Below are 288,358 nucleotides of genomic sequence, written 5' to 3' on the forward strand. Positions count from 1 at the left end.
AAAAAAAGATGGCTAAGAGGTGACCTGATCAACATGTATAAAATACATATGCTTTGCAGATATTATTTTAGTCCCAAGGGCAGGCACAGGACAAAGGGGCATGACCTGCATATGGAGGAAAAAATGTTTTGTCATTTATTTAGAAGGGGTTCTTTACAGTAACAGTGGTTAAAATTTGGAATATTTAACCACAGTAAAGAAGTAGTTATGGCAGATTATATATCTGCATTTAAAGAGACACTGAAGCGAAAAAAAATTATGATATTATTATGATTTGTATGTGTAGTACAGCTAAGAAATAAAACATTAAAATCAGATACATCAGTCTAATTGTTTCCAGTACAGGAAGAGTTGAGAAACTCCAGTTGTTATCTCTATGCAAACAAGCCATTAAGCTCTCCGACTAAGTTAGTCTTGGAGAGGGCTGTTATCTGACTTTTATTATCTCAACTGTAAGTGAACTGTTTACTTTTCCTCTGCTAGAGGAGAGGTCATTGCTTCACAAACTGCTCTGAAAGACTCATTTTGAATGCTAAATGTTGTGTAATCTGCACATATTATAGAATGATGCAATGTTAGAAAAAACACTATATACCTGAAAATAAAAGTATGAGAATATTTTCTTTGCTGCTAATCTTCTAGTAATTATTCATAGTACACAACCAATTCATTATATCATATATTTTTTTTCGCTTCAGTGTCTCTTTAAAGGAGGCTTGGATACTTTCCTTGCATTGAAGGACATCTACAGCTATAATTCCCAGCCAAGTTGTTCCAGGGATTTTATTTGACTGCCACCTGAAGTTGGGAATGTTTTTTTCCCCTCTAAAGGTTATTTGGCCCAAGCCTTGTAAGGAGTTTTTGCCTTTCCCTGGATCAATTGGATTAAGCGAGGGTACAGGACAGAAAAGTACCTAATTTTTTTTTAATTTTTTCTCCTGGTTGAACCTGATTGACTAATATCTTTTTTTCAACAAAACTATGTTTGTCATTGGCAAAATTTTATTGACCAATGATATTACAGCAGACCTAGCCAAGAAAACGTTGGATGTAGACAGGGCCAACCTTTTAGTCATGTATAACTATTATGCCAGTATGGCTGTCATAAGATTCCACTGAATCACTTCGCCCGCAGGATACCATACATAGCTCACCTTACTTTGTAGTAGATGCCAAACTATTATGTTGCTCCAAGACTTTTTCTGATAAACCTCAAAATGTGATCGAGGATATTTTTGGAGAAGCATCTTATAAACTCAATGTAAAGGTTCTAGTTGTGTTTATATTGAAACAAGGGATCTCATGTGGGCCTTAAAAACAGCTCTGACATACCAAGGCACTGACCTCTGAAGGTATCCTGTAATATCTAACACTACGATCTTAGCAGCAGATGCTCTCCTAGAAGTTCTGACCTGGAGCCACCATGGATTGAATTAGGGTGCCATACATCACTTGATATTGCAGCCTGATCGACCTTCCGATTCAAAAATTTTATTGAGTTGGAAGAGAATTGGTGCTGCAACATGCAATAGATTTCATGTTGAAATCTATTGCAAATCGCTGACCATTTTGTAAATTTTGGTAATAAATTTTATCGGAGAGGGATCTATCTAATGGTCGATCTGCTACTGGATCGAACAGTGTATGGGTACCTTAACCTCCCTGGCGGTAAGCCCGACACAGTGTTGGGCTAGCCGCTGCAGGGGATCGCATGACCCCGGGAGGATTTTTTAAAATAAAATTTTGTTTTATATTCTTCAGCTAACACTTGGCTAGCTAACTATGCCCACCAAGTGCCTCCAGTCCCCACCGATCGCCCCCGATCACTGCCGTAATACATACCCCCCCAGGGATCCCGCGATGGCGCAGCCTCCCAATCAGCTCCAGGCTTCGCTATGGGGAGGATCGGGACTGCACATGACGTCGATGACGTCATGTCCAATCGTCGCCTTGGCAACGAGTAAAGCTAATTGGGAAGCTGCGGCTCTCGCGGGATCGCGGACGGGTAAATATAGCCGACGGCGATCGGGGGGGGTCAGAGAGGTTCCGGGGGATTTGCCGCACATAGTTAGCTAGCCTAGTGCTAGCTAGCTAATACAAAACATTTTTTATTTAAAAAAATCCCTCCCGCGGACGCAGCCACTGCATCTGCGTATCGCCAGGGAGGTTAATGCCTGGTGCACACCATACAATTCCTGTCAGATTGACATGACAAAACATTAATTTCTGACAGGTCCGATCAGGTTTCCAATCAATTTTCTGATCAATATTGTACAGAAGTGATAAGAAAATCGATTGGAAAATTGATTGGACCTGTCAAATTATCGTCTCAACCTGTCAAGCTGACAGAAAACTGCATGGTGTGTACCATGCATCCTACAGATGATCTATTGTGTTGAGATCTAGGAGATTTGGAAGACACAGAAAATGTGATTCATCCGATCAGGGCACCATTGTACATTACTCCATGGTCCATTTCTGATTCTTATGCTCCCACTGTCAGTGCCGTCAGCTATGGATAGGGGTCAGCATTGGCACTCTCACTATTCTGTGGCTACCCAGCCCTACTGTTCTATCATGACTAGGAATGAAGGGAGCCTGAACAGAAGGCAAAAATGGCATAATTAACCTACCTGGGGCTTCCTCCAGCCCCTCCATAGTCCATGAGGTCCCTTGGCATCCTCTGAGATCCCTCTGTATATGCCAGCAATTTGCAAGAGACAAGCTAGCTTTTACTTGCTATGAGTATCAATGAGCATTAAAGAGAATCTGTATTGTTAAAATCGCACAAAAGTAAACATACCAGTGCGTTAGGGGGCATCTCCTATTCCCCTCTGTCACAATTTTGCCGCTCCTCGCCGCATTAAAAGTGGTTAAAAACAGTTTTAAAAAGTTTGTTTATAAACAAACAAAATGGCCACCAAAACAGGAAGTAGATTGATGTACAGTATGTCCACACATAGAAAATACATCCATACACAAGCAGGCTGTATACAGCCTTCCTTTTGAATCTCAAGAGATCATTTGTGTGTTTCTTTCCCCCTGCAGCTATCTTCCACTGAAGTGTCAGGCTGTTTCTTCCTGCAGAGTGCAGACAGCTCTGCCTGTATGTAATTCCTCTGTATGTGAAAGCCCAGCCAGCTCAGAGGAGGATTTATCCAGCTTGTAAAAGATAAGAGAGAAGAGAGAAGCTGCTCTAATCTAAATAATACACAGGCAGTGTGCAGAGAGGGGCCTGGATGGGGGAGTTCATAGCAGAACCACAACACTGAAGAACTTGGCAGCCTTCCAGACACAGGCCTGACAAGTCTGACAAGAGAGAGATAAGTTGATTTATTACAGAGATGGCGATAGTAGAACGTGCTGCAGTAAGCCAGAACACATTAGAATAGCTTTTGGAACTTGTAGGATGATAAAAAACAGGATGCAATTTTTGTTACGGAGTCTCTTTAAGCCCACATAACCATTCTGCTAATTCACCAGTTGTCCTCCCTTGGGCTACTTTTGGTAGGCACAAACCACTGCAAATCAACTACTGAATACAGTACAAGATCTACTGTTGTGGAGATGCTCTTGCACAGCTGTCTAACCATCACAATTTGGCCCCAGTCTAATCTAAGGCACTCACATTTTTTCACTGGCCCATTTTCCTGATTCCATTGAATCACCTTCAGTAAGGGCCCTTTTCCACCAGCGCGTTTGCGCTGGCTGAATCGCAAAAACGCAAACCGCTAGCGATTTTACAATCGCTACGGTTTGCTTTTTAACATAGGAATCGCGGTAGGTAATTTCCACTACCGCGATTCGTTTTTTACTTGATCGCGATCGCGCCGCGGAGCGACTTTTGCCGCGATTTTGCTATGCAGTGCATAGCATAGCAAAATCGCGGCCGCGAACGTCGGGGAATCGGCGGTAATTGCGATTCAGCAATCGCTAGCGTTCAGCGTGAACGCTAGCGATTGCTAGTGGAAAAGGGCCCTAACTGTTTACTCACGGCCTATTATATCCCACAATTGGCAATTGCCTTTGTAATGAGGTAATGTTATTCAAATCAATTGTCTTCAGCTTTAATGTGTGTGTTTTGTGTACATGCTACAGTCTCCTCCCACTGTCAACTTAGCCTTAGGCCCCATTAACCACTTCAGCCTACAGCGTGGAAAATCTCATGCATCAGAGCAACGTTCACCTCCCATTCATCCGCCAATAACTTTATCGCTACTAATCACAATTAATTGATCTATATCTTGTTTTTTCCGCCACTAATTAGGCTTTCTTTAGGTAGTACATTTTGCTAAGAATTATTTTTTTCTAAATCCGTTTTAACAGGAAGATTAAGAAAGAAATGGAAAAAAATCATTTATTTCTCAGTTTTTGGCCATTGTAATTTAAAATTAATACATGCTACCGTAATTAAAACCTATGTATTTTATTTGCGTATTTGTCCCGCTTATTACGCCTTTTAAATTATGTCCCTATCACAATTTATGGCGCCGATATTTTATTTAGAAATAAAGGTGCATTTTTTCAATTTGCGTTCATCACTATTTACAAGCTTATAATTTAAAAAAAAATTAATTCGTTTTTTTTTTTCTTTATTGTAATTTGTTTTCTTTATTTTTTAATTAAGTGTATGTGGGTGATTTTCATTTGGGAGGTTAACAGCTATTTTTAGGTGTAATATAATGTAATTCTTTATTTAAAAAAATGTACCGTATGTGGGTGCAGTTTACTATTTGGCCACAAAATGGCCACAGTCAAAAAAGTTCATGGAGCGTACGATCACGCTGCCAGGAACTATTAGGAGGCTGCAATTTTTTTTTCCGGGCAGAAATACTGCGCTCTCTGCTTAGAAAGCGTCTGTATTTCTCCGGGGGGCTTAGATTGGTGAATGGGAATTATATTCCCTTTCAATGATCGGGGGGCTAGCGGCAGCCAGCGGGAGCGCGCCCGATCGCGAGCACAGCGCTGCAGGAGCAGCACAGTCTATCTGGACGGATATATCCGTCCAGATAGGGCCAAAGTGGTTAACAGTGGTTCGTTGTGGTGCAGTGTAAGAGCCTTTTTGCACCATCTACTGCAGTGGTCAGGAATCTTTTTGGCTGAGAGAGCCATAAACGCTACATATTTTAAAATGTGATTCTGTGAGAGCCATACAATATGTTTCAAACTGGCACAGTGTGCATGCACAGCAGATGGCTCATATCCCTGTTGCCATGGTTATGTGTATAAAGTTGATCTGCCGGGCAGCGGAAGTGTCAGACACGTTTTCAGCTTCTATAGGGTTTCAGCAACATCAGCAATTTCCTCCGACAGCCAGACAGGAGAAATACAGACTAACAGCTTGTACAATTAGCTAGCTGACTTGGGGGTTGATTCACTTTGTAGGACGGGATCCTCTCACTTTGGCCCAATTGGCTGCCTGTCAAGTGACAGACAGCCTATTGGGCCAATGAAAGTGCTAGGATCTCATCCTACAAAGTCACTGGACCTGACAGGGTCCAGAGTGGGGAAATTGGAGCAGCTGTTAGTTTTGGGGGGAGCGTGAGTAAGTTAATAGTGCATGCTACAGCAGTAGCATGCCTACTTTGAAAATTTTACTTGCGTTGCCACACTAACCGCGCTGCTTGTGCAGTGTGGCTTAGTGAATCAACCCCTACTGATTTGTCTGTGAGCTAGATGCAGCCATCAAAAGAGCCACATCTGGCTCCCGAGCCATAGGTTCCCTAGCCCTGATCTACTGTATGGGGTGTTCACTGTGTGACGGTAGAGTTGTTGTTAAACAGGTTGCAGGGTGGTATACATATGCAGTGCATTACCGCTAAACATGCGCGTTAACAGGTACCGTAAAACATACATTTCATTGACTATACTTCACTGTACAGCATTATTATTATTATTATTATTATTATTTTTTATTTATATAGTGCCAACATCTTCCGTAGCGCTGTACATAATACAAACAAATAATGGGGAACAAATATACATAAGAAATACAAGACGCTGTACCGTCATGACATTGAATAGAGTAAATACAGATACATAGTTGATATGTGGTTGGTACATGTACATATGTTAAAATAACAGCAGTATGAGAAACACTAGGAGGAGGACCCTGCCCTTGCGGGCTTACAATCTAGAGGGTAGTGGGGAGGAAACAAAAGGGAAGGAAACACAAGGATTAGTTGGTGAGCCAGTGTGCCTTCAGTGCTGCCTATAGCAAATTATAGGCTTGTCTGAACAGGTGTGTTTTCAGAGTACGTTTGAAGGTTTCCAGACTTGAGGCATTGTGCCTGTGCCATGTGGTACAACTTTTTTGTTGCACTGGGATACACTGATATACAGGGAACTGACTGTGAATGTTGTTTAAAAGGAATTTTATTGATATAGTGTATAAAAATACCCTGTAAGGGCTGGAACCCACAAGAGCGTTTTTGTGAGCATTTCTGGAGCGATTCAAAACGCTCAGTTAATGTTAAAAATGGATGGGGTAACTTCCCCTGGAGCGTTTGCGATTCCTCAAATCGCAAACGCAGGACATGCAGCATTTTGGGAGCGTTAGCGCTTCAATGTAAAGTATATAAACGCTGGCTTAATCGCTCATTAAAACCTGCATGGAGCGATTTTGCTAGCGTTTTAATCTTACCACACACTGTAACAAAATTAAAATTAATTGAAAGGACCAATCAGACTTTAAAATGCTAATCGCTAATCGCTACACAATCGCTGGCAAATTGATACACTTTGTAAAATCACTTCCAAAAACGCTCATGAAACTGCTGACAAACTGTTCATACAAAATGCTAGCTCTTGCAATATCGTTTTGCAGTGGGTTCCAGGCCTAAGAGAACGCGTTAGAAAAGTTATTTGAAGAAGGGCTTGATTGTAGGTTGCACATACAAGCGCTACACCAAATTTACAGTGGATGCCTATTCAAGTCCAATAAGTTGAAGCAGCCTCTTCTTATATACAATACTCAATCCCAGAAGGTGGTGCTTAACACAAATTTTACTGTATGGCACTACTCAAGTTAAAATGCCCAAAATGAACACTCCTCCTTATTCCTTGCAGATCGGATTCCAACTTCCATATGAGTATTACAGATTCCTTTCTTTCAATGTCAGCATAGAGTTTTTTTGGATACGAGCTCTCCCCCATTTGGTTGGGCCCCGGCTGGCACTTGTAGTCCCTCCACTGCGATCGGAATGGCGTGCACCTTCACTTCCCACACCGCTCCGGACGCTGCTCGGGTAACCACGTGTATCGACTCTCCTACTTCCGTATCTTAACCCCGCCTTACATGTTTCGTCATGGTTGACTCATCAGAAGCTGGGGGATACAGTAAAGTATAGAGCTATATAAGTTCCCGGTAACCCTCCCCTTCCCTGGGCGGACCAGTGTTTTGTGACGTGACAAGCACTTGTTTCGTCATTTGCGTGCTACTATTCTACGGCGCGGACGAGCATCCCTCTGTTCCCTTGCGCAGGCGCTGAACGCCACCCACCGCGACCAATCAGCGCGGGGGGAGCGTTCTGGCGCCGTGCATGCACACAAGCATTGCATTCCAAGCATACTGCGTGTCATGCTGAAGTTACGGGCGTCCACAGGAGCCACTATGCACCAGCCACACATCTTAGCCTGCGTGTCACCTGCGCTCCACCGCTACGGCTCCAGCAGCCCATCTACGCTGCGCAGGTCCAGCAGACGATATTGCATCGAAGGAAAAAGGGGGAATTTGAATTAATTATATTCCCCTTTTTTACCATGTTCTCCTATTTCCGCCGCACATCAAGCTCTATGCGAAGGTGGAAGTGCACTTAAGAAAAAAATTATTAACTAATAAAAATTGCATGTACTAATAAATTTTGCGCACTGTAAAATACCACTGCTAATTTTTTTTTTATATATAGCCTATTCTATGCATATATATGATTTATATAAAATTGGGGCCCAATGCATCGTGGAAGACTCCGCTAACATAATACTGTATCACATACTCAGGAATTAATTGCAATTTACATAAAAATGCTCAGTTATAAGGTGGGATGTTTATGAGAGACTATCTAAAATCTATTTCTACCCATTACAATACTAAATTGTTAACATATAGTTATTAAGGTTTTAAGGGAGCAAGTTCACTGTTGAAATTTTAAGGGAGCAGGTCCAGGACGTAGGAATAGACCCTGCAGCCCCTGCAGTTGCAGGGGGGCCCCTAGCAAGTCAGGGGCCCGGAGGAGGAAAGGCTGTCACCACCGGCGTACCTACCGGGGATGCGACTCTCTCAGCCGCAGGGGGGCCCGGCCTCCCGGGGCTGCTCTGGGGCCCGCTCACTGTGCGTGGGGGGAGCGCTGCTCTGGACCCCCCAGCAAGGTGCTCAACTGGCCGCAGCGTCTAATAGACGCTGCGCCAGTTCATTCCCCGCAGCCCCGCTCCACCAGCAGCCTGCATAGTCTCCGGCAGGCAGAGCAGGGCTACGGCAAGATGGCCGCCGAAGAAGCCCTACACTGGAGACTATTTGTGTCTCTAGTACAGGGCTTCGGCAGCCATCTTGCCGTAGCCCTGCACTCTGCCTGTCAGCGCGGGAGATGTGCTGCAGGAGGACTCGGGGAGCTGCGAGCCAGATGCCGGGAGAGGAGAAGACTTCTGTCAGGTAAGTGAATTGTTTTTTTTTCATGTGTCTGCTGCCTACATTGTGATTTTCTGGTCACTGCTGCCCACATTGTGATTTTCAGGTGTCTGCTGCCCACATTGTGATTTTCAGGTGTCTGCTGCCCACATTGCGATTTTCAGGTCACTGCTGCCCACATTGTGATTTTCAGGTGTCTGCTGCCCACATTATGATTTTCTGGTCACTGCTGCCCACATTGTGATTTTCAGGTGTCTGCTGCCCACATTGCGATTTTCTGGTGCCTGCTGCCCACATTACGATTTTCTGGTCACTGCTGCCCACATTGCGATTTTCTGGTTACTGCTGCCCACATTGCGATTTTCTGGTGTCTGCTGCCCACATTGCGATTTTCTGGTGTCTGCTGCCCACATTGCGATTTTCTGGTGTCTGCTGCCCACATTGCGATTTTCTGGTGTCTGCTGCCCACATTACGATTTTCTGGTCACTGCTGCCCACATTGCGATTTTCTGGTCACTGCTGCCCACATTGCGATTTTCTGGTGTCTGCTGCCCACATTACGATTTTCAGGTGTCTGCTGCCCACATTAGGATTTTCTGGTGTCTGCTGCCCACATTAGGATTTTCTGGTGTCTGCTGCCCACATTGCAATTTTCTGGTGTCTGCTGCCCACATTGCGATTTTCTGGTGTCTGCTGCCCACATTACGATTTTCAGGTGTCTGCTGCCCACATTGTGATTTTCAGGTGTCTGCTGCCCACATTACGATTTTCTGGTCACTGCTGCCCACATTAGGATTTTCTGGTCACTGCTGCCCACATTGCGATTTTCAGGTGTCTGCTGCCCTCATTACGATTTTCAGGTGTCTGCTGCCCACATTACGATTTTCAGGTGTCTGCTGCCTACATTACGATTTTCAGGTGTCTGCTGCCCACATTGCGATTTTCAGGTGTCTGCTGCCCACATTGCGATTTTCTGGTGTCTGCTGCCCACATTACGATTTTCTGGTGTATGCTGCCCACATTAGGATTTTCTGGTGACTGCTGCCCACATTGCGATTTTCTGGTGACTGCTGCCCACATTGCGATTTTTCTGGTGACTGCTGCCCACATAAGGATTTTCTGGTGTCTGCTGCCCACATTACGACATTCTGGTGACTGACTGCTGCCCACATTAGGATTTTCTGGTGACTGCTGCCCACATTACGATATTCTGGTGACTGCTGCCCACATTAGGATTTTCTGGTGACTGATGCCCACATTGCAATTTTCTGGTGACTGCTGCCCACATGGCGATTTTCTGGTGACTGCTGCCCACATTGCGATTTTCTGGTGAACTCTGCCCACATTACGATTTTCTGGCCCACATTACGATTTTCTGGTGAACACTGCCCACGTTACGATTGTCTGGTGAATGCTGTCCACGTTACGATTTTCTGGTGAACGCTGCCCACATTACGATTTTCTGGCCCATAATTACGATTTTCTGGTGAACACTGCCCAAGTTACGATTGTCTGGTGAATGCTGTCCATGTTACAATTTTCTGGTGAACTCTGCCCACATTACGATTTTCTGTCCCACATTACGATATTCTGGTGAACGCTGCCCACATTACGATTGTCTGGTGAATGCTGCCCACGTTACAATTTTCTGGTGACTGCTGCTCACGTTACTATTTTCTGGTGACTGGTGCCCACATTACGATTTTCTGGTGAACTCTGCCCACATTATGATTTTCTAAAGGCCCACATTACGATTTTCTGGTGAACTCTGCCCACATTACGATTTTCTGGCCCACATTACGATTGTCTGGTAAAATGCTGCCCACTTTACAATTAATTTACAGTGAAACGCTGCCCCATTACGATTATTTGGCACCTATGGGGGGGGGGCCCCATCCAAATATTCGCAGGGGGGCCCAGTGATTTCTAGTTACGCCCTGTCTGTTCCCCCAGGAAGCACACAATATCCACATCAATATTCAATCCACCTGGTGTTAAAGTACCAAGGTTGAATAATCACTTAGTTTCCTTCTGGCATATGGCTCGCAGTCTGTTACATCCCCTCCAGTTAGGGGTGAGCTTGAATATACCGCAGAAAGATAATAGGCCAACATCACATGAGTGGGCCTCCCAAAATGTGCCAATAGGCTATGATTGGGAAAACCTTTTCTCACATTACGTGTGTTCCCCCATCCGCTCCTTTAGGGTGCGTGTGGTGCGACCCACGTATTGCCACCCGCAGGGGCACCAAGCCAGGTATACTACATAGCGGTCATTACATGTTATAAATTGTTTAATCCTAAATGACTTCCCGTTGGCAAAAGATACAAAATTGTCTTCTTGGGACTAAATTCCCTGCACGCCTTACAGGCTCTGCATGGGACAAAGCCTGGCCTTTGCCATTAAGGATGGTGACAGCTACTGGTTGGAATGTATCCATTCCTATCCGTAGGTTTGAAGTAATTAATAGTATGCAAAGTATGGTTCTTAGCTATAAGCTCCAAATCCAAAAACTGAATCCTTTCTTTACTTGTAGTAGCCATCAGTGATATGCCCTTATTATTATTATTATTATTTAGTGATTTCATTTTGGATTTGAGAGCAAAGTCCAAAAGCTTAATCAGATAATTAATTTGTTCATCTCTTAGATTACCATCCTTTCTCATATAGTATTCCACTGCCTCCTTTCCCCTTTCATGTCCTATATTTGTATAAAGCGAGGCCACATCGGCCGTAACCAGTATTTCTCTCATCATCCTCCAGGACAGCCACCTGAGATTACCATTGAGCCCCTCCCCTGTGGAAACAATGCACATGTAATTAATCAGTCCCCTGACCCACCTCCTATATAGCCAGCCTCTTCCTCTACCTCCTTAGTTCTTTCATTGTTTCCACTCACCCGTGTACAGTGCACTGTTTTTTTTGTTTTGTTTTTTTTTTGTTTGTTTTTTTAATGCTATAGGGGAGTGTGTGATGGCACCTATAGTTAGGAGGATTTCTCTCCCCATAGGAGGGCAGTTCAGGCTTGTGCCGGCCGAACGGGCAGGGGGTGGTAAGCAGGGTATGGCGTACACTGCCTGCCGGCGTGGAGGGCTGGGGAGAAGCCTGAAACGTCCTCTCTTATGGCCGCCGCCAGATATCATCGGCGTTTTTCCGGAGGCCTGGAGAGCACGTGTGTGCCTGACGTCATATGGGCGGACGCGATCAGTCGCGTAAGCTCCGCCCACCGCGGGCGTCATTGGCCAGTAGCCGGATGATCTTCTTAAACTTCTGGAGGCGGGGCTACAGGCTGATGAGCAACATCCGCGTTGCTGAGCACACGTGGAACGCCGACACGCTGCGGGGAGGACATGGAGCAAACAGATACCTCCACCGCAGACAACAGCAGCGTACCAGCCGCAGAGACACAGACCCAGCCGGCACAGGTACAGCTGAGAGTGACTCTGCACCCTATACTACTCTGTACATTGCATGGGGTTGCAGAGTGTACTAACAGCCTTATTTCTTTTCTGTTTGTTTTCAGAAACATGTTAAAAAGACTAATAAGTGCTCAAAGTGTGGGGAGGTGTTGCCACCGGGTTGCACACGGTCATCATGTGACAAGTGCAGGCATAGGGGGGAGGCTATCCCAGACACTAATATGGTGATGATTGACTTAAAGGGGAACTGAAGAGAGAGGTATATGGAGGCTGTCCTGTTTATTTCCTTTTAATCAATACCAGTTGCCTGGCAGCCCTGCTGGTCTATTTCTCTGCAGTAGTATCTGATTAAAACCAGAAACAAGCATGCAGCTAGTCTTGTCAGATCAGACTTATAAGTCTGAACCACTAAAACACCTGATCTGCTGCATGCTTGTTCAGGGGCTATGGCTAATAGTATTAGAGGCAGAGGATCAGCAGGGCTGCCAGGCAACTGGTATTGTCTAAAAGGAAATAAACATGACAGCCTCCATATACCTCTCTCTTCAGTTCCCCTTTAATGAAGTCTATGAAGAAGGAACTGACTACCACCTTTGCAGCCTTCAGAGCAGCATTTCCCACCCAGCCTCCAGCACAAGGACAGCCCCAGCCCACACCCCTGACTACATTGACGGCAGACAGTGGCACGCAGGCAGTTGCTGTGAACACCCAGCCTCCACCGGTGGAACAGCCGCAGGGTCAGACAGGGGATACAGGTTTCAGGCAGCAGGATCTGACTCAACCCAGGCGGATGTTGCCATCTGTTCCAGTAGAACCTGACTCTCCAGATGATTCATGGGAAGATATTTCAGGGGAATCTCTGGAGGAAGGGGAGGCTAGGGATTCGGACGATACAGCGAGAGCTACGGCTAGAATGCCTAGATACCTATTCAGTATAGAAGATACATCAGAGCTCCTTAAGGCGGTGTATGAATCTGAGCATATTCAGGAGACCACCCTGACTACGTCAGTCCAAGACGATATATACAGGGGACTAGAGGAGACTGATAGCAGGACTTTTCCTGTACACAAGTCAATTAAAGGGGTCATATCTTCTCAGTGGAAGCAGCCTGAGAAGAGTTTATTCATCCCTAGATCATTTAAAAGGAGGTTCCTCTTTAAGCAAGAGGATCAGGAGTTATGGTCAAAGTGCCCAAAGTTGGACGCATAATTAGCCCAATATTCTAAGTCGACAGATTTATCATTTGAGGATGCAGGCAGCCTAAAGGATCCTATGGATCGGAAGGCAGAAGTCCTCCTTAAAAGAGCATGGCAGGCAGCATCCTTCGGATTTAAACTAGCAATTGCAGCCATCTGTCTTACTCGCAACCTGGAGAAGTGGATGAGGGGATTAAAAGCGTACCTCCACCTTCCAATCCATCCGCAATTTCAGAGGTTTTTGAGGTTTGCGGTAGTCATGGGGGACGCGGTATGCCATTACCAATACCGTGCCCTGCCATTCGGAATATCCTCAGCCCAGAGGATATTCACGAAGGTCGTTGCGGAAGCGGTCGCGCATTTGCATCTCCAGAATGTAAGGGTTCTTCCGTATCTGGACAATTTTTTGATTTTGTCAAATACCGAGCAATCCTTAAAGGAAAGCCTACAGCTCTGCGTCCAGACCTTAGAGAGTCTGGGCTGGTTAGTCAGCAGAGAGAAGTCTTGTTTTCAGCCATCCCAAACGGCTCTATTTTTGGGGCTAATCTGGGACTCTGGGCAGGAGCGGATTCTGCTTCCTCGACCGAAGGTCAGCAGACTGATGGGGGCAGTGGCCGAGTATACATCAGCCCCGTCAGTGTCACTGCGGCAGACAATGTCCCTACTAGGCCTAATGACCTCGGTAATCCCGGCTGTGGAGTGGGCTCAAGCACACACTCGGGAATTACAGGCTTGGTTTCTTATGGTCTGGGACAGAAGGAAGTCCTCCTTAGATCGACGAGTGAACCCCCCACAGCAGGTGCTGCTCTCCCTCCAGTGGTGGATGAATGTAGACCACCTGTCCAGGGGACGTCCCTGGATGCAAAGGAATCCAGTGAAACTATACACGGATGCCAGCGCATGGGGTTGGGGCGCCCACTGTCTGGATCAGCAGGTACAGGGTCAATGGTCCCCTCAACTCAGCCAGAGATCATCGAACTTCAGGGAACTAATGGCGGTCAGGTTGGCTCTACAGTCTTTGCTGCCGCACATAAGCAACAGGGAGGTACTGTTGTTCTCCGACAATATGGTCACAGTCTCCTATATCAGGAAACAGGGAGGCACCAGGGTGCAGGCTCTCAGAGAACTAGCAATGCAGATCCTTACATGGGCAGAGGAAAATCTACAGTCACTAGCAGCAACCCATATTCTAGGGAGTCAGAACCGCTGGGCGGATGCCCTCAGCAGATCGGTCTTAATAGAAGCAGAATGGCAGCTGAACCAGGAGGTCTTCGAACTCATCATAGCAGAGTGGGACAGACCAAGCATAGATCTTTTTGCCACACCTCAAAATGCAAAGACAAGGGATTTCTTTTCCCTACACCCTTCATCTTCAACAGACCGGTTAGATGCCCTGACACTGGAATGGCCGAGAGGCCTTCTATACGCCTTTCCCCCATTCAATTTGATACCGAGGGTCCTCAGCAAACTGAGGCAGTCCCGGTCAGAGGTAATATTCATAGCACCCTGGTGGCCAAAGAGGGCCTGGTTTCCGTTTCTGCAGACCTTGAAAATACAAGGGCCCTGGCACTTAGGGGACCGAAGGGACCTACTAATGCAGAATGGACAGATGCACCCGGACCCGGCGTTCCTGAAGCTCACAGCCTGGATCCTGAAAGGCAAGCTTTAAAGGGGCTAGGGTTTTCAGGTAGAGTAATTAATTAATACTCTACTAAAATGCAGGAAGGAGAATACTAGGAAGATTTATTCCAAAGTATGGAAAGTTTTTTTTTTTTTTTTTTTTTTTTTTTTTTGTTCTTAGAAGGAGAAAAATAACATTAGTTCAAATGAAACAAGATTTATTTTGGAATTTCTACAAGACGGGGTGGACATGGGGTTGGCAGTTAGCACCCTCAGAGTCCAGGTATTGGCCTTATCAGTGTTTTTGGACAGGCAGCTATCCAAGAAGTTCTTTATATGCAATTCAGCGAAGTCGGTGGCCAGATCACAGCCTGTGCCTGTGAAGATGGCACCCCCATGGGACCTTGCATTGGTCCTAGATTTCCTAATGTCTGATACGTTCCAACCAGCACAGACCATCCCTATTAGGTTGTTAACATTAAAGGTGGCTTTCTTGATGGCGATTACAACGGCAAGGAGGGTAGGGGATATACAGTCACTATCAATAAAGGACCCCTATATGGTAATTCACCCTGACAGAATAGTTTTCCGACCAGACCCGACATATTTGCCAAAGGTAGCCACACAATTCCATAGACTGCAGGAAGTTATTTTACCATCCTTTTCTACAGACCCCAAGAATGATAAGGAAAGAAGGCTAGCAAACCTAGACGTAAGACAGGCAATTATCACATATTTGCAAAGGACACAGGAATGGAGAAGGTCCAGCCATCTATTTGTATTATTTTCTGGCACCCGGAGGGGTTTACAGGCATCTAGAAGTTCCATAGCCAGGTGGATTCGACAGCTGATACAGCTAGCCTATAACAGCTCACAGACTGACACACCTCCAAGCATTAGAGCACACTCCACGCGGTCACTGGCAGCATCCTGGGCGGAAAGATCCGGGGCAACTCTGGACCAGATATGTAAGGTGGCTACATGGTCGGGACACTCTACATTCGTGAGACACTACCGTGTGGAGTTGTTGTCCAGCCAGGATCAGGCGTTTGGTCGTAAAGTACTCCAAGCAGTCATCCCACCCTAAGGTAAAATTTCTCGCTGGTCTCAGGTGGCTGTCCTGGAGGATGATGAGAGAAAGGCCGTCCTACTTACCGGTAGTAGTGTTTCGGCGAATCCTCCAGGACAGCTGCCTTAGTACCCAACCCTAAAAAATAGATACTGTATAATAAATAGAATAGTATAACTAAAGAGGGTGAGCCAGATTCTCTTGTAATGAACTAGGGAGGTAGAGGAGGAGGCTGGCTATATAGGAGGTGGGTCAGGGGACTGATTAATTACATGTGCATTGTTTCCACAGGGGAGGGGCTCAATGGTAATCTCACGTGGCTGTCCTGGAGGATTCGCCGAAACACTACTACCGGTAAGTAGGACGGCCTATCTCCTTCCTCTATCTGTATACGCTCTATACCTCGCAGTAAGTGTGTTGTCTTTCAAAACATTAGGTAGGCCCATCACCAGCGGTGGTAAAAAAAAAAGGTGAATATAATGAATTCAAATTCCACCTTTTTCCTTCAATGCAATATCGTCTGCTGGACCTGCGCAGCCGTAGATGGGCTGCTGGAGCCGTAGCGGTGGAGCGCAGATGAAAGGAAAGGCTAAGATGTGCGGCTGGTGCATAGTGGCGCCTGTGGGCGCCCGTAGCTTCAGCATGACACGCAATATGCTTGGAACGCAATGCTTGTGCGCATATGCGGCGGCAGAACACTCCCCCTGCGCAGTGGGTGGCGTTCAGTGCCTGCACAAAGGAACAGAGGGACGCTCGTCCGCGCCGTAGAATAGTAGCACGCAAATGACGCAACGAGTGCTTGTCACGTCACAAAACACTGGTCTGCCCAGGGAAGGGGAGGGTTACCGGGAACTTATATAGCTCTATACTTTACTGTATCCCCCAGCTTCTGATGAGTCAATCATGACGAAACATGTATGGCGGGGTTAAGTTACGGAAGTATGAGAGTAGATAAACGTGGTTACCGGAGCAGCGTCCGGAGCTGTGTGGGAAGTGGAGGTGCACGCCATTCCGATCGCAGTGGAGGGACTACAAGTGCCAGCCGGGGCCCAACCAAATGGGGGAGAGCCCGTATCCAAAAAACTCTATGCTGGCATTGAAAGAAAGGAATCTGTAATACTCATATGGAAGTTGGAATCCGATTTGCAAGGAATAAGGAGGGGTGTCTAGTACCTAGTGGTGACTTTCATCAGTTCGGTGTGGTGGGGAACGGCCCGAAGTGTCCCAAGGCGCTGATAGACCTATGCTACGTACACACATGCGACAACGATCGTTCGTTGAGAACGACGAACGAACTTATAATTGATGAAAGAACGACCTAAGTAAAGTTAGCTTTAAAAGGTGTGTAACGATCTGATCGTTAGAACGAACGTTACATCACGTAAAGCAACTATTGCGCCTGCGCATAAAAATGAGAAGTTTCACGGAGAAATTGTGAAATGCGCATGTCAAGCATAGTACGAACGACCGTTTCCAATGATGTACTACTTTTGCAAACGATCGTCGTTGGTTAAAATCCGCCGAGACAGAACTTTCTTTTGTAGCGATTTGGCTCGTTCGTCGTTTGCCTTAATAGTCGGTGGTTCGTTTTTTGTAACGATCGTCGTTGGTAAAGATCGGGGAACGATCGTTACAAACGACTATAGTCGCATGTGTGTACGCACCTCTAAGTGGAGGTCTTAATATTTGGTGAGTGTCTGTTCACCAGGTGCTGGTGGAGGTGATAGGAAGATTAGAAGTTGTGACCAACGTGATTCCTTGGCAGATGTGGACTTTTGGACATTTTAATTTGAGTAGTGCCATACAGTAAGGGCTGGAACCCACAAGGGCGTTTTTTTGAGCATTTAGGGAGCGCTTGAAAGCACTAGCGTTTTTCAAAAACACTGAGCTAATGTGATCGTATGTGTTAAATTCCACAGGAGCGTTTGCGATTCCCTAAATCGCAAACGCAGGACATGCAGCATTTTCTGAGCATTTGCGCTTCAATGTAAAGTATAGAAGCGCTGTGCAAGCGCTGTGAAATCGCTATGCATAGCGTTTTGTTAGCGCTTTTACAGCGCGGAAAGTACCCAGAAGGCTTACTTATTCCCACAATTCTCTAATCCAAGTGTAGTATTTCCTGTTGACGTCTTGCTGGCTCAACGGAAGTGTCACAGAGCTTCAGGCTGTGTGTAGAGAGCATTACATGCCACAATGCCTAAGAAGAAGTGGTTTTCCACGGAGGATGTTATATCTAAAGTGCAGCCACATGATGTTTTGTTTAACAAGACCAACAAAGACCACAAACTGAACCAGCTAGCCAACCAGATATGGTGCAACATTACCAAAGAACTGTTTGAGGAGGCTGGTTTTACTTGGAATATCCTTTCACCCAAGCTTCAGGATACTAAAAGTGAGCACCTTTTGTGTTAGTTGATAGAGCAAACTTTGTATATATAGAGACATACATACATACATACATGCATGCATGCATGCATGCATGCATGCATACATACATACATACGATTGATGATGTTCCATTGTCTCAAACCCTGGAGGATGTATATATCTATATATGTATATACCGTACAGCGCATGTTTTATAGCATGTTTTATAGCATGTAACATCATCAATCGATACTTCTTGTGACATACATGTTCCCATGGCTGCACCTGTCCCTAATAATCAAAAAGGGTGTGTAACTTATGAAAAGAAATTAATTAAAGGGATACCGAGCAGTGCAGAAACTATGGAAAGATGCATATCATTTTAAAGCTCTCTTTCTCCTCTTTCCAATGATATATAAACCGCCGCCCTACGCCTTTTAGTTTTCAATATTTTCGCGACTGAAATTGCCGCAGCCGCGATTTCGATCGCGATAATAGAGAAAAAAGGCGTAGGGCCGCGGTTTGTGTCGCCAGAAAGAGAGCTTAAAATGATATCCATCTTTCCATAGTTACATTGTATTACGCAGGGCGACCTTTTCCTAAAGTCAGCAGCTCCATTCAGCAGAAAAAGTCGCCCGTGTAATACAATGTAACTATGGAAAGATGGATATCATTTTAAAGCTCTCTTTCTCCTCTTTCTGGCGACACATAAACCACGGCCCTACGCCTTTTAGTTTTCTCTATTTTCGCGATTGAAATCGTGGCCATGGCAATTTCAATCGCGAAAATATCAAACTAAAAGGCGTAGGCGGCGGTTTATATATCATTGGAAAGGGAGAAAGAGAGCTTTAAAATGATATGCATATTTCCATAGTTTCTGCACTGCTCGGTGTCCCTTTAATAACAAACAAAATAACATTAAGCAACCTGCTATGTCCTCATAATTTATTTCCCTATTCTACAATACTATTATGTATGCAGACAGCTCTCTGGAGAATTTAAATATAGTGTGAGTTGTTCACGAAGGGTGGTAGCAGATATTGTGCCTCTTCTGGTGGATGCTGTTAGTGGTTCAAGTGGAGCTGGTGGAACATCTTCATCCCAATTGATGCCCTCTTTGTCCCTGACAAAGTTATGTAGGACACATGCAGCCTTGACAATTGTTACAGCATTTGCAGTGTCCATCATCATGCTTGTGTGGAAGATACGCCACTTATTAGCCATTATGCCAAAGGCACACTCCACCACTTTTCTTGTCTTACTCAGGCGAACATTATAAACAGTCCTTTGAGGGTTCAAAATGTGTTGTGGGAAAGGCCTCATCATGTGGTTAGACCGGGCAAAAGCCTCATCCCCAATGAAGACCAGTGGCCTATCTGGTCCATTTGTGTGTGGCCAGGGCCGAGGAGGAGGGAGATCGATGTTATCTTCTCGTAATTTAACTCCAAACCGGCTGTGTTGAAAGATGCCTGAGTCACTGCTGCTTCCTTGTGCACCCACATCCACATAGCTGAATCTGTAGTTAGCATCAGCTATTGCTAGAAGCACAATGGAAAACTATTTTTTGTAGTTGTAAAACTTACTGCCACTATTTGGAGGCATCACAATTCGGATGTGTTTGCCATCCACAGCACCAACACAATTAGGAAAATTAGTTTTCTGCCAAAAATCCTGACTAATCTTTTCCCAATCACCCATATCCGGGAACTTCAGGAATTCAGGTTGTAAAATCTCCCAAATTAAGCTGCATGTGTCCAAAACAATTCTTCGAAAAGTTGTCCTTCCAAGACGATACTGATAATGCAATGACACATATGTATGCCCAGTAGCAAGAAACCTGTGTAAAGAAAACACATATTAATAGTGTGTGTGTTTCTTTTCCCCTAGTACAACAAGTGAAAACAAGATGGAAGTCCATTAAGGACAACTTTAGAAGGGAGCTCCTAGAAGAAAAGAGAGCAGAAGTTTTTCTGGTGCATCAAATCGAACAAAATACAGCTACACTAATGAACTTGCATTCTTAAGACCCACTATGGATTTGGAGGAGTAAGTAAACTATCGTTTGTGTACAACAGTTGTCACCTACATTCACTTTCTGTATGTCCCAACACACACATATCAGAACACATGTAATGTTGACACTTCCAAAACTTATCAAACTTTGTCCTTCCATAGGACTCAAGATAACATTCCTGCAAAACCTGTGGTCCGAATAGAGGAAGATGATGCAGAAGAAGGACTTGATAATAGTACTTTATCTTTATTAAGCACCTCTGACACACCCAGTGATGAAACGTCGAATACTAGTAGTGTTCATGTATTGTCTCCTGTGCAGCCTACTACCTCCACAACCAAAACTACAACTACTAAAGTAACAGGAAGAGGAAGGCACCAAGGTGCAGTTGGTAGATCACAAAGTTCGTTTGAAAGTGGTGTTTTAAATTTGATGCAGAAAGCTGTAGGTGTCTTACATCATGCTAGCTGTGATCACTACAATTTTGCTGTAAGTCTGGTTCCATATATGAAAAAAGTACCAGAGAATAGAATTTTAGATCTAAGACAGGCTATCATTGATCTTGTTAAAAAAGCCATTAAAAATACACCATCTACTTCTGTGGAACAATCACAAAGCTCATCCTCATCTTCCACACCATCACCATCACCTCCAGTGTCAAATCCTCCATATCATAGACAACAACCTTATGGCAATTTACATTACTAGCACAGCTATTATCAGCATGACAATGAGTATGGGTACCCTAATTATCCATATAGACCACCAAGCAACATGGGCTATGTACACCCTTACCAAGGCCAAATTAGTAATATTGACCAAACACAAGATCAAGTGTTATATACAGATATTGGACAGACAAGGCCTCACCAACCAAGTGAGAATGCTGCCCCCAAACAAACCTCTTTTATGGAAATGATGAGACGAGAGGAAGATTAGTTATCTGTTACGATTGCTAACCAATCGCAATGTAGTTCAACTGTTGTTTTGTTGCATTTGACGGGCGCAAATACTACACCCATAGCTTACATCATTTTAATATTGAAGCATGAAAATAACTACTCTAAAAGTTTACTATAACAATCCTTACACAATATCAAACATATGTCCACTACAAATTTGTTGGACAAAACATTTGTCGTGTATGTTCCATTACATACTTATGCTTTCTCGAAATTAACCTGTATTGATATAGAAAGTAATATATATCCAGCCATTCTATTAGTACTCGTCACTGTAGTAAGTGGTTGCCATCTGTACTGTATAGGATAGAAGCACACAAATCCCCCCCCACCAGCAAGTATGGTAATGGTGCAATAATCACCTTTATGACATTGCCAAAATTCTAAACATAATTATATAGGCCTTCACAGGCGATTCAAATCAACATAATCCGCTTCTTCAGCCACAAAATGTAGTTATGAGAAAGGGCTGACAGGCCTATATAAGTATGTATTGATTCTTGGGGATGTAATAAAGATGTGCATTGCACCATTGCTATGCTGGCTCATGGCCTGATTTATGTGCTTCTATCCTATACACTACATCTGTGATATCTGGAGCCACACTCTTACACATCTGCTCTCCCCCCTGGGTCTGGCTACCAGTGCATCTAGTGGCAACCAAACAACTTCTCCTCCTTTATGCCATCTGTACTGTACTCTAGTATTTGGCTGCAGTAGTGTCTCATCTACAAATATAGATGTGGGGTTGTGCACAAATTGTTATAGTAACCATGGTAAGTAATCGAATACTCATTTTGTTGTTAATACATTACTTAGCAATGTTTAGTTAAACATTATAGGCTGTATATGTATGTGCACACAATATTTACCTCAAAGTAAGCTGTAAGCGTTTAGTAGGTGAAATAGATTTGCGCATCTGTGTGTCCTGGTGCAGCAAACTATCTTTCATTTTGGCCAGAAGGAAGTCAAAGCTAAAATAAAAACAAATTAATAATAAATTATGTTCAAGAAACGAGTGAATATTTGTTTCCACAAACAACCCTCTATATTAATATTGTTGATTTGTTACAGAGATATGTGAAAAAAGTCACTTGCTTTGTATCGTACATTTCATATTTTCACTAACAACAATCTCTGGTTTGTACTACCACGACAGCAAACATACTTGTTCAAATTTTTGAAAAAAGGCCACAAAAATACTATTTGTTAAAAAAAAATTTGTTGAGTTGATGTTGCTAAGGGTACTCATGTGTGTGGGATTGGTAAGCTTTACATTTCCATAATAAAAGCATTCATAACATCTTGGTGTGCTTCACTTGGTGTGTGTATGTTCACCAAAATTTGGAGATATATTGATGACATGTATTGAGTGACATTTGTAAAATAATTCTGAGGTTCAAAACATTATGTAGTACTTTTTTACATACGACAGTGTAATACTATTGTCCAAAATTATCATGGATGATGGCCATCACTATAACATATCTACAAGTAACAAGTTAACACATGCCAAACAATAAATGAATGGTACATTATGGTAACATAAGCAGCCTTCTTACCTAGAAATGGACATCCTGGTATATCCAAAAAACTTCTCACCATCTGCACGCAGGTCATTGTAGAGAGTCCTAAACTGGCCCTTTCTCTCCCTTTCCTGAAGCATGGGGTGCACCCAGTACCTATGTGCCCTTCTCCTGCATCTGGCCACCAAAGCAGCTCCAGTCATCAGGATGGTCAAAGCACATGCCTCCATGATGAACCACACCAAAACACAAACAAGCAATATCTCTCTCTGTCTTTGTCTCTCTGTCTCAAATAATCCATCTACAAAACCCACACAGCATGTTGTGACAATCTGCTTTTATTCACCACATGATGCCATTATCACAATCAGGTGTGTATAGCTATTGACATCAACACTGATCAGCTGATAGTGCCTTAATTGTTGGCTCAACTGTCAAAATTTGAATCAACCAATCAAAAGTGAAAAACGCTTTCAAAAAATCGCTAATCACTAACGCTTACAAAACGCTACACATTTATAAAAAACGATCACAAAAACGCCGGGAAACGCTTCATTAATCGCTTGAAAAATGTGCATAAAAACGCTAGCGTTTGCGATTAGCGCTTGCGCTTTACAGTGGGTTCCAGGCCTATAAGTTGATTGTAAGTTGCACTGATTATTTTTCACATTTTTTTTTCAGCTGTTGAAGGTTGACATCCTAGTATCCTGAATAGTGGTGTTGCAATGATTGTGCAAATTTTAAACAAATTATTGAAATAATCCTTAAGCAGTGATGTATAGTGTCGCACAAGCAGTTTGCACGACATGCACATAATGCATTCATCCATCATCTCTCTATCCATCCATCCATTGATCAAGCCATCCATGCCACTCTTAAAATAAGCATTGAAATCCTATAGCTTGTTGCTCTTTGAGGTGCTTCATTCCTTGTCTTGTGTTGTCATTTTAGCTTAGAGGTCACTGTGGTACCACCTACCATGCAATCTGTAGAAAAATAAAAGCAAGCCAACGGACAGTTTTTAGTTAGTGGCATTTCCTGTGACATTTTGCCATTTCACTTGCTATGTATGCTTGTTGAGTGTTGAGGTATTCTCATTCTCAAAATTCTTTTTAGCACTGCTTTCCAGATCTCTGTAATGCATTTGCATGTCCAGATGTTACTGATGAGGTATTTAGACATTTTATACAATTACTATTCTTGGTTACACCCAAAGTCCTGGCTACAGAGGGCAAGGCGCAGGACAAACCCCTGGAGCTAAAAGGAGACACTTGAGTTTTTTATTTCTTTTCTCTCACTAAGAAAGTATCATTATAAAGTATATTAGTTTGTGTATTTTAAGGTAGCAAGCAACACACAGTAACAATACATAACAATAATTCTCCCATTATCTAATATAATTCAAATGTCATGGCTACATAAGCATTCCGTTTTCCTTAAAGTTATGCAGAGAATAAAAAAGACATATTGATTCACAAAGCTTTTCTCTTCAATTAGCTCATCATACTTAAAGTGAACCTTAAGTGAGAAAAAAAAAAATGAGTTTTACTCACCTGGGGCTTACCTCAGCCCCCTGCAGCTGATCGGTGCCCACGACGAGTCGCTCTGATGCTCCGGGTCCCGCTGGCGGCCACTTCCGGTTTCGCCGTCAGGACCCGTCAGGCTGGGGAACGCGGCTGATACTACGCGTTCCCAGCCAAAATAGCACCCCTATGCGGCCATATGTCCGCATAGGCACTCGTATGCGGACATATGGCCGCATAGGGGTGCTATTTTGGCTGGGAACGCGTAGTATCAGCCGCGTTCCCCAGCCTGACGGGTCCTGACGGCGAAACCGGAAGTGGCCGCCAGCGGGACCCGGAGCATCAGAGCGACTTGTCGTGGGCACCGATCAGCTGCAGGGGGCTGAGGTAAGCCCCAGGTGAGTAAAACTCAATTTTTTTTTCTCACTTAAGGTTCACTTTAATAACTCACCATGTATCTCTCCTTAAAGAGAACCCGAGGCGAGGTTCTTACATCGCAATCCCCATACAGAGGCTGGGTCTGCCTATAGAGCCCAGCCTCTGTTGCTATTTAGCTTCCCCCAAAGCCTCCCCCTGCGCGCTGCGAGACCCCATAAAACACAGCCGCGCTATGCTCCTAGTGGACCAATAGGTGGGAAACTGAAAGTTGCTTTTTCAGCGGTTCCCTTTCTGTTTAGCATACTGGTGAGATACAGCAGAAAGCAGATAGTGGTAATAGCCTCTGTCATCTGACCATTGTCATTCCTCAACAGGAAGGATTCTCATTGGTTATGAATAGACCAGTCCAGTCCAGACCTCATTGGCCCAGTGGAGTTCCTCGGTGGGTTATTAATTAAATCCTTTGCTGGGGCCCCAATTTCAGCATAGTGGCAAATGGGAGCAATGTTGCCTGGGGGTCTCTTAGATAAAAAAGATGGTCTCCATTAAAGGACCGCTATCATGAAAAATTGTAAAATTGTAATTACATTTGTATGCATACCCATAAAATGTACATTTATTCCAGAATAAAATCCATAAAAAATGTATTTTTTCTTATGTTGCTGTCAATTACAGTTGGTTGTAAATATTTGACAGGTTTTGGAGTAGCCCATCTCCTTATAAGGGATTCTCAGAGTTTCCTTTATTTTCCGATGCACTTACTGAAAAGCAGTTTCTCAGTCCCAGTGCCAAAATAGTGTGCAAATAAGCAAGAATGGCTCCCTGGCTTCTTTATAGAAAAAGAGGAGTGCTTGATCATGTGTGACTTCTTTTATTAATTCTAAAATCCAATAAAATCACACTTACAGGCTCCACCGGATCAAAGGCATATGATGAGTGATAGCTGGTCTCCACCTCCGCCTCACTGCGAGAATGCTCTAGCCAGTAGCGTGGATGTAACCTCCGGAGCAGGGACGGATCTAGGGGGGGGGGGGGGGGCAGGCGGGTATCTTGCCCCAGACGCAGTTGGTTGAATTCTTAAAAAGGCGGCAAAATTTGGATGGGGAATGGCAGTTTAGGCGCCAAAACCTGATCTTTAGGCGCCAAAACCTGACCGTGCCCCAGGCGCAACTTGGTCTAGATCCGTCCCTGCTCCGGAGCAGGCTGTCTGAAAGTACCATGGGCATGGATCAGTAATTCTCAGGTCTAAAAATGTTTTTTTCCCACATTCATGTGAGAGTGTTCTGGATCACATGTCTTTTTGGAAAGATCTATTAGTTACTAAAAATATCTATCTCCATTTAATATCAAAGATAAAAACAAAATGCAAATGCAAGTCCAACATGCCAAATTTGCACACCAATAGTGCATGCAAACAAACATGCAAGACTTGCATGCAAACCCTATGTGCACATGCATTATGTACAATTTCTAAATGCTAATCAAGCATGAAATTTGCCCATGCAAACTGCAACTCACAGATAAGTCACAAATAAAACAAAATACAAATGCCGAGCCTGCAAAATCTGCCTACTGATCGCGCATGCAAACAAAGCTCCAATGCAAACCCTCCAGACACATTTATTATATGAATTTCAAATTACCAATCTAGCATGCAATTTGCACATGCAAAACTATCATCTATCCATTACTCAAACATTTTTATATATATATATATATATATATATATATATATATATATATATATATATATATATATATATATATATATATATATATATATATATATATAATGAAAATAAAAAATAGGACACCTATTCAATTCAAAATATACATGCAAAATTCACATATAAAAACATGTAAACCATGCCTGGCAAGCACACATGCAAGTAAGGGCTGGTTCACATTACAAGAACTTTTTCTAAGCGCTTGAGATTTGAAAAGCTCTTGCTAATGCAATGCAATGTGTGTGTTCTCACTTGAGCGATGTGATTTTCTAAAAATCCCCCATAGCATTGCATTAGCAAGAGGTTTTCAAATCACTAGCGCTTAAAAAGCAATTGTAGTGTGAATAAGCCCTTTACACATATAAATTGCAAGTTATAGAGTACACATGCATAATGCAATAATGCACTCTGCAGCCCTGCCAACCAGTTAGAAATCAGTAACAATTAGGAGAAAGAGAATATCAGAGCACCAGCCTTTTAAAATCCAAGTGTCACCTTTATTTCCTTCTCACGCCAACCGACATGTATTGTAGTAAAAAAAGACCTAACAGACGTTTCACAGGGGAACCCTGCTTCGTCAGAGGCAAACAGACACACATATATACAAAGTAAATGTCTCCCAGAGTACAGAATGAACTATAAATTACTTTCCTATCTTGCTTTCACTTATAGTAGATAGTAAAAATTGGACAGATATGACAGGTTTTAGAGAAATCCATCTCCTCTTGGTGGACTCTCAGCAGTGGCGTAGCAATAGGGGATACAGAGGTAGTGACTGCACCAAGGCCTGGACCAGTGGGGCCCGCTAGGGGCCATTCTTCAACCGTTTGATTAGCTCTTTGTTGGTGCTTTGCTAATTGTAACCCTTAATAGACTGTTCTCCCCCCCCCCCCCCCCCCACTTACACCCCTCTGACACTGCAGCTGTCATTGTTTTGGTGCCCAATGTAAAACTCGCACTGGGGCCCAGAGCTCCTAAGCTACGCTACAGATTCTCAGTATTTATTTTTACAAATGCACTCCCTGAAAATCATCCGTACAAAAGTGCCAAATGGTCGTACTACTTGATTGCACACTATCTTGGCAGTTGGACTGAGAAACTTCCATTTTAGTAAGTACATTAAAATTAAAGAAAACCGTGAGACTCCCCCATGAGAGGAGGGACTAGTCCAAAACCTGTCAGATCTCACAGATATTTAATACCTACTATAAGCAACAGCATCATAGGAAGAAAGTAATTAATGTTGCATTTTACTTGGAGACAAATGGACATGAAGTATTGTATGTGCATTCACTTGTTTTTTTTAAACTTTATAATTTTTCATGATAATTGTCATTCTAGAAAGGACCTTTGGTCAGGATGGGTGACCAGACTAGGATAATCATTGGGCCTGATTCAAGTCACATGATGCCTTAAATGATGTGAATAATGAGATGTGGAGGAGGGGCTTGTGATCTTAAAGGATCCTAAAGTGAACCAAGCACCATTTTTAGCACCCAGGGCATCTCAATAGCACAGTAAAAATACATGTCAATAATGTGGCTCATTATTTAAAAAAAGAAAGAAACTTCAATTTTACCTCTTCTTTTTACATTTTAAAGTTTTGCAAAGTCTTCTTACCCTACTTCCGAGGCTTGCCCAACCACAGAAATTGTGACTGATGTAATTATTTCATCGTACACATTAGCCGAGAGCAAACACAAGCTTTCATCGGGGGGTGGGGGGGAGGGTTGAAGACACATATGCTATATTCGCATCTTCCCCTGGATAGTGGACAGCTAGAGGGGGAGGGGGGAGCATGGCAGCTCCTATAGCTGTTAGAATCCAAGAAAGAAAAAGTGGTGCTTTTTTCTCTTTAGGCTCCTCAGAAACATCATAGACAGAATTGCATTCACTATCTTTTAATGGGCATGGCTATTTTTGTGGGGAGTTGTGATGTGGGATGTTCCTTATCTCATTTTTAAAAATAATACCGTCATCAGTTTTTACTGCAAAAAATTCAAACATCTTGACCTCTTACATGTTTAGCATTGCTTGCTAGCGAGGCCACTTAGTGTACTGTTATAAATAGTATGATTAGAACAAGAACAAATTATAGGAATGCAAACAAGCCTCTTCAGGCAAAGAGTGTCGGTACAGCCTGCAATATACATATACATATATTTGAAGCAATAAACAGCTATTAAGAAATCTTTTTGTGAAAAAGTGGGTTTAAAAAAAGTTTTAATGTGCAGTTATGCTTTAACAAGCTTCCAGTGCGTTTGCAACATCAGTTTATCGTTAAGCCACATCATGGATACCATACGTTGGTTTTACTATAAATGAAACTCCCAATCATTAAATGTTCTTCTCACACTATGGTAAAGCAGATGTTTTAATAAATTCATTCTTTTAATGCTTTTCCCTGAATCAGATGAACTTATAAAACTTTAACAAGACAAGTAGTGACCATGTTTATTACATGCTTCCTCACCATGGTTACACTTTGCCCAAATGCAAACATAATGTTAAAAATAAAATGGTATATAAAATTACAGATTTATCACATTTACTGTAAAATATTACTCAAGTTTTAAGGTGTTTAATGGAATAATTTGTTGATAACAACTTTATTTTTAATTTAAATATGAATAATGGCCAAATGTAAAAAGAAACCTTGGGATCTAATATGCTTGTTAAAAAATTAAATGCGTTTTTATATCCATGTATAATATGTAATGAATAGTGAAATTCTTCTCACATGCAAATCATACTTTATAGGGAGGGAGTTAGTTATGATATATAACACCCCATTGGCTGTTGGTCAGTAAATAAGCACAAGTATTACTTTGCACACTCACTATTTGTAGCCACAATTAGTCTAGCGGACCATCCTGGCACCCGCTATTTCCTTTTCTAGCCACAGTTAACATGGGCGCCTATCTTTCGGGAATTGGTTTAGTGACGCCTCTCTGCCCCCAGCCACTGTCCCCTAATGTTTTATGCCCCCTGGTGCCTGTACAGTTATAATTTACCTGTCCATCGTCCGTGCTGAGTGTCCTCACTGTACTTCTGTATTTGCCTCCCACGTGGTTGACACGTGAAAGCACTTGGGCACCGGATGTTATATCGTACGCCGGTAGTCATGTGGGGTCCAAATGTGGAAATTGGGCATGGACACTCAGCACAGACGGCAGACATGCAGGGCCGAAGCTACCATAGGAAAAAATGGGCAATTGCCCTAGGGCCCCAGAGCCTGTAGGGGCCCCCAAGGTGTCCCTCCCCCATCTTAACTGTTGCTCTCCAGGGACTCTGCAGAGTCTGTTAAGTTGGGAGGTGATTGTGGGAGGGTCAGCAGCCAGCTCAGGGGCCCAGGAGGGAAAATTGGCTGCAACAAAGGGCCTCTGATGCTTTTTGGGTGGGGGTGTCTGTTGGGGGGCCCCCAGGCTAATTTTGCCCTAGGGCCCAATTGTTACTTGAACCGGCCCTGCAGACATGTAAAGTATAGCTGCACAGGCACTGGGGGGAACATAACATTTTAGGATGGACAGCATCTGGGGGTGTCCGTCATGTTCATTATTCGCGATTATTGCACGCTGTTAACACCACACGCTATTTCCCTTTCTGTCGGCCTGAGATTTTCCAACATGTCTCAATCAACCAATGTTGGCCCAAAATTGGTTGAATTGTGGATCGGCCATGCTCTTGGCTCTAAATATTGAGATTTGGAACTTGAATCAAAAAGTCTAAAGACCACACAAAAAGCAGAAAGTAAGAAAATCTTTTCAGTACTCATCATCTGCATATGCGTTTAACTTACTAAGTACATCCTTATACAAGTTGACCTACATTTCAGTCTTTCCTACATTGGCACTACATGAATCAGCAAACCACTGTACTTCTCGCATAAGTCATATTGGCAATCTTCCTCATATTTCCAACTTTAGCATAATTTCCATTGTAGCATGTAATGTGGGCTAATGACAAATGAAATCTGTTCTCCCAGAGGAATAATATGATCCCTCAGCCTGAATGGACATAGTATACAGGGCATCAAAGTGTTTTCTGTTGTCTTATAATGAAATTATGTTGACCAGGGAACTGTATATCATGTTTCCCAAATATCTAGTGAAAATCAGGAGCAGATGAGCATGTAACAGGCATTTACTAAATGACCATTCAATGATATTATTAAAAGCAATGTTAATTCCACCGGTTATCATGGTGCATTGATGGAGTTTGTTTTTTATATAATTTACAAGTTGGAAAATCGTAAAAAATAAATTTTAATTTAAAGATAACTGGGGCACAACAGCCGTGAAGTGGTTAAGTGTGTGTTTTTCATTTGTGCCTTAATGCAATCCAGGCATCCCTCTCCTGCCTATACAGTAACACTATCCTGGTCTTTCCCTGCTCCTCAGTCTAAGTTCTTCTTGCTTCCTCATAGATTAGGGATACATAGAGAAGAATGCTGAGTTAAGTACTCCATCCTCTCTCTCTCTCTTCTTATATCACTGCTGGACAAACATCCCCTCAGGCTCCTGTAGTGACACCCATAAACTTCAAAGGGGAGGAGATGGGGAGTGGCGGAGTTCTCAGACACATATGTACAAAAAGCACATGGTTGAAGTATAAGTTTGCAGTCAGAAGAACATCTTCCTCCTCAGCTTGTCCGTTTTGTCTACTTTTTGAGTCAATGGAAACATTCTGTTTCTAGGAGAATAGTTGACAGTCCTGTCTGCATGCATCAAGCCTAAAAACTTTGAAGCAGCATCAGCAGCTGGAGTGTGACAGAGTAGGAGGGAGTTAAATCAAGGGCTCAGCAAAGTCTGCCGGGGAGTTCCTGCTATCTCGCTCTCTTTTTCTGTGAAGTTGGGACTGAGGATACAGAGGGCAGAGCCTTGCACAAGGGCATCACCTACCTGGGCTACAGCTAAGCAGCCTGCATAATGGACATATAGCAGCTTACAAGAGTACCAGGCTGTAGACCACTCAGTGACAACATCTCAAATCTGCCTGCATCATCTTCTATTGAGCCAACATGAAAGGTAAATACTTAGCATTAGAAATCATTGCATATGTGACTGTAAATGTATATTTCTATACAGATGTACTACATATATGTGTATGTGACTTAAAAGAACTTTAACAGGACTCTTAAATCGCTTGTTGTCTTTGCTGCTGACAGTTCTGTTGATTCTTGTTTATCCCCTCTTCTCCCCAGCGTGGAAGCAGACAGAGATGGTTAGGAGTCTCCCTTGCCCCTGGCACTGAATTATTTTGTTATTTTCTCTGAGAACAGCCTTGCACTGGCCTTTCGTGATGTGCTGTGTTTTCCTGCACACATCTGGAAATGGTTATGTGCCAGTGGAGGCAGGACTGGCTTGTGAAATAAGTTTGGCATCCATCTATCCGGGATCCACTGACTGGAAAATATTTGCTTTTTTTTTTCTAACATACTTGAGATCTGAGAATAAGTGGAGGTTACATGTTTAAGACATGCTGGTTCAATTAAACCAAACTGATCTAGTCCAGAATACCTTTATTTGTATAAACGATAGGACTTACGTGGACATTAGGAGAGATCGTGAAGGTTTACAGAGTAGGCAAAGATAAATAGGCAAGGACAATGTTTTTATGAAAATAGTGTACAGCTTTAATTGAAGCTTATGGATTTCTGAGAACATAACATTTATGTATGAGTCTTAACAGCTGCAAAATATGTTCCAAAATGTGCATAATAAAGAAAAGGCACACGAAAAGGACATTAACATCTTAATACAGAGGAATTGTATATTAACCATCTGTATGCAAGATGACAATGTAATGTGGATTTTACTCTGCAAATACGTACTTGCTAACAGTGAATCAACAGGTCTCAGTGGTTTATGGAATTTATTTCAGGCGTATTTTGCTGTAATTAGATGTTTCATAGATAGATGTATTTGTGTATTAATACCTGCAACTACAGCCTGTATTATGAAGGTAACTTGAGTGTCATTCAGTATTGCACTTTGACATAACTTCCCCCTTCCCCCCATTGTGCTGCTGCTGCATGTGTGGCCCAGACATTTATCATTAGTGATTTGGGATTGTATGATTCCATACCATGGCAGCTCGTCTCATAGAAAACTGTTTCTGTCTACATTTCAGACTCATTTATAAAAACTGGAGTAGATGGAAATTAGAGGTAATGTCCCCAACAATCAGTCAACTGTCAGTCTTCCTCCTGTGACCGACAATGGAATCTGACTGATTTCTGTGCACAACATTTCCACTCTTGTTACAGGTTTGAGGTTAGAATTTCAATACTGGAAACTGGCCTTTCAGCTGGGATGGCCAACGATGTGGAATTCAGAAGCCTGTCTGTCCAATCAAGGAGCAAGGAGGAAGTTTTAAAAGCCAGCTCCAGCTGTAGATGTACTTTTAATAGTTAGTTGCCAGATGTCTTTTTTGGGGGGGAGGGGGTGGTGTTATGGCTATCTGCCTCCTGTGGTTTATCCATCCTTGTCTAAAGCCTTTTACACACCTTGCGATTATTATGACGACCGTCAATTTTTTTAAGCGATGAGCGATCTTTTCCGGGATTTCACAATGTGGGTACAGGCACGCTATTAGGCAAACAGCGCATTGCGATGTGCGGCGATAACGATCATCACATTGGATCAGATCTTTAAGATCCCTGATGACCACCGCGCAAAGTGCCGCAATCGTTTCAACTCTCGTTCGCACCCATTGTGTGCCGTCATGTGAAATTACGGGTACCCGCTAGCAGGGAGATTGATTGGGGAACGCTTGTTGTCAGGTGACGCTGCTGTTATCCATCTTCCTGCGTGGTTAGGTAAGTATTTAGTAGGCCAGCTTTAGGCTATGTTCATACTGGGGCTTTACGTCGGACAATAATTGCATTATATAGTATGTTTCACAAGAAAATGGGATGTGTGCTCTAAGCACTCAACACCTGACTTATATAGTGGCTGCCTCAAGTCAATTGACTATTTAAAATGGCAAAGCATTTGCTTGTAGCATTCGCCTACCAGAATATGCAGGATCTAAAACTATCTCCCTGCTATTCCTGCAGGAGTTGGCCCACGCAATATACATTGCATCTCAACAGGGGTGTCACGTGCATGCCTCCTTGTACCCCCAAGAAATGAAGGGCAGTGCAGACACCCCCACAAAGCATCCACTGCCTGGGAACACCACAACTGCCCCTCAGGGAGGGAGGAAGCAAAAGAACATGGCCGGTACGCCCACCCCCAGCCGCGGCTGACGTCCATGCTGACACCCCCCCCCCCCCCTTGCGAATTTTACTTACCTGTTAGTGCAAATTGTATGTCCAGCAATTTGGGTGGGTTGAAGGGGGGGGGGGAGCGCAGACAAGGGCCCCAGTTGCTGCCACTGCTGGGAAAACCCATCAGCCCCCCACAACACCCCCAAGAAGGAAGAGACATAAATTGCATGCTGCACAAGAAAAAACATTATATTGTAATGGTATGTTCGCATCAGCGTGTTAGTAAAAGGAGCTTGGGGCCCCAGTGCAAGCTTTACACGGCGCCCCAAGCACTCTATTTATATGAAGCCCCAAAACCTTCCAAGGACAGCTCCAGTGTCAGAGAGGTGTATTTAAAGTAAGGAAACCATTTGTTAGGGATTACCACTATGCAATGCAGATAAAGAGGTGTTCATCATCAACAGAGCACCAATGCAAAGCTAATAAGATGGATTTAGGAGGAGGGCCCCTAGTGTACCCCACTGGTCCAGGGGACACGATGCTGTTGCAACCTCTGCATCCCCTATTGCTCTGCTACCAGGGCTTAGCCGAAGACTTGATGCATACAACATTTAATTATGTCAGTTGTTGGCTGGTTTCTTGTCAGTTATTTAGAATGGAAAGTCCTCCATTGCATTTCAGTGGTGCTGTTCCCACTAGAGTGTCAGTTTTTGGAAATGCACTACAAGCATTTCAGTTTTAATCAGTTATGTATAGTGTGCATATACAGTCGTATTAATAGTATTGTTTTCCATCCCAAAAGCGATTGCAGTACCCAATAATGATTCAGAAAAATTGTGTTTTGCCAAACAAGTGCATCAATGCATCTGGCGCAGTGCTGCTATGGGGTTGTGTTTGGAGTCATATTCTAATAACATTTGCTAAGAATCCAGAACTAGCGATCAATTGTTTACAGCAAGCCCAAATACTGATTGACATCTGCCCACATGCAATTAGCTTTTAAGTTTTCTCCTAGGTGATGTTTTTAAGGTAGCCATACACTGGTCGATTTGCCATCAGATTCGACCAACAGATAGATCCCTCTCTGATCGAATCTGATCAGAGAGGGATCGTATGGCTGCCTTTACTGCAAACAGATTGTGAATCGATTTCAGCCTGAAACAGTTCACAATCTGCTGAGCTGCCGCTGTCGCCCCCCGGGCCCCCCGCATACACTACCTGAAGCTTGGTCCCGGGCATCTTCTCCACATCAGCTTCCGCATCCCGGCTTCCGGCATAACTTTCTGTCACTCCAGTGACAGCGGAAGTTCAAATAGAGCACCCTCTATTTGTACTTCCGCTGTCACTGCAGTGGCACAGGAAGTTATGCTGGATGCCGGGATGCGGAAGCTGATGCGGAGAAGATGCCAGCCGGGAGCCGGGAGGTGATGCGGAGAAGATGCTGGGAGCCAGCTTCAGGTAATGTATACCTGCGTCGGTCGTACGCTGCTAGCGATGCGCTTCTTACCCGCGGCGATCGACGGTAATTTTCCGCTTGGCGCGATCGTCAGGACCGATCTATTTTGGGCCGAAATAGATAAAAAATTAGCGTGTTGCGTGAACGATTTGACAGCAGATTCGATCCCAGTGATCGAATCTGCTGCCGATCGGCGGGAAATCGGGCCAGTGTATGGCCAGCTTAACACTTTGTCAATACAATGCCCTTTAAACCACCAGCAAGCAAGAAAATACTCAAAATAATTATGACAGCACTTTTTCACTTACTTTTTGGTACTTTTTTAATTGCAAAAAATCAGAAAAGTTTTTTTTAAATAGAAGATGAAAAATAATCTCCTAGGAGAAAACTTAGGAGAAATAGTTAATTGCATATGGGCCATTGTGTCATCTGAATCGGGAGGAATACGGAGGTTGTTACTTATTTCCTTTTAAACAGTGCACATTACCTGGCTGTCCTGCTGATCACCTGCATCTAATACTTTTGGCCATAGACCCTAAGCAAGCATGCTGATCAGGTGCTCTGACTGCAGTCTGACTGTATTAGCCACATGCTTGCACAACGGCTTCCTCCCAAATCCCCAAAACATACTGATAAGTCCATTGGCTTACCCCTGAATTGGCCCTTGACTATGACGGACATATGAATATGGTAGGGGATTAAATTGTGAGCCCCTCTGTTGGTCAGTTAGTGACAAGACTACATACTCTGTACAGAGTTGTGGAAGATATCACTGTATAAATACTAAATAATAATAATAATGCTTATTTCAGGTGTATGATTCATACACCAGGACTGGCAGGCAACTGGTATTGTTTAAAATAAAACAAATATGGCAGCCACCATATCTCTCTCAGTTCAGGTTTTTTAACTGTGCAAACATTTCATTATAATTTGTTTTTACAGGTCTACTAGATAAAATAGTAATTTTGTTCAAAACCAGCCAAAAGTTATCAGCCCCCAAACATTTGTTAGACTGGTAACAATTTTTTTTTGCAAGCAGGAGCGCAATTACTTCCCTGTGTATATTTGTTAATGCAAGTTGAATTGGAAGGCATGTTACTGTAATGAAATGAGCATGTGGAACATTAGACAAGACACAGAAATTGCAAATTGCATTTTTCTCCTGGCGGACTCAAAGTGCCAGAGCTGCAACCACCAGGGCGCGCTCATTAGGCAGCAATGTTAGGGTGTCTTGCCCAAGGTCTCCTTACTAAATAGGTGCTGGCTTTTGAACTGGAAGAGCTGAGATTCTACCCTGGTCTCCTGTGTCAGAGGCAGAGCCCTTATCTAGTAGACTATCCAGCCACAGTAAAGAAGAACTCCAGATTAGCAGGCTAGAAAATATATAGTGCACTTAAGTCATAGTCGCCAGGGGTGCAACCAGAAGTTATGGGGTCCAATAGCAACATTTTGATGCCCACTCCACCTAGCCAACTTATGTCCACTCACTACTGCTGCAACCTGTTACTCCTTGCCCAGGCCACACTCACACTATTACATCCCTCTAACCCACCCCTTGTGCCCTACATACTTTATGTGCACCTCTGCTCATCCCCAGCTCTACTTACACCTTCCATAATGTACTGTGCAGCTTGCATGGCAGAGAGCTAGAGAAGCGTAAGACAATGATGCATCTCTGCACCTCTTCTGTCTCTCAGCCTGGTGTGTATTGTTAAGTCAGTGATTGGTTTGGCAGCATTCACTGGGAAGCTTTAAAGAATGAATGGAGAGGGGGGGAACAGATGGAAGGGGCAAGAAGACTAGGGATGAACAGGCACAGTTTTGTGAGAAGTGAAACTGTATCTGCTTGTGTTAGAGGAGGGGGCTGTTGCAGAAAGGGTTAATTTACCTTTATGGCCGACTCTTGCTGCGGCGCTCCATGCTGCGCTCTATCCTCCTGGTACTTCCTTCTTCACTACCGGAGGAGACAAATGACATCTATATTGCCAGGGGCGTAACTAGAAATCACCAGGCCCCCCTGAAAAAAAAAATCCCCGGGCCCCCCGGAGCCTGCTCAGGGCCGTTTTGGGGATCAGGAGGAGTCACCGCATGAGTAGAGAGCATGGCCACACATTGTCGGGGAGGGGGGACAGTCCCCCCCCCCCCCTCACCTTGGGCTCTCCCCTCAGCGTGCTCTCCTCCTGCAATTATCTGTGGCGGCGGGCAGGAACACATACCTCCATCCACCGCGGAGGTCCAATCGCTAAGTGCCTCACGCTACTTCCTGTTTTTCCTGCCCGCCGCTGCTGCCACTGATAATTGCAGGAGGGGAGCATGCTGAGGGAAGATCCTGAGGTGAGGGAGGGGGAGACTGTCCCCCCCCCCCTCCCCGCCGATGTGCAGCCATGCTCTCTCCTCATGCTGCGACCCCCTCCTGCCCCCTAAAACGGCCCTAAGCAGCCCCCGGGGTGTAAGGGGCTGCGGCCCCTATTGTTATGCCCCTGTATATTGCGCTTTTCTCCAGGCAGACTCAAAGTGCTTGATCTGCAGCCACTAGGGCGCGCTCAGTAGCAGTGTTAGGGAGTATACCCAAGGACTCCTTACTGAATAGGTGCAGGCTTACTGAACAGGAAGAGCTGAGATTCAAACCAATGTCACCTGTGTCAGAGGCAGAGCCCTTAACCATGACATTATCCAGCCAGGAGGATAGAGAGCAGAATGAAGAGCCCTGACAAGAGGAGCTCATACAGGCAAATTACCCTTTCTGCCATGCCCCCCTCCTCCAACATGAGTGGGTACGGTTTCACTCCTCGGGAAAACGTGCTCCCCTATCCCTAAGGAAAAGAGGTGATGACAAAAGCATAAGAAGGAAGAGAAGGTGCCGATGCAGTTTCAGTGAGTCTGGCTGATACCCTCCAAAGTGGCTCTGGGCTGCATAGAAATCACTGTGGCAGATTTTGCTTGGAAGTTGCTGCACTACTTCGTGTTTGAAACAAGGTTTGTTTAAAATGTCACAGATCACCGCTGCCTTTCTAGCAGGTCCAGGGGAGGGTGGTGATGCGACATCAGCTATTGCTCAATTTTACAAAAATAGAAGTGGGTGGACTGAGATTTCACCTGAAACAAAGCACAGCCATGCAAAAACTTCAGTCTCCCGAGCACTGCTGATAAATAGTTCCAGCACGGCATTATTCATTCAGTTTTGCAAAACCACAATTATCCTGGGAGTAATATTGTTGTTTTTATAGCAATTCAATTTTTTTTATTCTTATTCCCTTTAAAATGCATATAAAATAAAATAATTATTAGCAAAAAGTACCAATCAAGGAAAGCCTAATGTGTGGTGAAACAAACCCCCAATATATAGATCATATCAGTGGGTAAGTAAAGATAAAGTTTATTGGTGAATGAATGTGAGGAGCCTGATATGTGAAAATTGCTGTGGTTTTTAAGGGGAAATAACCAGTGATAGGGAAGTGGTTAAAGGTTAAAAAATATAATTTTTACCTGGATGGCCACTTCTATTTGGGCACAATTATATCGGGTAGCTACTCTTTCTCCGGAACTTAAGTAAGGTGGCAGCAAAATCTTCATGTTAGCATCTCTATTTAATAAGGAAAGGTCATTTTTGTTGCCATTTTAGACAGCAGTGTAACGCTTGTATATGTGATATTAATCATGGCCACACAAGTTGTTTTTTGGCATAGAAGTCAGGCAAATAGCCCAGTGCTGGAGTAAATTCCATGAACTGGAAGAAAGGAAGGTGGAGGCGTTGGCAAAAGCAGTCTGCCAGTTTCCAAATTTGCTTACACTGAAGAATTATCCATAAGCCAGGGCAGTTCATATTGAACATTACACATGCATAGTTCAACCGAGCGTATTATAATGGTGTCTGTGCCAGACTGTCCAGCTGAGCATAACATAGACTACCATATTAGCATTGATTAGATACAGAACAACCCTAAACATCATAATTATTATCCTCCAACTCTGCTGAATGAATATTGGTAATGAAAAGTTTGGATAACATACAGTGGATTGTACTGTGGCCCACAGAAGTTGTGTAATCCTAGAGGACTCAAAGGCCATGTCATATTTCCCAAGTGGGCATTGGGCCTTCTGTGTCATCGCAGAGGCTATGTGTGTGTGACAAAGTAAGAACTAAGCGCGGTGATGTAACCAGCTTAGAAACAGGACAGGCAGGACATGGTGTGGAAACACAGGTGGGTCAGGGCTGAAAGCAGACCGGGTCATGACAGTAACTTCACCTTGTCTGCTGACAGGTAAACAGAATTGTAATAAGTGACAAAATAATAGAGACCAGTAACACAGTATGTGGGTGACCTCTTTTCTTGGGCACCAAGCACTGAGTTTCTTAAATAGCCTAGAGCTTATTTGCCACTGATGGGAAGTCTAGAGTGCCCTTCCAATATCAGCCAAAAGATGACATGCATAATAGCCTAAAGGTCCTAGCTCTCTGGAAAAAAAAAACCAAGTGAAATCATGCTACATGGTCAAGAGTGAGGAACAAACTGAGATCCAGTGAGGGGGAGCTAAAGTAAAATAAACTGAGGCTGTAAGTATAAAATGGGGAGGGTGGAAGGTTTTTTTTTTTTAAAAATCGACTAGAATGACTAAACAAATTTAAAAACCCTTTATAAACAAAACAGCTTTTAAATAGGTATTTCAGCTATGCCTATAGCTAAGTGTGTGAAGTTAGGATTTCAGAAGGGAACACCTTTTAAAGAGACACTGGAGTGAAAAAAAATATATGATATAATGAATTGGTTGTGTACTATGAATAATTAGATTGCTAGAAGATTAGCAGCAAAGAAAATATTCTCATATTTTTATTTTCAGGTATACAGTGTTTTTTCTAACATTGCATCATTCTCTAATATGTGCAGATTACACAACACTCAGCATTCAAAATGATTCATTCAGAGCAGTCTGTGAACTAATGACCTCTCCTCCTGCCAGAGAAAAAGTGAATAGTTAACTAACAGTTGAGATAATAAAAGTCAGAAAACAGCCCTCTCCACGACTTTGAAAGTTGTAGAAATAATGGCTTTTTTGTATAGAGATAACTGGAGTTTCTTAACTCTTCCTGTACTGGAAACAATTAGACTGATGTATCTGATCTTAATGTTTTATTTCTTAGCTGTACTACACATACAAATCATAATATCATAGTTTTTTTTTCGCTTCATTGTCTCTTTAAGCAACAAGTATTATTGCTGCTATTATATTAGATTTATATAGTACCAGTATCATCAGTGGCTATGATCTTACAACTTGTATCTATCCTACTACCCTGTTCCGAAACCTTGAGATAATCGATTAAGCGACAAGTCTAACATCATACAAACAGTAACTTTGCTGGTGAATTTCAGAAACGTTTTGCTCCTGAGACCCGTAGCTGCCAACAATGAGATCTGCCTGAGGCCACACCTGCCCCCTCCTAATATTAGAGGTTGCTGATTGGTGTATCTGAGATGGGCAACTCATTCAACATAACAGATGGCTTGATTTGTCCACCATGAGACTTCTATAGTCAAGCAGAAGTGACCTCACCCAAATAACACTTTCAGTGCCTACAAACCCAATGCTTGTCGCTAGAAATTCTAAAATGTATCGTTCAAAGTATTGACCTTTTTGTTGTACTTCTTATTTCACAGAGAGGGGTTAGGGAGAGATGTCTTATGTGTACAATAAACATACTTAACCTTTATGTCAATATAAAAAAATAACATAACTTGATGACAAGCCTTCTGCAGTATCTATTTTCATAAGAGAAAGACATAACAGACAAACTGCAGATTTATCAACCCTGGCCCAATTCGGATAGTGTTACTCTGCTATATGGTTATGGCTCACATCTCTCTGGAACTTGAGTACTTCCTTTCCATTTGCCAGCAGGCCTCTCAGTAGAGCCATAACCAGTAGATCTTTCCAAACCTCAACACAAGTGAAACACAGGTGACTAAACACGTTTCATGTTTAGTTAACTTGAAAATCAGACTTGAGTCACCTTTGGCAGGGTCTGCATGTAACGCTTTACCTCCTTTATAGAGGTATTTCTGAGGTGAAAAGTTGAGAAATATGTTTCTGCTTTCTTTTGTAATTTAACAAAAATATTCTTTTCGGTAAAATATCAAATGTAACTTCTGGATGACCAATGAGTTCAGCTACTTGATATTTATTTTCTTACATGGCAGAAATGGAGTTCAACTCCTCAGGTTAGTGTTATGTAGAAGACATTCTGTACATTTTGTTTTAGTAAAACAGTTATTTTCATTCCACAGTTGGACTTTTTTCCTGTTCAGTACTGTACCCATAATTCTCTGTGACGAAGGCAGAGTAGCCCTTACTGTTGCTACAGCTGTTCTCTGGGGAAGAGTAAAGTAAAAGGCAGACAGAGCTTCTTAACCTGAAAGGCACATTAAAAATGTCTGTTCAAATGTTTTCTTTTCATATTTATTTTGTTGTTTACATTTTAAAATGCAAGTGGAACTCCACCCAAAACTTTGTTTAGGTTTGGATAGTGTGGAGAATGGCTAAAACCCCACTAAGGATTTTAATCACTTCATCCTCATTGAGTTGAAAATGCTCCTTTATACCAAATTAGAACCAACACATGAAAAATTTAGATGTCAACAGATCCTGTTATTTATAAGTCAGTTTGCAACAGATCTATTGGATCCATTACGGTTAGTGGAACGCAAAGTCCCGACCTGCACAGTTTTTCCAGGAAAGTTTTCCTATAAAAGCCTATGGTGAAAACACATCTGCCTCTGGACTCCAATGGACTGCAATGGACCACAGGAGTTGATACCGAGCCTTATTCCCAGTCCCTGTGGCGGGAGAAGGAATACAATGGCCTCAATTCACAGAGCTTTATCAAACACTTTATCAAACGTTTGATAATTTACCTCATGGGTAAAATCTAATTTTGAATTTACAAAGGCGTTATAGATATATTGAACGTTTTATCAATTAAGCATTCGATAAATATATAACACCTAATTGAATTAAAAATTAGATTTTACCCATGAGGTAAATTATCAAACATTTGATAAAGTGTTTGATAAAGCTTAGTGAATTGAGGCCAATATGTTACCAGAAGAGGATATGGAGATAAATCTCTAATGGGCATAACTTGGACAGAATGGCCTCAATTCACTAAGCTTTATCAAACACTTTATCAAATGTTTGATCATTTACCTCATGGGTAAAATCGAATTTTTAATTCACTAAGGTGTTATAGATGTATTGAACATTTTATCGATAAAACATTTGATAAATCTATAACACCTTAGTGAATACAAAATTAGATTTTACTCATGAGGTAAATGATCAAACGTTCGATAAAGTGTTTGATAAAGCTTAGTGAATTGAGGCCGAAATGAGGGGAATACTCCCTGGAAAAATGTGGTATTGCAGTCAAAGAAGAGTAAGAAAATTGGGTCTGATTCACAAAGGTTTTCTGTTGAATTATCTCACCTTACTTTTTAAATCACACTTCATCTCTCCTTATCTCCTTAAATAACTTAACTCATAACTTATCTCTCCTTAATTGACTTAAGTCGTGGTTTATGTATCCTTATTTAACTTAACGTATGATTTATATTTTCTTATCATCTGTTTATCACATGAATTAGCTCTCCCTATTTGTTTGCCTCATGCATAAGCTTTCCTTACAGTTAACTACTTTATGACCGCGTCACGCCGAGTGGCGTGAACGCACCGGCAGCCCCAGGAGCGCCTAACGCCAATTGGCGTATAGTCCTGGTTGCGTGTTTTACTGGTAATCGCGTGTGCCGATGTACACGCATCCTCGCTTGAATGACGGAGCTCAGCTCCGTCCTCAGTCTCCCAGAGGCGATCGCCGCCAGGAGACTGTTAGATGGTGAAACTGCTGTCTATTTACATTGTACAGTGCTGCGATCTACAGCAGCGCTGTACTGAGGACTGCCGTGTCACTCGGCTTGTCAGGAACCGGCCCGCGGCACGCCTGCCTATACGGTTCCCGACTGCGGGTTTGACCAGATCAAGCGGGGAGCAGCCTTATTCAAGCTACAAACAAGGCTGGGACCCCTCAAACACTTCCCACTGCCACCACTAGCCATTGCTAGACACGTCCACTCAGCTGTCGAGTGCTCAACATGCAATCTGCGTTTTCGTATATTTGGGTCAGCTTTGCGCTTTAGGCTGAATACGAGAACGCCACGCACACCCACACCGTTGCAATCTTATACTGTAGTGAAGCAAAACCACTAACAGTCGTTTCGAACGATACTGGTAGACTTCCCACTCGGCTGTCGAGCGCAGAAGTGCCCCATACACACAATGCAATTACAATCTCATACGGTAGTGTCACTCAATCATACAATCAGGCATGAACTTATACACGGTTACACTTCAGTCTCTTCTAGGCTATGAGTGTTAGTTTAGTACAGCAGAAGTCAATCTTATTAAATAACAATTTAATATTCCAGAAAAAAATGGAACAATGCAGAAAATAATATATACAAAAGATGTACAAAAAACAAAGTAAAAAAAAGTTACAAAGTAAAAGTTACAAGATACACACACGGCTATTTGCTTACCAAAATAACAGGGCTCAAGATAGAAGAATCTTGGACTTGGGTTCTGTGGACGGACACCGTTCTGGTTGGACCAGGAGCCAACTTAGCTTGGACCGGGAGTCCGGCTTCAGCTACCGTCAGGAGTGGACTGATTTTAGGTATCTGCCTCCTGCCTTTTATGCTGGAATATTTGCCTTGAGGCTGCAAGCCTGTTTGGACAGGGGGAACTAGTTTTAATTACATCCTCAGACATAATTTGATTCCCAGAGATCTACTTCCACATGTAAAAAGTGTATTAAAGCACACACACAACAAAAGACTTTCTTACTCCCGGTACAGGTGACAACACATGGGTGACATTATTTCCTAGCATATCAAAGGGAAGGATTTGACTGGCTATTGACTAAGTAGCCATCTCCTTGCCAGGGGCTAGCAAATCCATTTCGCATTCCCTGCTCCTAAGAGTCCCCTAATTAGCAGCAGACAATTATAGAGTTAATTCACATGTATATTCAGACTCCAGGAAGCTAGCTGCCACCTTCAAAGCTAGACTGGCTGACATACATAATATATAGCAGATAGAAAAATGGAAACCTACTCCTGTATTATCCCAACATCATAAGCACCCCAGTATATCACCACACAGCTGTCCCCTGGGGAGGCTCAGAGAGCGACCAGCTCTCATAGGCTGATGTCTATGAGAGCCGATAGCTGTGATTGGCTGGTCGGGGGGGGATTGGGTATAGGAAAAAAAATCACCATTTTTATTATTTAAAAATACACAAATAAATGAATAATAAAAAAACAACCACTGCCTGCAGCAGCGATTACAGCTTACCAACGGAAAGCTCTGTTGGTGGGCAGAAAAGGGTGTATGTGATTAATTTGAGTGCACGGTTGTGTGGCTCTGCAGCAAACCATTAAAGTTGCAGAGCCCTGGTTTGTAACAAATAGCCTGATCACTGGGGGGTGTAAAGCCTGTGGTCTTTAAGTGGTTGAGGTGAAAAAATAAGCAAGCTTTGTGAATCAATCCCCCCCCCCCCCCCCCCATACATTGAAAAAGAGACTGGAAGGGAAAGAAAGACAGCCCCAAACTCCACCAATTCTATTTTTTTCTGCAATCTTTCACCTAATGTCTTTATCAAGCAGATCAATAATTCTTGTGATTAGTCTGATATCTCTTACTCTGTGTCTAGCGCTAGTTATTCAGCCAATTCGGGGATGGGGACTTCTTGGATGAATCAATGTCCTTCTTACAAAAGACAAACATATTTGAGAAGATATCTTTCGTAGTTACATAGTTATTTGTGTTGAAAAAAGAAACCTTTCCATCAAGTTTAACTTGGAGTCTCACTGCCATGATCCAGAGGAAGGAAGAGCCTTAAGCGTAATATATGCTTGCTGACTAGATCAAAGTATTACTATTCTATACCTTGTAATAAGAGATGGTGATGCCCTTCAAAATAAGGAAAGAATCCAAACAATTTTTGAATGAAAATATAGTATTTGCCACAACCACTTCCTGTAGTAAAATATTGCACATCTCAGCCAAGCTTACTGTGAAGAATGCCTTTCTAAGCAAGTGATAAAATCTACTCTTCTCCATACCCAGTTTGTGTCCTTTTGTCTGTTGTACTGATCTAGGAGGAGACAATCTCATTTTCCAACTTTCTATACTGCCAAACCAAAAAAAATCCCAGTTTGTAACTTTTTTGTGAGATTTTCCATCCTTTTAATTAATTGAGTAGCCTTTTTGTGTACCCTTTTTTAAATTCTATAACTTTGTTGTAATGTGGTGCCACAAACTGTATTCCATATTCCAGATGTGGCCTGATGAGTTATACTGTATATACAAGGGCAATATTATAGTAGTGTCTATTTCCTGTCTATTTGTTAAATATGGTTGCATAACATATTACTAGACAGCTGTAATGCTGGGGGGGGGGGTCATACTTTCTGACCACCCAGCGCAACAAGGCTAATAGCTGGATAATGGAAGAGGTTACACAGGCTGCCCAGAGCAACTGCAGCTCTGGGCTTCCGATATCTCTACAAATAGAACACAATGGCAGCGCAGTGCGATGATGCGCTGCCTTAGTTCGCACTGTGCTGCCTTAGCGATAGCAAGCATTCAGACAGGTACAAGACAGGACTATAGATCGGAGCGTAACTAGTAGCAACCACAGTCACCTCCACAGAAACAGAGCAAGCAGGGTAACAGTCACCAGCAAGCATCCACCCAGGCAAGACTACAGGATAGAACGTAACTAATAGCAACTGCAGCCTATAGTTACGTTCCCAGAAACTAGAGTAGAAGGAATACTACCAGTCACAAACGTGGTGATGGCAGAATCCAAGCTATCTGGATAATGGACTTCACTGACCCACCGCGGATGCAGCGAACGTCCATCAAGCTTGGAACTAGGCAATACACAATAATAAGAAAAATAACAAACGGCTCAACTAACGGATTAATATATATTAGCAAGTCTGCATATATATTTATCAAGAACTAGCTAAAGCACAAGTAATAAGGTCGCATAGAACTACAGTAACAGAACTATACAGAGTAACAAGGTGCCCAGCAGATCAGCGTACTGACCACTATGACGGGTGGGGTATGAAATGGGAGGCAGACTTTTATGCTGGCATCAGCCAATGGATGCAGGTATGCAAATCTCCACACAGCTGAATGGTAATCACTCAACCCCGAGCTGGCTTGATTACCATTTGCTAGCTGGCTGTGAATGCAAAGGACTCCCATAAGAAATACATGCAGTATTATGTAACAACATGCTTGCAGGAAATCCAGGGCTATCTGGCCGCAGCTCAGCTGCAACAAGCAATTGGTGGAATGATGACAGCATCCTGAGCTGCCCAGAACTGCAGAGCGATTGCAAATGACAATGAGACCCATTGCAAATGCACAACCGAATGCAAGCAGATAAGCCAGAACTGTCCGTTTGCAGCACCACTGCAACTGACAGAATATGCTACATTCCCAAGTTCTTCTCCAAGTCAGTTGTCTGCATCTTTATCTAATTTATTTTATGTGGCACTAACTGCTGGCATGCTCCGGATGGATAACCTTATGCTTATTTATGTTAAAGGAGAACTGTAGTGAAAGGTATATGGAGGCTACCATATTGATTTCCTTTTAAGCAATACCAGTTACCTGACTATCCTGCAGATCCTCTGCCTCCAATACTTTTAGCCCTAGACCCTGAACAAGCATACAGCAGATCTGGTGTTTGACATTTTTGTAAGATCTGACAAGATTAGCTGCATGCTTGTTTCTGGTGTGATTCACACTACTGCAGCCAAATAGATCAGCAGGGCTGCCAGGCAACTGGTATAGCTTAAAAGGAAATCAATATGGCAGCCTCCAAGTACCTATCAATACAGTTCACCTTTAAATAATGTCTGCATATGCATGCACATATAGTTATCCTGTCAATCAACTTCTATACTATGTCACTATTCTCCTGGGTGTTGATAATTCTACATAATTTAGTATCCTCTACAGAAATGACAACCTTTTTTTCTATTTCATCTACTGACCCAAATGCTGATGCTTGAGAGAACCTGCTGCTAATGGTTGACCACTATGAGTTTGCCTTCTGTCTTTTTGCCAGTTCTCTATCCATGTACACATTATCTACCAGTCTGTGCATCCTCAGCTTCTGCACCAGGCTGTTGGGCTGTTTAGGGAATAGTGTCAAAACATTTTACAAAGTCCCAAGTATAATTTTTATTGCTTTTCCGATATCTAGATTTGCATTTACCACTTCACAAGCTGAACATGTTGCTTAGACATAATAAGCATTCATTCAGTAAACCTATGTTAATTATCTAAAAACTTAAACTTTCCTTAGGAACTCTATATAAAATAATATAGCGCAGAAAAATCTAATTTTTCTGCGCTATATTATTTTATATAGAGTTCCTAAGGAAATTTTAAGTTTACACAAAACTGATGTTATGCTTACAAGTCTACAATTTCCCAGTTCTCATCCCCCCCCCCCCCAAGTAATAGCAAAAGATCCGCTGTACAACAGTCATATGGAACTAATCCACTTGAAAGAGAGTCATCAATATTAGATAAAAAGGCCTATCAATAACTTGAGTTCAAGTCCTTTCATACCCAAGAATGGATGCCAGCTGGGCCAGGTGCCCTATCGATCTTGATTTTACTGTATATATGAAAGTTTAGTTTGATATACTAAGTCCCCCATCTCCTCTTTTAGAAGTCCTTTATTCATAGCTTTCTGTGACTTGACTTAACCACTTGATGACCCAGCCTTTACCCCCCCTTAACCTCCCTGGCGGTAAGCTCGGGCTATGCTGCGCAGGAGGATTTCTCCGGATCTATTGGGGCGATTCGCCCCATTCAAAGTGCTGTGCACTCAGCCAGCACTTTGCTATCCGCGCGCACAGCTCGATCGCCGCCGCTCTGCGGCGATTGCCCGCACGCAGCGGCGAAAGAGGGCCCCCCCGCCAGTGCCCTGCGCTGCCCGGATCAATGAGTTCCTGGCAGCGCTATGGGCGGGATCGGGTGTGCCTGACGTCAGGACGTCGGCTGACGTCCATGACGTCATTCCAATCGTCGCCATGGCGACAGGAGAAGCCAAACAGGGGAACGCGTTATATACGTGCTCCCCTGTTTGCTATTAGTGCCGGCGACGATTGCACTAGAGGGACACATGCGCCCTCTAGTGGTGTTTCATGTAGCTACCACTCTGGTAGCTTTACATGAAACAAAAAAAAACAAAACAAAAACAAAAAAAAAGGATTTTTGCCCATTTGGGAAAAAAAATTAACCGCCAGGGAAGTTAAGGACCAGCGCTGATTTTGCTGATCTGTGCTGGGTGGGCTCTACAGCCCCCAGCACAGATCAAACACCAGGCAGAGCGACCAGATCGCCCCCTTTTTTCCCCACTAGGGGGATGATGTGCTGGGGGGGGGGTCTGATCGCTCCTGCCTGCGTGTAGCTGGCGGGGGGGGGCACCTCTCCCTCTCCTCCCTCCCTTCCCCGGAGATCGGAGGCTGCACAGGAACGGATCTGTCCTGTGCAGCCTCTAACAGGCTCCTGCCTGTCATGTGACAGCGATCCCCGGACGCTGATTGGCCGGGGATCGCTGATCTAGTACAACGCTGCTACTGTTAGCAGCGTTGTATAAATGTACATGGATTATTTCCGCTTTTGTGTACATTTAGCCTGCGAGCCGCGATCAGCGGCCCGCAGGCTATTCACGGAGCCCCCCGCCGTGAATTCACAGGAAGCAGCCACTCGCGCGAGCGGCTGCTTCCTGATTAATTAGCCTGCAGCCGGCGACGCAGATCTGTCGCTGGTCCTGCAGCTGCCACTTTGCCGACGCGCGTTATGAGTGTGCGGTCGGCAAGTGGTTAATATCATTTGCAGTGTGTTTCTCAGCTTCTGGTCTGATTTACAGGTATTACATATTTTATATTGCTTTAAAGAATATTTAATACCCTCATGCTTTAGGTTGGTAAATGCATAATTTTTAGATCTGTCACAGTTACTAGCAGCTATCAGCTTCGAATTGTTTCATAGTTTGGTTGAGAAAAAAAACGATGGTGCAACATTGTCCTGCACCATCACATATCTCAGTTGATCCAGAGGAAGGCAATAAACACTTGCAATGCCGGGCCATTTAGCATAAAGGACTTCCGATGCAAACTTAAAAATCTATTTTGTACTCACCTGGGGCTTCTTCCAGCCCCTCACAGGCATCTCAGTCCCTCACTGCAGCCCCGGTCCTCCTCGGTGTCACTGTTGGCCGGCTGTAAGGATCGCGGCCTACTGGTGGGGTCGGCTCATCTGCACCTACGCGTGAACTTGTGCTTGCCCATCCACTTCATCAGGCACATACTGCAGGAGAGCCGACTCTACCGGCGGGTCGCCATCATTGAGGGGGGCCAGCGGGGACACCGAGCAGGCCCAAGGCTGCGGCTGGAAGGTGAGTACAAAATAGATTTTTAAATTCACATCAGAGTTCTTTAAAAAAAAAAGTAAAAAAAATCATTCCTGACTCCAGAAATCCCTGAATCAACTCCACCAGGAATTACCTAGTAAGTATAGCCATGGATGCCCGTCAATGCAAGGAAATCATCCTAACCCCCTTTAAATGCAGATAGAATTTGCTATAACTACTTCCTGTGGTAAGATATTCAACATTTAAATCACTCTCTTACTGCAAAGAACTCATTTCTAAATGAATGGCAAATCCTTTTCCTTCATCAGATCATGTCCCCTAGTCTTTTTACACAAGCATAGGGACAAAAAGCTCAGCTGCCAAGCTTTTTGTAACGATTGGTGTCAGAAACACAGATTTTTCTGATTATTGGTGATCTGCAGTATCACCAATAATACAGATGCTATACCTGATTATGTGGTGATCTGCAGAATCACCAATAATACGAGTATAGCTAGACACAAGACACGTAAAGTGGTATTGTGTTTGGTGCAACAGTAATAAGAGAAGTTATCTCCCGAGGATCGGGAGATGCAGACAATATTGCAGCCAAGGATCCCCTGAGGGGCAGGGGATTCAGACTGCACTGCAGCCAGTGGACGCCTGAGAAGCAGGGACCACTGACGGTGTTAGAGAGTATGATCACCTGAAGGGCAGGTGATCAAGACTAAACAATAGCCTAGGAGCAGGGAATACAGACCATACTGCCACCAAGAATTCCCTGAGGAGCAGGGGATTCAGATAGTACTGCAGCCAGTGGACACCTGAGGAGCAGGGACCACTGACTGTGCTGCAAGTGAGGTCACGGGTGGAATGAGTGATTATGACTGTACTACAGCCAAGGATTCCCTGAGGCGTAGGGAATCAGACTGTACTGCAGCCAGTGGACCCCTTAGGAGCAGGGACCGCTGACTGTGTTGCAAGATGATCTCCTGAGGAGCAGGTGATCAACAGACACAATTTGCAGCTAACAGACACCTGAGGAACAAGTGTCACAGACAGTACAGCAAGGCTGATCACCTAAGGGTTAGGTGACAGCCTTTAAGATTTCCCTCACTAGTGGTAAGACCCACTAGTGAGGATAGAAAAGTCAGACAAGCAAGGTCAGCAACGAACGGACAGATACAGTACAGAGGCGAAAGACTGATTCGGTATCTAGGTACAGGCAGAGTCGGCAACAGTAATCAGATAGGCAGAAGTACCGAATCAGTAAGCAAGAGAGTAGTCAGGAGAGCAAGAGATCGTAACAGATAAACAGTAGTAATATAGCAATATCCTAGTCTAGGTGTGAAGTCCTTGGTTTCAACACCTGGGAACTAGACTAAAGAATGGTACACAAGTCTTACAATATAATAGTATTTAAAGCTATCAACGGAATCTGATTAAGTGTGAATTCCCAGCTCCGGCTGGTTCTAACACACTGTAAGACCTGACTAGGTTCTGAGCGCTCACACGTAAGCATTTGCAACAGCAGGCAACTTGCAACTGACAGGCAAGTCCTATAAATACCCAGAGCGCTCCACAGCGCCGCCCCAGTCACTCAGCCAATCCGGAGCATAGCTGGAGTCAGCTGATCGGCTTGATCAGCTGACTCCCCTTTTACTTGCATAAAGGTCCTGTCGCCGGGCGCGCGCGCACGTAGCTCTTAATCTGTGTGCACTAGAAGGACTAGCAGCATGTAGCTGCGCGGCAGAAGCCGCCGGCTGGAACGCGGAGATGGCCGCCATGCCGCTTGCCCATGCGGCGGCATCTCCGCTATTCTTTAAACTTTTGATTTGCCCCCGATGCATTTATACACCAATATCCTTCAATACATTTTAATGGAGCTGCCAGCATTCCTTTAAGGACCTTGTGAGATTTGACATGGGTGACTTGATTGCTAGCAACTAATCACAGCATCTAGCAATTGTGGGTAGCCTTCAACACATTTAAATGGAGTTATTAGCAAAAGCATCTACAGTATATTCTGGCGTAAGACTACTTTTTAACCCAGGAAAATGTTCTCAAAAGTTGGGGGTCGTCTTATACGCTGGGTGTCATATTATAGGGCGGATGCTGAAACTTCTTAGCCGGACTGGAGAATCTGTTGTTGCCGCATACCGTGGGGGGAGCTCAAAAACGTCCCCGGCCACATCTCCACCGTATGCGGTGACCGTATGAAAGCAGCAAGGGCAGTGCTGTACAAGTATTAAAATCCACTCACCAGGATTCCTTGAAAGAAGTGACTTAACGAGGTCCTGATGACGAGGTGAGGGGGCACCTCACTGGAAAGGCTTTGTATAAAACAACCAGCCAATCGCCGGTAAGGTACATCGCTTGTCTTGGATGGTTGTTGTATACTGGGTACCACATACAGTACAGCACCCATTTCTGTACCTGTTTATACAGTATAGCACCAGTACATACAGTACTCCCCAACCATTCACGACATTTGTCCAAGGTCTAGTTGGCAACAAGCCTATTTATTTCATAGTTTTTGGAGATGATTAATATATTGTCTGCAGCACACAGTAAAAAGTGTAGGTTAATGATTCATGTTGCCACTGCAGCATCACTGTTTCCTCCAGTAGCCTCCTCATGTCATGTTGTTTGTTGAGGCTTCCATCCCAAGCTCAGGTAACTGATCCTCTCTTAGGAGTGAACAGTCATGAACCCCATTTAGGTGGGTATTTTGTACTCCTTCAGGTGGTAGTTTAGGACTGTACAGAAAGAGAAAATGGGCCCAATGTAATTTACCTTTTCTCCTGAGTTTTCTCCTAGGAGATAATTTTCATCACTTGTATAAAATAACTTTTCAGCACTCTGCAATTGAAAAAAATACAAAAAAGTCGGTTTTACACGTATTTCTTGGTTGATGGTGGCTTAAAGAGAACCCGAGGCAGTTCCTTGGGGGGAGGGCAGATGGGACACAAAGGCATGTTCTCTGCCTCATGACATGCCTCTGTGTCCCCACACCGCCACTCTTCCCCCTCCACCGCCACGCTATAACCCCCTGAGGTTAGCAACAATATTTGCCTCTATCTCAGAGGGTAAATTGAGAAGCTGGATTCCCTGTTCAAAACGCCCACTAGGAGTGTCCCTGCTGGGTTACTAGAGCTGCCATTGGGCAGCTCTCTCTCTGGTCACGCCCCCTGCAGCTCCCCCTGCCTCCCTGCACGCTGGGAGAGCGAATCAATCTCTCCTTTCAGCATCGTGACCCTGAGGTCACGAAAGTGAAAGTGGGCCATTGCAGCCCACAGGAGCTGCGGAGAGTAGCCTTTTGGCGGCTACCTGATCCCCTCAGCCCCCTGGATCAGGTAGCATTTTTTTTCTTTTTTTTTATGAGCCCACCTCAGGCTCTCTTCCCTTTCCACTCAGAGTTCTTTCCTAAAGGAAGCCGTCTCTGTTTTTTTTTTTTTTTTAAGGAAATGCGCTCTCCCTCTTACTCTCTCTACCATTTCAACATGGAACATGTTGAAATGTAAATGTCACTTCCTGCCGGCGGGGATCGCAGACTTCCGGTTTGGGGCTGGAGGGCACTGACTGTGTGGGCATGTAGATTTTCATGCCCACTAAGGTCAGAGGCAAGATCAGGGTTTTCGGGGGGTCCTGGTGTGCCGCAAACAGAGCCTGAACAAATGTCCCGCATAGCGGGACATACGAGCACACTAGGAAAGTCATAATGTCCCGCTATGCGGGACATACGAGCGCAAAGGGTTAAAAGGCATTTTTTTTAATAAGGTGTGAACTATCCCCTAGGAGAAAACTTAGGAGAAAAAGTGAATTGGATTGGGCCCACTGTTTCTACAGGCTGAGCAAGGATCTCTAAAGCAATTACGTTGAAAAGACGGAACAGCAGAAGTATTGTGTAATTGCTTTGTGATTACAATCCACATAAACAGAGTTGAAGCCAATAACTGAGAATAGTCTTCCTGGTAACATCATAACAATGCCTTTATTGCTTCCTACTGATGCAACTGAATTACTAGTGCAAAACACCTCACAATAATAAAATAATACAGACCCTAGACCCGATTAAGAGAAAGAGCAAGAGAACCTATGTCATCCTGAAACCGTGGCCTGGATGTATGAAGACATGTCTACTATTATAAGTCATACTGGAACATAGTGAGGGTTGCTGGGGGGTTACTGAACAAGCATGTGTGCTATTGCAGATGCATCACTTTGCAAAGGAAACTTTAATCCTATATAATAAATCCCCTGTACCCGCATCCTCCTGGTGGACATTGGACAGCAGTGGGAAATGTATGCCCGCCCATGAGTTGCATCTATGCACGTGTGCTGGTCCTGGCCGTGCATTGCGCGCGGGGGCTGTGGCCTGGCACTTGTTTTTTAACAGGCGGGCCTTTTTACTAGTTAGCAGAAAGAGTTTTGACCAGAGCTGCACACAGAAATCGTCACCTTCGTCAGCACCCAATTGAAATCCACAATGGTCATTAGTGCATGCGGGGCATTCTCAGGCTCCCCTCACCTATCTCCGCTTCAGCAGCTGCCATCATGCATAGACAGTGTCACTATAAACTAAATCCAACTTTGTCCTCAAAGAGAAATTAAAATGCTCATCGCGTAACCTATGGGAAATCTGCATCAGAAAAATCACGTTTAGTGGAAACAGGCCCATAGGCATTCATTGGAGTCAGTTTTTCTGCACCCAGAATCTGCGTGTAGTGGAAACGGGCCCTAGAGATTTTATCCACAGTCTCTGCCCCGCTCCGTCTCCCAGGCTGACCGATCCTTCAGGGTTTCCCTGGCTTTCCACGTGTTTCCTCTCCTCTTGCTTGCTTCTTGTATCACCAAGCTGTCTGCATCTGCAGTCCTTACTTTTTACTAGTTAATTTATAAAGAACTGAAGTGTATTTTTCAGATCTTACATAGTTGGCATTGGCAACAATGTTGGCTAATGTTCTATCGTTGGTTACTTTGTATCATGCGATGTCTACAGTTTATGGCCTTGATAAAGGGAGGTATATAAATTGTGTGGGCTGTTGGGGTTGGCAAACATTGATTACATTGGAGGGGGGGGCTGCACCCTAACTATATGTCTATATGTGGTCCTGTATCATGACTGTGCCTGCCGCAGCTACTGCATATTGCCATGCCTGCAGTGATATTACGCAGCCCTAGCCACCGCAATACATGTCAGGAGATATAGTTCATTAATGTGATTACATCTCCACGCAACAGGGTGGGGGTAGGCCCCTTTAAGCAATCCAAGGCCAAAGCAAATGGCTGATTGGCTGGTGGTTTCCTGCGTCTTTATAGGCACATTAGATATGGGATGCCTATATGGTACTATAGCTGAGCAGTGCATACTGTTCAGTGGAGAGGGAAGGAGGTATAAAAGGGCAGCGCACAAGTAGGTGGCCTCTAGTGGATAAAGTAAGTGCTAAAACAATGCTCTGAATCATCTGTCCTCTGCGTACCAGACCGCTAAACAATGTCCTGGGCTACCTGTACATATTTTATCCTTTTGTGAGGGAACTATTGTTATATGCTGATTAATTCAGGTTCTGTGTTGTCTACCTGTACATATATTGGAGCCATGGTTGAGACATCACAGAATGATAGTCTCTGACAATTTTTCTTTCTAGCATGTATATAAGCATTAAATAGAATTGTTTAGACAAGAACTGACGCTCAATATCCATTCTTGTGCCTCCAAAAAAGAGAGTAAAGCAAGAAGAGTGTGAGTCGGGAAAGATGATACAGGTCACTCGTAGTACAATCTGAGGATTGGAATTTCAGTTTGTAATAGGCTGTTGTATTTCAGCCTGGCCACATGGAACTCAACCCTCCACTTTCTGTGATCGGAGATCCCCTTTAATGTGAACCAGCATCACATTGCATAGTAATGCATGTGGCAATGTGTTACTCAGGCAATATTATACTACTCACTCTGTGGTGCGGACAGATCCTAAATTGTCATTTTGGGTGTAATTTGTTGCTGTTCTGCCACACTCATCAAAGATTAGCTGGCTAATTTGTACCCATGTGCCTTTGCCCCTTGCCACTTTAGCTGCCAGCATCATGCATGTGAATGCTGACAAGTCCAGCCCGCTGAGTGCTTCCAGATTTGACTAGGCTATATACACATATTAAGATGTTTCTAAATAAAGGTTTTAATGTTAGCTGCACTGCAAAGACAGCAAAGCACTTTCAGCAGGTCTGCGTTCAGCATTAGCCTTCCTCTGGCTCGCTGACATCATATAAAACAACACACCCACTTGTCTAACATCCCAGATCTTACTCCACCCAGTGTCATAATACAGAAAGCAGTGTTCTATTGCTATGCTGAATAATATCCAACTTGGAACCTTTTACAAATCATTCTCCCATTAACATAGTCATGAGGCACATGTGTTTTCTCTTCACTCGTGTCCCCCAAGGGATAAATGTAACAAAATAGTGACATCACTTGACTTTATTTTTTGCAACACACACACACACAATCATATTTTCCATATGTTGTTACTTAAAGGGAACCTGAAACGAGTAAAATTATTTAAAATAAACACATGACGTAGCTGCAAATGAATATTACATACTAACCTCACTGTCAGTTCCCCTCAGAAGCTCACCATTTTCTTCTTACGGTGATCCCTTCCAGTTCTGACAATATTTTGTCAGAAATGAAATATAACAGTTACTGTCAGTTATATATCAGTAGCTGTCAGTTACAACTGAATGTGCAAGGTAATGTCCATGTTTCCCTATGACACAAGTTGGCAATGTTACAGTTTAACAGTGTGCTGACCAGGAAGCTGTTATGGGGTAATGGCCATTTTTAAAATGCAGGACAGAGATTTCCATTGATCACAGTGGACAAATGGGATGCAGGAGAGGATAGATTGAGGAGTAGACTACACAGGAGGTAAGTATGATCTGTGTATGGTTATTTTGACTTTTATTTTCAGTTCAGGTTCTCTTTAAGGGTTTTGACTAAGAGATATGACATATGAGCATGCTCAGAGCCTATAGCCTACTGGCTGCCAAACAAATGCTACATTTGCCCATTGGCTGGTTTTTATTACTTTTTTATTACTTTTCTCAGCCTGAAATAAATGGATGTTACATGTAAAGCATTTGGTGTGTTGCTCAGCACACTAAAATAATGACATTTAAAGGACCTGATTTACTAAAATAAATTAAAGGGTTAGTGAAAACAAACGCTGGCATGGTTTCACTCTTTACCATGAGGGTACCACGGTGCTGGGGACCAGTTCCCAATGGAACAATATGTGTGTGTGTGTGTGTGTATATATATATATATATATATATATATATATATATATATATATATATATATATATATATATATATATTCAATTTTTTACATTTTTTTTTGCTTGCCATGGGCCCCAGTGCAAATTTTATATTTCCTCTTAAAAAATAAATATTTTTTAAAACATATTTTTCATTAACCTATTAGCCCTACCCAAACAACAAAGAAAAATTTACTTAATTTCATGTTGGTACACCTTATCAATAGGGATTGGCAGTAAAAGAAAAACCAGGCTGGTTTTCAGAGCAAATATACAAATCTGGCACAATTGAGACACCTACACTGATAAGCCGAAATATTAAATCCACTTGCCTATTATTGCGTAGGTTCCCCTTGTACCACTAAAGGATGTCTGACCCACCAAGACGTATACGCCTCAACACCTGCCCTGAACGTGTACTGTGGTACTTGTCATCAAGACATTAGCAGCGGATCCTTTAACAATAGATTTGTAAGTTGTCACCTTGCGTCTCCATGAACTCCATGGACTTGTTTTTCCATTAAATGGGTATTGTAACAGGTCTTCGGCTACACAGCCCCATAAACAGCAAGCTCACCTTTACCTTTTACATTTTAAAATGTATCATGGCTGTTGACATCTTGCTGAAACCAGAATAATTAATGTAAAGGTGAGTATTCTGAATCATTTACTGCATTCAACTATAAGTTATTACAATGAGTTTTTAATTAACGTTGGGCATCCAGACAATATTTCTGAGCATCTGCAACTTTTCCTTGGACTACATTTGGTATGTATTAACCAGTGTATATTGTGAGCAACTACAAGACCTGCTTTAAAGAGGAACTCCAGTGAAAATAATGTAATAAAAAAAGTGCTTCATTTTTACAATAATTATATATAAATAATTTAATCAGTGTTTGCCCATTGTAAAATCTTTTCTCTCCCTGATTTACATTCTGACATTTATCACATGGTGACATTTTTACTGCTGGCAGGTGATGTCAGTGTAAGAAGATGCTGCTTGCTTTTTTGGCAGTTTGAAACAACTGTAACTGTAAACAGCTGTTATTTCTCACAATGCAATGAGGTTCACAGCCTGGAAACTGTCAGGACCATGGTCCTGACATCACACTGTGGGAGGGGTTTCACCACAATATTAGCCATACAGGCCACCCTGATGATCCGTTTCAGAAAATGAATACATTTCTCATGGGAAAGGGGGTATCAGCTACTGATTGGGATGAAGTTCAATTCTTGGTTACGGTTTCTCTTTAACCTCCTCAGCTGTAAGCCTGATCGCCGCTGCTCCGCGCCGATTCGCTGATACCCGCCACGTTAGAGGGCCTCCCCCCAGACCCCTTGCGCAGCCTGGCCAATCACCGCCAGGCTGCACTATGGGGTGGATTGGGACTCCCTCCGACGCCATGACGTCATTCCGATCATCGCCATGGCGACGGGGGAAGCCAAACAGGAAATCCCGTTCTGAATGGGATTTCCTGTTTGCTCTGATCGCCGGAGGCGATCAGAAGGGGTGGGGGATGTCGCTGCACAGTGGCTATCATGTAGCTAGCGCTAGGCTTTAAAAACAAAACAAAACATTTTTTGTGTTTCAAAGTTTTTATTGAAATTTTTACATTTTTTTAATAAAGGGAAAGAGAGACAATGGTACATCATGTAAAAAAAAAACAATTTTTTTTAAAGTGCTGCGCTGCCCCCTGCGGTTTTAACCTCCCTGGCGGTAAGCCCGAACTGAGTTCAGGCTATGCTGCTGCGGAGGATTTCTCAGGTCCTGGTGGGCTGATTTGCATAATTTTTTTTTATTACAGGCAGCTAGCACTTTGCTAGCTGCGTGTACATTATGATCGCCGCTGCTCCGCCGCTACTCGACGCGCCCCCCCCCCCCCCAGACCCCTTGCACAGCCTTGCCTAACAGCGGCAGGCAGCGCTTAGGGGTGGACGGGACTCCCCCATTCGCCACCCGACGGGGAAGCCGAACAGGAAATCCCATTCTGAACGCTCTGATTGCTGGAGGCGATCGGAAGGGGAGGGGGGATGCCGCTGCACAGCGGCTATCATGTAGCTAGTGCTAGGCTAGCTACATGATTTAAAAATAAAAAATTAATGTGTTTTGCTGCCCCCGGGCGGTTTTAATAGACCGCCAGGGAGGTTAAACTAGTCCTATGTCCATCATATTTAGGCATTTGTAAAAGCCACTCACATATTTACACTTGCAACACATCACGTTCGAAAATGTTTTCTTTCCATTACTTTTTGTTTTCAAACTTACAAATGAATCTTTTACATTTTTTTCTAGAAGAGGAGCCTGGCTGCGTTCAGCTGGAGAGTCCACATGTGGCAACGGGGCCAGCTGACCGCAATAATTAGGATCCAGATGCTTCCCTCTCGTTAGGGCGTACTTATAGTTATCCTGTAAGTTGACCAGGCTATTTTTTATAATTTAGGCCACTGCAGCTTTAAGGCCTCGCTGCAGGGCCGTACAACTCAGCACATAAGTGATTCCCCCCCCTTTTCTGCCCACCAACAGAGCTCTCTGTTGGTGGGCTCTGATCCATGCTGGGATGTTTTTATTTTTATACAAATATTTATTTCCTTTTTTTTTTTAAATAAATGTTGCTGTATTTTTTTCATTTTTATTACACTCCCTTCCTCCCCCTGCCAGCCAATCAGCACGATCAACTGTCATAGGCATCAGCCTATGAGAGCCGATCGCTCTCCTGCCTCCCAGGGGGACAGCCGTGTCACACGACTGTCCCCGGTACATCGCTGCCGTAGATCGCAGCGCTGTACAGAGTAAATACACAGCAGTTTTGCCGTCTAATGGTGGCCATACATGGTACAATTTTTTTCATCCAATCTTACCATTGTAGTATAAGGGTAAATTAAGTGAATATACTGAAAGGATATTTTAGCCAGTTCCCTTATATTACATAGAAATGGTAAGATTGGATGGAAAAATTGTACCATGTATTGCCACCATAACAGTGATGACGGGGCGGAGCATCAGCGCGTGCAATCTCCTGCAAAACCCCGCCCCAGGACTTGACGCCAATTGTCATTAGGCGGTCCTAGGGCTGCTGCCGTGTTCAATCCCATCATTGTGATGTGGTCGTTAGGTAGTTAAATACTATTTTCCTCTGAGGCATAGCAACTGTGAGGGAGAAGGAATTCAATCACCCCAACCCCAAATTACTGCTATAGCGGCGCATAGTTTCGGCGCTCGGCACTGAGCACCGAAACTACCTGCTTTGCTTCTAAGTATTTGTTTTTTTAACACATTTTGGCCTTGGTTTCTTTTTAAAATAACTTTTTAGCATTCCCCAATTGAAAAAGTACCACAAAGTAGGTGCAAAAGTACTGTCAAAATTATTAGGAGTACTTTTTTGCTTGGTGGTGGATTAAAGGGTATTTTATTGATAGTGTGAAAATATCACTATGGAGAAAACTTAGGAGAAAAAGTGAATTGAAGGGCCCTGAAGTGGAAGAGATTCACAGGCTGCCATTATTATCCCTATTTTTAAAAACATTCTGATTTCTGGTGGCCACCATCTGTTTCTTTTTCAACACTAAATAAAAATGTACATGCATTTAAAACATAAGTAAAACACGTGCCTTTTATTTGATTGGATCAAATGAACCAAATTCTCTAGAAACTTGAATGTTTACATTGCCTAGCTAACCTTATATACCTGTATTTGCTAGTATGCAAAAAACAAAAGCTGTACTCAAATTACCGTATTTGTGGTTTTCTTGAACCTCTTTTTGCGTGAACTTTTTGTGCACTGTAATGCACCATGCTTGATTTAACCACCACTTAACGACCGCCTAACGCCGATAGGCGTCGGCAGGTCGAAGTGGTGTTACCATGGAAACGTTCCATGTCCGTTCACGGAGGGTGTTTCCGTGAACAGTCTGTGAGCTGCCGATCGCGGCTCGCAGGCTAAATGTAAACACGCGGGGAAGAAATCCCCTGTGTTTATATCATACGGCGCTGTTGCGCAGCAGCGCCGTGAAGGAGATCGGCAATCCCCGGCTTCTGATTGGCCGCCGGATATCCGTCCTGCACAGCCCATAGCCTGTGGGAGAGGAAGGTAAGGGCAGAGAGGGCGGAAATCTCTGCGTAGGTGGGCTTTGAGGAGACCCCCCCCCGCTAAGCAGAAATAGCCAGCGGCGATCAGACCCCTCACCCCCCAGCAGGACATCCGGCTAGTGGGGGAAAAAGGGGGGGAAGTCTGGTCGCCCTGGCTCAATCCTGATCGGTGCTGCGGGCTGGAGAGCCCACGCTGCACCGATCATAGGAAAATCCCCTGGTCCTTAAGTGGTTAAATGGGTGCACTGAACAAAATGGAGAACCAGCCAGTGGTGATGTTAGGATAGAGCAGAATGGTGTGCACCACTCTACAGCACTTGAAGCAACCAGTATTTTTACAATGAGCTCATCAGTGGCAGCCTCAGTGTTTTTCTGCTGACAGCTTCACTTTGTCTGCCAGAGTCACTAATTCTTGTAGAAAACATGTTACAGCTGAACTCCCAGGGAAAAAATAATAATTTTAGAAAGTTAAGAAGGGTGTTAAAAATCTTTTGGGCCCAACTTACTACCGCTGGGACTTTGATAGACTGCCATAACTTTAATATGAGTTCTGATGGCTCCAGAGGCAGAACATGGAGTTGTAACTAAAATGTGGGCATTTTCTTGGCTATTGTGCTCTAACTCATCCATGATCTACAAAAGGGTTCCAGTTGGAAAGAAGGTTGATAGCATAGGGAAGGAAAGCATTGAGGTAGCACTGTGCAAGGTAACCTGAACCAGGTTTACGCATTTTTCACCCTGTTTGCCTGAGTGACTTGGAGGATCACTACACTCTGGAATCTACCACTTAAAGAGCACCTCCCATGTAATTTAGAGTGCAAATCAATGCTATTAATCTTCCCCAAATTGTACCCTAGTATAGGTCAAGCAAATGAATGGGGACATAAATCTACAACCCAAAGGCTCTTCATTGACCATAAGAGCTCTGTGGCCGCCACCACTGTGTTACTACAGCCTGCCCCCAATTGGCAGCCACCTATCAGTCCATGGCTGCCGAGTTGGGGGCACACCACAGCAACACAGTGGGGGTGCGACACAACATAGTTGGACTGTGGTGGGATTTTTTCAACAGGGAATGAGTTGTAGCAATTCTGGTCATTACCCGGTCATTTGCCAAACCTTTGTAAGGGTACTTTGGGGAATATTTATTGCATTGATTTTGACACTGAAGATACCCTTTAAAGGGAACCTGAAGACAGTAAAATTATTTAAAATAAACTCATGACGTAGCTGCAAATGAAAATTACATACTAACCTCACCGTCAGTTCCTCTCAGAAGTTCACCATTTTCTTCTTACAGTGATCCCTTCCAGTTCTGACAATATTTTGTCAGAACTGAAATATACCAGTTGCTGTCAGTTATATAGCAGCAGCTGTCAGTTACAATTGACCGTGCAAGGTAATGTTCATGTTTCCCTATGGCTCAAATGGGTGTTATTACAGTTTAATAGTTTGCTGACCAGGAAGCTGTTATGGGGTAATGGCCATTTTCAAAATGGAGGAAGGAGAATGCCATTGCTCACAGTAGACAAATGGGATGCAGAAGAGGAGAAAGAGATTGAGGAGTAGACTATACAGTAGGTAAGTATGACCTGTGTATGGTTATTTTGACTTTTTATTTTCAGTTCAGGTTTATTTATTCATTTATTGTATTTCTAAAGCGCCAACATATTACGCAGAGCTGGACATTAGTTCAGGTTACAAACAATATTTAGGGGTGACATACAGCAATAGGACAATACAGGAATACAAGAAAAAACAGATCACGCAGCACAGTATGAGTACAAGGTAATGCTTAGTCAGTCACTGGATGGGAACATGTAGATTAGGCAAGTTGAGTTCACTCAAATGCATAGCATGGGTGCACCGTAATGGAGGTGCATGATCAGGTAGGACACACAAGGAGGAGGACCCTGCCCGAAGGCTTACAATCTAGAGGGAGTGGTAGGGACATGAAAGGTAGGGGACAATAGTTCATCTGCGGGTTTAGAGCACCTGTGAGGGTTGGTAGGCCAGAGTGAAAAGGTGAATTTTGAGGGCCTTCTTGAAGATTTTGAAGGAGGGGGCTGCCCTAATGGGTGGAGTTAGGAAGTTCCATAGTGTTGGAGCAGCTCTTGAGAAGTCCTGGAGGTGTGCAGGGGACTGGGTTCTCTTTAAGTGTTACCATATTGGCTTGCCATGTTTATACAACGTGTTATTCTTTCCAAAAACAGCTTAGACATGCTAAACCAAAATATACTGCTGTTACAATGACTTAGGAGATGCTAAATGTGTTCTTTTACCCCTCACTCCTTCCTATTCATTCCAGGCCTCGTTTTTTTTTTTTGTGAGCCTACAATACTATTGGGAGCCTTATTTTTACATAGTTGGAAGTAGGCTGAGGTTGTTGGAAGCCATATACATATGTATACTTAAATATTGGCAATGACAATGTCATTAACAGCTTAAACCTCAGTTAACCCCTGTCAATATGTAATTAGAGCTGTGAAATGTTATACTTGTACTGGTTATAGCTGGTTCGGGGAGGCCAGTATGTCATGACAAAGTGCTCATTGCTCCTACCTCAATCCTCCATACAGCCATGTTATGCTTGCAACAAACTGTTAACCTATAATGGCATATTTATATTCAGGGTTTAGAACTATTAATATGAGAAGTCATTGAAATATATTTGGCATTAGGTATTATATATATTGCATACATGATTTGGGGCCAGTACATTTTCTCATTTATTTTAATGCTTTATTATTCATCCTTTTACAGAATCCATGGCAGACTTTGTCCTTGTGAATGTTTAAACGCATAGACCTTACCATTCTCATGATAGCCTTTCCTCTTCCTAAGCTATTTAAGAAAAACTTTTGGAGAACTGTTATATTAATTAAGAGTAAACACTATGGGAAACGTATTTTGTAGCCAGGGCCGGGCCGAGGCATAGGCTGGAGAGGCTCCAGCCTCAGGGCGCAGTGTAGGATGGGGCGCAGAATTCATTCAGCTGTCATTCCTAATTGTGTTTGAAGCAAAAAGAAATAAGAAAAGGGGATACATGGCAGTGACTGCAAGCCATATAACTAGATATTAAGGTGTTGGGGAGGTTGTGGGCCCTGTGGCGCCTCTTAGTCTAATAGAAATCAGTGTGTGATGGCTGGGGTGGCAGGGATGGAGGGGCGCACTTTGGTGTCTCAGCCTTGGGTGCCGGAGGACCTTGTCCCGGCTCTGTTTGTAGCCATATGACTTTTTCCTTTTTATGTATAAGAGTAGTAATAGTTTTAACCTCTGTCAAGTTGCTATTGGTGTCTGTGCCCTTTTTAGAGACATTTTTCTGACATCCTGTTCCCAGGGATATGGCAGAGACTTTTCCCATGGCAAATAGGACAACTGTGAAAATATTAGTTTCTAGATGTCTACTATCAAGTTAAAAAAAAAAAATATATATTTTTTTTTTCAGGAGCGAGTGGTCCCTAACACTGCACTTCTTGAAACTTTAATTTAAATTATTCTTAAAACTGACCAGGATACATTTCAAGCCAACCAATTCTAATTATCTGTTTGATTAACTCTTGCCTACCTAATAGCATTCATAGAAACCAGACTGGGTTCATACCACGCAGGCGGAAAGAGTAGGTGTGCAATTCACATAACCTATTTGGTGCATCAGAAGAATATTCCTGGTCAATGTGTTTGACACGTTGTCTTTGGATTACCCCAACTTTGACTTGAGCAGTTATGGCATGGGAGACCATGTCAGGCCATGTCTAAACCTAGTGCCACAGTTAACAAGTTGGGCCTGACACCTATCCATTTCATATTTATAGAGAAATGCATCAGGGCTGTCCTCAGCCCTTGATTTTGCATGGCTGTCAAACGCTTGTATATGGTCCTCTGTTCCAAAAGCAACATCAAGGGACTGAAGGTAGGCTCAGTCACCAAAAGTCGAACTCTTGTATATGGCCCCCTGTTCAAAAAGCAACATCAAGGGACGGCAGGTAGGCTTTGTCACCAAAAAGTTCTCCTATTTACAGCCGACTTACTTTTGCCTATAACTGACCCAGGCGTCTCTTCTTATGGGAAGATTTTTCTGGCATATCTTCACTAACAGTGAACCCAGATAAATTCAAAGCTTTCAACATTTCATTAGGAGAAGCGGTCGAAAGAGAGTTCACTTCAGGTTTTGACTTCCTCTTATCTTGGCATCTCTTATCTCTATGTGTCCCTTCTTGTTGGCTAACTACCATCCACTTCTCCTTCAATCCCTTTCAAACCTAGCTGTATCCTGGTCCCTTATCGCTATATCCAAGTCAGGACATAGAAAAATTATAACTCCTATTTCCACACATTTCTTTTTTTTAACAATAAACTTTTATTGAACAAAAGTCAACAATATTTACAAAAGGGGATCATAACACACAATAGAACATTGTAGGATAAATGCAGGAGATCTCCACATATTTCTTAAATATTTTTTTAAGAATTGATTTCTGTCTTTTATATGAAGAAACAAGTGGGTGAGGATTCAGAAGAGGTCATTATACCTACATGAATTTGATGGTAGCCTGGTCATTCATAAAAATTACTATTACAGAGCAGCATTAGTTACTCAGTTAGTTCAACTCTTTAATAGTTAGGACAGCCTGCCATGGAAATCTTTAGAGATGCCATTCAGTTTAAGTTTTATTATCGTAAGGTGGAAGAACAGTAACAGTAAAACTCAGGCAACAGCAAAACTCAGATGGATGTTCTTATCTTGCCTTAAAGGAATACTGTAGGGGGGTCGGGGGAAAATGAGTTAAACTTACCCAGGGCTTCTAATGGTCCCCCGCAGACATCCTGTGCCTGCGCAGCCACTCACCGATGCTCCGGCCCCGCCTCCGGTTCACTCCTGAAATTTTAGATTTTAAAGTCTGAAAACTACTGCGCCTGCATTGCCGTGTCCTCGCTCCCGCTGATGTCACCAGGAGTGTATTGCTCAGTCCCAGTATGGTCTGTTCCTTCACAGTATGCTCCTGGTGACATCAGCGGGAGCGAGGACACGGCAAAGCAGGCGCAGTGGTTTTCAGACTTTAAAATCTGAAATTCCAAAAGTGAACCGGAGGCGGGGCTGGAGCATCGGTGAGGGGCTGCACGAGCACAGGATGTCTGCGGGGGACCATTAGAAGCCCCGGGTAAGTTCAACTCATTTTCCCCCGACCCCCCTACAGTATTCCTTTAGAAAAGTTTCTGGATTCTGGGTAGACTTCAGCGCTAAGTATCGTGGTGATATGATGACTGTGAATTTTCATGAAGCTGTTTTAAACAAAAAAAAAAATTTGAAATCTGTAACCCACCTAGAAGATGTTAAGTAAGTTTCTGACACCTCAACCACTGCTGATGCGGAATAGCATAGCTGTGTGTGTGGGAGTGAAATGCTATCTCTGGCTAAACCTGCGCCAAGCCAAAACTAAAGCAGAATTTTGAAGTTGAATTTGGAAGAATACTAGGAGTTGGTGGAAGGAGTTTTACATATTGTTGGCACGAGATAAGTGTCGACTAAGCCAAATTAGTTGGACACCAGTAATTTGGAGTGCTGAATCTGAAAGACTAATAATTAAAGCATTTAATGTCAGTGGGATATATGATATTATTTTATGTGTTTATATAGTGCTGACACTTTTTCCACATCTCATTTCCGTGAGCATAGATGCATTCACACATATCCTTACCCCCAAAGGAGCTCAAACGCTAATGTATCCACCAGAATCTCCCAATGCTAACTGAAAACTAATTTAGCTTCGAAGCAAAGTAAACCCACACACAAGAAAAAAGAACACCTAACACATATAGATTGTGTCATATAGATCTTCAAGCCTGAATCCAGAACTCTAGCACTGCAAAGAAGGTGTGGTAAGCACTTGGCAACCAAGATTACAATTTATTATTATAATTAATTTTCTCTCATTTCTATAGTATTAACGCATTTTCACACTTCTGCTTTATGATAAGCATTAGGTCATATTTAGATGAGAATATGAAACAACATCCTTCAATAATGACTACAATTGAAGAGAAATCGAGAGCCCAATATGGTGTAGTATGTCAAGACAGATTGAATAATTGAGACAGTGAGATGGTAATACTCACAAACATGGGTTACCGCTCAGGTAACCACTCAATAGGCAGGTGAGGAGATTAGACCTGTCCTCACTCAGGATTAAGAAGTCGCTCTCTGTAGATAGGAGAAAAAGGGTAGATCACCCCTCCACCTGGGGTGGACTTGAATATACTGGTAGGTGAACAGAGGCGCCAGTAGAATAAAAGTACATAACATTTTTCTAAAAATTGCTGGGAGGAAGTGGTGGACTTGCCTCCGTTAAAGCAGACACCAAGGACTGTGATTAAATAAATAAATACACATTTATTGAAGATACCCCAAAGATGCAACGCGTTTCGCGGGCACAGCCCACTTCTTCAGGCAATAAACAGGGGATAAACAACAGCAATTCTGTTATAGCAAGCAGAGCACCTCTGCTTGCTATAACAGAATTGCTGTTGTTTATCCCCTGTTTATTGCCTGAAGAAGTGGGCTGTGCCCGCGAAACGCGTTGCATCCTTGGGTATCTTCAATAAATGTGTATTTATTTATTTAATCACAGTCCTTGGTGTCTGCTTTAACGGAGGCAAGTCCACCACTTCCTCCCAGCAATTTTTAAAAAAAATGTTATGTACTTTTATTCTACTGGTGCCTCTGTTCAATAATGACCAGTATTTATGCTTAAAAACTATATATACATCTGATTATCGTCCTAAAAAGCACAGTTGCTGATTAGAAACAATTTCGGCCAGCACAACAATTGAGCCTAATTTAATAATGATTGCTGATGCTAGAGAACACAGGAGAAAACAAGAACCAGATTAAGGGTGCATACACACATCCAATGTGGATTGGCTAATAATTGACCAATTTTACCTCTTCGATTCAGATTCTGAATACTATGATCAGATTTTGTAGGTAAGCTCTCATACTACATGGAGGTGGTAAAATAGTCCAGTGATTGGTCAATGGAAATTGAATGTGTGTATCAGGTTTTAGTCTATTTTTTATCTCTCTAATACACTTGTTTTCATAAATCTATCGCTTTAGGCTGGGGACACACTTGACTGTTTTCATGCGGGTTTTCTGTAAAGGAAAACTGATAACTCATGTTAAAGCGGAATATAACCCTGCATTTCAACATTGCTCTAAAACATTATTTACAGCATATTATATGCAACCAGCATTTTTTTTACTAGACCAGCATTGGAAGGGTTACACACAGAGGTTTAAAGTTTCGTGGAGAGATATGCAGACGCATCCGAAGTTCAGATAGATACATTTAACTAAATAGAATGTAACAAGTGAGAAATGTTACACACTCTTTGGCTGTCCTCCAGCTCCTGCACAGTCAGAGAGAGTGAGTCACATTCCACACTTAGATACATTTAAGTAAACAAAATGTATCTATGTGAGCTTCCGATGTGTCTGCATTTCTCTCCAGGAACTTTAAAGCTCTGTGTGTAACCCTTCCAATGCTGGTCTAGTAAAAAAAAAAATGCTGGTTGCATATAATCTACTGTAAATAATGTTTTAGAGCAAAGTTGAAATGCAGGGTTATATTCCGCTTTAACCATCGGGCTGGTTCACACTTAATGCATTTTTCGCACGCACAAAAAAAAAAAACTTACATCTTGCAAGATAATTCTGCACATTTTGTCAGTTTTCTCTGTCAATTACATTCGCTACTGTGAAAAAACGCGCACGTTTTTCTGAATCCAAACACAATTGGTGTGCAGAAAAAGTGTGCAGAAAACTGAAAGACAAGTGTGTCCCCTGCCTTACTGTTTTTTGGCTAAGTAATTATTATAATTAGGATTGCTTGTGTAACAGCATCAGTCTGATTAGGTGATCACTTCCTGCTTTCGCACAAGTGGGAAATAGAGGCAATGCATGGTAATGACGAGCAGGACGAAGCCTTAAAAATCTATCGCCTGATCAATCTGATCACATGCTGTGTCGCAAGGGAAGCTCTGAATCTCATCCGCCTGAAAATTCTCGACATCTAATAGGTATCAGCTAACATCAGTCTCCACTTTGTCGTCCTCACATCATTGCCGCATCTGCATCCACCAACACTTCTCCACAGCTGGAGCGTCTTCTGAGATCTCCCAGGCAGCCACCACCAGCACTGACCTGCTGGTACCGGAAATTCTATAAGTCACTGCTTGTAATGTGGAGGAAACATGGAGATGAATAACGAAAGAAGATACAACAGAGGGATCTGGGGAGAGGATCATTTTTCAGTCATTTCCATTTACTACCAACATATGACTATGCCTATTACATCAATCACTCGTGCTTTTCAACAACAATTTTAAGCCCAATTCACTATATTAAAATTCCTTTACATATTTATATGATGCCCCCTCCATTGGCTAACTAGAGTTTCGGACTTAAATAGAAGAGTAAAACTAGATCTCCATCTGTTTTTTTTTTCTTCACTTGGCAGTAAGTGGGGAAGATATAGCTCTTCTTTTAGGCTTTCATTGCTGAAGACTAGATGTCATTGGCTCCTGGCCCCATGATTGCTGTAAGACAATTACAGCAATCACACTACAAAATAGGGAAAGGATTGCGCCTGCACAGTCCGCTCCAGCCCACGTGGCGGTGATTGACAGCGCCGATCGCGCAGGCGCAGTACAGAGCGACCTCCAGGTCGCTCTGACGTCATCGCCGGGGACCGGGCCAGAGCTCCGCCGAACGGCTGCGGGTAGAGCTGCGGCGAGGGAGGTCCTGGGAACTTGGGGCTGGAGGAAGCCCCCGGTAAGTACCACTCATTTTACTATATTTGCCCTGATGACTCCTTTAACCCTCTGGGCGATACAATTATATCGCCCAGGAGGTGGCGCAGCACTATTTTTTTAAAAAATTTTATTTTTTAAATCATGTAGCGAGCCCAGGGCTTGCTACATGATAGCCCCCACCCACGTCATGGACGTCGTGACGTCAGAGGGAGTTCCGATCCACCCCTCAGCACTGCCTGGCACTGATTGGCCAGGCTGCGCAAGGGGTCGGGGAGGGGGGGGCTGAGCGGCACAGCGGGTAGCGGAGGATCGGCGGCGAGCGGCGGCGATCGGAAGTTACACACAGCTAGCAAAGTGCTAGCTGCGTGTAACAAAAAAAAAAAATATGCAAATCGGTCCACCAGGGCCTGAGAAATCCTCCTGCGTGATATACCCCAAGCTCAGCTCGGGATTATCGCTCAGGAGGTTAAAGGGGCCAGAGCCACCTGGACCGAAAATGGTTAATAATGTTTTAGCTTTTTAGCCATTGCCATACTTGTCTGTTATTCATTGTATGTATCAGAATTGCATATATACATTTGTATTTCAGAGTGATATATGAAGGTAGGCTGATTCATTTGACAATTTCATAAAAGTGCTTTCAGAGTGCACAATGATGTCTGCTATCTTACCACTTATGGAAAAACAATTGCTTAGTGTGAGTGCAGATGACATGGTGTAACTCGTTTATTTATCCTTTTCCTACAGACGACTTTGCAGAAGAAGAGGAGGTGCAATCCTTTGGGTACAAGAGATTTGGTATGTCAAGAATTTTAATACTGAGCAGAGCAAGCTGTTTTGTAGATCTTCAGATACCTCAACTAACCCCAAATACTTGATGTTTTATAAACCACTATTGTTACAGTATTAACAAATAAAGGGGATTCTCAGAACAGATCAATCTGACCAAAATTATTGCTATTGCCAATGATTTCTAACCATCACCCAATTTTTTGGGGCAAATAGTCTCCTCTCATCTTAAAGGGTACCTTAATTGACAACAGCAAAAAAGTCATTTAACTTATCAGGCGCTTCTACCGTTCCTCTGCAATCCTCTGGTCCCCCACCGCAGCTGAGTTTCGTTAGTACATATGTGCTGCCCTGGCCGCACGTGTCCTCGCTCACGTCACCATAACCGACCTGCGCATGCACAGTACCAGTCTTCTCTGTTCGGTCAGTGAAAACAAAACTCAGCCGCAGCGGGGGACTGGAGGATTGGTTTGTCCCGGCAAAGTTTTATCCTGATTCAAAACTTCTTGCAATATATAATACATGTGTGTAAAGGAGCTTTAGTACTTGTCATACCTTAATGTTCCCTTCATTTTGTTCTGTACATTCACTGGCCTCTTGCTTAGAATTCACTGTCTCAGCTGACTGTGGTCTCAGCTTAAAGATTGTAGGTTTTGCAGACATAGGGGAGGAGTCACAACACCTATGTCATTAATTATCTCTCCTTACTTTGCTCTCTTTATTTTTGATACTTTTTGGGATTATTTAGTGCTTAAGATGCTTTCAAAGATAATGAGTAAAACAGATAAAGAGAAAGAATCCATTAGATTAGACAGATGATGAGAGATTATTTTGAGATAAAGACAAATAAGGAGAAATAATTCATTAAATACGACATGGGGTAAATTCACAGAAGCTTGCTAAACTTAACATGTGCAAACAGTGCACATTAATAACACCTTACTTGATAAAAAAAAAAGAGTTTAACTTACGTGGGGCTTCTACCAACCCCCTGCAGACATCCTGTGTGAATCAACCTTAAAGTGAGCTGTAAACAATTGCCTCTCTGTGTTGCTTCATGGTACAATACTGCCTTCATGTGCCCCAATGTGTTCCCTGTAGCAGAGGGGTAGGATGGTTCAACTCCTGTTTGAAGTCAGTTCAGCATCTTACAGATGGACCAATAGCAGTCTTTTCCAGGTTTGATCTCTCTGCATATTGGCTATGCCTTGTTTCAGACTGCTTCTTTCTCCACATTGAGAATTGAGTTGCTTCAGCAGAAAGTTCCAGAGGTTGTACACAATCTGCCACTTTTGTATGATTTTAAATATTTTCTCCATAGAATTGCCATGAAGAGAATGTTGACTATCTGTTATCCATTTAGTCTTCTTTATTGCATGTCAAATGTTGGAGCTGCTCCAGCTAGTACGTACGGTTTGTCAGTGTTGGTTGATTTCAGGAATCCGTTTAGGCATCTACAAGACTTTTTGAGAGCACGATCAATCTTCTGGGCATCTGCTAAACTCTCTCTGGACAGGTGTTCTCACTATAACGTATGAAAGAGCCAGAGCCAGTGCTGTTGCAGATATTGCGGCTTAGTTAGTGTCCCAGTGGCTGTTCGTCAACTTGTTCAGTATGTTTTTTGTGCACTAACTTTGGCTCTCAGATATGTAATAGTGTAGACCAGTGATCTGCAAACTTGGCTCTCCAGCTGTTAAGGAACTACAAATCCCACAATGCATTTTGCCTTTGTGAATCATGACTGTGGCTGTCAGACTCCTGCAATGCGTTGTGGGACTTGCAGTTCCTTAACAGCTGGAGAGCCAAGTTTGCAGATCACTGGTGTACAGGAAGTAAATGGCATTACTTATTCATTGCCATCTGCACTGTAGCACTGTTCATTTGTGTGCATTTTTATCCACTGGGGACTTCCTTAACCACTTTACCCCCACGCGTACGCATTTCTCCGCCCCTTTTTTCCCTCCTAAAAAACCAGCAACGGAGAAATCCGTACCTTCCGCGCTACCGCCGCTGTCCGCGCTCCCGCCGCTCGTGCGCGTGCACCCGCCGCTCGTGCACGCCGCCGCCCGCCCGCTCGCCCGGAGATCAATGAACGGGAAAATCCATTCCCGTTCGTTGATCTAAGCCCCCGCAATGATCTGCTGCTTCTTTCAGAAACTGCGAGATCATTGTGATTTGGCCAGCCTCCTACTGCTTTCTGTAAGCGTCCTTCCGGACGCTTACAGGTCGCATGTAAACAAACACTCTGTGGCCATCTTGTGGCCAAATAGTAAACTACACCCTAAAAGCATTTTACATATACAAACATTACATTTACACAATAGATTAACTCATTACCTCCCACACTCCCCAATTTTTATTTTTTTTTTTGTAATAAAAAAAAAAAATACAATTAAAAAAAAAACATAAATAGTTACCTTAGGGACTGAACTTTTTAAATATTTATGTCAAGAGGGTATAACACTGTTACTTTATAAACTGCGGGCTTGTAATTAGGGATGGACGCAAAACTGAAAAAAATGCACCTTTATTTCCAAATAAAATATTGTCGCCAAACATTGTGATAGGGACATAATTTAAATGGTTTTATAACCGGGACAAATGGGTTAATACATTTCATGGGTTTTAATTACAGTAGCATGCTTTATTTAAAAACTATAATGGCCGAAAACTGAAAAATAATAATTTTTTTCCCACATTTTTTCCTATTTCCCCATTAAAACACATTTAGAATAAAATAATTCTTGGCATAATGTCCCACCTAAAGAAAGCCTAATTGGTGGCGAAAAAAACAAGATATAGTTCATTTCATTGGGATAAGTAATAATAAAGTTATAGACGAATGAATGGAAGGCGCGCTGAAAGGTGAAAATTGCTCTGGTGGTCAGGGGGTAAAACCCCTCAGTGGTGAAGTGGTTAAAGGCCCTTTCCCACTAGCTGAGGCGTACACAAACACGATTTTATGCACACGTTATGACGCACAGCATGACGATGGGAAATTGCCCTAGTTCTAATTCACCCAACGGGAAATTGATTGCGTCATAAGATTAAATGTTCCCGGAGCCGTTACAACATAACGTTCTGGAACACTTTAACGTGAACGGTAACGTAAAAATGTCAATAGACTTACATGTTAACTTGCTTGTCACATCCTCTGTGCGTCCATCAGAACTGACTGCATAGCATAGTGGGAAAGTGGTTAGCTAGATTTAACTGGTTGATATGGAAAAAACTATATTTTTGCAATGAAGCTCCAAGTCTCATGAAACCTGAAACATGAGACTATCCATTATGCAAGGCATTAGAGCTTGATCCCACTACATGTAATCTGATCTGCTTTTTATCAATTGGGATTTACCAGTGACAACAGGTTTCTTATAGAAAACCCTTGTTGCTGTTCCCATGATCTTTAGTGCACTTATGCTTGTGTCCCATTCAGTATAATTTAATGAAGGTCTATAAGTACAAGCGCAAAGAGAAGATGCTTGCCTTTTTCCTGTCCTCTTTGTGATTTACATTGGCAACCCCAACAAGGCCTTAAATATTCTGCTAATGCCTTCTTCAGTCTTGTGTATGTGAACATTTATGGTACTTGTCAGACCTAGAGAAAGAAAACTAACATCTGTGTTTCAAGACATACCTTCATGTACTATCCAGCACTGGAAGTCATATCACACGGTGACAGAAGGTCACGACAAGGGGCCACTCCCAGCAATTGCTAAGCTATTTCCCCCATTATTGGTAGACCACTACATTTCCACTTAAGTACATACATATATCTTCAGATCACGTGGTAACTGTAAATTTTGGTTGAGGTTTTTACTATCACCTCGCAGAACATTGCTTCTATTGATGATAAGTCTCACAGCCTAGTAGACTTACATTCAGGCATCTGGGATTTCCAGGGCCATGGCTATTTATGGAACTAGAAAGGAAACTGTGATTCTGCATTTCAGTATGGGAAAATCAAAGTTGGGTACATTGTTTTCATTGTCTTTATAACAACTATTATAATTGTTTTTATTATAACTATATAAGTAGGAAAGCTAACAGAGAGTGAGGTGTTTGTAAAGTGTTTTCATTAGGTAATACAGACATTGATACAATGATGGAGGACAGCACTTCACCCTGCAGGGGCGAATATATAGAACAACCTTAATTGCAACCTATTTGCTCTTAGCATCAATAGAAGTAAACGTGATTTCATGCAGGCTGATTGTGGACCAAACAATATGAACATATTACATGGTGAATATCAATAATTTCTTAATCTCTCTTCTATTTTTTAAATTCTCATTTTGCAATGTATTGATTTATTTTTTTCACCTTTTCTCTAAAGTTCCTCTTTAAATAAGTCACAAGACTGGGATACAACATTAGGCCTGGAACCCACTACAAAAATCGCAATCGCTAGCGATTTGAATAAGCATTTTGTAAGCGATTTCATGAGCGTTTTTGGGAGCGATTTTAAAAAGTGTAAGGTTTTTGCCAGCGATTGTGTAGCGATTAGCGTTTTTTTTATTCTGATTGGTCCTTTCAATTAATTGTAATTTTTTTACAGTGTGCAGTAACTTCAAAACGCTAACAAAATCGCTCTGTGTAGGTTTTGATGAGTGATTAGGCCAGCGTTTATATACTTCACATTGCAGAAACGCTAACCGCTAACGCTAAACATGCTGCAAGTCCTGCGTTTTGCGATTTGGTAATCGCAGTCGCTCCAGTGGAATTTGGTTCATCCATTAGCATTAGCTGAGTGTTTAAGGAAATTGCTAGCAGTTTGAATCACTCCCTAAACGCTCAGAAAATTGTTCTAGTGGGTTCCAGCCCTTACTGTGGTTATTTTGATCCATTCACCATTTCTGTTACTGAAAAAACTGTAACTTGTTTACTTAAGGTGGCCACACACCATACAATTTTTTAAATATCTGTTAAATTTAAGAATTGCAATCAATTTTTTCTGACTGATTGTAACATTTCAAAAATCTGACCAATGTACCACACACCTATGTTCAATTTTTCCCCAATTATGATAAAAATGATTGGAAACTCAGCGAAAATTGCTAGGGTGTGTATATTAATAAATTGACAATCCAACACACACCATACAATCTTTAGAAAGATTGCCATATCTGGCATTCCGGATCGATAAAAATCAAAGAAAACGGGAAATCCGATTGGATTTATCAGTCGAATGAAAAAAACTTTTGATTTTTCGGGAGATCAGATCGTTTTTATCGAATTGCCGTAAAATCTGATCATTTTATTGTATCGTGTGTGGCCACCTTAAGTCATACCTAAAACAATCTTTATTTAGTATAAATCCCTGGCAGATATGTGTGTTGCTTCTCTTCTACACTTATTTATGGGCATTGTCTAATTCAATTAATTCTTTGTTGAGCAGTGAAATTTTATTTTTTTTTTCCCAGAAGTAAGTCCGACTCCTAATACACAAAGTGCTGATTCCACAAACCGTGTTGCGAAAGTATATTTAATCTGGCTTTCACTTCAGAATTACTGGCAGCTGGAAACATTTGCTGGTCATTTTTTTTTTTTTTTTTTTTTTTTTAGGATAATTTATTCTGACAAAATATTCTCTGCAAAGTTCAGCAATTTGTAGCTCACTGTATACAAAACATTCTAATGAATAGGATGCTGCATAAAAATTCAAGTCATTCATAAACAAACAGCACAGATGTCCCCGGGATGCTCTTTGTGTCTTTCTGGGGTCTTTAAATAGAATTACGACACAATCAGGGCTTGTTATGTTTGGCCGCTTTCCCAAAACTTGAGGTGGGACAGTTCATGTGTTTTCTTCTGCCTTGATTTTGTGGTTGAAGAAAACCTGAGAGCTTCAGGATTTTTCTCTCTTATTCAATACAATATTCCACATGCATGGCTGCAAAAACAAACTCTGTCTTTCTGGAAACTTTCATTAGGTTAACTCCATTATACCGTTTAAAAACCATAGCAAAATCTGTTATTCTGCACTGCTTGTAATTCAACAGCTTAAAGAGGAACTGTAACAAACGATTGAACTTCATCCCCATCAGAAGCTGATACCCCTTTCCCATGAGAAATCTTTACTTTTTCTGGAATAGATCATCAGGAGGGTCTGTATGGCTGATATTGTGGTGAAACACTTCCCATAGTGTGTTGTCAGGACCATGGTGCTGACTGTTTCCTGTCTGTGAACCTGCTTGCATTGTGGGAAATAACAGCTGTTTCTAACTGCCAGCAACCAGTATATCCCTCTGTGCATATGTATATGTATAAAAGAGAAACAGCCTTTTAGCCTATCACAATGTTAGTGGGTGTGGTTATAGATAACGGCAGTTGGTGCTGTCTGTTTTTTTCATGTCTGCCGGTAGTAAAGATGATTACGTGCAGGCTCGTTGTGGATTAAACAATATGAACATATTACATGGCGAATATCAATCATTTCTTGATCTCTCTTCTATTTTTTAACTTCTCACTTTGCAATGTATTGATTCGTTTTTTTGCCCTTTTCGTTAAAGTTCCTGTTTAAAGCCTCAACCAAATAAAGACTACTCAGCATACTGGAAATCATAGTAATAATATTATTTAGAGTACAAGCTTTTAAGTACCCTTTTTCACTATCATTTTCATTGAAAGGGTAGCTGAACGTGTGATATGGGGGTTGATTCGTGAAAAGCCAGTAAAATTTACATGCACACATAGCACACATCAGTTTTCCTCTTGTTTACTTAATGCAAAGTGCATTGCGCACATAGCACAACTTGCGCTATGTATACAGTTTGTGTATTCCCACTATAATACGTGTTATGCCAATAGCATAATGGGCGTTATTCACGCAACATGTACATTGTGTACATAACACAAGTAGGAATCCAGGGCTGTAACTGACAGTTCCTCAGCATTCGGACTTGAGTTGGACTTTAACTGTCACTGATAACTAATTACAGATCATAAAATTCTTGCATGTCAGACACCCAAAATTGGGGTGTCAAAAAGTCAGTCTATCCGCGGCGATATATACGGTATATATTTAGCTTTCTAACTCAGATAAAACTATAAGGTTCCAGGAAAGTCCTATTGAGACGTAGGACTGTAGTAATTGTTTTTCTCATTAATTTATTTTAAGTTCAGGTTTGCTTTAGGCTATATTTTGTGTAATGTCTAACACTGACATGGTAGAATAACATATTGGTTACACTTTTCTCAAATTTGGCCAAGATTGTCTCAGAGGAGTTTGATATGGAAATAAAAATTTCCGGTTTGGCCCCCAGCATTTTGTCAACATCAATATTTGTTGCCAAAATAAAAATCTAAAATGATTCTCCTGTTAATTGGGAATCTAAAGCTTAGTACACACATGCGATAATTGTCGCCCGTCTGGCAACAATTTGGGGACAGATGCTGTGCAAAAACATTGTGATTGTTCCTGCTCGGGCCTTGAGAGTCAACAGACGGATCCTTAATGACTCCCGAAACCCAAGCAGGATAGATTGGTGGCCACTGTACACACAGAACGATTGTCGGCTGAAAACGGTTATTATCAACTGTTTTGGATAAAGATGATGGCATATGTGTACGTAGCTTAACCACTTCCCAACCACAGGTTTTTTTCTACTTTTTCTACTTTTCTACTTTTTACAGCTTTTTTTCTACTTAAAAATCAGAGCAATTTTCACATCACGCTCCTCCCATTCATTTGCCAATTACTTTGTTACTTATCTCACCAAAATGTATTTCTATATATTTTTGCTCAGAATTATTTTATTTTATATGCATTTCAAAAAGAAAAATGAGAAAACAATTAAAAAATCATTATTTCTCAGTTTTTAACCATTATAGTTTTAAAATAAAATGTGCTACAATAGATAAAATTTGCACATTTTTGCCCATTTGTCCCAGTTATTACAACATTTACAATGTGTCCCTAGTACAATGTATGGCAATAATATTTTATCTGGAAATAAAGGTGTATTTTTTCAGTTTAGTTATTTGTAATACTGTATCAATAATTATGAGCATTTATTTGCAAAAATAACAGTAATATACTCTCATGATTTACATATTAAAAAGTCCATAAGGTAACTATGTTTTTTTAATGGTGTCATTTTTTTATTTTATTTTTTACAAGTTTTTTATTTTGGGAACTTTAAGGTAGCGGTGTAAGTGGTTAAAAATAATAAAAATGTATGTATTTCTATATATAAAATTGTATTTGGGTGCATTTTTTCTTTTTGGCCACAAGATGGCACCACTCTTAATTCCCGTGTGCTGTAAACATCACATGGGAAGTAGTAAGTGTAAAGGCCCATACACACGTCGGATTTCCGCGAACGACGGGTCGTTTGAACGTCCCGTCGTTCCGTCATTCGCCCGCTAAATCGGGCGTGTGTACAGGCTGTCGTTCGCTTGATAAGGGTGAGTTTACAAACTCGCCCTTATCAAGCGAACGACAGCCTGTACACACGCCCGATTTAGCGGGCGAACGACGGGACGTTCAAACGACCCGTCGTTCGCGGAAATCCGACGTGTGTATGGGCCTTAACTGTTTTTACTTTCACTTTGTTAATGAATGCTGGCGTCTCACTGACATCGGCTTTCATTCATCACAGACACTGTGATTGGAATGGTGAACAAGCTGTTACTATTCACTGTTCACAGAAAGGTGGGATTGCGACAGAAGTGAATGGCGAGTCGATCGAGAACATTGAGGTAAACAAACAGATACGCATATCTACGCCCCTGGTCCTGAAGTGAAGTCCACAGGGGCGTAGATATGCGTAGCAGTGGTCTAGAACCGGTTAAGATAACAAGCGCAATTGCATTTTTCCTAAAATGAGTTCATTAGATCCAGATTCACCTGTCGAGAAACTGAACCAGCTTGTAAGTGTCAGTAGGCTGCAACAGACAGGCCCTTATGATGTCCAAATGTATATCAGTTGAGCTTTTAGGAATATGTTCAGTACACAGGATGAGAGTCCTCTTTGAATATTTTTAACGTTAGCCAATAAATGGTATGAGCCTAATTCCAAGCTTGTTGCCTGACAACTGTATATAACACAAAATAACACCTATTCCTATCTAGCCCTCAGTACAATAGGAACACATTATGTTTCCAAATGAGTCCCTTACAACAAAAGCTACTTTACATACAGTTCAATTACTGATGAATTCTCTATAGTAATCTGTAGTGATTAATATGTAGTGATAGCAACCTACATAAACCTTAACTGCAACCATGAATCCAAAGTATGATGTCTGTAACTAGTAGTAAGGACAATAAGTGGATAGTAGAAATAAGCAAAGGATGGGGAGGAGGGAGTGATAAGCAATTGCAGATGACCAGTGTCCAATCTCCAGACCTGCTTTGCGAAAGAAGTGTAAGGGCTCTTTTCCACTATGAAACGCAGTCACAATGGCGCTGTGATGCAATCATGTTTCAAGCAAATTTCTATTAATGCGATTGCAATTGAGCTACTGTACTCAGTTTTAGGAGCTCAACTGCATCAAAAACGTGACAGGACAACGACGACGGTTGTGACGGTTGGGACAAAATCGCAATGCAATCAGATCACACTAATGGAAATGGCCTCAGCTGTTTCCATTAGTTTTACTATAGCCTGTATTTTGCAATCCGTTAGTGATTGGAATCAGATCACAAAGCACAAGGTAGTAGAAAAGGGCCCTCTCCTGCTCATTTATCCTAGCTACTCTCACAAAGTGCTGCTCATATGACTAATACATGCAGTTGGTGGCAGCAATTGCCAATACTCCACGCAGCCTGTGCCCATTACATAAACAAAGCCATGATAGTCTTTGTGAGTAAAAACCAATACAGTATTCCATTCCCAGGGAGAGAGTTGCAGTTCACCTTACAAATCTCAGCATTATTGCTCCAGACAAACACTGGACAACCAGCCAATTGGTGGAAAGCTCTGTCCGTGTTAATATAATACAGCAACATGGACATGGGAGGGTCCCAAGATACACTGATAACAGCGTAGTAAGGAATGTTCCTTAACATAATGAGGAATAGCTGTTATTCAGTAGTTAGTCTTTGGAACCCAATTTGATGTGGGAGACAGGAAGGAGGTAGGCCACAGCTGGAATTAAAGACTCACATGGGAGCTGTAACACATTTCACTGCAGTAGAGAGTGACTTCATTAAAGGAACATTTGAGCTGTTAAAACAAAAGGTCAACAAGATGATCTTGCATCGGGAGGGAACGGGACATGACCACTCCCCAAGCAGGTGCACGTTTGTGGATGGACAATTCATACACCTGAGAACACGTGCCTGCATGCATTCTTGTCCACTCATGAATTATGCAGTGTGCATGGAAACAGAATTGCTGACGTGGTGGCCTAATCATGCCACAAAAAATGATTGTGGTGTCCCAGTTGTGTTGAAAGCCCCCCAAAAATAGTCCATTCCACTGAAATCAATACATCAGTTATAGAAGATTATATATTTTACAAGACAAGAAGAATATGAAAACTGTACATTTGCTAAATTTAAAAGTCAATGAATGCAGAATCAATTCGATATGCTGTAGGCCTAAAAAATAAAAAAATCCCTATTATGCAAGAAAGCATAAATGTCTTGCAGTTAATATGTCAGAAATACAACGAGCCATTATTCTGTTTAACCATAATTGAATTTCCCTGTCTAGAAAAGTGCACATGACAACTTAAACACATTATTATTATTATTATTATTATTAATAATAATAATAATAATAATAATAATAATTATAATAATACTTATTAATAATAATTATAATAATAATGATTACAAAGGCCATTCAGTCTAACTGGGCACAAAAATCATGTGTCAGTAAAAAGCCAAAGTCGATCTGCATGGAAATCAATAGCTCATAGTATCCAGCTACTTTGCCAACACTGAGGGCTTGTTCACACCTAGGGCGTTTTTGCTATTTTTTAAGTGCCAGCGATTTGCAAAATCGCACTGAAAACACTTGTGCAATGATTCCCTATGAGAGAGTTCACATATGAGCGGTTTGTTTCCGATCCGCTCAGCAAAGCACTGCCTGTACCAGTTTTAGGGCGATTTTGCTACAATGGAAGGTATAGGAAAAGTGCAAAACTCTTACAAAATCGCTTTGTGCGGCGATTGCGTTCGCGCTTTGATGAAAAAATGCATTGTATTTATTCATTTTCGGGTCAAACAGTTCACTTCCTGTCTAGCGTCGGGAAGTAAAAAGACAAATCGCCCTGCAAAAGTGCTTTGAAAAGCGCTGTATACGAAATTGAAGTGCGCAGGTATTCGCCGGGAGGAGAGAAAAAGGTGCAAAAAAACCCCAAAAATCAGAGGCGTCAGCGATTTCGATTTTAGATGTGAACAAAGCCTTATACAGGGATGTTCACATTTTGTAGCTTTTTATTAAGTAGAAGAGGGTCTTTAGAGGGGAAAAAAAGCCTCTGAATGGCTGCTTATTGCTAGCGCACTATAGCGGCAGCTAACGATGATGTGTGCAGCGTTCAGGGAGGGTTTTAGGTAAAATGGTGCCCTGGGCAAAACATAATTGTGGATCACATTACATTTTCATTCTGTACTGTCAGTAAACTGGTCTCTACAGTTCCTTAATTGTGGGGCCCCTAAAAAGGTTGGGGCCTTGGGCAATTGCCCAGTTGGACCATATGGAAGTGCCGGCCCTGACAGCATTTATTCTTGGGGATAAGATGTGGGAACCTTTTTTCAAACACAAAGGGGGTAAGGGGTGCCCAGGAGTGTAAGAAACGGAGTTAAAACCAAAATAGTACAATAAAACAATAATGAATTTTTAATAAGCACAGGCAACACATTTTGTGGGTCTCTGCCCACTTCCTCAGGCCAAATAAAGTTAGGAGGGTTTGAAAAGCCAGGTACAGATAGCTGCAGAGGATATATCATAGGATCATTAATAAAAGGTAACTTAAAAATTAGGGTTTGATTTTAAAAGCTCTTTAAAGCGGACCCAAACCAAACATTTTTTTAATTCAAAATATTTAGTTGCACCACTCTGACACATACAAAGATAAATAAACACCCCTTCAAGCCTATGAGCATTTCAGTGCCTGCTTTTAACCCTTCTCTTTTCATAACTAGGGTTATACAGGTGGTAGCCATTGGCAATTCCTCCTTTGCTGGACACCACCTACTCCACCAGTCTGCCGGATTCTGTCCCGGCAATTTGAAAAGAAGGGAGGGGTTTCTCCAATAAATGTAAAATATTTTATATTTGTTGTCATGCAGCTGAAAAAAGGCTGCTATTTATTATTATAATTTAGAAAATAGATTTTATTTCTGAAATCTTGTATTTTTAATTTGGATCCACTTTAACTGTAGGCAGTGCCCATACTTATATATAAATCCTGGCTGTGGTTAACCATTGCGTATTCTTTTTATCTACCCCTAAAAGTGTAACCAACTTTAAGCACAGAAGGATAACACAATAAAGATGGGCTTTTGAGGAGGATGGAATGGAAATATGCCAATTTCATAAGGCTCCATCTCCTGATCAGCTAATACTACATTAACTGATACAAATGTATTTACAGGTAGTCCCCAATTTACGAACGCCCAACTTACGATCGACCCGCCGATAGGAATGACATGGATTCTGTGTTTCCATGGGAACAAGTCCCAAAATTGGACTTGTAGTTTTTGAGAAAATCGATTTTAAAAAATTCAAAGAAAAAATGGCTTTTAAACATGTATAAGCAGGTACAGAGGGCAGAGGTGACACATAGGGGGACACTAGAGGCACAGGGGGGAACAGAGGAGGTACAGGGGACAGAGATACCACAATGTTCTGACTTAAGAACACATTCAGGTTAAGAATGAACCTACAGTCCCTATCTCATTCGTTAACCAGGGACTACCTGTATACTATTTTGACACATTAGTAAATAGCTATTGTTAAATAACTATGATTCACAGCAGTGAATACAAATAAATCTAGTATGTGAATCATTTGTTATATAAAAATTATCAAGTACCAATCAAATCTACATAAAAGTATTTGATATTTTATTTTAGAAATGCATAAACCATTTGCTAAATAATATTTTTAAATGATTACCTATTTTATTTAGGGAGCAAAGCTATCCAACAACCCCATTACACATGTGAAGTGCAGTCTTAGTAACTTATACAAATATCTTACCAAATTTAACTGATTAGTACATTGAGCTGCTCAAAAACAACTAGGCTTGATTGAAATCAACGATTTTGAAACGAAACCCACCAAGTTTGTAAAAGAATAATATCCTGTGATCAAAAAAAATTACAGAAGAACATTTTGGACAATATGTTTGGCATAATGTCTGGCATAAAGCAAACACTACATTCCACAGTCAGAGCACTATGCCAGCATTCAAACATAGTGGTGGTAGTGGGATGTTTTAGGGATGTTTTGCTGCCTAAGAAACTCAAAAATGTAATGATTGAAGGAACCATAAATTCTGAACAATACCATAAAGGTGAACATGAAGCATAACTGAGTTATCCAGCAAAAATGACACAAAACACAGAAGGACGTCTACATATGAATGGCTGAGGAGAAAGAAAAATTTAAAGTTTTGGAATGGGTCAGTGAAAGTTCTTAGTCGAACCCAAGAGAGATTCTGTCTCGGGGTCGCAAATTAATGAACAAGTTAAGCACTTACCATATATTCCATGCAGTTTGTTTTATATGGTTTTACCACCCTGTAAAATTTCTGCTGCTATGTCTGTTTTGGGAAACCGTTAGAATACTTATCAGATTTACTATGCTGTGAAATTCTACTTCACTGCTTGGTCACTGGGATTTGGTACTTTATAAAGAGATTCAATGAGATTTGCTATGAGGTTCACTGGAATTTGGAACTCTATAGATCTAATCTGGTGTTTGGATATGTGCTGGCATAACATTGCAGGGTTTTTTTTCAGCACATTCTGCTCCACAGCTTGTCGTGTGCTGACAAATACAGCTAATGTAAGCCGCTTTCAACGTTTACTTTTTATGTTGAATACATTTAGAAGATTTGCTTTTGCTCAACAAATGCATGAAAATTGTCCACTGCAGGAATCTCTGAGGCAGCAATTTTAAAATGTTATGTGTTGAACCACTAACGCGTAAAAATGTATGTGTTAATGTTCCTGCACCAGCGGAAATGTGTAAAATTGAACACAATGCGGCACGTCGACCCCAAGGTCGGCAAAAACTAAACACGCTGACGGAGGGGGACCAGAGCAGCAGTGACTACGAGGGCACAGGATGGCTGCATCGGGCTGGTAGAAGCCCCAGGTAAGTGAAACTCGTTTTTTTTTTTTTGCCTGATAACTCCTTTAAACATCCTCTCTGATTTCATCCAGGAACTAATCATGCAGAAAAAGGACAGGCTTAAACACCTGATACTACCAATACAAGACAGTAGTATATTGCAACACAACAGATAGGTCCCAGCTTCTTTTTAGTCAATCCTGTGCTGGCAGAAATAAGGTTTATGTGGTTTTGGCCCTGTCGTTGCCTTTGGTCATATAGTGATGTAGGTCCATAACCCCTCATAGTGCTGTAAATTGTAAGTGATACAAACATGGATGAATAACACAGAAAATTTACCCGCATAATTCCCTAGTACAAATGCCCACACTAGTGTCACAGGACAGTTCTACACTACACATTATTGTAGTGATACAGCAATAATGGTTTACAAGAGTTGTGCCATATAGTCTAGAGAGAAGCCTGTCTTCTCATTTCTCCAAGTCTATAACATTTACCAGTACAGCCACATTTTTACATGACTGGTACAACGAATATGCTTAGACTTTGGGGACACATTAGAAGTCTGCATATACTGTATATTCTCACTGATTGTATTTAAAGCTAAAATGTTCCCCTGGGAGGGTTTTTCCTGTAATTTATGCAACAGGCTGTAATTGTGCAAGTCGGCTGAACATCTTTAGAGCAGATCATGGTTACCAGGATTCAGCTGAAAACACTGCATTATCACTTTCCTCTTCGTCTGTTCTCATTTAACTTTGGTTATGATGATATAAGGAACATGTGTGCCCTGCATTCCTGCTGGAGTGTTTGCTTCTTTAATAAGATTATAGTTGCGATGTTTATCCAGAACAGAGTTATTTGTTTGATATTGTCTGTAATGGCTGAAGCAGATGTGCCCGTCAGCTAGGTGGGATATTGGTATTGCTATTCTTGTTCTTCCATGACCACCCATCACAAAACCTGCTGCACATATGGGAACCATTACGTGGCTTCCTGTGATGGCAGCCAGGATGGTACTGAGTGCAGATAAGAATGTCACCCTATAGGAATGCTTGGTATGTCAGCAGGACAGAGCAAAGGCCAAATGTTTCAAGTAACAAGTTTCATATATGTACTAGATACTTTTCTGTAAAGTCGGATACAATGAAAAAAAAAATATGTACAACCACTATTATTACAATATGTTGTATTTGTAGCACTGGTGATTTCTGAAAAACTTTTCACATAAAAGCCTGGCAGTTTGGTCCAGAAAGCAGTGATGCATCAGTCGTTGCCATGGTGATATGTATATTTGGCAGAGGGGGCGGGAGAGCATGGTGATGAGGCCGTGCAGAGAGGCAGAGCACGTCTCCTGTCCAACAAGGATTTGTATTGCCTGCTGCTAACGGGGAGTTCACTTCCTTGCGGTTTACTCCGTTCTTCATGTGACTCTGATATTTCTTCCTTCCGATCATGTGAACCGCAAGTAAGTAAACTCCCCATGGCTCTGTCCGCTTCTTCGGGTGCTGAAGTGTGTTATGCGGGAGAATTTTGGTTTCCAAATTGAGACCCCTTTCACGCTAGCAATGAAAACCTGCATGGCATTACCTTTTCTTACCGCACGGTCCCATGAGTGCAATGAAAGTCTAAGGAACCTTGCACAGTTAATGCAGTGCGCTAGACTCACAGTTGCCACATGGATTTGTGCCACAGATTATGCAGCAAAGCAATGGGCGACACAGCAAGCGTGCACAGTGGGAGCACAATGCATAGCGGCACGCATGCATGGACCAACGGGAATCCCGGTGAAGTATTTCCTGCCCAGCATAGAGTATGTCACTGGCCGGGTGAGGTGCTATGCATGTGACCCTGTCGCTGCAAAGGTGGCGCAGGTTCATATGAAGACCACAAACATGCACATAAAGTGTAATACCAGCCTAAAGCTCCTGATTTTGAACACCAACATTATTGCTGAAGAGCTAATGCAACGGTAGGGGCTCTGGTGTAGTTGCAACCTCTGCATCTCCCATTGCTACACTACTGACACATTATGTGGCTATTTACCCCCTCCCCCCCATCCACCAATCTCTTCTCCCTGCTAACCTTTTGAAATTCATTTACTGTGGTAGCAGCCGTGCATTCCCAATCATGCACAAACCCGCAGCAAGATTTTTATTTTATGATAAGTTGAGCACAGGCTGAATTCCTGAAATGAATACTGATGCTGCAATATGTGTTTGCGATTGTTAATTCCCTGACTTTTCCGTAACTCCGGTTGTCCATTTCTCCTTGAATAAATCCTCTCCATAAAATCATATTCCTCTTGGGGTACTGTCGGTAAATGATCTCTTGCATAAGCTTTTGTAGATTCACAAAGGCAAAATAAAAGCTGTTATACTGCTTCTCGTGTCCAAATTTAGATCCTTAATGAAAACCATAAGATGAAAAGAAGCATCAACAACTAGTTGTGCAAGAATTGAATTCCGTATTATTATTTGGATGGAAATAAATTCGGATAGCTAATGCCAAACAGCATATTTGCAGTGCCTAGCTAATGCAGCGTCTGTTTCTCTTTGATGAACATGTGTATCTACAAAGCATTATTTCGTGGTGTGACAAACGAAGTTAGGAAGTGGTTGCAAAACAATGAAAAAGAATTCTATCTAGAACTTGGTATTAAAGAGCCGCTGCACTGACAATGGATTTTTATGCTTTTTAGTATTGACTTAAGAGTTAGATCCTCCCTCTGTTGCCGAGGACATGTCCCCAACCCTCCCAACAGCTGTGAAAGACCACTGACATGACTTTTACTACTCCATGTATTCCTTGGAGACCCTAAGGGCAGAAGCATGCTATATTTTATCTAGCTTAAAAATGAAGACAGAAACCCGAGAGATATAATTTAGTATTTGAGTCAATTATGTTGATTGTTCTAAAAAAAAACAACAGATTTATACTCACAAACATGGGTTACCACTCGGGCAACCATTATCAAGGCAGGTGGGGAGAATTGGAACCTGACCCCACTCAGGTTTAAGAAGTTGCTCTCTGTAGATAGGAGAAAAATGGGGACACACCCTTCCACCATGGGTGGACTAGACTAAATACAAGAATTTGAACAGAGGCGTCAACAAGGATAAAAACATTTAAAAAACGTTTAAAAGGGGGAAGTTATGGTGGCCTTACCTCCTGTCAGAAATCACGGAAGAGCCGCCGCCAGGTGTCAGCGGCAGGCGGCTCTTTCCGCGCACGATATGGGCGAGCATGGGGAGGCAGCCGCCTCTACTCAGTCTGAGGCGGCTGCCCCCGTGCAGGGCATTGCGAAGCGCAGGATAACCGCCGCGTCTGACGTGGCGGTTGGCGCGCATGTCCCCGCTGCGGAGACACCGCAGAGCGGGGCTGCTGTGGCTGGGACTCGTAGTCCCTTCAGGCTTCGTAGGACGCGCGTGCGCGCGGAAAGGCAGGCCCCATATAGCACCCAGAAGTGAGTCAGCTGACCAGGCTGGTCAGCTGACTCTGGCTCCACTCCCCATTGGTCCAGCACTTAGGGAGGTGCTGGGAAGACATTTGTGTATATATACTGCTAGCTGGTCATTTCTCTGGTGCGATCACATATGTGGAAGCACCCAGATCCGTAGTCAGATCCGCATGTGTGCCGGGACCAGCTGGAGCTGTAATCCTACACTTAGATTCTGTTGATAGCTAAAGTACTAGTTTGATTGTGATTATCTCCGGCTCGTCCTTAGACTCTGTTTCTGCCTCCTGATCTTGTACCTCGATATTTCTGATACCCTGTTGCCGAACCCTACTTGTACCTTTGACTCTGCCTCTGCCTACTGTATCTGTACTTTATCTGTCCTTGTGTTACGACCTAGCTTGCCCGACCTCGAGAACCGACCTTATTGTTAGAGGCGGTTCCCCGTCCTGTTAGTGACACTTCCTCCAGAGTGTCACTTTCAGACAAACCTTCCTACTTTTTGCAGCCTGATTCCTCCCGCCTTGGAGAGCTCAGGTCTTCGGAAGCAAGGTGTAGTACTCCTTACTACACTGAGGCCTAGTCCTCTAAGTGTTACTGTTACACCAAACACTACACTCTACTCAGGTGAACAGAGGTTAGTTGGTATATCGGATTATCGGTGATACTGCACATCACTTATAATCTGGTATACATCTGTATTCCCAGTGATACTGCAGATCACCGGTAATCAGATCCTCTCTGTGCTTCACCAATCGTTACACCTCCCTTGCAGAATAAAATACTGAAAACTTTACTTTAATTCAAAATAACATTTATTAAATGCTCCAGAATGCAACACATTTCAAAGGGGCTTGGCTGCTATACAGACTCTACCTGTCTTCTCCATTATTTGCCTGATGAAGCGGGATCCCCCCCGGGCCCCTGACCTTGTTGCTCTCAGTCTGTAGTTCCATGCACTACCCGACTTCATCCTCGCAGGGGCGCATTTCCTCTGTGACGTGGTGCATGTTATTACATAATAACATGACGCGGGTCACAGAGAAGATGCAGCCAGCAGTGGATGTAGACGGAAGCGCACGGAGCCAGCATCTGAATAAGGAATGCACCTGCCAGCACAGAAGATATGCTACTCTGTCAAAGACTCTGCAGAGGCCCCGAGGAGCAACAGTTAAGTTGGGGGGGGAAGACACCTTGGAGGCCCCTACAGGCTCTGGGGCCCTGGGACAATTGCCTACTTTGCCTCTTTGGAAGAGCCGGCCCTGGTTTTATATGCCTTCTAGACCTAGTGGATTCTCTATAGTAATTTGCAGAGAACAGATAGTTAGAGGCTGTCCAAGCTTTGTCAGACGTTTGCAGAATACACCTCACTTGGGTCCAATACATAAATAAAGATGGAACAAACTTTGCAATGCACCAGCCAGAGAAATGATCTTAAAATTAATGTGTGTTTATTATAAACACTGTAAATGGTGTCCACATATGTCATGTACCTACAAGTATTTTGCATTACCTTGTGCCTCAACGCCCTGCACCTTGGACCACTGTGATGAGTCCAGGTGCAACTACAGACATGGTTAGCTTGTTCTTTCTGCAAATAGATCTGTCCCTTCCTACCTCTTAGGCCTGCACCTTGGAGAAACTGCCTATCACAATGATGGTCAAATAATAAGAGCAGGGAGTAAGGACGTTTCAAGGCTACCTGTGGGGTACTGATTAACGGTCTCTGTAAAGTACAACTGTTTTTAGTCCTAATAGAGTCCACTGAGCTTTGAGACTCCCAGGCTCCCAATGCTGGTATCTAACAATGCATTGCACCTCTAGGTGCATGCATAACATTAATGGCAATATTCTGGATCATATATAATGAACAGTGGCTCACTTTTCAGAGGCTCAGACTAGGTTTGAGTCTGTAGGTCTCCAGATTTCCAAGGATGGAAGGCTCTTCTTCCCTGTATGCAGTGGCTTTTACATCAAATATCCTGGTTTCAGCATAAGAAACATAGGCTTAGCCTAGGCTGTTTATTATCTGGATCTCCCAGAACAAATTTTTAGAAATGAAATTAGGAAGAGGAGAGATTTTACAATGGGCAAACACTGACAAAATAATTTTATAAATGAATACTGTAAAAAAATAAATAAAAAATCAGTACATTGAAGTCAACTAATGGCATCCTGGAAACAGTTATCATTGGTATACACTGTATCAAAGATTACAAAGTACTGTATCAGTTTAAATTAATTCTGACATTTAAATCTGGAATGTCTGTAATATTTATTTTCTGTGATTGTACCGGCATTACAGAATGTTCTGAGCAGTGAGCTGTATATTTGGAAAGAATTATAAGAACCTTAGCTGTTACACTTAAAGGCAATACTTACTGTAATTATAACATATACAAATGTGGGTGCTGGAATCTCCATGATTTCAGTGAGCAGAAAGTTAACTAGTTCAGCTACCACATACTACATCAACACTGACGTGAGCCTGAACTACAGAAAATAAAAATGAGGTGGCCATTGCAAGTCACAGCTGCCTATGACACATATCTATGCTGTATTTGTAGCCTCCTGGTTGTGTGTGGCATACCCTGCCCTCCTAGCATGATACCTAGCCAACTATAAGTGTTTTTGTGCAGTCATGAGGAAGAGGTAGAGGGCACGGGACAGTTAAAAATGGCGCACAGCGCCAGATGAATAAGAAGGGCGCCCCATAGACTTGCATTATATAACGCTATTTAGCGTTATAAGTGTTAAAAAATGGCGCAGGCAGTGTGCCTTACACTTATAACGCTAAATAGCGTTATAAAGCTTCAAAATTTCTGAGGACAGAGGGGTCGGGGGGAAGAGAGAGGCAGCGGACACTGGAGGGCATAGGCAGCGGACGAAGATGTGTGCAATATGCATACATTACCTTGTCCCGGGCCGCCGATCGCTCCTTCCCTCCGCTCCTTCACTTCCTCCATTCGTTTACTGTAGTCCTGCAGCCGGCCAATCACCATGCGGTTTCATTCTCCGCATGGTGATTGGCCGGCTGCAGGACTACAGCAAACAAACTAGGAAGTGAAGGAGCGGAGGGAAGGAGCGATCGGCGGCCCGGGACAAGGTAATGTATGCATATTGCACACATCTTCGTCCGCTGCCTATGCCCTTCAGTGTCCGCTGCCTATGCCCTTCAGTGTCCGCTGCCTCTCTCCCCCAACCCCCGCTGCCTATACTAGCGACCCGCAGCCCCCTGGCGTACCGTGCTGAAATAAATGTAGCATAAAACGCTATTTACCGTTTTAATGTATTTTCGGTAAATAGCGTTTTATGATACATTTATCGGCAGAACGGTGCGCCATTTTTCTCCCTGCGCCATTTTTAGATGGACCCAGAGGGCAGGTGCATATGCGATCCAAAATGTGGGGCCATGCAAGACATTATAACAGGTGTGACCTAACAGGTAAGTGACCATCACAGCCACAGCTCTATGGTGGTTTACAACAACCTTTTCATTTTGTTCCTTTTAGTTTGGGTTCACTTTAAAGGATACCTTTGTTCTAAAAATATCTGCAAATTGACGACGTGTGCATGTATGAAGTTGTGCATAGGCTTACCACACCTTCCGTGGCCCGGCCTCTTCTTCCTTTTTCCCATAATCCTCCCCATTCTATGGGTCCTGGTCAGCGCGGTTGGCGCCCTCTGATCTGGACACACTACGCTGCGCATGCGCAGTATGTCCACTTTGCCATATCGACTTGTTCATTTGGCACTTTTATTGGCCTGATAAATAAAAATCTTTTGTCATATACAAGGATTTCGTTATTGAGGTAAGCCACCTCATATTATTTCCTCGATTTTAAGCTGTTTTTAGATGCTTTTATTTCAACCAGGGCGCCTCTTTACCTTCAATTGAGGGATGGAAGGTCTCACTTACTACGAAAGGTTAGATAAACTGAACTTATTTGGTCTAGAGATAAAAACGTCTTAGAGATCTGATTTTAATGTATAAATACATCACAGGGAAATATAAAAGCTTGGAAGATGAGCTTTTTGTCCCTAGGCGTGTGAAAAGGACTAGCAAACATGATCTGACCGTGGAGTAAAAAAGTTTTTGTCATCTACTCAGGGAAGGGTTCTTTAGTTTACAGTAATAATGATTAAAATTTGAAATGTAATACCATAGGAAGTCGTTATGGAAAATTCTATATCTACATTTATAGAGGACTTGGATGCTTTATTCATTGAAGGATTTCCTTCAATGAATAAAGCATCCAATTCCTCTATAAATGTAGATATAGAATTTTCCATAACGACTTCCTATGGTATTACATTTCAAATTTTAATCATTATTACTGTAAACTAAAGAACCCTTTCCTGAGTAGATGACAAAAACTTTTTTTCCTTGTAAGGGATCTTGTAAGGGTTTTTTGCCTTCACCTGTATCAACTGGGGTATGCAAGGGTGCAGGCTAGTGCTGTACCATATTTACTGTTTGAACTTAATGGGTGTAGTCTTTTTTTCAACCCAACTAACTATGTAAAAATGCATCTGGACACATTTTGAAGCGGTCACAACTTCTATAGATTGGGAAAGTGTCACACACCTTAGTGGCTAGCTGTGATTTCAAGCTGTATCCACTGCTTGGCACAACTGAAGCCCTATGAACCTCCTTTAGAACAGAAGGTAATTATAGTTCATCACTTCTAGCAAGCATCTAAAAAAAAACCACCAAGGACACAGGGGAAAGCCATACAAATTATTCCTTTCTGACTTTGCAGGCTGAGTCTGCATCTAAAACCACTGGTTTATTAAAACATCTATAGCTTTGATTTGTACAGACTTTCCATGTCTGAGAGGATAAAGATTAGACAAGCAATCTGCTGACTTCCTGTTTGGCCTTTTAAGTCTCCTACATGTATTAGATATTCCTCTGGCTAGACCTACACATATTAGATATTCCTCTGGCTAGACAATCATCATGGCTGAGAATCTACGAGTAGAATGTATACAGCTAATCTGCCATATTACGGCCTTTGTCTTCTCTCCTTCCCCTTTTCTGAACAGCATATGATCGTAAAGGGTGTCAGTAACGGCGTGTGTATACATAGCTTTACAATGTAAGGAAGATGACTAGGTCTCCACCTGGATTTATGCAAGATATGCTTTCTTTTATTCAAGTACCATAGCAAAAAGTGCACAACGTTTTGGCCAAAGAACCTTTCACAAGTGCCCGTTTTGCTATGGTACTCGAATGAATGAAAGCATACATTGCATCAATCCAGATGGAGACCCAGTCATCTTCCTTACATTGCAGTACACTAGCACACTGGTGGATCCAGTTTTAGAATGGTTGACTCCCTGATTATTGGATTAAAGAGTGGATTAAAGCAGTGTGAGCAGTGAGACTGCCTACTTTACATCCTCATTGAGAACTTACTTTTCTTTTATTGAAACAAAAATCCAAGACCTGAATATAACTTGCAGTTTTGTCCATAACTAATATGGTGCCCCCCCCCCCCCCCCCCCCAAAAAGCAAAACCTGTGTAACAAAACAAGCAGAAAATAAATACAAAAAAAAATTCAGATCAAAGGGAGTATGACAAGAGAATACTGATGTTGACATCTACTAACTTTCTGACATTGCCTGACATGTTTGCTTTGTTTGCCTAACATTTTTGTTAATCATCAGGCCAGCCTTGGGTGAAGCAGCAAGGAGTGATTTGGTGGTGGTGGTGGTGGTGAGGACACATTTGAATCTATGCAGTTGTGTGTATCGGGATTGGATCACTCAGCAAAGCCCAACTGCACTTTCTTCCCCTACTGTCAGGACACTGATCAGAATGAGCTACTGGGGCTAACAGGCAGCATCCGTGGATGTTATGATCCACCTTGAGACATGTGGAGCCATAAGAAGGGCTGGTGAATGTGTAACCATATCATTCTGTGTTGGTGATGGGGGCAACTCTCGCAGACATGTAGGTAAGCTATATTCAAGGTCTGAGTTAAAGGGAGGGTGTTGGGGAGCACCTCTTAATATCTGCCTGAATAAGTTATTGGGGGCTCACAAGTCCTAAACAAGTGATCAAGGTCTGACATGTAGGGGATGGGGCACTCTGTGTCATGTCTGTGTTCGGTCCTTCAGGATGTTGTCCTGGCCTTGATACTGTTACTTCTCCTCTAATGTTTCCCAGAAATGACTTAAGATGAAATGGGGCCCTAGGCAAGATAGCAGGTTTTGCCCATCGCTGATGGTCACCTGACCTTTTTAGTAAGATTTGGTGGGGCTTTCATCCACCAGGCCCATATCATCTTTCCAGGCCCTAGGCAACTGACTAGAATTGTCTTGTGGATGATCTGGCTCTGAGGGTTCCTGAATCACCCACTCAGATAGGGTATGCATCACAGGGCAGCACGGTGGCGTAGTGGTTAGCTCTCTCGCCTTGCAGCGCTGGGTCCCTGGTTCGAATCCCAGCCAGGGCACTATCTGCAAAGAGTTTGTATGTTCTCTCCGTGTCTGCGTGGGTTTCCTCCGGGCACTCCGGTTTCCTCCCACATTCCAAAAACATACGGATAAGTTAATTGGCTCCCCCTAAAAAATTGGCTCTAGACTACAGTACTTACACTACATAATATAGACATATGGCAATGGTAGGGATTAGATTGTGAGCTCCTTTGAGGGACAGTTAGTGACAAGATATATATATACACTGTACAGCGCTGTGTAATATGTCGGCACTATATAAATACTAAATAATAATAATAATGTATTTTGACTCTGTTTACTTTAGGTGCAACTCAGACAACATGGAAGAAAAATATATATATAACTGATGGACAACTGTCAGTCTCCATATTTCTTTCACTACACTAAAGCATACAGGCCCTTCAATTCAATTTAATTATCTTTTCTCTTCTTCACATGAGATATGGTTATACCTTATCAATAAAACAACTTGTTTTCAGCCTTCAGAAAGCAAAACAGTACAGTACTTGAAATAAGTAATTCCAAATGAACTAAACTCTGATATTTCCTTTCCTATTTACTTGTTAACACTTCTTCGCTTGCAAGGTGCTGAAAAGGGTTTAAAAAAAATATCTCCTGGGAGAAAAGTCAAGAAAAAAAGGTAACTGAATCAGGACCATACAGTGAGGATGGGAAGGAAAATGCATGGTTTCAGTACTGCAAGTGAATTAAGGACAAGGCTGGATTTATTCATTTTGTGCCCCTAGGCTAAGTATGTTGTGGCATCCCTTTTATCTGCGGCAGTGCCCTCCTATGTGCCGTCCCCTCTTCCAGGTGTATCATCCCTGTACTGTAGTCCCTCTTTTTCATGCTCCCTAGGACATCAGTTTCCTTTTTTTTCATGCATTGCTCCTCATTTTCAGCCTCCCCTTTCACATGTAGCAACCCCTCTTTCGTGTCTAGGTTCCCCCTTGAGCTACAGCCGCCCAAGACTCAGGCCTTTGTGACCTTTCCAGCTTTAATTGAGGAAGGCGGGTTAACCAAAAAAATATGCTGCTGTGGAGGCATCAGTAAAAATCATTCACTTCCAAACTGCTGCTGTGTAAAAACTAGAAAGCTGCAAACAATAATCTGCATTTTTGTCATATAATACCATCTGGGTGCCATGCAGGGCCTTTGCAATTACGTCACTCGTGTAATAGCATCAATTCCCCAGCTCATTTTAATGATAACAGTGAAAGCAGTTCACTAATACCTATTTACACCTGGTTTCCCACATGTACAAGATCATTACCATGTGTGACTGTTCTATTCAAAGTACGGATAGCTATATTTATGGCAATCCAATGTTAATTTATTGCATAAGACCTGAAACTGGCCTGACCTGTGCAGGTTTAATGAAGTGTAAAGTCATTTAACACGTGCCATGTAGTATGCTAGAACCTCAAGTATTTCTTGTCAGCCTGGTATGTGTCCATGCACTCTGGTGAACTTGCAGCTGCCTCGGCTAAACTGCATACAGGACCTTCCTCTGATCTGCTCACTTGAATAGCTTTACCAGTACTTTGATGGAGTGCGTTACTGCAGCTATAAATGCTGAGATAAACTGTTCATTCATATAAGTGCTTTGGTATTCATTTTCTGTAAGCTCCTCTCTTTGTATTACCTTACTTTTGGGGCACACAAAGGTGAGGAAGAGCCCCTTGTCCTAAACAATGGGATAAGGGAGCTTTGCAAGAAGGGAGTTCCTTGCAATGTACCTACCGCCCAGTCCAATGTTAAAAGCCATGTGCGTTGGTAGTGGTCAGGGAGAAAATCCACACATGCTTGGGCAGATCAGGTAGTAGTAGTTGCACAACTGCTATGATTTGAACTATTTGAGTAGTTGATCATCTATTGTGTAGATGATCGGGCACCAGGGTTAGTATTGGCAACTAAGAGGGAGAAGTTAGTGTTAGGGACTAGGAAGGTGTGTTAGTGTACACTAGTACAGTGGCCTCTGAGGAGCTCTTTAAGCAAAACTGCTGTCAGGCTTTTTTACCCCCACCGCTATACCCCCGTGTCTGTACCCAGCTTTGAATAATGGTGCTTGTTTGTGGACGATTTGGTGCCTCCTCCAATTCTTCATTATACATAGTGTTAGGCATCATGTGGAGGGGGGGTTAGTGTTGCACACTAGGAGGGGAGGGTACCTTTGAGAATGGGTGTCAGAGAAGTGTATAGTAAAATATTGATAATTTAAATTACTAATTTTTTTTTTTACCAACGGCACCAGCCAGCACTTAAGACTCATGGGCTCTACCTTCCAAGCCAATGCCAACTTGATAGATAAAGGGTTAATCTAGATTTTTTTTAATTTTTATTTTATTTCACTTAAAAATGTATTTTTGAGGGGGTTTTTCAAATACCATTAGATTTTTTTGTGCCAGTAAAAACAGGTGATGAAAAATCTGAGCTGACAGGCAGAAAAATCTAATTTCATGAAATATTATAACATAAGCTTACAACCCAAACCAGATAGTAAGTAATAAAGAATATTTTTCGCATATAAAATAATGTGACTATAGTGCACACGTTTTGGCATTAGAACAAAATAAAGCCGGTTGTCATGACTAATTTGTACTGGAATGATCTGCCTTCTATAACGTCTTGTTACTTTTCACTATAAGTATGAAGTATAGCTTGTGAGTGATGAGAAGTTGACGTGTGAGTGTGCTGAGGGTCAAATAGATGTTTCCCTCTGGACTAATGTGGTGTGAGGTTACTATACTGACCAAAATCACCAGAGAGTCTTCCCACATTCCCCTAAACTGAACATGTGAGGCAAATGTCAACATTACGTGCAATTCACTCATATTGGTCTGTGGGGATTAATTACCACACATAGAGGGATGGTTCACTAAACACAGACATTTTCACTCCTGCTTGTGTGCATTTCAGATGCCCAGTCCAAACAAATGTCACTTTTTAAAAAAATTCTTCTGAATTTGGAATTGGAAGTAAAAAGAGGCAAGAGTCCATGAAATTGTCCCCTCTTGCTTTTCGCTTTTTTAATCTTTATTCATATAGTTTATTTAACAAGATGAAATATTATTCAATCCCTATACAATGAGAATTTGTATAGTTTGCTCACTAAATTCAGGGGTGGTGTTACTGATATACATACTGTATGTAGTGTTCTATTTATAGTAGATAGAAACCCCCATAAACAGCACCAGACTAATGAAATGAGAAAATACCAAACTTTATTTTATTCCAAAAAGCCATCAAAGATAATAAAAACAATTATTTAAAAAAGGTCATATACAAATGACCAACCGGGTCTCTCAATCCCATTCAATAATGAATAATGACATATATTTAGAGATAACAACAACTGGTAACTGGTAAAATAATCAAAAAGAGTTTGGAAAAAAACCTCATATGTGTATATTAATATTAGTAGGACCACACAGGATTAAGTGATGAATAATACTGAGTGTAAAGGTAAGCAATGTGCTGATTTAAGGTGTGTATGTGCAGTGGGAGCTCAAGTCCATAAAGTGCATGGTCAGGACGGCCAATGATAAGGCAAAAGATAGGGGAGGATGAGGGGTAGTCTGGTGCTGTTTATGGGGGTTTCTTTCTCTGTTTTATATCAATAATTCTCCTGGTTCCCCCTAGCACATTCTAATTTAATAATTTTTGTTATTTAATATTACTGTTTGTTATCTTGCATGGTGCTGGTCCCAACCCCCTTTTGAGTAATTCTATTTATAGTACACTGGCGGGACTGTATGAGATACAAAGAAAAAAATCCTACACCAAAAAATAGACCAGAATGTGATGGTATGTAGACTTTGTAGATTGATCCAGCATTGCATTTACTTCCAGCATGTCATAGGAGTGACATAGTGATTTATGTAGAGTATATAGACCCAATCGAAGGTCATTTTTTAGTTGATGCTTCATTGGAGAATTTCAATATAAAGTTGTCCAATCCCAATGGGTAAATATTAGTGGTTTGGGGTGTTAGAGCTTGGTGAGGTTTGTGAAAAGATATCAGGAATTATGAAGGTTAAATTAGGGTTAGGTTATAATACTGGCTTAGGTCAAGGTTATCAATAAATTAGCTGATAGTGGGAGGAATAGTTTTGAGCACGCGTTCTCAGCCAATGTTCCCTGGAACCCCAAGGTTATTACTATTATTATTATTTAGTATTTATATAGCGCTGACATCTTTCGCAGCGCTAAACAGAGTATATTGTCTTGTCACTAACTGTCCCTCAAGGGGCTCACACTCTAATCTATACCACAGTCATATGTCTATGTATGTATCGTGTAGTGCATGTATCATAGTCTATGGCCAATTTTTTGGGGCAGCCAATTAACCTATCTGTATGTTTTTTGTGATGTGGGAGGAAACCGGAGTACCCGGAGGGAACCCATGCAGACACAGGGAGAACATACAAACTCCTTGCAGACCTGGCGACCAGGGACCCAAGGAGAGAGTGCTAACCACTACGCCACCGTGCTGCCCTGGCATTTTCCCCCTCCGGTGACAGCGGCCTCAGCTGGTAGGGTTAGAAACTTTCAAAACTACCTCTCTGGCTCCTCTGTGTCCTCCTCACTCAATTTCTGCACATCCTGAATTCTAGCTTCCCTACTTGTTTATCACTAGCACAATAATCATGTGACTTTTTTGATACATTACCACCATGCTGTGGAACAGAAACGTGGGATGCCAGAACTGAGAATGTGTGTACAGCAGATAATGAGGAAATAGCGAAATCAAACAAATCCTAACACCAGGCAACTACAAAAGAGAAACAAAGAACGGAGGCTGTTACAATAATAAAAAGTCTTTAGCCTCACCCACTTTTAAAGCTCACATCTAATATAAAATGCCTCCACTAATGCAGGAGATACAATACAAAGATTAATTGAAGGGTTCCTCCATGGTACAGAGGTGGAGAAAGGCTTGTTTAAAGGGTTTAGGTTAGGGATAGAATTAAGTGAATGGTGACAGTGGGTGGGATCTCCCTGCCTTCAGCTGCTTCTGGAAAAGAAGCCTTTTAGATGTGATTATTACCAACATAGCACCAATGAACAGCTTCTACAACAGTTGAAGGAAAACCCCTGGTGGGATCCTCCTTAGATCCAAGGGGTCCTGATGTGGTCCCAACCTCTGCATCACCTATTACTACACCCCTGGCTCCAAGGCAAGAGTGCCAGACACTTATTAATGATTGAAAATATAAACCATCTCTCTGGCAGTACACTGGTGTGAAATGGCTTAAAGGGAACCTAAAGTCTTATTAACAAAAAGGCAGTTTTACTTACCTGAAGCTTCTGCCAGCCCCATGCAGCCACCCTGTGCCCGAGAGGACACTTGCAGCCGAGGCCACTCAAACGCAGTGGCCATCGACTGGCTCGGTCAGCAAAATCAAAACTGAGCTGCGGTGGGGGAACAGGGGGCCGGTAGAAGCCCCAGGTAAGTAAAACTGGCTTTTTCAAAATAAAACTTTAGGTTCCCTTTAAGACATTTGAATAGCCTTATTTTATTTAAACATCCTACACACCCGTAAGCAGATCGTCTACTCCTATATACGGTATCTAAAAAAACAATAATTGGATAAGCTAGCACATCATTTAAACCTTTTTAGCAGATATACCCACCAGCCTGTTTTGTCTATGAACGTCTCACTGTTTTCTTTTTTTGGTATCCATGACCAGCCTTTTACTTTCAGACATTTCATTTTGCATCCCTCTCTTGCCCACATCTGAGAGCTGCAAGCAGTGCACACAGGCAGAGAAATGTTTAAAGACATCTGCATTTTGAAACTCAGCAGTATCCCACGAGTGTATTAAATCTGCAGTGTGCTGATCTGTTTCCTGGCTTTGTTATGTTTTCTCTTCTGTAACCCAATATCCCTCATGAGCACCAGTGGATGGGAGTTATCTTGACTACAGCTGTGTCAGCAGGCCAATGGCTCTTGGCTTCTACTTCCCGTTCTTGCCTGCACACAGTAAGACTTAGAGCACCCCACTGGGGTTTTTTGTTAATTTGCCAGGTTTGATCTTTCTCAAGTTGGCGTCGGCATCATTCGACACTTGCACACATTCCATTTTCAAAAACACTTAATTTGCTTAGTAGAAATCCTGTGTAAGGCAATTAGATTGGAGGGGAATCAGGAGAAGCCACAAACGTGGCAACCTGGAAAACCTCTAATGCTAGAAGAAGATCACATTACTGTAATCAGGGCCAGAATGAGCAACCAGATAGGTCTCAAGGCAACACATGCTTCCCGCCCTCATATTATCCCTGTTACTCCCTCTACCCATCTCACAAGAGCAACCCACACACACGTTATTTATAGTGGAACCATTTTAACTTACCAAATATTAGTTTAGGACAATCATTTCAAAATGTCTGTAATAATAGATCCAGAGTTTGGTTATTTTAAATATGAATAATATGATTAAAGTGGACCTACCAGCATGGAAGCAACTTTAACATATGCTATTAGATGGCAACAGCTAGTGCCAATGGTTTTTTCTTCTCTTTTTGTTATCTTTTGTGCTATAAAATCTAGAATTGACTTTTTTTCTGGTATAGTAAGAACATATTTATGGTAATAACTCCAACATGACAGCTGAATGTGTTGCAAGTGATGGGAGCAGGGAGACCTTCAATTCCCCCCCATTCATCCCAATTTGTTAAAAACAAATAAAAAAGAAAAAGGGGGAGGTGGCTGTCATGATCGGTGTCAGCACGCAGAGAGAATCTGATTATTGGCGATCTGCAGTATCACCAAGAATGCAGATGTGTACCCGATTATTGATGATCTGCAGTATCACCGATAATCCGATATATTGCTAACCTCTGGACACCAGCAGAAGAACACAAAGACAGTAATATCTCAGAAAGTGTGGAAATGTCCACCACACGGCAATTCCTCAGAGGTGTGGTTACCTCTGAATGGGAACCCCGTGATTGAGATCCTTTAACCAGGCTGAGTGAGGAATCTCGACCCCCAGCAGTAATTGTCTGCTTGGGGCAGGCGTCTCGGAGAGGCAAGCCTCAGAGATAACCCTCCAGTGGGAGACGTTCCACTGAAGGGAGAAAGGTCAGACAGGCAAGGGTTCGGCAACAGAGATGACGGCGGCAGTACAGGAGCGGAAGACAGAAGAGTAATCGGTAAACAGGCAGAGGTCGGCAACAAGGATCAGATAGGCAAAGGCACAAGACCAGCAAGAGATAGAGTAGTCAGGGATAGCCAGAGTCAAAACACAGATCAATATACAATAATATTCGTAAGCTACGGTGTGAAATCCTTAGTATTAACACCAGGGCGCTGCACTAAGGTCTGAGCGCTAACACAGAGGTGTATTCACGACAGCAGACAACTTGCTAATGAGTAGCAAGTCCTATTTGTAGCAAGTGAGCTGCCCTGCACCGCCCTGGAGCCCCCGCCAATCCCCAGTGTAGATGGAGTCAGCTGACTAGCCTGGTCAGCTGACTCCCCGTCTTGAGGCATAAAGATCCTGCCTCCTTGCGCGCGCGTTATGCGCCGGGTAAGTGCCGGCGAAAGAGACCCCACAGGAGGCAATTGCGCGGCGGAGTCCGCCGAGCATACGGACTCCGCCGACCGCACAGCCCCGCTCGGTGGCACGCCGGCGGTGTGAGTCTGAGAAGCTGAGCCCGCTGCCTCATGCCTGCTGGCAGCGGGTCCACTATCCCTCACAGTGGCGCTCTGAAACCCTTCGGCACTTTATTTGGCTTGAGGAAGTGGGCAGAGACCCACAAAACGCATTGCCTGTTCTTATTAAGAATTCATTATATATATATATATATATATATATATATATATATATATATATACTGTATATTGTTATTAAGTTGAGCTACCTGCACCTTTTTCTCATGTATTTGTTTTTAACTCAGATTTATACACTCTTGGCCACCTCTTACCCCTTTGTGCTTGTTTCCCTCCTTGTGAGGGCTAAGTCGTTACCGGATGGCTAATGCCACATGTCAGGACACTGTTTTTTAAGAGTGCGACCATCACCATGCTGTCTGGGCACCCGTGTGAAGTTCGGTTTGTGCATCTCCACCTGCGTCTAGTAGTTGGTTGCTCCCTATGCAGCCTCCCTTTGTGAGTATTACTCTCGCCTAATTTTATTTTTTATATGCTTTCTGAGAATCTGCACCATTTGAGCTCCTGTTGTCCTTGTGTTTTCTTCCTAGGGTGCATTGCTCACCCTTCCACACAGACCTAATGGGAGGTGCTGATTAGTATGACAAATGAGTCCTAAATAGCATAACAATAATATGGCAGGTGATATTTATCTGTGAATATAGCTTTGATTGTTTTTTTTTTTGGTCTGTATTAATTGTTTCAGCCTTTATATATTGTGAAGACCCAGGTTGTACATAAACCGTATAATGTGTTCTGAATTGGCTACATACTCCTTATAACCGTTCAGGGTTCTGTGAATTTAAAAAGGTGTGTATCCTTTATGGACTTACTTTGAGAATCAACATCATTTCAGTATATACAATGCTGCCCATAATTATTCATACCCCTGGCAAATTTTGACTTGAATAAAAGTTACTTTTATTCAACCAGCAAGTCATTTTTGGAGGGGAAATTACATAGGTGTCTCCCAAAAGATAATAAACCCTCTTGTACATCGTCTTATTAACTTTTGGGAGACACCGATGTCGTTTCCAGTCAAAAAATTACTTCCTGGGTAATAAAGGTAACTTTAAGTCAAAATTTGCCAAGGGTATGAATAATTATGGGCAGCACTGTAACCCATCAATATGCAAAACTAATTAGTGTAGGATATGTATATAAAGGATTAATGTAGGATATATTGTTCCTATTCACAAATGTTGCCTTGCCTGGGGCACAATATGGCCAGAAAATGGCTGTGTAAAATGGATCTGTGGACATATTGTTACAAATGTCTGTATTATTCTGCAGCTAGGGCACGAACACTGGCAGGTATATGTTTATGTAAATATAAACTGATTTGCATGACATAATATTTATATTTCTCTACGCTCCACCCTTGATCTTTTGGGTATCCGTGCACCCATGGCCCTTCCTATGAACTGGTGCAGGAAGTGGGGTGACAATCCAAATCCACCCTCATACATGACTGAGGAGTGTAAGCAGGGTAAAAGCTACATAGGCGTGATAGTAATGCTGGTCAAATGCAGTTTTTTTTACTGTCAAATAGGAGTTACTTGGCATATTTTAAACATGTAGGTGTAAATTACATTTAACACAATTAAAATATAATATGAATCTATTTGTTTACTAGTAAATATTTGGCCAGATATATACTGACTAGTGGCTCCTCTTCCATGTGCAGAATCCCCCCTCTTCCTAGTCCATGTGGAGAATCCCCCCTCCCAGTCCATGTGCAGCCTTGATGTGTATCATGCATCTACAGCGCCCTCTGCCTTTCATGTACCACTCTCCAGGACAGGAGCTCTCTTTATTCATGTGCTGCTCCCTATTTACATCCTCCCTTCTTCATTTGCAGCCGCCTCTTCTATATGCAGCAACCCATCTTTCATTAGGGCAAACTGCACAACTGCCCAGGGCCCAAGAGCCTTTATGGGTCCCCAAGTCTCCCCACCTTTTATTTACATCACTACTAGAGTGAGGGTGGCACACACAGGGTGACACCATTACAGGGGTTAATGCAGAGTAAGCACCGCAAAGTTTAAAATCACACCCTGCTCCTTCTTCTTCCTTACTCAGTGTGTCTTCCGGCCTCTGCCCCGTGAACTCACCAGCATATGCATTAATGCAAATGCCTGCAGGGAACAGACAAGAGGTGCCAGCAGGGACAGTGCTGAGGAAGTAAAGAGGAGGGTGGCAAAGGTCACCTAATATCACTATCGGGTTTGGGGTAGAGAGGGAAAAAAGCCACCACTTTTTGGGGAGGGGGCACACAGGCCACCTAACTCTGCTATTTTGAGTATGGGTGGGAGCGCAAAGGCCACCTAATACCACTGTCTGGGGAGGTTGGGGACAAAGGCCATTTAATACTATTATCTGGTGTATGGGAGGGGGCACAAAGGCCACCTAACACAGTCAGTAAGTATTATGTAGGTGGCTCCACATTCATTTTTTGCCCATGCCTAAATTTCACCTAAAACCTCCCTGTGTCCAGCCATACCCTTGGGCAGCAGCTGCACAAGGTCTAGTCTGTATGGCATTTCCAGAAACCAGCCATACCCAAAGTTAAATAAAATTGCTTGAAAACAATTCCAGGTCTCTTCAGGCCAGCATAGCTAATATTGCATTATGACTGTATTATTGTTCACAGATCAGTTTAGGGTTAATTTAGCATATTTATGTTATTACAGTATGTATATTTATTTCTAAAATAAACCAAGTTGTAATTTAGATTCATTAGACTTTTATGCATTCAGGTCTTGGCTCTCCTGTTTCATTCTTGGTTGCTAGTCTGTGTTTTGATTGTGTTGGCAAACGGGCTCGTCTCAGTAGATTGCACAAATAATTAAAATTCAGGATGTTTTTATGAAAGGTCAAATAGAAGGCCATATTCAGCAAACGTAATGCGGCATTTAGCACAGGCAAAGGGTTAACCTCCAGAAATGTTTTTGTAAGTTATAAATGACATAGCTTACCTCTTTCAGCTCCAAAAACACTGTTTGCCAAAAGGGTTCCGAGAAGTGAAAGCTAGATGTAACCTAAAGTAGCCTCTGAAGGATGAAGCATATGCACGACTCATACAGAATAACATGGTGAAGGCGTTAGAACGCCAAAAACATGGTTTTGCTGCATATTTTCCTCCACAGTTATTCTCAGCTGGGAGCAAAGTGATGTTTACACCAACATACAGATTGAATCATAACGTGTTTGCTTCATTGTACATATTACATATACATTGTGTTGCATAAAGTCCATTACCACCTGTCCTTGCCAAGAGAGTGTATAAACCACAAGTGGGTGTACAAAGTAGCCATATAATTTTTTACAGCAAGCATTGCTTTGTGCAAACTAAAGTAGAACTCTGGGTTGATCTCAGCAGCTCGGCAACACTACCTAAGGGCCTGTTCGGCTGGGTGGTCTTCCAGTGGTTCTGTGGTGCGGTTTATTAGTGGTTAACAACTGCACAACCACTGATCCACTGCCAAGCCATGCATTCCAGTGGTAGCATTAAAACGCACTTGGATTAGCAGTTGCATATGCACAGGTGCTTCTCAACCATGATGGTTTATTGCGGTTTTGTTGTGCTGCATGATGTCTCTATTTTACGTTTTGGCTGCCAATTGCAATCAACATTCATTGGAATGCTGAGAGATTGCTGTACAAAAAGCTGCCAATGCAGGTGTACCACTGTCAATGGGCATTTGTGCAAATCATCTACCTCCGCCCAATCCTTACAGCAGACATCCTTACAGCAGACGTTTGTCAATGAACAAGAGATATTGATTGAGAATCCTTCAGTCTATTCATCAAAATGTATGGGCAGAACCAGGGAGGTGACTTCTTTTTATTACAATCAGTGGGGGTTTAGGCTCCAGCTGCTGGAGGTCCCTTGATCTAAGATCCATACATGTGTTTTAACCACTTGCCGACCGCCCACAGCCGATGGGCGGCGGCAAAGTGGACGCCGAAAGGACCGCAATACGTCCAAGGGCATTGCGTCCTTTCGGCATGCCGGGGCAGCGATCGCGTCATTGATGACGCGCGCTTCCCCCGGCAACTGGCTCTGCCCACCCGCGACGACAACACACCGGCCGTTCGGAAGCCCCGGCGGGTTGTTAACCCCACGATCGGCGCATACAAAGTGTATAATACACTTTGTAATGTATACAAAGTGTATTATACAGGCTGCCTCCTGCCCTGGTGGTCCCGAGGGACCACCAGGGCAGGCTGCAGCCACCCTAGTCTGCACCCAAACACACTGATCTGCCTCCCCCTGCCCCCTGATCGCCCACAGCACCCCTCAGACCCCCCCTGCCCACCCCCCAGACCACTGTTTGCACCCAATCACCCCCCTAATCACCCATCAATCACTCCCTGTCACTATCTGTCAACGCTATTTTTTTTAATACCCTAAACTGGCCCCTGGGGACTCCTGATCACCCCCCCACCCCTCAGATTCTCCCCAGACCCCCCCCCCCTGTGTACTGTATGCATCTATCCCCCCTGATCACCTGTCAATCACCTGTCAATCACCCCCTGTCACTGCCACCGATTAATCAGCCCCTAACCTGATCACCCACCCACACCATCAGATCGCCCGCAAACCCGCCGTCAGATCACCTCCCAAGTGCATTGTTTACATCTGTTCTCTCCTCTAAACACCCACTAATCATCCATCAATCACGCATCAATCATCCCCTATCACCACCTGTCACTGTTACCCATCAGATTAGATCCTAATCTGCCACTTGCGGGCACCCAATCACCCGCCCACACGCTCAGATTGCCCTCAGATCCCCCCTTATCAATTTGCCAGTGCATTATTTACATCTGTTCTTCCCTGTAATAACCCACTGATCACCTGTCAATCACCTGTCAATCACCTATCACCCATCAATCACCCCCTGTCACTGCAACCCATCAATCAGCCCCTAACCTGCCTCTTGCGGGCAATCTGATCACCCACCCACACCATCAGATCGCCCGCAAACCCGCTGTCAGATCACCTCCCAAGTGCATTGTTTACATCTGTTCTCTCCTCTAAACACCCATTAATTACCCATCAATCACCCATCAATCACCCCCTGTCACCACCTGTCACTGCTACCCATCAGATCAGACCCCTATCTGCCCCTAGGGCACCCAATCACCCGCCCACACCCTCAGAATGCCTCAGACCCCAGCCCTGATCACCTTGCCAGTGCATTGCTTGCATCTATTCCCCCCCCTAATCACACCTTGAGACACCCATCAATCACCTTCTGTCACCACCTGTCACCCCCTAGAACACCTACTCATCAGATCAGGCCCTAATTTGCCCCGTGTGGGCTCATGATCACTCGGCCAAACCCTCAGATCCCCCTCAGACCCCCTTCCGATCACCTCCCCAGTGCATTAATTGCATCTATTTTCCCCTCTAATCACCCCCTGAGACACCCATCAATCACCTCCTGTCACCCCCCTAGCACTCCTATCCATCAGATCAGGCCCAATACAACCTGTCATCTAAGATGCCACCCTGCTTATGACCGGTTCCACAAAATTCACCCCCTCATAGACCACCTGTCATCAAAATTTGCAGATGCTTATACCCCTGAACAGTCATTTTGAGGCATTTGGTTTCCAGACTACTCCTCACGGTTTTGAGCCCCTAAAATGCCAGGGCAGTATAGGAACCCCACAAGTGACCCCATTTTAGAAAGAAGACGCCCCAAGGTATTCCGTTGGTATGGTGAGTTTATAGAAGTTTTCATTTTTTTGTCACAAGTTAGTGGAAAATGACACTTTGTGAAAAAAAAATCAATTTCCGCCAACTTGTGACAAAAAATAAAATCTTCTATAAACTCACCATACTACTAATGGAATACCTTGGGGTGTCTTCTTTCTAAAATGGGGTCACTTGTGGGGTTCCTATACTGCCCTGGCATTTTAGGGGCCCTAAACCGTGAGGAGTAGTCTAGAAATCAAATTCCGCAAAATGACCTGTGAAATCCTAAAGGTACTCATAGGATGTTGGGCTCCTTAGCACAATTAGGGTGCAAAAAAGTGCCACACATGTGGTATCGCCATACTCAGGAGAAGTAGTATAATGTGTTTTGTGGTGTATTTTTACACATACCCATGCTGGGTGAGAGAAATAGCTCTGTAAATAGATAATTCTGTGTAAAAAAAAAAAATCAAAAAATTGTCATACCACCCAAGTTTTTGAGATGAGAAAGAGGGACACCTAAGCCATGCCCCTACCACACCCCTGATCACGCCTGCCACACCGCTAGTCATGCATACCATAAAGATTTCATAAGAAAAATACGTTGTTTTATAATTCAAACCACACTTGTCCTTTCTATCCTGGTTCATTTTCCTTCATATAAACATTTTTAAAATTAGTTATTATAATTTTTAAAATTAGTAATATATCAATTTAAAGGACAGGAATAAAGTTTAGAGTCAATCAAACACGTTTTAGTAAAGAAATATATATATTTACATAGAAAGAGGGACAATGTCCTGAAAGAGGGACAAATGAGGAGGAAAGAGGGACTGTCCCTCCAAAAGAGGGACAGTTGGGAGCTATGTTTTTGTATAAGATAGAGAAGTTCACAAACCAGTGCTAAGAGAGGTATTTTACTCAACATATTTTACTCAGCAGGAAAAAAATCAGAAAACTTAATGTGAACTTTAATTCGGTTAAATGTATGCACATATTTTAAATGTAGTCTGTAGATTCTTGAATGCTATAATGAAGTTTGTCTGCATATGCCTTCTTCAGCCTGAGTGACTGTTGGCTACTCTGATATTTTGATCTGCTGGAAACTTTTAACTTTTTACGTGCCTACTTGTGTTAGATAGCATGTGTCACAGGAGCCCTAGTGGTCAGACCGCAAATTGCCTTCCAATCGGTTTCAGCACACAGACCATGCAAGCTTTGGTGGCGATCTTTGCACAGAAACAGACAGAAATTTAGGCAGCAGTCCGACCAGAAGGGAGCCTGTGAGATACGGTAATTACAACTTTACACACTATTTCAGGGTATAACTGCCACCACCTCTGTTTTCTGAGACAGAAGAACTCACTAACAGGTTATTTCTCGACCTGCAAATAAAAACGGTTAACACACTCTATTCTGTCCGGCTAATAACAACAATAGTAGCGTCTCTTCAGAAGTCTGAGTTCAGTTCCTGTGTATGCTGAATAATAGGGTAGCGGAACAGTGAATGACTTTGGTAAAGTCTTTATTCACGGCAATATAAATAATTAATATATACAGAAAATTATTAAAATCAACAATTATTGAGACATGATATAACACAGTATGAAAATAAAGGGGAGAAACGGATACTTAGAGTTCATGGAGAGGTGTCCTTTTGTGGGAAAAATCATAAAGTCCTTGGTAAAGTCCTTTGTTTCAGCTTAATTTAAAATCCAAGCAAAATGGAAAATGTCCTATGTTTCAGTTCAGACAAGATGGCCGCCAACCACATGGTCCCCTGGCTGGCAGTGTGCTCTCGTGAAGGTGGAATTTGGAGGACTTTAATAAGCAGAAATCCTAATTCACATGCTTCATCATTTTAACTCCTGGAGACAGTTTGTCTGGTGAGCAGGAGGAAGCCCCATTTGCTAGTCAATTCACATTGAGGTGTGAGCTGTGGGCTCATCCTGTCTTCCCCAAAGGCAGGACACTGGCCTTGTGGTTCTTAATTAGCATCTAAGTAAGATCAGCTTGGTCAAACTGAGTTTTACACCTTTGGCTAAATTAGCAAGTCACAGGGCCAGTTCCATGAAAAGACTCTAACTATCTCCTATGAAGACAGCAGAGACCCCCCAGGCTGGACTGCCTGGTATCCACAGACATGAGATTCTGATTTGGCAGCGCAACGACAATCGAGGCAGGACCCCGATTGCGGTTGCGTTTTCGTTTCTCACGGCTGTTCCGTGACAGCATTTACTAATATATTTTAGGTGTTCTTGGCCTATATATAAGCATTGCACTGCAGCAGCAGTAGAACAGCTTGAGACTGGTCAAGTGTGTATTTGTATATTTCCTTGCTGTTTGTGTGGCAATTAAATGGTGTTGCTGCCCTTTTACAGCTGTGGGCCCGGACACTGGGGAATGGGTGAGGGGCTCTGCTTTCATTAAGAGAGCGAAAGGAAAGGCATTTATTTTATTCTACACAGGACTGACAGTAATGGACTGGACCATTACGCAAGTCGTTGCCGATTGCGCATGACTTTCCGTAATGTTCGTCACAGGCCCCAACACCATTTTAGGGGTTTTTAGTGTTGCGCAATGTGTGTGCTGTGAATGTATACTGTGATCTTTGTTGAAATAGTTATTTCTTTATTTTATTTTTATTTTCAGTTGCAGTAACTGCAATTCAGTGCAGTTACGCCATATTATTACAACGCTAAGTAACCTACACACGGTATAGTGTAATGCTCCTATTCCGCGCGCCTTGCGTTATTTTTTTTTTATGGACGTAACGTAACTTTTCTGCGCTAAGACTAACTCACCGCACCATCCTCCCCCTCCAGTACCCCCTGCAGACCCCGTTCTGCCCAGTCAAAGTCTTCGACTGAGGCAGAACGTCGATAATGAATGGAGAGGAAGTTACCGTTCTTCCTCCCCACTGTGCATCTATAACTCCACCCCTCTACCTGCTGCTTTACTTCCGTAAACATATCCGACCTCAATAATCACAAGCGCACACAGCGCGTAGCTCCCCTGCGCGCTGTGTGTAATTAAACATACGGGACTAAAGCGGCAGGTGGAGGGGGCAGAGTTATGGACGCACAGCGGGAAGGAAGAACGGTCACTTCATCCCCGCTCATAATTGTTGCCAAACAGGGCCACAGGGGGCGTTGGTGGGGGGATGATGGTGTTGCGTGCTGTGACTTAGTCACAGCAGCAGTAATAAAACTATTTTAGAACTATTTATAACAATGTCAGAGGTACTTTAACTTCCCAACAAGCACAGTCTGGAGACGAGCTGCGGCTGGTAAACTGGCACAGTGTCCGTCTTGATGCCACAAGGCCAGTTCACCTGCAAGGGGGGCATTAAATTTGAGTAAATTTGAAATCGGCGCTGGTAGACTTGGGCGCAGGATACAGCCGGTATATGGCTGATCCTGCATCTGCACAAGTCCGGGCCGTTTTAATTACTATTCCCCCTCCAGGCCGACATGGATAGTGGGGGAATGAAATAATTCGGCTTCCAGCGATTGCTGGAGGCCGAATTATTGTGTTTTTTAAGCAACCTCGGCTCCGTCTTCTGACGGAGCCGACGTTACTCACTGAGCGCTGCAATAGGAGTGATTCCTATTGTAGTCTATGGAGGCGCCAGCTGCGCCCAAATCTAGCAGCGCTGAAAAGCACTGCTCCGTTAAATCTGGCCCTGCATCAGCGGGCCAGATGAAATACTCATATGAGCTGAAGTCTACCCACCCCTGGCCTAGAGCAATGGAATTCCACCTAGCAACAGGGAGACATCTCATTAGTCCACCACTCATGAACCAATGTGAAGCCTCACTGGTGCTATGGAGGATTCCCATTGGTCTTTTTGCACTGCAACAATAGCCCTGGTTTTGCTGGGACTACAATCCCAGTGCATCCCGGAGCCCAGCAGCGTTCAGCAGTGCAGAGGACCCGTGTACCTGCATAGAAGACATAGAAGGGGAACACAGCCTAGCGGGAACATACACTGTCCATTCCCATAGGCTTGCGCAGGTTCCGAGAGCATCCACAGCATATGAGGGCTCTGGAAAAATCATACAGGTCAGGAACGTTTGTTCCGCTACTGCTCCATTCCATTACAATTTGCAAGTGTAACTGGATCCTATGATTAACATAAGAACCGTTTACAAATATGCTTCTGTACCGCTGGATCAGAGCGTTTTTGTGACAAGTGTGAACGGGGAGTAACTCTTTCCAACTCCATGTAAAAAATAAAAAAAAAGAAATGTTTAGCTGAAGTTCCATTCAATTCTCAAGGCAGAGTTGGAAAATTTACAGGAAGAGTAAAAGCCTCCAAATGAGAGAGCACAGACTGGAATCTGGCCCTCGGTTAAACTTGTAGAGGTAGGAACTTTATCAGATCAGCTAATTTATTTTAAATAGCTAATAATAAAAATAAATGCCACTTGCTTCAGACTTCAGAGAGTCCTCCGTGATTTCCCACAGCTTGCCCTGACAGAATGTTAAGCTGATTTTGCCACCAGGTCCTCTTTGTTTAGAACATGTTCTTGTCAGTGTTGACATTAGTGAAAGCATTTCAGCTATGCCGAGTCCTCTAATATTCATCAGTATGTTTTCCCTGTCAAGAAATGTGATGTGCTCCACATTAAGATTATTTCCAGATCTGAAAATGAATAATACATGCCGGACCGCTGAAAAAACTCGGTTAAAACGCTATACATTCGATGGAACTCAATAGGACTGTTTTTCAGTGTTTTTCTGAGATGGTGGAAAAGGGTATCCGTTAGCGCTAAATTCAAGAAAAGACCGGGTGCCGGCGCCGGCGGCAGCTCCAAGAACTTTTATATTTAAAGTTTTAAACTACCATGATAGAGATGCTATACTTAAAGCCGCCAGACAGAAAGGAGAGATCAAATATGGGAATGCCAGAATCTCGTTTTACCCTGATTTCTCAACCGAGGTTCAAAATCGACGCGCGCACTTTTTTGCCCCCAAGAAACTTCTGCAAGACCTCAACATCTCCTACTCCATGGTTTACCCTGCAAAGCTCCGTGTCATTGATGGAGACTGCACTCACTTCTTCACTGACCCCTGAGAAGTCTTCAAGTGGATCGAAGCTGACCCCCACAAACGGGCTCCTCCAATACCAGGTGATGCACCGTAATTCTGCACCTTTGTCCATAACTTACGCCTACACAATGGTTCCAGCACCTGCTCGTTAAGTTCTGTTACTAGTTTAGACTGGCTCCTGCTTGTGCCAATTCATCTTCATTGCTGCAATACGACCTTATTTCTTTAGCTCCACGGAACACTATCACTTCACCAACCATCTCCTTACTACTTGACAATAATTCCTATAGTTCCTGCTGTGTAATCAGACCGTCTTCTAACAAGCCAGCATGACTCTGTTTACTCTCTCATGCTGTACGGAATCAGGTACTTTTGCCTCACTATATAGGCATGCTAGATGTACGAATTTGCTGTTAACCTTGAATGGCTCCCACTGATACCACTTTGCCTTCACCACTGCAGTAAGGATCTGGACCCTGCTGTGAAGTATGATTAACTTTCAGCAAGCCAACATGACTCTGTACCAGTCTAAGCCTCATTCTGCATGGAGCCAGGCATTTCTATTTCACTACGTAGTTACTTTAGATATGTAGTACTTTTCCTATAGAGTAGGTGCTGAATACCTAAATGGTCAGGGAGAAATCTCTTGTTATTTGCACTAACAGTTAACCAGCTTTTGGGAACAATGTTTGCTGCATAAACTGATTTCTATATGCTGTTATATACATCAAATGATGCCAGGGATGTGTCAATACTTTTCAGTACATTCAGCTCAGCACGGTTGCTCCAAGTCACTCCACTCCAACAATCCATCGGATGCAAGGGTTTCCTTACCTTGTGCTTCTGTTGTGTTGTTACCCCAGCCACCTAGTGAGATGCAGTTTAACTGCACCTAATGGTAGGCTTTCTGTTCAAAGTTATGGGTACAAGGCCCTGCTGATGTTTACAGTAGGGCAGGGTGGGAAAGCGTACGGGTATGTTTTATTATTCACTGCTGGTGTCGTGTTATTGATTATATATGTCTTCAAGTACTATTTCAGAAATTATTGGAAATTCGGTTACTTATACTTCCATAAATCAGTGTATCTACTATTCCAGATGCAATGGCTTCTAAATTAACACTGATCACATGGAACGTGCGGGGTATAAATGACGAGATCAAACAGCAAACGGTATTAACGTATCTCTATAAGCAAAAGCCAGACATAGTTGCGCTTCAAGAGACACATGTTACAGGTAGCAAAATTCTTAGTCTCAGACGTGGATGGATGGGATGGACATATCGTTCCACCTTCTCACAATGTCTCTTGGGGTGTCAGTGTTAATAAATAGAAAGCTACAGTTCCATCTGGAAAATGTTAAGATTGATCCCTATGGTAGATTTGTATTCATTAATTGCAAGATAGCTGATAATCCTCTTCTGATTTTGGCACTCTATATCCCCTCTCCATACACTGCCACTTTAATTAAGGAAGGCCTTGCCTTCATGTTGATGTAGCCCACGATTCCAGCTGTATGGATGGGGGATTTTAATGCTGCTTAAAACCCGAAATTTGACCGGCTTCCACCTCCGATAGATAAAGAAACTTAATTTTCTTTGCTCCTTGGTGAAATTAACATGTTAGACATATGGAGGCATGTGCACTCGAACACTCCAGGTTTTACCTGTACATCAGCTACCTACAACACTCTGTCTAGACTTGATCATGTTCTCGCCTTGCCTAATATTCTCCCTAATGTGATGAATGTTAAAGTCTTGCCACGGCTGGTATCGGATCATTCACCTGTACAGGTAATCCTAAATTGGGGCCTTTCTCCTCCACCTAGACTATGGAAATTCAACCCATTCTGGCTTGAGCTTATAGACTCAGACGATAAAATATCTAGAGATATAGCCCAATTCTTACATATACATAGGGATGAGGAAAACCAGGGGCTGGTGTTGGATACCTTAAAAGCCTACCTGCGGGGAACCCTGATGCGAGCTGTGGCAACTTATAAGAGAACTAACTCTCAAGACGAGAACAACCTTCAAGCACAAGTTCTGACATCGGAACAAAACTGCTTGCAGAACCCATCGCCAGTCCTCTATGAAGAATGGCAAAAGCTAATGCGTAAACTAGCCAAATATAGTGAAGAAAGGGCAAAGTCATCTATCTTTTTCAAAAAACAAGCATTTTACGAGCAAGGAGAGCGTACTGGTACGTTGCTAGCGAATATCTCAAAGAGCTATCCCCACCTGTGATATCCTCCATCTTGAATGCTGTGGGAGTGGAAGAGAGAGGAAGTTTTTAGAGACTACTACTCAGATCTCTATAAATCTAAATCCCCTGCCAGTCAAGCTGACTCTGAGATATATTTATCTGAATATCCCTCCCTAGACTGAGCAAAGACAACAACTTGATGAAACCTTTACAGTTGCGGAACTTGAAATGGCCATAGCTAGTTTCCCAAACAAAAAAGCACCTGGGCTGGACGGCATCCTTGTCGAGATCTATAAAAAATTCTCAGAAGATTTAGCTCCTCGAAATGGTTGATGGTTGAAGGTTGTGCTCCTCGAAATGTATGATGAATCGTACGAAAAGGGAATACTACCATACTATGCGCGAAGCCCTTATAGTGGTAATACCCAAACCAGGAAAAAATCCTCTATTATGTGAGTTTTATAGACCCATATCCCTCCTTTCAGTAGATGCTAAAATTCTAGCGAAAGCGCTAGCCATTAGCTTGAATGGAGTTATATTGACTCTGATTCACCCAGATCAGACTGGGTTTATGCATGGTAAGAACACAGCCATAAACATTCGCAGATTGATGGCAAACTTACAGTGTACTCACTTAAATACAAGTCAACGTGCCGTGGCCTCATTAGACATGGCCAAGGCCTTTGACACTGTGGAGTGGCCTTACCTACAAGCTACACTTTCTAGATTTGGTTTTGGGGACAAATTTATGAGATGGGTCAGTATACTTTATACGGACCCCCATGCGTGTATATGTACTAATTCCTGGGTATCTGAGTCTTTTGGTTTAGAACGTGGAACCCGACAGGGATGCCCACTTTCCCCCTTCTATACGCCCTTGCAACTGAACCTTTGGCCTGCTGTATCCGAGCACACACCGGCATAGTAGGCCTGCTTATCGAACATACTTAAGAAACGTTGTCCATGTATGCAGACGATACGATTTTATACATGGCGGACCCGGGCCCCTCTCTTTCACTTGCACTAGAGGTTATTCAGGAATCTGGATACTATTCTGGCCTTCAACTGAATAAAGATAAGTCAGTGGTTCTATTAATAGACTCCCCATCTGACCCTGATTCTCTACCAGTCTCTCCTTTACAGATAGTGAACTCTTTCAAATATCTAGGGGTAACTATACAGCTAGATCCTAAGAAATATTTAACAAACGAGGTCTATCCGTTGCTGCAACTTGTTAGAGACAAAAGTAGAATCCGGAACAAATTGCCACTGTCACTGTCTGGTCAAAAGGGTACTCTTACTCAAAATCCTCTATATTGTCCATCACTCTCCCATCTATATTACGCAACACTTTTTTAAGAAGCTACGCTCCCTAATACTTAGTTTGATCTGGTGCAATGGTAGAGCCAAACTTAAATACTTAATTATGTAAAATCCAAATGGGGAAGGAGGTATGGCCCTCCCTTCATTTCAGAAATACTACATTGCTGCCCAGCTACACCAGATAGCTGTGTGGTTTACCTCTGATGTTTCGTATAATACAGAACTGTATGGTTATGACATTGACCCCCAGCACAACTCTCTAGCATTAAACTTAATGAGGGGCAACCTAGTAACTCAAGCACCTGGCAATACTCTGCTTGAGCAAGCATCCAGGATATGGCGATGTGTTCTCAAGTACTACTACGACAATGAATATGAATTTTTCACCCCAATTTGGGAAAACCCTAAACTCTCAGAATCCTCCAAGATCCCGGATACACATGTATGGGTCTCCAAAGGTATAATCTTCCTTGGCCAGATTCTACAAAATGGAAAACTGCTCCCATCCCCAGCCCTAGTGGCTAAATTTGCACTGCCCCCACATTATGCATTTAGGTATGCTCAACTTCACCATGCTTATACTGCCCAGTTTGGGTCTGCCCACATCTCCATTTTCACTTCAGAGATTATGAATCTGATCAAGAACTGACAAACCAGACATGTGATTGGTACTCTCTATTCAGCTCTCATACACCCCAAAGCTGATACTTACAACGCCCCTTCAAGAGATAAATGGGTTGCATGTGGTTTAACTCTAGAAGATGATGATTGGGAAGATGTTCTATCAGCAGTAAGATTCGTCTCTTCCTATATAAGGGAAAAGCTTACCAAACTATACATTATTCACCAGATGGACCTTACCCCCGGTAAGTTGGCTAAGTTTGACACAAACCGCTCTGATGAATGCCCCAAATGTCTAACACCCAATCCAACTTTCTTTCATTTGATCTGGGAGTGTCTGCCCGTTGCTACATATTGGTCCCAGGTAATAAAGTTTTAAAATGGGATGCCCAGTCACACTTGACCCTGCACTATGTCTTCTTGGCCTCATCACTGATGAGGATATTTAAAAAAAAAGATAAATTATTTGTGTCAAACCCTCTTTCACGCTAGACAAGAAATTTCTCTTAAATGGCTCTCAGCAGACCCCACGCTATTTGCAGACTGGGTGAGGCGTGTGGATAATATGATCTCATATAAGAAGCTGGTTTATATACATAGGAAGGCTCCCAACAAATTTCACCTAATATGGGACAGGTGGATAGACAGACATACATCCTCCGTATAGTTTGTAATAATACATACATGTAAAGTTATATATGTGAATATATGTGCTGCATACCCTGTAGGAACTTGCTTTGTAACATGTCAGCTATACCCCCCCCCCCCTTTTTATTGTGAGATACCCCATTGCACTGAACATCTACATTGGACTAAGTGACCTTACAGTACTTTATCTTGTCTAAATGTTCTGAACTTTGTACTTGAATTCTGCCTCACACCGGCAGTGTTGTATCAGTACCTTGACATTTAAATAAACTTTTTTGGGGGTTAAAAAAAAAATTCAAGAAATGACACACCCTTATACTAGCCATGCAGACTATAAACTATTCTCAAGCAAAACCCACTTTACAGATGTCTCCAGTCTGCAAGTCCACTTCTGGGCACAGAGCTGTGACAGACTGGTTACCAAGGATTATCTGTTCCAAAGATTACTAATGAATCATGTTAGGAAGTCTGGGACGAGTAGAGTAAAGGTGGCCATACATGGTACAATTTTTCAATTAGATAATTTAGTTTGATTATTCCATTAGATCGAATATAAAGATTTTTCCAGCATGTCCGATCATTTTTCCCGAAAAAACGGGATAATCGTTCGAATTTCTTGATCGAAAAAAAAAATATTTTCAACTTTCATTCAATTCGATCATTTAGATCGAATAAACGGGAAAATCTAACGTTTTTATTGTACCGTGTATGGCCACCATAAGATGGACAATTGGACTGAAGATGTAGGTTAAAGAGGAGCTATTAGGTATAAGGTCTCAGAGAAAATAAACACATATATCAGTAGCTAAAGATTGACTGTACTTACATTACATATGCATTTCACTGTCCACATTTGTACTTCACATAATTTTTATATAGTATTTGCAGAGAATGATGCTCCTGACAGCTCATGGCAGGTTCCATGTTTGTCTGTCTCCTATGAAGCCAAATGTGTCGTCATGTCCTGCCTACTTCCTGATGATTCCACTCTCACAAACACTGGTAATGAATAACACTACTGTGCAGTGAATATTAATTAGCCATGTGGCTAGGAACAATAGCGGACTCCTGCAGTGTACTCTGCCCGAGATTTATTAGTGCTGTGAGCTAGACTGTTACATGCTGTTGAAACTTGAGCCTCACTAGCAGCCAGGGGAGGGCCCCAGAATGAAGCCTAATCCAAAGACTTTTGAAAGCATATCTGTTATTCGGCTTGCGTCCTCCTTAGGAGCCTGGGAATACGGAGCCTTGCTGGCAGCAAACATCTAAAGTAAGAGAGATTTTTAACTGCAGTATTGCCTTTTTGGCTTCCTTCTAAACTGTTTAAAGAGACACTGAAGCGAAAAAAAAATGATGATATTATGATTTGTATGTGTAGTACAGCTAAGAAAAAAAACATTAAGATCAGATACATCAGTCTAATTGCTTCCAGTACAGGAAGAGTTGAGAAACTCCAGTTGTTATCTCTATGCAAAAAAGCTATTAAGCTCTCCGACTAACTTGGTCGTGGAGAGGGCTGTTATCTGACTTTTATTATCTCAACTGTAATTGAACTGTTTACTTTTCCTCTGCTAGAGGAGAGTTCATTACTTCATAGACTGCTCTGAAAGACTCATTTTGAATGCTGAATATTGTGTAATCTGCACATATTATAGGATAATGCAATGTTAGAAAAAACACTATATACCTGAAAATAAAAGTATGAGAATATTTTCTTTGCTGCTAATCTTCTAGTAATTATTCATAGTACACAACCAATTCATTATATCATATATTTTTTTTCGCTTCAGTGTCTCTTTAACACAGGAGAATAGAGGTTTAAATTAGCTTTTGCAGCCCGACAGTTACTCTTTAAAGGACAACTGAACTGAGAGGGATATTGAGGCTGCCATACTAATGTCCTTTTAACCTCCCTGGCGGTATGATTATCTCCAGATTTTGTCTAAAAGCGGTGCAATTTTTTCACAAACTATTAAGGTGCGTACACACACACTACTATAGAGAACGACGGATCCGTCAGACCCTCCCGCTGGGCGGTCGTTCTCCTGACAGTAGTGCGTGTGTACAGTCTGTCTGCAGACTGATAAGGCTGTTTCTGAACAATCCGCTCAGACTGTACACACACACTACTGTCGGGAGAACGCCCGCCCAGTGGGAGGGTCTGACGGACCCGTCGTTCTCTATAGTAGTCGCACCTTTAGACCCTAAAAATCATACTGATAGATATGTTGCAGCCCTACACATTGCACACCTCCCATGGATTCAGCTTGGGGTTATCGCTCTAAGCTGCGGCTTTCTGTCCCGAGCCTGACTTGGGGTTACCGCCAAGGAGGTTAAACAATACTAGTTGCCCGGCTGTATTTCTGATGCTCTGTCGCTAATACTTTTAGACATAGTCTCTGAACAAGCATGCAGATCAAAAGTTTCTGACTGAAATCTGACTGTATTATTCACATGCTTGTTTCAGGTATTTAATTCAGTAGGGTATTGTACCGTGTTAGCCATCAGTAAAAGCAAGAAGTTTTAAATCAGGATGATACCATTTATTGGCTAACTACAAATGAATAAGAATAAACAAGCTTTCGGCCTTGCAGCCTTCGTCAGGTTTATATCCTGTTAGTTTGCAAGCTGGTGGTACAGACAGCTTATATACATGCAACATCAAAAGGAAAAACAGATATTTTTTTCAAGCATAAATACATCATTAAGATGCCTTAATACAAACAGACCATCTATTAATAGCAGAAACAAAATTTATAAATTGTTTCAAAGCTGTGCAGAAGGGTCTGAATAAGGACAACAACTTTCTATATTGGTATGAGATTGATGATATATGAACTGTCTCAGCCACCCTAGCTGAACTTGTGAACTAAGAATTTACGATACCTCTGGGTCAATCCTAATACCAGGTCTGTGAGCAATAAAGTAAACAAGGATCCTTATCTTACCCCATTTAGATGGTCTGTTTGTATTAAGGCATCTTAATGATGTATTTATGCTTGAAAAAAATATCTGTTTTTCCTTTTGATGTTGCATGTATATAAGCTGTCTGTACCACCAGCTTGCAAACTAACAGGATATAAACCTGACGAAGGCTGCAAGGCCGAAAGCTTGTTTATTCTTATTCATTTGTAGTTAGCCAATAAATGGTATCATCCTGATTTAAAACTTCTTGTATTTAATTCAGGCACTGCTGTAGCCAACATGCTCAACAGGACAGCCAAGCAACTGGTATTGCTTAAAAAGAAGGAAATATGGCTGCCTTCATATTCCTTTCAGTTCAGGTGTCCTTTAAAGGGAATCTGAAGTGAAAATAAACGTATGATATAATGATTTGTATGTGTAGTACAGTTAAGAAGCATTAGTGACACAGATATAAGTTTCATATTGTTTCCAGTACAGGAAGAGTTAAGAAACTTCATTTTATCTATGCAAAAGAGCTACTCTGAGCTCTCCCACCAAGCTTGGTTGGCAACAGTCCTGTTTTCTGAAGCACTTATCTCAACCTGTCTCTCATTGTTTTTTGTTTGTTTATGCCTTTACTGCAGGAAAGTTCAAAGGTTCATTAGCTCTGCTCTGTTTCATAGTTTAAAATGCAGAGTGTAGTTTGTAAACTGCAAATATTAAAGAATGATGCAATGTTATAAAAAAAAAGCTATATAACTGAAGATAGCAATATGAGACTCTTTTCTTTGCTACTAATGTTCTAGAGTTATCTGTACTACACATACAGTTCATTATATAATAAGGTTTTTTTTCTGATTCAGTGTCACTTTAAAATGTACCAGAGATGAAAAAATAAAAAAAAGGTTTATACATACCTGGGGCTTCCTCCAGCCCCATGCGCCTGGATCGCTCCCACGCCGCCATCCTCTGCTGCCTGCAGCTCCGGTATCGGGTCCCGTAACTTCTTCCGGCTGCCGGAGAAATACGTAAAGAGCACACCTCCTCTTGTGCAGACTGGCCACGACTGGAGGAAGTTATGGGACCCAGTACCGGAGCTGCAGGCAGTGTAGGACCGCGGCGTGGGAGCAATCCGTGCGGATGGGGCTGGAGAAAGCCCCAGGTATGTATAAACCTTTATTTTTTCATCTTTGGTTTCCATTAAGGTGTAAGTTAAGATTAGTTCAGGATGTTTTATTAGGGTTAGAGGAAGTTATCAAGTTCAGAATAAACATCATAATTAAACATGCTTTCAAAAGTCTTTGGATTAGGCTTCATCAAAAAGTGAAGTTAAGGTTCGGCATTTAGGTGAAGTTTAGCATGAAGTACAAGAAGTGAGGAGGGTGGTTGTAGGAGACATACAGGAGCACTGAGGTGGGGATTGGAACCATAAGAGGTCACATTAGGCAAAACAGTTGAGTTGTGTCTAGCATGTGTAGATGGCCTAACAGCCACACAGACATTCTGACACTGACAGGTACCTACTTTTCTAACAGATCTGACTGGTTTTGGACTAGTCCATCTCTTCATGGGATTCTCAGTGTTACATTCATTCTTTACAAAGGCACTTCTCAAAAGGATCTATACAAGAACGTGACTTTTGATACATATTTATACTATTATTGCCAAGCCACAAATAAATGTACTTATAAGCACGTTGAGACAATGCATATACACATTTGGTTTGCAATTGCCTCCTCCCTTGATGGGTAAATTGTGTACACTGACGGTGCTGTACTCCTTGAATTAATTGGTGTGCATATTGTAATAGTGAACAATAATCCCATATAGCTGCTGCAGTGACATATTGTAATAGTGAGTTGCAGAACAATAAGCCTATATAGCTGCTGTAGTGGCATATTGTAATAGTGAGCCTCAGAACAATTACCCTATATAGCTGCTGTAGTGGCACATTGTAATAGTGGGTGGCAGAACCATTATCCCATAAAGCTGTTGTACTGGCACATTGTAATAGTGAGTGACAGAACAATAACCCTATATAGTTGATGTAGTGGCATATTGTAATAGTGAGCCTCAGAACAATTACCCTATATAGCTGCTGTAGTGGCATATTGTAATAGTGAGTGACAGAACCATTATCCCATAAAGCTGTTGTACTGGCACATTGTAATAGTGAGTGACAGAATAATAATCCCATATAGCTGCTGTAGTGACATACTGTAATAGAAAGTGACATAACAATAACCCTATATAGCTGCTATAGTGGCATATTGTAATAGTGAGTGGCAGAACAATAACCCTATGTAGCTGCTGCTGTGGCATATTGCAATAGTGAGTGGCAGAACAATAACCCCATATAGCTGCTGTAGTGGCATATTGTAATAGTGGCAGAACAATAACCCTATATAGCTGCTGTAGTGGCAGGGGCGTAGCAATAGGGGTTGCAGAGGTAGCCACCGCATTGGGGGCCCTTGGGCTAGAGGGGCCCTCCCTCCACTACAGTATTAGCTCTCTATTGGTCCTGTGCTCATAATAATCACTCCAATAGATAGTTTGAATAAAATATAAAAAAGTATGCGCTCAGGATAAATAATTACACTCAGTGGTTAGCGTTATAAAAAGTAGTGTGATTACAATACTATAAATAAATTGAAATTATACGCGCTCTCTCTCTCAAAGACATAGGAGTAAACCGTCTCACACCCAAGTTGCCAGTAATGATAAACTCTCCGTGAATGATCATACTCCACTCAAGATTGGACGACCAGGGGTCTCCTCAAGCGACTTATGTATCTTGGGCAACTGATAAATGACTGGAACCCTGGGGGCCGAGGGCACCAAAAAATCGCACTCCCGTTTCCCCAGAAAGCCAGCCATCATGCCCTCATCCAGCAACAAAGACAGCTCCCTTTTGTATTGCACCGTGGGGTTACTTGGGAGTTTATCATATGTATTTTCGTCTAATACCAACCTATCAAGTTCATTGAAATATTGATCATTGGTGAGTACCACAGTCCCTGCCCCTTTGTCCGCGGATCTCACAACCAAGTTCTTTTCCTCCAACAAATTATCAATAGATTCCTGGTAATTCTCAAACCGTTGAGGTCTGATCTTTCTCAAATCAGCCGGAACACGATCCTTAAAAATTTCTACTGTGTTTCGGTTAGATGTATCTTGCGGATTAAATACAGAGGCATTCCTAAACTTAGTTAGGAACCCCACATTATTTGCCCTACTATTTGGGCCCTCTTTCTGCAAAAAATATTTTTTAATATTAAGTTTCCTCGAATATTTATGTACATCTATAAAAGCATTAAATTTATTCAGATTTTGTTTAGGGGCAAACTTTAATCCATGATCCAACATCTTCAATACTTCTACTCAATTCCACTCCACTCAAATTGAAGATACCATCACCCACCACTGCTTTCTTTTTTTGTTCCCTCCTCCCACTTCTGCAACCCCTTCGGCTATCTTTTCCTTGGGCTTGGATACTGTCCCCCTGTGTACTCTCCTCCCCTCCACTCCTCCCTCCAGAATTTCGGTCGTGGAGCTAAAAAATGGGCCTGTTCATAATCTGCCTCAGCTAGTGGTTGGAAACGATTAAAAGTCTGTAAAGAAGGTTGATGTTGATAAACCTCATTTCTTCTTGTATTATTCCATTGGGGAGGTCCCCTTTGCCCACCATTACGACCCTGATTCCCATTTCCAAAATGAGGATTCACATTTCTCCTTTGATCACCTGATCCCCCCTGTCTTGGTGAATTATCCCCTCTATTGTTTTGGTTAGGCGGATGTGGGACCTGAGCGTTTCCCCTCTCTATCTGTTGGTTTTCTGAACCTCCTTGTTCCATACTTACCTGATTAGGAACCTCTTTATCTCTTTTTTCCTTCAGTCGTTTCTCTACTATAGGTTGCCATTTATATGCGATCTTTCGTTTATGGGCGTCCAAATCTCTTGCAAACTTTTTTTGTTTATCCAAAATAAGATTCTTTTCTGTTACCGCTAATTGCTCCTGTATTTTCTTGCTCCTCATCTTATATTGCTCTACTTCACTATGTGGTTCTAACTTAATTTTAAATTGTTCTATTTCCTGCCCTAATCTATCCAACCTTCCAGTTTTTCTCTTAATTAATAATTTCATAAAACCCAACCCACTCTTAGTAAAATATTCCTCCCACTCTTTGTTATTTTCTTCAGAATCCTCCCCATCATTGGGTGGAACATCCCATCTAATACGTTTAGGCACTATTCCTTCCTTATGATATTTTTTCAAAGTTGCTATATCCCACCAGGTTTGTTGGTCTCTACCAAGGTCAGTTAGTAAGGATCTAAAATCACTTTCCATATCACCTGCTATTGGTGCTGTCTCTTTAAAAATCTCATCCAAGTCAATAGCCTTCCGTCTGTTAAGATCAAAGAAATGCATAGCTGCACACTCACACACAATAAAATTCTAATAAAATATAAAAAAGTATGCACTCAGGATAAATAATTACACTCAGTGGTTCGCGTTATAAAAAGTAGTGTGGTTACAATACTATAAATAAATTGAAATTATACGCGCTCTCTGTCTCAAAGACATAGGAGTAAACAGTCTCACACCAAGTTGCCAATAAAGCCCTCAGACTGGTTCCTCAGAGTCCACCGTAATCCAGAATATCTGGCTCCTTAGTCCAGGACAATCACCTTAACATGTAAAAAACGGAAAACACATAGCATAATACTGTTTATATCTGAACAATCCTACTCCTGAGGGTTTTCACCGTGCACCTTTAAGGATCACCTTCCAACCACCTGTGCCGGGACAGCCCCCTATGTGCCCGCACTCACCCAAAAAATCCTCCAAGATCTCTGGAGGCAGGATTTATCACAGGTGGGGGTATACAATAAATGATCTCTCTATTTCAATCACTGGCCAAGTTTCTGATGGAAAAACATGAGGAAATTCAAGCGCATATAGCAAACAGCACTGGTCCCCGGGTGACCACTCTGCAGATGCCGCCTCAGATTTCCGTCTGCCTGATCAGAGCTATACTCCTCGCGTCTCCAGTGTCCACTTCCGGTCACATATACTACTGCGCCGCCATATGCATTTCGTCACCTGGTGACTCATCAGGGGCTGGTAGTACTACGTGAACCGGCTCATGTTATAGGAAGCAAAGAACCTCCCACCTTTCTCCCATTAGGATAATAAAAGGTTTTACTCAAATGTTATACAAATTTTACACGGAATCCTCCGCACACTCTCCGTGGAGCGGTACCCGCCGTGGGCTGCACCACCAGGATGTTGAAAGAACGCATAGGTGAACACATTAATAATATTAGAAAAGGTTTTGAGCTGCATAGTTTGTCCTTGCATTTTAAAAATAAGCATAATTAGGACCCTAGTAATATGTTTTTTTGTGGGGTAGAAAAATTGAGACCATCATGGAGAGGTTGCAATAAGCTAAGGGAGGTATCCAAAAAAGAAACTAAATGGATCTATGATCTAGAATCAGCTACTCCTAATGGTCTGAATATAGATCTTATTCTGTATTCATTTTTTACAAGGTTGTACATATGTTTTAGGAATTTCTGCCATCCTTAAGATATAGAGAGAACGTTAGGTTTTGAAATTGGCTCTGTATCTAGCAGAGGTCGCTTACGATATTGCAGAGTGTGTGGGTGGGTAAAGATGGGGTTGGGGTGGTGTTATTAGATAGGAGTGAATTTGTATAGAGGAGGAGTGTTTTGTGAGGGTACTGCTCCACGGAGAGTGTGCGGAGGATTCCGTGTAAAATTTGTATAACATTTGAGTAAAACCTTTTATTATCCTAATGGGAGAAAGGTGGGAGGTTCTTTGCTTCCTATAACATGAGCCGGTTCACGTAGTACTACCAGCCCCTGATGAGTCACCAGGTGACGAAATGCATATGGCGGCGCAGTAGTATATGTGACCGGAAGTGGACGCTGGAGACGCGAGGAGTATAGCTCTGATCAGGCAGACGGGAATCTGAGGCGGCATCTGCAGAGTGGTCACTCGGGGACCAGTGCTGTTTGCTATATGCGCTTGAATTTCCTCATGTTTTTCCATCGGAAACTTGGACAGTGATTGAAATAGAGAGATCATTTATTGTATACCCCCACCTGTGATAAATCCTGCCTCCAGAGATCTTGGAGGATTTTTTGGGTGAGTGCGGGCACATAGGGGGGTGTCCCGGCACAGGTGGTTGGAAGGTGATCCTTAAAGGTGCACGGTGAAAACCCTCAGGAGTAGGATTGTTCAGATATAAACAGTATTATGCTATGTGTTTTCCATTTTTTACATGTTAAGGTGATTGTCCTGGACTAAGGAGCCAGATATTCTGGATTACGGTGGACTCTGAGGAACCAGTCTGAGGACTTTATTGGCAACTTGGTGTGAGACTGTTTACTCCTATGTCTTTGAGACAAGAGAGCGCGTATAATTTCATTTTAGATACTTTGAATAGTGGTTATTATTAACAAACTGTTCCCCATCTCCTGCTTGCACCTCAGACACTGTAGTTGCCATTGGCAGGTTCTGGTGCGCTGTATCAATTGCTATGTAAAGAGTGCTTGGGGGGCCCCATTGTAAAACTTGCATCGGGGCCCACAATTCCTTAGCTACGCCACTGTGTAGTGGCATATTATAATAGTGAGTGGCAGAACAATAACCCTGTATAGCTGCTGTAGTGGCATATTGTAATAGTGAGTGGCAGAACAATAATCCCATATAGCTGCTGTAGTGGCATACTGTAATAATGAGTTGCAGAACAATAACCTCAAATAGCTTATGCAGTGGCATATTGTAATAGTGAGTGGCAGAACAATAACCCCAAATAGCTTATGCAGTGGCATATTGTAATAGTGAGTGGCGGAACAATAACCCCAAATAGCTTATGCAGTGGCATATTGTAATAGTGAGTGGCAGAACAATAACCCCAAATAGCTTATGCAGTGGCATATTGTAATAGTGAGTGGCGGAACAATAACCCCATATAGCTGCTGCAGTGGCATATTGTAATAGTGAGTGGCAGAACAATAACCCTATATAGCTGCTGTAGTGGCATATTGTAATAATGATTGGCAGAACAATAACCCCATATAGCTGCTGCAGTGGCATATTATAATAATGAGTGGCAGAACAATAACCCCATATAGCTGCTGCAGTGGCATATTATAATAATGAGTGGCAGAACAATAACCCCATATAGCTGCTGCAGTGGCATATTATAATAATGAGTGGCAGAACAATAACCCCATATAGCTGCTGCAGTGGCATATTATAATAATGAGTGGCAGAACAATAACCCCATATAGCTGCTGTAGTGGCATATTATAATAATGAGTGGCAGAACAATAACCCCATATAGCTGCTGCAGTGGCATATTGATAATGATTGGCAGAACAATAACCCCATATAGCTGCTGCAGTGGCATATTATAATAATGATTGGCAGAACAATAACCGCATATAGCTGCTGCAGTGGCATATTGATAATGAGTGGCAGAACAATAACCCCATATAGCTGCTGCAGTGGCATATTATAATAATGAGTGGCAGAACAATAACCCCACATAGCTGCTGTAGTAGCATATTGTAATAATGAGTGGCAGAACAATAACCCCAAATAGCTTATGTAGTGGCATATTATAATAGTGAGTGGCAGAACAATAACCCCATATAGCTGCTGCAGTGGCATATTATAATAATGAGTGGCAGAACAATAACCCCACATAGCTGCTGTAGTAGCATATTGTAATAATGAGTGGCAGAACAATAACCCCAAATAGCTTATGTAGTGGCATATTATAATAATGAGTGGCAGAACAATAACCCCATATAGCTGCTGTAGTGGCATATTGTATGAGTAGCAGAACAATAATCCCACATAGCTGCTGTAGTAGCATATTGTAATAGTAAGTGGCAGTGGCAGAAATGTACAGTGCTTGCATCAGACCATATGATGTAAAATGAAGGTATATGAATTTTATCTCTTACAGAAGCTACTTCTATTTCATTTCCTTTAGTTACCTAAAATAACATGTGTGGCTGACATGCATTGGGTTATTTTAGGTCAAATCGCAAAGATGTTATCGTTTTCTCAGGCTTGGGGGGAAGCAGACTTTAATGAGTAACTTGAAATATTTGTGTCTGTGAGATGAACTGATATCTGTATGGACTTTGGAAACATAATCTCAGTTTTTGCTTTCAGAGAGAACAGTCTTTATTAGTATTTCTTTTGCATGGCAAAAGCATAAAATAGCACTAACTGCCACAGGCAAAAAGTATGACGGTTTTTCTTTCAGTGGTGTCCTCTAGACTATGTACACTTATATAGTCCAACACTGGCCAAGCACAGGCTGGTTTTAAAACGATCTTTTAGTGACAATGATATGGAAGCTGCTGGTCATGCTGGACTAGCTGGCTGGCCTGGCTGGAGGTGATGCTGGCCTGGCTGCTAGTGATGCTGGGCTGGCTACCCTGGCTGCTGGTGATGCTACCTTGGCTGCTGGTAATGCTTGGCTAGCTGGCTTGGCTGCTGGAGATGCTGGGCTGGCTTCCCTGGTTGAAGGTGATGCTTGGCTGGCTGGCCTGGCTGGAGGTGATGCTGGCCTGGCTGCTGGTGATGCTTGGCTACTGGTGACGCTGGGCTGGCTGGCCTGGTTGAAGGTGATGTTTGGCTGGCTGGAGGTGATGCTTGCCTGGCTGCTGGCAGGGGTGTAGCAATAGGGGTTGCAGCGGTAGCGACCGCATCAGGGCCCTTGGGCCAGAGGGGCCCCAAAGGGCCCTCCCTCAACTACAGTATTCGCTCTCTATTGATCCGGTGCTCATAATAATAACTTCTATAGATGCTTTGAATACTGGTAATCATTAACAAACTGTTCCCCATCCCCTTCTTGCACCTCTGACACTGTAGTTGCCATTGGCAGGTTTTGGTGCGCCGTATTCATTGTTATGTATAGAGTGCTTGGGGGCCCCATTGTAAACCTTGCATCGGGGCCCACAGCTCCTTAGCTACGCCACTGGCTGCTGGTGATTCTGGGCAGGCTGGCGTGGTTTGAGGTGATGCTGGGCTGGCTGGAGGTGATGCTGGTCTGGCTGCTAGTGATGCTGGGCTGGCTGGCCTGGCTGCTGGTACATGTTTCACTCGCCAACAGGCTCCACTGATGTGTCCCTTCACGCTCTGTTCTCTGCTCACCCGATCTCCACCATCTTGTGTAATCACGTGCGTCCAGAAGAACCATAAAGTAGTGCAGCAAGCTGGTGCTGAGCATGGAGAGAAACATTAAAATACTGACTGGGCATAGGAGGAGCAAAGGCAGAGCATAGAGATAGGTGCTGGCGCCATAGCAACAAAGGACACTGGTGCTGCTACTGATTCAGGGTACTATGGGGGACATTTATCAAGAATATCAGAGACAAAATATTGGTAGTTTTTTTTTAGAAATCCATGCAGAACTGTCTCAGACATCTTAAAGAGAAATTCCGACCAAGAATTGAACTTTATCCCAATCAGTAGCTGATACCCCCTTTTACATGACAAATCTATTGCATTTCACAAACAGACCATCAGGGGGCGCTGTATGACTGATTTTGTGATGAAACCCCTCCCACAAGAAACTCTGGTACCGCGGTACTCTGGGCAAACTGCCACAATGTAACAATGTTCACAGACAGGAAATGGCTGTTTACAGCTGTCTGTAACAGCCAAAACAGCTAGGAGAAGCTACATAACCTGCCCACAGTAAAAATGTCACCATGTAATAAATGTCAGAATGTAATTCTGGGAGAGGAAAGATTTTACAACGGGCAAACACTGACTAAATCATTTATACATAATTATTGTAAAAATGAAGCACTTTTTTATTACATTATTTTCACTGGAGTTCCTCTTTAAAGTGAACCTCCAGACTAAAAATCTACTCAGCAGCACTGAAAAGGCTTGGTGTTTCTTTAACAGTTTCAAAGCATCAGAACTTTGTTTTTCTTACCCAAGCCTCATTTTTAGCTGCACAGAAGAAAACTGCCAGGGAATTTTTCCATTGATGCTGTGCAAAGCATGATGGGGTTTCTGAGGTTGTTGCTCTCATTCTGCTGTTTTGGTGCACATTCTTTTTTTTTTATTTTGAATTTGAGATTTGAAGCCTAGAGCGTGCAACTGGGAGGGATGATCAGGACACAGGACAGTTGGAACTGTGTTTCATGGTCCTTGTCAACTCCTTTCAACCAAAAAGATGGCTGCCCCCATGACAAAGATGGATGCGCCGATGAAATAACAAACATTTGCCTGTTCATTTAAAACGGGGTGGGTAAGAGGTTATATTACCCACCTATTTTAATTAACATAACTGATGTAACTTAATGACAGTATGGTTGTTTAGGCTGTAGTTCCCCTTTAAGAAATCACTAGATAGTGCAGATTCCTTCTAAAACTGTTGTAAAATAGGAGGAGTTTCTCACACAGTGCAGTGTGTGAGGGAAATTGCTGTTGCTGAGGTAACCAATACATCTGCTGTATTGATAACAGCAGGCTCTGACTAAGGAATTCTGCAGGGGGAAGGAGCCCTTCTCAAATCATGTCTAGCCTGCACTGCTGCACCATCTCTAGAACTGCTATTAAGCATTTCTTAATCTGTGGCAGTTTAGGGATGGATTTGTACTTTTCTTAACTGTAGTGCAGTTCTAGAAATTCACGCTAAATTGCCACTATTATGTAAGATTTAAGAAGTTTTTTTATTATCATGCAGAACAGTCCCCCTGCTGGTTAGAACTGTTTAAGAAGAAAAAACTGTCAGTAATGCTTTGATAAATCTGGCCCTATGTGCCCTGAAATTTGGGGCCCAGAGGGAGGAGCTTTGGGAAAATGTCCTGAATCTTCTGCCATAACGACGCACCTGGTGGCGTAGTGGATAGCACTCTTGCAGCGCCTGGTTTAAATCCCAGCCAGGGCATCCTCTTCATGGAGTATGTATAATTTAACTGGCTACTCTCTAAATTTGCTGCAGACTACAATGGACTCTCAACAATAGCTTCCGTGACCCTGCAAACGTGTGTGTATGGAGGGTGTAAAATCTCTTTAAACACTTCAGGTTCCGGGGTTTTTACCCCTTGAGGTTCCTGGCAAATTTGGCATATTCGCAGTGTCAATTTTGATACATACAGTAATGCCATCACAGTGATACATACATTGTTTGTTTGTTTTTTTCAGGACAGTCTAGGTGTCAAATATCTGATCGATATCTGCTTAAAATGATTACCAACTCAGTAAAGGACCAGCCTTTAAAGCGTCATAACCAAAGTTAGACAGAAGTGGGTGCGTGCTCACTATAAACAGAATATTTATAGGTTAACAGTTTTACCTCTGAAAGAAAAACGCAACACTCAGCTGTTGGATTTTATAAAATTATCTTGTTAAGAAAAATAGATAAAGCATTTATATACAGGAATATACATCTCTCCAGTTGTTGTCAATCATCCAAGAAATACATTTTCATCCAAAAATACATTTTCAAAGTTCATTTAGTTAAAAGAGTCCATTTCAATATAGCAAATATTCTGCTGTAGCTTTTATCCTTCATCGATTGTGTTGTCTCGAGATTGAACAGTGTATGTTACACACAATATAGCTTTATCCTTAAAAGATGATTTATGAAGTTCTATTCTTATATAAAGAACTTAAAGTAGATATATCTTAATCCATCAAAGCTTGATAATTGTTTCTAAGCTTGCAATTGCGTTTGAATAGTAAAACTTATAGCATAGAAAAAAAGTTATCTAAAACTCAAAAAACTGCTGAAGTTTAAAAAGACAAGTCTTAACTTTTATATAGACTAATTGTCAAAGAATTCACCAAGAATAATTGCATATTACCTCTCTTGGGTTTCAGAATCACGTCTGTGAGAAGGATAAACGTCGGCCTAGGATGCTTCAATCAGCTAGGGCATCAGGCAATGAATAAATATACAGCCTGAAAACACTCTTTTTATAGAGAATTTCTCCCAAGAAATGATATAAGGGACTTTCCAAACTATGACTTAATTGTTTATAACATCTCTATAAATACAGGTATGATTTCATTTTTATTTTTAGATCGAGTTCTATAGAGGCCCCTTGTGGTTATAAGTGTTAGTAGCAGGCACAAGAGATGCCCCCTATGGTTATAAGTGTTAGTAGCAGGCACAAGAGATGCCCCCTATGGTTATAAGTGGTAGTAGCAGGCACAAGAGATGCCCCCTGTGGTTATAATTGATAATGGCCGACACAAGGCTTATGGCCTGTTTAATACAATCTGAAATAAAGTGTATATTATGGATCAGCTTATTAAATATGCGTGAACACTATGTGATTAACATTTTGCGTATAAAATAGGCTTAGCTTAAGCAGTGTATATCTTGACCTTAGACAGTTGATCTTACTAACACAACAATATTGCATAACATGTGAACATCTCTTCAATACTATCTCATTTTTAACCTTGTAGAAATAAACAGCTCACTTTCAATAATAACATTGAAAAGTACACAATCTAATTCTGATTTTGCCCGTACTCACGGATCTTGAAATATCTTGAAATTCACTCAATTTATCTGCAAACCATTTAACTTTTGTATACGATTTGGGCAAGGGGGATGATCAGTTCTCTGCATTAATATGAGATTCTGACATAGGCTTTCTTACGGTAATATTTTTTCAAGTAGGATTTAATTTCACTGGAAATTTATCTAGAAAAATAAGACGTAAACGCAAAATTTACACTTTTTTTTTCATGTTTTCCATTTTTAGAGGTGTCATTTCCTTTCAAGATAACATCATAGGTTTGGCTGCGGGGGGGGGGGGGGGGGGGGTTACAGGAACAGGAAGTAGGGAACACATCTTATCATGGGTACAGACAGCAGTAACAAACTAGCAAAGCACTATGATCTAACCCGTATTGACTATCCATCAATAAAAAAAAATTCAATTAAAGTTAAAGCCTGAGTGTAAAAGAGCAAAACGTAACAAATGCTGATCCATCTAAAAAGGCTGAGATTTGTGCACAGATCAAGGGCACCACAGATTTTACAGGACACAGTGCCGCATGCAAAGTACTATCTGCAATACAAAGCAGTAAAATGAAGCCACATGCTATTACTCTGTTATTCCTCCAGCACTCTTTCAAACATCACTGCCTTTTTCATGTAGTTTTCTGCAGTGAAAACATTGTCTTTTAACAAGCCAAGGCCACAATGTATGAAACACTCCCTTCCAAAACCTAAGATTGATCAATTATATGAGCGATCTTACAGGAAGGAGGCCTGCTTATGGAACATAACTAGCACTAATCAGAACCGCATGTCATAAAGATGATAATGAAAGGATATGAGGTTATTCACACAAGGATCTTTGTGTGGTTAGAACCTGGAGGATGTGACATATCACGGAAGTGCTTTAGAAAGCAGTCAAATAACAGAGTATGGTATTCTCATTCAGATCTTCTATCTGCATATTCTCTGGAAGGGGCCAAGAGAGAAGAATGGAATGTACTTTGTGCAAGTGAATGAAAACAGAGCTGACCAGTCTTTCATGGTGAAAAAAATGCATGATTGTCTGGGGACATTTAGGTAAACAGCAAGCAAGTGAGCTTGCAAAGTACATCGGGTTTAGATGATATATGCCATTTTATGGAATGAAGCTGTAAGATGCTTACCTCTTTCTTCTTGCTGGGATACAACTCCCCCACAAACACTCATACACTGTATGCATTACAGATGTACTATATTGCTACATTGACCAGTGACTATATCAACTACTTAAAGGGAAAGTGCACTCGTCTATTTATATTCTATTCATACATACCTTTCTCACAGTGACCCATATGCAATTCACTTTTTCTCCCGAGTTTTCTCCTAGGTGATATTTTCATACTTTGTCAAAAAATGTCCTTTAAAGCGGTATTGTCACCATAAAAATAAAATTTCAACAGCAACTGGTCTGAGTGTATTAAGTGATAAAGATGCTAATCCTGCATTCAAAAGCTTGCAAAACTGTTTCTGCTGTTATGGTTTGTAGTTATCACATACTTAAGGAGCACTGGCCCTAGTGCCAAACAGTGCCAAAGAGTTGAATGCTGGGAGTTCTTTTTATCTATAATATATTCCTCCTCTTCCATTTATTTTCCTATCTAGCTGCTTATCAGAAACACCCTCTGATTACTTGTGTTTACAAGCAAGGCTGAGGTGACTCAGTGATTGTAAATAAAAAAAGACAGTGCAGTTGTTAGTATACACCTCAGTGAGAGTGTCTGAGGACTCTGGGAGGAGGGCAGCTAATGAATACACAATGAGCAAGAGAAGGGAGGGGGGGAAACAAGAGTCAGGAAGGATATGATGTCAGCATTAACTTGGCAAGATGGCCACTGCCTAGAATAGGATTTTCTGCTTTTCCTTTATAAAATTCAAAGGAATCAGTACGTGGATAGCACAATACATCTGTTATGTAAGTAGAAGTAGTATTTATCTACTTATATATGTGTTTTTTACTTCTAGGTTATCATGGGTGTTTCTTGTTCTTTAAACCACCAGCAAGCAAGAAAATACTCAAAATAATTTTGATAGTACTTTTCATCAACTTTTAGGTACTTTTTCAGTTGTGAAATGCTTAAAAGTTATTTTAAAGAGAATACAAACGCTACCTCCTAGGAGAAAACCCAGGAGATGAAGTTAATTGCATATGGGCCAGTGTTTACTAGAATTTTCCTCTTTGAATTGGTGGTTTTGTGCATTCGCTTTTCCCTTTAGCGCACTAAGCATGAGCATCATCTCTAATATGAGGTGTGAGGTGATTACACCGTTGCCATCCTTGCATTGGGCACCAGGTTATACCCCCCCCCCCCCCCACACACACACACACACACACACACACACACACACACACACACACATATTTCAGTAGAAGAAACTAAGCAAATGACACCAGGGTAGTCATTAACCACTTTGTACTTTGATACAGTATATCTACGTCAGCTGTGGCACTCTCCAAGCCACAGCCACGTAGATATACTGACCTGCTTGCAGCCCTGTTTTCCAGGAACAGGTGCGCTTCAGACAGGGCCGGCCCGCTCATGAGGCGTGGTGAAACATTTGCCTCCGGTGGCAAATCTGGGGGGGGGGCGGCACCCGCCTGTCCATAGACGCTGCCGCTGGGGGCTGCCCGCCGAGCTGGAGAGGTATCGGGCAGAAAGGGGGTATTGGGCCTAGCGGCAGGGAGGGGGGTCGGAACCCCCCCCTCCCTCGCCTGGGTCCCCCGATCTGCACTCCTCCTCCAGCGTTACGTACGAGTCTGCATATGATGAAGAGGCAACGGGCGGGGGAATCACTCACCTCTTCCGCGTTCCATCGCGTGCTCCACTGATGTCACTTTCGGCAACGCCGCCCACTGTATTGTAAGTGGACGGCCTTGCAGGAAGTGACGTCAGTGGAGCGCACGATGGAACGCAGAAGAGGTGAGTGATTCCCCCGCCCGTTGCCTCTTCAAATCTTCATCATATGCAGGCTCGTACGTAACGCTGGAGGAGGAGCGCAGATCGGGGGACCCAGGCGAGGGAGAGGGGGTCGGACCCCCCCTCCCCGCCGCTAGGCCCAATACCCCCTTTCTGCCCGCTACCCCTCCAGCTCCAGCGATTTTTTTTTCTAATTTTGCCTCAGGCTGCAAAAAGTCTAGGGCCGGCCCTGGCTTCAGAGCGCATCTCCCGGCACTAACAACTGCAATACTAATTGGTGAAAGGGAAAATATTCCCTTGTAGCCAATTAGTAACCCCTCCGTGGATGAACGATCACCGCTGTAGCAAATAGCGGTGATCCTTCATCTCTCCCCTTGGTGGCCAGATCTGTTAAAAAAAAGGATCAGAAAGCAGCCCGACTCACCTTTTCCTGTTCCGGTGATCAGCCTTCAGCCCGAGCCTCCGATCCTTACACTGCACGCAGCCCTGTGATGCTGAATAGCCGAGTCCCAGCTTGATGACGTCATCCAGCAGGGACCCGGTAACCGGCATCACAGGGCTGCGTGCAGAGCGGGGATCGGAGGCTCGGGCTGCAGGCTGATCGCTGAAACAGGAAAAGGTGAGTCAGGCTGCTTTCTGATCCTTTTTTTTTAACAGATCTGGCCACCGAGGGGGCTGCCTGGGTGGGGGGTGGCACATCTGGCTGGCCCTTATGGGGGTGCGTGGACCCCTGGTGGGGGGTAAAATGTGCAGCTGGGGGGGGTAAAGTAAGAGGGGATACATTTTAATTTTAAGTGGTATAATTTTATACTGGGGCAGATCTGGCTATAATGGTGGGGGGGGTCCTAATCCTGGGTGCACCCGCTAATCCTGGGGGCGCATCTGGCTATAATGGGGGACCACTATTCCTGGGGACACATTTAGTTATAATGAGGGGCAGTAATCCTGGGGATACATCTGTCTATCTATACTGGGAGGTGCCAAACACAGAGCACACATCTGGCTATACTGGGGGTGACTGATATTGGGGACACATCTGGCTATAGGGGGGGGGGGGGTCTGATACTCGGGACACATTTTGCTATCTATACTGGGGGACATAATACTGGTCACATGTTTATATCTACTGTGGCACTTTTTATTTTTAAACTGGAATTGATAAAAACTGAGCAAAAATGCATTTTTTCATTTTTCCCCTCTCTTTCCCATTAAAATGCATAGAAAACTTTTTTGGTCTAGGGACAAAATACCCGCCAATGAAAGTCTAGTTTGTCCTGAAAAAAACTATACCTAGAGTCCTAGATCATTTAGGTGTCATGAGTAGGGATAAAGTTATGGCTGATTAAAAATGGACATTGCTAAAACGTCAAAATTGCTCTGGTCAATAAGGGGAAAACAAGGTGTGGATGCGAAGTGGTTAATATACAGCCAAAACACCAAAATCACCTGCCAAATGTTGCATAGATACCCTTTATGTAGCCATACATCAGGCTACTTGGCAGCCGATAGATTATACGATTCGATTATTATAATCTAATCGGATGAAAATCAGTGTCGCCAAGTGCATGCCCAACCGACAATGCGACCAGTTTCAGGACCAATTGTAGATCGCACGTGCTGCAAGATGTTGGGCCGACTTGCTCAATCAGGTGTGTGGTGGGAATGGCGTGCAATTCGGGATGATCAGCAATCGCATCAAAACCCCCGGTGCTGTCCCCCCAATGTTAAATGTCCCCCCAGTGCAAGGTATACATTACCTGTCCGCAGCCTCTGCTTGTCCCTCCGCTAGCTCCGGGTGCACTCCATTCTCCATACACACGCACCACGTAGTTTCCTAGAAAGGGCACGTGTGTGACGTCAGATGACATACACACAGCCACATTACTAGGCAACCACGGGGCGAGCGTGTTTGAAGAACAGAGTGCGTCCAGAACTAGCGGAGGGACAAGAGGTAATGTATACCTTGCACTGGGCACCGGGAGGGGGGGGGGGGGTGTTGGACATTTAACATTAGGGGGGCAGCGTTGGAGCGGTGAGGCATTCTGATGCAGCGTCACAAGGACAATTCCGGATCAATTTCAGCATGAAATTGATCAGGAATCAGCCTGTGGTGTTTGGGAAGCTAACAGATCTCTCTCTTATCAGATTCAATTAGAGAGAGGTTTGTCTCTTGGTCCAATCTTGACCATACATCGTTTTGGTACATTTTGAACTACCAAAACAGCTCTGACCTATTGAGGGATGGACTCCATAAGACCTCTTAGGAGGCCATGCCCCCTTTTGATTTGCCAGCAGATTGACTTTCAGATAGATACCTCTCTGATCAATGAGAGATCTATTGCTTGCCCACACAATGAAGTTAGATTTCCAATAGATTTCAGCATCAATCTGTTGGAATTCGCCCTAGCGCCGCCGTCACTTGCCCGCAACACTCCCCCATGTTATATGCCTCCCTGGGCCCGTGGTGAGTGTTGCATACTCACCAGTCATGCAGGCGTGATTCTTGGCCTCTTCCTGTATCCAGCATCTTTATGAATTTTCACAGCGAGCACCTATACCATGTGACACCAGCGCAAGTGCATGTGGTGATGTCATGTGGTACAGGAGCGGTGGGAATCCAAAAAGATGCTGGGCACAGGAGGAGGCCAGGAGTCGCACCGGCATTACAGGTGAACATGCAACACTCAGCAAGGGCCCGGTGGGTAAACACACACTTGGGGGAAGAATGGCCAGGGGTCATCGAGAAATCAAACGGCGTTCCCACCGCACACCTGATTAATAAGCCCTTGTGACCAAGATTTTCCAGCAAGTCCGATTGATCCCATTGACCATTATCAACCGGAAACTGATCAAAACGACCGATTGGGTGGCCATGTTGCAGCATTGATATTTGCCAGGTTCGATCATTATGAGTGAATTGGCCAGATATCGATGCCGAAAATCGAGTAATGTATGGACACCCTTAATGTGTTCAGTGGTATCTGACACCAAAACATTAGCAATAGACCAGTTTTTTAAAACCTTCCCTCATGACCCACCAACAGTTCATGTTTTGTGGAAACACACACATAGTGGATGCACTAATTACCCCCTCTGTGCATATGTGAGGTTCCCTGCTACATACACTGTCAGTGGGTTGTGAGGACAGGTTTGGAAAACACTGCCGCAAACCCTTTGAGCCATGTAAGTAGCAAGATGTGACTTCCATGGTTTGGACTCGGTTTTGCAGCTCATCTCACAGATGCTCATTTACATTAAAGTGAACCTTAAGTCAAATGGAAAAAATGAGATTTACTCACCTGGGGCTTCCCTCAGCCCCCAGCAGCCGATCGGTGCCCTCGCAGCTCCGCTCCGATGTCCCAGGACCCGCCGGCGAGCACTTCCGGTTTGGCCGTCACCGGCCGACAGGCATGGGAACGCGAGTGATTGTTCGCGTTCCCAGCCTGTATATCGCCCCCTATGCTGCTATTGCGACCTCCTAGCCACAATAGCAGCATAGGGGGCGATATACAGGCTGGGAACGCGAACAATCACTCGCGTTCCCATGCCTGTCGGCCGGTGACGGCCAAACCGGAAGTGCTCGCCGGCGGGTCCTGGGACATCGGAGCGGAGCTGCGAGGGCACCGATCGGCTGCTGGGGGCTGAGGGAAGCCCCAGGTGAGTAAATCTCATTTTTTCCATTTGACTTAAGGATCACTTTAAAGAGACACTGAAGCGGAAAAAAATGATGATATTATGATTTGTATGTGTAGTACAGCTAAGAAAAAAAACATTAAGATCAGATACATCAGTCTAATTGTTTCCAGTACAGGAAGAGTTGAGAAACTCCAGTTGTTATCTCTATGCAAAAAAGCTATTAAGCTCTCCGACTAACTTAGTCGTGGAGAGGGCTGTTATCTGACTTTTATTATCTCAACTCTAATTGAACTGTTTACTTTTCCTCTGCTAGAGGAGAGTTCATTACTTCACAGACTACTCTGAAAGACTCATTTTGAATGCTGACTGTTGTGTAATCTGCACATATTATAGAATAATGCAATGTAAGAAAAAACACTATATACCTGAAAATAAAAATATGAGAATATTTTCTTTGCTGCTAATCTTCTAGTAATTATTCATAGTACACAACCAATTCATTATATCATATATTTTTTTTTTTCGCTTCAGTGTCTCTTTAAAGGACCACTATGACAAAATATTGTAAAATTTTAAAAACACATATATAAGAAGATAATTTCTCCCAGGATAAAATGCACTATAAATCACTTTTCTCCTATGTTGCTTACACTAAGCAGTACAAATCTGACAGGTTTTGGACTAGTCTATCTCCACATGGTGGAATCTCAGTATTTATTTTTGTTCTTTACAAAAGCATCTATAGAAAGATGCTGGTTGACCTTTCTGCTTGCTTGCACACTATTTTGGCAGTTGGACTGAGCAAATGCCATTAAGAAAGTGCTTTTGAAAATAAAGAATGCCTTGAGAATCCCCTATGAGGAAATGGACAAGTCCAAAACCTGTCAGATCTTTACAATCTACTGTTAATGACAGCAACATGTGGAAAAATAAATGTATAGAGCATCACACACACTTAAAAATGTTTGTAATAGTGGTCCTTTAACCGTTTCCCAATCGCCTAACGCAGGATTGTGGCAGGACAGCAGCTCTCTCATTCCTCCACCACAGAGGGGCTCACAGTCCAGGGTACTATCTGCACAGAGTTTGGATGTTCTCCCGTGCCTGTGTGGGTTTCACCCAGACACCCCGATTTCCTCCCACATCCCAAAGACAGATAAATGTATTGGCTTCTCCCCCAAATGGCCCTAGACTACAATACATACACTACACGATACATACATAGACACATGACTATGGAAGGGATTAGATTGTAGCACCTCTGAGGGACAGGTAAGTGACAAGACAATATACTCTGTACAGCGCTGTGGAAGATGTCGGTGCTAAATAAATGCTAAATAATAATAATAACCTCATTGTTTTGTATAGTATGATTGTAGTGAAGGGTTGACAGAGAGAGTAATTTTACATTTTTGTTGTTGTGTAATTTTGAGTATGGTAGTTGAGTAGACATGGTAAGTTGATCGGATCAACATCTGACTTTTCGGTCAACCAAAGTATTATGTCTGTGCCTGTGTTTGCGGGCTTGTGGTATAGAGACAGCTCTGGCATGTGTATATTGGCTCGCACATACATACAAAGCCCTGCGGAGCCATTATATTGAAAACTATGAGAGCACACATACCTCATGTATCAGAGTGAAGGTAGGAAATGACATTTGTAGGTCCTGCAGAGTGATTTAAGGCCACAGATCATATAACACATATAGTATAGTTTGATTATACAAAGGCTTATCAGATTTGGCCACACATTTTGTGTAAATTGGGACTATATCTTGAAATAAAACACTTAAGAGATTATTGGCCCTTTAAATATAAACCAGCTGTGCGGTGAGCTTATTGCCCTTTTCTATATACCGGTTTCTGTTATCATTTATCTGGTTTTATTTCAAGCTGCTTTTAATACTTAAAATGCTCACACAGCTGCAAAGTTGCAGTAACTCACAGTAAGCACCCCAGCCTTTGTCTCTGTCAATGTAAATGATGATAGTAGGGCTCTCATAGAGAACATACCAGCGGATAAAGTACATCTGGTGAAGAAGATTCCCATAATCCTCCTGTAATTCTCTGGACTTGCACAAAAACAGATTCTTCAGACATTCAAGAATTCCGCTAATAAAACATCATCCAAACTGGACAAAGTTCAAGAACATTAGTGAGCATGCAATTGCTTTGCTTGTAATTGGCATGCTAAATATAATAAATGTAGTAGATGAGGCTTATTACCATTGCCATCATCATTAGGGATCTCCTACACTACACACAATAAAAAAAAATCCTGGATGCTGCATTTTTTTTCTGCGTTTTTCTTCCTGTGTTGCTAGAATCCGGTGAAAAATGCAAATCGTAACTGAGATTTACAGTGTAAAAGAACCCTTATTGTTATTATGATTTTGCTGCTTTGTGCTAGCTATGTGTTTACAACTTTAAAGTGAATGAAAAAATGAACTTGTCCAATGGATCCCCTGTATGATTTTTTTTCTTTCTTAAAAGATATATGCCAATAGTCTTTTGCTGTTCATTTCCATTTGAGCAATGTTTGTGTGAAATTGACGCACTGCTACCGCAGCCTAATGGAAATCTATGAGGAAGTTCATACTTCCCACGTTGCAGTGTGCTGCGGTGGACATGCCCAATTTAATGCTAGCGCATACATACGTTACTGTGGGGTTCCTACGGCGAACTGCGTCGTCCCGGAAGTAATGTTAGTCTATGTCGACGCAGGGTTCTTTAACAATGTTGGCATTGTGATGTCGCAGCACGCATGCGCAAAAGAGTATTTTTACAATACGCTTCCGTGCACTTTAACATACCTGAAACAGGAAGTGACCGCAAGTGCGCATCACTTCTGGCTTTTTCCCCAATGCCAGATAGGGAATACCGTGTACTAACGCGGTGTTCCCTGAAGGCCTGTATTTGGCGGTGCGGCAGGTGTGACGTTCCGCATCACTAAAACCAATTTGCAGTGTGAAACCAGCCTCAATATATACACTTCATTTCATTTCTGTAAAGTAACTTGACCTGAAGCAAAGCTACGTAAGATAAGCACAGAGGTATATTCATGCTGCATCCACATACCTCTGTGGATTGTCTGTTTCTCTACTCATTACCCCCGGTCCCTGTACTTTATTGTTCAGTCGCTATTCAGTTGTGTCTGACTCTTCCTCCTTTTGCCCTTGATCTTTCCCAGTATCAGGGTCTTCTCTAATGAGTCTTGCCTTCTCATTTTGTGTCCAAAGTATTTTTAGATTCATCTTCAGCATTGCTCCTTTCAATGAACAGTCAGGGTTAATGTACTGTATTCAAGGTTTGACTGATTGGATCTTTCAAAAGTCTTCTCCAGCACCACAATTCAAAGGGGTCGAGTCTTCAGTGCTCAGCCTTCCTTATGGTCCAACTCATACATTATTAATGGAAAAACTATTGCCTTTGTAGACAAGGTGATATCTTTGCTTTTTTTACACTGTCCAAGTTTGTCATTGCTTTCCTTCCAAGAAGTAAACGTCTTTTCATTTTATGGCTGCATTCTCCATGGCTGGTCCACATAAGGACGCCTTGAAGAAAACAACGTTTGTCAAATTTTCAGACAGGAAGGAAGAGGTAGGCTGCCAAGATGTTCCCTCCCATTCCCTCTTCTCACCCCTCCCGGGGGGGATAAATGGGGCAGGGAACGGGGGGATTAGGAGGGTGCAAGCCTGCCTTTTTCTGTCAGAAAATTTGACTTTAGCTTACATTTTTCAGGATCTGATTGCCGAGTGAATGGGGGAGAGAGGAGGGGCCTAGACTTCAGGGTTGGAGGGGCCTGGACTTTTTCCTCCTTTCTCCACCAGGGCCCTTTTCCCATGAGCCCCAGAGGTAGGCAGAGGCCAGAGGACACATAGTAGCTGCAGTGGGAGCACTGGAGAGACCTAATGGCAGCCCCAGCTGTCACTGTCACTGCACTGATCTTTGGGCCTGAATGTACGGACACAGCCAGGGGGCATGGGGGATCGGGGGAGGTTGAAGAGAAAGGAAGACGTCTAGGCCCCTCCACCCTGATGGGCACCAGGGGAGATCTGTGTGTAGGAAGGGGTGGCCCTGTAAAAGTTTTGCACGGGGGCCCTGGGACACATAGTTACGCCCCTGACACTGCTGAATTGTTCACATCTCTATAAGGGAACATGTTATACTAATGCATTTTCTACAGTGTGAAAATGTGTACATTACATCACAATTGCTGATGCTATAAAATACATGAATGTTTTAACGTGCAGGGTGCGTTGCAATGCAACACTGCACATAGCCTAGACTTAGCCTAATAAATATGATTTATATAGGAAAAAATCATAAGAACAGAAGGAAAGACATTGGAGTAACAAAGAGGGATAGGGGATTTGGTTCTACAATAAGGATGGTCCCTCAAAAAGGGGGAGACATGAGACCTTTGGTGAAACATATATAGTATATATACTATCACTTTAGATTGTAAGCTTCTGCCAGGGCCCTCCCACCTAGTTTTCCAGCTTGATCATGCATCCTTACTGTTGAAACACTACTCTCATGGACTAGAACAGATTTGATTTATTTTACCAGACACTGATTTATTATGACTCACCGAAGACATTTAGCCTTACTGCGTGATCATGCTTCTCATTTATTGTTCTTTGCTCCTTGTAAGTCTTACCTTGTACGTCAACCCCATATTTATCTATTGTGCAGCACTGCGTAATATGTTGGCGCTTTATAAATACAATAAATTATAATAATATACTACTAGTACATATGCAAGCTAGAGTAGCGGTCAGCCCCCTGTTGTAGGTAAATAATGGTTTGCACAGTTTATTTTAACAGCATTGTCTGGCTGAGGCTTCATGTAGGGGTGTTGGCATCATATTAATAATGGTTACTGACCATATACCTGAAGCAGAAATAAGTTAAGTCAAACATAAAAATGTGTTGAATGTTTCAGCATAAAATAAAGTGCACAAATACACTACAGTTTGTGTTTCTTTCCCAGTTCCCAGAGTTTTGTGAGATGCAGACGTACATTTGAGGTTTGTTTTTGTTTTTTTTACTATGGCTAACACTACATGGCACTCGTGCATGCTTCATGTTTACAAAGCTGTTTTTTAAGAGCCTCTTTTTAAACTACCTGTTGAAATAAAATGAGATTATTTGCTTTTACTGAAGAAACAAAAATGTTATGACAATAAGTTAAGTCACCAGTGGTGTCTTCTGAATCTCTATAATTTGGCCTGTAAAGCGGACTTGTTGAGGAAACCAGCTGTCTGCTGTAGCCCAGAGCAGAGTGACATCATCTGCTGGTCAGCCAATAAAAACAGTCCAGGATAAAGGGGCAGGATCCTCAGCTCAGAAGCAGAGGTATTAGTAATTTCGATACATAACATGGTTGACATATAACTCATTCTTATATCTCAGAACATGTTAAATTGGGAGTGAAGCACACATGGTATAAAGAGCGCCATTATAAGCCACAATATAAATTGCGGCTATGGCGGCGGATAATGTGTAATTTGGGCTACTGAGGCACCAGAGCTCAGCGGCAAGTACAGCTATGACACTGGCCAGGGTTCATCTATTGCATAGTTGAACTCTAGGTTCTGGTGGTGATACCTGTCAGTGTGGTGCCTTGGGAATATGGGTTCGGCTGTGGCAGTGCGCTTGCGCTTATGTGTGCTCAGCTATAGTATAGCCGGTGGGTAGTTTGGGTGCAGGGATTTGGTTAAAATAGTCGCAGAGAGTTAGTTATTAGCAGTGGGTACTCGGCTATAGGTAAGGTGGGGGGGGGAGGGGGGTTAGTGTAGGCGTACGTAGGCGGGAGGACAGGATAAGATAAGGCGATATTGGTAATATTACCAATATTCTACTATTGACAATATCTCACAACAATTTAACCTTGTGACGCTTTTAAATGTACGTGCACCAGTATGTTATATACAAGTATATACTATGTAGAGCTGACCTGTGTTAACATGTGTGTGTGTGTGTGTGTGTGTGTGTGTGTGTGTGTGTGTGTGTGTGTGTGTGTGTGTGTGTGTGTGTGTGTGTGTGTGTGTGTGTGATATGAATGTGCGAATGGTTCATTCTACTCTGTAAAGCGCTATGGTGTTAGTTATTACATACATTTAAAATAATGACATTTTAAAGAGTTTAAAAATCATGCGTTGGAGAGCTGACCACACAATTATATTTGAACTAAAATGCAATCACCATGGTGGCAATTAAGGAACTGTGTGGAACCTAGACAGACAGCTAAGCTTAAAAGGTAACTGCAATAATACTGTGCCACTTTAACACACCTGTGCAATAAAGTCTGCTTTTATTTTAGAAAGCATTGGGATATGATTGATCGGTGTAAGCTAGTACTTACGGTATTTTTTTTTGCTGATTTTAAATATAGCCTCCTTGGGCCTGCTTACTGTGTGCTTATGAACGTTCTAATGAAAGTTTATTGAGACTCTAGGACACTTGACATTACCGCTTGATAGAATGGCATTTCCATTGTGCCTGTACAGAGTGCAGTAATAATAATGAGGAGGAGAAGAAGTACATCTTTAGGGCATAGAAAACAAAAGCTGAGACAGGCTTGTCTTTTAGTGTCGCTGACATGTTATTATCATGCTCTGCACAGCTAACATCTGTAAATAATCATCTAGGAGACATTCCATAGAATAACACAGAGCAACCTCAAAGAGTATTCATAGTCTGTTACATTTAAGCAAGATCTGAAACCCACTGGGAAGCCAATATCAACACAATGCTTCCTGAGCGTAAAAGCCAGGAATTTTATAGCAGCGTGCGTAATAATGGCTCTCACATTTCCTTCTAGTTCTTCTTCTGCTAAAAACCAGGTTTGCTAATGATCATAGGTTGCATTTGGATCAGCATTCTGTTATTACAGTCTGACACTATGAAGTCCATTCTCTATCTAGCTTTGGATACGTTTCTATTGTGCAGGTGCAAGTGCCTAGCCAGAGAGTGCAACCAGGAAGCAGTATGGTACACTGGACTGTAATGAGTCACATCAACTGTTTAAGCCACACCTCATTCATAAGCCACACCCACTATTATCTTATTAGGAAGCTCTGTATGTACATGCACTGGCCTCTTGCATTTCAGTATATCTAGTAGTTATGGACTGGTACTAATCTTGACATGTAAAATAAAATGGGTTAACAGCTTACCTGGAAATTCCATACAAAATTACTTAAAATTGGGACAAAAATGCAATTCCTGACAATTTGCCACTAGTCCAATTCAATTTGATTAAAATTGATTGCAAGCCAGAAGCAGCAACTGACAGTGGCCAGCTATGACAAAACTGGCTGCTTTAAATTTCAAGAAGGATAGTTGTGACTAGAAGTAATTTTTCTTAACTACTTTACAGATGTAAGCTATGCTTTAGGGGGCGTGTACATTTCCTTCTTCGGGTGATTATACAAATTAATGACAACTTTAAACCCAAGAATCAAACCACATAATGGTGCCAGGAACATGGGTCAGTCATGTGACCTTCTTTGCCTCTACAGTCAGGAGACACACTTGGGGGCCTGTCCACACCGTTGACATTCCAGTCATGATTTCACACACTTCATAGAACACTTGCTCTCACAAAAAAAAATAAAAAATTCTTGTATAATAACCATTGCTGCAGAATAGTTATTACTTCCTTACACTGATCATCATAGTAAAAATAAAAGCAAGGCGCTTCGAATCAGGATGAGCTCCTCCTGCAGATTTGTTCTGCCAACTTGCTATTGTATGTATGTAGAGTGGGATTCTGTAACCTTAGCCCTTGAGGTATGAGTTTCTCCTACTTGCATGAACTCAAGAAAAAAATGTCACTGTCCAGCTGTGTAAGCTTCTTTAGGCTGGGTTTCCACTAGCCGCCGCACTTCCTACAAGATGTGTGGCGGCACCTCCTCTTCTGTGAGTATGGAGCCGAATCCCAAGATATGGGATTCGCTGCCACACGCACCAAAAAATGATAGCAATATTGGCCGAATCGCTATATTAAGCAATTTGGCCAGCGAGTTTCAACAAACAACCACCAACCCAATCCCAACCCCCCCCCCCCCCCCCCACGTGATTTGCCTGTTGGGAAACTCTGCGGATTTGGCCCGATTTCACTAGTGGAAACAGGCCCTTATGACTTTTTTTCAGTTGCAGGAATGTGCAGTACATTGTGGTATCTTTCAGCATAGTAGTAGCAGTAGAGTATTGTACCGTGTTCAGTAACAGCAAGAACTTTTGAATCAGGATGAATTGCTTGCTCATCCTTGCTTTTACTGATGACTACCACGGTTCAACACTCTACTGCTAATAAAAAGAAGGACAGAGAAACGTTTTTATTTATAAAATACTTTCTGTTTAGGAAGGATTCACACACAGGTAAGTTTGCATTTGATTTACTGCACAGCAATATGTACCCAATGTAATTTATGGGTCACATTGGTTCATATTACATGCAAAACTGCATACGCTTACACTGGACATGTACGAGTTCTGAATTACGCATGCCCAGTAAACATGAGCAGGTGCATTTTTTTGCTGTGCATGCATGATTTCACAACGGGGCAGAGCATCGCACCACAAACGCACAGGCCAGGTATAAAACCCATGGGCAAACCTAGCATTTTCAAGGGGGGGATCCTTGAAAGGTCTCTCTAAGCCATACACAATATAATAATATGGGATAGGACATTCGAGTATGACTATGGTAGGTATTAGATATTAAATTGTAAGCTCCTCTGAGCACAGTCAGTGACATGACTATAGCTCTGTAAAGTGCTGCAGAAGTTGTCAGTGCTATATAAATACATAATAATAATATGGTAAGACTGTGGTACAATTGGAGTGTGAGCTCCTCTGAGGACCATCCGTGACATGACTATGTACTCTGTAATGTGCTGCAGAAAATGTCAGTGCCATATAAATACATAATAATAATAATATGGTAGGACATTAGACTATGACCGTGGTAGGGATTCGATTGCGAGCTCCTCTGAGGACAGCCAGTGACATGATTGTGTACTCTGTAATGTGCTGCAGAAGATATCAGCGCTATATAAATAGTGTACATAATAATAATATGGTAGGACATTAGACTATGACTATGATAGGATTAGATTGTGAGCTCCTCTGAGGACAGTCAGTGACATGACTATGTGCTCTGTAAAGCACTGCAGATGATGGCAGTGCTATATACTGTAAATACATACTAGTCTTTAGAATGAGACAGTGGTGAATTTTGGATTTTGGGGGGGGGGGGGGGGGGGAGAGATGAGTGAGTGTCACTATGTCTGTGGGGAAGAAAAGAGTGGAGGAAAGAGAGAGCGTAGAGGGGAAGAATGAGAGACAGGAATGGGGGCGACAGAGAGACACACACGGGACAGACTGAGGGGGATTCTGAGCAGTGAGCACCAGTAATCACCCACTAAACATGCCTATGAAACCAGCCTAAAGAAATAAAATATACCATAATAAATATATTATAATACAATTGGCGCCCCTGGGTGCAAAATATCCCGACCAGACCTATGTAAGAAAATCCTGTAACCACAAATGGACCTGCTGGGAAATTTTGCAGAGAGGGGGCAGAAATGCTCTAAGAGTCTGGCACTGTCCAGCCTTACTGAAAAAAGAGAGCTAGAAGGGCAGTTCATGTCCACAATGAGAATCAAGAGCTCTGCATCATTTGAAAGGAACTGTAGGAACTCTGATAAAGGTCATAAGAAACTTCTTCATTCACAGGAACACAAGCAGCTGCTCCCGGAGGGCAGGTGACATCTTTGCAGTTGCTACGTCCTGATTGCTTTCACAGTGCACAATGAAAACTCTGGCGCTGCTGAGCAAAAAAAGTTTGTTTTGTTCTTGGCGCTGTAAAAATGATAATGCGTCCACAATGTAAACCATAAACAGTTATTAGATGTGAGACATATCTGGAGTGCCCTCTGTAGGCTGAACTCTTTGTGCACTCCAATCATATACCTGTAGTTCTGCGTCTCAGTTGTCTAGTAGTATGTACATTCTGTCACATTATTTGTATTATTTATACTTCTATTTTGCAGTTAATACAAGAAACATGAAACATTACTTAGCAGTACAGCTAGTTTTCTTTTGCTGTAAACCCTGTGGGTGCCAGGAAGTGTTCCTGTCACTCCACTCCTCCCTGCTTTTCACTCACAAAACCATCTGTGCCGCCCTGTGAAGCAACTAAAAGGAATGACATTTAAACAACCTAAATGCTTCCTTATGAGGCTGAAGAAATGGTAGCGTTTACAGAAGATTTAAAGGAGTTGCGTAGCTGCCATTGATGAAGGGTACCTAGCCAAACTGACAATAGTGATGTCTGCCCACGGTTTAGATAACTGCTTGGGTTTCAGGTGACTTGACTGAAGACAGAAAGTGCACTTGAAGAAGCTAAAAATAATCCAGTCCATTTAAAGTTTGAAGTTAGTAGCAGAAGAGGGAGCCAGATGTGCAATGTGGCTGCTTTCTTATGTGAAAAAATAACACCTCCACCTCTGACAATGTTATTTAAAGCATGACTAAATTCAAACAAAAAACAGCCTAGCTTTTTGCAGTAACTGTAATTGCAGTTTCTTTTTTTTCCACACACACAAAACGTTTTGGATAGTATTGATGTTGTGCATTCCCATCTGTGAGAATATCTGTCACTTCCTGTCTAAACAGGAAGCAGGAAATTTACCCAGAAATCACAGAGGCAGCCACAAATAAAATAATGGACAAGAAGAATTAGAATCTACGATTCGATTTTAGTGCTGTTTCTCTTTTCCTGACCCCCGAGACTACTAGTTTTTAAATAAAAATTACATAGCTCCCTGGAAGTTGGTAGCCTTGCAACACTTGGCAAAGTGCAGTGTTGATGCTGTACAGATGTGTCACTAACCTTCAGGCTAGCAATGCGTCTGTTGCTATGGAGAGGGGAAGAGAGACAATGAGTAGTGAGCGAGGTTGCAGTTTATTGTGGGCAGGGGAGAAGAAAAAACAATGCATTCTGGTGATACTTGGGCGTGGAGGATCCTTAAAGAGACTCTGTAACAATTTTTTCAGCCTTAGTTCTTCTATCCTATAAGTTCCTATGCCTGTTCTAATCTGCTCTGGCTTACTGCAGTCTTTCCTAACTGCACTGTCTCTGTAATAAATCAATGTATCTTTCCTCTGTCCTGTTTGTCGGGCTAAAGCTTGATTGTGTGGAATGTGCAGGGCTGCTTGTGATTGGTAGAAGCGATACACACCCTCTGCAGGCCCCCTGCATACTCACACACTATGCTTAGCTGAACCTATTAGAAGCTGGTTAGTTTGTTTGTAAACACTGCCTAAAACTGTTAATTACAAGCCAGGATTGCAGCAGAGAGTGGCAGAAACAGCACAGAGGGGCACAGGAGAAAATAATGAATAGAATGGTATGCTTTTTATTGTAAGAATATTAGAGTACAGATTCTCTTTAAAGATCATTAGCAGACATTGGGCGGCCGTTGTAGACAAGCTGTTTTCTTACAACATTCTCAGCCGAGGTGGTCTTTATTGTCAGCCATGGCAGAGTTCAAACCAGCGCATGTATGTAGTTTTACTTACTGCCTGCCTCCTCCCCAGTGCAGAGTAGCGAGGGCAGTCTGCTGCAGTTTTTAGCTATCTTCCTTTCCTGTTCAGTAAGCCAGCACCTATTCAGTAAGGAGTCCTTGGGCAAGACTCCCTAACACTGCTACTGTCTACTGAGCGCACCCTCGTGGCTGCAGCTCAGGTGCTTTGAGTCCGCCCGGAGAAAAGCGCAATATAAATGTTATTTGTCTTGTGTGATAGTGCACTGTAATCTGACCAGATAGTGCATGGGTCTTCTCCTGTAGTCCTGCATACTATGTGGTATTTCCAGTGCTGGCATCATCAGAGGTGATTGCTGGAAGCCATAGGGAGGAAAAAGAAGCCTGTTTTCACAGGATGTTAAAAAATTTACAGAGGTCTGGCAACCCTGCAGGTCAGTACAGTACCGTACATCATTTCTACAGTCTATTTGTCCCATGTACATAACTCAGAATGTACTAAAACCCGATCACCAGAATGTTATTAAAACCCAATCACCAGAATGACAGGTAGGCAATTGGCTTTTTAAAAAGGGAATAAAAATGGAAGCCTGTAAAATCTTCTCACATCAGCGTTCATTTAGCACAGATGGTCTGCTGAGCACATTCTGCAATATGTGGAAGTGTGAATCCCCGCACAGACATATGTTATGTTCACTCCAATGCTGACCCCTTTTTGTATGAGGTTGTGTAAAGGGTTAACTAATAAAGCAGGAATGAAGTTGAAAAGGTCCCTACGTTCGCCGTGAGTGCTGCATTATCAAGTCTCTGGGCTGGTTTCTTTCCTTTTTAGCTAGGAAAGGGTGGAAGTGTCAGAGCTTTGTCCCCAAGTGAATTGCGTGTTATTCACAGTTTTTGTATAGGTACAAGATGAATAATTAGCGCAAGCAGCCAAGTTTACTCCTGAAATTAAATTCTTGGCATGTTTCTAAAACATTTAGTATGCTGAAGGTCAGCGCAGTCCTGTAAATTGCAGAGGATGGATTCTGCCACAGGATCTAAACATGTGCTTTTAGTTGGCTTAATGAGTCAGAGGCCGTGATGAAAATCATGATGGAAAGCAGATGTTATAATTAAGTTTTGTGTAAAAATCGAAGAGAGGGTATTTTCTTTCTCAAGTAAAGTTTGATGGAAAATTGTTGCTTTATTTCACTTTAACTCTTGAAGCTAAATTCAGCTCTATAGACAATGCACAGTTACACTTCTCTTACTCTTTTTTTTTTTTTTTTTTACTGTCTTAGTCAAATCTCACCAATCCCTGATTTACATTCTTAACATTTTCAGAGGTACTGGCATCTTTACTACTGGCAAGGTGAATAACTATGGAATGTCTTTCACCCACCACACCCCATCTTTGGAACATCACATGATCTCTCTCACTCAAGTGCTCTTGGGAGAAGACTGAGTGACATCGTAGCCTAGGCTAAACATCACTGGGAGATGAAGGTTATATACCAATATATAACAATAGAAACACTAGATATAAGAAGCATTCATGATGCTGTAACCAGGATAATTACGTTAAAAATTAGTATCCTTCCTGAAAATACGTTCTGCTATATGCCATTGCAGCATCCCTTTAAGCTCCAGTGTTACCTACTGTATTTTTTGATAGTGTACCTTTCACAAAACTTTTGATCTATTTATTTGTTCCCTAAAATAAAAACATAGGCTAAAATCATGTCACACGTTCCCTATTTTAAACAGTCAGAAAACACTGATAAGCCAAGTAAAAAAACAAAAAACCAGTAGATTAACCACCTCGAGGCCAGCACCCTCTACCCCCTTAAGGACCAGAGGGTGCTGGTCCAGTAAACCGCCGCTTCCCGACGAATCGCCGCTAAAATCAGCCGCTCCCGCCGGTCACGTCGCTCTGTCCCCGCCGCAGGCTGCTATGACAGCAGAGCGCTGTGCGCCGGTCAGGAGCTGCTTTCATTGGCTCCTGACCCTGTCACTCAATGTAAGCCAATGAAAACGGCTTACATGAATGACAGGGCTAGGAGCCAATGAAAACGGCTCCTGCCCGGCTCACAGTGCTCTGCCGTCATAGAGGCGGCAGGGCAGCACATTGCGACGGAGACAGAGCGGCGACAGCGGCGGGGACAGGCGGTGAATGGAACGTAGCGTTTACGTCCGGTCAGAACCGCAGCGCCCCCTGCCCGCTGTAGATTTATACTGCGGCGGTCCGCAGGTAGTTAACTTGCCATTAGCTTGTTTGCCGTTTATAAACAAGAGATTGAGGTTTAGCTGACTCTTTTTAACTTATCTCCTGTAATGCATCACCAGGCATAGTCTATTACTGTGTATGGAGATGGAATAATATCAGAGAAAAGCCCTCTGGAGGGCACAAGTAGTAATGTTTCTAGAATTTTTAAGTGGACCTGAACTCTTGCACCAGACAGAAGGAAAACCTAGAGAAATGCACCCTGTATGTATTTAGAGAGTTTAATCTGTTTAATTCCCCCTCATTTTTGTCTAATCTAATGCTCATCTGAAAGCACAGGATGTGAACAATATGTCTGCTTCCATGAATCAGGAAGTAGAAACAGTGCAGAAATGTTAGGATTTATATCAGCTGTATCAAAGGAATGTTTCAGTTTAAAGGTTATCATGCTGTTTATCTTTTAGAGAAGAGAGGAGGTTTTGAGTTTAGGACCGCTTTAAATGCAACCAGTTTCAGTTTTTAGAAATGCAGTGGAAGGTTATTTGCAAATATTCTAACGGAAAATGTTACAGAAATATTAATCTGAACAATATGTTAGGTATTCGGTGATGTTTCAGCTTAGAGTGATGATATATACCCAGCAGTGTTAAATTATGTTAAAGAGTAACTTTACTGAAACATTTTAGAATGGGAAAAAATAAACCAATACAATGCAAAGTGAGACGTTAAAAAAGTGGTAAAAGATCAAGAAAGGATTGAATCTGGCCATGTAATTCGTTCATGTTGTTTGATCCAACTGTCATGAACTATAAACACACACCCTAACAATGTGATAGGGTAAAATGTTATACACCGGTATATATTATTTCCCACAACGCAATGAGGTCCACAGATCGCGAAAATCGCAGCCACCCGCAATACAAACTACGGGTACATTACTTTCAGCCGTTTTTAGTATTGCGGGTTCCCCTCCTTAAAGTGAACCTAAAGCCATAAAAAAAATGAGATGAACTCACCTGGGGCTTCCCTCAGTCCCCTGCAGCCGATCGGTGCCCTCGCAGCTCCAGTCCGATGCCTCTGGACCCGCCGGCGACGACTTCTGGTTTCGCCGTCACCGGCCGACAGGCATGGGAACGCGAGTGATTGTTCGCGTTCCCAGCCTGTATATCGCCCCCTATGCTGCTATGCTGCTAAGGAGCCGCAATAGCAGCATAGGGGGCGATATACAGGCTGGGAACGCGAACAATCACTCGCGTTCCCATGCCTGTCAGCCGGTGACGGCGAAACCGGAAGTCGTCGCCGGCGGGTCCAGAGGCATCGGAGCAGAGCTGCAAGGGCACCGATCGGCTGCAGGGGGCTGAGGGAAGCCCCAGGTGAGTTCATCTCATTTTTTTTTTTTTGACTTAAGGTTATCTTTAAAGCGGATCCGAGATGAAAAACTAACTATAACAAGTAACTTGTCTATATATCTTATGTACAGTTTAGATGGTTTAAACAGAAAATCTGTCTGCATACTGCTTTAGTAGAATATGATTATTTCCTCCTCTCCTCACTCAGACTGAAAAAAACCTAATCCTCCCCCCCCCCCTCCTCCTCCCTACTCCCCTCTGCCTCTGAAATCTCTGGCTAGTAACACCTGCTCCTCCCCCTGCCCAGACTGAGCTCACATGAGCCCTTGCTACTGCCAAGGCTCTCTGAAAATTGTGGGTGGGGCTTATTTAGTTTATAGGGAATTAGAGTATTAAAACAAAAACAAAAGTATTTGGCTTGAGAAATGCCCTATAAACAATAGGAAAGGAACACAATTATGCAATGAGTAAAAGTTCATCTCGGATCCACTTTAAAGGATACCCCAACTGAAATGTGACATAATGAGATAGACATGTGTATGTACAGTGCCTAGCACACAGATAACTATGCTGTGTTCCTTTTTTTCTTTCCCTGCCTGAAAGAGTTAAATATGAGGTATGAAAGTGGCTGACTCAGTCCTGACTCAGACAGGAAGTGACTACAGTGTGACCCTCACTGATAAGAAATTCCCCTTTTTTACCTCTTTCTTGCTCTCAGAAGCCATTTTCTGCTAGGAAAGTGTTTTATAGTTGGAATTTCTTATCAGTGAGGGTCACACTGTAGTCACTTCCTGTCTGAGTCAGGACTGAGTCAGCCACTTACATACCTGATATTTAACTCTTTCAGGCAGAAAAATAAAAAAAAGGAACACAGCATAGTTATCTGTGTGCTAGGCACTGTACAAACACATGTCTATCTCATTATGTCACATTTCAGTTGGGGTATCCTTTAAAGATAATTACATGGGCTCCTTTGGTGGCTCCTGAAAATTAATGTTTTTGTGTTTTTTCATTTTTTTTTAATTATGGCTGGGACAGTTAAGGTTAGCCATGGGGGAGGGAGGGTTAAGGTTAGCCATGTAGGGGTAGGGTTACGGTTAGACATGGAAGGTGGTTAAGTTTAGACATCAGTAGTGGGAGGGCTCAGTATGAGAATAGGCTTAGATTTAGCTGTAGTAAAAAAAAAAAAAATCAGTATTTAACACCAATATTTTACTATTTTTTTTCTATTCTTTTTTTGTTTTTTTTGTTTTCCTCCATCACAAAATTGAGCGTTATTCTACTATTGACTTTTCAGGGCACCCAAATTTCCAGGTGCCCTTTTTTGATGTACGCTCAGTGAGAACCTGACTTAGTTTACAGGCCTTTCATATTATACCTGACTAAGGCATAGGCACTGCAAGGGGAAGGAGGGGGTCATAACATATAACAACTTATAAGTGAGAATCTGGATGAGTTCAGTTCACAAACCTTCTGTATTTTACTCGAGCGAAGCCTAGGCACTGCAACAGGAGGTAATAACATATGATGTTTTATCAGTGAGAATCTGGCTGAGTTCACAACACTTTTGTATTTTACCCGAGTGAAGCCTAGGCACTGCAACAGGAAGTGATAGCATATGATGACTTATCAGTGAGAACCTGACTTTAAAGCCCTTCTGTGTTTAGCCAAAAAGTTGTGACATCAAATTCACCAAACTGTAACACAAAATGTTACAAAACAGCAATAACGTGATGAATGATTCCAACCTTATTGAAACTGTTTCATTTAATGTTGGGTATAGTTCAACTTTCACTTGTTTCCTGGAGATAAGAACACCTCTTCTGTAAGTTAACTTAGCAAAAAGCAGTTGGAGTTCATGGCATGCTCCATTTCTTTCCTCAAGTCTGATCTGATTAGGACAGGCGGAACCTTTAATGTCTCATTGGCTGTGGACCAGCTTACATGCGCACATTTGTTATTAGGGGTTCCCAGTTCCTGGGCCCCATATGCAAGTCTTTGTTTTTATCTTGTTTTTTACGGTCTATACCGATTGTTTTTACAATAAATGGTTTACACTTAGTTGCCATTTTTTGTTGTGTTTTCATATTGGCCTTCCTGGATACCATACCATATATCGGAGTGAGGGAAGTTTGGATCTATATCTGCTTGAGGTTCATTAGGATTATCACTGAATGCGAGACATACAACCTTATAATGTGGGTTGTTGGCAGCTGGTAACCATGTGAGGTTGGAATATCACCATGGTGAACTTTTATTGACTTTATTCCGCTTTGATCTGCACTGACTTCTTAATACTAAGTCTGATTAGATGCTCAGAATCTTCAAATATTTGTGGGTCTTTTGGGTTTCTTGCATATCAGTCTCTTGTGGTGTCAGAGATTCTCCCAAGTGCTTATCTTGGGCAATTTGAAGTAAAGAGCAACACTAAGATACCAGTCTTTGAAGTTCCATAGTCTAATATTTGCATACAACAGACTGAAAGGTGAAAAATACACAAGTGGCTGTAATGCATAGACTACAGTCATTAAATCGTCACCCCCTGACCCTACATCCTAGTTTAATTTGAAACTGAACATCGCTATGGAGGGTGCAGCATGCTTCCATTTATTGACAGCCATTGCTTACTGCCAAGATTTAATCCGTGTAATTGATTAGCCATTTATGCAATTAGTAGATATGATTAGCACAAGATGGGAGGAAAAACATCAACCACTGGCAAAGAGAAAGGGAAAGATAAGCCAACATTCTAGGAAATGTATACAAAATCTGTCTATGTTAATATTTAGTCTATTTTAGCCCCATTTGCAAACCTCCTAGGGAAACAGGACTATTTTTGAAACCATATCCATAATGGTTACAATATAATCTTTCCTCATCTGACCTTATCTGCAGGCATGCTATTTTTCACATTAACCTCCTGAGCGGTATGGACGAGCTCAGCTCAGCTCGTCCATCACCGCCGGAGGCTGCCGCTCAGGCCCTGCTGGGCCGATTTGCTTCAAATAAAGTGCAGCACACGCAGCCGGCACTTTGCCAGCCGCGTGTGCTGCCTGATCGCCGCCGCTCTGCGGCGATCCGCCGCGAGCAGCGGCGAAAGAGGGTCCCCCCAGCCGCCTGAGCCCAGCGTAGCCGGAACGAAAAGTTCCGGCCAGCGCTAAGGGCTGGATCGGAGGCGGCTGACGTCAGGACGTCGGCTGACGTCCATGACGTCACTCCGCTCGTCGCTATGGCGACGATCTAAGCAAAACAAGGAAGGCCGCTCATTGCGGCCTTCCTTGTTTATTCTGGGCGCCGGAGGCGATCGGAAGAACGCCTCCGGAGCGCCCTCTAGTGGGCTTTCATGCAGCCAACTTTCAGTTGGCTGCATGAAATAGTTTTTTTTTAATTAAAAAAAAACCCTCCCGCAGCCTCCCTGGCGATCTCAATAGAACGCCGGGGAGGTTAAGGAGCCATGCATTGGCCATGGCTGACACTGTCAGAGTATGATGGAAGCTGGCTGCACGCTCACATTTTTAATGACTGCCTAATCCCACATGACAAAATCAGTTACCATTTGACCTGACTGCTTGCAGCACTCACTCCAGTCAAATTTCATTTAATGTGATTGCTGTTTTTACTATTGAGTATAAGGCAACTTACAGTGATAAATCGGTCAGCTTAGTCATTTAGGGCCTGATGCACTAAAGTCAGGTAAAGTTGCCTTGCACTCGCTTCGCATGGCAGTTTTACCATTACTAGCGCAGGGGGAACACTGGCTGTTAGCACCACGCGTGTTACCGGGTTAACGTGTTAGGGGTAATGCACCAAGCACCAATGGGTTATCGTCTAGCGCTCCCCCTGCTATACTGGACTAAAGTGCATAAGGACCTTATTCACTCATTATTTTTATTTTATTTTTTTAAACAAGGCAACAGTGCACTGTTTGGAGAATGTCAAACCCACAATTTCCATTTAACAATCCTGGCCTAATTTAACAACCCCAGTTACTACTTCGTTTCAGGTGCTCACTCACTACTACTGGGCCAACAACTATTTAAGACCTTTTTCACCAAACTGAACCCTGATATGAGCAGAAATGGAGAAACCCCCAATGAAATCTGCACAATCTTCCTGTACACCTCCCTATTTGCATATGCTGTAGATCATTCTATTGTAAACAAGAAATTTAAGGCATTATCTCCTTCCATGAGTATATTGAATATTGTGCATAAAAATAACAATTTAGTAAGTGCAAAAGAAACATGTAGAAAGTGGGAGGTCAAGAAAATTCTCAGAAGGGGAACAGATGTGGCGGATATTAGAAAATAACTGTATGCTGGGCCAGCTGGCAAACACAACAGATTATCCATTATTTCTGCATACAATTAAAGTGCTACTACCACTGAACAGACAGTGCCTAATATACCTGTCACAACAGTAATAATACTGTGACATGTAAAGAGACTGGCACCACAAGTAGTGGGATTTGTTTAAGCATTTATTTCCAAAATACATAAAAATTCCCTGCAAAAAGATATGTTTGTTTTTTTAGCATTTTGCAGCCGCAATGGGGCCCATTTCCACTGCAAGCATGCAAATTCGCATGCTATTTTCTGAATGCAAATTAGCATGCGCATGTGAATTTTCATGTGTTTGCATCCATTTTTTGCATGCAAATTTGTATATGTAATCCATGATTTTTTTTTTGGGGGGGGGGGGGGGTTCTTTCATTTTTCATCTTTATTGACATACACAAAAATGCAATACATATGACATAGCACAAGTATGCTAAATACAGCATATATGGCACAAGAATGCCATACGGCATCCGAAAAACTGCTGTCCTGATTTTTTTCTGCGTGCAATTTCTGGATACAGTGGAAACAGGCACATTGAAATACATTACTATGTGAATTCACGTGAGGCTAATCCACACAAATTCGCTATCCATGAGATCCTATCCTGGTGCAGTACAACTCGAGAGATTGGGTTGCCGGGTGTTCAGACTGAATCTCCAGGAACCAAAAAGACAAAAGCACAAAAGAATATCAGATAGTGTAATGTATAAGTACACCAGAGGATGGTATAAAAGTGGACTCACAATGGTTGGTTGCAGGCCTGCTACCACCATCAAGGCCTGCGGGGAGAACCCACCCCCACTCGGGAACTCCAGAATCATGGACAAACTTTCGGGTTCTGTACATGGAAGTTTTATGGGTACATAAAACTACATTCAACCTTCCAACAGAGGTGTAACAGTTAGAATCTGGAAGATGGAAGCGCCCAATCAATATAAAAAGTGTAAAAACATTAAAGTGGTAATAGTTGACTTGCCTCTCTGACAAGAAGTCAATGGCATCATGGGCTAAAAAGGGCTTGTTTGCACAATTGGGAAGAACATTGCATTTTGCAGATTGAGCTATTTTTCAGATCATTCAATATACAAACTATAGACAGCTAGGGCAAATAGGTATCGGGGCTAAACTCAGACATATGCTACCCCTGATGCAGATGGATGCAGTGATCTACAGTCAGCACACCTACATTGTGCTTGTTATTAGAACAGAACAGAACATTTTTTTTTATATCGCGCTTTTCTCCTGGCGGACTCAAAGCGCCAGAGCTGCAGCCACTAGGACGCGCTCTATAGGCAGTAGCAGTGTTGGGGAGACTTGCCCAAGGTCTCTTACTGAATAGGTGCAGGCTTACTGAACAGGCAGAGCAGACATTGTCAAAACTTCAAAACTTGCACGAACAATAAGGAGATTTTAGCTTGACGGGGAGGATCAGATGGAAGATCAACGTGGGGTGGATGTATGGTCAGCAGAGCAGGATCATCCGCAATGCAGCCTAGGCAGGTGCCAAGGGCCTAATGTGTGTCGGGGTGCCCAACTGCCACTTTCTCTGACCTCTGTCCGATCTCACATTACCAAAAGGACCACAAGGGGAAACCAAAGGTACTACCTTGCCTAGGCCCCCATTTCATCTTAATCCATCTCTGATGGTCAGTATGGTGTTGATATGAGAATTAGTTAATGGGATTAGTGCTGAATTCCTGGACATTTATATAACCTACACTGGCTGTTCACCTCCCAACCCCTACAGCAGCTTTTCTCAACCTTTTTACCCTGGAGGAACCCTGCAAATAAAATGTCACGCAAGATGCCAAGGACCCCTGCAGAGTACTCAAGAAGGAACCCCGGTTGAGAAAGCCTGCCCTACATTGTAGTGTTATAGTGCAAATTAAAATGACAAACAAAAAAAGCAAAGTCCAGCATACTGACAGTATGTCAGACAGTGGAACTCACGGAGATCAATAATTCTGCATAATCATCAAGGGACATGGCCTGTGTTAGCATGGGATAAAGGTTAGAGGCAGTCTATCTATCTATCTATCTATCTATCTATCTATCTATCTATCTATCTATCTATCTATCTATCTATTTATCTATCTATCAGAAATACCTTTTGTGTGAACGCGCCACAAGCTGAGAAGAGAATTACTGAGAGATTATTTGGAAACACAGAGTTCTATAATACCTTAATTTATATTGAAGTTGAGGAATTGTTGCTGCCTGGAGGCCATGCACAGGAAAATCCATAATGTAATTACACAGTTTGTCTCCTAATTCTCACAGTGTCAGCCAGCATTATCACATGACAAGTGTGCAGCAGGCCACTAGACATCAGCACTAATCAGGCTGGATAGCTCCTGGCACTAACCTGCGCTATCAGGGCCTACTAACAACCACAATGACTCTTGCTGTAATGGCTTCAAGCACAGCGGAATTACTCACATTTCTCTTCCTGAACCAGCTCTTCATTTGTAACAGAGCAGACAATGGCTGATTCATCATTCATTTCGCTGTATTTTCTGTGTACTGCTACTTTATGGAGCAGCAACTAATCTTTTTAATTAGTTTTTAGCTTGTTGCGGTGATGCTCTGCCAATCCGCACTGCCTACGTGTGGAAGTGTCCTATCTGCAAATCAAGCTTGCTGAATACATCTGGAAAGTCACAGTCATGAGAGATACCATAATGAACTATACATTAGGATAAGAAACGTAGTGATTCATCCATGTTGCCTTACCTGACCCCCGTCTACTGTGTACATTTTGTAGAAACGCAAATGTAAGCAATTCTTCGTGATCACACTACAAAAGCATGCTGAAAGGAGGCTTATTTGTTTTAGGTCACCCCTTGCTAATAAGATATGCATCACAAGTGCTGTGTCATCTGCACACATGCCTGCTCATCATCAAAGCTTTGTTCAGACATGTGCATGTGATCACTGAGCTCTGAGCAATAGCACAACAGGTCCTTGTTTGTTCCATGCATCCATCCATCCATAATTACCGGGAAAAATAATGTACATTGTAAATGCTCAAGAATGATAACCCCCCCCCCATCCCCTGTTTACGAAAAGTAAACAAGAGCGACACCCATCTGACAGTATCACAGAGGGTGCCTCGAGGTATGCAGCTCTGCTGTGCTTTTATTGTATGAAACTGACAACCAAAGCAACATAGCTTCACCCGTTAAATATTTTATTGCAAAAATGTTTTTAGCAGAAGGCACACTTATTAGCATATAGAAATAGCAGAATATAGAAAGAGCGGCACATTAGAAATAGAGGAAAACACATGCAGAAGTCTATGGGCTGCATACTATTTGCATTTGTGTGCGATTCCCAGTGTGAGTTTATACGCATTTTAAAATCCCACAGCAAGATCCTTCTTCCCACACACTGTATACAAATCGCATGTGATTCACATGCCATTCGCATATAATGCTATCTTATGGGAAATCAAAAAATGATTTGCATTCATTTTGAAAAAAATGTATTTAACAATGTAATTTTTTCACACGTTGAATGTAAATATCTATTAAAAAAAACCCCGCAAAGTGGAAATGCACGAAAAATGCACATAAAACTAAAATTAAATGATGCAGGAAAAAACACAGAAATGCACATGGCAGAAAACTCATATTTTACTGTACTGATAAGTGTGCTGTCAGTCTCAATAGTGCATAGAGTCCCTCTAAAGAGAGAGATTCTACAAGTAAATTGGGGTGCCACATGGTTGGGTGGGGGGGGGTAAGATTGTTGGCTGTGCAGAATAACTGTTGCAGTAGTAGCCATTAGGCACAGATGAGTTGCTATCTCTCGCTGAGGATTAGGGGGAGTCATGGGTTGCTGCCTGTCACTGGGGGTGTGTCATGGGTGCCTGGTCTGTTACTGTGACATTTTGTTAGAACATGCTGCCCAGTTGTTATTTGAGGAGTATGTATATGCAGACTTATTTATATGCCACTGTATGACTGACCTATTGCCACACCTTTTACTGGTCACGCCTCACTTCAAGTTGGACACCACCACTTCAAGCTGTGGCCTTGTCAACAACTGGGGCACAGTTTTCAGTACTTCAGTACCCCATTGACTTGGTGTTAAGATTTAAAACACACCTAACACAACTAAAAAAAAACCCACCAAGCTTCAGACATACCTGGGCCTTCTTCCAGCCCCCCCATAATCTACCAGTAAGTGGTCCCTCACAGGCTTAACTTATCAAGGCTAGAAAAAACTCCACCAGTGTATGTCTAAATCTCACTTTTGTTTTAAGTTCAGATGTGCTTTAAGGCTTTCGTAATCTGTCAAAGTTCTTATAAACTGAACAGAGGCAGGATTGAGCAACATTATTCAGAAATTTTCCAGCTGTCCTGTCTGGCTGCAGCACTGCATATTAAGTAACTTTTGTCAGACTCTCCATCAGAATGGATGTAGAATTGTAAATAAAGTAGCCAGCATCTAGCAAACTTCATCCACTAGCAGCCAGATTAAGGAGCTGGGATATCCATGAGCAGTGCTTGCTCTGTCATCTAATAAACAGACTCTGTTTTTAAAGTAGTATGTTAGAGAAATTTACTTTACAGAACACTTGAATTGAGAGGGATATAGTCTGAGCCTCAGTAACATAAACAGGATGTACATGTATGTCCTGTCAATCACCGGCGGGTGCATGTGCTACCACCACTCATTCATGTCAGGAGTTACACATCTGGGATTGGTGAAAGGGAACATGTGTTCCCCAAGCCAATCGAAGTGCCGGGGATGAATGAACATGACTTCAATCAGGAACCATATTCATTCATAGAACTGAGGGTAAAAAGTAATGTTAAATAAATGATCGAACTCTTCGTTTTTAGCGCCATTTTGCCAGGAAGTTGGAACCAGTGTGCATGGTTTTCCACCTACTAGTTAACACCAACCCACAAGGGTTTTGACACTAGAGCACAGGTATCAAACACAAGGCCCTCGGGATGAATGCAGCCCTCTTTGCCATTTTATGTGGCCCTCAGGAACTTCATATGTGCATCATTTTAAGCAGAAAAAGCACACTGCCTCCCCATCCAGAGTAGCACATCGGTGATAGTGAATTGAGGCCATTGTTTCAACCAGAAACACTAAGATCATTCTGGAGATAAGGCAAGAGAAAACTTACCACCAGACAGTGAGGGAGTTATCTTATCTCTTCATTCGTTAAGTTACCTCCTCTGTAGTTAACTTACCTCCTCTGTAGTTATTTTCACACGCAGTTAATAAACAGCCTGTCTTTAACTGTGGAGTTATTTTAAGAATTGAAGAGTTAACTTAAAGACAGAAGAGTTAACTTTAGGTTTGCCTGAGGTAAAATGTTTTCTGAATACGACATGCCTCATCACCATGGTGATACCTCTAGAAACGTTATTAAAGACAGGAGATAAGCTTAGCGAATTGAGGCCATTGTCAGTTTGACAGTTTGAGCAACAACTTATTTATAGGACCCCTCAGCAGAATTACCATGAGGCCACCACTGGAGATCCAAACCCCCTTGTGTGGCTGGTAACGCCCCCCCCCCCCCCCCACACACACACACACACAACTTTTTGAAAAAGACTATGGGGAAATGAAGGCTAGCATCTAGGATTTTGATTTTGGCCTCTTACGTGATTGAGATTGACGCCCCTGCATTAGAGGGTACTGTGTATTGTAAGGGTGGTAAGAAACTCCTTGCCCTTTACAAAGTCACCCTCCAGGCTCAAGTAAATATTATTATTATTATTAAATATTATTATTATTGAGTAAAAGTAAATTGTTTTTAAAAGTATTTTATGAAAGTTACAATCTGCATCCATTTTCAATATACTTTCCTTCTGTTCTTTACCTCTCCTATGTCCTTGCTTGCAGAACATTGCTCTTCCATCCATGCTTATAAATAGGGATGGTCAATGAAATGCCAATCAGTTTAATGTAAATGTAATGCTAACTTATGTTGCTTGGCAGTGAACCATATAAATGAAGCAGCTGACATCAGCCATAGTGACTTAGTAACATTTATAGCGGGACATTATTTGAGTATAAATATAATAATTGTTTTATTTTGCAGGAATACAGGAGGGAACCCAGTGTACAAAGTGTAAAAGTAACTGGGCACTGAAATTTTCAATCATCTTGCTGTATGTCCTGTGTGCCTTACTCACCATCACAGTGTCCATACTAGGATACAAAGGTATGAGCTCTCATCTCACATACTTCTACAGTAATCCTCTATAATAATCCCCATGTCCATGCGTCCTCCTTTGTCCCTGTGTCCATGCTTTTGGCTTATCATGCATGTGCGCCACGCAGGCAGATGTTGGGAAAGCAGGATGGGGCCAGAGGGGCGGGCGTGTGCAGGCATGGTGGTGTGGGCATTTGCATGCAGATACACGTCGCGATGTGCGCCGGTATGTGTTGCGGCTATGCGCGCTGAACTGCGGTGGTGTTGACAGGAGCGGGAGGGGAGGGTGGTTGTGAGGGGAGAGGCCTAGCGCCCGTTACTGTTTACGGGCCTTAAGTCTAGTTGCTGTATAACCATGGTGATATGGAGGAATTGTGTTATCTGCATGTGTCATGTTATCTAGAACTTAAGAAGCCTAAAAGTTACATAAGGATTCTATATTAACTTTTATGTAAAGTATATTGAAATGTATAAAGTACACTGATCACAAAGGGGACACAGGAACAGAAATTTGCTGTTCCTGTGCCTGCCCTCCCCCCATGCGGTCAGTGTAATGATCGGCTATCCCCATGTCACCTACCTGTGTTCCCCTATGTAGTTAGTGTGATGATTGGCTGCTGTGTCCATTTACATGGCAGTGTAATGAATTGTTGTTCCTGTGTCCCCCTATGTGATCAGTGTATTTACAGTGTACCTGAGCATTGGGATAGAAAAAAATGAAACACACCTGGGGCTTCCTCCAGTTGGGGACAGTTGGAGCATGTGCAGTCCGGCTGCACGCTTCCCCTATTGCGCTCCCGCCACCAGGAGCGAAAGAAGAATAACGTGCGTAAAGTATTACTGCATAATGAGTAGAGCAGAATGCAAAACATTACATGCAATACATTACGCTCTCTGTTCATCATACCCAAAACTTTATACACACTATTCTGCTTAACACAGTTTAGTGACTCTGCTCCCTTGTCAGAGTGTCATAAGTATGATACTGACTAGGCATGACAATAAGATGCAACTCATTCTAGTTCTGAGTGGATCCAGGACTATGCAAATTTTATAATGCAAATATAGGCAGCTTGAAAATGGTTCAATCAAAATCCCAGCAAGGTGGAATGTGATTGGTCCATTTTCAAGCTGCATATATTTATATACAAAATTTTCATAATCCTGCATCGACCATCCCTAATACTGATGTTAGTAACTAGATCTGTGAAGGTTTTTATTTAAAAAAACAACTTTTTGTGCAAACAGTTTTTTATTTTACAAAAAAAGTATGAAAATGCTGCAAAAAATAAAAATATTACCAATATAAATAAATATATGTCTGTCACATATCTGCTTAGGGCTGGTGCACACCAAAACCCGCTAGCAGATCCGCAAAATGCTAGCAGATTTTGAAACGCTTTTTCTTCTTTTTCTGTAGCGTTTCAGCTAGCGTTTTGCGGTTTTGTCTAGCGGTTTTGGTGTAGTAGATTTCCTGTATTGTTACAGTAAAGCTGTTACTGAACAGCTACTGTAACAAAAAACGCCTGGCAAACCGCTCTGAAGTGCCGTTTTTCAGAGCGGTTTGCGTTTTTCCTATACTTAACATTGAGGCAGAAACGCATCCGCAATCCAAAAAATGCCTCACCCAGGCATTTTTCGTTTCTGCAAAACGCCTCCCGCTCTGGTGTGCACCACCCCATTGAGATACATTGACCAAGCAGATCCGCAGCCGCAAGCGGATCTGAAAACGCCCAAAAAGCCGCTCGGTGTGCACCAGACCTGAAAGAGGAAATCCAGCCTAAACAAACATACTGTCATTAAGTTACATTAGTTATGTTAATTAAAATAGATACGGTATGTAATATAATCTCTTATCCACACTGTTTTAAAAGAACAGGCAAATGTTTGATTTCATGATGGCAGCCATCTTTTTGGTTGAAAGGAGGTGACAGGGAGCTTGAGACACAGTTCCAACTGTCCTGTGTCCTGAGCACCTCTCTCCCAGTTGCTAGGCAACGTGAATAACAACATAGGAAATCCCATCATGCTCTGCACAGTATCAGTGAAAAAAAGCCCGGGCTTTTTTTCTTTGATGGGTGGAACTTAGCTAAAAATGCAGCTGAAAATTATGCTTTGGCAAGAAAAACAAAGTTCTGATGCTGTGAAACTGTAAAAGAAACACCAAGCCTTTTCAGTTCTGCTGAGTAGATTTTTAGTCCGGAGGTTCACTTTAATGTAAATTTAGGGCTAAGGTTGGGGCCTGTTCACATAGCAAGCAGCGCTGAGCAATATCCACCGAGGTAGCAGATTTTAGCTCCGCTGTGCCGATCATTTTGGCACCAGTGCTGCGTGGCTACTTTGAGCACCCGGAGTTTCGGCTGGGCGCCACACAAACTAGCTAAAAGAAAAGGTAATACAGCCGCCGGCAATAGCCGGTGCCTGAATTACGTGTCCTCCCTGAGTTGCTACAACTCAGATAAGGAATAGTAATTACCACCCGACAGGAGTTTGTGCAGGCACAGGGTGAGCAGTCTTTCGGTGAGCTGTGTGGCTCTATTCTATTTCAGGGCATGAGACTGCTAATTGCCACTGCTTGGAAAATATTCAGAGACATTTTTCACATGGTATTGCACCACACCCTCTGCAGTGCGAATAGCCCAGCATCGGACGAGGATCCCTTGGCAGCAGTGATAATGAACTATACAGTAGCAGAGCAGAATTCAAATTGCTCTTCTTTACAACCAGGGCAACACTATTTTATTTGGAATACTGATTGTCAGCTTTGCTGCGCCAGTAATTGAGACAGAGCAGGATCCTTTCCTATTCATTTTCAACACATGCACAAAACTGGCAGCAAGTCTTGTTTTTTGTTTGACATGCTATGGAATAACTGTATTTTATATGTACATAAACACAAAACATTTAGGGCCTGTTTCCACTAAACACGATTTTTCTGATGCAGATTTTCCCATAGGCATTCATTGGAGTTTTTCTGCACCCATTCTGCATCTAATCTGCATGTAGTGGAAACAGGCCCTAAGGCCTCTTTCACAGTAGGACGTTGCGGTTTGATGCGACTTTAAAGTCGCACCGCAAATTACAACGCAATGTCCCAAAAAAGTCGCAACGCAACTTAATGCCCCGTTATCGTCGCATACAGTAGACCTTACAGGCAATGAAAAGTATGCTTTCAAGTCATTACTGAGCATGTGCAAACAGTCCAACGCAGCTAATAACGTGTATAACGCACAGCATGCAGCACTTTCTAAAAACGCTACACCTTACACACAAGACTTAGTACTGCTGTGCGACTTTTTGGGGGCATTGCGTTGTAATTTGCGGTGCAACTTTAACCTCCTTGCCGGTTATCCCGAGCTCAGCTCGGGGTAACCTGCGCAGGAGGATTGCTCAGGCCCCGCTGGGCCGATTTTCAAAAAAAAATTTTCTTGCACGCAGCTAGCACTTTGCTAGCTGCGTGCCTTTCTCGATCGCCGCCGCAGATTCGCCGCTACCCGCCGCGCCGCCCCCCCCCCTCCAGACCCCTTGCACAGCCTGGCAATCAGTGCCAGGCAGCGCTGAGGGGTGGATCGGGATTCCCTCTGACGTCCCGATGTCCATGACGTCGGTGACGTCATCCTGCCCCGTCGCCATGGCGACTGGGGAAGCCCAGCAGGAAATCCCGTTCTGTACGGGATTTCCTGCTCACTCCGGCGATCGGAGTGGGTGGGGGGATGCCGCTGCTCAGCGGCGATCATGTAGCGAGTCCTGGGCTCGCTACATGATTTAAAAAAAATCATTTAAAAAAAATAAAAAAATGTAAAAGTGCTCTGCTGCCCCCTTGCCGCGGGAATTGGACCGGCAAGGGGGTTAACAAGCAGGGTATGTGTGTGTTAGGAGGGTTAGGCTACCCTCCTGCTCCTCACAGATGATAAATTGACTTGAAATCAGAGCTGACAGCATAAGTCACCTGTGTCAGACTCAGCTCTACGGAGCCATGGACCATAGAGAAGATGTTGCACTAGAATCCCTATGGCTGTATGACAGCTGAATATTACAGACCACCAAAACCGGCTTTCTAAGTCCAGACACTGTGTAAAAGCAGTGTAAGGCCTCTTTTCCATGGACAGTTGAACTGTGTTCTCAGCAAGCAGTTACCAGGTAGCAGTGAGCAGTTACCAGGCAGCAGTGAGCAGTTGTGAAAGTTTGAGAGGCATTTCACTACCTATCAACTGTCCGTGGAAAAGAGGCCAAAGGCCCCATTCACACTTAGAAACGCAAAACGCCGGCGATTTTTTTCGGCGTTTTGCAGGAGTGATTTTTCCGCGATTTCACGTGGAAAAATCACTGAACACTGCGGCGATTTTGCCGCAATCGCGCTTAGCGCTTCTATAGCACAGAAACGCGATTGCCGAGAAATCGCCTGAAAATGGTGCAGGCAACGCGCTTGCGTTTCACGTTTTTGGGCGATTTGCGGCGATTAGCGCAAATCGCCCAAGTAAGAACGGGCCCATAGGGTTTCATTACACTAGCACTTTTAAAAAGCGCTAGCGCTTGAGCGTTTTGCCGAAATCGCGGCAAAATGCTCTAGTGTGAATGGGCCTTAAGAAATGTTTTGTTAATTGCAATATGCATATGAGCATACCAGTTTAGAGTGAACAAAACTGTGCAGTGCTGTAGAACCAATTTATATGGAAAGGGCCATATGCAATTCACTTTTTCTCCTGAGTTTTCTCCTAGGAGATAATTTTTAATCTTCAATTTTAAAATAACGTTTAAGCAACTTGCAATGGAAAATGTACCAAAAAGTAGGTGAAAATGTACTGTCAAAATTATTTTGAGTATTTGTTTGCTTGCTGGCAGTTGAGAAAGTTGTGAAAGCTGTCCCCCCACAAACAATGTATACAAGGGGGTGACCAACTAGACTGGCTCATAATCTAATGCTGGGAATACACCATGGCCCATATGCAATTCACGTTTTCTCCTGAGTTTTCTCCTAGGAGATAATCTTTCAGCTCCTATTTACATTAACTTTTTAGCACTTTTCAATGGAAAAAGTACCACGAAGTAAGTCAAAAAGTACTGTCCAAATTATTTTGAGTATTTATTTGCTGGCTGGTGTTGTAAAGGGCATTTTATTTACAAGTTGTGAAACTATCACCTAGGAGAAAACTCAGGTGATAAAGTGAATTGCATATGGGACCATAAGTTTTTTCAGCAGATAGATGGTTTGATAGATAATTTCTGACAAGTCCCATCTTATTTTCAATAGTTTTTCTGATCTATTTCTCATAGAAGTGAATGGAAATTTATGAGAAAATCGATCGAAAATAAGTCGGACAGTAAGTCGACTGAAAAATCTCATTGTGTATTCCTATCATAAAGTGGCTCATAGTGAATGCAAAAATCCCAATATCTGCATCGTGTTGATTCAGAGCTGAAAAAGAAAAGACCAGGGTGGAGATAAATAAGATAATGGACTGTGACTAAAGGTGGCCATACACATATAGATTTGCAGCAGAATCGACCATCAGATAAATTGCTGTCAGATGCTTGTCAAGTCGAATCTGACAGGAATCTATCTGATGTGTGCCACACACTAAAAATAGATTTCCAATAGATTTCAGAATGAAATCTATTCGAAATCTATTGAAGATCGATCTAAATGCATTATTGCACCATTAGATCCAATACAACTCTATGGACCATCGATCTGCTGCCAGCAGCAGATCGACCTAGATTTTCCATCCTGTCAGAGAGATCAAATCAATCGAAATTGATCTAAATTGATCGCAAATCGATCGATTTGCTTGATTTGAAAGAATCGATTTCTGATCGATTCTATAGAATTAATCGATTGATCAATGGCTGAAATCGACCAGTGTATGGGCCCCTAAAGAGATGCTTCACCAAAGTGCATGTACTACATTGTTAAAGGATTACCTCTACTCAACACACATATAGAAGCGATCATTACCACTGCAGCAGTGACTACAGGAGAGAACCATAATGCTAGGTACACACCATACAATTTTCTGTGATGCTGGGAATACACGGCTCGATTTTGAGCCATTAAGATGGCTCGATAGATAATTTCTGACATGTCCGATCTCCTGCCCGATCGTTTTGCCGCTCGATTTCTCATTGAAGTGAATTTAAAAAAAGAGAAAAGCGAGCGGACGATAAGAGAATCGAGCGGCCAAAACGATCGGGCGCAGAATCGAGCGTCAGACCCATGTATTCCCAGCATTAGATTTTCTGTTAGATTTACCTGCCAGATAGATAATTTCCAACATGTTGGATATTATCTCTCTAACCATCTATCTGCCTAGCAATTAGGCATTGTTCTACTCAGCAGGAGATAACCAGAAGACAATGCACCAGAGATAATGACCAGTCTCTACAGAAAATAATCTAACAGAAAAATCTAACAGAAAATGATATGGTGTGTACTAGGCATAAGAGCCGCTCAGGTCCAGGGGCCCTGGTGCAGTCGCAAGCTCTGCATCCCCTAGCCTATTGCTATACCACTGTTCTGAATTTCAGACAAGATACTGTAGATGAGGTTTATACAGGAAGGCTCTCTGAAACATTACAAGCGCTAATGCTGGGAATACACGGCTCGATTTTGAGCCATTAAGATGGCTCGATAGATAATTTCCGACATGTCTGATCTCACGCCCGATTGTTTTGTCTCTCGACTCCGGATTGAAGTGAATGGAGAAAGATAAGAAAAATTAGCAGAAAATAAGAAAATTGACTGCGGAATCGAGCGGCGAAACGATTGAGCAGGAGAATCGAGTGGCAAAATCGAGCCGTGTATGCCCAGCATAACATTGCATACTTTTTTTTTCACCAGGAAAGTAACATGTATACTTTACATTATCTACAGGAGAACTGTCTGCCAAAAGATGTATTCTTTTGTCTGGAGATGGGCTCTGCTCACATAACTTCCCAACAATTTAAAGTTGTAATTTCTCATTAACAAAACATTGATAATAAAATGTTAATAGTTTACATGTTTACATTCTATAGTTGCCATTAGATCCAAGCCTTTTGTAATACCGACACCCTTCTTTGATTGTAGCAAAGATCTGACTCGCCAGGTAACTTGTGCTTTGCTCCTCTCAGTTGTAGAAAGAATGGACGGTGTTTCAGGTGACATGGAAAGTTCTCACAGGGGATATAATAACAAAATCGTTGAAGTGGAGCAGAATTTGAAGAAGTTAGGTAATGTGTCACATTCATTTACATGTGTTGGTTTATTGGCATTCAGTAATCCAGTGTTTGGTGTGATAACTTCCAGCTTCACAATGTGCGATGATGTATTTGATCTTGTGAAATATGATGAAAGTAGAAGAAAAGATGGTGGATAATAGTCATTTTTTAAACAGAAAACTGCAGAAACTTTTCAAGCCGGTTTTACATCTATTTTTTGTGTTGAGATGGGGATGTGATGCTACTGCTGCATCCCACCGCAATGCAAAAAGTGACAAACATATGACCCTGCAGCAGAGTGCGCCAACAGGGTCATATGCGTAGTGCCGCCCCTCGCCGCATGACATACTCCCTGCCGGGCAGGAAGTACGTCACTGGGATTCCCGCTATGTTGCACCTCGCTCCGGGTGTTGCCGACAGACTTCCATGACCCCTTGCACAGATAAGTCCGGCGCGCTGCAAGGGACAGCAATAATTGTGAATGTCTCCATATACACTCTCTTATTGCTTTTGCGGCCCCTTGCAACAAAATAGGGTAACACAAAGCAGGTTTACCCCGCTAGTGCAAAAGAGGCCTCAAAGTGATCCCAAGCTGACATAAGAAATAAGTTTCTTACCTAGGTAGAGGGTTTCCTGGATAGTCCAGAGGCTTCCCATATCTACCTTGACCCCACCTCGGATATGTTCCGGTGTTTGTGCTTGTACGTGGAACCCGGCCACCAGAACATATCCAAGTACAGCAAGGCCTACACAGTAAGCTGAAGGTACCCTCTCACAAGCGGCCTCGTGCTGCTGCCCTTGCGCGGCCGTACTCATACAGGTGCAGTATGGCCGTGCTTGTGCAGGAAGAGGAGCGTTGCCGCAAACTAAAAGAGGGTCACGGCCAGTGGGGGTTGAGGAGGACACCGGAAACCTTTGGATCATCCAGAGGCCTCCCTCTTCTTAGGTATCTATTAATGTGTCAATACAAATGTAGTATGTCTTAAAGTACCAGTATTGCCTTTTACTTTCTTTCCCTCTCCATTTAGATCGGTCATGAGTCCAGCTCTGTGTTTGCAGTTTAGCTTTCTTCCAGACATGATGAGACTGGCGGCCTTTGTGTGTGTAGGTCATTACTGCTATCTATGCAGTATTATTTAGTAAGAACGTTCGCAGACAAGTGACTGGCAAAAAAATCTGAAGTTTTTACAACCAAATTGGAGATGACTTTACGCAGCGTCTCTGATGTTGTTTCCAAGGCTGAGTTTCCAATTTCCTGGAAGAGCGCCTTCTAGAATGGAATATTTTATGATTTATAATATAAATTATTATTTCATATTTACTGTATATAGTTCCAGCAACTTCTGCAGTGCTTTTACATAGTGTACATAGTCTTGTCCCTAGCTGTCCCTTAGTGGCGCTCACAATCTAATTCCTAACATAGTCATCAATGTTGTAGTCTAAGGCCATTTTTTGGGGAAAGGAGCCAATTAACCTTTCTGTATTTGGGGGGGGGGTCGTGGGAGAAAACCAGAGTACGAGGAGGAAGTCCATGACATGGGAAGAACATACAAACTCCATGCAGATAGTGTCCTAGCCTAGACTTGAACTGGGGACTCAGTGCTGCAAGGCAAGAGTGCTATCCACTACACCACCATGTTGCCCATGATATATTTTGTATTGTTGCATAATTTCGAATGTGTAGTAATAATGCATTTCAATACAGCAAAACTAATTCAGATATGGACAGGTGCGTGAAGGGCATGGCTTGAACTAATGGATGGGATTTAAGTTGTCCCTATTGTGATTGTGAAATAAATTTTACCAGACCTTGCTTCAATTCACAAAAATTCAGTTTTTTTAAACCATCATAGCTAATGGATAAACTGAATTTTTTGTGTATTGAAGCACAGGTCTGTTATAATTTATTTCACATTAGGTACATGAACTGCACCTGACCTGTACTCCATCATGCTATATAGGGTACCACTTTTTCCTGAAGTAATCCTCGATTTCCAGGACTGCTCTATTTTTAATTGTAGCTGTCCGACTGGTTCGTGTTTATAGCGTAAGTCCGATGAGGCTGGTTAAAATGACATACAGTTAAAATGGCCATAGCAGCAGATAGAAAATAGACATGTAGTTTGAACTGGTTAGCTGTGAGTGTAAAATATTTTTTTATTATGTATATTACTGTATTATATGTATTTTTCAGATGACCAAGCAGGAGAAAAATCCCTCAACACCAACTCAGAGCTCTCAAGTGTGAGGACAGACATCTTAGTCCTTCGTCAGCAGCTCCGTGAGATCACAGAAAAAAGCACCAGGAACAAAGAAGCACTAGAGAAGTTACAAGAAGCCGACGCCCTCCTAGATGCCAAACAAAACCAAATGAAAAGTGCGTTAGACACTAACTCTATCATGATTAATGGCATCAATCAAACATTACAGGTCTACAACAGTTATGTCTCCAGCCTGCAGCAAGATACCACAAGCCTTCAGAGCAACCTTCAGAGCCAAATGCAGTCAAGCAGCATGCTCACGTCAAGTGTTAACAACCTGAATCTAACGCAGACTCAGCAGAGGACAGTCATAAGCACATTACAGAGGTCTGTGGACGATACAAGCCAAGCTATTCAACGGATCAAGAATGACTTCCAAAGCTTACAGCAGGGCGTCCTTCAGAGTCGAAAAGATACAGAATGGCTGAAGGAGAGGGTGCAGAACCTACAAGGCATCGCAGCTAATAACTCGGCTCTTGTAAAGGCCACCAACGAGACAGTAGAAGATATGAGCAATCAGCTAAACACTCTTAGTGGTCAAATTGACAATGTCACAGTGATTGCCCAAACAAATGAGCAAAATCTAAAGGATCTCCAGGATTACCATAAAGAATACGAGAACAGGACAAATGCCAAATTCAACTATTTGGAAGACCGTTTCCAGAAATTTGAAGAAGATATTGTAGGTATAATTGGTAACATTAGCCACACGGCTCACCATCTAAGGACGCTTACTAGTAATCTTAATGAGGTGAGGACCACTTGCACGGAGACGCTGAGCAAGCATACAGATGAAATAATTCAGCTGAATAATTCTCTCATCAATATTCAGCTGGACTCCACGTTTCTAAAGACTCAGCAGGATGGTATGAGACTGAGGTTAGATAATGAAGTTACCAATTTGTCTATAATTATGGAAGAAATGAAGGTGGTGGATTCCAAGCATGGACAACTGATAAAGAATTTCACAATATTGCAAGGTGAGAGCTTGTCATTATGTTACGAATTTTCGGTATTCTGTCTGATGGGTCATTTTTCTTTATGCCCCATGCAGTTGCCAACCTGCATTGTGCTTATTTTTCAAATATGACATATTTTCATGAATCCGTAGTTTTATTTCATACATTTAAATGCATTAGTTGAGTGTAGTGATGGTAGCAAACTTTGCAAAAATGTAAACTATGAAATTAACCAGGAATGCGAAAATAGCTACGACTGTCCTTGTTTGTTAATGCGCACCTGAAGTGAAACATTAAACATGCATTACCAGGATAATGCACATGTTGTCCTAGAGTCCTAGGTTTCATTCCTGGCCTGGACACTATCTTTCTGGAGGCTTTATGTTCTCCACACGGTTGATTAAGATTCCTCTGGGCACTCTGGTTTCCTCCAACATTTCAAAAGCATACTGATAAGTTGATTCCCTGCGGTTTCTTCTTTTTGTTTTCCCAAACCCTCTGATAAGTTGATTGTTCTCTCCCAAGCTGGCCTACTCTGGCAGGGATATTTGAGTAGGACTACAGCTATAATGTAGTATGACTATAGCTATGTACACACACAACTAAAGTTGGCTGAGGGGGCCAGTAATGACCGCCTCACAGATAGTCAAGCTTGTGTACAGGATACCCCAACTGTCACCTTGCAAGCGATCCACTAGGCAGATCGACTTGGCCGAGCAACTGCTGATTGTACTGTGCACACCGCATGACCTCACTGACGCGCCACTCTGTCATCCTTCCGCCTTCCCACACAGCAGCAGAGTGTGTCATCAGCTGTACAGCTGACTTCCCATCTGAGCAGCCTGGCCAAGTGATATCGCCAAAAGTGATCAGGTCCTAATCCCTGACAAAGGTCACAGGTGTGTACGCACGCACACTATGATAGGGATTCAATTGTGAGCTCCTCTGAGGGCAGTCAGTGACATGACTATATGCTCAGTAAAGTGCTGCAGAAGAGCGCTATATAAATGCAGTAAGCGCTATATAAATATTTATTAATAACAGTATTTAAAATGCAAACCCTATGATCCATGAAAAATACCTTAAAAATAAGTCTCTAAATATTTTCATTTTAATCTCTGGCCAATGGTCACATGATTACCTCCCAGCTCTCCTCAAAGCACCATACTGCCAGACTTCCTTCTGAGCTTCCCGCAGTCCAAGCCACACCTCTCTCCCATACGGCTCCGTGCATCAGAGGATATGTGGCAGTTCAAGCCATGCCAACTCCCCATTGCCTAAATGGGGACACTCCATTAAAATTAAATACAAGGATTCTGCTTTTTTTTTTTTCTCTTAAAGACGGAAGCTACCATCATCTTCTTTTCTCTTCACTTTTTTCAGAGCAACACTAGCAAACTTTAGGTCACCTTCCCAGAACTTTGATATGAGAGCATACAGAATAGCTAGAAGAAAAAGTACAAGATCAAATCCCAAGTTTAGCTTCTTGCTGCACGTTTCTCAAATTAAATAGAACGGGACACTAAAAGGAATAGCACTTTCCAGAAGAAGGCCATTGGCCCTGATTACTACGAGGCAAAATTTGCTTTGTTTTACAGTTTCTCTTTTGATGAAAAATAGTTGCATGCATTTTAGAAGGAAGGTGTTATTGTTTTTGGTCAATTTAATTTTATTGTTTAATGCGTAAGGGCTAGTTTACAGTGCTCAGTTGCGCTGTAGGATAATTCTGCATGTGAAATCACTGCCCATGCAATTCTATGGGCCTGTTCACAGTAACAGATTGCGTTATTTTAACTCTATTGCAAAATCATATACTGATTGCTGTCTCATGCACATATGAATTTTATTACTGCCTTAGCTGCCTAATGCTGAATCGCAACACATTAAAATAACACAGACATTTAAAATCACTACCTGGCCAGGAGCGCTTGCAATTCATATAAGGGACCTGACCCATGTATACATGCAGCGTTATCGCCCAGCCTTAGCCTATGCAGAAAACGCTCTGCACCACATGGGTCAATAAGGTCCACAGCCCACCACCGCTACACCCTGCACACTGTGCGCCGCTGTTTCAAACTGCACACTCTCTGCACGGAATATGGATCTTCATAATGATGGCTCAATACGGAAGTCCGCTTGGAGAGATCAAAACTTTTTAGATTGCATATAAAGATCTGCCTCACATGGCACACTGGGGTTGGCTATTCGTCTGACTTAACTTGACAAGTAACGTCACAGTGTGACTTGCGGTACTTGCACGTTCAGGAGGCGGACTCCAGTCCGCTTGAAATCCAGACCTTCAGTGCACTGAGTCGCTTGATCGCGTAATTCCGCTCTCATCAAAAGCAGCTCACCGGTATGGTCTCGTAGCTCTTGTTTGATACAACTGGGGATCCCGGCAGTGTGGAGTATCGCTCAGCGTGCCGGCGTTTGCACGTGGGAGGCCAGCGCGAGCACTCCTGCGGTAGCCACGCCTACTGACGCGTTTCGCCCCGCCCACGGGGCTTTTTCAAGGTAGCGAATAGCGATAGGTCTGGACATCTCTCCTCCTAAGCTCATTCACTCAAAACTCCGCCTCCAGCTTGTATTCTCCATGGCAACAAGTGCCTCCATTAATTTACATTTCCTGGTAACGGTGGAGGTGGCTAATAGCCGCGGGAGATGTACTGGATTCATACTCATTCATTTTACTCCATTTCCTTTTTAGATTGTTTCACTGACAATAATATAGGATAATAGGATTTTGGTCACTAGTTATATATTGATATTTTGGTATTTCCACACTAAGGAAGCAGATTATCGCTTGTTACAAGAAGTACACCAGGTTTAGATCAGTGTTCAAGCCTCTGGGTATTAATGTCCCCAGACGGTAGATCCAGTTATTTTAACTCACTGCATGCAAGCTTTGTATTAAAGTCTGTGTCCAGTCTCCATTGCAGATCACACACATTTTAAAATGTGCAGTATGTAACTGACCAACTGACCACTGTGAACCTAGCCAAAAAGGATTTTTTTTAATATATTTTGCATTGTTCATACATTTAATAGAGGATGTACTCATGATACTCTGCAGTGCCTTTAAATCTGAAGGCACTCTCTGTATAAACTAATAAACAGGGGGATAGAGGAAGGGGGCAGCCGGGCAGGGCAGTCATGTGGAGGAGCCATTGCGCATCTCAGCTCAGCCCAAGTTAAGAAGAGTAGGAGGCAAATCACTTTTTGTTATGCTAGCATGGTATTCTAATGTATGAGAATCTACTCAGCAAAACTGAAAAGGTGTGGTGTTTCTTTAACAGTTTCACAGCATCAGAACTTTGTTTTTCTTACCAAAGCATCATTTTTAGCTGCATTTTTAGCTAAGCTCCACCTATCAAAGAAAACTGCCTGGGCTTTTTTTCCGCTGATGCTGTGCAAAGCATGATGGGATTCCCTATGTTGTTGTTCACGTTGCCTAGCAACTTGGAGGGGTGATCAGCACACAGGACAGTTGGAACTGTGTCTCATGCTCCCTGTCACCTCCTTTCAACCAAAAAGATGGCTGCCCTAATGAAATCAAACATTTGCTTGTTCTTTTAAAACAGGGTGGGTAAGAGATTATATTACCTATCTATAATAATTAACATAACTAATGTAACTTAATGACAGTATGTTTGTTTATGCTGAAGTTCCTCTTTAAGGCTACTTTCACAGTTAGTGCGTAGCCATGCATTGGGGTACTCTCCCCTGCCGCAGCTCATTGCGAGGGTAATGTAAGTCTATGGAGACCTACACACTATTGCGTTGCTGTGTGCGGAAGTAGTAGAATTGCTGCAAACCCGCCACAAACTCTGCAGTGCATTGCCGCATGATCTGTGCCTACTGTACGAATTATGGAGCATTGCAAGTCCATGGCGACGTGGTAAGTGTGAACGAGCAATTGTGGTCACAGCGCGCATGCGCAGAATGACGGTATTCCAGTAACTTATTTCCTGTCCTGCAGGGAGTACGTCACTGAGCAGGGGGTTGGGCACTATGTACATCACCCTGTCAGCGCACTCTGCCACAAGGTAATATGCATGGGGCAATTCAATCTAGCCTACATCAAGGTTTCATTGAAGAATAAAAACCTTTCAACTCAGATACCTAATGATATTAGTTATGTTCAACTCTGCCAATAGTCCAGCCATTAGTAACACAAGAAAGACACCCCAAATTAGATAATTATCCATGAGTACATTTCATGAATCTTGCCCAAAACATTATTGACTTGCTGCTGATCCATTTAAGGACCACAGGCTCTCCCCCAGTGACCAGGCTATTTTTTTTTTACAATTCAGTGCTCTGCAGCTTTAAAAGGTCGCTGCAGAGCATTACAACTTAGCAGACAAATAATTTCCCCCTTTTCTGCCCACCAACAGAGATTTCTGTTGGTGGGCTGTGATCGCTGCTGCAGGCTGTTTTTTTTTTTTTTTAATTAATTTATTTCTCCATTTTTCTCCATCCATATTTTTCTTAAATTTTTGCCTCCCCCCTCCCTCCCTCGACAGCCAATCACAGAGATTAGCTCTCACAGGCATCAGTCTTGAGTTGATCTCTCTGTGACCCTCTCTCAGGGACAGCCGAGTGTCAATATAGTGTCTGCTATAGATTGCAGCGCTGTACAATGTAAATAGACGCCGGTTTCACCATCTAACAGTCTGATAGCGGATAGCTGGGGGACTGTTGACGGAGCTCTGCGCATCCCCTGCAATCTCCGCCTGCAGGACTTGACGCCAGTCGGAGTTACGCGGTCCTGGAGGAGCCACCTTGCAGCCGCCAATTGGGGTTATGTGGTCGTAAGGTGGTTAAAGGATACCAGATGCGAATCAACCTAGAGAAACAGGGGTAGCAGGCATACAGTATAATGTCACCTGTCTTGATGCCTACCGCTACCCGCGTTCTCCTCTCTGTCCCGCATTCTACCTAAATGCCCTCCTCTTCCGAGTCGGAGGAGTCGGGCACTACTGCGTATGCACTGGCCAGCTTGTCCTACAGCACACCCCTGTGGCCCAGGGGAGCACTGCACATGCGTATGACATCACTATGTCATGCACATGATGCCATATGCACGCACAGTGCACTCCTGGCCACAGGCGTGTGCTGTAGTACGCGCGAAGCCTGACCTGTGCAGTAGTGTCCAACTCCGACAACCCGGAAGAGGCGAAGGGGGCAGAGGTGACAGGATATGCTCCACCGTTTCTCTAGGTTGATTCACATCTGGTATGTTTCAACCCTCCTGGCGGTTTATTTTTTCTGCCAAATAGGCAGAAATCCATCCTTTTTTTTTTTTTCATGTAAAGCTACCAGAGTGGTAGCTACATGAAACACCACTAGAGGGCGCATGTGTCCCTCTAGTGCGATCGTCGCCGGCATCAATAGCAAACAGGGGAACGCGTATGTAACGCGTTCCCCTGTTTGGCTTCTCCTGTTGCCATGGCGACGATCGGAATGACGTCATGGACTTCAGCCGACGTCCTGACATCAGACGCCTCCGATCCAGCCCATAGCGCTGCCTGGAACTCATTGGTCCGGGCAGAGCAGGGCTCTGGCGGGGGGGGGGCCTCTTCCGCCGCTGCGTGCGGGCGATCACCGCAGAGCGGCGGAGATCAAGCTGTGCGCGCGGCTAGCAAAGTGCTAGCTGCGCGTACAGAACTTTAAATGGGGTGAATCGCCCCACCAGGGGCTGAGATATCCTCCTGCGCGGCATAGCCCGAGCTCAGCTCGGGCTTACCGCCAGGAGGGTTAACTGATGTTTTCCTAAATGACAAAGTGAACCTGAACTCAGAACTTCATCTCAGTTCTAAAAGATAAGCAACAGCATGATAACCTTTAAAGAAAAACATTTCTTTGTTACAGCTAATACAAAACCTGCAATAAATCTGCAGTTTTTCTACTTCCTGTTTTCATGGAAGCAGACATATTGTTAACATCCTTTCTTTACCAATTACCACCCTGCCATGGCAGGAGCTGACACAGCTGAAAAGATGAAATTACAACTTGTGATCACAGATGAGGGAAAATAAGGGCCCATTCACACTTGCGTTTGCAAAACGCCGGCGATTTTTGCCGGTGTTTTGGGGGAGTGATTTTTCTGCAATTTCACAAGGAAAAATCGCTAAACACTGCAGCGATTTGTCCACAATCGCGTTTAGCGCTTCTATAGCACTGAAACGCGATCGCCGGGAAATCGCCTGAAAATGGTGCAGGTGACGCGTTTGCGTTTTGTGTTTTTGGGCGATTTGAGGCGATTAGCGCAAATCTCCCAAGTAAGAACGAGCCCATAGACTTTTATTACGCTAGCGTTTGAGCGTTTTGCCGAAATCGCCGGCAAAATGCTCAAGTGTGAATGGGCCCTTAGACAGGCTTAACTCTCTAAGTACATACAGGGTGCATTTGTCTCTTTTCTTTCTGCGCCGAACACAGTGTATTGAAATCGTCTACCTCTATCACTGCAAATAATGGCTAGTCCAGAGTAAATGGAAGAGAGATTAGTAAACTGCATAAAGTATTAGTATTATTTTTAGTATTAGTAAAGTTTTGTTACTAATACTAAATATTTTTATAAACCGCAATGGTAAACTATGTGTCAAGTTTAGACATCTACATACGATATTGTATATTCTTAAGGGCAAAATACTGTATATGCTGCTTTAAACCAAACCTGAACTGAAAATAGACTTTTGAGATAATTAATCTTATGTGTATCTCTAATTGTAAATAGAAAATAAGTAACATAGAACAGAGGCTCAGATTTTTGCATTCTAAACAGCAACCATGACAGTCTGATTTAAATCTGTTTCACTATGCTTCAAAAAAATCTGAAATAATGACCCTTTGAACTTTTCACTAAAACCTCATCAGCATTGTTTCCTCAGCCTCATATATGTTTTGCCTGTAATAACCAGGACAAACAGCCAAACAAAACAGTAGCATTGTTTATTTTAAAACTATAGGGGATGCAATATTAGAAGTAGTGTATTTTTTTTTTCATTTTCTTTCCTTTTACAATGCATAGAAAATAAATTACTGAAAACAAGCAAAAAGCCCTATTTGTAGAGAACACAAGAAAACAAGATATATATCATTTAGGTGTGATAAGCAATGATACAGTTACGGCCAGATGAATGGGAGTAGCGCTAAAAGGTGACAATGGCATTGGTAGGAAGGGTAAAATAGCATATGGGGTGAAGTGGTTAAATTGCATAGATAACAATTCTAGTTTTTAAAGCTACGTACACACGTCTGACTTTAAAGCCCAATCTACATGATACGATTCTTTGTGCGATTCAATTACGATCCGATTAAATCCGACATGTCCGATCGGGATTCGATTCAATTCGATTTGCCATTGCATCACAATGGCAAATCGAATCAAATCCCGATCGGACATGTCAGATTTAATCGGATCGTAAATAGAAGCGTAATCGAATCGCACAAAGAATCGTATCGTGTAGATGGGGCTTTACAAACTACCGGTCGTCAGACCCACCCACGGGGCAGTCGTTCTGACGATAGTTTGCCGGTGTGTACAGCCTGTCGTCAGGCTCTCAAGGCTGGTTTTGATTGATTCGCTCGGGCGGGTCTGATGACTGTTAGTTTTTAAAAGTCAGACGTGTGTATGAACCTTAACATTTACTGCACAAAAAAAAAGAAAAAAAAAAAAAGGAAAGGGACTTCAGACAATTTCTTAGTAAGACTATACAGTATGTACCTATGTTTATCTCATCATGTCATAGGTCAGTTCAGGTATAGAGTTGGGCCGAACCTCCGATTTTAGGTTCGCGAACTTCCGCGGAAGGTTCGGTTCGCGTTAAAGTTCGCGAACCGCAATAGACTTCAATGAGGATGCGAACTTTGAAAAAAAAAATAATTATGCTGGCCACAAAAGTGATGGAAAAGATGTTTCAAGGGGTCTAACACCTGGAGGGGGGCATGGCGGAGTGGGATACATGCCAAAAGTCCCCGGGAAAAATCTGGATTTGACGCAAAGCAGCGTTTTAAGGGCAGAAATCACATTGAATGCTAAATGACAGGCCTAAAGTGCTTTAAAACATCTTGCATGTGTATACATCAATCAGGTAGTGTAATTAAGGTACTGCTTCACACTGACACACCAAACTCACCGTGTAACGCACCGCAAACAGCTGTTTGTGTAGTGACGGCCGTGCTGGACTGGTGCGCACCATGGCGAGAGTGCAGGTTTTGGTGGCTTTACAGCCCATATGGTCGCCTGGCTGATGTAGCTGAATGACAGAACAGTGACTGTCCAGCTGATCAAATTTGGTCTGACCACAATGAAGCAACGACCTTATTATCTTTTGTGTGCCCCCCGAGACACTCATCTAGGCGCCGGTCATTGCTTCATTGTGATACGCAAGCCCCTTCACCACGGCAAGGTAATGATCACGAAGGGGAATGGGCGCATGTACATGCCTTTTCTTTTGTTGTTGCAGCTGCCCGCAGTGCAGCCAGAAAAATTAGGCAGTCATGCAGTGGCGGGTTCACTGAACTGGTATACAGTGGCGGGTTCACTGAACAGAACAGGTATGCAGTGGTGGGTTCACTGAACAGGTATGCAGTGGTGGGTTCACAGAACAGGTATGCAGTGGCGGGTTCACTGAACAGTACAGGTATACAGTGGCGGGTTCACTGAACACAACAGGTATGCAGTGGCGGGTCCACTGAACAGAACAGGTATGCAGTGGCGGGTTCACTGAACAGAACAGGTATGCAGTGGCGGGTTCACTAAACAGTACAGGTATACAGTGGCGGGTTCACTGAACACAACAGGTATGCAGTGGCGGGTTCACTGAACAGGTATACAGTGGCGGGTTCACTGAACAGAACAGGTATGCAGTGGTGGGTTCACTGAACAGGTATGCAGTGGTGGGTTCACAGAACAGGTATGCAGTGGCGGGTTCACTGAACAGTACAGGTATACAGTGGCGGGTTCACTGAACACAACAGGTATACAGTGGCGGGTCCACTGAACAGAACAGGTATGCAGTGGCGGGTTCACTGAACAGAACAGGTATGCAGTGGCGGGTTCACTAAACAGTACAGGTATACAGTGGCGGGTTCACTGAACACAACAGGTATGCAGTGGCGGGTTCACTGAACAGTACAGGTATACAGTGGCGGGTTCACTGAACACAACAGGTATGCAGTGGCGGGTCCACTGAACAGAACAGGTATGCAGTGGCGGGTTCACTGAACAGAACAGGTATGCAGTGGCGGGTTCACTAAACAGTACAGGTATACAGTGGCGGGTTCACTGAACACAACAGGTATGCAGTGGCGGGTTCACTGAACAGGTATACAGTGGCGGGTTCACTGAACAGAACAGGTATGCAGTGGTGGGTTCACTGAACAGGTATGCAGTGGTGGGTTCACAGAACAGGTATGCAGTGGCGGGTTCACTGAACAGTACAGGTATACAGTGGCGGGTTCACTGAACACAACAGGTATACAGTGGCGGGTCCACTGAACAGAACAGGTATGCAGTGGCGGGTTCACTGAACAGAACAGGTATGCAGTGGCGGGTTCACTAAACAGTACAGGTATACAGTGGCGGGTTCACTGAACACAACAGGTATGCAGTGGCGGGTTCACTGAACAGGTATACAGTGGCGGGTTCACTGAACAGAACAGGTATGCAGTGGTGGGTTCACTGAACAGGTATGCAGTGGTGGGTTCACAGAACAGGTATGCAGTGGCGGGTTCACTGAACACAACAGGTATGCAGTGGTGGGTTCACTGAACAGGTATGCAGTGGTGGGTTCACAGAACAGGTATGCAGTGGTGGGTTCACAGCACAGGTATGCAGTGGTGGGTTCACAGCACAGGTATGCAGTGGTGGGTTCACTGAACAGGTATACAGTGGCGGGTCCACTGAACAGAACAGGTATGCAGTGGCGGGTTCACTGAACAGAACAGGTATACAGTGGCAGGTTCACAGAACAGGTATGCAGTGGCAGGTTCACTGAACACAACAGGTATGCAGTGGCGGGGTCACTAAACAGGTATACAGTGGCGGGTCCACTGAACAGAACAGGTATGCAGTGGTGGGTTCACAGAACAGGTATGCAGTGGCAGGTGCAGTGGTGGGTTCACAGCACAGGTATGCAGTGGTGGGTTCACTGAACAGGTATGCAGTGGTGGGTTCACAGCACAGGTATGCAGTGGTGGGTTCACAGAACAGGTATGCAGTGGTGGGTTCACAGCACAGGTATGCAGTGGTGGGTTCACAGCACAGGTATGCAGTGGTGGGTTCACAGAACAGGTATGCAGCCAGACAGGAACAAGTTAAGCCTAACTAATCTTTCCCTGAGAGACAGTCTGCAGCAGCTCGCCCTACTCTCACTAACGCAGGCAGCACACGAGTGACCGTAATGGCCGCCGCTGCCTGCCTTATATAAGGGGGGTGGGGCTCCAGGGGCTAGTGTAGCCTAATTGGCTACACTGGGCCTGCTGACTGTGATGTAGAGGGTCAAAGTTGACCCTCCATGTGCATTATGGGGCGAACCGAACTTCCGCAAAGGTTCGCCTGCGGGACGCGAACGCGAACCACTGAAGTTCGCATGGAACCGTTCGCAGGCGAACCGTTCGGCTCAACTCTATTCAAGTATCCTTTAATTATGTTAAGAAATATTAACAGACCCCATTTTCTCATCTAGCCTCCTCTTCCATATTCATGCTTCTTGTACAGTGCCTCTCCATCTTCATGTACAGTGGCTCCCCTTTTCAATATGCAGTCACAATATGCAGCAACCCTCAACAATATGAAACACCCTCATATGCTATCCATGTACAACATCCCCGTTCAATGCGCAATCAGCCCCGCTAGGCCTATGTAGCCTTTGCAGGAATCTGTCCCTTGTTATTCCAGCATCTGAGACAGAGATAATACATTCATTTAGAGAAACTGAAGTAACAGAAAGTCTATTTATAATAAGTATACTTATGGATTTGTAAATGTGTAAATGTCATTTTGTGTCTTTATCAGGACCACCAGGTCCAAGAGGACCTAAAGGGGAAAGAGGAATACAAGGACCTGTAGGACCTTCTGGACCAAAAGGACCGACTGGAGACAAAGGCGACCCAGGACCACCAGGACTTGCTGGTGAAAAAGGACCAGTTGGACCAATGGGCCCTCCTGGAGAAAAAGGTTCAAAAGGATCAAGAGGTTCACAAGGAAACAAAGGACAAAGAGGGTCACCAGGTAGACCTGGCGAGCCAGGAACTAAAGGAGATCCAGGTGTACCAGGACCACCTGGAACAAGTGGACCACCTGGGCCACCTGGGGCTCCTGGTCCTCAAGGAAGTAAAGGTGTCATTGGCGAGCCTGGCATTCCTGGTGTTAGAGGAGTGCCTGGTCCACCGGGTATACCTGGACCGCCAGGGCCAATAGGGCCAAGGGGACCACCTGGCCCACCTGGGGATGCTGCAAGAGCCCTCTTATTGCCTAATGCTCCCACACCCGAATTCATGATGAGTCCTTTAGTGACTGGTAAGTAAACGCAACATATATTCCGCAATAGTTATGAGGTGATCAGCCATTCGTTTTATAAATTTCTATCCATAATTGATATACTGTAAGAAGGTTAGAGGCATTTAAAGTAAATCCTACTCCATAAAACAAGTTCAAATAAGACAGCAAATGATCACACATAATTCCAGATTTACTACAGTCCAGGTCCTGTTCAAAGATCAATAGCTATATAGTTTTACAGCCACTTCATATTTACAAAAATAAGTCAGGATAGATTAAAGCATTCAGACTAACAACTGGTAAGAAGCAGCTGTTTTTTTCTTAAATATATCTGTTTGAACTCACCGACTGAGGGGACTGAAAAGCAGAGCAGGCTAAAATGCTGTGAATTCTCTCTGTTCTGTGCATTGTTCTGACATCACAAGGATGATGACAGCTCTGGTAAAGGCACAAAAGCAGACAGCAAAAAAAAATCTATTTTAAAGGGAACCTTAACTCTAAAAAAAAATAAAAAAAAAAATTAAAAAAAAATTTCACTTACCTCGGACATCTACCAGCCCCCTGCAGCCATCATGTGCCCGCGCAGTCACTCACGGCTCCTCCGGTCCCGCGGCGCCAGCTAGTTTCATTTTTGTCGACTCAAAGTCAGCGGGCTGCCACGCATACCTTTGCACGCATTCCCACTGGTGCAGGAAGCTATTGCGGACATTAAAACATAGATTTTTACGTAAGTGTTTTGTACGTGTTAATGTCCGCGATAACTTCCTGCACCAGCGGGAATGCGTGCAAAGGTACGCATGGCGGGCCGCCAACTCTGAGTCGGCAAAAATTAAACTAGCTGGTGGCGAGGGACTGGAGGAGCCGCAAGAGACTGCGAGGGCACAGGATGGCTGCAGGGGGCTGGTAGATGCCCCAGGTAAGTGTTAAGGTTCCCTTTAAACTGTGCAAACAGATGTGATAAGCATGTGTGCTACCACAAGATGCAGAAAATGTTAGGTTTATTTCAAATATTGTGCAAATGTAACTGAGATGGCTACAACAGTGTTCTCCCCAGGCTCTTTAAGCCGGGTGCTGCACCCGGCTAGTATAAGTGGGCACCCGGCTGTCATCGGCCCACCTCCTCCTCTGCATTAAGCAGACTTGTGCAGAGAAGCACCTGCCCTGCATTCTCTCATCTCGCCCCACCCAGCTACTTTTTCATACCACCTGGCTGGAAAAAAATTTCTGGGAAGAACACTGTACAAAGTTCTGACAGTAACATGTCTCCGTGTACAGTACTAGGGTATGTGTATTCACAAGCTGCCCCCTCAGTTTCCTTGTTCTTTCCATATATTGGAGTAATTTATGCTGGTAAGCAATTTGAACTTGTTCAAAGTTTCTCGACTTTACATATTTTGAGGTAAAACACAAACAGTATTACAGTATGTGGCATAATATGGCATTGTAGTTATGAATGCAGGTACATTATCAAATCAACTTAGAAAATAGGTAAAGGCCTCTTTTTCAAATCTTAAGGTGGCCATACACTGGCCCGATTCGCCGCCGTTTCGACAGCAGATTCGATCACTGGGATCGAATCTGCTGCCAATCGTTCGCGCTACACGCCGTATTTCGATCCTTTTCGTCCGATCCTGTCGATTGCTCCGTGCGGAAAATTAGCGTTGATCGCCCGCGGGTAGGGAGCGCGTCGCTAGCGGCGTTCGAGTACCCGACGACCGACGCAATAGCGCCGCATACATTACCTGCTCCGCCAGCACGACTACCTCCGGTCACCGCTGCTCCGTGTCCGTGCTGGTCTCCGGCATGCTTCAGTTCCTCCTGTCCGGCAGGAAGTTTAAACAGTAGAGGGCGCTCTACTGTTTAAACTTCCTGCCGGGCAGGAAGAAGTAAAGCATGCCGGGGCCGAAGACCAGAGCGGAGACGGAGCAGCGGTGACTGGGGGACTGGAGTCGCGCGGTGGAGCAGGTAATGTATGCGGGCGGGAGCGGCGGCAGCACCACCACCACAACAGATTGTGAACGGTTTCAGGCTGAAATCGGTTCACAATCTGTTTGCAGTAAAGGTAGCCATACGATCCCTCTCTGATCAGATTCGATCAGATAGGGATCTGTCAGTTGGTCGAATCTGATGGCAAATCGACCAGTGTATGGCTACCTTAAGGCCTTTCGATTAATGCACTGCAGTATAACCTAAGTAACTTCAGTCATGCCATTCTTTTTGCCAACCCAGTTAACATACTACTGATCCCCCTTCTGCATTGTAGATAGCAGGTCAATTACCAAATCAACTACAAACAATAGGTAAAGGCCTCCTTTAGGTTCTTAGGCCTTTGATTAATGACCTGCAGTATAATCTCCAATCAGTCATACAACCCAGTAAACTACATCCTCCCCTTCCCCACCTCTTTCCCCTCTCCATCAAACCTACAGTACATCCAAATACCTTCCTATCTTGCCCTTAAAATACCATACGGTCTCCGCCAATGATGCCATAAACTGTGCTATTTGGACTCATGTTTATCCAAATTTAGAGTTTTTATTTGCAAAATATAACTTAAAAGTTCGATAACCAGAGGGATGGATGGTGGTTTGTCATCCAACCAATGCTTCAATATTGCTTTCTTTGCGGTTAACAAAACTAGATAGTCAAACTTAGTCATACTAGGGAACTCATTACCATCTAGAAATAAAAAGTTCCTTTTTTCTAGATTTTCTGAACGTCAGAGCACAACCACAGCATGTGATTAAGGTCTGGGGATGAGTCCAGACATGTAACAGCTTAGATGGGCCACGTTTATAGGGGCCATTTATAGGGATATAACTCCTATAACGGATTTTGAATTGCATCTGCCTGCAATCCTCACTGGGGATACTTTTCCTGTCCACCATCCAACCTTCTCTGACCGACACTTCAAACTCTTCCACTGTTATACCCACTAGAGTAACCCAATTCTGCAGAAGGTGAACCCTACTCATAAGTGAAATTGGATGGCAAGCCCAGTCTTTTAATTATTTTAAAACATTAGCTATTTTGGGAGATATATTTATACCATATAGTTGTCCTGTTTGCTTGGGTATTTGAATCCCCAAATACATATTAGATGAATGTGCCTCCTTGATTCTGTATGGCGGCTGGATAGTGTAATGGTGAAGGGCTCTGCCTCTGATGTAGGAGTCCTGGGTTCAAATCCTGGCTCTTCCTACTCCGTAAGCCAGCACCTATTTAGTAAGGAGTTCATTGGGCAAGTCTCCCTAACACTGCTACTGCCTACTGAGTGCGCTCTTGTGGCTGCCTCGCAAGCGCTTTGAGTCGGACAGGAGAAAGGCGCTATACAAAAAAAGGAATTATTATTATTAATTATTATATATGCTCAGCCATGGAAACAAGTGGCATCTGGAGGTGAAGAGAAGCATGATCTCACTCTTGTGATAATGAATTGCTAGACCAGAAAGGTCTACAAATTTGTTGTTATGTTCTATATCCTTGCCCATATCTTTTTTTTACGGTTGACCATATACAGCAAGATGTCATCTGCGAAAAGTGCAGCATTCATGACCTTTGATCCCAGTGTAATACCTTAAAAAACCTTGTGATGGTAGAAAGAATGCGACAACGCCCTGATAGCTAAATTGAATAATAAAGGTGATAAATGAAATCTATGCTGTGTCTCCCTCTCCAAACAAAAGGAGGGACTCGTTGCCCTTAGTATAGACAATCATGCTTTTGAGGAAGCTCAATATAAATAAAGAATCATCCCTCAAACCCCATAACCCCATGACCTTTAACAGTCAAGACCACTCAAAGCAGACCTTTCAAGCCAAGAAAGCCTCCAACCCTGTTCCATCTGTTTCAAAATGGAAATGCTCAAGAGCAATCAAGGTTCTTCTGATGTTAGTCGCTGCACTTCTCCCATTACCAAAGCTCACCTGTGGGCTATGGATTAATGGTGGAATTTGAGAAAGCCTGTCAGCAAAAATCTTAGAGAGGAACTTAAAGGAAACCTGAAGTGAGTAAAAGTATTTAAATAAGCACATGACGTAGCTGCAAATGAATATTACATACTTACCTCACCATCAGTTCCTCTCAGAAGCTCACCATTTTCTTCTTACAGTGATCCCTTCCAGTTCTGAGAATATTTTGTCAGAACCTGAAATATACCAATTGCTGTCAGCTCTATATCAGCAGCTGTCAGTTACAACTGAATGTGCAAGGTAATGGCCATGTTTCCCTATGGCTCACGTGGGCGATATTACAGTTTAACAGTGTGCTGACCAGGAAGCTGTTATGGGTTAATAGCCATTTTCAAAATGGAGGACGGAGAATTACATTGATCACAGTGGACAAATGGGACACATGAGAGGAGAAAAAGATTGAGTAGACTACAAAGGAGGTAAGTATGACCGGTATATGATTATTTTGATTTTTGATATTCAGTTCAGCTTCTCTTTAAGATTTAATTATACAAGGATATGGGCCTCTAAGAGACAGAATCCATAACATCTTTACCTGCCTTGGGAGGTAATAACTGCCTCATTGGCCGTGAGTGGGCTTGTTTTTTTTTTGAGATAATAGAGTTAGGGACGTCAACTGGTCTTTAATTTTTGTCTTAAAGAGAATCTGTACTCTAAAATTCTTAAAATAAAAAGCATACCATTCTATTCATTATGTTCTCCTGGGCCCCTCTGTGCTGTTTCTGCCACTCCCTGCTGCAATCCTGGCTTGTAATTGCCATTTTTAGGCAGTGTTTACAAACAAAAGACATGGCTTCTAACTAGAGTGTGATAGGCTTGAGAATAGCTCAGTCTCTGACTCATACAGAGCTTGGAGAGGGTGTGTATAGCTTCTGCCAATGACAAGCAGTGCAGCACATTCCACACATTCCAGCCTCAGCCAACAGAGTCGACAGAAGAGAGAGGATTAGATCATATAACAGAGATAACACAGCCACTTTGCAACTAGAAAAGGCTGCAGTATAACACAGACCACATTAGAAAAGGTATAGGAACTTATAGGAGAGAAGCAATCAGGCTGAAAATGTTGTTACAGAGTCTCTTTAAGTCCTGGTGCTTTTCCCAGAGGAGAGAGTTTGATGAGCCTTTCTACTTCTCCAACACTAACCTCTGCATTCAATGCATCCTTCTCCTCCTCTGTTAAGTTGGGGAGGACCGCATTGCTCAGAAAATTATCTTGTGCCTCCGTTTATAGTGCATTGTACCAGAAATGTACATCTTATATGTATGTATACACTTGTATATTAAATTTTACAATTTTCCATGATAGTTGTCCTTTAACCCAGATTCAAAGCCAGGCTTTGTCCACTTCCTGATGTCATTTACCACCTGCCTTCCCTTCACTACAACTTGTGTTATTGACATTATAATGGGGTCAGTGAGGGGTGAAGGTTGGCACTACATCTGGGATGAGTTCAAGGCGACCATCCTGACAGAGAGATTTGCCCAGAGCTTGCTTGTGGGGATTATAAAGAGATGGACAGGATGGCTTGTGTGTACACACCACACATTAAAGGGACACTTAAGCCAGGAAAAAAAGAGTTTTACTCACCTGGGGCTTCTACCAGCCCCCTGCAGCAGTCTCCAACACTAACCTCTGCATATTTTTTATTTTATTTTTTTAACTAAATCCCCTCCCTCTCCCCAGCCGGCCAATCACAGCGATCGGCTGTCATAGGCTTCTGCCTATGAGAGCCGATCGCTCTCTTGTCCCCCAGGGGGACAACCGTGTCACACGGTTGTCCCCAGTACAGCGCTGCTGCTGATCGCAGCGCTGTACAAGTAAACACACGGCGATTTCGCCGTGTAACAGTCTTCCGAGCGGCGATGGCCGCTCGGAGACTGAAGGCGGAGCTCAGCTCTGCCCACCAAGCAGGAGATACGCGCGCAGCCTGCTAAAGAGAGCCCCAGGACTTTACGCCAATCGCCGTTAGGCGGTCCTGGGGCTGCCGCCGCGGCCACGCCCCTTGGCGTGACGCGGTCGGCAAAAAGTTCAATGCAATTCGTATTCTTTATAGATTGTAATGTTTGAAAAATCAAACCAATCTACTATACATTTTTGATTTCTTTTCTAAAAATCGATCAGAACTTTCTGCCATAGCCAATAGCTTAAAAGGTTAAAATTCAGTAAATTCAATAAACTTTTCTAAAAAAAAATGTACATGAAGTTTTTCCAAACAAAAAACTGGAAAAATCTAACATTTTGGTTGAATTGTGTATGGCCACCTTAAAAACTTTCCTTTCTGACAATTATGATAAGCAGGGGAAGCGTAATTCCCAAATTTTGCTACAACATACATGTGATTCCTACCTCATCTTCTTCCTTCTCCCCCATTCACTAAATTGCCCAAACTATACATACGACATACCAACTCACAATTGCTAACATAACTGAATCCTGAACCTTAAGTACCTCAATGCCTTCTGTTCTTTCCTGATTTTAATCTATTGTTTTACTAAGTTTATTTAAAAACTGTGATACACTAAAGTACAATATTTCAAGACACTGTATGAAAAACATAAAGTAAAGTTTGCAAACATTCAATAATGTTAAAGGGAATCTAAAGTGAAAATAAACGTATGAGATATTAATGATTTGTACAGTATGCGTAGTACAGCTAAGAAATATAACATTAGTAACACATATATGAGTCTCATATTGTTTCCAGTACAGGAAGAGTTAAGAAACTTCAGTTATCTATGCAAAAGAGCTTCTCTGAGTTCTCCGACTAATTTAGTCAGAGAACAATGCTATTTTCTGAAGCACTTATCTCTACCTGTCTCTCACTCTTTCTTGTTTGTTTAAAGAGTACCCGAGCCGAAGCTTGGGTACATAGAATGAGATACTTACCTAAAGAGAAGGAAGCCTCAAGATCCTATTGAGGCTTCCCCCCCTGCTGTGTTGTCCCCGTTGCTGAGCGCGGCCCCCCACAAGATTAGCAACAATGAATTGTTGCTAATCCTAACAGGTCCGCACAGCTCTTCCTGCTCCAGCGTGTCCGCGCAATAGCCGACCCAGCCTACCCGCTCATACTCAGTAAGACTCGGCTGCGGGCTCCGTGCTACTGCACATGCTACTACTGCGTGGCCCCGCTTCTGGAAGAAGACCATCGTGTCCACACTCTGCAACTGGGGCTTTATAGCGGCGAGGGAAGCCTCCATAGGATCCTAAGGCTTCCCTCTTTTAAGGTATCTATCTGGTTTTGACCCCAAGCTTCAGCTCGGGATCACGTCAAGGTTTTTCTACCAGTAGGTTCAAAGGATCATTCGCTCTGCTCTGTTTCATCATTTCAAATACTGAGTATAATTTGTAAACTGCAAATATTAGAGAATGATAGAAAAACAGCTATATGACTGAAAATAAAAATGAGACTCTTTTCTTTTACATTAATGTTCTATTAATTATCCATACTACAGTACACATACAATTCATTATATCATACGTTTTTTTCATTAGCTTCAGTGTCACTTTAAGGACTACACATAACTACAATTGTGTAATACGCATTAGCTTTATCAATGAAAGAAATATGTATATTGATACTACATTTATTTACACTTAAAGTGAACTTGAGGTGAAAATAAACTGATAAGATAAAAAAATTGTATTTATCCTTCTACTTCTAAAAATGACTTTTTAGATTTACCATTTTTATTTTGTTTAAAAATGTAAAAAGTACATTTAGTGTTTTATTGACTCTGCAATGACACAGTCTTTCCTTGCCCCAGAGCTAGAATAAATGAACTATTGACCTTTTTTTATCTATTCCCTGCACTCAGAAGCTGTTCTCTGTCAGAAGAGTTTTATGGCTGTAATTCTTTATCAGTGAGGGTTATACTATAGACTCACTAGGTCCTGATTCGGTCCCGACTGGAAAGATACTGTCACATGCATACTCTTTTAGGGAAAAAAATATTTGCATGCTTAGCACTATAAATGTACATGCATCCCATTGTGTCACATGTCACCTCAAATACAATTTAAATCATTGTAGTGCATATAGAAAACTATTAGACATTAAATAAATATTTTTACCCCAAAAATTAAATGTGTCATTTTGATTTTGATTTTAGGTTGTCCATTTGAATGGAGGAACTTTACTGACAAGTGTTATTATTTCTCAAGCGGGAAGGATATATTTGACGATGCAAAGCTTTTCTGTGAAGAGAAAGGATCTATGCTAGTTGTGATAGATACTAAAGATGAACAGGTAAGTACTAAGAAGCTAAAAATCTTTACAACAGGTAGACCCCAAAGAAAGACTCAGAAACAAACCCCATGACAATGTACTGAGCATAATCAAGTTGACTGATTCTCTTTTAACCACTTAGGCTTACACCACCCTAGAGACCAGGCTTTTTTTCACAAATTAGGCCACTGCAGCTTTAAGGGCTTGCTGCAGTACCGTACAACTGAGCACACAAGTGCCCACCCCCCTTTTCTGCTCACCAACAGAGATTTCTGTTGGCGGGCTCTGATTGCTGCCTGCAAGTTTGTTTATTTTTTTTATTTATACATATTTATTTTTAAATACATTTTCCTATTTTTTCCCAGCACTCTCCCTCCCCTGCCAGCCAATGACAGCGATCGGCTGTCATAGGCTTCAGCTCCTGTGGGTCCCACACAGCTGTCCCCAGTACAGAGCTGCCATAGATCGCACGTAAATAGACGTGGTTTCACCGTCTAACAGTCTCCCATCGGCGGCTGCCACTGGGAGGATGATGACAGAGCGGAGCTCCGTCATTCAAGCAGGGATGTGCGCGGATCGCCGCACACGATCCCCTGCAATCTACGCCCCAGGACTTCACACCAATTGGCGTTGAGCGGTCCTGGGGCTGCCACGGCGTTTACGCCGATAGGCATGGTGCGGTTGGCAAGAAGATAAGCTGCCCCGTACTTTGTCTCGGATTTCTGCATCTTTAAATACATTTGTGCATGGCTTGATGCTAAAATACAGCTGCTGAGACATTTGCAACACCAATGCTCTGTAACCCCACCAAATGCATTTCTAAATTTAAGATGTCTAGTGCAGTGAACTGTCCAAATTGCAGACGGGCAATTTCCTCTTATTTTCATATTACATAACCAGCTTACAGTCATAAACTAGAAGAAATAGGTCATCTTTTTACATAATGAAATGGGGTGCTAAGAAGTTGTCAGTACCTGGGCATGTATGTCTAGGCCAGGCATGGGCAAACTTGGCCCTCCAGCTGTTAAGGAACTACAAGTCCCACAATGCATTGCAGGAGTCTGACAGCCACAATCATGACTCATAAAGGCAAATGCGTTATGGGACTTGTAGTTCCTTAACAGCTGGAGGGCCAAGTTTGACCATGCCTGGTCTAGGCAGATCAAACCATTACAATATTTCTTGAGGGGTGGAGGGCATGGGCAAAAATTAATATTTGACAACTTTTATTGACCTGGAAATGTATAGCTCCAGAATGGTTGGCTACAGATTTCCCAATACCTCTTGGTTTGCCTTGGAAAGACTCTTCTTTATAGTCATAATGGAAGTCCACATAAGTGTTAGAAAATAAGGGATAAGTGAATAAAAAATCAAAATATGATTCCGAGTTAATATAGTTGGTGCTTTTCACAAAATGATCTCAGAGAGCTTTCATCACATTTTATATATAATCCTGTAACTATCATAGGATTAGCTATGAACTTGTTATGTTACCAGAATTACAACAATATTTATAACATAAAAGAGCCTGATCCTTTACACGGTTTAATCAAGTCTCACACTACAATTTCAACTTCAACTCCGAACAGCACCATCGCAAAGCAGAACACTTGAATCCTGGGTAATCAGTGTCTCTCCTTAGTTTCTCTCAAAACGAAAAGTATAAAGTCCTTGATACAGATAATGCACCACTAGATGATAAAGCAGTGCGCGTCGAAGAAGAGTCCTTTGTTAAATGGCAGATCTTGCGGAGGGTGTGTATGCGACCTGCGACGTCACAATAGGAGGAACATGAGAGACGCTGAGAGCAGCCAGGGGAGACAAGCAGGATGCTGTGAGCGGGAAGGCTGGCTGCACACACAGAGACACGCTGCTTATGGGATGTGAAGTGTTTTTATACAAGAAATGTTGGTGTTACTTTAGAGGCAGTTGATAGGAAGGAGAGGCTATGGAAACTCTCTATTTTATTGGAGTAATCTTTTAGACAAATTATATTGCATCTGTGCAATGAATGAAATAGAAGAAGTTCTGAAGCAGATGTTATCCACAGAGAAGATACACAGAGGTGAACTACAACCCCCAGCAGATGCTTATGACTACTTATCATTTGGTGATGCATTAACTGTTTCAAGAAATTATAGCTTTACACTTCATATATCTTTGATAGAACCAGGAAAATAAGAGGGCTTGAAAATTGCACACCCAACCCACGGCTCCCCCATCCGCGCTCCCCCTCCAGCAGTTTTAGGTAAATTTAAGTCACTCAGCAGCGAGCAGGGAAGCAATTACCTACTTCCTTACTTGCGTTCCACCGCTCGCAGCGTGACTTCCTGCAATACCGCCCACTGTACTTCAGTGGACGGCGTTGCAGGAAGTGACACGGTAATTGCTTCCCCGCTCGCTGTCTTAAATGTTAAATGTATAGCTGGAGGGGGAGCGTGGGTCTGACCCCCCTCCCCACCGCTGTCCCATCTGCTTCCCCTTCCTGGCTGCTACCCTCTCCAGGTCGGCACCGTCCCCACCCACGGCCAGGCGGGCGCTGTCCTCCCACTTCCGCTGCCTGAGGAACCCGCCTCATGGGCGGCCCGGGGCTGGTTAGGACCATAAATATTGGGACATCAACACAATTCTAACATTTTTGGCTCTATACACAACCACAATGGATTTGATATGAAACAAAAACAATGTGCTTTAACTGCAAACTATCAGCTTTAATTTGAGGGCATTTACATCCAAATTAAATTCCTACACCATTCACCTGATTTGGATGTAAATACCAAAGAGAGGAAAGACTGGGTCTCTGTCTATTCATCGGATTAAAGTGGATCCGAGATAAACTTTTACTCATTGCATAATTGTGCTCCTTTCATATAGTTTATAGGGCATTCCTCAAGCCAAATACTTTTTTGTTTTGTTTTAAAACTCTAATTCCCTATAAACTAAACAAGCTTCGCCCACAGCTTTTCACAGTGCTTTGGCACTGTAGCAAGGGCTTATGGGAGCTCAGTCTGGGCAGGAGGAGGAGGAGGAGGTTGCTAGCCATTGATTTCAGAGGCAGAGGGGAGGAGGAGAGGGGACTGAATTTACACACAGGCAAGCTGATAGCATCTCCAGCCCTCAGCCTGTGACAATGTGACAAACAGGACATGGCTGCCCTCATTGTATCACAGGAATAAATAACCATAGACTTTTGAAGCTGCTTGCAGCTAGATATGCTGTTTAAACTATCTAAACTTTATATAGATATATAGACAAGTTACTTGTTATAGTTAGTTTTTCATCTCGGATCCGCTTTAAGTCTGTGCCCACCCCCGCCTGGAGGGCGTGTTTGTTTGCTGCTTGATTGTATATTCAATTGCACTGATGTGACAAGGTAACACTTAAGAAAGGCCTCTGGTCGAAACATTGTGTTTTTTTTGTGGTTATAGTACCACTTTTTTGCATAAATCCAGGTAGAGACCCAGTCATTCTTCGATATGGTCTTTGCTCTTAGAACTCTTGGAGGATCTGGGTGTGGACTGGTTGACTCCCTAGTGGACTGACCTTGCAGTTTGTGCAGCAAGACCACACTGTTTGTTTGTCTTGGATGAAAATACCCTCAAATTAAAGCTGACAGTCTGCTGTTGTAAGCACATTGTGTTCATTTCATTTCAAATCCATTGTGGTTGTGTATAGAGCCAAAAATGTTAGAATTGTGTTGATGTCCCAATATTTATGGACCTGACTGTATATGGGAACAGGAAGAGTGTCACAGTTCATTGTTCTCGTTGCACCAAATAGGTACAAAACCTGTAAAACACAATGAAGTGCCCTCAACATCATCAGGAAATAGCAAATTACATATTGCATATATGTCAGTACTCCTTTTAAGGTTGTGATTGAATAGTCTAACTCACACAACTGTGATTATGTTCGTTATTGCAGGTAGACTAAGCACAATGTAAATGTTTCCATCCTGTTGATACATTCCTTCCAATAAAACGTTTTGCTTGATTTAAAAGTAAAAAAAAAAAATGTAAAGACTGCTAATGGGCTGTTTCCTGTTTTATAGCAATTCATCAAGAAGCAAACAAATGGTAGAGGAAATTTCTGGATTGGACTAACTGACAAGGAAGAAGAGAATGTATGGAAATGGATGGATGGATCTATGCCAAGTTTCACGTATGTATTATAAACTCACAGGCCAATAATTTATGCTACAATGCTAGTATAAAACTAAGCTGGCTACTATTTTATAAAATAGCAGCAAAGACAGGGTTTTCTTTCTGCACAGTGTAGCTGCAGTCATTGTGCAGAATAGAGCTAAGCTAAAGGGATCTCATCTATGCTTAGGATTATCATACCAATTACTATAGTTTGAAAAAACATACAGCAGTGCAAGAAAAGGCAACAGGACTGCATGTAGGGTTGCCACCCAGCCGGTATCTGGCCGGCCCCACCAGTAAAATCAATAAAAAGCCGGCACTGGAATAAATGTTTCACCGACACGTTTATCTGCCGGAAAAATTAGCCCCAGGCTCCCAGCTGAGTAACCTGGAGACAGATCTCCCTCCTCTCTTCTTGGATTGGCTGACCATACACTGCCAGCCAATCACCAGTGAGGATTCTCGGGAAGGAGGAGGAGCCGAGCAGACCGAGACAGTCTGTGAGCTAGCCTTCCCTGAGCTACGTCTGCGACTTTGCGTGCCTCCTGTGAATTGTCCTCCAGGCATGTCTGCAGGGAGCTGCTCTGCTCAGCTCAGTCACAGGCTCAGTGTGTGTGAAGGGAGAGAAACAGTCAGAAGTACGGAGACACGTGTCTTCAGCAGTCAGAGCCAGCACATGATTACTGTGCTTCTGTGTGAGCTGGCCTGGAATGTGCAGGAGAGGACAGGTGGTCTGCTATCATTCCTGTGTGGTCGTGTGTGCAGTACGATGAGCCAGCCCAGCCCCCTAGGCAGCAGCAGTCAGCAGTGATAAAGAGTGGAGAGAGGTCCCCCAGACAACTTCTCACAGCTGAAGTGCTGTGTTACAGCAAGGAATCAGGTACCAGAGTGACATAGTTTCACACACACAGTGTGTGTGTGTGTGTGTGTGTCTCTCTCTCTTCACCCCCCCCCCCCCCTATCTCTCTCTCTCTCTCTCTTCACCCCTCTCTCTCTTCAACCCCCTCTCTCTCTATCTACCAGCCCCTATCCTCCCTTCCAGACTCTTAAGGTGGCTATACTTGGCGGCCAATTGACCATCCGATTCGATTATTAGAATCGAATTGCATGAAAATCGGTGCTTGCCTGACCAACAAAGCGGCCAATTTGGGGGCTAAAATTGGTCTTATCGTTGATCGCGCATGCAGCAAGATGTCAAGCCGAAATTTGTTGGTCAGGTGTGCGGCGGTATGGGGGCCGATTTCAGAATGAACGACGAAACCCTGCCACTGTCTGCGTAATGCAGTGTGTGCATTTATACATTACCTGACCTGTAGCAGCCTTCCGCGGTTGTCTCTCCATCTCTCCGGGTTCTAACAGCCACATCCACGCTGGCGGTGCATAGGCGGAGGCTGCTACAGGAGAGGTGATGTATAAATGCACACACGGGGTAAGGGGGGGTGTCACATTTATACATTGGGGGACAGGGACGGATCTAGACCAAGTTGCCCCAAGTTGCGCCTGGGGCAAGGTCAGGTTTCGGCGCCTAAACTGCCATTCCCCATCCAAATTTTGCCGCCTTTTTAGGAATTCAACAAACTGCGCCTGGGGCAAGAGACCCGCTAGATCCGTCCCTGTTGGGGGACAGCGGCGGGGCGGACGTTGCGGCTCAGCCGATTCCCTGAAGATTTCATGCAGAGATTGGACGGGAATCGGCCTGCAGTATATGGGCAGCTTCAAAAAAGATGCAAAGCTCTCTCTAATCAGATTCGATAAATGTGTCTCTTTATCAAATCTGCCCATAATCTGCTGATGTATAGCTACCTTTAAAGTGCCCATTAATGATACAATTCTGCAGCTGAACCTTTCTGTGGTAATCAGGTAGAAATGATCAGTCATACCCATTAATGGCCAAATTCCTGCTAGCCAATTCGATGAGATCGATATGAAAAATAGGTTGATTCTGATAATCTGATCGACTTGGTTACAAGTTATTCGGTCATTAATGGGGCAGGACCATTGCATCTGATCGATTACCGCAGTGATTGGAAATGATCTATCGGTCGTGGAATTGTATCATTAATGGTCACCTTTAAAGTGTACCTGTAGGAAAAAAGTGCCCCAAGGGAGAACTTACCTTGGGAGGGAAAAGCCTCTGGATGTTAAAGAGGCTTCCCCCATCCTCCGCCGTAGAGGGGATCCAGCGCTGTGACCCCCCAAGATCTCCTTGTTGGCATGTGCACTAGTTGCTTCCCGCTCAGTTTCTGGCAGAAATAGCAGAGCCTGATTGGGTCCAATCTACTTTGTAGGCGCCACGTGCCTGTGCAGTAGAGCAGACCTGATCGAGCCCGGCTATTTTTGCCAGAGTCAAAGTGGAAAGCTGCAACTGCGCGCAGCGACAGCGGGGTCCCAACACTGTATCAGGCTGGCTGTGGAGGATGGAGGAAGCCTCATTTCGGATTCAGCGGCTTCCCCTTCCCGAGGGAAGTACCAACCAGGGGCAATTTTTAACCTTACCGGTGTTCTTTAAACTATTTAACATTTGTATTTTTTTTTGTAATTTTTCTTGTGCTATTTTTGAAAAAGAGCCGTAACAAATCCCTCCCACTTTTAGGCCACACCCTCCAGGCCACACCCCAAAGCCGGTATTTTCTCATTCAAAAGGTGGCAACCCTAACTGCATGCAGCCTGAAAAACACGTCAGGCAGGTGAGGCAAGAGATCCATTACCAACCAGCACAGTGCTTGAGAGGCTCACACAGTTATACTGAAGCTGTAGGGACCTGGGTCTGCGTCCCTCAAAAATGACATTATCTTTACACAGGGCCGGGACAAAGTTCTCTAGCAATAGATGCAGCGATTCCAAAGTGACACCCCATACAAATTGTGCCTGCCCCTATAGGTAACACATTTTCCCCAATTAGGAAAACCCTTGGCCAGTTCCTCTAGCCAGATGTGCCCCTGATATTAGGTAGATATGCCCCACTATTAAGTAGGTCCCCCAGTATAGATAGCCAGATGTGCCCTCCAGTGTTCTGTAGCCTCCGCCCCAGTATAGATAGCCAGATGTGCCCTCCAGTGTTCTGTAGCCTCCGCCCCAGTGTAGATAGCCAGATGTGCCCCTCAGGATTAAATAGCCACCCCCCCCCAGTATAAATAGCCAGGTGTGCCCCCCAGGATTAAGTAGTACTCCTCCTCCCTTATAGGTAGCCAGATGTGCTACCCAGCATTAGGTTTCCCCCAGTTTACATAGCCAGATGTGCACCCAGGATTAGGTAGTGGGGTGGGTGGCAGCCCTACTACATTTTTTTTTTTTTTTTTGCATTCACTAAAATTGCTTTGATTATCTTGTAGAAACTGGAAGCCGGGACAACCTGACAACTGGACTCCTGAATCAGGACCTGGGGAAGACTGTGCAGGGTTAATATATTCAGGATTATGGAATGATTTCCATTGTGAAGATTTTAATAACTTTATCTGTGAGAAACCTAAGGACAAAGGTTAGACATAACTTAAAATATTTCATAAATTCTCTGCTTCTATCATATCTATGTTTATGCTTAGCAGTTAGGAGCCATGACACTAGCTCGCTGCAGAAATTTTTTCTGCCAGCTGAGGTGTCCACATGACATTTGGAATGATGAGTCCGGTCACATAAATAGGACATTCATCTAAGTATGCTTTATTTATTTTAATGGGCATGTTCATCTAGATAAAAACTGCTTTCCAAGATCACAGTGAGATATGATAAAATAACTGGAAAGCCACGGCTTAAAGTCCACTAAAGACTTATGATTTAGTTGAGTTAAAGTGTCATGAGACCATGAAAATAAAAAGATTTATACTTACCTGGGGCTTCCTCCAGCCCCTGTAAAGTTCCCGACTAAGCCAGTCAGGGATTACTGTGTCCTGACTGCCCGCACCCCCCAATCGTGCTCCGTGGCATTCTGCACTTGAGCACTTTGTGAAGGAATGTAACTGCACTATTGTGGCCTCCCAACAACAACAGTGCAATGGGGGAGTGCCCGTGGCCGGTATATAACATTGTGCAGTGGCCCACAACCTGGCTGGACTGCGGACACCACAGTGGCAGAATGGAGGGGATGGGACTCACACGGAGGGAGCTAATGGACTACAGGGGGCTGGATGAAGTATAAATCCATGTTCTATCTTTGTCTCAGGTTTACTTTATAACTAAATTGTTTTGTGCCAAGGAAGAGTATTTGCAACAATTCAAGGCCCCTAACTCTTACCTAACTCACCTATCTACCCTAACCCCAATTACATCTCCTAACCTTTTCCTGACCTTAATATTTCATATCCGCAGTGCCAAATACTATCAGAAACCTCTGACAAATAGTCTTGAACTGGCCAAGGCACTCAACTAAAACCTTGCCATTCTCATGCTCCACCCCTTTCTAAGCCCACTATCCCATCCCTTACCTACCCTAACCTATAGAATTATCCACACCAATCAGCATAAAAACTGCTGGATATTGGTCACAAAATGAAGATTAGTAAAGTCCAGCTTGCCAATTTTGTCAGACTTTACTGCATGTAATGGCTTCACATAAGTGTCCTTACCTACAGGTTTGTACGGCTAGAATGTAAAGGACACTACCGAGAACATGTCTCCCACTCTGCACTGTTAGGGATGGGCTGGGTATTGGAGAAAACAGATGATCATGCAGATAAGCTCTTGACTTTTGGGTGGCACAGCTGAAAAAATACTTGTGGGAGAACTTACTCTTTAAAACATTTTCTTTGGAACAAGAAAGAAAAAGTCAACCATTTCTGTGTCATTTTACTCCTAGGTCAGCCTACAGAGGACTCATAGACATGTTGTTGTGAGCAAACAAGGAGTAGCAGAACTACTTTATCGAATGGTCCTTTCAGAGGAGAGAAACCACAAAGCTGGATTTTGCTACACCCACTAAATCACAAAAGCAAGCACTGAAAGTGGGCCTGCCTGAACCAGTAAGGTTTTACGATTTGTCAAGAACTCTGCTGCAGACTGGACTCGGACTGTTAAACTAGAGTTAGTGAAATGTCTATTACAATATAGGTATCAACAGGGAAGTACTGGTACACAAGGTCAACAATACCTATGCAATATCAGCTTGAAGAACAAGTTTTGGATATAGATTAAGCAATGTAACTCGATCTGCGTTATCTAAATAAAATCCAAACTGATTAAAAGAGGAAAAAATAAACAGGTTTATAATGCGTTTTTAACGCAATGGAATATATTTTTTAAAGAAAAAGCTTTCAAAAACATTTGTATTTTTGTACAAGATATTTGCATTTTATTATTTTTGTATGTATTATAGTTCTGATGCCAAAGAACATAGCAACAGTACATATTCATTAGTAGTAGAAACAGCTAATCATGTAAAGAGAATTTTATCACACCCATGTTGCCAGATTAATACTCCTGTGTTTTATGTCTAGAAATTGTTTTACTCTGGTATGCAGACTTGGTCACCTCCTCTGTGGTCACGTAAAGGGGCCAAAAGCAGAACACAAGCAATTTTTTTTTTACTGACGTATTTTCAATAGAAATATAATCCCATTTGTTGCAGGTCCATATTGTGCAGTGCCTTATCCAATTCCTCTTGGGAAGCGAACTGTGCCAAAACCTTCCTTTATTATAGGCTCTGGACTCATAAATGTCAGTAAAGCCCCTTCCATGGAGTTTTTTTTCTATTGAAATATCACATGTGATGCTATAATTTTGCAGTCTGTTTTATACAGTGTCAGTAAACCATACTGAAAATCTGAATGCTGGACTTTTTTTTATTGTTACATGAAGATGCTGATAATGTGTTTTGCACTTGTGTTTTATTATTTCATGAGGACTTTATGTACATTCAGAACATTTAATAGTGAAACTCCAAAAAGTAAATGAAACTGAACCTAAGGAATACTGAGTAGCTGGAGCAAACAAACAGCTAATCTCAATGTATATTTTAAAGCGTGATTGTCAGCCATAAAATCAAATGTCATTTACTCACTGCTCTGCGTTTATTATGCAGTCTACAACCTGACCCTGCATTGCAATCATTCCAATATAATCATAAATGTTTCTGCTGTAATGAATCTTGTCTCAGTCAGCCTGGCTCCATTCTGGTACATTTCAAGGGATAGAGAGGCTTGTTATATTCCATTCCACATTCCTGCTTCTCACTGATTGACGGCGGGCAGTTCATTGTGACACAAGGCTGAGAAGGGAAATACACCTGACCCCTCTGCAAAAACTGCTGAAATATGATCTATGTGTAACGATCGGTGTCAGCACACAGAGAGAATCTGATTATTGGTGATCTGCAGTATCACCAAGAATACAGATTTATACCTGATTATTGATGATCTGCAGAATCACCAATAATACAAGTATAACTAACCTCTGGACACCTGATAAATGTAAGTGTTTGGTGCAACAGTATGTGAGGCTGGACCACCTGAGGAGCAGATGACTCCAGACCGTATAATGAGTATCTCCTGATAGGCTTGGAGTACACCGAGAGTCAATGATTCCCTGAACTGTTGGGAATCAGACTCTACTGCAGTCAAAGGACTCCTGTGAGATTGAGTCCCTGACTGGATTGCAGAGAGGTCCCTCTGAGAGACAGGGAGTCCCTGCAGCTACTGGACACCCCACTGGGGGGTGTCACAGGTAGAAGGGTCGGTCAGGCCGGGTCGGCAACACACTAGCAGATAAAGTACAGAGACAGAAGGCTGATTCGGTAACCAGGGACAGGCAGGGTTGGCAACAGGTAATCAGATGTGCAAAGGTACCGAGTCAGAGAGCAGGAGCAGAGTCAAGGGAGCAATAGGTCATAACAGATATCAAACAGAGGCCTAGTCTAAAGTGTGAGGTCCGTGGTCTCAACACGCAGGGACTGATCTAAGCACAACACAATATCCCTAGTCTTGGGTGTGAGGTCCATGGTCTCGACACCCTGGGACTGGTCTAAAGTATAACACAGTAATAACACAGTTTCCCTAGTCTTGGGTGTGAGGTCCGTGGTCTCGACACCCTGAGACTGGTCTAAAGTATAACACAGTAATAACACAGTTTCCCTAGTCTTGGGTGTGAGGTCCGTGGTCTCGACACCCTGGGACTGGTCTAAAGTATAACACAGTAATAACACAGTTTCCCTAGTCTTGGGTGTGAGGTCCGTGGTCTCGACACCCTGGGACTGGTCTAAAGTATAACACCGTAATACACACTAATCTGGCTAAGTGTGAATTCCCAGGTCCACCTGGTTCTAACACACTGACGGATCTGACTATGGTCTGAGTGCTAACACTTAAGCATTCGCAATGGCAGACAACCAGCCACTGACAGCCGAGGAGTATATATATCAGAGCGCTTCTCAGCGCCACCCAGTCCCATTCAACCAATCGCCTGCTGCGCTGGGATCAGCTGATCGTCCTGATCAGCTGATCCCTCTCCTATTGGCATAAAGGGCCTGCCTGTCAGCGCGCGCGCGCGTAACTCTCCATCTGTGTGCACTACTAGGCTCAGACAAAGCAGACGCATGCCGCTGCGGAGAAACCGCCGGTTTGAACACGGATTCAGCCGTCCCGCTGTCAGTCCGCGCGGCGGTGTCTCTGCAATCCATTATACTATGCTATGCTCACATGTGGTTACAAAGCAAGCTAGATATGATGGTGCAGTTTCTACAGCGCTCAGTGGGGAAGAGGGCTGGCAATGAAGATACCATTTCAGGTAGGAGAGAAAAAAATAAGGGAGGAAATGACATTAAGAGGGTCCCGGCCAATGCTGAAGGACTGGAGGACAGTGTAGGAAGCCACTTTGGGGTCCAGAGTCTTCCCTCTCCTTAACCTGCTGGGCGTTTCAATCAGGGTTTTTTTCGCCCGATTTTATTTTATTTATTTATTTATTTTTTATATCATGTAGCTAGCCTAGTGCTAGCTACATGATTGTCCCCTTTCTGCTGCCGCCCTCCCACCCTTCCGATCGCCGCCGGCGATCACGCCCATAAGGAAATCCCGTTCTGAACGGGATTTCCTTTAGGGCTTCCCCCATCGCCATGGCGACAAACGGAGTGACGTCATCGACGTCGTGACGTCACAGGGACTCCCGATCCACCCCAAAGCGCAGCCTGGTGGTGATTGGCCAGGCTGCGCACGGGGTCTGCGGAGGGTCCTCTTTTGCGTCGGGTAGCAGCGGATCAGCGGCGATCGGGGCAAACACGCAGCTAGCAAAGTGCTAGCTGCGTGTTTGAAAAAAAAAATATCAAAATCGGCCCAGTGGGGCCTGAGCGGTGCCCTCTAGCGTCTCTGGACGAGCTCAGCTAGAGAGGTTAAGTAAGTATGTGATTTTGCACCTTTTATAATTATTATTATTTATTGTATTTATAAAGCGCCAACATATTACGCAGTGCTGGACAATAAATATATACAATGATACAAGGATGACAGACATAACAAGGTTATACAACATAGAACAAAATTATACATGCAAATTGTACAAAATACATGATCATGCAATATGGGCTGGTTAGGTAGGCCCAGTAATACAAGTACAGGCTGTCATAGGACAGGAGTACATGATCCTGTAGATTACACTAGGGAATGGATGACCCTGCCAGAGGCTTACAATCTAAAGGGTGGGGTGGAAACACTAGGTGGGGCTGTTAAATATTCAGTAGAGCGTTAGTGTGGTACATACCTCCCAACATTTCAATGTCCCAAAACGGGACAATTAGGCCACACCCCTGGCCACGCCCCCAACCCCCTAGTCACGCCCACCCCAGGGGAAAAAAAAGTTTTGTTTTTTTTAAATAATTTTGTTATTAAATTACTCCCAAATGGGAGGATGCCGGGGTGGTGGTGGTGAGGAGGAGGAGGGGGGTGGCCAGGCAGAGAGAGGGGGGGAAAGAAGCCGATCGAGGCACCAGCCCGCCCGGTATGCGGCATGGATGGCCGCCGCCGCCATCATTATCCTTCTCCCTCCCTCCTAATATGTCCCCCAGTGTCCCCTTCCCCCCGCACAGTAATATGGGCAGCGGAGCGGGCAGTGAGTCTTACCACTGCCTCTTCGCTGCGTACCGGGATCTCCTCTCATCTCGCTTCCTGTGACGTCACAGGAAGCAGGAAGGAAGATCAGAGGAGATCCCGGTACGCAGCGAAGAGGCAGTGGTAAGACTCACTGCCCGCTCCGCTGCCCATAATTACTGTGCGGGGGGAAGGGGACACTGGGGGACATATTAGGAGGGAGGGAGGGAGAAATAAATAGCGGCGGCAATCTATCCCGCATGCAGATCCCCGGGGCTGGTGCCTCGATCAATTTTTTTCCTTCTCTCTGCCCAGCGGCCGGGACAGAAGGGGGGCAGCGCGGGATGGCGGGAGGGGCCCCCCAAATCGGTACAGTCCCGATCAAATCGGGACTGTTGGGGACTATGGTGGTAGGAGGTGGGTAGGCCATCATAAAGAGGTGGGTTTTGAGGGCTTGCTTGAATGTGTTGAAAGAGGGAGCAAGTCTGATGGGTGGTGGAAGGGCGTCTCCAGAGGGTGGGGGCAGCTCTTGAGAAATCCTGCAGGCGGGCATGGGAGTGTGAAATGCGTGGGGTGGTGAGGCGAAGGTCGTTGGAGCATCAGAGGGGGCGACCTGGTGTATACCTGTGAACAAGCTCCGAGATGTAGGTAGGGCAGGTTTTGTGCACAGATTTATATGCCAGGCATAGAATCTTGAAAGTTATCCTGAAACGGATAGGGAGCCAGTGCAGGGATTCACAAATGGGAGATGTGGGCCCCTGAGATCGAGCTCGGGTTCTCTTTAAGGAGACAAGGTGTAGTAAACAGAAGCAGTCAAATCGCTAGTTTCAAAATCTTCATCATCCAGTAAATTAGTGTTTTATTCTACTAACTTCAGTCAGTTCTGTACATCTGCAGACAGTTTTGAAAATGCCAGGAAAAAAATTCTGTGGTAGGAAAATCAGCTCTGTGGTACTGGTCAATGCTTTGTTCTGAATATTAATTTAATGAAAATATGAAAAGCTAACAAGTAGGAATCTAATGTTCTTATAAATGACTACGGCTTATATAAGCCTCATTCTAATGAAAGTGCAGACATGATAGGTTTTGACTGAATGTATTGAATGCCAGACACAGAATGGATAACTGTCCTCCCCACAAATTAGGAATTCAGGGAAATGATGTTGTACTGAAGATGAATTTCATTACTCATAGCCTGAAGCTGTCTGTCCTTGAAGGAATTTGTGGTAGACAGATTAACTCCAGAAATAGTGATAGTTTTCTTGTTATTAGTATTATGGCACTTAATTGGTATTCATGTTTCCTCACAGAGATCGCCCTTGAAGTTAAGTCAGAAAAGTTTTAGTTAATCTGTTAGCACAGAAGGTAAATAAAATAATTTGGTGGTTGTGATTAGTGGTGAATAGTGGTTGTTGTGATTTTGACTACTGCTGCTCAGTCTGTGTGAACATTACGTGGGCAATCGCTTGACAATAAGGAATATGTCTCCCCATGGTGTACGCAGTTGACTTTTTGGTGACAGGCATGTTATTGGATACTTGGGCTCACATCAGATATGGCTTTTGAAAAGTGGTAGTAAGCTCTGCATTTCTTCTTAGCTGTAAAAGATTATTTACAGCCAATCAGAAAAAAAAGAATTGGTAGCAGAACAGCATTTAAACACCTAACACAGCACTTTCTTCTTCAGTTGGAACCTTACTGCCAAACTTATGCTGGGTACACGTTGCGATTTCCCGCAACCCATGTTAAGTATGCAAAATCGACGGCTGTATTGATCGAAACCCAATCGAACATGTCGGAAATAATCGAATCGATCCCGCGGGAAATTGCAACCTGTGTACCCAGCATAAGGGAAGTAAGATCCTAACTCAAGTGATAACATTATCTTGTTTATGTTAGCTTAGCAGCTGTACAGCTACTATTTGTAAACATTGCTCTACTGTGTCATCTTGCACAGATAGCAGAAAGTAAAAACAGCAGAGAACTCTCACTGGATACATTAAAATATATAAATACAGCAGCTGTGCAATAAAATGCAATGGCCGCTTTTAGAGCAGATAAACTGTACTTTGGGAACTTGTAATTTGTAAGTGCATAATAATATTTGCGCACAAAAGCAAATAAGTTAACTGTATGGGTTATAAAACATAGGAAAACATGTTTTTATTAAATATTATGTTAGAGTTTAATCCCACTTTAAATTTGGCCCATTTTCTAGAAATTGGCATTTTCTGCCTGGTGGTTTTGCTAGTAACATCAGTGATTTGAAGAGGAGGTACATAGGACATTGGGAGGAGGATAATTTAATCCTATTGCTGTGTGAGGCTTGAGGTGCATAACCATGCACTATTACTGACTGTCACCCACAAGCGTAGGACTCGATCCCTCCTGTGACAGTTTGGGGCCGAGTTCTGTGCAGACATGTCACTAGCGCAGTTCTGTTGCTGTAAAGGGGGGAGGAACAACGGCACGGTAGACCAAGACATAAGCAAAGCGACTGCAGGTATCATTACACGCCTGCACTTCCATCTGATAATGTTTTGTTGGCAAAAGAGACCCCCTTTGCTACTATGGTAAACGTGTTTCCAGTATTATAGGACCAAGATCTCCAGACTTGGTGAATAATAAATTAATACTACTGTTCTCTATAAAGTTATCTCATTTAGGCCATTCTTGCAAAGCAGTTAAAAGGGTGCACAGTGCACTGCTTAATTTGGGCACCACCATAGCCCACAATGTTAATATCGCTATGGTTGCACCAGGGCAGTGAATTGGGTGCCCAGGTACCTAATATCGTTAAAGCGGACCTGATCTCATAACTTCCTTTCTGCTCTAAAAGATAAGCAACAGCATAACATTAAAAGAAAAACATTTGTTTGTTACAGCTGATACAAATCCTGCAATAAAACTTCAGTGTGTTTACTTCCTTCTTTCATGGAAGCAGACATAGGGTTAATATCCTGTGTTTACAAATTAGCTGCTCTGTCGTAGCAGCCAGCTGACACAGCTGAGACATCAAATTACACTGGTGATTAGCCACAGATGTGGGGGGATTAGACAGGCAAAACTCTCTAATTACATACAGGGTGCATTTCTTTGTTTTCCTTATGTCCTGTGCAAGAGTTCAGGTTCCCTTTAAGCCTCTCACAGAGAGAGACTCTGTTTCTTTGCATTGGCTCTGATCTGCAGCATCCACTACATCCAAAACTCTTTGTTGCAGACGCCTTTTTTACATGTATGCCATTATTTCACTTCCTCGAATGTTTGACCAGCAAAGTGGGGCTTAAAGGACCACTATCGCGAAAAAAGTAGGCAGTTAAAAAATGACATGGTTTTGGGCCAGTCCATCTTTTTAAGGGGGATTCTCAGGGCTTTCTTTGTTTTCAACAGCATTTCCTGAACAGCAGTTTAACTGCCAAAATAGCAAGATACCAGCTGGCCTCCCTAATCACTTGCACACTATTACGTCAGTTAGATTTTGCAACTGTTGTTCAGGAAATGCTGTTGAAAACAAACACAGCCCTGAGAATCCCCCTTAAAAAGATGGACTGGCCCAAAACCTGTCATCTGTCACATTTTTTAACTGCCTACTTTTTTTGCGATAGTGGTCCTTTAAAACAAATATTACATTTCCATTTGTAATTATTCTTTTTATTGATCTATAAAACACCAACATAATAAAATATATATATACATATATATTTTAAAACATAAGTAAAACCAAAAGGAAAAATTATTATGCAATCCAATTATGCAGGTTATAGAAATCAAAATGTGTAAAAGGTATCAGAACTGTTGCATGGTCAAGTTTCTAATAAAAGCTTCATAACAACCAAACACATACAAGGGCAGGCTGATTTCTGGTTTCAGTTACTTTAATTACTGTCACAAAGTCAGTAAATGATAAACTCTGATGTCAGTTTCTAAGCTATAGTTGATCAACATAACAACATGCTCCATTTTGTTGTCTACAAAACAAGGCTCCACAGGACACCGGAATGTGCTTGTCAATAGCCTATCAGTAGGGGGGAGAGCAGCAGGCACCGCACACATCTGTTCCAGGGCAGACCAGCACTGGAGGAAGGCAGGCAGCATGCTGAACAGAAGAAATGAAGAAACTCATTAGGTGGCCTCAATAAATAAAATCTGCTGCCATTCCACAGACCACCCCGGAGGGAAAATGTCTGTGGAGAGCTTAAAACAATAATCCAAGAGCAGGGCTCCAAGAAGACTCTTCAGACCAGATGCCATAGTGGCAGTGATATGGATGTTACATCTATGAAGACAATCTTATCTTCTTAGAGGTCCAGCTCATCCAATAATACCCAGTGAATGATGCTATCAAACACCTGTTTGGAAACAATTATGAATACAAAATAATTTTGCCCATTTCTTCACAAAAACACACCAAGGTTTGTACTTAATTATGTCTGCTAAATTGGTGTACTTTTACCTTAATATCAATAACCAGTAGTGATGTAGCGAGCACCGTGAGGAGAACAGGAAGGCTCATTCGGGCCCAGAGCCCTCCCTTTCCTTAGATAAGTATCTATTTTTTATTTTAAATTCCACTTCAGATTTACTTTAAAGCGGTATCAAATCCTGACATAATATTCAATAAAAACACGGTTTCCTACTTTTTATATGCCATACGGTTATCATATTTGCTTTTGGGCATAAGTATTATTATTCATTTAGAAATTATACGTTCCCAAAGTACACTTTTTTTTCTCTGAGAGCGGACTTTGCATTTTATTTATAACTGCTTTATTCATGTTCTAACATAAGCAGAAATGCTTTCTGATTGTCTGACTTTGTTCAGCGTAGCCTGCAGTATCAGAGAAGTGTTTATTTACATTCCTCACTTGATACAATTAAATACAAGATAACATTATCTGCCTTTGGATGTGTCCAGCTTTGCTGGCAGGGAACTTCTAATTCCTGTGTGTAACCCTTTGAATGCTGTTCTAGTAAAAAACAATGCTGGTTGTATATACAGTAATATGCTGTAAATAATCTATTAGAGCAAACAAGAAATGCTGGGATTTTATTCCGCTTTAAAGCAGTTGGGAAGCCACTAAGACTGATCACAGTTAGAGGCAGACAACAAATAGGTGTAATCCAAGCACTCATGCATTCATGCCATATTGGTTATTAGAAAGTGTATGTAATTAGTAAAAATGTAGGTATTTTTTACCATATGTAAATTTAGACTTGCTATTCCAACTGGCTTATGCAACATTGCTTCCTCGCATGCAGTCTTCTCTTATTTACTGTTATGTTTACTGTTTTGGTAAATCTGACAGAAAGACTTATCACTGCAAGAGTTGTGCAATAGTTGATCTTATTTATAGCGTGTAAAATAGAAGCAGGATTTGGAAATGCCTTACAGATTGCCTCCCACACACTATTTGCAGCTGGATAACAAGCTATTTTTATTAACTGAGATGACTAATTAGATAAAGCCTGTTAATTGGAAATTGATGTCACCCTAATAAGGCATGAAAAGTCACAGCCCTTCTAGCGGGAATTCCTGTTACGGTAAAACACATCGATTTTCCCAACTGTTTAATATGATTGGATAGATGGGAGAAAGGCAAGTTACTCTTTTTCCCAAGGGCTCTTGCAAATTCACATATGGAGCACATCTGTGTTTAGAAAGTAGAAGCAGCATTTTTTCCTGCCTGAGGTCACTATCAAAGAATATTAAACTCTACATTCACAATGAAAATTGCTCTGGCCGAATTGTGATTTGGTTATTTTCAATAAGTAGTGGATGCTCTAAACTGATGGTAAATGACAGCAGAGAGATTTGTAAAGTGAATATTTATGACATGGTGCATCCCTGAATAATAAAAAAAAATATATAACAAGGTCTGTTGTGACAACCTCTTTGCAAAGACTTTGGCAGTGAGTGCAAAGATATTACACTGAATATCTAGAGCGAAGCAGTTAAAAAGGGTGCAAGTCAAGCCTTGTTTAAAAGGGCACCCACTATCATATTGCTTTTTGTAGCTGTGATCCACATAGCTGGCGGGCCCGACATCCGCTATGATATTAGGCGCAGACGTCGGGGTAAAGGTTTGGGTAGGTGTCAAGGCTGGGTGTGAGGGCTTAATGGCAGATGCCCAGGGGTGTTGGTGTGAGTGGGGAGGGGTTTGAAGGATAGGTGCCAACCAACGGGGGATTTAAGGATTAGGTACCACCGGAGGAAGGTTAAAGAGGAACTGCAGTAAAAATAACATAATGAAAAACTTCTAAGCTCAGAAGAGCTTAGAATGTAATCCCTACCATGGTTATAGTTTAATATCTCTATCATAATCTGAGAACATTTTTGGGGAAGAGGGACCAATTAACTTACCTGTATGTTTTGGAAGGTGGGAGGCAACTGGAAAGCCCAAGGAATCCTATGCAAACATACAAAGAACATACAAACTCTGTGCAGATAGCCTACTAGTCCAATCCTGGGATCTTAGTACTGTTCCCTGAATAAAACAGCTGTATAGCATGTGTTCCTAGATACCACAATTATGTAGCAAAGGTCCACCAATAACTCAAGTATGCCCCATACATCTAACACAATTAAGCAGCATGCATCACCCCCCCCCCCCCCCCCCCGGTTACATAATTAGGCTGATGATTTCCCTCAGTAACATATTATGCAATAGGATTCCCCCAATAACAAAATTACACAGGATGTGTCCCTCAAATACTATAGTTAGGTCACCGGTGTCCTCCAAAACACAGTTAAAGAAACCCCAGTTGAGTGAAAATAAAGTGTCCGTCTTCAATCTCCCGTAATATTGTTCCATCTCGCTGTGAAGCAGGTCACTTTGGAGCACTCTTCACCAGGCCGTGCCTGTTCTGGGGGCCGGCATGAACCTAACGTCTAAACAGTGTAATTCGGGGTGCTGGCGTTAGCCGGACCCTGAATTACTTCTCCCTCTGAGTTTCTGTGAGTCGGAGAGGGAATAGTGATTTACACTGCCCGGTATTTCAGGGGCAGCAGGGTGAGCCGTCATTCAACTCACCGTGCGCCCAACCAACCGCGTTGGCCAAAACACCCGTTGGCCCCTCATTGTCCTCTTCATTCATCCACTGCACGGACTGGTATAGTCTGCATCTTAGCTAAGTTGTGCACTACTGCGCGTGCACTGGACCAGTAGTAGTGCAAGATTTAGCTAACTTTACTGGCCAGCATAGCAGATCAAAGAAGAGGACAACAAGGGACTACAAGACTACAGGGGCTGGAAGAGGCCCCAGGACAGTAAAATGCGACACTTCATTTTCAACTCGGGTATCAGCAGAATCTATCCCCTATAACATAATTAGACCTCAGGTTTCCCCTAATAATATAGTTAAAATAGCATGTTTCCCCCAGATAACATTATGCCGCAGGTGCCCCCTACAGCTCAATTTTGCAGCAGGTATCCCCACAAATAACATATTATGTCTCAGGTATCCCCCAATAAATCAGCCACATAATATGTGTCTCCCAAATAACAATTATGCTGCAGGTGTCCCCCAATCACACAGTATCACAATAGTGGTTTTACTTGACAAGTAGTGACAGATTGTGGGAGAAAGTTGTGTCAGATAACGGTGGACAAGAAGTGTCAGATAGTGGTTAATAGCTACTTAGACACAAAGGGCTTGATTCACAAAAGAGTGCTAACTGATAGCACAGGCGTTTTTGTGCAAATTTTCGCATTGCGCGTGGTCGCGGAAGCGATAATGGTTTTCGCTTCGCGTTTGCGCGCAAAAATTTGTGTTTGTGCGCAAAAACATTATTGTTTCGCATGAACATTCGCGATCGCGCGCAACGTGAAAACGGCCGTGCTATCAGTTAGCACTCTTTTGTGAATCAAGCCCAAAGGGTGACAAGTAGTCATGGGCGTCCTCAGAAAATATTCCAAGTGGGTAAAAAAATGGGGGGGGGAGACATGCGGCGCGCGTAGCGTACTGCGTCAAAAAATGGGCGTGGCCACAGGTGGAGCCAAATTTACATGAACTTAGCAATGGTGGGACATTAGACTAGGGTTATGGTAGGGATTAAATGGTAGGGATTAAATTGCGAGTGCCTCCAACACAGGTGCCCCCCAGTGTAGGTAGTGACAGGGAAAATTAAACCATGCCCCCTGTATGGCATTAAACCACACCCCAGATTTTGCAGGAGGGTGCCAGTAAATGTGAGAGGGTGCCAATTGGGCAAGAGGGGGTTCCAGTGGGTAGGAGAAGGGTGCCAGTGGGTAGGAGGAGGGTGCCAGTGTGTGGGGAGGACAAAAGAAAGGCATAGAAAGAGAGACTGCAGAGAGACACAGCTGAGAGGAAGAGGGACAGCTGAGAGGCAGAGAGAGAGAGCAGAAAGGCATAAAGAGAGAGAGAGAGCAGAAAGTCAGATAGAGACAGCAGAGAGGCAGAGAGAGACGGCAGAAAGGCAGAGAGAGAGAGAGCAGAAAGGCAGAGAGAGAGACAGCATAGAAGCAGAGAGAGAGCACAGAAAGGGAGAGAGAAAGACAGCAGAAAGGTAGAGAGAGAGAGAGACAGCATAGACGCAGAGAGAGAGAGAGAGAGACAGCATAGACGCAGAGAGAGAGAGACAGCATAGACGCGAGAGAGAGACAGCATAGACGCTGAGAGAGAGAAATCGCAGAAAGGCAGAGAGAGAGACAGCAGAAAGGCAGAGAGAGACAGAGAGAGAGAGAGAGTTGAGAGAGACAGCAGAAAGGCAGAGAGAGAGACAGCATAGACACAGAGAGAGGGAGCAGAGAGAGAGAGCAGAAAAGCAGAGAGAGAGAGAGAAAGGAAGAGAGAGAGAGACACAGCAGAGAGAGAGTTGAGAGGCAGAGAGAAAGAGACAGCAGAAAGGCAGAGAGAGTGACAGCAGAAAGGGACATCAGAAAGGCAGAGAGTATAGTTGCCCCCAGTATTAGTATAGTCGCCCCCAGTATTGTATATATGCCCCTGGTATGGGGGAAGCTTGGAAGGAGGGACAGTGGCAGGGAGGGCGGCCAGACCCTCCCACCTTCCTCACCTGGGTCCCCTCCTTCTGGCGGTTCCCCCCTCCAAATTAGCAGAGGCAAACAGAAGCGGCATCAGCGGGCGGAGAGGAATTACTCACCTTCCAGTGTGCCAGGCGATGGCTAATCAGGAAGCACAGAGAGCGGCGGAGAAGTCTAAGACCAGTGTCACATGACGATAACGCTGCGCGCCATCGCCTGGAGCGCAGGAAAAAGGTAATTCCTCTCTGCACGCTCCTGCCCGCTTCTGTCTGCCACTGCTAATTTGAGGTGGGGGAGGTGGGGGGTCTGGCCCCCCTCCCTGCCGCTGTCCCTCCTTTTGTGTTGCTTCCCCCGCCTACGGGTTCGGGTGGCTGGGGGGAGGCACATGCCCCATTTTGCCCAACATGCGGACGCCCATGCAAGTAGTGGTAGATAGTGAGTGTTGGCTAGAAGCACATACTGTAAGTAGTGCCATGCAGGCATGCAGCGAAATATAGTGGCAGCAGGTAGCGGCTGATAGATAGTGACAGAGTGGCCCAGATTTATCAAAGCATTAGCAAAGTTTTTTCCTTCTTAAACAGTTCTAACCAGCAGGGGGAACTGTTCTGCATGATATTGAAAAACTTCTTAAATCCTACTTAATAGCTGCAGTTTAGTGAATTTCTAGAACTGAACTACAGTTAAAGGGGAACTGAAGAGAGAGGTATATGGAGGCTGTCATGTTTATTTCCTTTTAGACAATGCCAGTTGCCTGGCAGCCCTGCTGATCCTCTGCCTCTAATACTATTAGCCATAGCCCCTGAACAAGCATTCAGCAGATCAGGTGTTTCAGTGGTTCAGACTTATAAGTCTGATCTGACAAGACTAGCTGCATGCTTGTTTCTGGTTTTAATCAGATACTACTGCAGAGAAATAGACCAGCAGGGCTGCCAGGCAACTGGTATTGATTAAAAGGAAATAAACATGACAGCCTCCATATACCTCTCTCTTCAGTTCCCCTTTAAGAAAAGTGCAAACTGCTGCAGATTAAGAAGTGCTTAATAGCACTTCAACAGTGCAGGCTAGATATGATTTGTGAAGTGCTCTTCCCCCAGCTGCCAGGTGTCCTGTGAAGCTGTTCTGTGCTTAACCCTTCCAATGCTGGGCATCGATCCTCTCTTTCAGCTCTAATACATTTCTATTATATATTTATTTATTTACATTACATCTTGTCAGTTAACCTCAAATAATCTACCTTAAGTAGTTATGCTATTATAACTTCTCTTTTCTGTTTCAATACAGCAGATGTATTGGTTACCTCAGCAACAGCAATTTCCCTCGCACACTGCACTGTCTGAGAAACCTTCCTAACTCCTATTTTAGAACAGTTTAAGAAGGAGCCTGCACTATCTAGTAATTTCTTAAAATGCCTGAGACAGTTCTGCACGGATTTCTAAAAACCTACCAATATATTGTCTCAGACAATAAATGTCCCCCAGTGACAAGTAGCAGGTGACAGCTACTGGTAGATTAAAACTAGTATCAGGTAGATGCAGGTGACAGGCAGTGACTGACAAGTAGCAGGTGATAGCTAGTTTTAGGTAGCGAGTGGCTGGTGACTGTTAGTGACAAGTAGCAGGTGTCAGAAAGTGGCAGGTAGCTGGATAATGACAAGTAACAGGTGATGGCTAGTAGCTGGTGACTGCTAGTAACAAGTAGAAGGTGTCAGTGTCAGGTAGCGGGGCTACTGGCTAGTGACAAGCAGCAGGTGATAGCTAACGGCTGGTGACTTAGTAACAAGTAGCAAGTGACGAATAATGGCAGATAGCGGTGGCTACTGGCTACTGACAAGCAGCAGGTAACAGTTAGTGGCAGGTAGGGGTGGACAACAGCTAATGCCAGGTAGAAACGGATGCCAAACGAATGCTCCAAAAAAACCCCACCCAGAATATATCTGATCTTATTTTGTTGTATTGAGATTTACCACTTGTGGAAATCATGTCCAATCTTTTAATGCCTTCAAATTACATTTTATTTTCCTCCACAGCCTAGGTGAAGCTTCTGAATGGAAAAGACAAAAAAAAAAATCAAACAATAAAAAAGGAAGCCACACACAGCTGCTAAACCATGAGTATAAAACCAGCCATTCTGGAGTGAGCTCTTATGAAAGAATGAGGTCTGAGGATGATGTGCGTAACATCTGCGCAATGCGGTAGCTGCTTTGCAAAACCCACCACCGCTTGCCTCTCTCAATACATTAACCACATATTATCCTGACTCTCTATGAGATTTCTATGAGTTGCAGAATAAATGCTGGCAGAACCAGGCCTGCTACAGGACATGACATGACAGTTGTGATACATTTTTCTTCAGGAACATAAGCTAAACACAGTTTATAAGTCTGGAATAACCATTCTGTAATCCGGTGTTGGCTTTGGAATTCTGTAACAGAATTTCATGGTAGCCTAAAAAGAGTTTATTCACACCATGACTTTAGACAATGGTGCCGCATTTCATTTGACATAACCCACTTCCTCAGGCCCCCCAAGCACACATTTTGTTATGTGCTTCCATCCCCTCCACTATACTTTACTATTTCCCTCTCTCCCCTTCATACATTTTATTATGGGCTCCCCCACACTTTTTTTTATTAGGTGTTCTTCCACTCCCCCCTTATCAGGGCTGGTAAATGAACATACCTGCCAATAGAGTTCTGTGGCTGCCACTTTTACAAACTGCCCCCCATTCTGCCCTGATGTTTGCAGCCCCACTCATTAGAACTGTCTAAGGCCTTGTTCACATTGCGTTCGGCTCGCGTGTCCATCCACGGTGGGCTTATTTTTAGGTGTTTTTTGTTTCCGATTCCCGGCGCTTGGGTGGGCGATTCTTTTTTGTGGTTAGTGGTTTCTGATGCGTTTTTCCTGAGCGTTTTGGTAATTCACTCCCTGACGCAAATCAGGAAGTGAACTCTTTGATCCAGAAAAGAATAAATACAATGTATTTATTCTTAAAAACGCGAAATGCAATCGCTCCACAAAGTGGTTTTGTGAGCATTTTACGTTTTTCCTATACCTTCCATTGAGGTGGAATCGGCTCAAAAATGGCTCAAGCACCACTTATATGAACAGATTGGAAACGAACCGCGTAGATATGAACTATCTCATAGAGAATCATGGTGTAAGCGCTTTCAGGGCGATTTTGAAACGCCTGCAATGTGAACAAGCCCTCAAAGCTATTTGACAGGCTCACACATGCAGGGAGAGGCCCTTTCACTTTCTCTAATATAACTTGTTGTAGGCAGTGCTACAGGTTCTCTTTAGCTTCCCAAAATAACAGTAACGTGTGTGATCCGCCATGCACTAATAGAATACAGTCTTAGGATCAATTCAATTTATTGCACAGGTTTGTAAACACATTTACAGATAACATTTTTCAGTTTCAATAGTATTTATTGCATAGGTTTGCATTCAAAATCAAACAGGTGTATCAAATAATAGGTTTGTATTGAAAATACACAGGTGTATCGTATATTAGAACTCAACTGTAACATGTCTACAGATAAAACTTTTGTAGATAAAACTTTTCAGTTTCTTTCTCTATCTTAAAATCAATTCAATTTATTGCATAGGTTTGCATTAACAATCAAACTAATGTATCATATATTAAACCTCAACTGTAACATGTTTGCAAATAAATCTTTAGTTTTGGCTGTCTCTGTCTTAAAATCAATTCAATGTATTGCATGAGTTTGCATTTAGAATTGCCATATATTAAAACTCAACTGTAGCACATTTTCAGATGAAGTTTTTTTAGTTTCAGTATCAACTTTTTAATTTCCCAACACTATTTCACATTCACTCCTCAAGCATTACATAGGAGACCCCCGATCCTTAATAACAATGTAAAAGAAAGTAAATAAATAAGATCAAACATGTTACAGTTGAATTGTAAAGCTAATGGGAACTACCATATCAAAACAAATAAATAAATTAAAAAAATGAACCAGATACTTACCTAAGGAGAGGAAAGGCTCTGGGTCCTATAGAGATTTCCTTTGGTCGAATACTGCTACCTATCTATAGGACCCAGATAAGAAGGTATTAGTCATAGGAGGGGGACAGAGCTAGACATGTCACTAGGGGTGAGTAAGAGCTCTTGTTCTGCAGCAATATATTGTGAAGAAGCTTTCAGTTAAAATGTGTAGATGTGAACTGACCCATAGGGAAACATGGACATTTCCTTCCCCTAGGCTGCACATCGGTTGACCGTTGGATTCAGTTCGGCCTCGTTCACATCTAAAAACAAAAATGCAAGCGTTTTGCGTTTTTGTGCATATTTTTTAGCACCTTCCGGTGCTCCACTGTGCTTTAGTTAAAAGCACTTTTCTAAGCGCTTTTCCAGAGCGTTTTTTTTCATTCAGGGCCCGTTCAGATCAGAAATGCGGATGGCCATGCGTGCGGAACGCGTGCGGACCGCAACGCGTACGAACGCATGGCCATCCGCGTTTGTGTGCGTTGCGGGCTGATCCCATCACTGAAAAGTGAATGGGACAGCCGCGCGTTTTTGCAAAATCTGCGTGCAGCATGCGTTCCCGGACCGCACAGGTCCGGAACGCATGCAGTGTGAACATCAGACATTGCACTCTATGCAATGTCTGATGTCGTGCGTTTTGGCCACCTGCACGCGTTTCCAAAACGCGGCTGGAAACGCGTGCAGTGTGAACGGGCCCTCACTCTCTGACGCAAGTCAGGAAGTGAACTCTTTGACCTGGAAAATAATAAATACAATGTATTTATTCTAAAAAACGCGAACGCAATTGCTGCACAAAGCGATTTTGTGAGCGTTTTTCCTATACCTTCCATTATAGCAAAAACGCCCCAAAAATGGTACGCGCTGATATGAACTTTCTCATAGAGATTCATTGCACAAGCGTTTTGTGGGCGATTATGAAAACTGCCTGAGCTTGAAAAAAGGGCGAAAACGCCCTTACTGTGAACGCTCCCTTACAGTATAAATGAAAAGAGAACTGATGTTCAAGGTAATATCTTTGCAGGTTTCTCTATGTATAGCCTCTCAGTCCTCTGTCTCCTTTTACACTGCATCCATTGCTTTCGGTTATAACTGAAAGGACAACTTTTCACACTGTGTATTGAAAAACTGATGCTTTTTCACAATGCACTGCTATGCAACAAATCATCAATTTTTCAGCGTACAGTATAAAAGGTGCTTGGATCTTTCCGCACTGTGCACTATAGTATAGTCACAACTAAGTACCTTTTGGAGGAACCAATAGAATAAAACGTAACTTTTACTTATTTATTAGATTAAAAGGAAATCGGCGCAGACATTACTAATAGTGAACATGTGAAACAATTGGGTTGGCGGACAAGGGTTAGTTGTCACACGGACAGGCCTGCCAAGATCCCAATAAGAAATTATTAAACCCCTACACCCAGAAACCCTACATGTTTCGTTTCATTAATAGAAACTTCGTCAGGAGTGAGCAGTAGTAAAGTGTTAGAGTGCCAAACAAAGTGCTAAAATAATAAAGACATATTAACAATCACATGATACACATATTAGAGTAGTAGCTAGTATGGCCCCCAGTTGGCAGCCAAACTGGGGGCCATACTAGCTACTACTCTAATATGTGTATCATGTGATTGTTAATATGTCTTTATTATTTTAGCACTTTGTTTGGCACTCTAACACTTTACTACTGCTCACTCCTGACGAAGTTTCTATTAATGAAACGAAACATGTAGGGTTTCTGGGTGTAGGGGTTTAATAATTTCTTATTGGGATCTTGGCAGGCCTGTCCGTGTGACAACTAACCCTTGTCCGCCAACCCAATTGTTTCACATGTTCACTATTAGTAATGTCTGCGCCGATTTCCTTTTAATCTAATAAATAAGTAAAAGTTACGTTTTATTCTATTGGTTCCTCCAAAAGGTACTTAGTTGTGAATATATTGAATTCAGGTGTGTTTAAACACTATAGTATAGGTAAAGCTACTTGTGCCCAGCACTCACCACTATTGCGCCGCTTTCTGAAGCACTGGTATGTCACATTGTAATGCCTTGCATTGGATTATGTTTTGCTACACTCTGGATTAAAAGCATCATGCAGTAGTGCCGATTCTCCTCTCCCTTTTTTTATCCACACTATGGTATCACAACAGTGCCGAAAAGTCACATTGTGCATTACATGTGAGGTGTGACCAAACAGTGAAGCACACAGTACAATGAAAGTATGCTTTGCTGCCACTGTACAAGCACACATTTGGCCTCATCAGGGCTGTGGAGTCGGAGTCGAGGAGTCGGAAACAATTTTGGGTACCTGGAGTCGTAGTCTTCATAAACAGCCCTGGGCCTCATGCACTCAACTATGGTAATATTGCCATGCACAGACAGCACACGGCAATTTTACCCTTACTTTGGCCAGCAAGTACCACGACTTATGCTATTAGCATGACCCGCGGTATTTAACCGTTGCTAAGGTAACACTCTTTAGTAAGGTGCGTTACCGTAGCAATGGTCACGCTACTTGAGTACCACGAGTTGTGTTAATAGAGTAACTCATAATATTTGCTGACAGAAGGGTAATATTGCTGTGCGCTGTCTGTGCATGGCAACATTACTGCAGCTACGTGTACAGGTCCTTCTCAAAAAATTAGCATATTGTGATAAAGTTCATTATTTTCTGTAATGTACTGATAAACATCAGACTTTTATATATTTTAGATTCATTACACACAACTGAAGTAGTTTAAGCCTTTTATTGTTTTAATATTGATGATTTTGGCATACAGCTCATAAAAACCCAAAAGTCCTATCTCAAACAATTAGTGTATTTCATCCGACCAATAAAAGAAAAGTGTTTTTAAAACAAAAAAAGTCAACCTTATAATTATGTTCAGTTATGCACTCAATACTTGGTCGGGAATCCTTTTGCAGAAATGACTGCTTCAATGCGGCGTAGCATGGAGGCAATCAGCCTGTGGCACTGCTCAGGTGTTATGGAGGCCCAGGATGCTTCGATAGCGGCCTTAAGCTCATCCAGAGTGTTGGGTCTTGCGTCTCTCAACTTTCTCTTCACAATATCCCACAGTATCTCTATGGGGTTCAGGTCAGAAGAGTTGTCAGGCCAATTGAGCACAGTAATACCATGGTCAGTAAACCATTTACCAGTGGTTTTGGCACTGTGAGCAGGTGCCAGGTCGTGCTGAAAAATGAAATCTTCATCTCCATAAAGCTTTTCAGCAGATGGAAGCATGAAGTGCTCCAAAATCTCCTGATAGCTAGCTGCATTGACCCTGCCCTTGATAAAACACAGTGGACCGACACCAGCAGCTGACATGGCACCCCAGACCATCACTGGACTTCAGGCATTTTGGCATTTCTCTCTCCCCAGTCTTCCTCCAGACTCTGGCACCTTGATTTCCGAATGACATGCAAAAGTTGCTTTCATTCGAAAAAAGTACTTTGGACCACTGAGCAACAGTCCAGTGCTGCTTCTCTGTAGCCCAGGTCAGGCTCTTCTGCAGCTGTTTCTGGTTCAAAAGTGGCTTGACCTGGGGAATGCGGCACCTGTAGCCCATTTCCTGCACATGCCTGTTCACAATGGCTCTGGATGTTTCTACTCTAGACTCAGTCCACTGCTTCCGCAGGTCCCCTAAGGTCTGGAATCGGTCCTTCTCCACAATCTTCCTCAGGGTCCGTTCACCTCTTCTCGTTGTGCAGTGTTTTCTGCCACCCTTTTTCCTTCCCACTGAGGTGCCTTGATACAGCACTCTGGGAACAGCCTATTCGTTCGGAAATGTCTTTCTGTGTCTTACCCTCTTGCTTGAGGGTGTCAATGATGGCCTTCTGGACAGCAGTCAGGTCGGCAGTCTTACCCATGATTGCGGTTTTGAGTAATAAACCAGGCTGGGAGTTTTTAAAAGCCTCAGGAATCTTTTGCAGGTGTTTAGAGTTAGTTAGTTGATTCAGATGATTAGGTTAATAGCTCGTTTAGAGAACCTTTTCATGATATGCTAATTTTTTGAGATAGGACTTTTGGATTTTCATGAGCTGTATGCCAAAATCATCAATATTAAAACAATAAAAGGCTTGAACTACTTCAGTTGTGTGTAATGAATCGAAAATATATGAAAGTCTATTGTTTATCAGTACATTACAGAAAATAATGAACTTTATCACAATATGCTAATTTTTTTAGAAGGACCTGTACCAGGTCCATTGTCTGGTAAACAGCATGCTGTGCGTTATTCTGACAGGACCTGCTGCACTGCACCCAATGTGAACATACCAGAAATATAACTGCATCTAGGGTTGATTGTTCTCCCTGGTGATTTTGTAATAAGCATGACTGAAAAAGCAGCCCACATGGTAAAGATGGAGAAATCTGAAAAACTCGATTGAGAACCTCAAAGAAACTTTGCTGAATTCTGCTGTCTAATAAGAGAAATTTTGTATCGCAAAAATATATTTTTTTCCTCACGCATGCTATATTTGCTTTGGGAAACTAGGCACTTGAATGATGCATATTTCCTATAAAGAAAGGGTTCTAGATGCACAGCTGGTCAGCAGGGATGTAAAGAAACTATTTTCATTGCTCCGCCCATTGTCCTTAAACAAGGGGTTTTGTGCTGTAGATGATGGTATGTAAATACCTTCTACATGAAGAAGGCAATGCTGTCTGTACATAATCACTGAAAGCACTGCTGACCCCTGCTGCTTGTCTACCTCTACTGCGCATTCATTCCAGTAACAAAAATATAGTTTTATTTTTTCAAATTATCATGTAAATTATGTACAGTAAAAAGTGTCAAATAGCATATATGAAAGCACAGTAAGTAAAGCTGTGTACACACATTAGATTAAATTTGTACACAAACGATTTTCAACATTGCGATTTGCAAAAGGTACCAGACAATGTAAAAATTTAAACAATATCATTTCTGGGCACTATCAACGATCGAACTTGCTGGATTGGTTCAGACAATTATCATTCGAGCAAGACTGTGTACAATCATTGCTAGATCATAAACAATGTTTGTACAAGTACATATGCGCAGCAGACTAATGTTTGTAAAAGAACATTACTTCACTTGTACTAACTTCAATGTTAGTACATGTGCGTAGCTCTATTCATTAACTATTGCATCACTGTGTTATGTATAGAAGCGGTATGTGTCACGTCACTAGCATTGTCGGTTGTGCATTGGAAACATTCATACTCAGCAAGTTTTATCATGTGTGTTCTAAGCTCAAAGTGTACCTGTAGGGAAAAAAATGCCCCAAATGGGTACTCACCTCAATAGAGGGAACCCGCTGAATAATCCAGAGGCTTCCCTTGTCCTTCTCCACCAGCCCATTCCAGCAAAGTATCTTCTGGAAAACTGTTGACAAGCCCTTGTTGGCGGCTTGTGCATGCACAGTAGCATGGACCCAATCAGGCTTGTTATTTCCGCCAAAGCCCAAGTGCAGGTACAGTGCAGCCGTGCTCGTGTGGAAGCGCAGCCACAAGCTTTTGGAGGACACAACGCTGGAGTGGCATGGTGTGAGGAGATGAGGATCCAGAGGCTTTCCTCCACCAAGGTAAGTACCAGACTTTTTGATTTTTAAAAACTAATGTTTACTTTAAGAGGCTATAAATCTCACCCTGGTGTCACTGGTTAAAGTTTTTGCATTGCCCCTGCATGCCTTGCCATAACAAACTAAGGTCTTCTTTAAAGAGACTCCGTAACAAAAATTGCATCCTGTTTTTTATCATCCTACAAGTTCCAAAAGCTATTCTAATGTGTTCTGGCTTACTGCAGCACTTTGTACTATCACAGTCTCTGTAATAATTCAACTTATCTCTCTCTTGTCAGACTTGTCAGCCTGTGTCTGGAAGGCTGCCAAGTTCTTCACTGTTGTGGTTCTGCTATGAACTCCCCCTTCCAGGCCCCTCTATGCACACTGCCTGTGTGTTATTTAGATTAGAGCAGCTTCTCTCTTCTCTATTATCTTTTACAAGCTGGATAAATCGTCCTCTGAGCTGGCTGGGCTTTCACATAGTGAGGAATTACAGACAAGGGCAAAGCTGTTTGCAGGAAGAAAAGAGCAGCCTGAAACTTCAGTGCATGAGAGATGCAGGGGGAAAGAAACACACAAATGATCTCTTGAGATTCAAAAGGAAGGCTGTATACAGCCTGCTTGTGTATGGATGTATTTTCTATGTGTTGACATACTGTACATCAACCTACTTCCTGTTTTGGTGTCCATTTTGTTTGTTTATAAACAAACTTTTAAAAACTGTTTTTAACCACTTTTAATGCGGCGGGGAGCGGCGAAATTGTGACAGAGGGTAATAGGAGATGTCCCCTAACACACTGGTATGTTTACTTTTGTGTGATTTTAACAATACAGATTCTCTTTAACTTAACCTTTTCCAAACACGGTGCTCTGGCTTCTGAAAGGATACCTTAGCTGTAGGAAATTAAAAAAAATGGGGGAGCAGGCATGTTTAGCAAGCAGTGCTCATGCCCACTGCTTCCCCCTGTCCCTCTCTATTATAGTCTAAAGGCTCCCCCCATCACGACACAACTAGGTAGTGTGCATGCGCAAAGCATTCCCGGCCAAAGGCGCACAATCAAGGTCGAATGGCCCCGGGCAGCACCTGCACACCGTTCACCAACCCTGGCCAACCCGGAGGTTGTTTCAGGGAGCATTTAAATGATAACGGAGGGGAGTGGAGAACAGAGCGGGCAATAAGCATGAGATCTGCTTGTTACACATGCCTGCCTCCCCCATTTTTAAACATTTCCAACAGCTAAGGTATCCTTTAACCACTTGCCGACCGCACGCTTATACCGTGCGTCGGCAAAGTGGCAGCTGCAGGCTGATTAATTAGGAAGCAGCCGCTCGCGCGAGCGGCTGCTTCCTGTCAAATCACGGCGGGGGGCTCTGTGAATAGCCTGCGGGCCGCCGATGGCGGCTCGCAGGCTAAATGTAAACACAAGCGGAAATAATCTGCTTTGTTTACATTGTACGGCGTTGCTGCGCAGCAGCGCCGTAAGGCAGATCGGCGATCCCCGGCCAATCAGCGGCCGGGGATCGCCGCCATGTGACAGGGGACGTCCCGTCACTGGCTGCACAGGACGGATAGCGTCCTGTGCAGCCTCGATCGCCGGGGGGGCCAGGTAGGAGAGGGAGGGGGAGGATTTCGCCGCGGAGGGGGGCTTTGAGGTGCCCCCCCCCCCCGCAACACCCGGCAGGCAGGAGCGATCAGACCCCCCCAGCACATCATCCCCCTAGTGGGGAAAAAAGGGGGGCGATCTGGTCGCTCTGCCTGCACGCTGATCTGTGCTGGGGGCTGCAGAGCCCACCCAGCACAGATCAGCTAAAACAGCGCTGGTCCTTAAGGGGGGGTAAAGGGTGGGTCATCAAGTGGTTAGGACCAGAGTATTGTTCACCAGTTTTATTCTGTGATAACAGGGTCAGAAGCTAATGAAATTGGCTTCTAACTGGTGCACAGAGCTCAGCTGGCGACTGAGCGGCAATAGCCATGGGAGTACACTAAGATACTGAAAATCTATGCACCGGCAGAGATACAGAAGAGGCTCAGAAAAGAAATACATTTCAGTCAGCTGTGCCTAGCAATTAAAATACCTAAATATACAGTGGGATGCGAAAGTTTGGGCAACTTTGTTAATTTTTATGATTTTCCTGTATAAAAGGTTGGTTGTTACGATAAAAAATGTCAGTTAAATACATCATATAGGAGACACACACAGTGATATTTGAGAAGTGAAATAAAGTTTATTGGATTTACAGAAAGTGCGCAATAATTGTTTTAATAAAATTAGGCAGGTGCATAAATTTGGGCATTGTTGTAATTTTATTGATTCCAAAACTTTTAGAACTCATTTTTGGAACTCAAATTGGCTAGGGAAGCTCAGTGACCCCTGACCTATATACCCAGGCTGTAGCCTCATAGACCAATGGCCACACCCTTCCCACAGCAAACTCAGTAATTTGGTGGCAACTTCACACAGGGGACTCGGTGGGAGACACTATCTCCATTAAATTAAAGGACAACTGTAACGAGAGGCATATTGAGACTGCCATATTTATTTCCTTTCAAACAATACCAGTTGCCTGGCTGTCCTGCTGATCCTCTGCCTCAAATACTTTAACCTCGTTGCCGGTTATCCCGAGCTGAGCTCGGGGTAACTCGCGCAGGAGGATTGTTCTGGCCCTGTTGGGCCGATTTTCGTAATTTTTTTCCCCTACACGCAGCTAGCACTTTGCTACCCGCCGATTCGCTGCCCCCCCCCCCCTCCCAGACCCCTGCGCAGCCTGGCCAATCAGTGCCAGGCAGCGCTGAGGGGTGGATTGGGATTCCCTCTGACGTCCCGACGTCATCCCGCCCCGTCGCCATGGCGACGGGGGAAGCATTGCAGGAAATCCCGTTCTGAACGGGATTTCCTGCTTGAAAAGATCGCCGGCGGCGATCGAAGTAGGTAGGGGGATGCCGTTGGTCAGCGGCTATCATGTAGCTAGCGCTAGGCTAGCTACGTGAATTAAAAAAAAATATTTTTTTTTTAAAAGTGCTGCGCCGCCCCCTTGCCGAGATAATTGGAACTGCAAGGGGGTTAAGCCATAGACCCTGAACAAGCATGCAGCAGATCTGGTGTTTCACAAGGCAGTCATATACTGGTCAATTGCCACCAGATCCACCAGTAGATGGATCCCTCTCTGATCGAATCTGATCAGAGAGGGATCTAATGGCTGCCCATACATTGCAAACAGATTTTCAATCGATTACAGCACGAAATCGATTCACAACCTGTGGAACTGCCACCTGCTCCCCTGGCCATCCGCAATACATTACCTGTCCGCCAGCACGATTCCCTGCAGTCTCATTTCTTTCAGCGTACTCCATCTTCCCTTCACTTCCTCTCCCGTCACAAGCAGAAAGTTCAAACAGTAGAGCGACCTCTATAGTTTGAACTTTGCTTTCTCACAGGACAGGAAGTGAAGATGCCGGTAGAAGTGAGAGACAGCGGGAACCCACCCTGGCTGGATAGGTGCTCCCGGCCCGCCGGTGATCAAGCAAAATTTTCCACTTGGGCAGATCGACGGAATTGATCGATTTCAGATGGAAATCGGTTGATCGGTTCACGTTTTTGTTATCGATTTCACAGCAGATCGAATCTGCTATCGGCGTGAAATCGCATTAGTGTATGGGCACCTTAACATTATTGTCAGATCTGACAAGATTAGCTGCAATGCTTGTTTCTGGTGTGAATCAAACTTACAGCAGCCAAACAGACCAGCAAGGCTGCCAGGCAACTGGTATTGTTTACAAAGAAATACATATGGCAGCCTCCATATCCCTCTTCTTACAGTTGTCCCCTAAACTCTAAAATTGCACACCAGGGCCCTAAACAAGGGCTGCTAGGCATCAGTTTTGTCGGTTAGGATGGTGCTTGCACATTACTAAACCTATTTGGCTGGTGGCATGAATAGCGTTTCCCACTAGGTACTCCATTCCTTACAAGCTAGTGGTTACAACCAAATTAGTGAGTTTTCTTCAAACTGGGAGCGACCGAAAGATTTTGTAACCCATTATATTTTGCAACTTTCCATAAAGGACAATGTATAACTGCGTAGGCGTGGCTTCTCTCTGGTAACACACCTGTAATATCATGTAGTGTATGTATTGTAGTCTAGGGCCAATTTAGGGAGAAGCCAATTAACTTATCTATGTTTTTTGGGTTGTGGGAGGAAACCGGAGTGCCCGGATGAAACCCACGCAAAACCGGGAGAACATACAAATTCCTTGGGGAGCAAGAAGGGAGGATTGTTCCCTCCAGGGGGGGTTATTAATTGAGCAAGAGGGGAGAGCTCTGTGTGAGGGTTTGGTTGCATTTTCTGATACAGACAGGTTCAAGACAATGGTTAGGTTGCACTTTCTGTTAGCTATACCTATAAATAAGTGCAACCGGTTGCAAAATCTGATAAAGTTGCAAAAAAAATTCACTACAGGTCTACGAAGTTTCCCTCAACTACATTAGATCAGAACAGCGAACACTCAACTTCTATACGTTTCAATACCCTACTGCTATGTCCCCGCACTACCGAAATACGCAAAGCATCCTCGGTATGTGACGTTCCCCTACGCCCATAGCTATTAGCTGGAAGCAGCGCTTCCGAGCATAATGATGCACATTGCACACACGGAAGGTTCTCAATCTACACCACACGCAACCACGCACCAGCAATCTCCGTACGGCGTCACACAGACGCTGTGCCTGAAATCACGCCCCTTCACTTCCAGAAAAACAACGTCTGCGGCTGCCTAGAGCTTCACTACTTTTCCCGGTGTAGTGTCAGAATGGGCAGCCCCGCATGCGCAGTAGGAGCCTGTGGCCCATAAAATTACGCAGCCATGTAAAACGTCCTAAATATCTCCGCTTTCGCACCACGTACACTCCCGAAATTTTCAGGGGAGGGAGGGGACCCCCAGATCTAGCTTTGTGCCGAATTGCAGCCCCCGAGCCCCGCTGGTTCCCGAGACTGATTGCAGCAAACCTATCTCGGGAACTAGCGGGGCTCGGGGGCTGCAATTCGACACAGAGCTAGATCTGGAGGTCCCCTCCCTACCCTGAAAATTTCGGGAGTGTACGTGGTGCGGAAGCGGAGATATTTCAGGTCAATAATGTCTAACTTCCCACTGAGCATGCGTGATACTCAGTGAGGAAGGCTGCTTCCGGCTGCCCATTCTGACATTACACCGGAAGTACTTGTCCTTTCCTCAGCTGAGGCGCGACAGTGGTTGGTGATGTCAGAGACATGCGACATTGATGCTGAGACTTGGGTATGAAGAATGTCTCCTCCGGTGTTCACTCTACAGGAGGCGAAAACTAAACTTACGGTGAGGACTGAACGTGTACTTTTGCCGTCTGCGACTTTCAGGCTTCATTCAAGAACGATCCAAGATTGATTTCATTAGGCTACTGCAGACATAAACGTTATAAACTGCTGTATGCAGACGTCTCAGTTGTGTTTCCACTGTGATCCTTAGTTTAGATATAATGAAAGGAAATGATAATCGTAATAAAATGTATTCAGACAAGTTAAAGCAAACCTGTGATGGGAAGGGGGGGGGGGGGGGGGTAACTAAAAATGACAACTTAACTCAGTAGTTGAATGGTCCAGGGGCTTCCATGCTCCTTGTCAAGCCCACCTTTTTAACATAAGACTCCTTTTCTTCTGGCCATGTGACTAGTAGAGATGTAGACGAACAGCGGGCCCTGTACTACTTCTGGGTTGCAATGTCCCAGAGTAGTACGCCTGTCCATGTCTGCTTGCGTCCTTTAGTATGCATGCCCTGGCCTGGCAGTGCGCGTCATTGCAATCAGGGACGCGCACCTCCGGGCCACGGCATGCATACTAAAAGGACACGGGTAGGCGTACTACTCCGGGACATTGCGGCCCAGAAGTAGTACGTGGCCAGAATGCCCATAGAGATTCGCAGGCAAGCTGTTCGCTAGCATCTCTAGTGCCCTACTGTGGATGCGCGCATCCCGACTAAGTACATGTGAGTATGGGCCCACGTGTGCCCAATAGAATGAAGTTGCTTGTGCACAGGATTCCAACATTTCAGCATACCCATCAAAATAGGTGCTGAGCATGTGCAAAGTCATGCAACCCATAAATTAACCCCATAATACCCACCAACAGCACTTACTTTGCAGCCCGAAGCCCAGCAACAGAAGCAAGTGGGCAAGGGTCCTGGTGTGCAATGTTCACCATCCAGGTGGATGTAGAGTTAGAATAAAAAGTTGTCCGAGCTAAGCAAGTTGGCAAGGGGACAAGGATTTCATTGATGTCACTTTTAAAGTGACTCTGAAGCAAAAAAAAAAAGTATGATATAATGAATTGTATGTGTAGTATGGATATTGAGTAGAATATTAGCAGCAAAGAAAAGTCTCTTTTTTTCAGTTAATGACCATTTGGACTCCTGCAGTAAAACCTTTTCTGAAGCAATTCTCTCACTGTTTCTTTGATGTATAAGTACTTCAGAAAATAAGACTGTCTCCAGCCCAAGTTGGGTCAGAGAGCTCAGAAAAGCTCTTTTGCATAGATAACTGAAGTTTCTTAACTCTTCCTTTACTGGAAACAATATGAGACTAACTTTCTATTTCTTAACTGTACTACACATACAATTCTTTATATCCTAAGTTTATTTTCAATTCAGATTCCCTTTAAATGTATGGTATTGGCAAGCAGGGAATATTACTTTAAATTTATGCTATTTTGACAATGTATGGTAGTTTGTTGGAACACATAGCTTGATTTCTTTTGTCACCCTTTATGTTGCGCTTTACGGGTTTTATGCCAGTGAGAAAGGAGCCTTCGTATAGCTTTAAAGGAAACCAGAGATGACCCCTATGCCGGCATTTATACTTACCTGGGGCTTCCTCCAGCCCCATGTCATCTGTTGCTTTCCTCGCTGTTGTCCTTGGCCGATCCAATCATTTACAACCTTTAAAGTAAACGGCAAAGATTGTAAATGAAGGGAGGTAACCGAGGACATGGGGCTGGAAGAAGCCCCAGGTAAGCATAAATGCTGCCATAGGGGTTGTTTCAGGTACACTTTAAAGTGACCTGAGACTCTATGTAATACATATTTAAAATGAACCTTCCCCTAAAGGTGGTTCATAAATGATTGGCTGCAGTTCAAAGTGCCTGTCAGTCCTGGCTTTTGGTGCACACCAGGAGATGTAGTGTGCCCGGCCGCTGGTTCATGCCAAGAGATGTAGCGTGCTCGGCCGCTGGTACAGGCCAGAAGATATAGCTTGCCCGGCCACTGGTGCATGCTGGCAGATGTAGTGTGCCCAGCCGCTGGTGCATGCCAAGAGATGTAGCATGCCCAGCAGCTAGTGCATCCTGGGAGATATAGTCATTTAATGTCTTTATGGGAGATTAAATGACTATATCTCCAACCAATATATGCCAATAAAATTTACGAACCTCCATTCGGGGAGGTTCATTTTAAATATTTTTATGTATGGTGCGCAGGTCACGTTAAAATCGCTAAGCTTTGTCAGTGATGAAATGCTTTTTGTGTTACATACTTTTAATTAAAATGGGAAATACATTGCTATATTTAAATTAGAGGAGACTGTGTCAGTGGTATCATAAATTGAGGAGTCAGAGCTTGGATGATTTTTGTACTGACTGCCAGGGCTGTGGAGTCTGTACAAAAATCATCCGACTCCGGGTGCCCAAAATTGCTCTGGCTCCTCGACTCTGATTCCTTAGTTTAATACTTACCAGGGCTGTGGAGTTGCTCCAAAAATCATCAAATTCCTCTGTTTATGAAACCACTGACTCCGACTTCAGGTACCCAAAAATTACTTCAACTCCAACTCCACAGCCCTGCTTTAAAGATTTGTCCCTGGAAATGTAATTTAAAACCAGTAAACAGGTGTAAAAGTTCTTGTTGGATGTCTCAGGTAAAAAAAGAAAGTATTATTAAACAGTGTCTTAAAGTGCAGCTTTTTGCACCGTTTTTGCAGTCCTGTGTAGGTTTCAGTGTTAGCATAGTCTTTTCATTGCAAAAATACCTTTATTTGCTGATATGATTTTTAAAATACCTGATTGGGAGTCTCCATTCAAGCCATTTCCTGCACTCTAGTTTGCTGTAGACTATAGTATTCTTCCTCCCTTCATCCTTCCTCTTTCTTTCAGAGTTTTCAGTCTGTATCCTGTAGGCTGTACCTCATCATAATAATGCAAGCCAAGAATCAGCAGCTTATCCTACAGAGCCTGCCATTAACCTTTTTTTAACTTAGCTACTTTATATCATTTGACTAAAGTATTTAACAGGTTTTTAAATACAACTGCCTCATGTCAAACAAAAAGGTAACATTTTGGCCTCTACATACTAAGCTGCTAGATGATGAGCTATGATTTGATCTGTGCCAGGAGAGGGTCTTTTAATTAATTATGCTAAATTAATAATCCTAACATCGCTTTTTGCTTTGGTCCACAGAATGCCACCAGAGAAGCTGTGACCAGCAAGAATGTCAAGCATTTGTTGACTGTATTTAACCAGGTGCCTGGAAGGTATAAGAGAAAATATATTTCTGTTCTGATGCTAGTGTTTACTAAACACTGTTTAGTCTTTATTTGCTTCATGTACCGTAATTTCTTTATATTTTTATTTCTTAGTGAAAATGAGAAAAAAGTTACACTCGATCAAGTCTTCCGAGGGGTTTTGGAAGAGGAGATTGTAAGTAAACCATGGAAATGTATACGTAATGTTGATTTATAAAGTTTTCCGTCTTTGGTATATCAGATTAAGATAAATGTCTTTTGTGTAAAATCCTGCTTTAGCCTGTGTGTAGATCTCTTCCATTCCAATATCCTTTATGATGGATGCAGAAACTATAAAAATATCTAGCTGCATTATGGGGATGCTGGAAATTCTATTTGCTTTTGTTTGATAATCAGTATAAATTATGTTCAGCAGTGGAGACTTTGCAGCCAAACCAAAAAAAATCAAATTTTATTGGCGTTCAAACCAGGCCCTATCTTAGACATTAAATATAATGTAGATGTTGTACTTAAAGAGAATCTGTATTGTTAAAATCGCACAAAAATAAACATACCAGTGCGTTAGGGGACATCTCCTATTACCCTCTGTCACAATTTCGCCGTTCCTCGCCGAAATAAAAGTGGTTAAAAACAGTTTTAAAAAGTTTGTTTATAAACAAACAAAATGGCCACCAAAACAGGAAGTAGGTTGATGTACAGTATGTCCACACATAGAAAATACATCCATACACAAGCAGGCTGTATACACCCTTCCTTTTGAATCTCAAGAGATCATTGTGTGTTTCTTTCCCCCTGCAGTTCTCATGCACTGAAGTTTCAGGCTGCTTGTTTTTCTCCTGCAAACAGCTTTGCCCTTGTCTGTAATTCTTCAGTATGTGAAAGCCCAGCCAGCTCAGAGGACGATTTATTCAGCTTGTAAAAGATAAGAGAGAAGAGAGAAGCTGCTCTAATCTAAATAATACACAGGCAGTGTGCATAGAGGGGCCTGGAAGGGGGAGTTCATAGCAGAACCACAACACTGAAGAACTTGGCAGCCTTCCAGACACAGGCCGACAAGTCTGACAGGGGAAGATACATTGATTTATTACAGAGATAGTGATAACAGAAAGTGCTGCAGTAAGCCAGAACACATTAGAATAGCTTTTGGAACTTGTAGGATGATAAAAAACAGGATGCAATTTTTGTTACGGAGTCTCTTTAACTATTTAACAGAGAACGTCCTTCAAATTAACAGTGCTTCAGGTTTGTACCACTTGCATAGAGGTTAGTCCATGTATGAGAGCTAAGGTTGGGCTGTCAGGAGACAGTAGAGTTTGCATTAAATCAGTAAATGACACTTAGTGGTGATCTGTTGAGTTGAATCACTGACTGACTGCTGCTTTTGTTGAGGGAACTTTCCTTGCAATTCTTTGTCTAAAAATGACAAACACATTTCTGGGGACTTTGCCCCTTCATCAGGTCTGTACAACAACCGTGCTTTTGTGTCTGAGCCAACAAAAGTGAGTGCCTCTGTCACAGACAAAGTCCTGAGATGTCTAGTCCATTTTTAGTGCTTTAGTAAACCTAATCTAACCTAGTGATACTGGTCTTTTTCTTCAAGAGATGTAAGATCAACACTACCTCCTTTTTAAACTATTTTTTGAATGTGCTTTTCAGTAGAATGATTTGTACGGATGTGGCAGAGCAGCCCTGTCTTCATTGCATTATAAGACTGTGTGGAATGCCAGGATCCAGAATTGTAATATTATAGCATTGGTGTTCTAGAGTATATTTTTTAATCATTTGGGAGATGCATTATTGCATTATTCCCTGACTTGTTCTAGTTAGTATCATCATGGTATTATTTTTTGTATTGATGAACTCTTGTGTCCATACAGATAAACCAAGCGTCATGTGACAACTGCCTTGCGATTATTTCACTTGCTATCAATGGAGTTACTGAAGGTATACATTGTACTAATACATTTATTGCAATGTTTCCTATTTCTTGTATGCTGCTAGCCACTGTGAAGCCTATGTGGAGTTACAGGACCCCCCCCCCCCCCCCCCCCCCCAAGGTTCTGTGTCTCTGTGTGGCCCACTTTTCTGTGCTCAGTTTCAAAACTGCTGCTGCTATTTTTTTGCAAACGTTTATAGAAAGCATATTACTTTGTTTAGGCCCTATGACTATTGCTGTGCTTTTTTTGTTATGCCAATGTGTTTGAGTGTCCCATTTGGCTTTAAAGGACAACTGACCTGAGGGGGATATGAAGGCTGCCATATTTATTTCCTTTAAACAATTGTTCAGCATCCTAGTGATCTTTCATGCATCATTCGTGTCTGAATCACATACCTGAAACGGTCTATGACTAAAAGTATTTGAGGCAGAGGATAAGCAGGACAGCCAGACAATTGGCATGGTTTATAAGGAAATATGCCAGCCTCCATATCTCTCTCAGGTCAGTTGTTCTTGCATTAATGAACATACAAGAAAGAAATTGAGTTCTTGTCTAATGCCGGGAATACACGATGCGTTTTTGCGTTCGTTTTTGCTGTCGTTTTCGCTTTCGATAGATTCTACTCTCGATTCACTGCTCGATTCTCCTCTCAGTTCCTTATCTTTTCTTATCAATTTACATTCACTTGAATGAGGAGAATCGAAACGAAAGTAGAATCGACCAGATCCGACGGGTTGGAATTTTTCTATCGAACCCATCTATCTAAAGTAAAAACTTAACGTGTATTCCCAGCATAAGACAATCTTCATAACAGAGTGTAGGTAATAGGAATGCACTTCTAACGGCTCACCAGTGTAAGTGAATGTTTACCATTGAGAAGCCACAACTATCAAGTGCATACTGACACAGCACAGCATGAGTTAAAACAGGCCACATGCCTGGACCATGCAGCCCGAAGATACAGACCTCTTTTATGTATGTAGATGTGCTCATATTGTGGTGGGCGGGCCAGCCACCCAAAGACACCAGAAAGTCCAAAATGACAAGTAGCAGACAACTGAGAAGTTAAATATGAGCAACATTCATACCTGCACTCCTTGGTTACTGTTGAAAATTGCATTTTTCAAAAATTGTAATTAAAAGTAAATGTGAAATATTATTAACCTCCCTGGCGGTATGATTATTTCCAGGTTTTAGGGTATTTTCAACCCGTTTCAGACCCTAAAATCAGGAAAAAAAAATCACACCACCAGATTGCCTGCAGAAGCCCCAGCACTCACCTCCCTGGGCTCCAGCGCTGTAGTTTTCCTTCCGTCCTCCGCCTGGCGCTGTAACTGTGTAGTGAGATCACTGACTGTGATCTCTCCAGAGTGATTCAGAGCCTTGGAGGACCGGAAGGAGAATGGCTGCCTGCGTCTGGATCCCCCGGGAGGTGAGTAAAACGCCCGCTGTGCGCTATACTCTGCATAGAGCTCCCGGTGGCTAGCCCGCGTAGCTCGGGCTTACCGCCAGGGTGTTTAAGCAAAGTTCATCAAAAAGACCCAAAATAGGTCTAAGTGGGGGGGAAAATCAAAGTGATCAAAGTGTTTGAATCTACCATAAATCAATCAGAAAAAAAAACTAACACATGTAAGGCCAGCCTAAAGTGTACCTGAGCTGGGGCAAGAAAAAAAAAATTATACATGCCTGGGGCTTCCTCCATCCCCCTCCAGGCTGATCGCTCCCTCGTGGTCCTCCACCACCTGGATCCTCCGCAATTGGCTCCAGAAAGTCCTCCAATAGGGCCAGTCAGTGAAGTCTGGCTCCTCGCACTCCCCCGTCGCTCTCCCATGGCCGAAAGAGTTCTGCTCATGCGCAGTACTACTGAGCATGCACAGAATGCTCCCGGTGGCGAAGTATGCCCCAGACTTTCCGGGGCAAATTGTGTAAGAACCAGGAGGACCGCGAGGCAGCGATCAGCCTGGAGGAGTTAAAGGAATCCCTAGGTATGTATAATTATTATTTTTTTTTTTTTTTCCTGCCCCATCTCAGGTTTACTTTAAGTATTCCGTGCAGTATATTGTCAGTATACACACATTTACTTGTTTATCTTCTTGAAAGAGAGGGTATCCCCTTGATAGCATTGTGGTGCATAAAGTGAGTTGTTTATTTCCCAATAGATCTGCTCCTTAACATTTTGGACCCAAACTCGCTGACTCCTTTGGATCACTAGTCACTATCTTACATTGTGAATATTCAATATCACATGGGCCTTGGCTACCTATTTTCCTTCTGTTGAGCTCCAGGAGGATCAATGAGATGTAAATAATTCTAAGTTCATGCAGATTTATGCAAATGTACGCAGCTGGAAAATGGACCAATTGAATACCACTAAGGTGGAGTTTGATTGGTCTATTTTGAACCTGCAGCACTTACATAAAAAAGTTGCATTATCATATATGAATTATTTAAGAATTATTTGCATCTCATTGACCATCCCTATACAGCTGTATAAAATTGCAGGGATTGATGGCAACCTATATTTCAGCTTAGTAACAGGTATGCATGTAAAAACATGCTTGTAAAGTACAGTTGTTCTTCAAAATTCTTAATGGAGAGTTCAGAAAGACTGGGATTTGGGATTGTCTGAGGTCAATGGATCGGTCCGGGTGGGAAAAATGAGGTCCTACTTTGTGCAGCTAATTAGTCATACAATGTTAAAGTAAACTGAGCACCTGGATGTTCATATAGATGGGGTATGGAACAGCTTGCCCCCCATAAAGTAAGTTAATGCCTGCTGCCCTCCTAAAGGCCTGCGTCATTTACAAACCTCTCTTGGGAGAGGTTGGTTTGATAAGTTTGAAAAATGTGGTGCCAAGTAACTTCTTTTTTTTTTTTTAAAGAGCATTCCACAGGCTCCAGGCTTGCAGAGAAGGACAATTTCAGCTTCAGTAAATTTTGAAATGGCTGATTGCAAATGGGAAAATACATTTTAATACATTTTGATATTGACCTTTTTAGTACTATCCTATTATCAGAAGTGTATGTTCAGCCAGACATAAGTGTTTTGGTTTCTAATTACTTTTCATGGGAGACTATTTGACTTCTCTGACTACACAGATAAAGCATGGGTTCCCACAAGAGGAGTACCTATGCCGCTATGCCGTTGTTAAATAGCAGAGTTATGATTTCTAAAGGGAACATGTTGAGTATCTATGAAATACTAATCTCTGGTGTGTAAATTCCTCTCACTTACAAGCTGATAGTCACCTTTGAAAGAAGCTTGACACCAGTGGTTAATGCATTATACTCACAAGGATCAGGCAACAGGCTGCAGTGTCATTATGGGCCATGTTTAATGACTTTAGCTTCATTACATTTGCATTTAAATTTCAGTGGGTTTTAAATGTAACCAATTAAACTTTAGTGGCTGCTAGTTGTTTAGCATCTTAGCACCTACATTTGCAGCTGGGCTGCATGTCTGTATGTTTTAGATGGGTTGCTGGTGTGGTGCTGCTCCTGGATGTGACTGCTGTGCCCTCTTGGACAGTTCAGTCAGCTTAATTTGTTGACTGTAGGTGTGATATAAACTTGGCTTGTTTATTTCATGCAGGTATTTGTACAGCCACTACGCCATTTGTGCTCCTGGGAGATGTCCTGGACTGTCTTCCTCTGGACCACTGCGATCGAATATTCACATTTGTTGAGAAGAATGTTGGAACCTGGAAATCTGTAAGTGCAAATGCTTTGATTTCCATGTGTCTTAGAATGAAGCACTGTTAAATAAAGCTATCCATTATATGGATGACATCCCTCCCATGAGTGGCCTTGTAATGCCGTAATATCGTGTCGCCATGGTTACAGAGATACTGTGTGGGTGAGAAGTACAGCTTCTCCACCATTCACATTTATTATTTGCAGCCACTTTATTTTGTGTGATTATTTCTTAGGTTAGGCTATTAGAGATTTATAATGTATTAGAGTGGCCATGAACGGTGCTCTGTAAGTGGTTTATGATGACCTCACTATTCATATTTATTGCCTATTGTTTTCTGTTCCGATAGAACTGTTTGTTCCGTTAGCAAATCCACTTTCTATTATTAAGTCAGTGGCGTTTTGTACAATTATGCAAATATAAACGAGTCCTTAATTTGTAGATTTCTTCAATTTCCGTTACTTGCTGTAATGCTGTTTTTTTTCCATTCTAAAAATAATAATGTAATTAAATGGAAATGCACCGTCTAGTAGTAGATAAGAGTGGCAGCCCTTTATACTTGGACTTGCTGTACTCCAGGCTGCAGCTGGCATATATACATGTACTGGAAAAGGCATATGCTGCACCATCATCTCTGCACCACCGCACACCCCACTATAGCAGCCCCTGGCTGGCACATCATAGCTAGACGCCTGAGCACACATGACATTTAAGAACATGTGTAACTAATGTGTCCTATTTCCTCTAAACAAGGGATGTCGAACTCCAGTCAACCAACTTCCCTTCTCTGTGTTGTGGTTGGGCTAAATGATTCTCATCTACAGCTTAAAGTTATGAAAACATTTATTAAGTGTATTTCCTGCCCATGGGATAAGAAAGAGTTAAGATATGATCTAGGAAGTTTCATTGGGTCTTAAAGTGAACCTGAGGTGAAAATATGAATAAAAGTTACATACTTACCTTAGAAGTGGGAAGCCTTTGGATGACCATGAAGTTTCCTCCATCATCCTCTGATCCAGTGCTGGGACCCTAAGCATATTCAACAAGAGTTTGTCGGATGTGCTCTTGCAGCTGTTCTTCCCTCCGTGTACAAGCAAAGCCCACTGCGCCTGTACGAGTCCTGTCTGTGCAGTAGTGCGTAACTGCTCATGCACAGCTTTTTCTTTTTTGTACATGTGGCTCTGTGTTACGGTGCTGACAGAACTCCTACACTGAGGGGAGCATGGTTGTGAAGAAGAGGGGCCTGGCAGATCATCCAGAGGCTTCCCTCCACCTTGTTATGTATGTACGCTCTTGCTCAAGGGGGTGCAGCATGTCCGAGCTCGTGGTCAAGGGCAGGGGGTGCAGGAAGGCCAAGCTTGTGCTCAAGGGGGTGCAACAAGGCCAAGATCGTGCTCATGGGTTGCAGCATGGCCAAGCTTGTGCTCACTGGGGTGCAGTATGGCCGCAATCGTGCACAACAGGGAGCGTGGACTTCAAAGGGGCTCTCTGCTGCAGTGGTGGTCACAAGGAAACTGGAAGCTTCTGAAGGATCCACAGGTGTTCCTGTTCATAGATGAGCATCTCATTTTTTGCATTAGGTTTACCTCGGCTTTCCTTTAAAACAAAAACAAATATATAATAATTTTAGAAAATACCAGTGTTGGACCCTATATAAAATAGGTGAACCAACTGTGGAGAATACTAAACTCAAGTGTCGGTTATCCTAGACTAGGTCAGATGGGCTGTATAGCCACTGTCATACAAACAATATGTATTTGTAATATTACAGATATCTCCATTGAAATAATAGCCTTAGACGAGGATCCTTTTTATATAAAAATTGCATTCTTTTTGTTGTATACAAAGAATATAAAAAAAATATATATAGAACAGTGTTATAAGAAATATTCAAGTAACATAATAAATATCTTAACAGCTTTGGTCATCTGAAGTACATACATTTAAAAAAAAGATAATTTACCAAACTCTCATTACTGGGTGCCTGAACCCGCGATCCTGACATTAAGAGTCTCTCATACTCTAAGCCACATACGATATAGGGTTCCTCCATCTATGTATCTGACTGAGCTTTTCAAGGCCATATTTATACAATTGCGAGTTTCAAGTCCTCACAAAAAAAACATCTCGCCACGTGATGAGCCTGACCTTGAAATTGAGCCAACCTGGAATATACACATTGCAGGTACATGAACTGTACTCTGAGTTCACCCTTCACTCAAAGTTCTCCCCCCCCCCCCTCCCCCCCACCCAATTTTTTTGGATGGGAGGTGCAAATTTTTGGGGAATTTTTGGGGAAAATAAGTCGTCCGGATGTGGACAGAGCTAGCCGTTATGAAACTCTGTACTCTACACAGTGCTGCAGAAGATGACAATGCTATATAACTACACAATAGCAGCATGGTAGGACATTAAACTATGACTATGGTACGATTAGATTGCGAGTTCCTCTGAGGACAGTAAGAAAAGGGGGACATACCAAATAGTGAGATGCATAGGAGGGGGGGGGGGGGGGGGTAAAGAGGTAGAGGCTCAAGACAGAGAACCTGGTGGGAGAGGAGAAATGGCAGGAAGACCTCTCACCAGGACTGCAGACATCACCAGTGCTGTTTGGCAGGGACATGCTATTAAAAGAAGCCACTAAAATCTGAAAAGAGGAAAGGGTCATGGGGAAGACAACAGATTAGGAGGAGGAGCTGGGAAGAGATGAGATTAGATGCAATCAAGCTAATTTAAATTACCCGGAGCTTGCTTCTCTGCTCACTACAGAAGTCGGCTGTCAGCACCTGTATCACTGCCTTCTGCAACAGCAGACTGCCCTGCATTATTGATTAATTACTCTGATCAGGATAAATAATCAATAGTCTAGGGCACTCTGGTATTACAGCAGCTAGTGCACATGGCTGTTAATGAGAGGCAACTTCTGAAGCACTAAACACATCCTTCCTCCTCTCCGTACTAATGTCCCAGCTGCAGCACAGTAATCATTCTCTCCACTCGCCCTGCTGCTCTCCACATTTGCTCTCTGCATGCTGTGTGTAGCGAGCGAGCAGACACATTGCCCATGGGACAGGAAGGGGGAGGGGTGCTACATCTAGTGCAGGAAGTAGTACAGTGCCCTGCACTGCCTGCTGCTATTTTCCTCCCACAAGCCATAATTATTAGCATCTCATTGTCTGTGACTAAATGTGCAGAACACATTCATGTGCTTATAGAATACATATATGTACATCTCCTGTTTACTTGCCATGTATTTACCACGTTCATGTGCATTATCCTGAAAATAAACTTTCTCTTCTTTCAGAATACATTTTATTCAGCTGGTAAAAACTACTTGCTGAGGATGTGTAATGGTAAGATCCCAACATTTCCTGGTTATTGCTTGCCTTGTGTATATGTTTTGTCTTTCTGCACAGGCTATTATTGTAAACACACATTTTTTTATGACGCACTGATTATCAGGTGAACTACTTGTCAGCTCTTTTACTGACGGCTTAGCAGACATACGAGGTGACATGATGAGGTAGACATGTGACATGATGAGGTAGACATGTGACATGATGAGGTAGACATGTGACATGTGTATGTACAGTGCCAAACACACAAATAACTATGCTGTGTTCCGTTTTTTCTTTCTCTGCCTGAAAGAGTTAAAAATCAGGTATGCAAGTGACAGTTTCTGTCCGGGTCTGGACCGGGTTGGACTATAGCGTAGCCCTCACTGATAAGGAATTGCAGCCATAAAACACTTTCCTGGCAGTAAATGGCTTCTGAGAGCAAGAAAGAGTTTAAAACAGGCAATAGTTCATAGATTTTGGCTCTGGCATACTTCAATGAAGGTGTTATTGAGCAGAGCCAGTGAAACAGTAAAAACTTAAAAAGTAGATTTAAATATAAAATAAAACTGTGGGATAACTAAAAAAGTCATTTTTAGAAGGAGGATAGATACAATTGTTTCTTATTCGTTTATTTTTACCTTCGATGTCCTTTAAAGAGAAACTCCGACCAAGAATTGGACTTTATCCCAATCAGTAGCTGATACCCCCTTTTTATATGAGAAATCTATTCCTTTTCAAAAACAGACCATCAAGGGGCGCTGCATGACTGATATTGTGGTGAAACCCCTCCCACAAAAACTCTGAGTACCGTGGTACTCCTGGCAGTTTCCTGTCTGTGAACCTTGTTGCATTGTGGGAAATAGCTGTTTACAGCTGTTTCCAACTGCCAAAAAAGCATGCAGCAGCTACAGCACCTGCCAACAGTAAAAATGTCACCATGTAATAAATGTCAGAATGTAAATCAGGGATTTAAATTATTTTACAATGGGCAAACACTGACTAAATCATTCATACATAATTATTGTAAAAATGAAGCACTTTTTTTATTACATTATTTTCACTGGAGTTCCTCTTTAAGTCTATAGTCAAAAATCTTTATTTTTTTTATTTTGCATAAAGATGTTTATACTTGTAACCATTTGTATCCGTAACATTCCCCCTCACTTCCTGCCCCAGTGACACAGCAGGCAGAGGTAGTTTTCCAAAAGGTATGAGAGCCAACCTTAGAAACGTGTCTCAGGGGATGATGCCCCAATATTTTGTGATTCTGTTTACTCTTCCAGTGCCAGCATTCACATGGACAGGCAGCGAAGGAGAATCTGGCAAAATAAATTAGGCAGAGGTTCTGACCCTTCCCCATTCTTTCTATAACTAGAGAGGAAGAAATTGGCTGTAATTCCATGTTGTTAATTTAGCTGTGAAATAGGTGGAGAAATACTGCAGAAATATACACCATCCAGAATGAAACTGTATGCTGAAATGCATACACTCATACAGTCATACATGCATACAGTCTCTCAATTGGCTACCTATTTTCATTAAAGAGGAACTGTAACGACAAAACGACCCCTGGGGGGTACTCACCTCAGGTGGGGGAAGCCTCAGGATCCTAATGAGGCTTCCCACGCCGTCCTGCGTCCCTCGGGGGTCTCGCTGTAGCCCTCCGTACAGCGGTGACGCAATATTTACCTTCCTGGCTCCTGCGCAGGCGCTCTGATGGCTGTCGGCGCCGAAGTAGGCGGAAATACCCGATCGCCGTCGGGTCTGCTCTACTGCGCAGGCGCAAGTTTCCGGCGCCTGCGCAGTAGAGCGGACCCGACGGAGATCGGGTATTTCCGTCTATTTCCATGCCGAAAGTCGCCACAGCGCCCCCGCTGGAGCCAGCAAAGTTAAATATTGAACTGACAGTCGGCACAGTCGCCGGCTGTTCGGAGGGCTGCGGCGAGACCCCCGTGGGACAGAGGACGGCGTGGGAAGCCTCATTAGGATCCCGAGGCTACCCCCACCCGAGGTGAGTACCCCCCAGGGGATGTTTTTCATGTTACAGAGTCTCTTTAAGGCATTCACATCCTGCCCAAGAGCCCTGACTGTCTAAACCTGGTAAATGCTGGTTCCTGTGTTCTTTGAGAAGGCTGTTCTGAAAGTAGGATGGATAATCCTAGTCCCTCCTTATGAAGCCTGAGGGCATCCCTACACCCCAAAGCCTTGGCAGTGTCACTGGGTATTACAGGCTGCCACCTTCCTCTACTAAACTGGCTTCTTTTACATTGTCGGGTCCCATGCTTGGTTTGTTTCACCCCTTCCCATATACATTGGTCTGTGCTTCCCACAGCCTGCTTGCAAATGTTGTGACCCCTACACCATCCACAATTTTTGTTTTCTGCCACATTCTTATTAAGCAAAAAGTCCTGTTTGAGATGCAGGGATGAACTTTCCTGGGAACATCCTAAAACATAGATCTTAATCTGAGCTAACACAATGAACTTTAAAGTGCACTGAGCATCATTGTTGTACTTTATGAAAAACGAACCTCCCCAACCTCCCAGTGTACTCTGGGAGATGCTAGTTCAGCACTATCCTCGCATCTTCTGAACTACATCTCCAGGCATGCATTGCAGCGTGACCCCCGCCATGAATTACAAATGCCCACAGAAGCTGCGGTCGGCTCGAGAAGATGGATGATCCCAAAAGAGCCACGGGCCAGAGGTTCAGCATCCCATAGGTAAGTAATGGTGCTCCCCCTTCCTGTACCCCCAGCGGCACAAACCATTATGAACCTCTCTTATGGGGACTTTTATGCTTTTAATATGCTCAGTGCACATGAACAGTTCACTCGCTTTTCTTGTTTCCTGGAAAAATGATTATTTTTTAATGTTTCTTTTCATTTTTTCTAGACCTTTTAAGGAGACTCTCCAAGTCACAGAACACGGTGTTCTGCGGGAGGATTCAGCTGTTTCTTGCACGTTTATTTCCACTCTCAGAAAAATCTGGTGAGTCTTCCAACTTGTACAGTGGAATCAACCAGCCAAGAGTATGTTGTATTCAACATTGGTATAATAAATCTCTAAGGCCTCAATTCACGGAGCTTTATCAAACACTTTATCAAACGTTTGATAATTTTCCTCATGGGTAAAATCTGATTTTGAATTCACTAAGGTGTTATAGATTTATCGAATGTTTTATCGATGAAATGATCGATAAATCTATAACACCTTAGTGAATTCAAAATCAGATTTTACCCATGAGGTAAATTATCAAACGTTTGATAAAGTGTTTGATAAAGCTCTGTGAATTGAGGCCACAGTGTTGTACTAAAATACCTACCTAAACATTGATGAGTGGTGGCACAAAACTGGTAATGGAGTTGCTGAAAAACTTTATGCAGAGAACTCTCTCCCTTCAGTGTAGAGACATTACATGGTATTCAGATAAACACATTAGACTAAAGCTGCTGTAGGTAGGGAAGGCAATAACTAACCTCTGCATTTTGTATATTCTATATATGTGGATACGTTAGTTTCGATCTCAATAAGGATCGACATATACAGACCCTGAAGTTTAGTATTAAAGCGGTATAAAACCCTGACATAATATTCAATAAAAACATGTTTTCCTACTTTTTATATGCCATACGGTTATCATATTTGCATTTGTGCACAAGTATTATTATTCATTTAGAAATTATACATTCCCACAAGTACAGTTTTTTGCTTTGTGAGCTGACTTTGCATTTTATTCATAACTGGTTTTATTCATTATGTATTAAAGGCAGAAATGCTTTCAGTGTCTCTCTGTGTCCAGCGGCTTCTCCACAGTCAGAGAATGTCTCACATTCCTCACTTGATACATTTAAGTAAACACAAGATAACATTATCTCCACTTCTTCAGATGCGTCCACATTTCTCTGCACTGAACTTTCCAGCCCTATGTGTAACCCTTTGAATGTGGTTTTAGTAAAAAAAAAATGCTGGTTGTATATAATATGCTGTAAATAATTTTTTCAGAGCAAAGAAGAAATGCTGGCTTTCATTCCGCTTTAACATAGAACTAAAGTCCTGTAGCTGTAGCAGCCCTGAAAGATGTCTGTATACATTCCTTGCTGTACACACACCAGACCATCGGCCGGGACAGCGCCAAATGATTGCCTCGCTTAGTTATCTAGTGTGATTTTGGAGCTTTAGCAGAGAGTAAAAATGTGAGGCGGTGCATATCCTATAAAAACAAAAGATCTTATGAACTAGTCCCATGGTTTATATATACAGTATATATACATCACTCTTCCTTTATCACATTATTTTTGTTTGTTTTCTTAAAGGACTGAATTTACAGAGCCAGTTCAACTTGGAAAATGTCACAGTGTATAATGTCAATGAGAATGAAAGCACTTTGGGACAGAAAGTGAGTCTAGCTGATGTTACTTTGTATTTCTTACTCCTAGTAACTGCTTTTCTCTTCTTGATTGTGTATATTACAAGGTTCAGTTTCTGCACGATGACCAATTCTTTGTATTTACAGCAAGTGGAAGACAGGGATGATGGAATGGAAATTGAAGAAGGGGAAATGGGAGATGATGAAGCCCCTAATAGTTCGTAAGTATAATTGTGACACACATTTAGCTGTTTAAAGCGAACCTTAACCGTAAAAAAAGGGGGTTTTGTTGTGGTTGTTGTTTTTTTACACTTATCTGGGGCTTTGATCATCCACCTGCAGCCTTCCTGTGCCCACGTAGTCACTCACAGATCCTCCGGTCCCCAACCACAAGCTAGATTCATTTTCGCCAACTGATCATTCGGCGGCCATTGCATCTGCACGATCCTTGCCGTGCGCATCATTGATCGTGCTCCCGTTGTCGTGGCCATCTTGCACATGCACAATACGCATATGTACACGTACTGCGCATGTGCAGGATGGCCTTAGCGACAGGAGCGTGATCGAGGATGTGCATGGCAAGGGCCATGTGAGCGCAGTGGCGAAAACAAAACCCGCTCGCGGCGGGGGACCAGAGGATCCATGAGTGACTACGCGGGAACAGGAAGGCTGCCCCCTGCAGCCTTCCTGTTCCCGTGTAGTCACTCACGGATCCTCTGGTCCCCCGCCATGAGCGTGAAAAAAAAAAAAAAAGTTTCACTTACCTGGGGCTTTAAACCAGCCAACTTTGTCCAATTGGGCTTTGCCCATTATATGCTTAATTTCTACTGTTGTCCAATTGGGCTTTGCCCATTATATGCTTAATTTCTACTGTTTTCCAGTAAGTGTGTTTTTAGAATTGCGTGTCTGAGGAATAAATAACTTTCATGCACTACGGAGCGCTCTTTTTCATGCTTTAAACCAGCCCCCTGCTGGTTCAAAGCCCCAGGTAAGTGAAACTTTTTTTTTTTTCACGGTTGAAGTTCACTTTAAGCAGGATTAAAGGTAACAAAAATATCTATTTAGGTTGATTCCTCTCTACTGACAATTCTTACTTCAGTTTTACAGAATTTCTGGATTGTAATCTCAGATTTCAATGTATTCAGTGGCAGACAAAGTCAACAGTGGGCCCCTGTGCGGAATAAATGAAGGGGCCCCATGTGAGTGGCCATAATCATAACAGATTATGGTTTGCTCCAAATAATGTCAATAACATAAAAGTACACTAATCTAGGTTACTAGGCACTGTGTTTATGTAGCACACATTTCATACTTGTGTAGTATGACTGGGCCACAAGCAAATATCACTGTTCCTCCTGGGTTTCAGAGAGAAATACACAGAGAACAACCTACAGAATAATCATGCCCTGAAACTGTGGTGCAGCTGCATGCGCCCTAGAGGGCAAGAGGCCTCTGTGCGGCTGCACGGTCTGCACAGGCCTATGTCCGCCTCTGAATCTATTTATCTCCTGTGGTGAGATCTGGTACAGCATAGTAACAATAAAGCTGCAAAAATTGTTGTACTTATACTGAGTACTTTTTTAGTCCAGTAAGGTCTGTAAAATGCAATGTAGTAGAAATGTCTGACTACAGTGATGATTTAATATTATGATGGTATCTTCTTTTATATGATATAGATAAGGTCAGGTTAGGTAAAATGTGAGTGCAGTATTATTTTTGACTCATTCTACTTTTATTTTCTAGCTCCATTCCCATAGACTACAACCTGTATAGAAAGTTCTGGTCACTGCAGGACTTCTTCAGGAATCCAGTACAGTGCTATGATAAGAGCTCCTGGAAGACATTTCTCAAGGTAGAGTTCCCTTCTTGCCTCATTTCTTACTTTACCTCATACATAACCAGACAGGGTCACTGTGAGCTGCAGGCCAGTTTCTCAATAGTCTCTTATCTTCATGGTGTAGAATATCTCTGCATGCACAAGGCCACTGATGGCGCAGAGGTCAGTGGGCTATTTCCGCTCTTAAAGTGTACCTTCAGTCACAGAAGTGAGTGTACAGCTTTCAGTGTAACCATGCTGAACTCCAGTAGCTGTTTATTGTGGGTTTTTATTTGAATTAGACCTTGCAGTGCTGCAGACATGGTGGGCTGTTGGCTGATCCCAGAAATCTTGTGGCTATCCAGACGCTTGCCACTACTGAGATAAGTATCTAACTTTTTGTTTTAGGATTCCCTTCACAATTGCTTTAAAGCAGGCCAGCTTAAACCAGAATTAGTGTAGTAACAATGTTTAAAGAGGAACTCCAGTGAAAATAACGTAATGAACAAATGTGCTTAAATGTATAAATGATTTAGTCAGTGTTTGCCCATTGTAAAAGCTTTCCTCTCCCTGAATTACATTTTGGCTTTTATGATATGGTGACATTTTTACTGCTGGCAGGTAGGCGATGTCAGAGGAAGTAGCTGCTCCTTGTTTTTTTGGCAGTTGGAAACAGCTGTTATTTCCCACAATGCAACAAGGCTTCTACAATGTGATGTCAGCACCATGGTCCTGACATCCCACTGTGGGAGGGGTTTCAACACAATCTTAGCCATACAGAGCCCCCTGATGATCCGTTTGAGAAAAGGTAAATATTTATCATGGGAAAGGGGGTTCAGCTACTGATTGGGGTGAAGTTCAATCCTTAGTCACAGTTTCACTTTACAGTCTTCCCTTGGCGTGATTTGCTAGGTGTTTTGAACTATGCCCATTCATAAGAAGCGCAGGGCTGAATAACCCCAGTTAACTGTCCCAGCCAGTTAGTCTAAAAATGAGAATATTCTCCTGCCACCCATTATTCTCTGTACATGTGAAAGCTCGGTGTCCCTCCTCCATACACAAGTGACATCTTCACAAGGAAAATATCCTCTTACCAATTTGGGTTTTCAGGTAGGAAGTTGTCATTTTGATTTTTAAAACACACCTGAAATGAGAGGGATATGGAGGCTGACATATTGTATTTATTTCCTTTTAGCCCCTTCAGAACCAGGTCAGTATCTAATACTGACCTTATATAAATGTTGATTTCAGACACTAGTAGATTTTTACTGCAGCAGGCTCGCATGCTCTGACAGCTGACACCTCCTGCAATGAATAAAGGGGCCCATACACTCAGCCGATTTTCTGGCCGATCGATCGATCAAAATCAATCGATCGATTGCAAATCGGTTGGCCAATCGACCGATCGACGGCCGATTTCGATGGACTTCCATCAAACTGGCAGGGTGGAAAATTTAGGTCGATCTGATGAGATTGCTTATCATTTTGCATTGGCCTTAATGGAAATCTGACGGCAAAAAAATGCCATCAGATCGAATTTCAATAGATTTCAAACTGAAATCTATTGGAATTCTATCCTAGTAAAAAATGTTCTAAAAACACATCAGATAGATAAGAAATCCATCTGATGATCTATCTGCTGCTAATCTGACGAGTGTATAGGCACCTTAAGGGGCGATGTGGATTTGCTCCTGATCACTATGATTACATAATTATCACTTTTTCTCTCATAAAATACTGATTTCTCTTTTTAGTACCCCTGCAGTGTACCTTAAAATAAACAAACTACATAATTCTTATATTTCTGCATAGAAAACATGGCATGATCCGTTTCTGAAAGTTTGACTGCTGCAATGCATACTGCCTGGCTTTCCTCCTGGTGCTGTCTCTCCAATACTTTTAGCCATAGACCCTAAAGAAGCATGCAGATCAGATATTTCTGACTAAAATCTGACTGGATTCACAGCATTCTTGTTTCGGGTGTGTGGTTCAAACACTACTGCAGCCAGGAAGATCAGCAGGATGCCAGGCAACTGGTATTGATTAAAAGGAAATAAATATGGCAGTCTCCGTATCCCTCTCACTTCAGGTGTACTTTAAGGCTGCTTACACACCAAGACGTTACAGGCGCATGTTAGTGCGCCTTTAACGCTCCCCCAACGCACAGCAATGTAACACAAGTGGGCTGTTCACACAGCCCACGTTGCGTTACATGTAACGCTGCACGTTCTCCGGAAAGTACAGCATGCTACGGCGTTAGAGCGGCTATAGTCGCGTTAGACTGTTTGCACATGCGCAGTGGGGGGCGGAGAGGAGGCGGGGAGAGCCAGCTACAGTAGCCGCGCACATGGCTACTTAATATGCACTGCACTGGCGGCCGCTGATTAGCCGGCGGGACCACGTGGTGCGGAGTGTCTCGCTCCGCATCACGTGGTCCCGCTGGCCAATCAGCGCCACTCTGGGAGACCTTATAGGAATCGAGCCGCCTAACGCGGCTCACTCTACCGTCCTCACTTGCAGCACCATACGTTGTGTTAGGTGCACGTTATGCGACCTTAACGTAGCACCTAACGCAACGTCTTGGTGTGCAAGTAGCCTAAAGGGAAGGTCCAAGCAAAATAAAAAAAAGAGTTTCACTTACCTGGGGCTTCTACCATCCCCATGCAGCCATCCTGTACTCTCGTAGTCACTCACACTCCAGTCCCCCGTTCCTGCGCAAGCGGGAATGCGTAAAAATGTACGCAATGCGGCCCGACGACCTCTGAGGTCGGCAAGCTGCCAGCGGGGGACTGAAGCAGCAGTGAGTGACTACGAGGGCACTGGATGGCTGCATGGGGCTGGTAGAAGCCCCAGGTAAGTGAAACTCTTTTTTTATTTTGCTTGGACCTTCCTTTTAAGAGGATCAGATTCCCAATCCATTATTTAGGAACTGAGAAGTTAGGGAAAATCTCAGTTTTTGAGGCTTCCACTATAGAGCTGCATGTTGTATACACAAATAATTGCTATAGGGAGTATGCGTTGTGAGCCAGTGAAATACGCTGCGCTCCTATATTTTCCAGAATAAGGTTTTTTTTTTTCCACCACCACCGCATCAGTTGCCATGACCACGGCACTGGCTGCGTATAAATAAGGCGTGTCAGTGCGGGTGACGTCATCTGACGAAGGCGCAGAGCGCCGAAATGCGTAATGGCGTCACATGCACGCTGAGAGTAGGCCTCGCCCATCCCCTAGCGAGACGAGCTCCTGGGACATCGGAGACCACGCTGCTGGCCACAGCGCGTGTGTACCTGCTGACGGGGTGTTAAGCGGACTAGCCTCACCGCTGATAAGCGATTTTAACCTGTACATCTTGTGAGTATGTATTTGTCTTGCGAATAAAGCTGATTTTATTAATTGTAATACACTTTGGAGCGCTCCTTCTCTGTCTGGATTCTTCTGTTGTATAACACATCCCTGGTATCACACTAATGACAGGTTTATCGTGTATATGGAAGACAAAATGAATATTTTATGGTTCTGTGTTATAATATTTTGTACCTTGTATGTTGTTAACACACAAATTGTCTTGAAATGTTCGATCTTTGCCAATGTGCTTAGTTACTCACATTGACAAATATTCTCCTCTTTTTCTCCAGTTCTCAGAAGAGGTCCTGGCAGTGTTTAAGAGTTACAAATTGGATGATACTCAGGCATCGCGGAAAAAAATTGAGGAGCTGAAAGCAGGAGGTGAACACGTGTACTTCGCCAAGTTCCTGACAAGTGAGAAGGTAACCTGGGCGTGATATAGCATTGTGTATTGGGTGTTCATGCTGACAACCGTAGCACCGCTACTTTTTACTGTTCAAAATGATTTGGTACTCGTGCTTGAATTGTGTCTCTATATTCTTATGTCTTCTCTTAGTTAATGGATTTACAGTTGAGTGACAGTAACTTCCGCCGACATATCTTGGTGCAATATCTTATACACTTCCAGTATTTGAAAGGCCAAGTAAAGTTCAAAAGGTAAGTGTGCGTGTGTGTGTGTGCGCATGTGTTTTAGGCATAATGATTGTTGCTTTACTAGCTAGAGCATACAGTAAGGTGCTTACTTCATTCTCCAGCTAGGAAATGTAACCTGGAGTCTTACTTGCTGTGCCGCTTTTTTTTCCTCGCTGTCTCACTAAACAGAACACGCTAGTCCTACACACTAAGATCAAGTATTTGGATCACACTTTTTTATCTGCATGACCAGGGCTGCCTGTTTTTTAATTTTATGAATGTTCTCAGACAAGCAGTGTAGCAATAGGGGATGCAGAGATTGCGACTGCACCGGGGGTTCTTGGGCCGGAGGGGTACACTATGGGCCTTCCTTCAACGGCATTGTTAGCTCTTTATTGGTCCTGTGATGGTAATGATCACATCTAAAGATGCTTTGAATAGTGGTAATCATTAACAAACTCTTCCCCATCCACTTTTTGCATCTCTAATATCGTAGCGATCCTTGGCAGGTTTTGGTGCACCATATATATTATGTATATAGTACTATGGGGGAAGGGTGGGGGTGTTTGCAAATGTAAAACTTGCACCTGGGGCCCAAAGCTCCTTAGCTATGCCACTGTTTCAGACCTATACTTTATCCTGGGGCATAAATAGATAATTTGTTTATTCAGTAGCGGTGCATTGTGGGTAACCACAAATGTTCACTTTAAGCTGAATTATAGCAAACTCCTTCTGTTTTAAGAAGGCAAACCACACTTAGCATTCCCTTTTAGTAGGAGGGCTTTTCGGGCTCTTTAAGTCCCCTATACCTTTCTTGTGGTTTTGGGTTGCCCCGAGCTGCTTGGTTACTGTTAGACCTATCCTTTGAAACTGAATTAAAGCCTGGTGGAATGGAACAGTGAATCCATTTTATTTTGAATAATGTTGCAGTCCATTGCACAGATGGATGTTCTGTTTGATACCAGATACATATTTCCAAGCTATATAGCTCCCTCACATACACCTGCATAATATTGCTATTTTATGCAATTGTGGTTTTAGTCTGGCTGACAAGTTCTGTGTATGGAAATCTTAAAGAGACTCTGTAATTAATATCCCCCCCGCCCCCGGACGGATACTTACCTCGGGAGAGGGAAGCCTCAGGGTCCCAATGAGGCTTCCTCCTCCCCTGTAGCTTTGAGGAATCCAGCCCTGGCTCCCCCGAAACCTCCCCTGACAAGCTTGACAAGCAGGAGATTTATTTACCTCTCCGCGATCCTGCACAAATCCGCTCTACTGCGCAGGCACAAATTACATGCGCCTGCGCAGTAGAGCGGATCAATCGGGTCCAGCTAGTGCGCCTACGCAGGATTGCGGTAGGTAAATATTTACCTTGCAGCGGATTGGGGGGTTCCAGCAGGGCAATGGAGGGACAGAGGAAGATGGGGAAAGCCTCGTTAGGATCCAAAGGCTTCCCCCTCCCAAGGTAAGTACCCCCCAGGGGCCCTTTTTTCATATAGCTTTTCTTTAAAGGGAACCTTAACTGAGAGTGATATGGATGTTTCCTGTTAAACAATACCAGTTGCCTGGCAGTCCAGCTGATCTCTATGACTGCAATAGTGGCTGAATCACACCCTGAAACAAGCATGCAGCTAATCCAGTCTGACTTCAGTCAGAGCACCTGATCTGCATGCTTGTTCAGGGGCTGTGGCTAAAAGTATTAGAGACACAGGATCAGCAGGCAATTCAGGAAACTGGTATTATTTTAAAAGGAAAAATCCATATCCTTCTCAGTTTAGGTTCCCTTTAAAGGGACTCTGTGTTAACCTGACACAGTGTCCATCAATCTATATTGATTACAACGATATCATTTCTCCTGTGCTGCTCATTTAGAAAAATAAGCCTAACAGGGTATTGCTACATTAATTTCAGGTTCCAGGTACTGGAGTCTAACTGCAGTGCTTATCTGACTATACAGATGCTCTGCATTGTGGCAGAGGATTGCTTATAAATAGGATTGCTTGAATGTTGATGAAAGGGGATGTGGCTAAGCTCCAGTACAGGAAGTAATAGCTTGGAATGCTGAAACCTAGAAGAGATCTCTACAGCCTTGGTTTTTTTTTTTTTAAAAAAGCACTGTAGGAAAGTAGGTAATGTATACAATCAACCCTTGTCCTTGGCAGACACTGAGTCACACATGACACAGGGTCACTTTAAAGACAAAGACAAACACTTATATAGCGCTTTTCTCCTGGCGGACTCAAAGTGCCAGAGCTGCAGTCACTAGGACGCGCTCTATAGGCAGTAGCAGTGTTAGGGAGACTTGCCTAAGGTCTCCTGCTGAATAGGTGCTGGCTTACTGAACAGGCAGAGCCGAGATTCGAACCCTGGTCTCCCATGTCAGAGGCAGAGCCCTTAACCATTACACTATCCAGCCACTACCTACTTTAAGAAGAGTTGTCCCTGTGAAATGGAGTAAACAGCCAACAGTGGAATTGCAGACCAAATATAAATCTATCCTTCTGTTTTTGATCTTGTTTTGTATTGGAGTTTTTATTTGATTTTTGTAATAGTAAGAGTTTTACCTCCATAGACAGGTACTTCCAGTCACTAAGACTGTACTCACCTCACAGATATGCATATACCAAGAGTGCAGTCATGGCCTGGCTGCTTGTATGCTGGGCTTCTCTGTGCCTAAACATTCATAAACACCCCTCTCAATTGGGCCTCCCAGAGATGTAAGCCTTTGACAGGGCCCTCCGTCATTGTGTAGCCTACTTGACCATGCATCCTGCTACTAGAATAATTTGAACTTGTATTATTGGGACGACTACTCTACTGCAGGATCTGGTATTGTGTGTCGTACTGCTTATTACCTGTATTGTGTTTTCTGTCACCCCTGTTACTATTGTCTGTATCCTTATACTCCAACGCTGCATAATATGTTGGCGCTATATAAATCCAACAAATAACAACAGTAATGTGTCATAGTGCTGCAGCCAAAGAATAGTTCCCTGACCTGAATGTTTAGCTGAGATTTAAAACTATGGCAGTGAACATTTACATATACTTGTGTTCTAGTATCAGAGCTAGATAGCTGTAAGTATGTTTAACCTGCTGAGCGGTCTGGACGAGCTCAGCTCGTCCAACACCGCCAGAGGCTGCCGCTCAGGCCCTGCTGGGCCGATTTCCACCAAATAAAAAGCAGCACACGCAGCCGGCACTTTGCCAGCCGCGTGTGCTGCCTGATCGCCGCTGCAGCGCGGCGATCCGCCGCGTGCAGCGGCGAAAGAGGGTCCCCCCAGCCGCCCGATCCCAGCGTAGCCGGAACAAACAGTTCCGGCCAGCGCTAAGGGCTGGATCGGAGGCAGCTGACGTCAGGACGTCGGCTGACGTCCATGACGTCACTCCGCTCGTCGCCATGGCGACGAGGGAAGCGAAACACGGAGGGCCGCTCATTGCGGCCTTCCGTGTTATTTCTTGCCGCCGGAGGCGATCGGAAGATCGCCTCCGGAGCGCCCTCTAGTGGGCTTTCATGCAGCCAACTTTCAGTTGGCTGCATGAAAGTTTTTTTTTTTATTTAAAAAAAACCCTCCCGCAGCCACCCTGGCGATTTAATCAGAACGCCAGGGTGGTTAAGTTGCCCTCGGTATAAATTAAAGTGTACCTGAGATGAAAACAGTACATGTATTTATACTTATCTGGGGCTTCCTCCAGCCCCCTGTAGGCCATTGGCTCCCTCCCCATCCTCCCGGGCCACTCTGCTTTCCCACAGTCAGCTCCAGTAAAGTCCCCAACTGGGCCAGTCGATGGACTGCTGTGCATGTCTGCCCGTGGCTGCAAGAGTCCTTGGTCGTGCTCCTGTGGCTGGGAGCATTCTGCACCTGCGCAGGTACAAGCATTAACCAGCTGCACAGGCATAGAACGCTTCTGGCCACAGGAGCGTGACCAGGGCTAGGTATACGCAGTAGTCAGCAACTACCAGAACTGACTGTGCGAGAACGGAGCTGCCCGAGAGGACAGTAAAGGAGCCTATGGCATACGGGGGCTGGAGGAAGCCCCAGATAAGTATGAATTCTTGCACTTGTTTAATCTCCAGTTTCCTTTAAGGTGTACCTGAAGAGGTTAAAAAAAAAAAAAAGTTAGATACGAACGTCAGTGAAGGGATAGTCCAGAGGCGTCTCCGATATGCCTACACCCTCCATTCCTGCTCTGAGACGCTTTTTGCAATGTTTGACATGAATGTCAAATATTGCTTGCAGCCTTCTGACTGTGTACGGGTGTGGCCGTACTGTGCAGTAGCTCGGAAACAGTGGTGCATGACTTTTTCCTCCGTACACAAGCAGCTCCTTGCTACTGACACCTGTGCTGTGTGGTCGTACATAAAGGGGGTTGCAGGTGTAAAGAGGAAGCTGCAGCGGAGGGGTTGTGGGTTTCAGGGTAGCCTCTGGATCACCCAAAGGCTTCCCTCTACAGTGGTATCTAACTTTTTGTTTAACTCTTCAGGTTTTCTTTAATGTATTCTAATATAGTATTCAACTCTGTGCAGTCTGTGCATATTATTACAGAATAGCAAATCAAACTTCTTTTGTATTTCAGCTCTAATTACGTGCTGTTGGATGAGCAGTCATTGTGGATTGAGGATACCACCAAACTTGTCCATCAGGTACAGACAGAGATAAATCATTCCTCTGCACATATGTGTACCGGAGAGGCCCAAAGTGACTCCAAACTGTATTTTCTTGTGTTATTGCAGTTATTGTGTGAAACCCCCCCAGATGGAGAGAAGTTCTCTAAGATGGTGGAGGTATGCTGCATTTCTCAGTGCTTAGCTGCTGTTACCTGTCTCATCATTGCATATACCTCATTTACTTACCACCTACCTTATTTCATCTCCTAGCACATACTCAATACGGAGGAAAACTGGAATTCATGGAAGAATGAAGGGTGCCCAAGCTTTGTGAAAGAAAGGTAATGTTTTTTCTTGACATGGCTGTACTCTGTTTTACTATTATTTATAACCTGTAAGGAATGACATAAGAAATAAATACTATAATAAAGCATTACATGAACGTAGCTGAGTACATATTTGTTCACTAACGTTTAGTCATATTTTAGGCCATCAGACAGCAAACCACAGAAAGTAGCAAGAAAACGTCCAGCCCCAGAGGATTTCCTGGGCAAAGGTGCCAACAAGAAGATCTTGATGGGAAAGTAAGAACTTGTTATTCCGCTCTGAAACTCACATTTATTCAGACACATATATACAGCTGGTATCCTTTAGGGAATAGTCACTTGTATAGCCTAGCCCTGGACAGACTGGTTGTTTTGTTTGGAGACTGTTGTCTCATAATATCAGTTGGGAAATTGTACATTTTTATAGAAGCTTAAGGCCTCTTTCACAGTGGGACGTTAAAGTCGCACGTTATAAAAATTTATAACGCAGACTAACGCACAGCAATACCAAGTCTGTGCGACAATTACAGTGCACACGTTGCGTTGTGTGTAACGTGTAGCAATATTTAGGATGGGCTGCATGCTGTGCGTTTAGCAATAAATTTGCTACGTTATGTGTGTTGCACATGCTCAGTAATGTGTTTTTTTTTTTTATGTAACGCATGCGCAGTTTTTGTTCCATCAGTATGCGACGAAAACGGCGCACCAAGAGACACACAACGCAGTGCAAAATAACGTCCAATTTCATAACCTATATGCGCTGCGTTAGGGGCACGTTGTGCGACTTTAACGTCGCCTCAAACGCAACATCCCACTGTGAAAGAGGCCTAAAAGGATGCTTAAGCCTCCTAAAAAAAATAAAATGAAAAAATCCTTGCACGAATCCTTGCACGTGTGGCCAGGACCGCATGGACGCAGTGGCCCGCTGACTCAAAGTCGGCGAAAATGAAACTAGGTGGCGGGGGAACGGAGGATCGTTGAGGACTGGCGCAGGCACAGGACAGCTGCAGGAGGCTGGTAGAAACCCCAGGTAAGTGAAACTTTTTTTTTTTTTTTAGTAGGCTTAAAGGAACCTAAACCGAAAAAAAAATGAGTTTCACTTACCTGGGGCTTCTACCAGCCCCATGCAGCCATCCTGTGCCCTCGCAGTCACTCATGGCTGTTCCGGTCCCCCGCTGCCAGCTAGTCTCGTTTTTGCCAACTGGGAGTCGGCCGGCTGCCATGCGTGGCTTTTTAGGCATTCCCGCTGGTGCAAGATGCTAACGCGGACATTAACACGTACATTTTTACGCGTTATGGGTGCAATGCGTGATTGCACCTGTAACGCGTAAAATGTACGTGTTAATGTCTGCGAATGGCTGCAAGGGGGCTGGTAGATGGCCCCAGGTAAGTAAAACTCATTTTTTTTAACAGTTAAGGTTCCCTTTAAGTATCCCTTTTAAAGTGGGACGTTTTTTAAAAGGAAGCTAAAGTGAGAGGGATATGGAGGCTGACCTATTTATTTACTTTTAAAAAACACAAATTGCCTGACTGTCCTGCTGATCCCTTTTCACTAATACTTGTAGCCATTCCCCTGAACAAGCATGCAGATAATTATCTGACAAGATTAGCTGCATCCTTGTTTCAGGTATGGCGAATCAGACACTACTGCAGCCAGTAAGATCAGCAGGACAGCCGAGCAACTAGTATTGTTTAAAAAGAAATAAACATTACTTACATGTGCTTATTATGTCTGCATTTATGTACAAGTTACAATCCTCGATGAAATGTCTCTTTTGGCACTTTTCCCTGTATCCTGTAAAATCAATAAAATTTGATTGATGAAAAAAAAAAGGAAATAAATATGGCAGCCCTCCATCTCTCTCTCACTCCAGGTTCCCTTTAAAGATAACCATAGACTTTCACTCTCTGGCTCTATGTACCATATTTGTGGGAATGCCCAAAGGTCTCCAGAGTCTGGACCAAAATAGCTGCACTGATGTCTAGAATATTTCAAAGCCCATTTAGTAAAGACCCTCAAATTTTCTTACTAGGCCATAAGCCCCACCAGATAAGGCATTCCCTCATAAGTTTATTCAACACTTTGTATCTTCCGCAAAGCTTTACATTGCTTCGCAATGGAAACAACAAGACTTGCATTTTCCTGCGTTTCTGACTTACCATAAATAGATAGAAAATGCTGTACGTATCAACGCTAGGGTCACAGACACCATGCATCATTCTGAGAAAATTTGGAGACCCTGGACCTACCACAGGGGGGGAGTACCACCATGGATCATGTGCTTAACGGTTGATAGTATCACCATTCGTCTTGCCCCCTATGCAGGGATAACCCCCCACAATATAGCTCGATTAAAAATGGAGGCTCATGCCTACTTCAACGCTTTCTGTGCAGTGTGTATTGACCCCTATGTTGCTATTGTTAAACATTTGCCTGATGCCAAATATTGTGATATTTTGTGTTAGAATTTGCTGTTAGTTCTACGTTATGATTTTCTCGTTTTGAGACAGATTTGTACCCATTTTTAAAATCTTTCTTATCCGTACTGCTGTTTGTAACTTTTTATCTGCATATCAATAAAGCACATTTTGAACATTAAAGATAACCATAGACTTGATACTTTAGCTGGCTCAAATGTTCGGCTTACCATCCGCATCAAGACGGATCTTTAATTATCACAATGGCTAATGCTACCTTTAAAAACACAAACAGTGCTGCACAATACCTCCCCGCTTCCTTTTTATGCAGTTAGGATACTTATTGCAATCATTTTGAAGGTATTATTATATTATTTATACTATCCCTGCGTGTGGGAAAGTTGTGCCGGTATGCACTTGTGGGGCTATAGTATATATTATTTCTGTTTTCTACAAACTGAGTTTCCCACATTTCCTTACAGTGAAGAACTGACACGATTGTGGAATCTTTGTCCAGACAACATAGAGGCATGCAAAGCAGAGACCAGGTGAGGCATGAGGTTCTTGTGTATATTGCATTATGGTGATATTGTTGTACTTTAGTGTGTGTGATGTCTGATTTAAGGATTCATTTTCACCTTAAAGACAATGATGGAGAATGTATTTTTATATTGTACAAGTAGTTAAGGTTTTTTAGGTATACCGTTATATTTCTGCCAAGTCTCCAATATTATTACTACACATACTCCTTTCCCCTCTAGACCATAAAAATAAATGTAACTGCTTAAAGAAAAGTAAATATATCTGTTTTAGTGAAATTGGTGGCAATCATAAGACCCATGTTCCCCTACAACCCCCGGGGGTTGGTTCTCAGCAGAATCAGACAGCTGTTAAAGCGGAACTGAAATAAAAACAAAGTGTTTGACTTACCTGTGGCTTCTGCCAGCCCCTTGCAGCCTTCCTGTCCCGTGCCGGTCCTTCACGATCCTCCACTCTCCCACCATCAGCTAGTTTTGGTACGGTCATACGGCAAGCCACACATATTTTTTTATCGTGTTCCCGCCTGCAATAGTGTCCTGAGCTAATAGCAGAAGATGCTGTTGTGGAGAAAGATACGCGTGGCCCAGGATGCACAGGTGCAGTTGCTGATTTGACCAAACCGAAAGTAGCTGGCAGCGGGAGAACCAGTGTTGCCAACTCATCCCTTTAATTACTGACACATATGAATTATACAGGTTTTGTGGCTAGGTAGATGCAGTTAAGGCACTGATTATGTGCAAATAGCCCCAGAACCTGTATAACTTAGATGTGTCAGTAATAAAGGGATGAGTTGGCAACACTGGGGAGAACAGAGAATCCTGGAGGATCGGTGTGGGACAGGAAGGGGCCGGCAGAAGCCCCAGGTAAGTGAAACTTTTTTTTTTTCTATTTCAGTTCCGCTTTATGTCCAGACTCTGCCCCTTTCCATTCAATACAACATGAGAGGTCTTGATTTTCAGCTGTACCACACCCACTCTACATTTTAATTGGGAGAGGTGTTGAGCTCCAGATTGGCCGCACCGCTTCTCACTCATGCCTAGCTCATAGAACAGAACTGCAAAAAAACAGAAGTGGTCACATGACCACTGTGGTTTTCCCTAAAATTTGTTATTTTTAGCTTTCTTAATTTGATAAATTTAAATATGTATTTAGAGGCCATTAGGTAATATATCTGAGACTATGCAAGGCCATTTAAGCAAACTTGACTGTTGGTTACTCCCAAATATTTCTGGCTTTTTCATCTGTATAGTGCTTGCAAGAAATATGACTGTTATCTATCGGTGAAAGAACAAATACTAACCATACATGAGGACTGAATTTTATCTCTCTCTTTTAGAATCAAGAATTTTCACATAGTAGATTCCTTGACATGCTGTATTGCTTTACATGGAACTAGCAGTAAAACAATGCCGTGGGAGGGAAAGTACCATGGACTATGTAAAGAAGAAATGTCCTCATAGCTCCTATTCAATATAGGATAACTAACATATTTGGGGGCCTAATTCAATAAAGCATTCCTACTCCCAGTCAGTTATATGGGTTACAAGACCACTGTTGGCCACAATATACAGGTAGTCTTGACTTACGAACAACCTGCCGATACGAACGGCATGGATTCTGAGATTCTGTGGGAACTAGTAAACATTTTTTTTTTCAAATTGGACTTTTGAGAAAATCGATAAAAAAAAAATGCTTTTAAACTTGTACAAGCAGGTACAGGGGGCAGAGGTGACGCAAAGGAGGGCACAGAGGAAGTACAGGGGACAGAGATGGCACAGTGTTGCGACTTAAGAACAGATTCAGGTTAAGAACGAACCTACAGTGCCTATCTCGTTCATTAACCAGGGACTACCTGTAGATTTGTAACAGTTACCCCTCATTAAAATAATTACAACACTCAGACCAGAATCTTTTTAGGAAAAAAATATATACTGTATATACTCGGCTATAAGTCGAGAAATGTAGGTCTGATTTGCTATATAAAAGTCTAGGAGTCGCCTTATATGCGTGTCGGACGTACATTTCTGACTCGCAGCTATGGTAAGTTGTGCACATCAAGCCCCAGCGGCCAGCATGGTGTACCTCCCCTCCCTCCCCCCTCCTCTCTTACTCTACCCATGTACCAGTTATTGCCGTAGCGCAGAGCGATCACAATGGAAGCCACTTACCAACTCCTGCGCCAGGTGCTGTATCCTTCTATCTCCCTCACTCATGCTGGCCAGTGTACTTATGCATCCCTCTGGCTCCCGATGTCATGCGATATACGCTGATCGGCGGGTGAGCAAAGTGAGTGTACAGCGCCAGACTTGGTAAGTGGCTACCACTGCAATCGATCTGCACTACTTTTACACAAAGGGGGAACAGGAAGCAGATGGGAGAAGGACCAACGGCACACATGAGGGGTGGATCACCTTGGGGTAGGGAAATAAAAGCATGCTGGGCATAGTTGGGGGGGGCACGAACACACCGACCACAGTGGGGGGAAACACATAGAAGCTGGCCACAATAAGGGGAGACACACACACAACCTTGACGAGGGAAACGCACAGATACTGGCTGCAATGGGGGGCACACGAAGGTGGCCGCAATGACGTGATTACCTGGATTGGGCGGGGGGAATGGTCGTGGGAATGGGACAGTTGGTCACACTGACCAATTACGGTGGAAAGCAGGGGGACAGATGCTGCCCGCACTGGCCTTAATGATTACCTGGGGAGGGGACAGATTAGAGGGTTAATTACTTGCATTTGGGGTCTGAGCAGTTATTGCCTGCAATTGGTGGCCAGGAGGGGTCAATGGATGCAAGTATTGGTTGTTCATTTTACATAAGCATAATTTAACTTTACAAGCCCCTCTGCTACCCTCTCTCTTTTCTATCTTTATACTACACAAAGGACTTGCGTGAAACCCCCAGAACATATCTTCCCAGGCAGTAAGGGGGATATGTTGCTTCCATGGTAGGTCTTTGTTTTTGTGAGCTGCTCTATCCCATTTTTTTCAATTGTCTTCCAAATCTTTTGTTTCAGAGAGTTCATGCCTACATTGGAGCAGTTCTTTGAAGATGCAATAGAGCAAGCAGATCCTGAAAACATGATTGAGAACGAGTACAAGTATGTTGAAAGCACAACCTTTAACACATATTATGATGTTCTATGTGACAGAATGTAGTCAGAAGAATATATGACATGTGATCCATGCATGGCAAGTCTACACTGCAAGCATTCTTTATAGAAATTCAGGATAATCTCATAACTAATGTCCACCAGGCTGTTTTATCTTCCATCAAGTTGTCTTGATACTATTATTTTTTTCATTAGCAGTCACACAGCAGTTATGTGGTCCAGCAGTCACAGAGCAGTTATGTGGTCCAGCAGTCACACAGCAGTTATGTGGTCCAGCAGTCACACAGCAGTTATGTGGCACAGCAGTCACACAGCAGTTATGTGGCACAGCAGTCACACAGCAGTTGTGTGGTCCAGCAGTCACACAGCAGTTATGTGGCACAGCAGTCACAGAGCAGTTATGTGGTCCAGCAGTCACACAGCAGTTATGTGGCACAGCAGTCACACAGCAGTTATGTGGCACAGCAGTCACACAGCAGTTGTGTGGTCCAGCAGTCACACAGCAGTTATGTGGTCCAGCAGTCACACAGCAGTTATGTGGCACAGCAGTCACTGAACAGAGCAGTTATGTGGACAGATTAGAGGGTTAATTACTTGCATTTGGGGTCTGAGCAGTTATTGCCTGCAATTGGTGGCCAGGAGGGGTCAATGGATGCAAGTATTGGTTGTTCATTTTACATTAGCATAATTTAACATTACAAGCCCCTCTGTTTCCCTTTCTCTTTTCTATCTTTATACTACACCAGGGGTCTCAAACTCAATTTACTGGGGGCCGCAGGAGGCAAAGTCAGGATGAGGCTGAGCTGCATAAGGAATTTCACAATTGCGGCGCATTGCCGCCTCTGCCCGCCCCTCTCACTCTTCCTTCACAGAGAGGGGCGGGGAGGTGGCGATCCGTGCGGCGATTGACGTCACTAGGGGCAGAGCTGATGCTGAAAGCTCTGCCCCTTCCAGGAAATGCCGGCAGATTGCCCCCCCGGGCGATTTGGGGGCTCTGCAGCCCTCGTTTAACGGCGGGGATGCGGCGGATTACTTGGGAGCACTGAAGCGAACTATAAGGAAGCTTTTGCCAGCGAGGGCCACAAAATATTGTATCGAGGGCCGCAAATGGCCCGCGGGCCGTGGGTTTGAGACCCCTGTACTACACAAAGGACTTGCGTGAAACCCCCAGAACACTGAGTCACTGAGCAGAGCAGTTATGTGGCACAGCAGTCACACAGCAGTTATGTGGCACAGCAGTCACACAGCAGTTGTGTGGCACAGCAGTCACACAGCAGTTATGTGGCACAGCAGTCACACAGCAGTTGTGTGGCACAGCAGTCACACAGCAGTTGTGTGGCACAGCAGTCACACAGCAGTTGTGTGGCACAGCAGTCACACAGCAGTTGTGTGGCACAGCAGTCACACAGCAGTTGTGTGGCACAGCAGCCACACAGCAGTTGTGTGGCACAGCAGCCACACAGCAGTTGTGTGGCACAGCAGCCACACAGCAGTTGTGTGGCACAGCAGCCACACAGCAGTTGTGTGGCACAGCAGTCACACAGCAGTTGTGTGGCACAGCAGTCACACAGCAGTTGTGTGGCACAGCAGTCACACAGCAGTTGTGTGGCACAGCAGTCACACAGCAGTTGTGTGGCACAGCAGTCACACAGCAGTTGTGTGGCACAGCAGTCACACAGCAGTTATGTGGCACAGCAGTCACGCAGCAGTTATGTGGTCCAGCAGTCACGCAGCAGTTATGTGGTCCAGCAGTCACGCAGCAGTTATGTGGTCCAGCAGTCACACAGCAGTTATGTGGTCCAGCAGTCACACAGCAGTTATGTGGCACAGCAGTCACACAGCAGTTATGTGGTCCAGCAGTCACGCAGCAGTTATGTGGTCCAGCAGTCACGCAGCAGTTATGTGGCCCAGCAGTCACGCAGCAGTTATGTGGTCCAGCAGTCACGCAGCAGTTCTGCGGCCCATTAGTCACTGAGCAAAGCAGTTATGTGGCACAGCAGTCACACAGCAGTTATGTGGCACAGCAGTCACACAGCAGTTATGTGGCACAGCAGTTATGTGGCACAGCAGTCACACAGCAGTTATGTGGCACAGCAGTCACACAGCAGTTATGTGGCACAGCAGTCACACAGCAGTTATGTGGCACAGCAGTCACACAGCAGTTATGTGGCACAGCAGTCACACAGCAGTTATGTGGCACAGCAGTCACACAGCAGTTATGTGGCACAGCAGTCACACAGCAGTTATGTGGCACAGCAGTCACACAGCAGTTATGTGGCACAGCAGTTATGTGGTCCAGCAGTCACGCAGCAGTTATGTGGCACAGCAGTCACACAGCAGTTATGTGGCACAGCAGTCACGCAGCAGTTATGTGGCACAGCAGTTATGTGGCACAGCAGTCACGCAGCAGTTATGTGGCACAGCAGTCACACAGCAGTTATGTGGCACAGCAGTCACGCAGCAGTTATGTGGCACAGCAGTTATGTGGCACAGCAGTCACACAGCAGTTATGTGGTCCAGCAGTCACGCAGCAGTTATGTGGCACAGCAGTTATGTGGCACAGCAGTCACACAGCAGTTATGTGGCACAGCAGTCACACAGCAGTTGTGTGGCACAGCAGTCACACAGCAGTTATGTGGCACAACAGTCACACAGCAGTTATGTGGCACAGCAGTCACACAGCAGTTATGTGGCACAGCAGTCACACAGCAGTTATGTGGCACAGCAGTCACACAGCAGTTATGTGGCACAGCAGTCACACAGCAGTTATGTGGCACAGCAGTCACACAGCAGTTGTGTGGCACAGCAGTCACACAGCAGTTGTGTGGCACAGCAGTCACACAGCAGTTGTGTGGCACAGCAGTCACACAGCAGTTGTGTGGCACAGCAGTCACACAGCAGTTGTGTGGCACAGCAGTCACACAGCAGTTGTGTGGCACAGCAGTCACAGCAGTTATGTGGCACAGCAGTCACACAGCAGTTATGTGGCACAGCAGTTATGTGGCACAGCAGTCACACAGCAGTTATGTGGCACAGCAGTCACACAGCAGTTATGTGGCACAGCAGTCACACAGCAGTTATGTGGCACAGCAGTCACACAGCAGTTATGTGGTCCAGCAGTCACGCAGCAGTTATGTGGTCCAGCAGTCACGCAGCAGTTATGTGGCACAGCAGTTATGTGGCACAGCAGTCACACAGCAGTTATGTGGCACAGCAGTCACACAGCAGTTGTGTGGCACAGCAGTCACACAGCAGTTGTGTGGCACAGCAGTCACACAGCAGTTGTGTGGCACAGCAGTCACACAGCAGTTGTGTGGCACAGCAGTCACACAGCAGTTGTGTGGCACAGCAGTCACACAGCAGTTGTGTGGCACAGCAGTCACACAGCAGTTATGTGGCACAGCAGTCACACAGCAGTTATGTGGCACAGCAGTTATGTGGCACAGCAGTCACACAGCAGTTATGTGGCACAGCAGTCACACAGCAGTTATGTGGCACAGCAGTCACACAGCAGTTATGTGGCACAGCAGTCACACAGCAGTTATGTGGCACAGCAGTCACACAGCAGTTATGTGGCACAGCAGTCACACAGCAGTTATGTGGCACAGCAGTCACACAGCAGTTATGTGGCACAGCAGTCACACAGCAGTTATGTGGTCCAGCAGTCACACAGCAGTTGTGTGGCACAGCAGTCACACAGCAGTTGTGTGGCACAGCAGTCACACAGCAGTTGTGTGGCACAGCAGTCACACAGCAGTTATGTGGCACAGCAGTCACACAGCAGTTATGTGGCACAGCAGTTATGTGGCACAGCAGTCACACAGCAGTTATGTGGCACAGCAGTCACACAGCAGTTATGTGGTCCAGCAGTCACACAGCAGTTGTGTGGCACAGCAGTCACACAGCAGTTGTGTGGCACAGCAGTCACACAGCAGTTGTGTGGCACAGCAGTCACACAGCAGTTATGTGGCACAGCAGTCACACAGCAGTTATGTGGCACAGCAGTTATGTGGCACAGCAGTCACACAGCAGTTATGTGGCACAGCAGTCACACAGCAGTTATGTGGCACAGCAGTCACACAGCAGTTATGTGGCACAGCAGTCACACAGCAGTTATGTGGCACAGCAGTCACACAGCAGTTATGTGGCACAGCAGTCACACAGCAGTTATGTGGCCCAGCAGTCACACAGCAGTTATGTGGCACAGCAGTCACACAGCAGTAATGTGGCACAGCAGTCACACAGCAGTTATGTGGTCCAGCAGTCACACAGCAGTTATGTGGCACAGCAGTCACACAGCAGTTATGTGGTCCAGCAGTCACGCAGCAGTTATGTGGTCCAGCAGTCACGCAGCAGTTATGTGGTCCAGCAGTCACGCAGCAGTTCTGCGGCCCATTAGTCACTGAGCAAAGCAGTTATGTGGCACAGCAGTCACACAGCAGTTATGTGGCACAGCAGTCACACAGCAGTTGTGTGGCACAGCAGTCACACAGCAGTTGTGTGGCACAGCAGTCACACAGCAGTTGTGTGGCACAGCAGTCACACAGCAGTTGTGTGGCACAGCAGTCACACAGCAGTTGTGTGGCACAGCAGTCACACAGCAGTTGTGTGGCACAGCAGTCACACAGCAGTTATGTGGCACAGCAGTCACGCAGCAGTTCTGCGGCCCATTAGTCACTGAGCAAAGCAGTTATGTGGCACAGCAGTCACACAGCAGTTATGTGGCACAGCAGTCACACAGCAGTTATGTGGTCCAGCAGTCACGCAGCAGTTATGTGGTCCAGCAGTCACGCAGCAGTTATGTGGCCCAGCAGTCACGCAGCAGTTATGTGGCACAGCAGTCACACAGCAGTTGTGTGGCACAGCAGTCACACAGCAGTTGTGTGGCACAGCAGTCACACAGCAGTTGTGTGGCACAGCAGTCACACAGCAGTTGTGTGGCACAGCAGTCACACAGCAGTTGTGTGGCACAGCAGTCACACAGCAGTTGTGTGGCACAGCAGTCACACAGCAGTTGTGTGGCACAGCAGTCACACAGCAGTTGTGTGGCACAGCAGTCACACAGCAGTTGTGTGGCACAGCAGTCACACAGCAGTTGTGTGGCACAGCAGTTACACAGCAGTTGTGTGGCACAGCAGTCACACAGCAGTTGTGTGGCACAGCAGTCACACAGCAGTTGTGTGGCACAGCAGTCACACAGCAGTTGTGTGGCACAGCAGTCACACAGCAGTTGTGTGGCACAGCAGTCACACAGCAGTTGTGTGGCACAGCAGTCACACAGCAGTTGTGTGGCACAGCAGTCACACAGCAGTTGTGTGGCACAGCAGTCACACAGCAGTTGTGTGGCACAGCAGTCACACAGCAGTTGTGTGGCACAGCAGTCACACAGCAGTTATGTGGCACAGCAGTCACACAGCAGTTGTGTGGCACAGCAGTCACACAGCAGTATTGTGGCACAGCAGTCACACAGCAGTTATGTAGCACAGCAGTCACACAGCAGTTATGTGGTCCAGCAGTCACACAGCAGTTATGTGGCACAGCAGTCACGCAGCAGTTATGTGGTCCAGCAGTCACGCAGCAGTTCTGCGGCCCATTAGTCACTGAGCAAAGCAGTTATGTGGCACAGCAGTTATGTGGCACAGCAGTCACACAGCAGTTATGTGGCACAGCAGTTATGTGGCACAGCAGTCACACAGCAGTTATGTGGCACAGCAGTCACACAGCAGTTATGTGGCACAGCAGTCAAACAGCAGTTATGTGGCACAGCAGTCACACAGCAGTTATGTGGTCCAGCAGTCACACAGCAGTTATGTGGCACAGCAGTCACACAGCAGTTATGTGGTCCAGCAGTCACACAGCAGTTATGTGGTCCAGCAGTCACGCAGCAGTTCTGCGGCCCATTAGTCACCGAGCAAAGCAGTTATGTGGCACAGCAGTCACACAGCAGTTATGTGGCACAGCAGTCACACAGCAGTTATGTGGCACAGCAGTTATGTGGCACAGCAGTCACACAGCAGTTATGTGGCACAGCAGTCACACAGCAGTTATGTGGCACAGCAGTCACACAGCAGTTATGTGGTCCAGCAGTCACGCAGCAGTTATGTGGTCCAGCAGTCACGCAGCAGTTATGTGGCACAGCAGTTATGTGGCACAGCAGTCACACAGCAGTTATGTGGCACAGCAGTCACACAGCAGTTGTGTGGCACAGCAGTCACACAGCAGTTGTGTGGCACAGCAGTCACACAGCAGTTGTGTGGCACAGCAGTCACACAGCAGTTGTGTGGCACAGCAGTCACACAGCAGTTGTGTGGCACAGCAGTCACACAGCAGTTGTGTGGCACAGCAGTCACACAGCAGTTATGTGGCACAGCAGTCACACAGCAGTTATGTGGCACAGCAGTCACACAGCAGTTATGTGGCACAGCAGTTATGTGGCACAGCAGTCACACAGCAGTTATGTGGCACAGCAGTCACACAGCAGTTATGTGGCACAGCAGTCACACAGCAGTTATGTGGCACAGCAGTCACACAGCAGTTATGTGGCACAGCAGTCACACAGCAGTTATGTGGCACAGCAGTCACACAGCAGTTATGTGGTCCAGCAGTCACACAGCAGTTATGTGGTCCAGCAGTCACACAGCAGTTATGTGGCACAGCAGTCACACAGCAGTAATGTGGCACAGCAGTCACACAGCAGTTATGTGGTCCAGCAGTCACACAGCAGTTATGTGGCACAGCAGTCACACAGCAGTTATGTGGTCCAGCAGTCACGCAGCAGTTATGTGGTCCAGCAGTCACGCAGCAGTTATGTGGTCCAGCAGTCACGCAGCAGTTCTGCGGCCCATTAGTCACTGAGCAAAGCAGTTATGTGGCACAGCAGTCACACAGCAGTTATGTGGCACAGCAGTCACACAGCAGTTGTGTGGCACAGCAGTCACACAGCAGTTGTGTGGCACAGCAGTCACACAGCAGTTGTGTGGCACAGCAGTCACACAGCAGTTGTGTGGCACAGCAGTCACACAGCAGTTGTGTGGCACAGCAGTCACACAGCAGTTGTGTGGCACAGCAGTCACACAGCAGTTGTGTGGCACAGCAGTCACACAGCAGTTGTGTGGCACAGCAGTCACACAGCAGTTATGTGGCACAGCAGTCACGCAGCAGTTCTGCGGCCCATTAGTCACTGAGCAAAGCAGTTATGTGGCACAGCAGTCACACAGCAGTTATGTGGCACAGCAGTCACACAGCAGTTATGTGGTCCAGCAGTCACGCAGCAGTTATGTGGTCCAGCAGTCACGCAGCAGTTATGTGGTCCAGCAGTCACGCAGCAGTTCTGCGGCCCATTAGTCACTGAGCAAAGCAGTTATGTGGCACAGCAGTCACACAGCAGTTGTGTGGCACAGCAGTCACACAGCAGTTACACAGCAGTTGTGTGGCACAGCAGTCACACAGCAGTTGTGTGGCACAGCAGTCACACAGCAGTTGTGTGGCACAGCAGTCACACAGCAGTTGTGTGGCACAGCAGTCACACAGCAGTTGTGTGGCACAGCAGTCACACAGCAGTTGTGTGGCACAGCAGTCACACAGCAGTTGTGTGGCACAGCAGTCACACAGCAGTTGTGTGGCACAGCAGTCACACAGCAGTTGTGTGGCACAGCAGTCACACAGCAGTTGTGTGGCACAGCAGTCACACAGCAGTTGTGTGGCACAGCAGTCACACAGCAGTTGTGTGGCACAGCAGTCACACAGCAGTTGTGTGGCACAGCAGTCACACAGCAGTTGTGTGGCACAGCAGTCACACAGCAGTTGTGTGGCACAGCAGTCACACAGCAGTTGTGTGGCACAGCAGTCACACAGCAGTTGTGTGGCACAGCAGTCACACAGCAGTTGTGTGGCACAGCAGTCACACAGCAGTTGTGTGGCACAGCAGTCACACAGCAGTTGTGTGGCACAGCAGTCACACAGCAGTTGTGTGGCACAGCAGTCACACAGCAGTTGTGTGGCACAGCAGTCACACAGCAGTTGTGTGGCACAGCAGTCACACAGCAGTTGTGTGGCACAGCAGTCACACAGCAGTTGTGTGGCACAGCAGTCACACAGCAGTTGTGTGGCACAGCAGTCACACAGCAGTTGTGTGGCACAGCAGTCACACAGCAGTATTGTGGCACAGCAGTCACACAGCAGTTATGTAGCACAGCAGTCACACAGCAGTTATGTGGTCCAGCAGTCACACAGCAGTTATGTGGCACAGCAGTCACGCAGCAGTTATGTGGTCCAGCAGTCACGCAGCAGTTCTGCGGCCCATTAGTCACTGAGCAAAGCAGTTATGTGGCACAGCAGTTATGTGGCACAGCAGTCACACAGCAGTTATGTGGCACAGCAGTTATGTGGCACAGCAGTCACACAGCAGTTATGTGGCACAGCAGTCACACAGCAGTTATGTGGCACAGCAGTCAAACAGCAGTTATGTGGCACAGCAGTCACACAGCAGTTATGTGGTCCAGCAGTCACACAGCAGTTATGTGGCACAGCAGTCACACAGCAGTTATGTGGTCCAGCAGTCACACAGCAGTTATGTGGTCCAGCAGTCACGCAGCAGTTCTGCGGCCCATTAGTCACCGAGCAAAGCAGTTATGTGGCACAGCAGTCACACAGCAGTTATGTGGCACAGCAGTCACACAGCAGTTATGTGGCACAGCAGTTATGTGGCACAGCAGTCACACAGCAGTTATGTGGCACAGCAGTCACACAGCAGTTATGTGGCACAGCAGTCACACAGCAGTTATGTGGCACAGCAGTCACACAGCAGTTATGTGGCACAGCAGTCACACAGCAGTTATGTGGCACAGCAGTCAGAGCAGTTTTGATGGCCAGTTGTCACACAGCAGCATTGTTGTTATGTAGCCCTGCGGTCATGGTGCAAAGCAGCTCGGTAGAATGGTTATGTGACCAAGGAATCACAGAATGACAGCACTTTTCTCTTGTTACAGATTCCCTTTAGTGTACCTGAGGCAGTGTGGCAGTAGGGCAGATGGAACACATAGGCATGTTCCCTGCTGCAAAACATCTCTCTGCTCCCCCACTGCTGCGCTATAACCCCCCGAAATTGGCAGCATGCAATTGTCACCAATCTCATAGCGGAAGGAAGAAGAGGTTTTGCCTGCTTAAAGCCCACTGGGGGCATTCTTGCAGGCCTTCCCCAGCTGTCATTGGGTAGCTCTGCCTCTTCACGACCAATCCCCCTGCTGCTCCCCCACCTCCCTGCACACAAAGCAGCTTACACAGTGTGCACTCTGTGAGACAGAGCAGCTCTTCCAGCTTCGTTACCCCAGGGGTCATGAAAATGAAACGAAGGATGTAGGCTGCGGGAGCAGCAGAGACAGCGGCTACCTGATCTGCCCAGGCCCCGGATCAGGTAGCATTGTTTTGTTTGTTTTTATTTATATCCCCACCTCGGGTTCCCTTTAACCGACGAGCTGGAAATAATTGAAAGTATACAGAGCACCTGGGTGCACCAAAGTGCAAAAAAAATAAGTTGCGAACGAATCTCCCCCTAAGGGAGTTTCATCAATTATGTGGGCTTTTGAGGGGCAGCATATATTTACTTACCCACCTTTCCTCCCCACCTAGAAGGGGGCCTCATAAACAACAGTATATGCCTGTCAAGTCTTCAAACAAAATAGTTAGTGAATGGAAATCTGACAACCATCTTTAGATTAATGGGGGTCTAGAGTAACTTTTCCTCCAGAGTGAAAACACCTCCACATGGGATGGGGATGTCACAGTGTCATTGTTTTCCAGTTGTGAGTGATGTGTAAACATTTTTTGATTTTATTTATTTTCACAGGGTGGTGAACAATTCCAATTATGGATGGAGAGCATTGAGACTATTGGCTCGGAGAAGTCCTCACTTTTTTCAGCCTACCAACCAGCAGTTTAGAAGTTTACCAGAATATCTGGAGAATATGGTGATAAAGTTAGCCAAGGAATTGCCTGTAAGTTGGTAACTTATATAGTTGTAAGTATCATTTAACGGATTATGTAGTTACAGATGGTACGTGCTGCAGGACTTCAGTTCCTGCCCAGGGACATACATATTCGTCTCTTGAGGCAGGTGGCCGCCCGTTAGAGGGGAGATGAATGAATGGGAATGCAGTTCCCAATGATTAATCCAAGTTCCCATGTCAATGATCGCCGGCATCAATGAGATGTCTGCGTCATTGTAACTTCGAAGTAACACGTCCATGCATGACTTCCTGTTCGCATACTGATAGTACACTAATAGTAAATAATGTGCGAGGACATCTTGTAGCCAAATAGGAAAATTACAACTGCATACATGTATTTTAATACAAAGACCCACACTTACATTTAAAATTAACTCCTTCCCTCCCACACTCTCCCAGAGTACCCAAATAATTTTTTTTGCATAAAAAAAAATTAAATACCTTAGTGACTGAACTTTTTTAATATGTATGCCACGAGGGTGTATTACTATTATTTTTCAATTTATGAACGCAAAACTGAAAAAATGCACCTTTAATTCCAAATAAAATATTGGCGCCATACATTGTACTAGGGAAATATTTTAAACGTTGCAGTAACCGGGACAAATGGGCAAATAAAATGTGTGTTTGTTTTTTTTTTTAAAACTATAATGGCCAAAATCTGAAAAATAATGACATATTTTTCTTTTCTTATTTCCATTAAAATGCATTTAGAATAAAATAATTCTTAGCACAATTTAACACCCAAAGAAATCCTAATTGATGGCAGAAAAAAAACAAGATCTAGATAATTTCCTTGTGATAAATAGTAATAAAGTTCTAGACGAATGAATGGGAGGAGCGCTGAAAGGTGAAAATTGCTCTGGTACAGAAGGGGAAAAACCCTCAGTAGTCAAGTGGTTAAAGAGAACCCGAGGTGGGATTTACTTATGCTAGTGGGGCACAGAGACTGGTTGTGCACACTAACACCAGCCTCTGTTTGCCCCATGGTGTGCCTCCAAGACCCCCCTGCTCGCCGCTATACCCCCCGCAGTGCTGGCGACACACAGTGTGTCGCCAGCACAATGTTTACCTCTCGCCTATCTGTTAGCGCCGCTCCCCCGCCTCCTCCGTATCGGCCCTTCCCTCCCGCTGATTGGAGGGAAGTGTAAAGATGTTCATGTATTCAAATGACATAGATTGGAAATTTCAGGGAATACTGTTTAGGGTTATATTATGTAATGAACCATGTAGGGTAAATAGTATAGTATATGTACAGTGTTTTTAAGATGTGTATGCTTATAAGTTTGTATTTTTCCAGCCCCCATCAGAGGAAATAAAAACAGGAGAGGATGAAGACGACGATGATGTAGATAATGAATCTTTGTTAAAGGAAACCAATGAAAGTAAGTTTTGCGTTTCTTCAATGTAGACAGGGACTTTACATTTGAAATTTAAAGTCAATATGAGGTGGGCATTTTTGTTAATGCTACCTTATCTGGGGGGCTAGCCGGATCAGGTAGCCTCAATTACTGCCCCTCTCTGCTGCTCCTGTGGTCAGAAATCCTTTACTTTTACTTTCAGCGACCCCAGGATCACGAAGCTGCAGCTCTGTACGTCTTAACACAGAGCAGGGAGGCAGGTTAGAGACAGCTGCCCAATGAGAGCTGGGGAAGGGGTGTTGGGAACGCCATCAGTGGGTGTTCTGCAGGAGTACCACTCCTGCAAGGCATAAAAAAAAAGAGAGAGAGCGGCGCATTGAGCAGCAATTGTACAATCAAGATTGTGTCATTACTGGACACTTGAAGATTTATAAAGCAGTGGAAAGCACTACTTTAAAGAGAACTCCGACCAAGAATTGAACTTTATCCCAATCAGTAGCGGATATCCCCTTTTACATGAGAAATCTATTCCTTTTCACAAACAGACCATCTGGTGGCGCTGTATGTTTGATATTGTGGTGAAACCCCTTCTTACAAAGAAATTCTGAGTACGTACTCTTGGCAGTTTCCTGTCTGAACCTTGCTGCATTGTGGGAAATAGCTGTTTACAGCTGTTTCCAACTGCCAAAAAAACATGCAGCAGCTACATCACCTGCCAACAGTAAAAATGTCACCATGTAATAAATGTCAGAATGTAAATCAGGGATTTAAAAGATTTTACAATGAGCAAGCACTGACTAAATCATTTATACATAATTATTGTAAAAATTAAGCTTTTTTTATTACATTATTTTCACTGGAATTCCTCTTAAAGGTGGCCATTAACGGTACAATTTTTTTTTTCATCAAATGCGATCTTTTGATGCACTTTTTTACGATCAAAAGTAACCAGAAGGTAATTCTCGGTTGTTCCCATAAACAGGTCAATTTTCTCTCCTTTAAGGTGGCCATACATGGTACAATTTTTCATTTTTTTCGATTAGATAATTTAGTTCGATTATTCCGTTAGATCGAATATAAAGATTTTTCCAGCGTGTCCGATCTACATTTTTCTTTAAAAAAAACGGGATAATCGGTCGAATTTCTTGATCGAATTTTTTTTAACTTTCATTCGATTCGATCATTTAGATCGAAAAACGGAATAATCGAACATTTTTATTGTACAGTGTATGGCCACCATAAGATACGATTGTAAAATCCAACTTGCAGATTGACAGTTTGAATACAGAAACGTTTCACAACAATTTTAACACTGCAGTTCTCTGCACAATTTGATCGTAATTATATCATCAAAAGATCGCATCTGATGAAAATATTGTACCATAATGGGCACCTTTTACATGCTTCTCTGCTCTCTGTGATGTGCAGCTATATATTTTTAGTAAAGGACACCACTGTTCCTCATCGTGCTGCCCCAGACTGGTCCCTTTTGTGTCACATGTTCACGCCTAGGTGACCAGCGACCGAAGATTTCATTCTTGACTGGGGGACAAAAAGACGCTATGATTGGCAGCTCTGAATTCCTAAAAAAAAGAAAGTGAGCAGCCAATCCGAATAGAAGTTCTGGGAGAAGTGCAGTTGTGTGGCCAATATTAGTACTATATTGAATTAATGATGTCTGCACAATAAAGTTGTTTTTTGATGTTGTATTTGTGCAGTTTGATATATGAATTAATTTTTAACAATCCCTAGAAGTAGGCCTCTACATGAACTCTGTGTAAAGTGCGCAAATTTTGCCTTTCTGTGTGCAAGGCATGCCAGACCTTGAATGACCACTCCAGCGGAAAAAAGTAAGCGGTTAAAATCTGGCAGAACCGATAGGTTCTTGAAATACTGAACTGCGCATGAGGCTTACTGCAACGCATGCGTGATCGAGCCGGGAGCTTGCCCGGGCCACGCATGCGCAGTTGCGGACGACTTCAGCCGAAGTCGCCAAACTAACTGGGCCACCAGTGGGACCACGGAAGGGAACCGAAGGATGCCGAGGGAAGAACTCTGGAGGAAGTCCCAGGTAAATGCTGATTTTTATTTTAGGACTCTACTCTGGGTCCCTGTTAACTGCTTAATTTTCTCACTGGAGTGGTCCTTTAACTTCTGGATGGTTGCATATGGACTTCATGCCCGTAGTGCTCAATCCACCAGCACCAAAACTGACTGCTTTAGGGGCCAGAATGACCTGGAAGCATTGAAGACTGTGCTGGTTGGTAAAGATGCATCTCACCGGGTACTGTACCCCTGTACTGGCAACATAATTAACTAAGTAAATGGCTTTAGTTTTAACATTACTGTATTTTCCATGTTTTAATGCAGACAGGACTGTTTGGATGTAACAGTCTTCTATTTCAACAATCTAAATTCTGAATTGTATTACAGGTCCAGAGGTCCAGCAGCTGAAACCAGTCACTGGTGTTCTGATTGATTCACTTGCCAGCAAGCTTGGAGAGCAATGGAAAACACTGGCACCTCACTTAGAGATGAAAGACTCGGACATCAGGTCCATTGAATCAGACAGTGAAGATGTAAAGATGAGAGCTAAGTTGTTATTAGTGGCCTGGCAAGATCGAGAGGGAGTCCACGCCACTGCTGAGAATCTCATCGCTGCTCTAAACCAAGCTCACTTGAACAAGTTGGCGGACAGCCTAGCCTGCGACACAGACAACATCACATAACACTGGTCTGACTGGCTGGTTTTGTAATAAAAGGCTGTCATATTGCCTACTTGGTAGCTGTGTCATGTGGCACATTGCTGCTTTCTTACTGTCGTCAAGGAAGATTTATAGGTCTCTTTTTTTTTTTTTTATTTGAATTAACTTGTCACAAACTTATAATAAACACTTTCCTGCTCTAGTCTCCTATTTAGTGGCAGACATATATTTATTGTTGGAAGTGTGTGATATCACTCAAGGCAGGAGTGAGCCTGAATAATGTGACATTGGAGAGGAACTCTGTTTACATCCAAGGAGGCATCAGCTCCATAGCATGCTCCACCTTGTACACCCTCTGCTGTAAGATCTGATTACAATGTGATGAAATGCTACCTGACCACACTAATGCTTTTTATGTAATGCAGTGAGTGCTCTGAACACAGTCTTGTGTGAAAGCTTAAAGGGATACTTAAGCGGAAAAAAAAAGATTTTTTTACTCACCTGGGGCTTCCCTCAGCCCCCTGCAGCTGTCTGGTGCCCTCGCAGCCCCGCTCCAATCCTTCTGTCCCTGCCGGCGGCTACTTCCGGGTTCGGTGACAGACTGGGAACGAGTGATTCTTCGCGTTCCCAGCCATAATATATTGCCCCCTATGCTGCTATTGTGGCAAGAATGCAATAGCAGCATAGGGGGCGATATATTGTGGCTGGGAACGCGAAGAATCACTCGCATTCCCAGCCTGTCAGCGGTTGTCCCCGAACCTGGAAGTGGCCGCCGGTGAGAACAGAAGGATCGGAGCGGGGCTGCGAGGGCACCGGACAGCTGCAGGGGGCTGAGGGAAGCCCCAGGAGAGTAAAAATCATATTTTTTTTCCGCTTAAGTATCCCTTTAACCACTTCCCGACCGCCGTATGTACAATTGGCGGCCGGGAAGTGCACCCCGCAAGGACCGCCGTATTGACAATTGGCGGCGGTCCTTGTAGGGGCATGGGCGGAGCGATCGCGTCATCAGTGACGCGATCCTCCGCCTCCGCCTGGCGCCGCTCACCCGCCGCAACATCCCGCCGGCCATACGGAAGCGCCGGCGGGATGTTAACCCCGCGATCGCCGCATACAAAGTGTATAATACACTTTGTAATGTTTACAAAGTGTATTATACAGGCTGCCTCCTGCCCTGGTGGTCCCAGTGTCCGAGGGACCACCAGGGCAGGCTGCAGCCACCCTAGTCTGCACCAAGCACACTGATTTTTCCCCCCCCCTGCCCCAGATCGCCCACAGCACCCATCAGACCCCCCCCCTGCCCACCCCCCAGACCCCTGTTTGCACCCAATCACCCATCAATCACTCCCTGTCACTATCTGTCAACGCTATTTTTTTTTTTATCCCCCACCCTGCTCCCTGCCCCCTCCTGATCACCCCCCACCCCTCAGATTCTCCCCAGACCCCCCCCCCTGTTTACTGTATGCTTCTATCCCCCTGATCACCTGTCAATCACCTGTCAATCACCCGTCAATCACCCCCTGTCACTGCCACCCATCAGCCAGCCCCTAACCTGCCCCTTGCGGGCAATCTGATCACCCCCCCACACCAATAGATCGCCCGCAGATCCGACATCAGATCACCTCCCAAATCCATTGTTTACATCTATTCTCTCCTCTAAACACCCACTAATTACCCATCAATCACCCATCAATCACCCCCTATCACCACCTGTCACTTTTACCTATCAGATCAGACCCTAATCTGCCCCTTGCGGGCACCCAATCACCCGCCCACACGCTCAGATTGCCCTCTGACCCCCCCTTATCAATTCACCAGTGCATTAATTACATCTGTTCTTCCCTGTAATAACCCACTGATCACCTGTCAATCACCTGCCAATCACCTATCACCCATCAATCACCCCCTGTCACCCCCTGTCACTGCCACCCATCAATCAGCCCCTAACCTGCCCCTTGCGGGCAATCTGATCACCCACCCACACCATTAGATCGCCCGCAAACCCGCCGTCAGATTACCTCCCAAATGTATTGTTTACATCTGTTATCTTCTCTAAACACCCACTAATTACCCATCAATCACCCCCTATCACCACCTGTCACTGTTACCTATCAGATCAGACCCTAATCTGCCCCTTGCGGGCACCCAATCACCCGCCCACACGCTCAGATTGCCCTCAGACCCCCCCCTTATCAATTCGCCAGTGCATTAATTACATCTGTCCTTCCCTGTAATAACCCACTGATCACCTGTCAATCACCTGCCAATCACCTATCACCCATCAATCACCCCGTCACTGCCACCCAACAATCAGCCCCTAACCTGCCCCTTGCGGGCAATCTGATCACCCACCCACACCAATAGATCGCCCGCAGATCCGACATCAGATCACCACCCAAGCGCAGTGTTTCCATCTATTCTCTACCCTAAACACCCACTAATTACCCATCAATCACCCCCTGTCACTGCTACCTATCAGATTAGACCCCTATCTGCCCCTAGGGCACTCAATCACCCGCCCACACCCTCAGAATGCCCTCAGACCCCAGCCCTGATCACCTCGCCAGTGCATTGCTTGCATCTATTCCCCCCTCTAATCACACCTTGAGACACCCATCAATCACCTCCTGTCACCCCCTAGCACACCTACCCATCAGATCAGGCCCCAATTTGCCCCGTGTGGGCTCCTGATCACTCGGCCAATCCCTCAGATCCCCCTCAGACCCCCTTCCGATCACCTCCCCAGTGCATTGATTGCATCTATTTTCCCCTCTAACCACCCCCTGAGACACCCATCAATCACCTCCTGTCACCCCCCTAGCACTCCTATCCATCAAATCAGGCCCAATACAACCTGTCATCTAAAAGGCCACCCTGCTTATGACCGGTTCCACAAAATTCGCCCCCTCATAGACCACCTGTCATCAAAATTTGCAGATGCTTATACCCCTGAACAGTCATTTTGAGACATTTGGTTTCCAGACTACTCACGGTTTTGGGCCTGTAAAATGCCAGGGCGGTATAGGAACCCCACAAGTGACCCCATTTTAGAAAAAAAGACACCCCAAGGTATTCTGTTAGGTGTATGACGAGTTCATAGAAGATTTTATTTTTTGTCAAAAGTTAGCGGAAATTAATTTTTATTGGTTTTTTTTCACAAAGTGTCATTTTTCACTAACTTGTGACAAAAAATAAAATCTTCTATGAACTCGCCATACACCTAACGGAATACCTTGGGGTGTCTTCTTTCTAAAATGGGGTCACTTGTGGGGTTCCTATACTGCCCTGGCATTTTAGGGGCCCTAAACCGCGAGGAGTAGTCTAGAAAACAAATGCTTCAAAATGACCTGTGAATAGGACGTTGGGCCCCTTAGCGCACCTAGGCTGCAAAAAATTGTCACACATGTGGTACCGCTGTACTCAGGAAAAGTAGTATAATGTGTTTTGGGGTGTATTTTTACACATACCCATGCTGGATGGGAGAAATTTCTATGTAAATGGACAATTGTGTGTAAAAAAAATCAAACAATTGTCATTTACAGAGATATTTCTCCCACTTAGCATGGGTATGTGTAAAAATACACCCCAAAACGCATTATACTACTTCTCCTGAGTACGGCGGTACCACATGTGTGACACTTTTTTACACCCTAAGTACGCTAAGGGGCCCAAAGTCCAATGAGTACCTTTAGGATTTCACAGGTCATTTTGCGACATTTGGTTTCAAGACTACTCCTCACGGTTTAGGGCCCCTAAAATGCCAGGGCAGTATAGGAACCCTACAAATGACCCCATTCTAGAAAGAAGACACCCAAAGGTATTCCGTACGGAGTATGGTGAGTTCATAGAAGATTTTATTTTTTGTCACAAGTTAGCGGAAAATGACACTTTGTGAAAAAAAACTATTAAAATCAATTTCCGATAACTTGTGACAAAAAAATAAAAACTTCTATGAACTCACCATACTCCTAACGGAATACCTTGGGGTGTCTTCTTTCTAAAATGGGGTAATTAGTGGGGTTCCTATACTGCCCTGGCATTTTAGGGGCCCTAAACCGTGAGGAGTAGTCTTGAAACAAAAATGACCTGTGAAATCCTAAAGGTACTCATTGGACTTTGGGCCCCTTAGTGCAGTTAGGGTGCAAAAAAGTGCCACACATGTGGTATCGCCGTACTCGGGAGAAGTAGTATAATGTGTTTTGGGGTGTATTTTTACACATACCCATGCTGGGTGGGAGAAATACCTCTGTAAATGACAATCTTTTGATTTTTTTTACACACAATTGTCCATTTACAGAGGTATTTCTCCCACCCAGCATGGGTATGTGTAAAAATACACCCCAAAACACATTGTACTACTTCTCCCGAGTACGGCGATACCACATGTGTGGCACTTTTTTGCACCTTAACTGCGCTAAAGGGCCCAAAGTCCAATGAGTACCTTTAGAATTTCACAGGTCATTTTGAGAAATTTCGTTTCAAGACTACTCCTCACGGTTTAGGGCCCCTAAAATGCCAGGGCAGTATAGGAACCCCACAAATGACCCCATTTTAGAAAGAAGACACCCCAAGGTATTCCGTTAGGAGTATGGTGAGTTCATAGAAGATTTTATTTTTTGTCAAAAGTTAGCGGAAAATGACACTTTGTGAAAAAACACAATTAAAATCAATTTCCGCTAACTTTTGACAAAAAAATAAAATCTTCTATGAACTCACTATACTCCTAACGGAATACCTTGGGGTGTCTTCTTTCTAAAATGGGGTCATTTGTGGGGTTCCTATACTGCCCTGGCATTTTAGGGGCCCTAAACCGTGAGGAGTAGTCTTGAAACGAAATTTCTCAAAATGACCTGTGAAATTCTAAAGGTACTCATTGGACTTTGGGCCCTTTAGCGCAGTTAGGGTGCAAAAAAGTGCCACACATGTGGTATCGCCGTACTCAGGAGAAGTAGTATAATGTGTTTTGTGGTGTATTTTTACACATACCCATGCTGAGTGGGAGAAAGATCTCTGTAAATGGACAATTGTGTGTAAAAAAAAAATTAACAAATTGTCATTTACAGAGATATTTCTCCCACCCAGCATGGGTATGTGTAAAAATACACCCCAAAACACATTATACTACTTCTCCTGAGTACGGCAATACCACATGTGTGGCACTTTTTTGCACCCTAACTGCGCTAAGGGGTCCAAAGTCCAATGAGCACCTTCAGGCTTTACAGGGGTGCTTACAATTTAGCACCCCCCAAAATGTCAGGACAGTAAACACACCCCACAAATGACCCCATTTTGGAAAGTAGACACTTCAAGGTATTCAGAGAGGAGCATGGTGAGTCCGTGGCAGATTTCATTTTTTTTTGTCGCAAGTTAGAAGAAATGGAAACTTTTTTTTTTCACAAAGTGTCATTTTCCGCTTACTTGTGACAAAAAATAATATCTTCTATGAACTCACTATGCCTCTCAGTGAATACTTTGGGATGTCTTCTTTCCAAAATGGGGTCATTTGGGGGGTATTTATACTATCCTGGAATTCTAGCCCCTCATGAAACATGACAGAGGGTCAGAAAAGTCAGAGATGCTTGAAAATGGGAAAATTCACTTTTTGCACCATAGTTTGTAAACGCTATAACTTTTACCCAAACCAATAAATATACACTGAATGGGTTTTTTTTTATCAAAAACATGTTTGTCCACATTTTTCGCGCTGCATGTATACAGAAATTTTACTTTATTTGAAAACTGTCAGCACAGAAAGTTAAAAAAATCATTTTTTTGCCAAAATTCATGTCTTTTTTGCTGAATATAATAAAAAGTAAAAATCGCAGGAGCAATCAAATAGCACTAAAAGAAAGCTTTATTAGTGACAAGAAAAGGAGCCAAAATTCATTTAGGTGGTAGGTTGTATGAGCGAGCAATAAACCGTGAAAGCTGCAGTGGTCTGAATGGAAAAAAAGTGGCCGGTCCTTAAGGGGTAGAAAGCCCTAGGTCCTCAAGTGGTTAACTATATTAAAGAGAACCCGAGGTGGGTTTGAAGATTATTATCTGCATACAGAGGCTGGATCTGCCTATACAGCCCAGCCTCTGTTGCTATCCCAAACCCCTCTAAGGTCCCCCTGCACTCTGCAATCCCTCATAAATCACAGCCACGCTGCTGACAAACAGCTTGTCAGAGCTGGCTGTGTTTATCTCTATAGTGTCAGTCTGCTGCTCTCCCCGCCTCCTGCAGAACTCCAGTCCCCGCCTGCATCCCTTCCCTCCCTGCTGATTGGAGGGAAGGCACGGGGGCAGGGACCGGAGCTATGCAGGAGGCGGGGGAGCAGCTGAGACTGACACTACAGATGTAAACACAGCCTCAGAGCATGGCTGTGATTTATGAGGGATTGCAGAGTGCAGGGGGACCTTAGGGGGGTTTGGGATAGCAACAGAGGCTGGGCTGTATAGGCAGATCCAGCCTCTGTATGCAGATAACATTCTTTAAACACACCTCGGGTTCTCTTTAACTAAATCATGGGACAATGGCTTCAATTCACTAAGGGCGGTAAAAAACTTTGGTTGGTAAAATACCACATAAGATTTCCACAATGCAGTAAAGTTCAGTAGTTTACCAAAAAGTGTTGCTTCAATTCACTAAGCCCTGCTCAGTAATGTCTCACCAGCTGTGGTGTAGGTCTGGCAGGAAACTGTGTCTTCCTACAAGCGTCTGCATAGGCTGATCCTGTGTCAGTTTTGTGAAGTACAAGGCTTTATGCGTACATGCATGCTGCTAGAGGTCTCTCTTCTGTGTATCAGTAAACAGATCTGCTCATCTAATGGGATACAGAAAAGTTTCTGTCTCGTGCTCTGTAATTCTCTGTGCCCACCTGACAGTGCATCGGATCAAATCGGGTCAGTAACAGGAGGGGAAGGCTCTTCCTATTGGCTGTCTTCCTTGTATATAACATTGCACCGCATGCTAATTGTTAGTTACGGACAGATCAGCATCTGTATTAATAAAAAAAAATGCCCCGGGGGGGGGGCACTTGCTTTGGGAGGGGGAAGCCTCTGGATCCTATCTAGGTTTCCCCTGTCCCATGGTGGCAGCGATAGAGCTCCCCGAATGGCAGGCATGTAAATATTTACCTTCCCGGCTCCAGCATAGGCAAAGTAGCAGCTTTCGGCTCGGAAATAGCCGATCCCAGGCAAGTCCGCTTTACTGCGCAGACGCAAGTCTTCTGCGCCGCAGAGCGATCCCAACTGAGATCGGCTATTTCCGTGCTGAGTGCCGCAACAGCGCCCTCCGCTGGAACAGGGTAAGTTAAAGGGGAACTGAAGAGAGAGGTATATGGAGGCTGTCATGTTTATTTCCTTTTAATCAATACCAGTTGCCTGGCAGCCCTGCTGGTCTATTTCTCTGCAGTAGTATCTGATTAAAACCAGAAACAAGCATTCAGCTAGTCTTGTCAGATCAGACTTATAAGTCTGAACCACTGAAACACCTGATCTGCTGCATGCTTGTTCAGGGGTTATGGCTAATAGTATTAGAGGCAGAGGATCAGCAGGGCTGCCAGGCAACTGGTATTGTTTAAAAGGAAATAAACATGACAGCCTCCATATACCTCTCTCTTGAGTTCCCCTTTAAATATTGCACAGCTGACAAATTGTCGGCTATGCATTCCATGGGCTGCAGCGAGGCCACAATGAGACGGAGAAGGATGTTGGAAGCCTCAATAAGATCCAGAGGCTTCCCCCTCCTGAGGCAAGTACCCCGAGGGGGACTTTTTTTTTTGTACAGTCTCTATAATGCCAAACATCTCACTTGTTTTACAACATGTTCTGATCTTTCAAAATTGACATTTCTTTATGTATTTACCTCACAAGTCCATAATTTACCTCACTTGTCAGTAATTTTACTTTTAGTGCAGTAACAGCATCAGTGAATTGGTGTTTAGCAAGATGTTTGGAAAAATCAGCTGTTTTCTGCATTACTGAATGCTGTAATGCTTGGTGAATAGAAGCCAATGAATTCTAATTAAAGAATAATTTACTTCAGGAGATTACTTTTAATTAAACCACAGATCATTTCATGGGGGAAAAGTGGTTAA

General features: G+C 43.4%; 2 protein-coding genes across 3 annotated transcripts; both read left to right on the forward strand.

Moving 5' to 3' along the window:
- The first annotated feature begins 31,032 nt into the window (after positions 1–31,032).
- COLEC12 (collectin subfamily member 12) lies at positions 31,033–205,719 on the forward strand. 2 transcript variants are annotated; one of them, XM_068237233.1, is made up of 10 exons: positions 31,033–31,452; positions 70,574–70,624; positions 165,572–165,694; positions 172,796–172,894; positions 175,077–176,123; positions 187,129–187,632; positions 195,699–195,835; positions 199,866–199,975; positions 203,292–203,437; positions 204,752–205,719. In XM_068237233.1, exons 1-10 carry the CDS (start codon positions 31,446–31,448, stop codon positions 204,772–204,774), a joined length of 2,247 nt encoding a protein of 748 aa, XP_068093334.1. In that variant the 5' UTR covers positions 31,033–31,445; the 3' UTR covers positions 204,775–205,719. The 2 variants fall into 2 exon arrangements, with proteins under 2 accessions (XP_068093334.1, XP_068093335.1); XM_068237234.1 differs by lacking the exons at positions 31,033–31,452; positions 70,574–70,624; positions 165,572–165,694 and adding an exon at positions 167,740–167,803.
- A 27,007-nt stretch (positions 205,720–232,726) lies between these two features.
- Positions 232,727–280,490, forward strand: THOC1 (THO complex subunit 1). Its single transcript, XM_068237235.1, has 21 exons — positions 232,727–232,873; positions 236,000–236,073; positions 236,179–236,239; positions 237,942–238,008; positions 241,594–241,712; positions 245,000–245,048; positions 247,928–248,023; positions 249,349–249,431; positions 249,549–249,622; positions 251,145–251,253; positions 254,853–254,984; positions 255,119–255,219; positions 259,774–259,840; positions 259,931–259,981; positions 260,075–260,145; positions 260,293–260,388; positions 263,031–263,096; positions 266,115–266,198; positions 276,055–276,202; positions 277,515–277,599; positions 280,009–280,490. The coding sequence occupies exons 1-21, from the start codon at positions 232,826–232,828 to the stop codon at positions 280,302–280,304; spliced, it is 1,977 nt and encodes a 658-aa protein (XP_068093336.1). The 5' UTR covers positions 232,727–232,825; the 3' UTR covers positions 280,305–280,490.
- The last annotated feature ends 7,868 nt before the right edge of the window (positions 280,491–288,358 follow it).

The sequence above is a fragment of the Hyperolius riggenbachi genome, chromosome 5 (assembly GCF_040937935.1).
Source record: "Hyperolius riggenbachi isolate aHypRig1 chromosome 5, aHypRig1.pri, whole genome shotgun sequence".
In the NCBI taxonomy this organism is placed as follows: domain Eukaryota; kingdom Metazoa; phylum Chordata; class Amphibia; order Anura; family Hyperoliidae; genus Hyperolius; species Hyperolius riggenbachi.

Bases quoted from the DNA above. Each gene is read 5' to 3' on its own strand.
- COLEC12 (XM_068237233.1), top strand. The intron at 195,836-199,865 runs GTAAGTACTAAG...CCTGTTTTATAG, and splicing joins TAGATACTAAAGATGAACAG to CAATTCATCAAGAAGCAAAC. The intron at 203,438-204,751 runs GTTAGACATAAC...TTTTACTCCTAG, and splicing joins TGAGAAACCTAAGGACAAAG to GTCAGCCTACAGAGGACTCA.
- THOC1 (XM_068237235.1), top strand. From the start codon at position 232,826: ATGTCTCCTCCGGTGTTCACTCTACAGGAGGCGAAAACTAAACTTACG. The intron at 259,982-260,074 runs GTATGCTGCATT...TTCATCTCCTAG, and splicing joins AGTTCTCTAAGATGGTGGAG to CACATACTCAATACGGAGGA. The intron at 260,389-263,030 runs GTAAGAACTTGT...ATTTCCTTACAG, and splicing joins AAGAAGATCTTGATGGGAAA to TGAAGAACTGACACGATTGT.